Source organism: Leptodactylus fuscus, chromosome 5, assembly GCF_031893055.1.
Source record: "Leptodactylus fuscus isolate aLepFus1 chromosome 5, aLepFus1.hap2, whole genome shotgun sequence".
Taxonomy (NCBI): domain Eukaryota; kingdom Metazoa; phylum Chordata; class Amphibia; order Anura; family Leptodactylidae; genus Leptodactylus; species Leptodactylus fuscus.
The window spans coordinates 70,513,870-70,757,662 of record NC_134269.1 but is presented as its reverse complement, the minus strand read 5'-3'; the positions used below and the strand labels follow the sequence as shown (position 1 = coordinate 70,757,662).

Here is a 243,793-nt window from a genome sequence, read left to right as displayed (position 1 = left end):
AAGATACTCCATGTGCCTCATATTAATAGCAATTAACCCCATCATGTCCTTCATATTAACCCCCTGTGTGCCTCACATAAGAGTTACTGATATGTGAGAGACATGGAGGTAATAATGAAGTATCTTCATGATTAGTACCCCATATATCTCACATGTCAGTAACCCTTGTGGCGAAGTACACAGGGGTTAATGTGAGGGACATGATGGGGTTAGTTGCTATTAATATGAGGCACATGGAGTTACCAAAACTAAATGAATAACTCCAAATGCCTGACATTAATAGGTATAGTAACCCCCCTCCCCCCTCCAGCATGTACCTGCGTGTTCTTACTTTACTTTCACTTTGCTGAACTTCTCCCTCTCATGTGTAAGATGCAGGACGGCAGGGATCTTCTGTAGAGCGATAAGCTCCGCCTCCTCGGCTCTCCTCACCCTCTCATTGGTTGACGGAGGGCAGCCAGGGAAGGGGGGTGAGGAGGGAGCGTCCTCTATCCATAGCTGCAGCTCCCTGGCTGGCTGCTCTCTATCAGCCGATGCTGCAGGTACACAGTGTGCTTCCGACATATACTTCCTAATAGGAAAAGTATATGTGTGAAGCACACTGTGTGCAGGGAGCTGCAGCTACTGATAGAGGACCGACAGGGGGCCCCTGCAAGTGCTGGGGCCCTCGGCAATTGCCCTGCCGACCTACCCGAGTTTTGTTAGGTGCGGGCCCTGCCGCGGGGCCCCGCTGGGCGCGGGGCCCCGGGCGGTTGCCCGGCTCGCCCGGCCCTGGATCCGCCCCTGCCAATAGAACCAAGAGAGATTCTATAAACTTTTGAAAAAACAAAAGCTAAATGTAATATAGCAAATACAGGAGTTGGCTGGAAAAATTACCTCCAACCCCAGTTCTATTTATGCAGAATATCAGCAGTTTTACCAAAACTTGTACAGTACTCTGCCTAAACCTCTGCCCTCCCTTAATAGATTGCCTCTTTTCTCCTCTCCCTCCATCTACAACTACTCAAGCTGCTTCCTTAAATGAACCTATAACTAAGGAGGAATTAAATTATGCTATTGACACTCTTAATAATGGGAAAAGCTTCTGGACGAGATGGCTTCTCATCCCTATATTATAAAAAATGTAAATCTATCCTCTTGCCACACCGCCAAAGTAATCCACTATATACTACAACTGTGGTGGAGGCTCAGTTTTAGCTTTAGGTTACAAAGCCCAATCTCATCACTACTCCCTATATTTTATAATCCTCTCTTTCCTCTTGGCCTATCTCCGAATGCGTTCGCTTGGTGGTAGCATGCTAGGTTCAGGTTTCTTAATGACTTCCTAGGTGACTGGTGGGTCTCCACCAAGGACTACTTAATCCATACATATTCCCTGCCGCCTTCGGAGGCCATTAGCACTAGTCAGGTCTTCCACTTCTTATGTTCACTCGCCCCACTTAACTCATAAATCACACCGGACTGTATAGGGCAGCTGATAAAGGTTCTGTCTCTTTGACATACAGTGTGCTGAACGCTCTGAATTCTGAACTCAAGTTAGACTACATGACAGCCTAGGAACAGGACTTAGAGACCAACCTAACCCCAGCTCAATGGACCGATTGTTGCACATTCATTAGCAAGGGCAGTTGGCAAGTCACCCTTAACTGCTCCACTTTCCATACTCGGTCTAAACCCAGCCACTCTCAAGTCACACAATACAAATTACTCCAATATATACTAATGGCAGCAAAATTCCATATCGCTTCCATTTGGAAGAAACCGAGTTTCTCATTGACAGATGTCATTGAAAGTACTTACCTGATCATGCTTCATGAAAAAAATAAATAATTCAATGTCACTATCTCAGTTACTCATCCACATTTCAACAGGGTCTCCCTTGGTTAATAGGTCCAATATTCGGGGTCTGTCATATGGTGTCCAGCTCTAACTTATTGCCGGGATTGAGTGTTTTTTTCCCTTATGCAGGGTCTCCCCTCCTACCCATTATAGCGCTGCTCATCCCATTCCCTCCCTTTATGTTTGTTACCAGTTCTTTACATTTTTGTCTCTATTATCCTTTAGGACTTATCAGTCTGGATTAGTTGTTTGTACTATATTACGGTATGTACGTTTTATTCTCAGGAATGTTTTCAAATGCCTAAGCTAAAAATGAATAGCCTTAAAGCAACATTTTATAGATGTCATTTTCCATTTTCCCATCTTTGAGAAAGACCTCGGTGGCAAATTCCTAGAAGGGTCACTTTTGGGGGGAATTTCCACTGTTTTGGCACCTTGGAGGCTCTGCAAATGGAGACATGGCACCTGAAAATGATTCCAGTAAAATCTGTCATCTAAAAGCCAAATAGCGCCATTTCTGTTCTGAGCCCTGCCGTGTGCCCTGACAGTAGTGTGACACCACATATGAGGTATAGCGGTATTCTGGAGAAATTGTGTATCAACTGTGAGTTGCCTTTTCACCTTTAACCCTTTGTGAAGATGAAATTTTATCAGAAAAAAAGGATTTTTTCATTTTCACATCTCAACGGTAATAAATTCTGTGAAAAAAATCATAGAGTCAAAATTCACACTATACCCTTTAATAAATTCTTTGAGGGAGTTTAGTTTCCAAAATGAAGACGATGTGCTGCCCCACTCTTTGCTCCACTGCTTTAATGACATCCAACTCCCATTTTGTCATACTTTGTCATCAGTAAAGGGCCGGTTATCTGAAATGGAGACTGAATTTCATGAAAATGGAGCAGCAATGCAGAATAAGAAAGGCATAAATGGAAAGTGTAGAGGCAGTCCTACAAGGTACTATCATTAGTTTAATAATGATATCCCTGCTGACAGACTCCCTCTAAGCTGTTCTCCTTCCCATTATCTTCAATATCCCTGCTTTTTTACATTATTTTGGACTCTGTATTCATCCTCCATGGAGAAAGGAGGGGAAGATAATTCTCCTGCAAGCTGGTTAATTGATTTATTGCCTCATTCTGTGTACTATCAGCCTCTTATCTACAAACAGCAGTGTTAAAAGTATATAGTGTAGCAGAGTGTAGAAGCAACAATTATACAGGTTGTCTTTTTTTATCCTCCTCCCCCTTCATAGATCAATATGTAAAAAAAAAGTAACCCTGCCGGAAAAGTGAAGAAGAAAACCAATTTAATAAGATTTATTACAAAGTTTAGAATATTAACCTGAACTATTCATTTATGGAGAGTAGTTTATATGTGGAGGAACACCTTAAGGCAGCTGAAGTGTTTTACCCAATATATCACTTTATCTCTCTTGTTCTGTTTGCCAAATCCTGCTCATAATGCCTCCTCTCAGGCTGTTTCTCTGGTTAGTTTGATGACTCACTCCCTGTTTCCAGCCATCTGCATTCTCCTCTCTTTCTCTCTCTGCTTACATCTGTTAGGCCCTAATAAAGGCTATAACAATTCCTTATTCAGTGTCTCTGTTATCTTTGGGTGTAAATCCAGAGATAACTGTGTGCAGTATACCACAAGCACAAGGATACTGCTGGCCTGAGTTGAAAACCAGGAAATGAGGAAAGGAGACTCTGGGAATACGGGATCACCCACAATGCCATGCGTGCAGCTAATAAGCAGCCAGGCAGCCCTGTGATGTCACTGCCCACGGCATCGGGAGTGGGTGTTAGCTGTCACTGACAGCTAACATCCTGTTCCATAACCCCCGGTTGGAGCACAGCATCGATCGTGGGTTTTAATTCCTTGGATGCCACGGTCAAACATGGTCGGCACCCCCTTTGGCGAGATCAGTTAGTGCCGATATGCATCTTCTGCAGCCCGAGGTCTGGCCAGTGACCCTGGGCTCCTAGTAGCCTCCAGTACCTGGTTGATCCTGCCCAGAAGTGAGGAAGTAAGCCTATGCATCCTTATAGGCTGATTTCCTCCATAGACTGCACTACACTTGTATTGCAGTCCATAGTGTTGAACCAGCGATCGATGCATCACTGGTTCAGGTCACCTAGTGGGACATCACTAAAAACCACTGCAAGGCACAATGTTCTACACCCCTATACAGGCTCTCTGGAGCCAGGAAATAGCTGTTTTTTTTAACGTGATTTGGATCGAATCGCATCAGAAAATTCGGACACGCTGCCTAATTAAATTTTTGAAAAATTCGCTCATCTCTTAACTTTACAAAACTGACAGAGTTCAATAAAAGCTATAGTAATCTAGATTGTGCTAGTACTGACTGTATGTAGCCAGATGATCAACATGGCACTCTGGCTGTGTAAAAAAAAAAAAAAAGGAGAATTTTAAGCTTTTAAAACCTAATTTCTTTTTTTTATTTTTTATTTATCAAAGAGCATAATCATTAGGTTGTACTTTAGTAAAGAAAGTATATTTTTTCTTCTGTGGGTGTGAGAAACCTAAAAAAAAGAACGAGGTTTCAGAAGTGGGAAGAGAGGCAAATGTTCCACTTTATTCTTTAGATCAATGTAGGTTTTGGTCTGTCTAATAAGTCTCATTATAGAAGCCATCGAAGATGGTAACTCAAGAAATGTTTGATCTACTCACACAGGGCCTCCCAGCTTGGGGAAGAACATGTGACACTTGTGGAAGTCATGATACTGACATGTATGGTGTTATAAAAAATATATTGTTTTGGAGTGGTAGGCCATTTAGAAAATCTAAACTGTATCTTGACGCTGCCTAACCTTGGACATGACAATCTTGTGAAAGAATAATCCCTTTTATGGTTTGTGGAACTACACTGCTATGATTTAAGTTCATGGTTAACAATGGAGATATATTTGAGGGCCCCTTCACACGGCGTAAGCACTCGGTTCATTCCGAGCCGTACACGCGAGCTCTTCTAAACACTTCCCATTCACTTCAATTGGAGCGCTTGTAAAGCCGGCTTTACGCGCGCTCCCATTGAAGTGAATGGGAAGTGTTTAGAAGGGCTTGTGTGTACGGCTCGGAATGAGCTGAGCGCTTACGCCGTGTGAAGGGGCCCTGAGAGTCCATGGCCAAAACAGTCTTTATCCTGAGCAATGTTTCCCATCAAGCTTTAAGTAAAACACCGATAAGTCTTAACAAACGGTTTCCATGTCCTAGTCTCAACCTTATGGACAGATGTCAATGAATGTCAGGTTTAACTCAAGAAGGGCAACTAAATTCATTTTCCTCCTGTTTCACACTCCTTAATAAAATATAGTTTTGTGTTCTGTTATTATGTGGAGGCCACATGTAGATTTTTTCTTTCTGGGCAGTGCTAGAGAGAAGGCAATGACAGTTGTGTTATGTTTGGCTGAGATTAGAAGTTTTACATTGGGTCCGTTGTCTTTGGTTCCATATCCTTCATTTCCTAGTACATGACTCTGACACAGACTAACAGCTCACATACAAAATCTAATAAAAACATGTCAGTGTCTGGATCTCCTTCTCTGTTCAGCCACACTTAATCCTAATTTAGCTTCTTCCGAACGGAAACTGTCGCTGAAATTAATTTTTAAAGTGGAGAGAAAGAAGTGCCGAAGGTAGAATTTATTCATGTTGATGCATAACAATCCTATGTAAATACAACACTTGGACCTAGCGATATAGTTAGTCAACACTATGTCAGAATACATCGAGATACATAATGTTTTGCTTTAATCAAATTTAACATCAATGCTATGATTCACCAAAAAAAATCCAAAAATGAACAAAAGTCAATAGATTTCATAAACAAATTGAAGCATAATTTGAGGATACCCTTCAAAGGCAGAAATAATGACCTCTATTTCATTTTGTATAATGTATTTTATAGAAATATCAAAGACATATGATGTATAGTCAGAAATTATCGAAACAAAAAAGCAGATTTTAGTTTTTGCTATGTGTTACATCTACATTAATACAAAAACGTTGCTTCATTAGGATTCTGAAATGATCTCTCTGATATATATTGCTACATACGGTAAGTGCTATATAACTTTTAGTAGGTGTGATTTTCAAATGATTCCTTTTATTGAAAGCTGAAAAAAAGCACAATCTTTTTAGGGTCTGCTAGTTGCACCTGTATTACGATATCACAGCAATTGCTTTTGCAAGGTTCTTCTCATTGGTACTGGCAAAAGAATTTTCTTCTGGAGCATCAATCCTTCGAAACATTTTATGGCCTCGGCTATCAACACTCTCAAAGACATAACCTGGTGGTAATGGGTATGTAGCAGGGCAAATTTCATTTTTCTTGGGTGTATAATCTGAGCGGTACAAGGTTCCACTTTCAAATGGGGCCGAGTTTCGAAGTGCTGCATTAGAAGGCTTGAAACTTTCAGTTGGGTGTATCTCATAGGGAAGATAGTGGGACTTGAAGGTAGTCAACCCATCAAATTTTCCAGTAGGCTTGGGAATCTGATGGTCTTTCTTGATCATTTCTTGACGTCTTGCTTCCCAGGCCCTAAAATCTTCCTTCATTGTAGAATTTCCCTGGAAAGGAACATTGCTTCTCCTTCCATGAGATACAGGTCGAATTGGGGCAACATAATTTAGCTGATGTGGAACATAATCTAAATGAGTTGTAGTATCTAACTCCATGTGAGTAGTAGGTGGATTATATTCCAGAGATTTTTGGACATGGTGCGGAGGAACTTGCCATGGCTGAAAGCTATCACGGAATTCAGTGCTGCCATCGAATTTAGCATCACTACCAACTTTTTTATGCTCAGGTTTAAAGCTTTTTGTTATTTCTCCAAGAGCACCTTTAAAATTGATACGATGGGTGGTGAGATCTTCAAATGGCTGACTGCTCGGCTTATACTCTTGCTTTTCTCTTGCAGCCCTTGGTTCTATTTTATAAGGAACATATGAAGTACGATGGTTTGTAGTGCCATCAAAAGGTATGTCACTGTGTTTTGCAACACCCGGTGGCTTGAAACTCTCTCTTGGCTGTATTTCTTTTGGGAAAAAGTCATCCTGGAACGTAGTTGCATTTCCAAATTTAACATTTGGTGGTTGGTAATAATGTTCTGGCTTAGCAAGTTCTCTTTTTTGGATGTCCCATGGTCTGTAGTCAGCTTTAAAAAAAAAAAAAAAAAAAAAGTGTTCAACATGATAGATAGATAAATAGTGTATTTTTATACTATGGGCCATTATAGCTGTGTCAATATCATTTATACCTAGTTTTAGATTGTTTAGTTTTCTATACAAAAAGGACATTTACTGGATAATAATTATTTATGTTGGCTTCTTAGAAATACTTTATTTTTAAACATTTTTACTTAGTCCCAGTATAGGAATTGAACACTAGGGAGTGAGATTGGTTGTATAATACACTGCAATACAAAGGTAGGCTCTTTATGTCCCCACAGAGTAAGGGTGCATTCACACTACGGAACGCCAGCGTGTATCAGAGCCGTACACGCCGGCGTTACAGCAGGGCTGCCGGACATTTCCCATTCATTTCTATGGGAGCCGGCATGCGAGCGCTCCCCATAGAAATGAATGGAAAAAAGCAGTCCATTCATTTCTATGGGGAGCGCTCGCATGCCGGCTCCCATAGAAATGAATGGGAAATGTCCGGCAGCCCTGCTGTAACGCCGGCGTGTACGGCTGTGATACACGCTGGCGTTCCGTAGTGTGAATGCACCCTTATAGTGCCTTTCTCTGTGTAACATAAGTCTCTGCCCCTCAGTGCCCCCACACAGTATAATGACACCTTAGTTCTTCTACACCAGGGGTGTAAAACTCATTTTCACCCAGGGCCACATCAGCCTTATGGTTGTCTTCAAAGGGCCGTTATTAATTCTGCAACTGCATAAATGTAGCTATGCCAGTTGGGTATATTTAGATTTATAGCTCATTGAAGGCAACCATAAGGCTGAAGGCAACCTTATAAGTACCCCCCTGTTCTAATAGTGCCCCTTACAGGTATTAGTTCTCCCCATACAGGTAAGGCTATTAACTTTGGGTGGGCACAATTACAGTAACAATGCCCTTATAGTGTCCCCCCACAGATAATAGTGACCTCATCCACATAAGTAATGCTATTACCTGAGGGGTGGCACTACTATGTAATAGTTCTCTTATCACGCCCCCTGCCACTGGTAACAGTTCCCTTCCCCACATAAGTAATGCTATGACCTGTGGGAAGGGGGTCACTATTACTGTAATAGTGCCCTAAAGCACTCTCCCTAAAGGTAATAGTCTTCCCTCTGCACACACATAAGTAATGCTATTACCAGTGTGTGTGTGTGTGTGGGGGGGATATTATAGTAATAGTGACCCAATAGCCTCCCACCCCCACATACAATGAAATGCTCTGTAGTACTGTAAATTATATTATACTTCCAGTGCAGTGATGCTACAAGCAGAACTTTCTCTGGTACACAGCCCTGTGTGCATTTTCTATTTACCTTCTCTTTACAGATACCTCTATGATCCTTGGTACTCTTGGGAAGAAAATAAAAGATGCACAGTCTGTGTACCAGAGGGGGTCCCACCTTTCGATACACTGCTCTGTAAGTACAATAATAGTAGAGGGGCACCTGAAGGCAACCCTAAAACTGTGGGGGCAGTGGGGGGCACTGGGAAAGATTTAAAGGCAGCAGCTCAGGGGTAAGACAACAGTACAGCTTTACACTTACTATCTACACCCAAAATGCTTCAACGTGCTGCCCCATCAGGGTCTTGCCTTATGGCAGATGTGGCCCTGCTGGCAGACCACAAAGCACAAGTATAATGTTCCTACACAATATAATGTCCCACTAGTGTCCCCCACATGGCATAATGCTCCATTGGCTCCCCCTCCATAAGGTATAATGCCCCTTTGGCGCCCCCTCCACACAGTATAACATCCCATTGGGGATAAAGACAGACCAAGGTGGAGATGCTTTGGCCTGACACAATAACAATAATTTGTGCAACGAAGCTGTCGTGAATTATAACTGTAATTGGGCTGACATAGATATAATCTCTACCACATCTCCAACTATTTAGAAGCTGGAGTTCATTAATAGTTGTCTCATTTCCCACCAGCATAAAAAGGCTTAAAACTGGCGCACAGAGCATCAATCTTAATAAATCATCCGCCATATTTAACAATCACTTTTTGTAATGTAGAAGTGGGGTAAAGTGGACCAGGCAGATCACAATGAACTTACAGTGGTCACTGACTCAATAGGTATGGAGACATATGATATTTGGCTACAACCCCAATGCTATTGTTAGGAACACTTTGATAATGTATGATCTGCAGTTATTCATGGTGCAGGGGGGTAGGATTGGATTATTATCTCAGAATGTGATTAACTACAGACACTAAAGAGATTTTTATGTCCAAATTAAAGTTAGATGTACTTCCCTGTAGATTTACCTTTATATGTAGGATTTGCGTCAAATTTTCCCAAGCCTGTTTGTCTTTTTTCCACTGGTCGTGCTGGGATCATTGGTTCTATCTTATAGGGGTTAAAGTCTTGTTTGTAGGTGGTTCCAAGGTCGATCTGACCAGGCTTTGGTTGATACTCTTGGTTAGGACGTACTGGACGATTGGTTACTTCATATGGAATATAGTCTGACCTAAACATAGAAACATAGATGTGAGATAGTTTTTAGATGAAAATTCAGCTTGTCTACTGTCAGTATTAGCTATTAAACCATTCCTTATATATAATTGTCCTTAGAGGTATCCACAGGCATTAACAGTGATACAAACAACAGCATCCATAGTGTCCTTCCAATGATGCTGACAGATACATATCCCTCTAGAAGCTTAAAATAAATGGCAAGGCCCTGGAAGACTCCTGCAGAACAACTTTTCAGCATGGGTTTCTGGTTTGTATTGTTGCCCTCACAACTGACCCAAATGATTTCTCCACTCTCAGTCTTTCACCTATAGCAGGAGACCACACCATTGGATGTATACTATAAGTAGTGAAAGTCCTCTAGAAAAATACATAGGGGAAGAACCATGCATTATTCTGGTAGATTGCTTTAGAATTGAATGGGTTAAATCCATAGCCAATGCACAAGCATTTGCTCTTATCTCTTGACTCATTACTATAAAAATATTTTTTTTTGTCACAACAAGTTATTATGCTGATTATTATTTTATTTTGCGTACTCATACGGCATCATCATATTCCACAGCGCTTTACAGATATTGTCAACACTGCCCCATATAGGGCTCATAATCTACATTCACTATCAGTATGTCTTTGGTGTGTGGGAGAACCCCACGCAAACATTACAAGAACATACAAACTCCTTGCAGATGTTGCTTTTGGTTGGATTTGAATCCAGAACTCCAGTTCTGCAAGGCTATAATGCTGACCACAGAGCCACATCCGATATATTGCAAATCTTAGCCATTTATTATGCCACAACTAGTGGGCAAGGGGCAGAAGTCACTCCATCTGGGTACTGTTCAACATACAACATCCACAAAATGTGTTGCCTTCACATAAATCTAAATCTTTGTGGTAAAAACTTTTTAGGATAAGCTACCGATATCCATTCACTGTAAGGGCCCATTCACACGGAGTAAACGCACATGTTTTTTTGCAAAATACACGTGTAAAAATAAGACTCCCATTGACTTCAATGAGATTTTACACGTGTAAAATCAGTAGTTTGAAGGGGTGTGGTGCCACACATATATTAGCAACAGTGCAAGACACTGTTACCTCATCCCATTTATTTAAATGGGATGAAGCTGCAATACCCCACACTTTTGTTTCTTATGACAGAACCATAGCACTTTAGTTACTAAGTAGATGGACCAAGATAAACAATGAAGAGGCTGATGCACTCACCTGAGAACCATGGCCCCTTCAGACAAGTACTCAGCGGGGAAACTGCGAGTAAAACTCCCACAGATCTGATATTAATGGGATATTATAAAGACAGACCTTCAATTTGTTAACCTTGGAAAATCCCTTTAAGGCCGGGTTCACACCTGCGCCCGGTCTCTGCTTTGTGCGTTTCCGTATTCTGCCTGAGAAACTGGACAGGAGATGGAAACCTGCAGTCACTTTTCAAACCCATTCACTTGAATGGGTTTGCAAAGTGTCTGCCTCTCCGCGGCGAAACCGTTTTTTTTTAACCGGACACAAAGGACATGCAGGACTTTGTGTCCGGTTAAAAAAAATGTTTCTCTGCGGACACCAGAAGAAGCTCACGGGCAGACACTGACTGCCGGGTTTCCGTCTCCTGTCGGTAGAAGACAAAAACCCACGAAGCGCTGGTGTGAACCCGCCCTAAGGCTAAGACCCCACATTGCGGAAATGCAGCTTTTTTTTGTTGAAGATTTTGCTGTGGTTTTTTGAGCCAAAGCCCGGAGTGGATTGAGCAGAAGGGAGAAGTATGAGCGTTTCCTATATATTTCTCATTCCTTTTGTATCCATACTTGGGTTTGGCTTAAAAAAAAAGCAACAAAATCTGCAACAAGAAAGCTGTGTTTCCGCAATGTGAGGCCTTAGCTGCAGAAAAAAACGCTGCAGAAAAAACGCAGTGGAAATGCATCATATATTTTTCCCACAGTGTTTTTCATTGCACTTTTGCTCAGTGTTTACTCTGGTATAACGTGGTATAAACCCGCTCTTTTTTGAAAATGCATCTTTTCTGCAGCAGATTTTTTTTCTGGAACGTGTGGATGGGATTAGCCAGAATTTCATTCACTTCGCAGGTATTGTAAAACGCGCCGCACGCTGCTTTTTTTGTTGAAGATATTGCTGCAGTTTTTTGAGCCAAAGTCAGGAGTGGGAAAAAAACCCAGCAAAATCTGCACCAAAAAAAAAGATGCTTTTTCACGTGAGGTCTTAGCCTAAGTGTAAGGTGTAAAATAAGTAACATTGATAATTTGTATCACATTAATATGTAAATAAACACATTTACTTAAAGGTTGTTATTCCTTCCATCTTGCCGCGGTTCCCCTGGTACTCATGCTTTGGTTTCATGCTGTTTGGCGGTTGGATGTTATCATACTGTGGGTATTTCTCCACATATTCAGTCAAAAGGCAAGGCTGATTAGATTTCTCAAAAATTTTAGTTGGCATATGCGGGCAACGGTGACGCCTGTTGAGACAAAAAAATTGAGTTAAAACAGGTATTACATAATGTCTATTCAGTTAGTTTTGTGAGGAACTGAGTACTATAGTTATGTGTGAATGTACACTCTTTCCTTTAGTGTCAAGTGGCTTTTCGGCAGTCCCAGTTCCCCTGCCCTGTATGTCTGCAGTTTATATCATAAGTCAAAGGAGAAAAAATGAAAAATCACTGAACTTAAAACTCGGGGGATTCATTTTTACAAGATGTAAAGGGAATGGCATACTGCCATATTATGTGAACTTGCTATTTACCTTTGGTTGTGACTTACATTAGGCATAGCTCTGATACAATAGGCTTACATTACTTGTTCTCTAAGTACACTTGACAGATTTACCGGACGCACTAGGACTTTATAAGCAGAGTCAACTCATTATTTTAGTACATAGTATTTCATGACATCTCTTTTGGACTGCTGATAACCCGGATAAGGCAGAAATGCCCTGTATGATGTCTATGATGTCACTCCATCATGTACTGGAGTCTGTAGTAATACACTGCTTATACAGTTTACAAATAAAAAAAAATATAGCTACGCCAAAATAATAATAACGATAATCATCATCATCATAAAACAACATTTCTATTCTACAAACTCACATGTAATAAATGAGACTAAAACTATAGACATATTCCCTTTATGTGAAAATTTCCAAATGACTAGTAATAAATTTCAATAGTTTACTTAGGTCCGGGTAATTTCATGCATTAGACCTTCATACAATATAACACACGTCCAGTGGCCATTACTCCATGAATATAGTTCAGTACTCCAGCAGCTTGTGTTTACAGGTTTGTTGTAGAAGGCAAAGCCTCTGCTGACCTCTACTGGACACTGGTGATTTTACAGCTACAAATTTTACAACACTACACAGAAATCAATCCTACTAATATTGTGAATGTGAAAGTTTGTGTGTTTGGATGTTTGTGTGTTTGTTATTCAATTACACAAAAATAGCTGAACGGATTTGAAGGAAATTTGGCACATAGATAGTTTGTAAAACATAGGCTACTTTTTATCTCGGTAAATGACATGGCTTCACGACTGTTATGAATTTATGTTCACATACTATATTACACTGCTCCTGCAGCAGCCTTATCTGAGGTTCTGATAAAGGTCTGTTATCTCTCTATGTAAAGACTCAGCATTTGCATACATTATCTGATCAGCTCCAGGAAACATGCAGAAACACGGGATGGGAAAACACCTTTAATCCAAATTGGCAGTATGCTACTTTTAAACATGCCGGGAAAAAGAAAACCTAATTTGTTACAAAATTCTAAAACAACGACAGCTATGAAGGTATCCAGAAGTCAACAGAGTTTTCGTCAAGCGGAACTGATGGGGATCATCGGCACCAACAACACGCTCATTATATGGTGTCCCAGCGAGCTACTGTGATGCTGGAACAATCACGGGCACAGCACGGGGAATGAGTTCAGCGGTAGGCCAGCTTCACTGCTGCCGAAACGCCGAAGCAGGCGGATCATCAATGCCAACAACATGCTCATTATACGGCATCCCAGCGAGCTGCTCAGGCATGCGTGAGGTACAAGTTCAGCAGCAAGACAGCTTAAGAGCTGCCGAAATGCCAGAGCAGGCAAACCATCGACGGCAGCAATTTGCTGAATATAGGCGGTAGAGATGAGCGAGTACTGTTTGGATCAGCCAATCCGAACAGCACGCTCCATAGAAATGAATGGATGCACCTGGTACTTCCGCTTTGACGGCGGCCAGCCGCTTAACCCCCCGCGTGCCAGCTACGTCCATTCATTTCTATGCGAGCGTGCTGTTCGGATCGGCTGATCCGAACAGTACTCACTCATCTCTAATAGGTGGATCATCAACGCCAACAACATGCAGACAAAGTCACGGGCAGAGACACACACACACAAACGACATACAAAATACACGAGTGCAAAACTGGGCAATTCTTATAGGGCCACTACACAAACAAAAAATTAAATATACTTGTGCGAACCCGGGTCCTCCTGCTAGTATACTGTATGTTATATTTTAACCCTTAAAGGAAACCTGTCAGTTGGTTGGGGACCACTAAACAGCCCGCATTCCAATATACAGCTGAGTTTTAAGGTCCCAGACCTCTTTAAATGACAGCACCCGTTCCCAGAACATAGAGCAAGTTGAACTACAAATCCCTGGCACCAGAGTCTAGGGGTCGGCTAACTCTGTTATTTTGTGAGGTATGATAGTTTATTCTGAAACGCATTGAAAGACATAAGAATGATCACTCATGGTACACATCTTAGCAGCTTTGCCTAGGTTATGTATATTTATGAGCTAAGTGTACATGGGCTGCTTGACATATTTTAAACTAGTTTCTCTAAACTTTAAGACAACCTTTGATTTTCTGTCAGTATTTGTTTCACTCCTTTCTGTGAAATCCTGAATTTTTTCGCTTCTCTATTTATAGCTGTTCCTGCGTCTCACTGTGTACAGGGTATAGGTTGTGTGAAATAATGAGAAAATGAGGATGGGGGAGTGTCATTACAAACAGATCTCGGGCATTATCAAACATAGAAGCTTGCTTTTGGTGTCATATGAGAGGGGAGATTCTAAACTTCATTTGACAGCATGTCTATATTCACACGACAGTGAATATCGGCCATGTGATTTTTTAATGGCTGTCACAAGGTGGCATTCATTTCAAGGAGTGAGGGCTATTCAGATGACCAATATTTTGATGGTCCCTTGTCGTGGACTGTCATAATATAGGTCAGGCTCTATTTTTGTCAGTTTTTACAGATCACTCCATACACTGTAATATATGATCGATACATAAAAAACAGCCATTATTTCACACAGTTCATACGCCGTACACAACAAGAAACAGGGAACAGCTTTCTGAAATACTGGAAAGCGTAAAAAAAAAATGCAGAATTTCACAGAAAGGAGACAAAATTTATTAATAAAGTATAATACAAAATTTATTAACACCACAAATGCTGGCAGAAAATCAAAAGCTGTCCGGAAGTTTAGTTACACTTTAAGCTATATAAGCCATATCTTTACTTGAGCCATAGAAGTTCCTGTTATTAGATACAGTAACTAATGAACTGTTAGTCAGTGCTAATGATCCTTTACACAGAGGTGATGAAGACAAGTGTCAGTCACTGGATGCCATTACAACACAGGTATTGTGGCGATGTTTTCCTTAGTGACTGTATACAGCACATCATGGACACACCCAGGTTACACATCTAGGCAACGACTCGACATACATGACCATTCTACAGCGATCAATGCTATGTACTATGATACTAATCCATTTATAATGGACATGACATGTAGCCTGTCCTATTATCAGCATTCCTCTAGGAATAAGTACCAGTCTACACTTACATGGTAATCTCTGCTCCTACCATTGTATACACAGGACATCCACAGTCCAGTCAGATTAATGTGACCACCTATCAAAATCCAGAATAACCACCTTTGGCAGAGCGGACCGCTGCGAGACGTGCAGGAAGAGAGGGGATGTTGTGATGATGTTCACTGGGATGTTGAGCCATGCTGACTCCAGTGCTGTGGCCAGCTGTGCTAGGTTACGCAGTTGAGCATCCATGGCACGAACAACCCAATCGAGGTGGTCCCACAGATTCTCGATTGGGTTCAAGTCCGGGGAATTTGCTGGCCAAGGGAGATGGTAAACTCATCCTGGTGCTCCTTGAACCACGCACGTACACTGCAAGTTTTATGACACGTTGCATTGTCCTGCTGGTAGATGCCATCATCCTGAGGAAAAACATTTCCCATGTAGGGGTGAACATGGTCTGCAAGGATAGATGCGTACTTGTGTTGATCCCTCGTGCCTTCCACAATGATGAGTGCACCCAGATGGCTGATGACACGTGCCTTCTGCGATTGGTTATTTAACGTTGACGTCAAAAGTAGGCGGTGGTCACATTAATATGACTGGACTGTGTATTGGCAATAAGGAGTAAACTCATGAGATAGCCCAAATAGTGCCAATTCTTAGACAAAGAACCAATTTATCATGTGACACCCTGACAATGAGAGGATTCCTAGTCCTCAGACTGCGCAGAGTAATGTAGTAGCGTTAATAAGACTCTGCTCACATGTTGTTTTATAGGGGAATGCTACAGCTATACCTTAGGAGTTTTCCCTCGTGTATTCTGATATGTTCACTGGCTATCATGTGTCTGATGTATTTTAAGAGTGTGCTTTTGGCATACACTGGGTCAGCATACCTTTTTTGTGTAGGAAAGCAATGACTGCAATGTTATTTACCATGCAGAGGGACATAGCCAAAAATGGTACAGCTTTTTTACAATGGCAGTCAACTGGCCCGAAGAATCTATTATACAACATGCCGGACACCTATTAAATAAAATGAACGCCAGAGAAGAAAGCTTCCATCTTCTTTTAACATTGGGGTCAATGATAAACAATCCAACAGAAGGTGCTTTATCTACACCCTTCATTCTGTCAACTTTTCAGTCTGTTGTTATGATCCTAGAAAGGATCAGAACAATGGACCAAACAATACCACATTTTTGATGCACAACTGTTTGCCCTGAAAAAAAGATGCTTTCTACATTTTTTGACCTTCTGAATCCCTTTTAGAAAAGTGGGTTGAGTGGGGCAGAGATCAAGAAGGGCTGGAGTAAGGATGTCTCGACAGATTTACTAGAACTCACACCAGAAAACTGGCATGAGATATAATCGAAATACATACTGGTGTAGATTTCAATTCTGGTGCATAGGACCACATAAGATACACCATAATTATCAGGTTGGAGCATCTTAAGGGCGGGACCCCATGGGACGTAAACGCCGCAATTTGCCCACAGCGGAGACGCTGCGGGAAAAATCGTGGCGTTTTACAGTGCAAGCAAAGGGGATGGGATTCATGCGAATCCCATGCCCACTTTGCGGAAAAAACGCAGTGCGGACACACTGCGATTTGCAAAGCCGTTGCGACTTTGCAAACCGCAGCATGTCAATTATATCTACGGAAATGCCAGCGGCTTTCCCATAGATATAATGTTAAGAGAAAGTCTGCAGAGGAAAACTCTGTGAACTTTCTCTCCAAAGCACTGCAGAAAAAAACGCAATGAGATCACGCAGCGGTTCTTCCCGCAGCGCTTTATCACTGCGTTTACGGCCCGTGGGGCCTTAGCTTAAAGGGGTGATTCAGTTAACTTATTTTAACCCTGGATAGGCTTAAATAACAAACAGTGGATACTTCCTTGTCTGTTCAGCCAGGGATCCATCAGAGAGTTTCTGTTCAGGTCCCCGGTTTTTGTGCTGATGCTCAGTTTGAACACAAAGTCACTGCTAAGCCACACAATCGTGTTAAGGCAAAGGTCAGGAAGACCAGGGACCTGAAGGGAGACACTCTGCTGAATCCCCGGCAGAATCCAAGGACAGGTGAGTGTGCACTGTTTATTTTATGCCTTCCTCGGGGTTAATAAAACTAACTGGAACACCTTTTAATCATCAGGTACATCTCACAGCAGCGAGGGAATGGATTGATACTGGCATATGAAATTTTAGTTTTTAATACCCCCCCCCCATTATGGTGTCATCCAATCATTCAGGGAAAGATCTAACTTTATAGAATAATTACCAATTTGAGGAAGTGTTGTGGGAATCTTTATAGCCAGTCAGTGATGTGGGATTTTTACTGGTTAACTGTTACAGTATGCAACATTTACTAAAATCTACGATGTATCTATTTAAAGGGGTTGGCCACTTTCAGACCAATATTGAGAAACAAATGCTATTGTTTGTATAATAAAAAGTTGTACAATTTTTCAATACACTTTCTGTATCAATTCCTCACAGTTTTCTAGATCTCTGCTCGCTGTCATTCATTCTGTTACTTCTAGAGGATAAAGCTCTGTCTATGGTCATGTGATTTACGGTTCATGGTCATGTGATGAGCACACAGGTGCCGCTCGGTACAGTCACAGCCCAGTAATCAGACATCTGCCTGGTAACGAGCTGTGCACCTGTGTGCTCATCACATGACCATGGACTGTAAATCACATGACCATGGACTGTAAATCACATGACCATGGACCGTAAATCACATGACCATAGACAGAGCTTTATCCTCTAGAAGTAACAGAATGAATGACAGCAAGCAGAGATCTAGAAAACTGTGAGGAATTGATACAGAAAGTATATTGGAAAATTGTATATCTTTCTATTGTGCAAATAATAACATTTGTTTGTCAATATTGGTCTGAAAGTGGCCAACCCCTTTATCCTCTGGCACATACACAGTACAGATGGCTGGATAGATAGATATGAGATAGATAGATAGATGGATATTATATGACAGAGAAATACATATCAGGGCTATAGGGGGTACAGAAGTAGCAGTCACTACCAGGCCCCCAAGGCCCCTCTGCCACATATGATAGATATACCACTACTCTAAAGGCCACAAGGTAGGGGCCCCATTACAGATTCTGTATTTGGGCTCGAGAGCTTTACATAGACCATAGACAGATATTGTAGTACACATATAGATATGATAGAGATATAAGATTACTCGATAGACACTGGATTCCAGCTAGACTGACTTATGTTTACAATTGGGGGGGTCCTATGACCCCTGAGGCTGCCCCCACCCCCTTATTCTCGGTTCCTACCCGCAGGTACAGATCTCGCAGATACACTTGCGCCTCATGTTCCCCGGGCAGTCGCTGTGCAGTCACTCAGAGCTGGTCGGTGGCGCTGCAGTCACTACACACTCACTATGGGAGCCTGGTAACCAGGCAAGCAGGAGGTCGCCTAGTAACAGCCGAGCGTCCTGTCAACAGCGATGGAGCTACGCGCTGACGTCAGACGCAGGGGGAGGCTGCAGGACGCGCGGTGCTGAGTGACTTCCGGGTATGTGCTGCACATGTTGGAGCGGTGGGCTTGTCAGTGACTGGTGAGCGGCAGATGATTACTACTACCTGTATTGTGTGCGATCACAGTGTCCTCAGCATAGGCATGAATGGCTAATGTGATACTAGACATGATAAACTTTACAAGCTACTGCTGGCTGCCTATCACATCATCTATAACTACTACTGAGCTCCACTTATGGGCTCTAGGACTACAAGTCCCAGCATGCTGTGAGCCGCTTGTCAAGGCATGGTGGCAGTATATAGCAGCTGTACATCCGCAGGTTGGAGTCGCGCACAGATGTGATGTGTGTGGCCAATGAGCCTGCTGAGAGTGGCTTCTGTGATGGGGACAGGAGCTTCTTCATGTGCACAGTGCACCACTAAAGTACTATAGACCCGTGTTCACTTAGTGCATGTTCACATGGCCAGTTTTTTGTACTGAAAGAGCCACTAATTAAAAGCCCAGTTTGTATCAGAATCTGTGGCTTGGATCTCTGCTGCAGATTTATACTTCTAGATCTGTTCATTATATTTATCCACATGTGACTACCTGCCGTCATCTCACTATCAGTTCTTTTTGTTCTGCGATGTGGATTTCAAACCTGCATCATGTGAACTATGGTGTGAACTCCTATAGGAGAACCTAATGGGGGATACTCACTATTTTGCTTGGATTCACATGTTTGTGTCTGGTTTTCTTCCACTTCTGTATCCATATTTCACAGCTATTTAAACAAACAGAAGTATCTGCTTTTTGGCCCAACCCAATGAAAGAGGTCACATGACTGCACAGATGGAGTTTTATTTCCTAGCAATGGTCCGTGAAAAGTGGTACATGTGTTTTATTCATGACTTTAAGGTCATATTCACATGACAGTGCTGTGTACTTCGCTGTGAAAATACACTGTCCCTGTGAATAGATCCTTTAAAGTCTATGAAAAGGACAACTAACTCATGGCGAATGAATCCTGGGGTGTGAATGAGAACTAAGTAATGAATGCTGATGTTTTTCTGTTTGTTTATTCTTTTTTTAATAAATAAATAAATTCATATATAAATAAAGTGGATGTCTGAATGCAAACATAGAACAGAGAGAAATCAGTAGGTTATCCTGATACTGGTATACTGCATCTAGTACTGCACTATACTGTACAAAGGCACCACTAGTCAGGCTAGCATTGCTTGCGCAGGTGATTTACGAAATAAAATTCCCAATCGCATTTGACGCAATTTGCTATTGCTATAATATACATTAATACTTTTTTGCTAAAAGTAAAAACTGATGTGAAGACTTGTCTTTACTGTCAGATTTCATTCAACGCCTAGATCAGATATGACCACAACACCGCACTCTGATGGCGTCGCACAGAAATGTGTTCTAGTATTGGCCCTGAGTTGCCGAAAACTTGAACAAATCCTCTTAGTAGCACAAAAAGATTGCATAATGTTGTGTCCATAGTGGCAATGTATACCACAACAGACTTTATATGACATAACAATGTGACATCACCTTATTATTAGCATCACTTTTCTATCCACAGACTCGATGAGGTCCTGAAGCTTTACTTCAGTTATTTAGAAAAATGAGTCTAGTGTGCATAATAATCTTTTATCTATATAAAGCAAGGACTGGACTGCTCCCATCTGTGCCCTAGGAGATGGATTCTTCTACGCTCTCTTTGGCTCCCATATCTAGTATGTCTCCTAGGGCATAGATATCAGCAGACTGCAACTGGTCCTTGCTGCTATTTAGAAGTAGACTCTCCTATGCAAGGCATATTGTGCAATAGTACAGTAAATATAATAGTTATTTTTATTTTTTCCTAATTTTAGAGATTTGTCCTCCAGAAAATAATATATTTTTTATAGCTAAAAGCAAGTAATAATATTAAAGAAGAAAGGGTAACTGAAAGCTTGGGGGTAGGCTGCCGCATCACTTAGCACTGCTCTGTATACCTTCTCATTGGCATAGATACTGTTTGCATTATTTTTCTGCTCTGTTTATTGCTGTCTTCAGGTGATACACTATGGGGCTTGTAAGCTTGGAGAAGATAATTGCACTACAAAAGAAAGCTGCTAACATCCGCAATATCTGTATATTGGCTCATGTTGATCATGGTAAGTGACTTTTCAGACTCGCTAACCCTTCAGTGCAGTTTAGAAGGGCCCACCAGGATAGCTGCTGCTTTAGGTGCCTATGTGTTGCCTATGTGTTACCTTTACACACAGTCTGATTCATAGCAGCCAAGTGACATAATTACAGTTTCTCCCATTGACTTGTATGGGAGAGGATACAGTGACATTATAAGGATGCTATGAATCAGAAGTCATTCAATGTAAACAGAGAAGAGGTCACAGTGCTCACACAAGAGCTGTGGCCCCTTCCAAAAGCTAATCAGCAGGGGTGCCTGGTGATGAACCCGTCTGATCCTTTATTGATGACGTATCCAGAGTATAGGTCATCAATAAAAATAAGCTGGGCATAACCCATGTCCCCATTTTACTAACATCCTGGTAAATGTTAGTAAGTATGCCTCTTTAATGCTAGTGTGAATATTATTTAGGCAGCATGTACCTCCAGAAAATGTCTGAACTATGTTTCGTTAAAGTATATTACTTAATCACATAATACACCTGATTTGTTTCCCATTACAATTCTTTCCCTTTTTAATTTTTTTTAGGAAAAACTACTTTAGCGGACTGTCTTATTTCCAGCAATGGGATCATATCAAATAGACTGGCAGGAAAGGTATCCATTTTATTTTGCAGTGTTTTTAAGAAGAAAGTTATTGCTATAGTGCCATTGTCCATTGTAATTTCTGAATATTATTGCAGTTACGTTATATGGATAGTCGAGAAGATGAGCAAATCCGAGGGATCACCATGAAATCCAGCGCCATATCCCTGCAGTACACAGACGGTACTGGTTTCTTTTCCATATATATTTTACATTTTTTTCTTTGTGCTACTTGTATTTTTTCTTTGAATATAAAGGTTCAGAGAAGTATGAATGCTATATAGAATATTAAAGTGGTCTTCCCAGTCTTAAATATTTAAGACCTAGTTATAGATAAGGCCATCAAGACCAGACTGGTGTGGTTCCGTCTCCCTACACTCTTAGGGCCCCTTCACACGGTGCAAGCGCTCGTCTCATTCTGAGCCGTACACGCGAGCTCTTCTAAACACTTCCCATTCACTTCAGTGGGAGCGCTCGTAAAGCCGGCTTTACGCGCGCTCCCATTGAAGTGAATGGGAAGTGTTTAGAAGCACTCGCGTGTACGGCTTGGAATGAGCCGAGCGCTTAAGCCGTGTGAAGGGGCCATTACTCAGCTGATTGAATGGGCTGCGGCACTCTTTGGGAGTATTGCATTGTCTTCATTGTTTACAGCTCCATATTTTTGGTAGTGGCTGTGCCAGGTACTGCAGCTCAGTCACATTCAGTCAAATAGTGAGCTGCAGAGAGACAATAGAGACTATACCAAATGTACAGGCCTGCTTGTCTGTTAAATAGAAAAAAGATGTGGTGAATATTGAATTTTTTTTTTATCTGTAAATAGACAAACTGTGGATGGTTATGGATTGGTGTGGGTAATATCCATAGTGCAATAAAAACAACTAGGCCATAACCAGATTTTGTAGCAATATTAATGAAGGTAATGACCTTTAGAATTTTCTAAATGTGATCTTACTGGCCAAAATTGTGTGTAGTTTTTGGTACCAGTTCACAAGAAAGACATAGCTTGAACAAGTTGCAAAGGGGGCATCTGAAGAAATAAATAGGATGGGTGAACTGCAGTACCCAGAGAGATGATCAAAATTAGGGTTATATTGTTTAGAAAAATCAAGATACTGAGAGAGTTTCCTATGTCTGTTTCTTCAACAAAAGGACATTCTCTACATCTATAGGAAAGAAGGTTTTTACACCAATATTCAAGTGGATTCTTTACTGTTAGAGAAGTGATACAATGAAAGTAGCAACTGAAAATTAACTAAGTGTTCAAGAAGGACTTTGAGTTTAAAAAGGACTTTTCATATCCTCATGAATGTGCGGTTTTATATACTGCTAGAAAGCTGACAGTGCGCTAAATTCAGTGCACCGCTGCTTTTCCTGTATGTGCCTCAGTGCTTGAGATATCAGTGCTGTTAATTTTGGAACCGATATCTCCCCACTGTCAAAAGGACAGGTTTTACATCCTATCATCATTGCTGGACTGTGAGGAAGTCTCCCCTTCCCGACTGTACTGTAATATAGCCGAGCACTGTCAGAGGTTATAGTTTATAATTTACTGGAGATACAGTAGGTTATTGCCGTAGGTTATTGCCTTATTTAGTGTTAGGAAGGAATGTTTCCTTAACAAAAATTTTAAATTTGGCTTCGTTCTTGGTTGGTGCAAAGAAAAAAATAATTACAATTTAACTTCTGCGCCATCTTTGCCTTTTCCTCAAGAAGAGGGCCTTGGCAAGGGTTGGGGCCACTTGCCCCACTAGATTTTCATCATTTACTCCAGAAATATGGCATAAATGATGTGGGAAATGTTTGCCAATTACGAGCTGGCGTACAGTTTTTTTTCGCCATGGTCCTCATATATGAGGCGCATCCTCTGCCTGTTCCAGGACTATAAATGCTGGTGTTAGTAAAGACAATCTTCATAAATCTGCCCCTATGTTTCTACTTTTACCATATATATGCTGTGTTATGTAAAGTAGGTTTCTTACAATATTACTCCAATATTTTCAGAGAATGAAGAGTATCTAGTCAACCTCATAGATTCTCCTGGACATGTTGATTTTTCCTCTGAGGTTTCAACAGCTGTCCGTCTTTGTGATGGAGCCATTGTAGTGGTGGATGCTGTAGAAGGTGTTTGTCCTCAGGTAAGTACTTAGCAAACTTTATGTTAAGTCTTTCTATATACACTTTGGTGCAAAGAAATAAAAATGACATTCAGTGAAGACGCACATGTAAATTAGAATAATCACTATTTATGTGTGTGTACAGTGCCTATAAATAGTGTTAACCCCATGCTGTACAGTGGATTTAGTTAACCTTGGACTTTGTTTACACAGAGCCTTTGCTTTACATACATAGTGTGCATAATTTTCCATTCAATTCACTCAACAGATGGCAGAAGAGTGTTCTTTTCAGCTTCTTTTGGGCTGATATTCATTGGCATACTTTTGGTTTAGCACTATAGAAAAGCATTTTCCTATACAGTTGGTCACTGCAAAAAAATTTAAAATCTCCAGTAATGTGTTTTTTTTTTTTTTCTGTCTGGGAATTCTCCCAAGATAAGCTTCCGACTTGGTCTTGATCATATTTCAGTATTAACAAAAAGGGGCATTTCTCTTTGATAAACTATACAGTGTTATAAAGTTTCTCACAATCACCTGTACTTGAGCTGAAGTGTACTCTAGTCAGGGATATGGCGGACTGTGTAAAGTTAGGGGGCTGCTGCAGTCACCAACACCATACTGGCTCCATAGTTGGGAGCTCCAGACCATCTGTGACATTCTGCCAATGGACTCCGGAGTCATGTAAATATCTTCTGTAGCATGTCGGACCAATCTCCACTTTGTGATATTCTGATGGACAAGTCTGGGTTTTGTGTATGTCAGGAGAATATTATGGGCATGAGTATACTATGCCAGCTGTAAAGTTTGGTTAAGGAGGGATACTGCTATAGGTTTTTTACCAGGGAGTGCCCTGAGCCCCTTCTATTCACTGAAGGAACATCTTAATGCTTTATCGTTCCAAGACATTTTGGACAATTATAATTATATTCTCACTTTCAGGGAACTCCCTTTTTTGTGTCTGTGCCACAGTGCACAAAGCAAGGTTGGTAAAGGCATGGTTGGTGAATTTGGTGTAGAAGAACATGGCTGACCTGCACAGACCCCTGGCCTCAACCCAATAGTTCTAAGGGATGAGCTAGAATGGAGGTTGAAAGCCAGGTCTTCTACTCCACCATCACCATCTGACCTTATAAATGATGATCTGGAACAATGGGCTAATATTTCCACAAACTCTCTGTTTTAGCTGGGGATTAACTCCATGTTATTGCCCATGGATTTAGAATGGGTTGTATTAAAAGCTCCTCTAAGTGTAACATGTCTGTGTCCCAATACTTTTGTCCACATAGTGGTATCTCTCGGCAGGCTTGCACTTTTATTTTTGCCTTTTGAGGATGTGCTAAATTTTGGTTCATTTTTCATTCATTGTGCAGACACAAGCAGTGTTACGACAGGCCTGGCTGGAGAACATACGACCAGTTCTAGTGATCAATAAGATTGATCGATTAATAGTGGAGCTGAAGCTTTCCTCACAAGAAGCATATGCACATCTTCAGAAAATACTGGAGCAGGTAACTGCTGTGATACTAGTGAGAAATATGTCAGTTGGTTCTTAAGAAAGTTTCCCTTACTGTCAGCTTCCATCTTCCAGGTAAACGCTGTGACTGGGAGTCTTTTCTCCTCCAAGGTCCTTGAAGAAAGAGCTGAAAAAGACACTACCACTGAGACCACAGATGGAGAGCAGGTCTATGACTGGAGTGCAGGCTTGGAAGAGACAGATGATTCACACCTGTATTTCTCTCCAGATCAGGGCAATGTGGTATTCGCCAGCGCCATTGATGGCTGGGGATTTACGTAAGCAGCTTTTAAAAATTTCTTTTTCTTTTTTTTTTTTTATAAAGGAGTCATATGCTGTAGACAACATTATTTCATTTGTATGTTCAGTACCTTTCCAATCTGGTATGCAGAGGTGCTGTACTTCAGGACTTGAGAATATGTCTAATTCTTTACTTAAAAATTACAATTAATTGTTCAAAGCCCCCACAGTGTATTCCTTGATGTTCAGTACCTTTTACATGGGAAGGGGATGTCCAAACTTGGCAACCCCTTTAAAGATTCCCATATTAGACATTTAAAGCATATCAGATGCAAAGCAGATTATGTTTGCACTGGCACCTATCTCAGGATCTCCTTACAGCCCAACAATGACTCTGAGCTGTAAGTCTCACCCTTCTTTCTCCAATGCGCCCGTATCACCCAGTGCAATCTGGTCCTGTTTTCTAACATTGGAAATCTCTGCATGTAACCGCAGCAGCAGCAGATGGCGCTGGGGAGCTTCTGGGACAGGTAGTATCTTTTTTGCAGGAGTGGGGGGAGGAAGAGGAGGGGGTTTCCACCTTCCCTCATATATTAAAAATAAAAAATAATCCTGCACGTCCTTGTTAAATGTCCTTATACATTTATTGCAGAATATACATATAATCCAGATTTTCTGGGATATTTGAAGAGTTGCCCGGTGAAGATGCTTTACTTACGTACAGTTTGTTTATTTTTATTTTTTGTTAAATAGATGGTGCTAGTTAGATGGGTTATGGAAGTCACATTTAGACCGCTACCACAGTCCTGTTGGCATCATAGAGGAAAAAGGCACTGTTTGCACAGTTTTTACTTCTTTAAAATCGGTAGTGGACTCTTCTGTACTGTTTTTTATAATGTCATAAAATGAATTTCTGAGCTAAAGCCCTCTTAATCCGGTGTCTATTTGCATTGGACTGTTTCCTGTGCAATATTCAATTGTGTACACTAGATGGCGATGTGGCTCTGCACTCACAGCTACTATGAGTTCATGTTAGGTTATTTTATGGTTCACTGTTCATTTTGTACGTGTCTATGGATTTATAAATGATGTGTGTAGTTCTATAAAAACAGGTGTGTTTCTGCTATCACATTTTCTCTATTTATAATGTGAGTGGTAGTAGTCTAGGTAATGTAAGAGACTGGTTTTTCACAAATAACTATTGATTCTTTTTTGTAATTATTATAAAATATGAATTTATTTTTTGGATTTTTCCATTGTGGGGAATATAGTGATGTGCTCTTTGTGCTAAGCTGTAGCATAGTGTGTAGAACTATTGTCCACTATATATGAGTTGTGAAGAAGATACTTGTGTGTTTTGGAACTTGACACATAAAATATTGACTTGTAATCAGTTTCCATTTATTCTAGGTAGGGGGGGCAGTAAATATAAAGGGAATCTGTTATCACAGTTTTGACCCATAAACCGCTCCCATAGTGTTGTACTTGGTGATAATACGTTTCTAAGGAAGTCGCCGTATGACATGTCCTGTGCAGCTTAAAGGAAAAAAATGAAGTTATAAGAAGGTAAGCTGTCCTGCCCCCTGAAGAGTTAGACAGTCCCACACCCCTCCTGCTGGCCAGGATACATCATTACAAGCCACCTGGCAGCATCCAGTGTGTGTAGTGAAGTGATGCGTACAGGCCTTTTAATTACTTTTGCACAATGCATGCAAGCAATGCAGCAATTTGTAATAACACTATGGTCTGTAGGAAAGATGTGGGGCTGCATACTCCTCAGGAGACTGGGACTAATCATATGACTCTTGAATTTTGTGGTGATACTTTATATCTACATTTTTATTTTCATGCTGCAAAGGACATTTCAGTCATCTGCATTTTTAGAAATGTATTACCATTACACAATATACAGTACAGACTAAAAGTTTGGACACACCTTCTCATTCAAAGCGTTTTCTATATTCTCATGACTATGAAAATTGTAGATTCACACTGAAGGCATCAAAACTATGAATTAACACATATGGAATTATATACTTAACAAAAAACTGTGAAACAACTGAAAATCTGTCTTATATTCCAGGTTCTTCAGAGTAGCCACCTTTTGCTTTGATTCCTGCTTTGCACACTCTTGACATTCTCTTGATGAGCTTCAAGATGTAGTCACCTGAAATGGTCTTCCAGCAGTCTTGAAGGAGTTCCCAGAGATGCTTAGCACTTGTTGGCCCTTTTGCCTTCACTCTGTGGTCCAGCTCACCCCAAACCATCTCGATTGGGTTCAGGTCTGGTGACTGTGGAGGCCAGGTCATCTGGCGTAGCACCCCATCACTTCTCCTGGTTCAGTATGCCTTCAGTTTTGAATAAATCCCCAACAGTGTCACCAGCAAAGCACCATCACACCTCCTCCTCCATTCTTCACAGTGGGAACCAGGCATGTAGAGTCCATCCGTTCACCTTTCCTGCACAAAGACACGGTGGTTGGAACCAAAGATCTCAAATTTGGACTCATCAGACCAAAGCACAGATTTCCACTGGTCTAATGTCCATTCCTTGTGTTCTTTAGCCCAAACAAGTCTCTTCTGCTTATTGCCTGTCCTTAGCAGGGGTTTTCTAGCAGCTATTTTACCATGAAGGCCTGCTGCACAAAGTCTCCTCCTAACAGTTGTTGTAGAGATGTGTCTGCTGCTAGAACTCTGTGTGGCATTGACCTGGTCTCTAATCTGAGCTGCTGTTAACCTGTGATTTCTGAGGCTGGTGACTCAGATGAACTTATCCTCCGCAGCAGGGGTGGCTCTTAGTCTTCCTTTCTTGCAGGGGTCCTCATGTGAGCCAGTTTCTTTGTAGCACTTTATGGTTTTTGCAGCTGCATTTGGGGACACTTTCAAAGTTTTCCCAGTTTTTCGGACTGACTGGCCTTAATTTCTTAAAGTAATGATGGCCACTCGTTTTTCTTTACTTAGCTGCTTTTTTCTTGCCATAATACAAATTCTAATGGTCTATTCAGTAGGACGATCAGCTGTGTATCCACCTGACTTCTGCACAACAGAACTGATGGTCCCAACCCCATTTATAAGGCAAGAAATCCCACTTATTAAACCTGACAGGGCACACCTGTGAAGTGAAAACCATTTCAGGTGACTACCTCTTGAAGCTCATCAAGAGAATGCCAAGAGTGTGCAAAGCAGGAATCAAAGCAAAAGGTGGCTACTTTGAAGAACCAAGAAAATAAGACAGATTTTCAGTTGTTTCACACTTTTTTGTTAAGTATATAATTCCACATGTGTTAATTCATAGTTTTAAGGCCTTCCGTGTGAATCTACAATTTTCATAGTCATGAAAATACAGAGAACTCTTTGAATGAGAAGGTGTGTCCAAACTTTTGGTCTGTACTGTATATAAAGGTAGTTTAGGGGCTGAAAAAGTGATGACAGATAGCCTTTAAGATATTGATCCCACATTTCCCTCTGTTTTGTAGTGGTAAAACCTGATAGGGTACCTCCGCTGCCTATAGTTCCATGTATGATGAATGTTTAGGCTCTGTTAATACTGAAGTCTTGAATGCTTCTACCTACAGACTGGAGATTAGGGGTAGTCTGAAATATAGGAAATATATGGGGTTTCCATATCCAGGGTCCTCATCTATCACCTAGAGTGAAAAGCATTTAGAAAGACCTTCCATTACTCTGGTGGACCTCAGAATTGCCCAAATGGTAATTGATTTGATGGGAACTGCTTAATGTTTCATTTTCGTGTGGCGACTCTGCAGGGCAGTTGAACACTTGCTGAATGACTCCTCCACAGTTTATCTATTGGCAGTAGATATCTTTAAGAAAAAGTCCAATCCTGTATCTACTGTAATCTAGTGGTTTTATTATTTTTACATTGCCCCTTAGAAAGAAGACCACCATATTACTGCCTTAGCGTGGATATGTAGCATTTTATAACCAAGTGTACCTGGAGCATTAACTATACAATAAAAACAAGCCTTTTCTCTTTATGTCTGTCAATAGAATCGACCACTTTGCCCAGCTGTATAGTCAGAAAGTTGGTATTAAGTCTGCTGTGCTGCTAAAGACCCTCTGGGGGGACTACTATCTCAACACCAAGGCCAAGAAGATCATGAAGGGAGCCCAGGTAATAGTCAGGACATGATCACTGTTAAAGTCAGTGTATTGATTTGTCTCTTCAAATGGAGATATGTGTAAGTTTGTAATATCTAAAAACGTATATATGAGAGTCCACTGGGTATTTACCGGGAAGTGCCACCTTAACAATAGGGACCTTAAGTGGGAGGCTGTGTTTCTTAAAATGTAACACCTATATATACATATAATTAACAGACCAGAAGTGTTCATTATCATTCGCTTTCATTAAAGGAGTTCTCCAGGGCTTAGGATAGAGCTTGGAATAAAAGGGACAGCATCTACAAAAAAAACACAATTTTTTTTAGGTGATTGCATAGTTCCTGCCATGCATTAAAGGGGTTGACCACGAGAGACACTTATCCTGTAACTTTGAGGACATCATGTGAATGGAGTTGTTGTGTGTTATGATGACACCCACTTAATTTACTTCTATGAGACTGACAAAGTGCTGTATTCTCTCTGACTGTCACATAGAAGTAAATATAGTGGTGGTCAAGCATGAGTGCCACTGCTTTATTCACATTCTTCGAATACCTGGAGGTGCCAACAGTCAGACCCCCAGCGATCAGACACTGCTGGAAAATACATCCATTTAGTTACTCAAATTTGCTATTACATAATTATATTATATAGCCACCTATTATAATTTGTCCAGCATGGTCTAATATATTGTGGCTTTCGAACAATTGCCACAACTAAAGCCTCAGTACTTGGATCATGACATCATATTAAAGCTCAGGATCTAAGCGGTAAGTGCAATATTCAGGAAGAGAACTCGAGTCAGGGGAACAAGATGTAAAGTATAAGGCTGTGTTCTATGCACTGGTGTATACATAGCCTAAAGAGAGGGTCTAATTACATCACATTTCACCTCTCCACCTGCACAGTTGCCAGGTACCCCAAGTAGAGATGAGCAAGTAGTATTCGATCGAGTAGGTATTCGAACGAATACTACGGTATTCAAAATACTCGTACTCGTTCGAATACTATCGCTATTCGCAGTAAAGATTCGATTCAGAACCAGCGTTGTTTTGCCGAATACTATACACATAGCATTCGGCAAATCAACGCTGGTTCTGCAGCAGGCTCGCCCTTACTAGTCGGAAAAGCTGGCAGCTTGCTGTTACGAGGGAGCTTACTTTTTCTTATAGGAGTGCATTGACTAGTGTTGATTGGCCAGTGTACAGCATTTGGTCCATCAACGCTGGTTCGGTCGGAGGCTCGTCTGTGACGAGGCGGAGTCTAAGATCAGACCACAATGGAGACTGCTGTGGTCTGATCTTAGACTCTGCCTCCTCACAGACGAGCCTCCGGCAGAACCAGCGTTGATTGGCCAAATGCTGTACACTGTATAGCATTTGGACAATCAACGCTGGTCAATGCATTCCTATGAGAAAAAGTCAGCTCCCGAATAACCTCAAGCTGCCAGCTCTCCCGACTAGTAAGGGCGAGCCTGCTGCAGAACCAGCGTTGATTTGCCAAATGCTATAAAGTGTATAGTATTCGGCCAGCCAATGCTGGTTCTGCAGGACAATTAAGGGCCGGTTCACATTAGCGCTTGCCTCCCGTCTGGAAAGAGTCCACAGGAGGACACCCCCCCCCCCCCCAAACGGAATATCAGCGCAACTACAATCGCTGTGTAGTTAAAGCGCACGGACCCCATAGACTATAATGGGGTCCGTGCACTTTAACTGCACAGTGCTCCTCCTAAACACTCTCCTCCTGCTACTCGTGGACTTGGTGACTCTCCTTTAATCGAATAGTGGTTTCCCCTGAAACGAGCATTTTTTCCCATAGACTATAATGGGATTTGATATTCGATCGAGTAGTCGAATATTGAGGCTCTAATTGAAATGAATATCAAATCTCGAATATTTCACTACTCGCTCATCTCTAACCCCAAGAGAGTGATGTATAGCTTTTTATTCATGTTATCACCCCTTATCTTGGGTCAGATATTTATTGTTATACATACATTTTCAACAAAATCTTAGGCTTTGATCTTAACTCGCATTAAGGCATCCATGAGCGCTGGATAGTATTTACACCGTGTGCCAGGTGTCTATGGGTGTGTAGTATATGTATTTTTATTATATAATTCAGACTTTGGTTTGTCAATGGTGTTTAAATTGTCTGTGGCAGTGAAAGTGTTATTTCTTTAAGTCTGAGCGTTTCCTTTGGACTTGTGCGCTTACACTCTTATATCACACACTTTACTTGGTTATAGGTATTTTAATTTCTCTTATTTTGTTGTAGTGCCAGTGCAGTAAGGAATCTCTCATTGATGCTTGTGACTGAAATGTGTATTTTTTCCCTCTGTCCTACCTAATGGTATCCTAGATTGCCAACCATAACTAATAAAACCTGCAAGCTAAATTTGTGATGATTGATGACTCCTGTAAATGGCCTCTGTCACCGTACTGGTAAAAATAGCAAAGCTAATGTTTTCCGTAGAGATTTCTCATTTATGTGGCCTGCAGCCTGTTTCGAGATCTGTGCAAAGAAAACAGTAATGAACACAAAGTACACATACAAATACACCGGATTTATGTGGCAGGCGCTTCCTCCTAAAACTAGTACTGCCTGTTGTGTCATGGTGTCTAGGTTACACATGCATCCTGACAAACTTTATGGCACTTAACCGAAGCCGCTTTTTCTACGATTTCCTTACATTGGTTTCAGTCCAACTTTAAAATGTTTGGTTTATTTTTTAAAGGAGTTTTCCAAGACTAACATATTGGTGAACTATTCTTAAGGTAGGTCGTCAATATCATATGGTTGATAGTCTGACCAGCACCCCCACTGATCAGCTGTAGAGACTGTAGTCTTTAAATGAATGCTTCACAAACCCAGCATTGTACTCTGTATAATTTTTATGGTATTGCAGCTATACCCTATTCACTTAAATGGAATTGAGCAGCAAAATGGAGGCCATCCTTATTAAGACTGGTCTTATTCTGATATTCAACGTCATTTGACCAGGCTTTCAATATACTACTTGGTATCTCACAGATTTACCTTCTTCCATCTTCACCCTGTTTTGAATGTCACATAAGTGGGGGAGACAGCTGTACCCTTGCTCTATTTATTTCAGTGGGAGCCCCAGAGATGATGTTATTATTATTATTATTATTATTATTTATTTATATAGCACCATTAATTCCATGGTGCTTTACATTAGGGGTTACATACAGTACACAAAATATACAAAAAGATATAATACTAACAATGACCGACTGGCACAGTAGGGTAGAGGGTCCTGCCCGCAAGTGCTTACAATCTATGAGGGAAGGGGGATAGAGACAGAAAGAGAGGGAGGAAACTGTTCAGATGATGGTGATGTGGTGCCAGTAGTGTTATTGGAGGTTGTAGGCCTTCATGAATAGGTGAGTCTTCAGTGCCTTCTTGAAGCCTGTGATTGTGGGGGTCAGCCTTATGTGTCGTGGTAAGGAGTTCCAGAGTATGGGGGATGCATGGAAGAAATCTTGGAGACGGTTGTGTGAGGAGCGGATGAGAGCAGAGCGGAGTAGGAGGTCATTGGAGGATCTGAGGTTATATGTGGGCAGGTAGTGGGAGATTAGGTCAGAGATATATGGAGGGGACAGGTTGTGGATGGCTTTGTATGTTAATGTTAGTAGCTTGAACTCAATTCCCTGGGCAATGGGTAGCCAGTGAAGGGAAGATAGCTGAGTGCTGTAATTTGGCCATCTCTGCTACTCCCATTGAAATGAATAGAGCTGGGGTGTGCCTGTGTCAACCACTGCTGAGTACATTTGGATAAACCCCAAGCAAATTCTGTGAGAATGTAAGAACATGGGCTTTATGAAACCAATATCAACCGTAATTTTATGTTTGAGAGCCATGTTTGCCCACACTGAGAGAGGTGGTTATGATGCATGGGTGCTCTCTTTGGTGGCCTTTGTGGCATGTTTCACCCCCTCAGGCCCAGTAGTAGGCCTTACACAGTATAATTTTTTGCCACAAATTAGATGTATCTTCTGTGCACCTAAGGGTCCTTACTGGCATAGACTTCAGCCATCATTCATGCCAGAAAACTGGCCTAAATTAAGAAAATTTGACAGAAATGATGACGTCTTCCCCACCATGCTCACCCTTAAGCTACCTTTGAGGTAAAAAAATAGCAAAGAAAATCAGTTTTTACTCAGAAATTCAGACTTTTTCATTGCTTTCTACTGTACAAGCCATGATAATTCATAGTTAGCATGTACATTTCTTTAAAAAGTTTGACCTAGAATATCTCTTCCACAGGATAGAAGATAAATGTATTATCACTGGGGATCTGACCACTACGACTCCCACTAGTCAGTAGAAAAGGGTTCGCTGTATACATAGAGGGGTAGCATCCATATGTGACCTCTGGTCCATTCACTTCTATGGAACTACTGGAGTGCTGTACTGGGCTATTTGTGTCAGTCACATAGAAGTGAATTGAGCAGCGATCATGCATCGCACTACTGTTCGGTTCCTAGAGGTCATTCATAGACCCCTGTTCTCATGATTGATGCAAATCCTAGCGGTCAGACCTTGAGTAATACGTTTATCACCTGTGATATAGTTGGGCAATACTTGTTAGTGGTAAAGCTCCTATCACTCCCACTGCCACATAAATATATAAAAACAATAACCCTTACCAATCCAATCACAGGAAATATTATCTTGGATGTGCTTTCTGTCCACTATTAAGTTTATTACATTTTTTGGCAGCAGTTGTGCACTTGATATTTGCAGCGCTATGACAAGGTGCAAACAGATTCCTTCTAGATTGAGAGATTCTATTAGTCTATTCTCATTTTCTGTTCCCTGAGTGCAGGTTCCTGTGTTTTACGCTTGGTTTATTGCCCTACAGTACATCTCAGTGTAACAACATGACAGCTGCATTAGTGCTAATGATTATAATAATGGGGAATTAGCTACTGGACGGGGCAGTCAAATTACAGACGCTTAAGAAAATGTAATAAGATTCTGTGGAATAATAATTTAATACTTAGGTACCGGCTGACAAATGACAGACTATTACAACTGCAGGTTCAGCCTAGGAAGTCTTTCTCTTTTTTACCTTAGCAAATGTATTTATTATTATGTTTAATACAAAGAAAGAGAGTATAAGGAGGGGGTTTCGGGGACCTACAGTGGCTAGATTTGGTAAGAGGATAACTCTGTAATGGTTTCTTCACAATACATTTTTAACTCTGTTTGTGCCTTTTTGTACTTTGTTAGTAGAATTGTTCAGATTCCGATAACAATCGCATGTTCAGACTGACTCGGCCAATGGGAAATATTTTTGTGTGTATGTATGTATGTCTATGTGTGTGTCTTTGTAGTCACATTCGTCTTTTTTTTCCCCGAAATACATTATTTCATTAAAGTTTAACTGTATAAAATACAAGATACAAGCATTATAGGAGTGGAAGGATGGAACATATCAGGAAAATATCAATATACAACATTAAGCAAGTAGGCGGAGGGGGGAGAAGAAGTATGTAAGCAAGAAAGAGCAAAGAGAAGAGGGAAAAGGAGAAAGAAGAGAGAAGAATAAAGGGGGAGGGGCATGGTTGTTTCCTATTCTTAGGGTACATCACAGTATTTATTAAAGGCTGTAATAAATTTGTTTCTTTATAGTATGTAACAATCTCACTATAGAAAATACAATTAGGGCCAAATCCACCACAAAATACGCCCCCTCACAATAGAGGTCTATGTAGACCGCTAGAGTTCTTATTTCCGTGAGCAGTTTGTTGCCACTGACAGAAAAAAGAAGCGAGCTGCCCTCTCTTCAGGCGGCGTGGTGTCCGCCTCATGACTGCATCCTCCGGACTAGGCCCATTCATTTGGGCCTACTGCGGAGCGGGAAGCCACGACTGTCAGCAGCCACGACTGTCAGCAGCCACGACTGTCAGAAGCCACGACTGTCAGAAGCCACGACTGTCAGAAGCCACGGCCAGGCGCATTTTGGTCCTATTCTGATGTGACTTCCCGCATCAAAATCAGGACCAAAATACGCGGTCACTAGCCCCGTGTGAACTAGCCATTAGAACTACAGCCTTCATATTGCAAAATGATGACATTTCTGTTTTATTATGCCTGAGATATAACTGTATAAAGAGACCCCCCCTCCCACCTTCGTTCTCTCCATTATGCACAAATCTGTATACCATATACAATGAGAAGCAGGTTACAGTTTCAATAGAGTACCAAGGGAAAGACTAAAGAAATGTAGGATTTCACATAAAGGAGAAAAAAAATTAAGAAATGATATCACAAAATGCATTAATGTTGCCAGAAAATCAAACATTGTCCAGAAGTTTAGTTTTTCTTGAATGGGGGGGGGGGAACGGCAGAGGTGAGTAGTTTTGTTATTTATCGTTTGCAGGTTCACATTTGCAAGCAATATTTTTCCATTGTAGGATTCACTGTAAGTTGCTTGCAGTGGCAAAACACTATTTCTTGTCCCCTGCTGATCAATATTTAATACAATGTATTTTCCCAGGAAAATCCCTTAAAGCACCAAAAACCTCAGCTAAAAAGTGCACAAAAACCGTACAGTCATACTGCATTCATGAGCTGAACTAGTTCTGTCTTCACAAATGGGACCCACAGGGCTTCATGTTTTTATTGCTGTGTTATGCGGCTATTATAGCGGTATAAAGCTCACTGTGTCGCGTATTAGTATGCATTGCTTTTGATGTAATATGAATAATACTGTTGTTTTCTGCGGCTGTTTTATTTGTCAATTCTCTTGATGCATACTGGAGTCATAATTTAAAGGAGCTTTTCTCTTTCTTATACAGAGCAAAGGAAAGAAACCTCTGTTTGTGCAATTCATCTTGGATAACATGTGGAGCCTTTACGATGCAGTTATGAAAAGGTCAGCGAGGTCCCAGAGCTGTAGGTCTCTGTGCACATGTGTGTCTGTACACTGTGTCTACACTCATGATATGTATTGTTTTGTTTCCTAGGGAGAAAGAGAAAATTGATAAAATAGTTTTTTCCTTGGGATTGAAAATCAGTGCTAGAGAATCCCGGCACTCCGACCCAAAAGTTCACGTCAATGCAATTTGCAGTCAGTGGCTTCCCATATCACAGGCTGTGCTCAGTATCCTTTTATAGTTGTTATGTGATCAGATCAATGGATACCGGTAGAACTGAATCATTATTTTCCATGCTATACTGTTCTTTGTCCCTCAGCTTTCACAGAAGGGCGAGATATTCTACTTCACTGCTCTGAATCCAGGCAGTATGGCTATGACTACACAATGTTTTTGGCTTTGTGATGCCAAGGCTGTAATGTCATTTTGAATCATTGCAAGTAATGATTGTCACTGTCTCACGTCACTACACGACAGTCACAAAAGTCTAAAACTGCTGGAATTTTTTATTTGTAGATTCACATCACATTGACATTTTTTTCAGTGTAAGTAGCATGCAACAGTGAACCATTCGCCACTGAACATGTGTGAACAAGGGTTTTAGTGTCAAGTGTCTGCAGAATCTGCAACAGAGAAATCTACGTTTCCACAACGGGGGGCCTCAACCTTAAAGGGGTTGCCCATGAATTGGACCAAATCCTGTAGAGGTGGGGGGAGCTGTACAATGGAAGAAAAAAAGTATACTCGTCTGTCTGTAAAGGAATGGTTCCTCTTTAGTGCCCCACTGAGGCCACTGATCTGGTCTCATGGTATGCAGGTTTTTTAGCATCCACGCCCCAGCATGAGATTCACCACCGTGGGCAGGTGAATATGTTTGTTTTGTTTTTCTTTAATTTTACACCATCCTTTACTACCACAGGGGTTGGTTCAATTCCTGTACAACCCATTTAGGCTAAGGACACATTAGATGTGTCTGCTGCTGGATGTTTGTTTTAAAATGAAAACCGTACACCTCAGAAACTAGTCAAAATGATCTGGTTTAAACCACAGTTGTCACATGCGTCTTCCTGGCTCGCTTTGCACTATGACACACACTGAGGTTACGCAATATGATTTTCCTTTGGCTGTCAGGAAGCCCTAGCAGAAGTGTCGTTTTGTATGACCGGTCCTTGCACCCAAGTTTTATTAACCTAACCAGATCCTTAATTTTATATGTAAACCGTAGAAAAAGTCTTCAGTGAAGAACATATGCTTTAAATAATATTTAATAATGTGAGAGCCATGTCGGTGCACTGTGAATGCTCCCGGTAGTTGTAATATATTGAAGCCCTCGGTTATGGATTCTCAGTAGTATTGAACTTAATAATTGCAGTGTTTTTCCAGCCCGGAGCACATTAAACAGGTTTGCACTATAGTGGAGCCCTGTTTTATGTATGCATATATAACCTCTATGGTGCAGCTGGTACGTGCCAACTACAAGTGAGTACATCAATTCAACTGAAATAACTTGGCTGTGGCACTGACTAACAAAGGTTAGACACATTTTCTCTCTATATTTGGCAGAGTGGATTTTCCGCACTTATCTAGAAAATGAATGATAGAAGTCTGTGAAGTCTGTGTTAACAGCTGGTGTTATTAAAATATAAATTTGCTGCCACTAAATCTTAGCACCACGCCAATCCACAGTCTGGATGGAACTGCAGCTACTGCCAGACCGTTTCCGTAATTAAACCGTTACTTTCTTTAGTTTATTTCTTCTCTCTGTTAACAATTTTTTATCTATTACTGTTGTTGTTAGTATTATAATGTTGTTTGGCTGACGGTATTGTGTGTGCCAGGGCAATTAGAGATATAGAAGTATACCCACTGAGGACACTAGGTAAATAGGTGGTGGCCAGTCATGGACACACACAGTGCTCAAGAAAAGTGGTGATGTGTGTTAGAAATATGGTGCAAGATCTAATCTTGTTTTGTGATGTACAGTATAATACTATAGAAAAAAACACAGATGAGTGAACACTGTTCGGATCAGCCGATCCGAACAGCACGCTCCCATAGAAATGAATGGAAGCACCTATGACGCTGACTTTGCCGGCAGCCGGCCGACGTCACAGGTGCTTCCATTCATTTCTATGGGAGCGTGCTGTTCGGATCGGCTGATCCGAACAGTGTTCGCTCATCTCTAAACAAGTCAGCTGGCTGTGACTAAAGAAGACAACGATTACAATTTTGTTATTGACGTGTGCTGCTTACAGCAAAATACTGCAATCTCGTTTTCTTTTTATGACACCTTTGATAAATGTATATTTATGCTGCTTTTCCTTAAATTGAGATACTTGGCAGAATACAGTATATACAGGACTGTGCAATAGTGTGAGGCAGATTGGTAAAAATGCTTTCAGAAACAGAAGTGTTAACCATTTATTTTTGCGATTTAATAAATGTAGTGAATGAACAAAAGAGAAATCTAAATCACATCGATGCTTGGTGTGGCCGCCCTTTGGGGAGTCCTGGAAGTGGTGATATGGCCCACACAGAGCCATGATCTCAACATCACCCAGTCTGTCTGGGATTACATGAAGAGACAGAAGGATTTGAGCAAGCCTACATCCATAGAAGATCTGTACTTAGTTTTTCCAGATGTCTAGAACAACCTCCGAGGACCTTCAAAGACTGTGTGCAAGTGTACCTAGAAGAATTGATACTATTTTGAAGGCAAAGACGGTCACACCAAATATTGATGTGGTTTAGATTTCTCCTTTATTCATTCACTATTAACACTTTTATTTTGGGAACCATTCTTACTTGAAGCATTTTCTCCACACCTGCCTAAAACTTTTTACATCCAAGTGATCACAACCATACTATCAGCATGAATTTTAGGATTCTGTGATCCCATACATTTAACCCTGTAAATTCTGCAATCAATAGTGATTCTGTTATTGGGTAATTGACAAGACTGGCGACCTAATGATATTATTGCTGACTTTTACCTTGTTAGAAACCAATGGAAGAACAAAAGGACGGCGCTCTCAGGTCCAAAGGAATTTATTCAAAAAGAAGATTGCACAACGCAAAAACAGTTGCCGCGTTTCGGGTTGGAACCCTTTATCAAGTGCGTAACTAGTTAAAAACAATAAATATAGTATATGTATAAAAAACATGAATATACAAAGACATAATTTAAAAAACAGATTAGCTTGTCAAAGAAAAAAACAACAGACCACGACATTATTAGGCAAGAAAATCATTTACCTATAAACCCAGAACCTATAAACAAATCCAAGGTATATTATATGAATTCTGAATTAAACTCAGGTGATGTATTACACATCATTAGTCATAGACAAACTATTATATATTGATCATATTATTCATACTCGAGATAACTATAGATCCTTAACATCCCATATGTTCAGTGACTATTATTATATTTCATTAGAACAAGATTCCAGCAATAATATTGTCTTACCTTCACTAATCGAGCTTCACTCAAGCTAGGAAGAAATAAACTCTATCCGGAGCGCTACTCGGCCTATTTAACCGTACCGCTCCATATGCCACTTCCGGGTTAAATTCACACTTCCGGAGGAAAAAGATGCGGTCCAAGCTGGAACGCATGCTCATTAGCTAGATGTTACGAAGCTCTGTGCAAATTTTTTCAGCGGAATGTTCTATCACCACAAGAGCACGGGCACTCCGCCCGCACCAGAGAAACCAACAGTACGGGCTAAGAAAAAACGGTGGTACGACCTATAATTATCAAGAGTCGTATAGCTAAGTAGCTACTTAGAGAGGTTCGTAACATCTAGCTAATGAGCATGCGTTCCAGCTTGGACCGCATCTTTTTCCTCCGGAAGTGTGAATTTAACCCGGAAGTGGCATATGGAGCGGTACGGTTAAATAGGCCGAGTAGCGCTCCGGATAGAGTTTATTTCTTCCTAGCTTGAGTGAAGCTCGATTAGTGAAGGTAAGACAATATTATTGCTGGAATCTTGTTCTAATGAAATATAATAATAGTCACTGAACATATGGGATGTTAAGGATCTATAGTTATCTCGAGTATGAATAATATGATCAATATATAATAGTTTGTCTATGACTAATGATGTGTAATACATCACCTGAGTTTAATTCAGAATTCATATAATATACCTTGGATTTGTTTATAGGTTCTGGGTTTATAGGTAAATGATTTTCTTGCCTAATAACGTCGTGGTCTGTTGTTTTTTTCTTTGACAAGCTAATCTGTTTTTTAAATTATGTCTTTGTATATTCATGTTTTATATACATATACTATATTTATTGTTTTTAACTAGTTACGCACTTGATAAAGGGTTCCGACCCGAAACGCGGCAACTGTTTTTGCGTTGTGCAATCTTCTTTTTGAATAAATTCCTTTGGACCTGAGAGCGCCGTCCTTTTGTTCTTCCATTGGTGCATCCTCCTGGTTTTTGACCAGTGTTATAGAGACGTGCTGCCACTCTCACTCTGACAAAGCCTAATATTGCTGAAAACGGAGTTGTGAACGGAGTCACAACCCGATCAGGTGAGAGGCCACCAGGTCCTGAGTTCTTTTCATAAACACCAGATAATTCATCTATATATTTATAATAGACCATCTACACTATAAGTGTGCTCGGTGTCTCTCTATTCTCTTTTACCTTGTTAGAGACAGTCTGAGTCTTTTGAAGGGATACAAGGTGTGCCCTGTGATAATATCTACTGTCATATGCTTTTTATGTAGGGCAAAAATATAAATGTCTATACACACCTTTCACATGAAATAAGCCTTTTAGAACCTATATTAGTGGTTATTTTTTGTTAACCGGTTCAAGACCATGAATATTTTTACTTTTTATGTTTTCATTTTTTTTTACTACCTTCCACAAGCCATAACGTTTTTAATTTTTCCATTCATAGAGTCGTATGATAGCTTATTTTTTGTCAGAAAAATTTTACTTCTTAATGGCACCATTTACTATTCTGTACAATGTAATGGGAAGCGGGGAAAAAGATATTGTGAATTTGGGAAAAAAACACAATGACCTATTTTCTTTGGTTTTATTTCATGGTGTTCACTCTTACGTGAAAATTGTATATATATTGTATATGTTCTGTAGGTCACTATTATCTGGGCAATACCAAATTTTTTTTTTTTTGTTTAGTTTAATAGCTTAAAAAAATTTTAAACTTTGATAAAAATCTAAATTTTAATTGCATCGTCATGTTGTGATTCCAGTAACTTTTTTTTATAGTTCTGTGTGCAAAAAATGTGTAAGTTGTCCAGTTTTTATGGGTACCATTTTAGAAAATGTGAGATGTTTTGATATTTTAATATGATGGGCAATTTCAGTTGTAGGAGATACTGAATTTGTTTTTATTTACTTTTATATATGATCTAGATCTAGAAAAAGAGGTTGAGTACAATTTTTTTGCGTTTTTCTGTACTTGACAATAACTTTAAATGTTAATTTGTTTTCTTAGCTCCCCTAGGGGACTTGAATTAGCCGTTGTTATTTGCTTATACCATAGACTGAATTACTACAGTATTGTATTCTATGGTAAAATCATTGTGTTACTATCGAGCCCTGCCCCAGGTGGGACTGAGAACTAATATAGCATTAGCAGGTATCACAACTGCTATGGCAATGGAACAGCTCCAACAATCTGTGGGTCCTCATGCAGGGTCTACTGATGGTTCTCTCCTTTCTTTGTAATTTGATTCACAGCCTGTCTGATCTGCCCACCCTGAAGACCTTGGTGCTGTCCTCACTCTCTGTACCCAGATCTGTGACTTACAATCTCCTCACCCTCTTTGCTACTATTTCTAACACAGAGATAGCAGCAGAGTTTGCGTCAGCCAGAAAAGTGTGTTGTTGATTCTCTTACGGTTCAGCAGGACAACAGTTATGCACAAGAGTTGCGCTGACAACATGGATGAAAATTTATAAAGCTGATTCATTTTGCATTTAGGAAGGAAGGGAACAATAAAAATAAATTTTAATTTCCATGCAAATATGCCCATAGCCTTTAATGCACTTGCGTATAGATCTAAATGGAAGAATAAAGATTGAAAATAAAGCTCTACAAATGGATTTAAAAGGAAAAACAAGAAACAGAGTTGCAGCAGTATAACTTTCTTTTTTTTTGCTTAGCAGCAGGGAAGGCTGCCTTAAAGAGGATCTTTCATGGTCCGGGGCACAGGCAGTTCTATATACTGCTGGAAAGCTGACAGTGCGCTGGATTCACTGTTGTCTTTCCCGACCTGTGCCCCGGGTAAAGAGCTATCGGTGCCGGTACCGTAGCTCTTTACAGTCAGAAAGGCGTTCCTGACAGTCTATCAGGAACGTTCTTCTTCACAGCAGCGCCTATCGCACTGAGCTGTGGGAGGAACGCCCGCTCACACTGTACAGCGCTATAGGCGCTGCTGTGAAGAAGGACGTTCCTGAAAGACTGTCAGGAACGCCCTTCTGACTGTAAAGAGCTATGGTACCGGGACCGATAGCTCTTTATCCGGGGCACAGAGCAGGAAAGCCGACAGTGCGCTGAATTCAGCACACTGTCAGCTTTCCAGCGGTATATAGAACTGCCTGTGCCCAAACCCATGAAAGGTCCTCTTTAAAATAAAAAAAAAAAATGCTTTTCATGATGATTATTATTATTATTTTTTTTTAATTTTAAGGCTTACCCTGCTGCTAAACAAAAGAAATCAACCCACACTGTTTCTTAATGGAGTTTTTTTTTTTTTTTAATTTGTAGGAATGAATATGCATCTGCCACCAGTTTACTCAATTTCTATTGTAGCAGACACAATTTTTTGTTAATTTCTTTGACCATAGTTGTAAGGCATGGTGTGCAAAAAGCTTCCTAGTCCTCTAGATATGTCAGCGGAGAGAGTGGAAAAGCTACTATGTGGGAGCTCAAGACGGTTTGATTCACTGCCTCCCGAAACTCAACAGCTCAAAGAAGGTGAGTTCTACTTTTTTCCCTTGCCCCAAATGTATTCTTTTAATCTTCAGCTTCAATTTTAATTTTATTTTATATATGGTTAATGGTCACTAACTCTTCAGACAATTTAGTCTAATTTCATAGAGCTTGTGATTCTGGATTAAAATGGAAGGCGCTTTAATTAAAAATGTGGCTGTTTTCTGCCTGAAAAACCTCTCTAAAGTTCCTGCCACTACTCTTCCTTCTAGCTATTTGCCGTTCACTTCCTTTTGCTAACCAAGGTTCATCCAGATACATTAGATAAGCAAGATGGCTTCACAGTGAGTGGAGGGAGGAGGGATTCTATTTTAGATGGAAAGGGGAGAGGTTGATTCTCCTCACAGCCTACACACATGTCTGCAAACTGCTTGCTCTGTGCAAAGGACTGAACATTTTGCAGATCTCACAGCTTACAATCTAAGAAAAAAGTCTTGTACTTGTGTCTACTTTGGCTACTTTTGTGATTACAGATGAAATATTTTTCACAGACAGCGAGCAGCTGTCATCATAGATTTTTTTATTTTACTCTTGTCTTTTAACTGCTTGCAAGCGTTTACTTACTTTGTATTTCCAGGCCAGTGTTCCTGGATCTCCTATATTATGGTTATTTGGGCTGCTTGTATGCTATTATACAGTTACTTCTGGCAGAATGGCAGAACAATATCATTAATGTATAGAGAGGAGGAGGGCATACTGCTCCTTATTGTACATGCCCACAGAGACAAATGGAAAATGTATTTCAGCCATATTGTGATTATTAGCAGCTGAAAAACTGATAGGAAACCATGTGTAAAGGCTTATTTAGTCACACACACACAGTCCAGTCACATTAATATGACCATCTGTCAAAATCCAGAATAACCACCTTTCGCAGAGCGGACCACTGCGAGACGTGCAGGAAGAGAGGGGATGTTGTGATGATGTTCACTGCGATGTTGAGCCATGCCAACTCCAGTGCCGTGGCCAGCTGTGCTAGGTTACGCGGTTGAGCATCCATGGCGCGAACAACCCAGTCGAGGTGGTCCCACAGATTCTTGATTGGGTTCAAGTCCGGGGAATTTACTGGCCAAGGGAGTACGGTAAAATCATCCTCATCCTCGAACCACACACGTACACTGTGAGCTTTATGACATTGTCCTGCTGGTAGATGCCATCATCCTGAGGAAAAACATTTTGCATATAGGGGTGAACATGGTCCGCCAGGATAGTTGCATACTTGTGTTGATCCATTGTGCCTTCCACATTAATGAGTGCACGAGATGGCTGATGACACGTGCCTTCTGCCATTGGTTATTTAATGTCAAAAGTAGGCGGTGGTCACATTAATATGACTGGACTGTGAACAGGCTGTCCAGCAAGAGCCTTCACATATTTAAACTTTTCTTGAAAGCTCAGGTAGACTTTATGTTGAGGTTCACACTAGCATCAGTTGTCCACTGTTTTGGTCTGCCAGCGGACCAAAACAACAGGCAAGCAGATCACAAAATTAATGAATGTTCATCTTCCAATTTCAGGTAGACACCGTGATGCATATGTGAACACGTAGCCTAGGACTCTTGTCTATTACCTTGCATTTTTGTTCTGACTTTTTTGTGCTAAAATCTTTGGGTGGTAGACTTTTTTTTTTTTCTGTTTCACTATTTTGTTCTTGTTTCGGGATATTAAAGGGTTATTCCCATCTCACAGTTTATGTCTGAGATCAACATATTTGTCTCTATAGCAGCTTGAGATAAGTGGGAAATATGGAAACAGCCAAACAGGATGCCTTCCAGTGTTTCCATAACTCCCATAGATGTGAATGAGACTTACATACCATTGCACAGTAAGCTATAAGTCTTATGACATACATGTTAGGGAAACAGTTTAAAACAGTCTAAGTTACTTCCCTATCCCTCAATAAACAATGCATTTGCCATTGCAATGTAAAATCCATATACTTTACTCTTTTTTTGTGTATACAGATTTCTTCCTGTCCTTCTCAGTGTGTATGTTCCCCTAATTCTCCTGATGGTACAGACAATACATTGCATTTATAAGTTGGCACACTCATGATCTACTACATTTTAGAGTATGGAACATATTGGCAAAAGCTATAGAGTGATTCCAACCTCTCAGCTTACGATTTTTTTTTTAATGGTGACATAGGGCCCATATGATGTTCTTTTCATACAGTCATGTGATATGGGAATGTATCTCCCCTGACTCAGAGCAACGCAAGTGCAGTTGCTCAATACCAGAGTTATATACACTCACTACATTGTCCCCTGCACAAAGTAAATAAAATACAGGGAGCTACCTTCGAACAGGTTCCCATCTACAGTTAAAGGGGTTGACCACAATATTTTATTTTTTTCATTATTGTTTTTGGCCGGGGAAGGTATACAAAAACCAAACAAAAAAAACATACTCGTCTGTCCCCAGTGCTGTGGTGCCTCTCAGCGTGGTCGTGTCCTGCAGCTCCACTGTTTTCTTCTGGCGGAAGTCCCCACTACACCTGACCACTGAGGGCCACTCAGCAGTCTAAGGAAATGGACACAGGATGTCACAGCCAGTAAGAATTTTCGGCAAAAGAAGGTAGCGGAGTAGCAGGACCACGGTGGGAGGTTCTGGAGATTCTGGGAACAGGTGAGTGTTTTTTTTTTTTTTTTTTTTTTTTGTATTATACTGGACAACCTCTTTAACGCTTGCAAAGTCCAATGGAGACTCTGCCTACATTGTTAACTTTCTTGATAAATCAGGGTCTGGAATGAATCTGGCGATCCCTCTTTGGCCATTCCTCCACTTTGTTATCTGTGTATGTCAGTGTAGCAAGGACTGTCAGATTTTATGAGCCTTCTGTTCTCACCATTGGGACATGTACCTTGTATTTTATTTATAGCTGCAGAGGGAATCTCCAAGCAAATGTCACACTTGAATGTGTGCAGCCTTCTTGTATCAAACCCGCCCTTGTATTGCAGATATAATTGAGCTATTACTAGATAAATGGGTTGTTTATTGTCCTTGTAAAAAGAATCATTGGGTTAAGTTTGTGTTCATGAGCCTCGGCACAAAGGGGCTTATTTTGTGCTCTTTGAATGTGGTTTATGTGCTTGTGCACAATGTATTGGAAAATGTGCTGGGTGAATCCAGGGCCCTTCCTTCAGAATTACCTAAATGCTTATAAACCACAGGGACGGACATTTCTCCCCGCTGAGGACAAATCTCTAGACACAAGCTTTTCTTTCTGCATTGAATTCCCTGGTACAAGCGATAAGACATTGGTTCACACTCATTTCTTGTAAACACGTTGGCTTACATTACAAATAGAGAACATTAGGGGGATTGATTTGTTGTTTTCCATGTAAAGCTTCCCGTTAAGTCTCAGCTGGACGGTTATTGAACTCTTAAACCTTTTTGTTGGGTTTTATCTTGCATTGCTTTGTGATGTCAGTGAATCTTAAGATGAGGTCTTTCTTTCTCAGCGATTTCTTAAAAATTACAATTTGATTTGTAACATGTATAATGAAGAATCTGACACCAAACCTTTTTAGATTCTTTGTGTTTTCTGTCATGAAACAGTGGCAGGATGGGGTAGAGCTCCACATAGTGTGGCTGACTGTGCTGGAGCACCCCTTTTCCCTTGTAGCTACCAAACTTTTAAGAGGCAGTGCTTGATGTTACCCACAGGCAACTCTGACAGGTACAGCCATGCTTCCGTGTGCGGTGAAAATTTTGATACATGTAAGGTATCTTTACAATGCCACTACAACAGCAGATACGTGGTTTAGATGAGAGTGGTTTACTTAGAATTGGACTCATACATGATACTCATGTGAAGGAGTTGTCCTATAAAGGCAATGCCATCTTTAATCTCTCATATGAACATCATAAAAGACGGATTTCTTCCTATATAAACCAGGACAGAAAACTTCTCTTTGAAGCTGCTACCATTCAGGCAAATTTGAGCTTACCATAGAATGGATCCCCCAGCAAAATTGAAGGTTGCCAATCCTGCTAACCAGGATTGGTATTGAACAATTAGGCCCGGTTCACATCTGTGTTCGGTATTCTGTTCAGGGAGTGCTTGCAGTACTTTTCTCTCCACATGATTTGTGTGGACACCGAGCTGAAACCACACGGTCCCCATTATAGTCTATTGGATCCATGTGGTTTCTTTGCTAACCCCTTTTTAATGCATATAGGTTTCCGTTTGGGAGGTCCCCAGGCAGACTCCCCAAACGGAATACCGAACGCAGATGTGAACAGGGCCTAACTTGTGCATTCTTGGAAAGTCCTTTAAAAAAATTTACACCTTTTTTCTCACTCTTCTTGTAAAAAAAAATATATATAATTTTTTGTGTACTTGAGTGGGTTATTGCAATTATGTTTATTTTATTTATTACCAGAATTCTGGTAATGAGTTGAGTTAATTTTGGTTTTCCAATTTCTCCAGAAAAAAGTAGTCAAGAAAAAAAATATGTGAATATATTAATGGAGCTAACCTTATAGTCTGTAGTGGCCAGGATAGGAAAGCTCAGTGGGGCCCATGTCATTGAGCTATTGCTGACTTATCCTAAGGACAGGTCATCAATAGTATTCTGTTGGACAATTCCTTTGTGATATATCTTATTAGAGAAAATTGGTTTCCATCTCCCTGCCAGTTTATTATTCTATTGTTTTTTATGTGTTATCAGTTTGAAGAGTTTTGAGTAGCCCTTTAATACTGTATTAGCCATTGACCTTTAAGCTAATGTGTTATTGTATTTTCTTAGGAATTATTGAGCTGATTGTACTAATACCTAGTGTGAGCGGTGTTATTGATCCGTTAATGCACGTACATTTATAATGTCAATGTCTTCACCTGTTCTTCTGAGGACGCTTCACTGGTACATTGCATTTTATAGCTTAGCGGGATGATATCAATGTTTCTGGTAATTGTCCTTGTCTTACCTTTTGTATGAATACAGGGAATGAACAGCCTGTTTAAGTCTAAGGAACGAGCTCTTTATTTTTATGGTTTTTTTTTTGTTTTGTTTGTATTTCATTTGAATAGTTGTTTTGCAGTTGTCTTGGGCCTAGTTCACATCTGCTCTCGGGTTTCTGTTCAGGAAGTCTGCCTGGGGACCCCGAAAGGAAACCTAATCCGCATAAGAAAACAGATACCTAAGGAAACTGGTGGACCCCATAGACTACAATAGGTCCATGTGGTTTCCGCACAAAATTCACATCTCATTTTTAATGGGAACCTGTTTTACGGATTTATAATCTATGTCAGAATGTGACATGACACTTTTTGAAGTGTTTTCTATCTGCAAACTGTGGTTGTTAGCTGAATGCAGATTTTCCCACTTTAAAATTGTTTTTCCAGGCAAACTGGAAAGCCCAAGACTGTTGAGTATGGGCTTAAATAAAAATAGAAGTGATATTTTCCAACCCTTGGTTCTGAGGTCCAGTGTCAGGTCCCCAGTTTTGTTCTGTGCTCTCACTGGCTAGGTCAGGTGACTCCTGAAGCCAATTCATTGGGCTTATCGATCACATGTTGGGTATCAGTGATGTCACTGTTAATGTGTCCCAGATGGCCTAGGCCAGTGATTGTCCACCGTGGTAACTTGAGCCATTTCATGTTCAGCCGCACCACTTCGGACACAGAATGGAACGGGGTAGCTGATGCTAGGACAGAGGATCAGGGCAGTCTCAGGCTTTTCCAGTTTGCCTGGAAAAACTCTTTAATAGGGCTGATCCACACCTTAAGAAAGTAAAAATCAGCATCAGAAACTCAATGCTCAGCTTTGGACTTCTGGCATGGATTCCATATTGGGTTTTCTACGTGACTTTAAAGGTTTGTTCACACGGAATCCGCCTGCAAAAAAAATACTTCCATTCATTCAGGCCTAAACAGGAGCGGAGTGCCGCAACGGAATTCACACGTTAGAAAAGGTTTCTGTCATGTGAACAGACCCTTAAAGGGGTTGTCCAGAACCATGATATTGATTGCTGTGACCTCTTCACTACTTACTAAGCACATCGCCTTGCATTGTATAGTAGTTATGCTTGGCTCAGCACTTTAATTTGAATAGGACTGAACTACAACATAGCTATATGACCAATGGATATGATATTTCAGGCCTGAGAAGATGAAGTGGAGCTCAATATAACAGTCCAGAATAACCCCTTTTAAGTTGTGTGAAGCTCACATTATTGGGCTGTCACTTGGCTCCAGCTGAACAACGTTACAAACCTGATGATGTACTATGCTACTATGCATGCAGTGTGTGTGCATGGCCAAACAACGACCTGGGTGAGCTGTGTGATGGGCCTGGAGCTGTATTTTAACCATAAGTATGTTTTTTTCTTTTTTTCTTTTTTAATTAATTTTTGAATCTTTTATTTTGGGTAAATTTCTGAGCATTAGATATTGCCTTTAATACATTACAGTCTGACTCCCAGCTATTGTTTTGTAATGAAAATAGATTATACTAAAATATTGTTAGAAAAAACAATATATTACATTTTAGGCAATTAGAAAAGACCCTAAACACAATTTACACAGCCTGAGTTTCAGTATTAATACCGGGCCATGCTGTAATTCATCCTGTTGTTTGCTTTCGTGTTACCTCTGCCTGTCTGCAATGATGGTAATGGGAAAAATGCTAAAATTGAAAGCTGTGTATAAGGAACACAGACAACAGTGTGAGGTTTGCACCAAGGCTCAGGTCATTGCTTAGAGTAAATAACTAAATATTTCTTCTAATAGCATTGAGCAGATGCTATATAAATCTATTAAAAAGAAGAATAAATTGCGGAAATCTCTTAAGGTGAGTCGCTTTTGCTGAATGATTGCGGCTTTAAATTGAATCTCTCAGTAAATAAATAAGAGCTGCTCAGTCCCAAGGCCCCACAGAAATAATATACTCTGCCAGTACAGGAAGTGCAGACAGACGCGATCGATCACTCCTCAAACTTGACCTGATTTTTTGATACATCTTGTTTTTCTCTTTCTCAGCTTTTCTGCAGTGTTGCAGTGAGGAGAATGCACCGGTCATTGTGTTTGTCTCTAAAATGTTTGCTGTTGATGCTAAAGCTCTACCCCAGAACAAGCAGAGGTAAGAAATTGCATAGTACTGTCCAGTACCAGGTTAACCTTTAGACCTTGGAGTATCTGAAAGTACATGGTGTCACAGCAGATTGTAGAAGGTGAATATGCTGGCTCTAAAGGGGTGTTCTGACATTTATAGATTGTTGATTTAGTATCGTTGACCAAAATTAGATCACCTGGTGTACGGCACCCAACCCAACCCAGCTTGGCTACATGCACTTAAATGGAACTGAGCTGCACACAGACCAAGTCATGAATGAACGTCACATGGCTTGTGTGCCCACTGCTGCAGCCTCGATCAGCTGATCCACGGGTTCTCAAGTGTAGGTTGGATTATTCCAAGTATATGTTATATCAATATTTTAAACCCACGAAACCCTTTCAAAAGAGAGTTCTGATCATTTATGTGTTTATTTTGTTGAAAATGTATCAAAGTGCTCTGTGTAGTATTGCAGTGTATGAACTAGACACTAAAAGCTCACTTTCCTACCCTTACCTATAAGTTGGATTTGTAGTAATAAAGTGTAACTTTTTTTAAAGTGTCTACAATAAACAATGGTCTATGATTCATTGGGCACTTATGGTCTGTTAACGTTTCTATCAAGTTCTCAGTTTTCTATTCTCTTATAGGAACAGACACACTAAAATAGTGGAGTGTCATATGAGTACCACCGGTGGTACGCAAGCAATCCCATTAACTTATCATAGGGCCAAAGGGGTTTCATCACAGTGTCTGTCATTTTGAAGGACAGTATTGCTGCATGCTTCGCTACTTTTGCCATGAAATATGAGTGTCTTAATGGAGGCTCCTGACAGAAGCCTTACAGACAATATAGAGAGGCAGGAATATAGCATATAACCCCAGAAGAGCTAGGGCACATGATACAACACTCTCCCTAATTCAGCATTGACTGAAAAACAGCAAAATTCCTAAACTTTTCCTAAAATCAATAAATATCCAAGAAGGACAGTTCCCATGCGGACATCCATACTATAACCTGTTCCTGTCCAAAATTATATAGACATCTTGTAGATAAGACTAATAAGGATGTACTGTATCTATCTGTAAAGATCGTACAATATTGGTTGGAAAAAATTTCAAGATGTCATAATAATTTTTCCAAAGATTTTAATGGGATTGGCCGTTTCATAGTAAAATTTCTTAAGTCCCATAAACTTTAAAATCTTCTTATTCTTTATCCTTGCCCTTCAGTTTAAGGCCCCCTGCTGGCCATGGATAAAACGTCTTTTGTATCAGTAATCCCTCTTTTGGGACAGAAATACTGATTTAGCAATTAAATCCACATTATGATTAAAAGACTTTATAACTGAGTCGTTCATGATGTTAAGGATGCCGCCCTCTATAGGGTGGTGTACAGAGTGCACTCTGTTCTCCTAATTCCATCCAGGAGACTAGATTTGCATATTTTTTACCCATAATCCCTAGCGGAGCAGGAATGACTTGTAAGTCTCCGTACTGCCTATGTAGGCGAACACTCTCCCTAATGTGGACGAGTGCCCCCATACCCTGGTCTATAGTCTCTCACCATGCTAAATCAGTATCCCTACACTATGCTGAGGATGGCCCAATAGGCCGAAACAGCGCTGTCCATAGTTGGGAATCTGTTCCTTTTGGGACAGAAATACTGATTTAGCAATTAAATCCACATTATGATTAAAAGACTTTATAACTGAGTCGTTCATGATGTTAAGGATGCCGCCCTCTATAGGGTGGTGTACAGAGTGCACTCTGTTCTCCTAATTCCATCCAGGAGACTAGATTTGCATATTTTTTACCCATAATCCCTAGCGGAGCCGGAATGACTTGTAAGTCTCCGTACTGTCTATGTAGGCAAACACTCTCCCTAATGTGGACGAGTGCCCCCAATCCCTACTTGTAGTCATTGAATTCCATGATTCCACATCTGTCTAGCTAGATATCTATGCAGCTATATAACAATCTATAAACTTGAGCTGCCTTTCACATTTCAGTTTCATTGGTGCCATTAATACATCTCCAGCATCTGGCCCAGTTGACCTATCCATTACTATTACATGCCCCTGAGATATGAGTTTTCAGAAGCCTATGACAGCCACTCCTCATCTCGCTTCATAGCCTTAGGGCTCGTTCACATGGACACAGAGGGGGCGGATTATGGCGCGGAATCCACGTCATAATCTGCCCCTTGACAATGGTGGTCTATGGAGACCGCTAGTGGAAAAAAGAAGCGACATGACCTTTCTTGAGGCGGATTCCGCCTCAGGAAGTCGATACAAGTGAATTGGAGATGTAAACCGCGCCCAAAAACCGCAACACGGTTTTTTAAGGTTCACTCACTGTCCGGGAGGAAAAACTGCCTGGTGTTTTTTGATGCAGGTTTTTACCAAAAACGCCGCAGTGTCCAAAAACCGCTTCAGGAATAATAATAATAATAATTCCTGAAGCGTTTTTTTTCCGGACCAAATTACGCCACACGGTATTCACGTGTGAACTAACCCTTAGGGCTAGTTCACACGTGAACTGCCAGCGCGGGTTTTGACACCGAGAGAGACGCGGCGAGACGCGACTCTCTCTTGTCAAAACCCGCCTGCCGCGACCATCGCGGTCGCGGCTTTCCCCTCCGCTGTCGGCTCAAATGAATGAGCCGACATAGGAGGGTGCTGCCAGGGGTGGAAGACACGCGGCTGAGCCTGCACGGCTTCCGCCTGAAGATAGGGCAGGTCGCTTCTTTTCTCCGCTAGCAGCAGCCCGCCGCTAGCGGAAAAAAAAAGCCCGGCGGTCTACATAGACCACCATTGTAAAGGGGCGGATTTTGAAGCGAAATCCGCTGTCAAAATCTGCCCCTTTGCCTTCGTGTGAACTAGCCCTTACATTACACACTTAAACCAGGGTGTGTTGGTTATAGTAGTTGTATAACTTAACTGCCTATTACACAGGACTGCAGCTGAACCTACTGCATTATTACACTATACAAATGACAGATTTAGCCGACCAGTCTTGAACAACAAGCAGTTTAATAATGGGTAATATTACCCACAATCTGTTATATGGCTTTGACTATACTCTAGTGTTGGCTTCATGTACTCAAGTGACAAATGGCTGCCATGTGTCACTTTTATTTATAGCTGTATCTGCAAGTATGTGACAGCATTCTTATCACCCAAATCTAAAATGGACCATAGGCCAAACGTCTGTTCAATCCTCAGATTCTTTTCTGCTCTGTAAATGTGCAGTCATCATACAGTCATACCTCTCTTGTACCTATGGTAATGTAGAAGTGACGCCTTGTGGCATTTCTGTGTTCTCTACTTTTTAGCTTGGCTCTGTTAGGGCACAGCTGTGAATACTGACTGTAGTTTAACTGCATTTTACATCTTAAAATAAACTGAAATGGGCTGAGACACGTCTCGTGTCTCATCACTGTCTCCTGCTACTGCTCACACCATCTCCTATGCTTTATGCTGCAGCTCTGTTTGCATAGATTGGCTGTGATGTATCAACACAAGCTCATCATGGAGTTATAGCATGTTACGACAAGTGCAACAAGTATAGAGCAATTATATAGTAGTAATCTATATAATTAGTATTATAGTATATACTATATAAAAAGTATATAGTTAGAAATCTATAACATATATACAATACTGTATATGCAACCCAATGAGCATTTGAAAATGGGCAACCCTAATGTCTGCTTTAAAGGTAACCTGTCACAAGGATTCATCCTTGTAAACCACTGCCACCACCTTGTGTGATCTGGAAAGATCTTTCTAAAGCTATAGAGATTTTCTCCATTTTACTCTGTAAAAAAAAAAAAAAATGCTGTAAAATGAAAAGAGAAGAAAGATTAGTCCCTTGCTGCAGTTACATCACAACCAATGCACTTTATACCAATTAGTACATGTTAGTACTTCTCTATATATGTCCTGCATGATTCTCCATTATAGAGCAGATTCCTAATCTCCACCCACCTGGTCACAAAACCAGCTATAAATTCGAGAATATAAATCGGAATCTGACTCGAAACAATATTACTTCTCATGTACCAAACAGAACAGCTTATTCTGAAAAGTCAAATGAAATGACATGTACGCTTTAAAGATCTTTTAGGTCTGATATGTTGGTGGCAGTGGTTTATAGGGTTAATCCTGGTAACGGGTTCCCTTAAAGTGTGAAGCCTGTGTGCAATATCCATTTATCCCACACTCCAAAGAAATACTCAGAATGTGAATTCCCTATATGGGACAGTATGTACAATATCTTTAAAGCGCTGTGGAACATGATGGCACTATATAAGCAAGCAAAATAAATGTGCAAGTGATGAAATATTAAACTGTATTGTATTTTACATCATACTCTACGTTTTATTTTGTAAAACACGTCACATAGACAAAAACAAGAGACAGTGAAATTATTAGGGCAGTAGAGTGATGGGGTGTACCCATTGTATTTTAGGGTTAACATGGTGCAACTTAACCCTTATTTGCATTGTGGCTGGACATCACTTCTCCCTTCTGGGCTTAAAATGAAAAAATGAAATAGAGCATTTGTTATAATATATATATATGTATACTAGAGGGAGGACCCGGCTTCGCACGGGTATATTACATTTTATGTTTGTGTAGTGGCCCCATAAGAAATGTCCAATTTTGCACTGATGTATTTTGTATGTTGTTTCTGTGTGTGTCACAGAAACAACATACAAGCGTCATGTGATTATGTGTATCTCATTTTGGATATCAGTGAAAAACCTGTGATCATTTGTTATGGATACCTGGAGTAAAGCTGTATCTAATCCTTCCCCGTGTAGTACTGTGTTTAGACGCAAGTATCTAATCCTTGTTGGTGTGGTACTGTGTGCAGATGCACATATCTAATCCTCCGGCGTGTGGTACTGTGTGCAGATGTGTATCTAATCCTCCCCCGTGTGGCATTGTGTGAAGAGGCACGTATCTAATCCTCCGGTAAATGAAACTGTGTGAAGACGTGCATATCTAATCTTACGGCATGTGGTACTATGTGCAGACGTGCGTATCTAATCCTCTGGCGTGTGGTACTGTGTGCAGACAGGTGTATCTAATCCTCTGGCGTGAGGTACTGTGTGCAGATGCGCGTATCTAATCCTCTGGCATGTGGTACTGTGTGCAGATGCGCGTATTTAATCCTCCCCGTGTGGTACTGTGTGCTGAGATGTGTATGTAATTCTCTGGCTTGTGGTACTGTGTGCAGAGGCATGTATCTAATCCTCCAAAGTGTGGTACTGTGTTCAGACGCACGTATCTAATCCTCCCGTGTCGTATTGTGTGAAGAGGCGTGTATCTAATCCTACGGCATGTGGAACTGTGTGTAGATGCACGTATCTAATCCTACAGCATGTGGTACTGTATGCAGACGCGTGTATCTAATCCTATGGCGTGTACAACTGTGTGAAGATGTGCGTATCTAATCGTCTGACATGTGGAACTGTAAGCAGACGCGCGTATCTAATCCTACGGCATGTGGTACTGTGTGCAGACGTGCTTATCTAATCCTCTGGTGTGTGGAACTGTGTGCAGATGCGCGTATCTAATCCTCCCCTGTGTGGTATTGTGTGAGGAGGCGTGTATCTAATCCTATGGCGAGTGGAACTGTGTGTAGACGCGCGTATCTAATCCTACGGCATGTGGTACTGTGTATTGAGACGCGTATCTATTTCTCTGGCTTGTGGTACTGTGTGCAGAGGCTTGTATCTAAACCTCCAAAGTGTGGTACTGTATGCAGACACATGTATCTAATCCTTCCCTGTGTGGTATCGTGTGAAGAGTCGCATATCTAATCCTACGGCATGTGGAACTGTGTGTAGACGCGCGTATCTAATCCTTTGGCGTGTGGTACTGTGTGCAGATGCGTGTATCTAATTCTTCCCTGTGTGGTACTGTGTGCTGATGCGCGTATCTAATTCTCTGGCTTGTGGTACTGTGTGCAGAGGCATGTATCTAATCCTCCAAAGTGTGGTACTGTATGCAGACACACGTATCTAATCCTCCCCTGTGTGGTACTGTGTGAAGAGGTGCGTATCTAATCCTACGGCATGTGGAACTGTGTGTAGATCCGCGTATCTAATCCTACAGCATGTGGTACTGTGTGCAGACGCGTGTATCTAATCCTCTCTGTGTGGTACTGTGTGCGTATATAATTCTCTGGCTTGTGATACTGTGTGCAGAGGCATGTATCTAATCCTCCAAAGTGTGGTACTGTATGCAAACACATGTATCTAATCCTCCCCTGTGTGGTATTGTGTGAAGAGGCATATATCTAATCCTACGGCATGTGGTACTGTGTGCAGACGCGCGTATCTAATCCTCTGGCGTGTGGTATGGTGTGCAGATGCGCGTATCTAATCCTCTGGCATGTGGTACTGTGTGCAGATGCGCGTATCTAATCCTCCCCTGTGTAGTACTGTGTGCAGATGCACATATCTAATCCTCTGGCATGTGGTACTGTGTGCAGAGGCATGTATCTAATCCTCCCCTGTGTGGTATTGTGTGAAGAGGTGCGTATCTAATCCTACGGCATGTGGAACTGTGTGTAGACGCGCGTATCTAATCCTACAGCATGTGGTACTGTGTGCAGACGTGTGTATCTAATCCTCCCTGTGTGGTACTGTGTGCTGAGACGTGTATGTAATTCTCTGGCTTGTGGTACTGTGTGCAGAGGCATGTATCTAATCCTCCAAAGTGTGGTACTGTGTGCAGACAGGTGTATCTAATCCTCCCCAGTGTGGTATTGTGTGAAGAGGCGCGTATCTAATCCTACGGCATGTGGAACTGTGTGTAGATGCACGTATCTAATCCTACGGCATGTGGTACTGTGTGCAGATGTGCATATCTTATGCTCTGGTGTGTGGAACTGTGTGCAGATGCGTGTATCCAATCCTTTGGCATGTGGTACTGTGTGCAGACGCATGTATCCAATCCCACGGCATGTGGTACTTTGTGCATACGCGTGTATCTAATCCTTCGGCATGTGGAACTGTGTGCAGAAGCGCGTATTTAATCCTCTGGTTTGTGGGACTGTGTGCAGACGCGTGTATCTAATCCTCTGGCGTGTGATACTGTGTGCTGATCTGTGTATCTAATCCTCTGATGCGTGTATCTCAGTTTGGATATCAGTGTTGGGTTGTGTATGTGGAGTGACCATGTGTATTGCAGTTGGAATATGAGTGAAAGACTTGCAGGTTTGTATTGGCTAAGGGGGGGGCATTGTGTTTGGAATGCTGTATCTCAGCAACGGTACGTCCGAGCGAGTTGGAGTCTCGTCTTAAACCTTCCCGGATACCTGAAGTATCTCTGTGCCAAATTTGGTGAAGATCGGTCCAGTCGTTTGGTTCGCATTAGAGCACGGACAGACGGACAGACAGACAGAAATTCATTTTTATAATATAGGGAGATATATATATATATATATATATATATATATATATATATATATATATATATATATATAATATATTATTAAAATTCTTCTAAAACTGCCAAACACCTAGCACCCCAAAGCTGTCAGTTTTTCTAAAATGTGAAATATCCCTTGCTGAAATAAATAAAAAAAAAACCTGACATTAAAGGCATGATATGAATATGCTAGGTGTTTTTTGCTGAAATATTTATTTGACAGCTTTGTTTTTGCCGGCTGCCTTTTATTGCAATGCTTACAGCTCATGCTATGATACATAATGAATTGCTTGGTGTGCTCCACTGCTGTTAACCACAAATGTCAGCATTCGCTTATTTACAGCGGTCCTAGAAGATTCTGCTGTGTGGCCACTAGGTGGCGATGTGTTACTCCTTATTCCATCCTTGTGTTTTCTGATTTTTTTCCAGCCAGACTCCAGTGAGCAGCATGACCTCATGGATTAGCGGTAGGGTAATTATCTACTGCTGAGCCCTGGTTTGTGTAGACTGCTAGAATGTTGCTTTCCTGACAGCCTGTAACCAAGAAATGTATTGACTTCCACCCGGACTGTTTTTCTATAACCCTTTAGCTCCTAATGGGGACCATGTCCTCAAAACAATTAAAGAGAAAAATACCCTATTTATATTAGTTCTTTGAAAGCCTTATAAACCATATGGGAAGAGTTTATTTTGGCTGGAAACGTTTTTTCGTTAGCAGTGTATAAGCAGCCGCTGCCATAGCATTAACCTCAGTTCCTATTTCTTTTCTTACTCAGGTCTTTATAATTCAGAATTTCAAAGATGTAGATAAGGGGTCTAATATGAAGATCGCTTCTCTGTGCTTTACATAGAACACATTCACAGAGAGGACAATACAGGCTTAAATATTGTTATAGAATATTGATTTGTCTTTATTTATGGCCATTTTGCTTTCCTATTAATGTTATATTCATATTACATCAGTACATTCAGCTCCATTTTCCCCATTATTGTACCTACTACAGTAAGTCTGTAAACGTGGAGAAAATCGTTCAGGTTTTACCCAGCTCCTTTGACTCCTGTTACATACACTATGCCGTGTATTTGAAATAGGGATGTAAAAATTGCATACTACGTATTCAGATGCAGAGTAAAATTGCTTAAAATGGCAGAAATTTCACGTTTAGATGAACAATTTTCCTTAAAATGATGGCTATCTGAAAACAGTGGAAGGGAGATACTTGTGAGGTTTTTTGCGCACTGTTTCAAGTTTCTAGCTTTCAGAAATGAATATACTTGGAGGATTTCCTGACATACTGCCACTGTATATGTGTACGGTGATATCCATCTCCTATAGCCATGATGGCGAACCTATGGCATGGGTGCCAAAGGTAGCATTCAGAGCCCTCTCTGTGGGCACCCATCTGTGGGACAGATTATACTGTTGGTGGACCACTGTGGAGCAAATTGTACTGTGTGTGGGCTATTGTGGAGCAGATTATACTGTTTGTGGGCCACTGTGGAGCAGATTGTACTGTTTGTGGGCCACTGTGGAGCAGATTGTACTGTTTGTGGGCCGCTGTGGAGCAGATTGTACAGTGTGGGCCACTGTGGAGCAGATTGTACTGTGAGGGGGCCACTGTGGAGCAGATTGTACTGTGTGGGGGCCACTGTGGATCAGATTGCACTGTGTGGGGGCCACTGTGGAGCAGATTGTACTGTGTGTGGGCCACTGTGGAGCAGATTGTACTGTGTGGGGCCCACTGTGGAGCAGATTGTACTGTTTGTGGGCCGCTGTGGAGCAGATTATACAGTGTGGGCACTGTGGAGCAGATTGTACTGTGTGTGGGCTATTGTGGAGCACATTATACTGTTTGTGGGCCACTGTGGAGCAGATTGTACTGTTTGTGGGCCGCTGTGGAGCAGATTGTATGGTGTGGGCCACTGTGGATCAGATTGCACTGTGTGGGGGCCACTGTGGAGCAGATTGTACTGTGTGGGGGCCACTGTGGAGCAGATTGTACTGTGTGGGGGCCACTGTGGAGCAGATTGGAATAAGTGGTGGCCATTCACTATTTACATCACACAGTATCTGTTTTATAACAGACATGTGGCATTATTACAGGTCATAACAACATTGCATGGTCACTATAAAACATCTGTAAGATGTAAAGGCAGTACAAAGTTGTTTGTATAATTGAAAGCTCGGAAAAGCCCCATTGTCTACAATTGTGCATCCGCACAGTATTAAGGTTAAATTGCCGTGTTGGCACTTTGTGATAAATTAGTGGGTTTTGTGTTGCAGTTCGGACACTCAGTCTCTAAAAGGTTCTCCATCACTGTCCTATAGGCTGACATTATTAAGTTTCATTGTGTTCTTCCCCACATCAGAAAAAATTATGCTGACACATGCTAGCCTTACATGGTGGTCTATGGATATACCTGACCTATTGTCTGTAAGTTTTCCTGTTGCATACAGAAAATGGACACAGAAAGCAACCTGAGGTCTGTATACATGTACATCCAGCATATGTGCAGGAAAGCTCCCGTCTTACATGCCAAATGTATTCATAGTCCTCAGTGTGTCCCATATAGAACAAGGATGTTACGATTCTCTGTTCCGTTCCGTTACTCTATGGGACCTGCTGTATAAATATCATGACCGAACATCGTAAAGGAGCATTGAAAACCCTCGGTCATGTGCATGAAGCTTAAGTCATAAAGCAGAATGCTGTATATCATGCAGCTAGTAGATCAGAAGGTCCACAAAAGTTAATCAGGTGACCGGCCATAGTCATCCACGGTGACCTTATTTTCGGAAATGATATTTTGTCTTCATCTGCGTCAGACTCTTAGCAGAAGTTATTTTTTTCCATTGGATGTATAATTTGAGATTGTGTCTTTGGTCTCTGGATACTTGTCATAGCTCTAGCCATCTGTCTGAAAGATGATATTAATGAGAAAAGCTCTTAATTATTGCTGAATGATGCCTTATGTAGAAGGTCTGACGGATTAATCAGCCAGGGCTAAAGGGTTAATCACTTCAGCATTCTGCTGCGCTGGCAGCAAGCAATTAAACAGGCATGGGGGCGCATGTCACAAGTTTATTGGGGTCTCCTGGTTTCCAGTGGGCTGCTGTAAATAACTGTGTTTCAATTTATTTTGCCCAGAGTAAATGAAGGCTGGTACAGCAAATTGTTTGGCGCCCATAAATGTCAGCCCCGTGCAGAGGGCATCAAGGTGACGCCAGCCTGTCATTACAGATGGATACGGAATTGTCTGTGATCCAGGAGGGGTCTTTAGGGTTGAAATCCTTAGATAACATTGCTTTTTCTCGAATTTTTCTGTATACACGATGACAATACATTCTACATTTAGCCATTTCTTCTCTGAACAAAATTGTCCTCATTTATATTCCATTATCTTTCTCTTAAACCACTTGCATTTGAAGAGGAGCCTTAGTATCGCTTAATATGTGGAAAACCAAGTGTTTACACAGATAACATTTATCATCGGGTTTGGTTTGGGGGGAGGGGAAAAATGCACTGCTCATTTATAAGCCGTTACCTTCAAAGAATCGGTTTGGTTTTACAATGACATCAGAGCTGCTATCTTACTGCTAGTTACAGAAATGGGGGCATTTAAGTAAATGCAGCAATTTTCCCAGAATTTTGAAGCACTGGATGGTTTCCTGTGAATGAGACCTGCAGCCTTTCAGTATGGTGTCAAATCATTGTATGTGACTGCTGTCCTGTCCCGCTCCTTTCCCCATCATATGACGTACGAGAACAAACAAACTGCAAAGAGGCAAATGGTTAACATGCAATTTACAGTAATGGGGTCCTCTTAGGCCTTGGCTACATTGGCAGTAATTGCTGCAGGATTTGCTTCTGCAAACTGGCCATCATCGACAGTAATAGTATGGTGGACGGGATTGAACCTGCAGCATGGAAAATAATGTTGTAGGATTTACCTGCAGATTGCTACCTTTGCAGTGCAGGACACTAGCAGAAAAACCTGCAGGTGACCTGCTGCAAAAACTGTGCACATTATTCTAGGTTCACACTTGCATTCAGGTTTCCATTTGGGGGGGTCTGCTTGGGGATCCCAGAACAGAAACCTAATCCACGTAAAAAAAAGCGGTTACCCACGGACCACATAGACTATAATGAGGTATGCCGGGTTCCTGCCCAAAAAGGGCGAAAAATGTGAAGAGAAAAGTGCTGAATTCTGTCCACAAGCAAACCCCCCGAACAGAAACTCAAACGCAGGGGTGAACCTATCATCACATTGATGTTTATGTAAATGGAGGATTATTAGTTTTCATCTGTTTTTTAGCATCTTTTAAAAGGATTATATCATTGGGAAAGCTCATTTTTAACTAAGCATATATTTACATAGCCTTTAGAAAGCTATTCCAGACATAACTTTTATCCTCTTATCCTTCCAGTTGTTTTTGAATGAGCCCGCTTTTATTGATATGCTAATTAGCCAGCAACAAGCATCGAAAGTTCAGTGAGCACTGTGTGCTGTGTGTACACAGGGAGAAGTGAGCCAGGGAAGGCTGCTGAGTCATCATCATCAGCAGCAGCCTGTGCTGTACACACAGCAGACAGTGCTCAGTGAACTTCCAGTGCTTATTGCTGGCTAATTAGCATATCAATAAAAGAGGGCTCATTCAAAAGCAGCTGGAAGGATAAAAGGTATGTGTGGAATAGCCTTTATAAAGGCTATGCAAATATATACTTAGTTAAAGAGGACCTTTCACCACTTTGCAACCTGTGCAGCTTTCTGCCCCATGTTATAGATGCAGCTGCATAGACTGTAGTGCACTTTGAATTACCTCCCTAGCCCCCCTCGTTTTGGAGCTGTGAGCCCCGTAAATTTTGGCGCCCTGTATGGTAATTAAGGCTTTAGTGTCAGAAGGGCGTTTCTGACGATAAAAAGAAAAGCTACGTCAGTCTGACACTGTCCAATTAGCAGTGGACAGTGTCGGAGCTGCTTCTCCTGCCTAATCTCGTGAGTTCTCGTGAGATCAGGCAAACGTCTCTTCACAGGGCTGCACAGAAGACCCGGAGAAGCGATCCAGGCTGAGCACTGAAGTGGATGAAGGAGAACTTCAGTGACATCTTCACAGGTAAGTGAAGAAACCCCTAAGCAATGAGCATAACTGCCCTGTACACCCTGTGGTCCTAGGTCTAGCCCCTATAGCCCCCTAGGCAATGAGCATTAACCCCTAGGGGGCTATAGGGGTTAATGCTCATTGCCTAGGGGCTATAGGGGTTAATGCTCATTGCCTAGGGGGCTATAGGGGTTAATGCTCATTGCCTAGGGGCTATAGGGGGTAATGCTCATTGCCTAGGGGCTATAGGGGTTAATGCTCATTGCCTAGGGGCTATAGGGGTTAATGCTCATTGCCTAGGGGCTATAGGGGTTAATGCTCATTGCTAGGGGCTATAGGGGTTAATGCTCGTTGTATAGGGGCTATAGGGGTTAATGCTCGTTGTATAGGGGCTAGACCTAGGACCACAGGGTGTACAGGGCAGTTATGCTCATTGCTTAGGGGTTTCTTCACTTACCTGTGAAGATGTCACTGAAGTTCTCCTTCATCCACTTCAGTGCTCAACCTGGATCGCTTCTCCGGGTCTTCTGTGCAGCCCTGTGAAGAGACGTTTGCCTGATCTCACGAGAACTCACGAGATTAGGCAGGAGAAGCAGCTCCGACACTGTCCACTGCTAATTGGACAGTGTCAGACTGACGTAGCTTTTCTTTTTATCGTCAGAAACGCCCTTCTGACACTAAAGCCTTAATTACCATACAGGGCGCCAAAATTTACGGGGCTCACAGCTCCAAAACGAGGGGGGCTAGGGAGGTAATTCAAAGTGCACTACAGTCTATGCAGCTGCATCTATAACATGGGGCAGAAAGCTGCACAGGTTGCAAAGTGGTGAAAGGTCCTCTTTAAAAATGAGTTTTTCCAATGATAGAATCCCTTTAAACATAATATCAATAGAGGCGTACGCTAAGGCCCCATGCAGCGAGCTGCAGCCAAAAAGTGCCACAGCAGAAACGTATCGTGTTTTTTCCCTGCAGTGCTTTGCACAGAAAGTCTGCAGAGTTTTCGCCACAGGCATATAAGTGTTTTCGCAACGTGGGGCCCTGGGTTTAAGAAAGATTTTTGTCATGGTGGTCTGCAGAGGAGAACTGTCCAGAATTTCCATTTTGGAAATTCTGCAGAATTTGCTGCATATGACTATCATGTGATGTAGGAACTGTTTGGCCATCTCAGACACAAATTTCTAACTTTGACCTCCCCAGCTTATGTTCAGTTATTGACAAAAACAATAACGCACCCAGGTTAGGCTGGGTTCACACTAGTGCCCGGTCTCTGCTTTGTGGGTTTCCATCTTCTGCCCAAGAAACTGGACTGGAGACGGAAAACCCGGCAGTCAGTGTCCGTCCGTGAGCGTCTTGTGCCTCTCTGCGGCGAAACCGTTTTTTTTTTTTTTTAAACTGGACACAAAGTCCTGCATGTCCGACTTTGTGTCTGGTTAAAAAAAAAATGGTTACGCCACGGACAGGCACAAAACGCTCACGGACGGTCACTTTGCAGACCCTTTCAAGTGAATGGGTTTGAAAACTGAACATCGGGTTTCCGTCTCCTGTCCAGTTTCTTGGGCAGAAGACAGAAACCTGCAAAGTGGAGACCAGGCGCAGATGTGAACCCGCCCTCATGGCAAAACTCTACATGCAGTTATGTCATAGGCAAATATGTAAATACTTACAGGTGTGGTCTGAATAGACATTGGGTCTTGACATAAGAGGACATAAACTGCTTCCTATGCTGCACTTTAAAAAGGGGGGTGTCAGAGGCTACTTTTTGGTATTGTATCTCTTGGTGAGAGATTGTTGACTGCTAGATATGGTGACTCCTTCTTGAACTTGGGGTGAAAGCAGAAACCAGCTTTATGCTGGAACCTATATCATCTGGCTACACTTCCAAAACACTCTAGTAAAACCAGTGCAGAGGTATGACTGGTGATCTTTTTGTGTGTGTGTGTGTGTGTGTGTGTGTGTGTGTGTGTTTTTACGGTTACAGTAGCGGGACTTGTGATGATGTATTTTGCCTTGGTACTGAAGCTAGGAGGTGCCTGTCTATTGCCTGATAGTTATGATTTAGTTAGCAGTATTTGTGTTTGTATACCACACTGTGATGTCACTGAGCTGGGATAATGTCAGTAACCATGAATAATAAATCTAGTGATGCCACAGCTAACAGTCTAACGCCACACTGATGTGTCAGTACAGAGATTGTAATGGAAGCCCAGTATTATAATACGTGGGTAATGCTCCCACTGATGTCACTGCACAGAGGTTATGAACGCCAGGATATGACAACACATTAGTAAACATTTTATTACTGTTCATGGTTATCTAAGGATTTGTTGTGTTATCTGTGGATTTCATTTTCTTCACTGTAAAGGGTGAGATTTTGCAACTTAAATTGACTCTCTGCAGACTTAAAATCCATGTTGCGTGTCTTATTTCTTGACAGATTTTTCCCCAGTGCAAATGGAAGAGATTAGATAGGAATTCTGTAAATTTTGTCCGCTTTGCTAGCATTGTAAAATTCTGCAGATTTCTTGTCAAAAAATCTGGATGGAAAATCCACAGTGTATAATCCCAGTGTGGATGTGCTCGAAGAGGTGTTGAACTAGTTTCATGTTTTTCATAGAACTGTTTCAGGGATTCACAACAGATATAACACTTTAGACAGGCATCTAAAAATGGATTGAAAGCCCTCAGGTCATGAACTAGTTAAATCCGAGTGGTAAATCAAGATCACATTGTCATCACTAATTCATGGAGTGGACTATATGAATGCCAGGAGAAGATGGCTCCATTATTGTTCTATAAACTGGTGTGTTGTGAAATGCCAATGTCAGGGTCTATTAGTATAATCTGTCCTGTGACGTTGTATGGTGGTAATGAGCCAGTGGTTTTGTTTTGCACGCTTTTTCTAATATTGCCTTTGCTTATAGTTTTATATTTTATTGTAGACTTTAATATGTACGTGATTCTGCAGTATTGTTACATTTGCTTTTATTGGTAAGGCTATCTGAAATAACTAAGCTAGAAAATGTCCTGGATGGTGCTGAACACATAATAATGTAATCTACAGTTATTTCTGTACAGTCAACTAATCTCCCTTCTAAAAAGCACTTCCAGTATTGTGCAGCAAATAATACCTATATACAGACTGTTATCAGCATTGTGCATGCAGATAAACTTTTATAGCTCTGCTACGAGTTAGTGTTGAGTTGATGGACCTTTATAATGAGCCTGTTTCTAGCCCTTTACAAGCTATTCTATAAAATTGCTTTTAATATGGTCACTAGTCTGAACAGGGTGGAAGTAGCAAGTCATAAAGGAAACATTGGTACAGGGTCCATGTTTCTTCTTCAGACGCTAGTCATATATCTACTTTTAAGGACACATCTGTTTTTATGCTTTACAGTAGAATTTTCTCATTTGGTCAATTGATCGTGTCATTTTTATTGATGACACAGATTTCTCTAGTATTTTTTTTCCCAGGCTCCTTTGTCCGGACACAGTTGTTGGTTATAGGGTTGTTGCCGACTCTCTAAAACTTTCCCTTAAACACAGGCGAGGAGTTGTCATAGCAGAGAATATGCCTGTGATCATATTCTCCCACGGTCAGAGAAGCCCTGAGGGGGTCACAAATCAAACCACTTTTAGCTGAAATACCTAAAAATCCACTAAAATAATGTCACCTAATTAAAGTCATTAAGCTGAGTACTGTCATTAACAGTGAGCCAGGTCTTGGCCCTGAAATTGATCAAAACGCTCAAAAATACTGTAGCTGCCATTTGACAGGGCAGACATTCTCTAGCCATATCTTTTAAAGTGCTTAAAACATTCTTAGAAATTCGGATTCTTTGCTATAATCTATGATATAACCTGAGAAGAGAATGGAGCTCACCCAATTGCCCCAGATGACTGGTGGGGGTCCCAGGAGTTGGACTTTACCATCTAATATAGGTCATCAAATATCATAGCCCCAGAAAACCTCTTTAATCTATTCTCGCTGATTACTATTTAATTTACCGTAAGTGGGATTCTATGGAAATATCTTTCCAATCAAGTAAATGGAAAGGTTACCGGGCTTGCATCTAAAACCACTCTATCCACATGAAAAATTTGTGAATTCGTAGTCTCCATTGTTCTGATGTTTAGGGGTTCCAGTGTTTGGTTTCCCTGCGATCAGACATTTATTCTCTAGCCTTTAAATAGGAGATGAGCGTTTACACGAAAAGGAAACCATTTAATAGTACCAATGGCTTAATTTGTTTTGCCCTCCTGCTCCCTCATTCCTTACAACATATTAGAGATTTCCAGCAGGTCTAACTTTTGTTATTCTGGGACATTCTTTGTCTTGTAGTTTTTTGTGTTGATCTTTATCAATGCACAATGTGTGGACTGTTAAAGGTGTTTTCTCATCTCAGGATTTCTACTGCCCTCCTGTCTCCCTTCCCCTCCACTTCCTGTTTTTCAGCTCAGTCTTGCTGGAAGGTTGTACTTGTTATAAATGCCACAATTGTCTTTCAGTGGGGACGTTCACACTACTGTCATTGTCCGACAGGTAGTGTCTGCTGCTAGTGTCCGTTCAAAATCTCGCACGGATATTAGGAGCGGACACTAGCTGTGTCCGTGACACTTGTCATTCATTTAAATGGCAATCTTATGCGTTCTTTTGCACTCTGTGCCTGTCCTTAACTGTCCGTTTGTAAAGATGTCCGACTTTTCAAGCGGACAGAAAAAACCTACATGTCGGGTTTTGCTGTCCGCTTGAAAAGTCGGACATCTTTACAAACGGACAGTAGTGTCCTCTGCTAATGTCCGTGCGAGATTTTGAACGGACACTAGCAGCGGACACTACCTGTTGGACAATGACGGTAGTGTGAACGCTCCCTACAGATAACAAAGAAACTGAAAGATAACTAAACTGAAACTGAAAGATAACTAGATAACTAAAAACTGAAAGCTATTTGCAGAAAGAGGGAAAAAAGAGAATACACTACAGCCAGGATCTGGGAATCAGTCATTGATCTGACCTTTACCAGGTTTGTAACCTAGGCAACTATCTGTAAACAATGTGGAGCGAGATATAGCTGTATCTAGCCAACAAGATAGATAAAGTAATGTATTGGGTAAACCTCTTCAGTTAGCTTAATTTGCAAGTCTGAATATGAACCTAGGTATACCCCTTTAATTGAAATAAATAAAGAACAAGTTTATGTCTTAGAAAAGTTTTGTCCTGCCAGAATACCGGTAATACCATTAATACTCCATACCAGGAAGAGAATGCTGGCCTGAACAAGTAAGGTAACTCCTTTCTGAGTGGTACTGCACTTTGTTGTAGAGAACTGCAAGACCGTACTCTGCAGTTCTCTACAACAAAATGGCGCTTGGAAATGTGCAGAGTGGTACTGCCATGCCCGAGATTTCAACATCTGGAGTGAGAATAGAGAAGATATGGGTGGTAGAGGATGTCTGAAGGAGGAGGGCATATGGAGTACAAGCAGTGGAAGGGTGAGGTATGACGAGGGGGTTGCTGGAGGCCCTGAGGAAAGCCCAGGGTGCTCGGTGAGCCTCATGTACATGTACTATTTCTTTGTTTTTCCAAGAAAACGGAGAGTCATTTGCAGGACTAGAGGCAGCACCTGAATAGCCTTTTTAAAGGCTATTCAGGCATATGTTTAGCTGAAAACGGGTTTTCTGAATGATAGAATTCCTTTAACATATACCTTTAGAGTAATTTCACTTGGCCATGTTTTGGCCTTACCCTGGCTCTTGTGCATTGAAATATTTGCATGATAATGGATATGGCCTTTAGTCATAGTTTCAATAAAAGGACAGCGTAAGTACAGACTTTTACCCCTGCTTCTCATTTATTTAAGACTAGCATATACCCGCAACTTCGTCTGCAAGTTGGTGTTGGCGCTGAGCCACTTATATTTAGCCAATTGCTGTTGTGGATGATCCACCTGCTCCAGCGTCTTGGCTCTGCTACATCACAGCGTATGCGCAGCATACTCAGTTGTATGTACATCTCTGCATATGGAGAGCGTACTGAGCTGTGCTACAGCGCATCTTAAGCTCTGCTACATCTGGCCATTTAGATTATAGGGGTGTTCTTATATCAGTGTGTGAGCAGCTTCTGTTTTACAAAGCCTGAATGGATGTTGCTGAAATGTGCCAAAGTTCGATCAGCCTGCTCCCGCGTCTTGGCTCTGCTACATTGTTGCATATGCGTAGGATACCCAGCTGTATGTACATGTTTGCATATGGAGAGCCTACAGAGGTGTGTTACAGTGCCACGTAAGCTCTGCTACATCGGGCAATTGTGATTACAGGGGTTTTGTTATGTGACTTTCTGAGCAGCTTCTGTGTTACAAAGGGCTGAACGGATGTTGCTGAAATGTGCCAAAGTTCTCCCCCATCAGAGGCACAACAACACATTCCCCGTCGTACTCACTAAACCTCTACACCCGATATACTTCACTTGCCCACACATATCCTGCATGTTATGTAATCTCCTGATCTTCCATGAGACTCCGTTTTCATCAGCTTTCACACTGTCCAGCTTCATCCTATATAGCTCCGCCCACAAAATAGTGTGTAGCTCCGCCCGCTGCCTAGCATGATCCTATCCTAGAATGGCTCAAGGACCTGTGATGATGTCATCACAGGTCCTTTAGTGTTGTGTGAACCTACATTCCTTCACTGCGGTCGTGTAGTGATGTCATTTACCGGGGTATGTGGCAAATTTCATGTGGCTGTTGTGGCTGTTTTTGCGTGATTGAGGAACAAACATCCAAACCCACAAACTTTCACATTTATAATATTAGTAGGATTGGTAAGGATGCAACACCCGGGCCAGATGGATCTGTTGTTTTTAGCGTAGCACATGGAGCCAGAAGCAGAGAGTTTTGTACACCCTGTACAGCTCAGCACCCATTCACGTGAATAGCTGTAGTAGCTCAGCTGGACCACTACAGAGCATACAGAGCGGTATGTGTCTGGCCTCATACATTGTACTAAAAACAACTGATTGAGGCAAGGCCTGGATATCCTGCCCCCACTGATCTCAGATGTTGTTCATCTTGGAGAACCTTAACAGTAGGTGAGTGTCAGTCAAAACGGCTGATTTTGGCTTAAAAGCTATGTAAGGTGTGTACCCACCATTAGGCCAGTTATGTTATGATTTTTGTTCTTCAATAACATATAATTTCTTAACTTTACCTCTTCTAGCAGCTAACTGCAAAACGCATCAAATGTTTTTTTCTGCGCCCGTTTCAACCTACCACTTTTTTATATAGTGGTGTTAAGAAAAGAAATAATAAAAACAACCAAGTAAGTCCATTATTTCATGTGGTCTTTGCTGCTGCCTGTCATCATCTGATAAACACTGAGTCATTTCTTCTAAAAGGACCATATGTTATTTATAAAAACATTTTCTGTACTTGGATGATGAAAATTTTTCTCAGCTACAAAGTATGACTTTACCATATAATAGAAGTCAGGGTGAGTCAGTATGATCCAGCATTTGCTTTGTTTTTATAGGAAAGCCTGTCGTTCTATACATCCGACATATGCTTGTGAATTTGGGCTTTCTCTTTTTTGGTCACCATATCACATTATAGAATTGAATCAAATGCTAAGATTTTTGTATTGAGAGTTTTGTATTCCCTTTTACATAAAGCATAGGCATACAGGACATTGACGCTCTACGATTTTTCTGTGTATCGCTGTGCTGTGTATTGTCATGAGACTGACTTTAGAAAAGTAATTGAAAAAGCTTCAATGACATAATGTGCCAATCTTCTGGAGAAATTGCAGTGGGAACGTATAGGAAGAGACAACAAGATGAATATCACATTTCCAGGCCTGAAAAGGATTCACTCGCTGTTACTTTGATTTGTTAAGTTAAATGTTGTCCGTGATGTCGCCGATCGACGATTGGTGGGATCACCCATGCAAACAATCCGACCATTACAATAACCAACTAAATTGTCCAATCAGAGCGGTAGTTTAGGAAACAGCACAAATTTGGCTGATTGTGTCATACCCTTTTTTTTTTTTGGCCCATCCAGAGATCAAAAATTTTGGATTCGTTTTTATATTTTTAGTAGAGAGAAGTCAGCTATAGTGGGCAGTTACAGAATTTTTTTCTTTTTTTTTTGTAAACATTTTGCCCAACATTATTTTTTTATTTTTTTTTTACGTAGATTGTGAGCCCCACATAGAGTTCACAATGTACATTTTTCCCTATCAGTATGTCTTTGGAATATGGGATGGAAATCCATGCAAACCTGGGGAGAACATACAAACTCCTTGCAGATGGTTTTTTAGCCCTTGCTGGGATTTGAACACCAAGACTCCAGCGCTGCAAGGCTGCAGTGCTAACCACTGAGCCACCGTGGCCCCACCCAACTTTTATTTTTATGTGTATGGACAGCTTAGTTGTTATGAAGAAATTAGAAATGTATTCCAGTATTTTAGGTGTAAAATTATCACTTGCCCATAGAAATAGTCATTTTTGGGGTTGATGATATTTTGTGACTTGGAACAAAAATAATTTATTTAGCCCTTCTTTAGACTATGATCATATTTTAGTGTTTGTGGTTTTATAGACTTGTTCCTTTATACTGTATGCCCTTGTCAATCCACTTTTGCTAATTATCGAAACTGTTTCCAGAAACTACGGCAATAAGAAAACCGTTTGTCCTTTATCCCAATGTTGTACTGTAGTATGCCTTTAGCACTTTCTTACCTTTTGTATTACTGTTGAACAGAGATTTTTTTCCACAAAGTAAAAGTATATCTCTGTGCACAGTGAACATCTGCTGGTCTCAAGTGCTCAATATCACCTCTGAGTGAAGCCCTTGGCAGCTCGAGTCCCTCTTCAGCATTGCATTAGACAATGCATTATTTATTTCTCTTGCTTATATAGCAACAACATATTCCACCGTCCCTAAAGGGTTCACAGTCTAAATTCCCTATCAGTATATCTCTGGTGTATGGAGAGAAACCAAAGTAACTGAAAGAGATACACACAGACATAGAGAGAAACTAGAAATTCTATGCAGATCTAAGTTTCACTCCGGTTTGAACCCCGATCTACAGTACTGTAGGGGCTAACCTGGGCCACCATACTGTCCCATTGATTTGGAATAATATCTATTCTTGAAGATTGGATAAAAGCCAAAGCTGATTATCCCCCCCCCTCCAAAAAAAATAAATTACATGTTTGTTGCTGATAGAAACAGTTATGATATACTATGAACAGACGTACACTCACCGGCCACTTTATTAGGTACACCATGCTAGTAACGGGTTGGACCCCCTTTTGCCTTCAGAACTGCCTCAGTTCTTCGTGGCATAGATTCAACAAGGTGCTGGAAGCATTCCTCAGAGATTTTGGTCCATATTGACATGATGGCATCACACAGTTGCCGCAGATTTGTCGGCTGCACATCCATGATGCGAATCTCCCGTTCCACCACATCCCAAAGATGCTCTATTGGATTGAGATCTGGTGACTGTGGAGGCCATTGGAGTACAGTGAACTCATTGTCATGTTCAAGAAACCAGTCTGAGATGATTCCAGCTTTATGACATGGCGCATTATCCTGCTGAAAGTAGCCATCAGATGTTGGGTACATTGTGGTCATAAAGGGATGGACATGGTCAGCAACAATACTCAGGTAGGCTTTGGCGTTGCAACGATGCTCAATTGGTACCAAGGGGCCCAAAGAGTGCCAAGAAAATATTCCCCACACCATGACACCACCACCACCAGCCTGAACCGTTGATACAAGGCAGGATGGATCCATGCTTTCATGTTGTTGACGCCAAATTCTGACCCTACCATCCGAATGTCGCAGCAGAAATCGAGACTCATCAGACCAGGCAACGTTTTTCCAATCTTCAATTGTCCAATTTCGATGAGTTTCCTGTTCTTAGCTGAAAGGAGTGGCACCCGGTGTGGTCTTCTGCTGCTGTAGCCCATCTGCCTCAAAGTTCGACGTACTGTGCGTTCAGAGATGCTCTTCTGGCTACCTTGGTTGTAACGGGTGGCTATTTGAGTCACTGTTGCCTTTCTATCAGCTCGAACCAGTCTGGCCATTCTCCTCTGACCTCTGGCATCAACAACGCATTTCCGCCCACAGAACTGCCGCTCACTGGATGTTTTTTCTTTTTCGGACCATTCTCTGTAAACCCTAGAGATGGTTGTGCGTGAAAATCCCAGTAGATCAGCAGTTTCTGAAATACTCAGACCAGCCCTTCTGGCACCAACAACCATGCCACGTTCAAAGGCACTCACATCACCTTTCTTCCCCATACTGATGCTCGGTTTGAACTGCAGGAGATTGTCTTGACCATGTCTACATGCCTAAATGCACTGAGTTGCCGCCATGTGATTGGCTGATTAGAAATTAAGTGTTAACGAGCAGTTGGACAGGTGTACCTAATAAAGTGGCCGGTGAGTGTATATCATGTGTTGTTGTTTTTTTGAGGGATTGTTTTATTGGCCAACATTCACAGCTGTCTCAAAGTCTGTCCAGAGTCCATCTAAAACAGCGGAATAATGACTTTGAAATTAATGAATACCTGACTGACCCTAATGCAGCAAGTGGTCCCTTGGGATCCATTGTTAGCTATTAGACAGATCCATTCCTATGGCCCAGAACAACAGACTAAGGGTTGGTTCACACTAGCGCTTGTATTCCGTCCGCAAGGAGTCCGCATGGAGACCCCCCCAAACGGAATACCAACGCTAATGCAAGTGCTGTGCAGTTAAGCACACAGAGCCCATAGACTATAATGGGCTCTGTGTGCTTGCCGCGCACTGCCCGCACAATTCATTCGTGCGGGCAGTGAGCGGCAAGCACACGGAGCCCATTATAGTCTATTGGCTCCATTTGCTTTGCAAGCACATCGCTTGTAATTGCGATTGCATACCGTCCGGGGGACGGAATACAAGCGCTAGTGTGAACAAACCCTAAACAACGCACATGTGAACACACCCTTAGTTAACTTCAAGACCAGAAAGATTCTGAAACACAATAGATAAAATGACTGTAGTGATTTTTTTTTCTTGTGATGACAGTGGGGTCCTCTTTAAAGGAAATGTTTAATCAGAAAATGGCATACTGTTAAGAATTTGTTGAATTTTTTTTTTTTTTTATATATAGATATTGACCTGAAAAATTAAATAAATAGTAATGCTGAAGTGTGTTAGCTTTCAGTTTTGCCACGTTAGGCTCATACTAACAATCTCTGTCATTTGAGTTCTTCGGGGTACCTGAACAATGGTGAGCTGGACCGCTAAACCAGTGTTGGCTATAATAGGGTCCACTGTTTCATAACTGAAAGTGGGGAAAAGATAGTCCTCTGTTCAGGACTTTTGTCTCTGCCAATTTTCATTGGTTTCTACGATGGAGTCTCCAGTGGAAACGTGAACCTAGCCTAAGTCTCACAAAAGGAACTTCCTGTCTTGTAGAGATCACTTCTCAGCAGTCTTCTTATAATCAGAGACAAGGTTACAATGAAAGTCAATACCTATGTATAGATAGTAGCACAGCCATTTTAAGAACACCTTGATTCCAGTAGGTCTATACACTTGTCTGTTTTTAATGGCCGTCAAATAAAATGACATTCTCTATCTTTCTCTGCTCGCACAGACTCACAGATCCATCAATGGATCTGTTTTTAACTGCTGTAACACATATTGATATCCATTTTCTAACGACAAATGAAATTTGTCTGTTTTTTCCACTGACAGTTCAAAACTGTTGCAAAATAAGCAATGCTCGGCCATCAAATATGGAAAAAACGGAGCAGATGAAAAGCAGCCATTAAAAATTGACACGTTCGTCCGTTTTGTCACTGTTGTGTGCATAAGGCCTTAAATTAGCCAGTCTATTGATAAGCCAGGTATAATATCCATCATATCTAGTGCATTTTGACAATGCCTGTCTTAGTTCATGAAGTATTACTGGATTATTATGCTGGACTACTTTTTTCTTTTTTTGCCTTGTCTACAGGCATGATACGCCTGCCCCCTCCCCCAATCATGTAAATAAAATTTTTTAAAAAACTACAATCAGTAATTCACAAGCGATTATAAATAAAAGTGTCAGTGTGTAGTTATAGTTATTTAGGTGATTCTTTCCCTTTAAGAGGTACATTGAGTCAGCGCTCCCTGTTGTTGTGCTAGCTTCATTAGCACAGACTATACCTTTGATCAACTTTGCCAATTAAACTTGTGCCCTGTTACCTGGAATTTATGTTTAGTCTAATGAGTTCAGAACAAGAGTGCGTCACTTTAGCCTGAACAGTCGGCTCTTTTTATTAAACTCTTTTCTCCCTTCGTTATATTTTTTCATTCTGTTTCTTTTAATGTGTTATTTTAGTTTATGGCACCCTGGAAAAATGATCATGTTGTGTGTTGTATATGTCGTGCAAAACGCCTTATAGGGTATATTTAATGGCCATAAAAAGAGACGTTTAATATACATGTGTTTTTACTTCATCTGTTTTACTAGGTGTTTGCAATTCTCTTCCGTGCCTTGACAGTAATGCACACTGCCTCTTTATTTCAGCTTCGGCCTCGTCTTTTATGTCGCCATTTATTTTCCTTTTTTTATGCATTTCCCACACAGCCCCCTATTTAATCTGCTAGCATGTAACATTTTAACTGGATTGGGGCCATACAGCTTTCTATAAAAATGACAGAACTTCAGCGTGTTTCACCTTTTCTGGAGTGTTTTGGCTTGCAGGGTTCCTAGCATGACCCAACCTCTCTTTTATTATCCAGAAATAAAAGCCTTTTACCGTTTCTTATTATTTTACCTTGTATACGCTGTTTACCATCATCTTTCTGGAGCCATGAATAGGGCTTTGTTAAGTGTTTTATACTTAGTTTGTTCTGATTTTTTTTTTTTTTCTATTTTTTTTATTCTGCAATGTTGATTTGAAAAATCAGGTTTTGATACATGAGTGTTACTATTGTATTAAAGCTTTGTGTTATAAAGGAGTCATTTGTTTCTCTTGTCTGGCTCTTTTTGACTGCACAAACAGCTCTTGTATTGGAATATTGACATAAATGTATATCTAACGTGCAGTTTAATTAAATATCTCCTTGTCATTGAATTTCAATCATACAAATGATTTGTCTGGCTCCTTTACTTTTCGTCCTTGACGCTGGGTTTCATATAGAATCTTGTTTTTTGTGATAGCCTAGGTATAATCTAGTGTACTGATCACATCATTTATTCTTTTGACCAGTTTCCTTTTTTATTTATATTTACTGATGTTGCAACTTACATAACATCATGTTCCATCAGATTCTGTACTTTTCCATTGACGCTAGGTTCACACTAGCGTTTGGCAGTCCGTTCTCAGCTTTCCGTCTTCTGCATGCAGAAGACAGAAAGCTGTCAGACCTGGTCCGGCCGTGTGCGCCGGTGAGCGTTTTATGCTCTCCGCCGCAAAAACGTTTTTTTAAAACCGGACACAGAGTACTGCATGTCCGACTTTAGAAAAACGGTTTTGTGGCGGAGAGCATAAAACGCTCACCGCCGCTCACGGCTGGACATCTTTCAAACCCATTCAAATGAATGGGTGAGAAAGACTCCTGCAGGTTTCAGTCTCCTGCCTCTGTTTTGTGCAGGAAACGGAAACCTGCAGAACGAGACCGGGCGCAGATGTGAACGAGCCCTTATTCTAATTTTACCTATTTGGAAAACGCCATTGTTTCCATAGGTATAATTGACATGCTGTGAGTTACAAAACCGAAACCATTTTTGAAATTGCAGCATGTCCACGGCGGATATTTTTCTGCACTGTGTGGATGGGATTAGCCAGAATCTCATCCACTTTGCAGGTACTATAAAATGCCGCAGCAAAATTGCGACATTTACGCTGCGTAAAGAGGCCTAAAGGAATTTTCAGGGATCCTCATTGATGTGCATTTCTATTATTAATAGTGGAGCAAATAACGCTGAACTACAGGACCAAGTTCACATGCTATTCTGTTCTGGGAAAAATCCTAAAATGACTGCAAATCTCAAGACCCTTAGATCTGATGACTGGTGGTACCCGTAAGAATGAACATGATCCTTATTTTTCAAGACCAAGCCCAGAAAAAAATGGCATGGTTTGAAAAAAATGGGATTGTTATAAAGAAAAACAAACTGAAATCTATGCCAAAAAACACCAATTGAGCCTAGCCTGAAGAAGCTCCCCAGTACAGGCAAAAGCCTTTAAACTATGCTGCCATAAAGATCTTTGTCAGACTACACATCAAGTGAAGTGGCTGTCAGATGGAATATACCTGGATTATATCCTCATGGTAGATGGACATGAGTCTTTTATTCTTGGTTCAGGACCGTTCTACTTGTTTGTTGTGGTCAAAACAGGTGTCTGCACCATCTAAATAAAAAGTAAAAGGGGTTTTCCAGGACTGATCAACTATCTCTATGGTAGGTCATCAATACTTGATAGGAAGGAGTCCAACACCTGGGACCTCCACAGATAAACTGACATTGTTTCATTGTTGATGGAGTCAAGTGATGCCATGTGGTGTGTGTGGAGCTCATTCTCATTCAGGTGAATGGGGCTGAGCTGCATTACCAAGCACAACCACTATACAATTTATGGCGCTGTGGTTGACGAGTAATAAAAAGGCTGTGGTCTATTCAAACTGTTTGTCAATGAGGTTCATGTTGGACTACCACTGACCCAATATAGATGAACTATGACATAACCTAGGCAGCCATCGAATGACTACGGCAGCGATCTTGGAAGGAATTGACACAGAGCATGTAAAAACCTCTCAATACACAAGGTATACCAATAATTTATTGACACTGGAATACTTCTGTAAGTTACACTATATTATCCTGCAATCCAATGTTCTGTTACAGTGTCCCAGGTTTCTAATGTTCTGAAAGGCTGCAATATATCAAAAAAGATTGTTTCCAAGTTGTTCTGCCGAATCCATTCAGAAAGCTTTGTAGTCTGAGGCTTTTGGTATAATACAATAGAAAATTTTTATATAGCTTTTCGTTTTACATATAGTTAGTGTATTGTGTGAATAATTTCTCATATTAGACTAAACCAGCTGAAATTGTATAAATGTGTTTGGTAATTGTTAAGTGTTGAGATCAGGTATAAAGCACCTTTGCTTCTCGGGTGCTGCCAGTCCTGGTATAGCTCTCATGCAAATAACTTCACTTCTCGCAGGCCATTAACTCAGGAAGAAATTGCACTGAGACGAGAGCTCGCAAGACAGAAGCACGCGGAAAAGATGGCAATCAATCAGGGACAGGAGCCCGCTCCCTCCAGCAGTGAATGCCAAGTGCCTGCAAACAGCGAGAGCACCAAAGGCAAGTGTCTGTCCTTACCACTTTAGTCACTTTTCCCTCCTACAGTCTTAAGTGAATTTAGTGTAATTTTCTGATCACTGAATGTTCCCACTATGCAGGCAGCAATTACACATCATTACAAGCCACACAACGTGCTAACAGGCGCTGACACCAGTCTACAGACAACATAATTACCAGCAAATGAGCTGTTTAGGTGGTGTGAGGTGTACGTGGTTAGTGATCAGCTTATTTATGGCCTACTCCTACCAGTGCCTTTCCTTCTGTCTGTCAATCTCAGGTGAATTGGGTATAGAAGGTCCACAGGGTCTTATATACCATGGCTCAATATAACAGACTTACTGATAACTTGGCGACATCGTCTAGCTGTGGACCTTCTTTTCACATGCATCGGTTACTGTAGACGGCGTCAGATAAAATTGAACAGGTGCTTTTATGCATTTGATGTATGCCATTGTTCATATTTTTCTTGCAATATTACAAATTTGGTTCTTTACGCTTAATAGGCCCCACTTTGTTCATGTACAGCTGCAAAATTGGGACACATCAGTCACCTTTGGCATGCAGTGGGCTGTAAAAGTCTCGTACATTGTATTGTAATTATCCAAAAGGCATATCTACACGAAATATGGGCACGGTAAATGATAGATATGGGAAACTACATAAGATTTAATATATACTTTTCTAATATCCTCCCATATAACTTCATAGTCATAGCGAATTCTTTTGGTTTCTAATGAAAGAGCACCTGATGTCAAAAACAAGACAATAAAAATGAGCCATAATTTTACATTTGTCAGCAGTTCACTCAATAGATAAGTTTTAAGATTGTGTTGTAATGTCAAGTGGGTGGTGTCAGGCAGGAGCTGGAAAGAAGGAGTGCTTGTGAATTCTGACACTGCCTGTTACTGATGAGAGCCCTGAGTCACATCGCTTGCCTCTTCCGGACACCACCCTCTTGACTCTAGAGAGTCTACTTAGCATATCAGCCACCAAAACTGACTGCCCTGGTTGCTCGGGAACAATTGGAGCTAGAAAAAAAAAATTCCAACTGTGCTGGAGTCAGTGAAGTGTCACATATTAAAGAAGACCTTTCACCTCCTGGGGCACATGTGGTTTTAAACGCCACTAGAAAGCAGTGCACTATTGGCTTTCCCGTTCTGTGCCCCCCCCATGAAGAGCTATCGGTGCCAGTACCATAGCTCTTCACTGTCAGAAGGGCATTTCTGACAGTCACTCAGGAATGCCTTTCCTCACAGCAGTGTCTATTGCGCTGTATTGTGAGAATGGTGAGGAACCCCCCCTCCCCTCCTGATAATACTCATCCATAGACAAGTACTGGGGGGGGGGGGCGTTCCTCACCGCTCTCACAGGACAGTGCAATAGACACTGCTGTGAGGAAAGGCGTTCCTGACTGACTGTCAGAAACGTCCTTCTGTCGGTGAAGAGCCCATTCCCGTTCCCGATTAATTCAGCGCACTGTCAGCTTTCTAGCAGTGTATGACACTGCTTGTGCCCCACGAGGTGAAAGGTCCTCTTTAAAGGATGAAAAGATCTTGTTTGGTGGATGTGGTGAAAGGTTCTCTTTAGGTAAATTTTAGAAACCCTGCTTTTCAAAGCCACAGTTTGTTTACTAAGGGTGCATTCACACTGAGTAAACGCTAGCTTATTTTGTAGAGTAAAATTACACTTGTAAATTTTGCTATCCCATTGACTTCAATTACATTTTACAGGCGTATTTTTTACAGGCGTATTTTTTACAGGCGTATTTTTACTCTTGTAAAAAAAATATCATTGAAGTCAATGGGATAGCAAAATTTACAAGTGTAATCTTACTCTACAAAATAAGCTAGCGTTTACTCAGTGTGAATGCACCCTAAGACGGGATACTTTCTATGGTATGAGGTAATTTGTATAACTGACTGGCATCTTTTCTCTTGTATGCTCAAATATACTTGTTTTTCAACTGGAAGATAATGGGCTGTCAGTTGCGGGATAGGGCAGATATGAGTGTGGCGAAGTAGACCTGCTTAGCAGAGGTGAGTGCGAACTTGAATGCGAGTACTGCCTCTTTATAGGCTTCTGAGGAAGTCTTCCTGGGAGTGGCTTTTCTTCCGGAGGCATTCTGGAACCCGCGAGGCACGTCTTAGTTTTTGTTTAGTCAGCTCAGTGTGCCAGGGTTGTCTGTTGATCGGTCAGGCTCTGGTGTTTGTACAAGGGACCACAGAGTCAAGGGCTGAGGTGGGTCCTGGAGTGAGGGTATGTCAGCGAGTGGTAGGAGAGAGTCTGAGAGCGTGCAGATGTCAAGGCGGTTAAGGGGTTGGAGTGTCTATTACAGAGGAGAGGGCAGAGAATGTCAGCAGGTCTATTCACTTCTATGGAACTTCCAGAACAGTAGTCCCTACTAATACTCTATTTACATGAGGCTTTTTGCGGACCTCCATTCTCATGATTGTTGGCGGATGCAGTGGTTGGACCCCTAGTGATCAAACACATATAGACTAAGGCCTCATGTTGCGGAAATACAGCTTCTTTTGTTACAGATTTTGCTGTGTGTTTTTTAACCAAACCTAGGAGTGACTATGAAGGGAATGGGAAATATGTAGGAAGCTCTTATACCTCTACCTTCTGCTCATCCTACTCCTGACTTTGGCTACACTATCTGTTATATTCTGTTATATTATGGGGATTACAGGTATTTACTAAAACAGAACATCAGGAGACTGACAGATCCTCTCTACCGTGGGTGACCATTGAATTCATGATATGACATACAGGGAATGATTTCTGTACGTATATTACTTATTTGTGTCTCGCACATTCAGGCCTCAGCCAAGATGATTCCTCAAAGTATTCACTTTTTTTTGTGAGAAATTCAGTTGTTATAACTACATTAGATTTTCCTTCCTCCATATTACAGGAGATGTACAAACTTTGTCCAATGAAAGGGAGATACAGAAGTCAGACAAGCAAGAGGATGAGAACAAAAGTTATTTTATTGCATTTGCTCGAGTTTTTAGTGGAGTGGCTCGCAGGGGGCAAAGGATATTTGTTCTGGGACCTAAGTATGATCCTACAGAAGCGCTGCCTAAGGTAAGGTTTTCTTTTTATTTCAGCCACTTTACAAGTATAGCTTCATTAAGCTGGAAGCTTTCTTCTTAAGTAAAATGAATTATTTCTGTTTTCTCTTATTACATTTCAAACCGCAGAAACACCACCAGAAATAGAGGAACCTTTAACCGCGAGGTCCTCATATTCCAGCTTGCCATCTTCCCTGGAGCACAGCTGTCCAGGGTGCTCTTTGACATTTGCTCATCCAGTGTTTGTTTCTTTTATTAATATAGATAGGGCCATTTCCAATATACTTCACCAAATGTCTGTGTGCCATGATTTTCTGATTAGACAGGCCTGGACTTGTCTTCAAGGAGCCCTTGGTAATGTTACAAGGTCTTGTCCCTTAATCAAATAAGCAGGACCACCGACTATAACAAACAAAGAGTCTAGCTATAATAGAATGAAAGGCGAGATCATTCATGACAGAGGAGAGAGATAAATGGGCCCATACTTCATGTCAGTAGAGGTGCAGAGGTGAAAGAGTACTAAGGTCACACAATCCCCTCCATTAGCTGTTCATTCAGTGGCACGGACATTCCCAACAATAGCGATACCTGGAGAACTTTTTTTTTTTTTTTTTTTTTATAGATGATGGTCCTTATAATATTTTGTTGATGCTGGTTAAGTTTCTTATAGATTTATTGTTTTTGCCTTGCTGCCTTTTTCCCCATCCCTTATTGTTTTATAGCCCTGCTGGAAAAAAAATCTTCACTACATACGTTGGGGGGTTATTTATTGCTTTTTATGCCCTCTTTTTCCATTGCATTTCCACTTATGAACAAGATCCATGTGAAGCTTTTTTTTTTTAATTCCAATTCTGTCAGTTTTTTTTTTTTGCGTAACCCACGTACTGGATGCAGAAAACCCACTGAGTTGAATGAGAATTGTGTAATTCTTAATATCTCCTTTGGAGGCACTGCAGGGAAATAAAACATTTGCTGCTAGTTTCCTCACTGATTGCAGCAAAAGAGTTACTAGCACAAGAAGAGGTGAACCCATATTAACAGAAGCCTGTTCATTTTTGTTGCTAATATCATCTGACCATTTGGTAATCATTTCCTTTGATGTCTGTCAACTCTCCTGTATTTTCTGTGCGCGTCTCCTCTTGTCTAAGTTGCATGTAGACTTGCTGTGCCTGGAAAGAGTTCTGATTTGGTTGACTGCTGTCTGTCCAACATCCCCATACACATGCATCCTCAGCCCTGCCGATCAGTAAATGTGTATTGAATTGGAGACTGTCAGTGGGATTGGCTAATCTTCCTGTGAATCAATGTATTGGGCAGTTGACATCCAGTTGCCTAATCTTTACCTCACTAGTCGGGAGACCCCCTTAACACTTTGAATGGTTGACCAAACCTGGCAAAATCCAATCCAAATATCTAAAATGTATGGACTCCTTAAATGGATTTTTCCGCTATGCTAGCTATTCCCTTTTCATAGGATAGGAGATAATGTACAGTTCAGTGGGTGGTGTGACCGCTCAGAACCCCACTGATCAGGAGAACAGAGGAGAGCTTTGTCCCCCTTTTTCAAGTATTGGTGAAGCAGATCGTGCACTGCTTCATTCTTTTCAATGGGAGTGCCAGAGATAGCTAAGCTTTGTACTTTGGCTATCTCCAACATTCCCATTGAAATGAGTGGAGTGGTGCGCTTGCTGCTCAACACCGCATCATTCAAAACAGGGGACGAAAATTCCCCATTGTACTGATCAGTCCGGGTTTGCACAGCCGGATCCCCACTGATCTGTAAGTTATTCCCTTTCTTATGGATATGAAATAATTTGCTTTGTGGGAAAACCCCTTTAAGGCATCAAACTGGTTTGTGGTGATCTGTTCAAGAGATCCAGAAATAATTTATGCCTCACATACTAGGCCTTCTCTCTGGCCATGTTATCAAAAACCCGTGACATGATGCTGTATAAAGTGTTCCCATGCCAGATTATTAAATGTGAAGTGAGACAGACATTGCTCATAGCAGAACTGCTTCATTTAAAATATTGTTTGTTCTTATTGTCATCTGTGCTGTCTATAAGAGGGGGCGATGCCAGTCCAAGCTCCCTCCAAACAAGCATATGTTCATATAATAACACAATGAGCTGATCTATTTCTGATAAATGTACAACAGGCAGCCTTTCATCCTCTTGATAAAACTGTCATACAAAGCGCCGGTGACCACAGGGCACAAGTTCTCTCCATGCTTTCACGTGTGAAGAGAGGGCCCTAGGAAATGGACAGCTCGCTGGAACGCCAGTCCTTCATCTTGTCGTATAATTAATGCAGACTTGTAGCTGCTGATTTGCCATATGGTTGACAGAAGGAGAAGAATGAATGCTTGCAGTATTATTTCACAAAAACTAGCTCTATACAAATCTGATGGTAATTTTGTGTAATGGAACAGAGGAGTGACACTTTTTGTCTACCTTTTCTGATGTCCCTATGGTTTTTTTTTTGTTTGTCTGAAGCTTTTTGTCTAACATATAAAATTATTTTGTTCTACTTATTAAACCTAAATTGTGTTAAATATGAGTTCTACCTTTTAAGACAAAACATTGTGGGGGTGTCAGACTTCCAGAGTCAACAGTCTGCGGTGTCCATCTGTAAAGTGCTATGTAATGGGTTATTCAGTCAATTTTGTTATAAGAGGTGAAGGAGAATAGACAGCTGTAGGAAAACAGCAATTGCCATGACTGTGTTTTTCATTAAAACCTGTGTTCATGACCATCTTAATCTTTGTTCAGTATGGATAAAAAAAAATCTGTGTACTGTACATTTTTCTTAAATTTTTGTCCAGTCCCAAAAAGCTTAAATGGTAATTAATTTTTCATACAACTTAGTCTCATTTCATAAGTATGTAACTCTGGATCAATTTAATTTAAAATGTGGCTCCTTTGTGCCTGAACACCTCACTAAAGTTCCTGTTAGTTCTCCATTTTAGCTAATTTGCAGTTCACTCCCTGATGCTATTCACGGTCCGTCCATAGATACATTAGATAAGCAAGACGTATTTACATTGAGTGGAGGGAAAGAGTCTTTGCTGTCTTCACACAGTGAATGGAGAGATGAGGGGTTAATTCTCCTAGTAGCCTTCACACACACATCTGCAAATTGCTTGCCAGTGCCAAGAATTGAAGATTCTGCAAATGTAAGAAAAAAGTCCTCTATGTACTTGTATTTACTTCTGGCTGCTTATGTGATTACTGATGGGATATTCGCAGACAGCAAGCAGCTTTCTTGACTGTGTGTGTAGATGGGTTTTTTTTTCTCCTGCATTTTAGTCGCTTTTATTTGCCCTGTATTTACAGTTTCTGCTCCTGGACCTCCTATATTATGGTCATTTGGGCTTTTCTCAGCTATTTCATTGATATTGTACAGTTACGCCTAGCAGAATTACATATGAAGAAACTAGTAGTATGAGTAACGGATAGATGAGAGAGCAGACTGCTGCTTTTTGTACACACCCCACAATCTTAGAAACCACTGGCAAATGTGCTGCAGCCATAATGGGGATATTGGCAACAGAAAACTCATAGAAGGATGCTGCCCTCTATAGGGTGGTGTACACAGTGCATTGTTCTCCTAATTCCATCCTGGAGAATAGATTTGCATATTTTTTACACAGAATCCCTAGCGGAGCAGGAATGACTTGTAAGTCTCCGTACTGCCTATGTAGGCAAACACTCTCCCTGATGTGTACGATTATCCCCTGACCCTGATATTTAATTTATACATGAAAACTCTGGTACCCTTTAAAAGAAAGCTCCCACCTTATGAATTTTCTTTTTTACAAACATCTGGTATAAAATGGTATAAAAGTAATAGTCACATCAACAAGCCCTATTACTTCTGCTATGCCATGTACTCTTAACATGTGACTGCTACAGCCAATAACTTGCCACAGTGGTGACATTAGTAATGTCAACTTGTCACCTCTACAGCCAGTGGTTGGCTACAGCAGCCATGTTTTGACACATCACATCATGGCTAGAGCGTTGTAAACAAAGACCTGTGGGAATCAGACAAGCAGTGGGAAGGGATCAGTAGGTTATGATTTATTTTGTTATTTTATACCATTATCGGCTGTTTATAAAGTATAAAATTATAGGAGTGGAAAGCTCCTCAAGTAGGGAAAAAGTATTGTAACAGATGTTAGGCATTATTCACATTAGCATTTTTTTTCTCTTTTGGGCCTTAACATTTTAAATGAACTTTTTTTTTTTTTTTTTTAACCATCACTATCTTTCTGTGCTGTTAGTTTTTACATTATATATGTTTCAAAATAAAGGGGGGTACGATGTAGGGAAGGCATGGTACACCAATTGTTAAGACAACAAGTGGATAATGAAGTTTTTGAACAAGAAATATGTACCTAAGTGTTTAATCAATTTATCTATTTTTTATGTCTTTTTTTTTTTTTTTTTTTTTTAATACAAATTTTAGACTTTAATGGCCAGAGCAAATGCATGGTGCCCATACATTTTTCAGCCGGCAGATATACATATAAATATGGCTAGGTATTATGGCATTCATTTCTACTTGGCATTCTTTGAGAAGGAGGAAAAATAATTTGATCCAGTGTGTAATGGACACCATCTGTTGTGAGATTGCTGTGCATGTTTTAACAGAAGGTTATGCGCTAGAGTTGACTAAATCCATTACCTACTATGATTTCAGCAGTGGCAGGATTTTCGCATTACCAGGTCTGCTGACTGCTCTGTGCTCAGTAGATAAGTTTGGAGGGTTAGCTGTGAGACCGGCCTTACTCAAAGATTCTGTCGTTATAGTAATTGTATCTATTAGTGGAAGTCGGCATGAGACGGGTTGAATGGATAATTGACTCGCAACTGATTTTTACATATTAAAATGAAGCACAATGCTGTGAAAGCTGTCAGTCCATTCAATGCCATGTGTGTGTATTTTACACTGTACGTTTATGAGGATTAATCCTTGTTCTGACAATTCAATGTCTTTTATTTTTAAGGGTAATTCTGCAATTTTGATAATAACACTTGTCTGTGTATGACTGATGAATGGTATTGACATGCACATCTATTATAGTTGTGTAGTTTTACCTGCACATCTCTTCCTGCAGCTACTCTTCTGGCCAGCAAGTCATTGTAGTATTACATGTTCGCCATTCAGATGAAGTCCACCTGCACATGACGCACTTATGGAGAAAGGTCATGAGCTTGGGAGCCTAATAGTGCATATGGACAAGGGTTTTCTTCATGAGACAATCCATGTAATCTGTGATGAATCTGCCACCTCTCAACGTGGTCTTAGGGAACATACCGAACAGTCTCTTGTTAGTGTATCTTGATTTATTGTTATGCCTTTTTACCTTTGGTGGTGTTTTTTTTTTTTTGTGTTACTAGGTTATCTTTTCCTTCCCAAGAATTCTAAATATGTCCTTGTTTCAGTTGCCACCTGATTGTCCACTCAATGCTGACATCTCTGCCATCCCACACATGGCTTGCTGTACTCTGGAAAGCCTTTACCTTTTGATGGGTCGTGAACTGGAAGACTTGGAGGAAGTGCCTGCTGGCAATGTCTTGGGTATGTCTTGAGTTCATTTGGTCTTTCTTCTTGCAACTCCGGCATGAATTACAATGAAATACTTCACTTCAATGAAAATCATTTCTCCTAAACAAAAATTCATGGTTATATGTATAGTGTCACACATAATCTTAAAGAGGACCTTTCACCATCTGGGGCACATGCGGTTTTATATACCGCTAGAAAGCCGACAGTGCGCTGAATTCAGTGCACTATCGGGTTTCACGTTCTGTGCCCCCAGCTGAACAGCAATTGGTGCCAGTATTGTAGCTCTTCAGTGTCAGAAGGGCGTTTCTGACAGTCAGTCAGGAACGCCCTTCCTCACAGCAGTGCCTATTGCATTGTACTGTGACAGCGGTGAGGAACTGACAGTCAGAAACACCCTTCTGACAGTGAAGAGCTATGGTACCACCACCGATAGCTCTTCACCGGCTTTCTAGTGTTATATAAAACCGCATGTGCCCCAGGTGGTGAAAGGTCCTCTTTAAACATTAGGTAGTCAAGCACTAGTATTATTATTATTATTATTATTATTATTATTATTATCATCCTATATCTGCTCTTGTTTTATATCCTCCAAATACAAAATGGAAAAAAAAACTATACTACTACAGGAAATATTTGTATAGTAACCTTTGTGCTTTTGGTAGCAGAGAATGGTTCTTGATTCACCCATTTACCAAAGTAATATCCACATGGACATGTGGCAGTGGGTAGAAATGTGGTTAAGTCCAATTGGAAGTTGTATAGTTGAATGCTTTATACTTATTGTGGCCCAGAATTGATCGACTTTTAGAAAACATTACTTAGATCATACACCAGAGATTTAGGAACATTGCCTTGGTCCAGGCGTACCAACATAATTCGTCAATGGGTCTAGAAAAGTCTAGTGATAGGCATATTGCAATATCACTATAGGATTAGACAAAATGGCTGCTTCTTCCTAAGTACAATGCCACACCAGCCTCTAGTATTCGCTGCTCAGCTTATACTGGTTCAAACAGGGCTGAGTTGCAATACCACACACAACCTGTCACCCCTTGTGGTGTTGTTTTTAATGGATATCAGCCATGTTATTCTAATCTTGTACAAGCCTTTTCATACTCTGTGAATTGAATGCACAAATTTTTTTGGTTTATTGAAAACTGGAAGAACTTCAGCAGGTCTTATATACTGTACACATTGTTCTTACAGTTAGTATTATTACACCGCCTGCTTCCATAGTACGTTTACTTGCTGCTAGAACGGTATTCGATATGTTGTGGCATTTCTGTAAACATTCAATCAGTGATAAAATAGGCTAAAAATAGGATGTGTGTGCCGCCATCTGGTCATGTGAAATATAGTGGAAATTAAGTTTCCAAAACTGTGTCATGGAAAGTTAGAATTTCTTCCAGATGTGCGAGGTTCTTCTTTGTTTTTTTCGCCTTTAGTTGAAGTCTGTTTCCAGAATGTGAGGAGACCTCTATGTGGTAACTTGATATGTTCAATCAGTTAAGAACTAACCATGAATAGTTATTACAGCTGAGGGAGACTCATTATTTAATGCTTGTATATTAGACCCCAAAAATCTGTTCTTGATTTAAAAAAAAAAAAAATTACCTTTGTTGAACTGATGTTTACTTGTTAGGGCATTGCACATGATCCACTTCCTAATATATTTCTATTACCCAGACTATCCCTTGTAATAAAGAGGGCCTTTCACCACCTCCACCAACTCCAACTCTTTTGCATACTCCAATAGGTGCTACACCACTGTTTCCAGTGAAGTTGGAATTTTTTCTCTATCCCCACCATTCATGAGCAACCAGTATAGTTCATTTCAATACACAATATGCTAATTAGGCTCTCTAATGTCATGTGGGTGGTCCCAGTCTAGAGCAGACTGTGTTGGCTTGCCGATCTGACGGCCACATTAGCATATTGCATGCTGAAAGTAACAGAAGTGATTGTTTGGGTGCATTATGTAAAGAGTTGCAGGTGGTGAAAGGTTTTCATTAAATGAATCATTTCTAGAAGCATGCTAACTAAAAGCATCAGGAGAGACATCTTCTCTGTCTCATGACTATGAGGAACTCATAGGGCCATTGCCAGGGAGCGCAACTGCAGACCATTTTATTTACCTCGCTATATAACGTATTCAGAGTCCTCTATTTAGTGTATAGCCTTACATCTTATATCCATAGCCCAGCAGAATCAGCTGTAACACCAAGTTCAGGCATGGCAAATTTATTCCCATAAAATTCAACAAAATCTAATAATATGCTTATGAATGTTGTTCTTAAAACCCCATTCTCAGGGCAGAAATAAATTTGTGTAGATTTTGCAGTTTTCAAATGGGCTTCGGCCTGCAAATGTGGAAATTTGATGCAAAATCTGCATTTAGCATGCAACTTTAGCAGAAAAATTTTCATCATTTTATCCATTAAAATTGTATAGAGCAGAAGGTAACACTGACTTGTTATCTTTCTACTATCATGTATTCTGTAGCCTTCTCTATTCTTCATTGACTGATCTGTTTAGCCATTGAAGTCTATGGTTCAAGGTTGCAGAGAAGGGAAGGAAATCATTACTGAATGTACATTATATTAGATAAATCGCCAGGGGTGGGGGAGGGGATAAATCTGCTTTCTTTTATTCATTTTATCGTATAGATAACTATTTCACAATCTGGGGAATACTGTTGTGATAATAGAATATGGTTTAATAAGATGTCTCACCTTTTTTCTTGGATAGTAACTTTCTGTTACTCATACAGATATGAATGAGAGCAGTACAAATGCTTCTTCTTTCATTCATCCCCCTCTTCAATGCTGTTACTGGTGACTGCCTCGCCAAGTGGGGTAGAGGTTGGCACACCCCCATTCTGGAGATAGAGCCCAACTCTAGAACTCCCACCTATCATGACATATCATAATATGCTATAAATATTTATTATAGGGAATGAAGATAACCCTTAGGCTACACAGATGCTGTATAACATTATTGTAAGGATGGCTGTGTTATTGTACCTTACATATGTGTTATAATATTATAAGATTTGTTCTAGGCTCAGGCCCCACGTTACGGAAACGCCGTTTTTTTATGTTGTGTTTTTTTGAGCCAAAGCCGCAAAGGGAATGGGAAATACACAGGCAGCTCTTATATTTCTCCCTTCTGCTCTTCCACTCTTGACTTCACCTCAAAAAAACGCAGCAAAATCTGCAACAAAAAAAGCTACGTTTCTGCAATGTGGGCTCTTAGCCCTAATGATTATTTTCACAATATAATACTCTACAAAGTGTTTGCAGCCTTCAGTCAAATATCCCAGTTTTAGTTGTTTCGTAGAAAGTTCATTGAGAACCACTATTTTTTCCATGCGTCTTTTTACTGAACAACTACTGTAATTTGCTATTATTAATGTTGGATACATCTCTGGGAATTTGTCACCAGAACCTAGAAATCTCAATCCAGCTTCTGTTTCCAGATATCCCTTTCTTTGTGAATATGCAAATCAGCTTTTTTTGGGGGGTACTGCCATAGCTGTAAAGATAATTAATATTCTGGGTTCTGGGGTCAGACATCCTTTAAAAGCTGGCTGACAACTCGTATGTGTGATGTGTTGTATTTTGTGTTGTGTTGTCACCTTTTAAAAGGATTAGATTAAGATTCAAAAATTGCTGAATATTAATATGACTTAACACAACTCTTCGAAACCCTCAATGAGACAAAGTGACATGCTGCTAACAGTCAACCAATTGCGCTGTGGGGGACCATCTGAAAAAGACTTATCTGGATGAGACAGCCTCTTCAAGCTTTAGATAAGATAAGATAATCCTTTAATAGTCCCACAGTGGGGAAATTTCAGTATGTTACAGCAGCATAGTAATACAGATACAGGGTAATAAAAACAGTAATATATTACAGAAGTAGACACAAATATACTGAGAAAAAGAAGATAGGAGTCTGTAGCAACTAAATAAGAGAAAAAAAAGGAAGACTTCAGGGCTACTTAGTTTTCTGTGCGGAGTGATCTTCGCTTGGTCTGATTTACTTATGTAGCCTGAACGCAGTTGGGTGGAAGGACTTGCGATAGCGCTCCTTCTCACACTTGGGGTGAAGCATTCGGCCACTGACAGTATTGCCCAGTGCTGTCACAGTCTCATACATGGGGTGGGATTTATTCTCCCGCATGGAGGTCACCACAGACAGTATCCTTCTGTCACGCACTACCTGTACTGGGTCCAGGGGGCTCCCCAGGACAGAGCTGGCCCTTCTTATCAGCCTGTCAAGTCTGTTTCTGTCCCTGTCCCTTTCTATACATACAACACGTTTTAGTTCAATTAGAAATAAACTCTGTCAAACTTTACAATAAGCCCACATATTCAAAATGGACTAATCTACCGAGAATTTGTTTAGTGTATGTGATGGGTCTCTCCCTTTCCCTATGGCTTATGAACAGGTTTTCTGTAAGACTCTCTGGAGGACCACTGGCACTATTGGACCTTTCATGATCAGGTTGTTCTAGAGGGACCTTCTTGGGATCAGTCTCTGATCGTTTCTTACAAGTTGTGCCCCTATAAACCCAACAGTAGTTTATATAAGCTTCATTTTTAATTATTCCCACACCAAAACCTGTTTGGTGTAAAAAACTTCAATTACCCAGTTTCCATGTAAACAGACAATTGTGTTAATTCTGAATTCTTTGGCGCAGTCAACCTCACAAACCAGCACTTAGAAGAGACAAAGTGACTGTGACATGTTAAGTCAATATTCCATCTCTGAGGACCGTGTCTGAGCAAAGCCTACACTACCACCACCTCTCATTCATTTAATAGCAAGTATTCTCCACTGGGAAAATAACAGCACACACAAAGGAGGCAAACACTACCGCCGTGATTGTGAGGCATTTGTCATGGCGGTTAGCGGTGATTTCTGTTTCAAGGTAATTTGTTTTAGAACTTCAAAGGAAGCCTAAGTGTCTCTCCTCAGACTCATGGAGACATTTCTTGCAGATTATGCAGCAAATTGGGGAAGCTGCTCTGCAGATTAGTAGTATTGCCCTTTGCTATTAAATGCTTGCTATATGGAATGAGCGTTTAATCTTGGATGACTGTATTTGCAAGCTTTAACCGTAGAGCTGCTGGAAGAGATGTAGTTCAAGGCGGTAACACGTGAAGCTTGCCCCTGATGCGTAGGATAGATGTAATGAAAATCCTTTATAGTTTTTTTCCCTCTCATCTAATTTGGGCTGTTCTGTAGATGGCTACTAACAAGGCAGAATGTGCTGCGGCCTAATAATCCTTCACGTCATCTTTGGTCTTTAGCAGCCTGTAACCATCAAAGAGCAGTTTTGATGTAAAAACTGGTAAAATGAGAGATGGGAGCATTAGCGTGTGGTCAGTGGGAGCAGAAATCCCACAGAACATCCTGCATTCAGTCATTTTAGTTCTGGAACATACAACATTGATTTTTTTTTTAAATTTTTTTTAGTGGGAAGGAACTTGGTGCATACTATGTAGTCTTTAATGAACCATTACAGTTCTTTTTTGTAGATGTAAATGTTTAGTGGTAGAAATATATAGTGACCTAAGAAAACATATGAAATGAATGTAGACTGTCCTATTCCTATGCCCTATTAGAGCATACTGGCATTATAGAGGGGGGCCCCAGCCTATAAGACATGAAAAAGAGATGATCTGTATACATGACTCTTGCTCTTGCCTACTTAAGCTTCCCTTTATTTACGTTGGCAGCCATTTGTCCGACCCGCCACCATGTAATACTACTTTTCTCCTGTAATGATTGCGGCAGGAGTCATTTCTTGCTGGCCCTGGTTTTCCCTTGATAAAATCATCAGTCTGCCATGGCTACATCAGTCTGGTCATAGATAGTTTGCTGTCCACATGAAGCAGCAGGTTACATGCTCGACTACCTCTCCAGTTAATCTCTTCCTAGGTGCAATGTTACAGATGGGGGTCCTAGAGGTATGATCTAGCAGTAATAATGTAACAAGTGTATACAGTAGGTGATAATGGCTGCTGGTCAGAATACTCCTTTATACATGCAGACATGGTAGAATTTGGGGAGGCCACAGGTTATGTTATGGTTATGAGACATAGTAGTAGTTGAGCTTTAGTCTCTCTTTTTGTTTTGTTCCCCTTCAACAAAAATAATGTATGTTTTGTTGTCCTGTTGTTCAAAAGGTTCTCCGGGCTAAAATTATTAATGACCTGTCCTAAGTATAGGTCAGTCAATATTAGGTTGGTGGGGTCTGACACCCAACAACCCCATTGATCATCTGTTCTCAGCAGTTGATCCTCAGAGTAAGGAACAGTAAGCAGGCAGCTTTGTTCTCTGTGTAGTGACTTAACCAAGTCACCGCACTTAAGCTCTCATTTAGTTGAATGAAATATGATCCACAATACCCTGGTCTTGTCCACTACACAAAGAACAGAGCTGTCTGCTTCCTGCTCCAACTTCTTCCTGTATTAACTTCTGAGAACATATAATTCATGGGGGTGCTGGGTGTCAGCGTCTCACTGTCCTGACATTAATGAACTATTCATCAATAATTTCAGCCTAGAAAAACTTTTTTTTTTTTAAGCTCGCTTTATTGAGAATTGTTTAACATGTTCTACCATACAAATAAGTAGTACAAAAGAAATAGAATAAGTACTAGAAAACCTCTTTACCACCAAAAGAGCCAACTACTCTTAAGGCTGGTCTTACACGACCATATTGAATGTACAGTCCGCAAGTTGCTGAACAGCAACACTAGCTGCTGATCGGTAACATAGGCTCCGCAGATGTCCGTGTCCTGCCACACTCGCCCATAGAGTTCTATGGGCGAGTCCATGCAGTGCCGTAATTCACGGCCATTATGGACATGTTGTATAAATTGCGGACCACGGTTGCGGCCCGGCCACACCACAGATAAAATATCCAGTGGTGTAAGAGGCCACATTGAATATAATTAGAGATGAGCGAACACTGTTCGGATCAGCCGATCCGAACAGCACACTCCCATAGAAATGAATGGAAGCACCTGTGACGCCGGCCGGCCGCCGGCAAAATCAGCGTCACAGGTGCTTCCAATCATTTCTATGGGAGCGTGCTGTTCGGATCGGCTGATCCGAACAGTGTTCGCTCATCTCTAAATATAATGTGTCCGCAAATGGTCCACAATTGAAAACTCTCAATTGCCGACCATTTTCGGACTTACATTACGGCCGTGTAAGACCAGCCTAAGAGTGGACACCATCTCTTTGGTGGGCCCAGTACCGGAAGAAGAACCCGCTGTATTCTACAATTGTTTCGCATTGTGTTTTTGGGATTCCATTCGCTCCATTGTTTCAGATGAACGCAAGTAAACTATTGAATATTTAAACCATGTGCAAAAAGTATATATAGCATTAAACAACACTAACCCTGCCAATTTATTTGGAGAAAGGTTACTGCTGATTCATGTGATCTGAAGAAGAAAACATTTGTTCTGAGTTAGTTTTTCATCATGTGCTCACAGACCTAAATCATTTTCATCTTTCCTCCTTTTCGTGCGTCTCCTCATCATATTCTAATTGTTACCAGTGCTGTGAATAAAGTACTAAATTACCTGCTTCATCTCCATCTGACATAGTGTCACTCTTCCCACTGTGATTCTGAAAGGGGATTTTATGGAATTTGGAGCAATGAAAAGTCTTCAATTAGATTCAGGATGTTTTTTAAGTGTTCTGTCTGGTGTGTCATTTCATTACAAAAAAAAAAAGAAAATAAGAAAAGAAGTTTGAATGCTTTTGACTTTTGCCTATTTTGCTGACATCATTATTTTAGAATTATAATATTAATTGGACCTGTTCACACATTTCTGGACAGAAGGACACGTTTTCTAATACCCTACTGCTGTACTTGAGTGACTATAAATGTGTTTACAATTACACAATGTTATGCTTTTTTTGTTGCATTTGTTATACTGCATGTTTTACACAAATACAGGATTGAATTTATTTATTTTAATTATATACCCTGTTTCCCCGAAAATAAGTCACCCCTCAAAAGTAAGACATAGCAGAGGTTTTGTTGAATTGCCTAATATAAGGCACCCCCCCCCAAAGTAAGACATCCCCCAATAATATGGTAATAATCTTTCTGCGCAAAGATTGTAAGAAGAAAAGCATTGCAGGCGGATGAACAACCTGTGCGCGATGGTCTGTGTGCACTGCTATGCTGGCTGCTAACAACGCTGCGATACGTTGTATACACTGTTCCTGCTGCAATAGGATGAGCTGGGAGATGCCCGCTGTGCATACACTAAACATCGTATGCAGCGGGAAGTCCACTCTCCCAGCTCATCCCACAGCAGCAGGAACAGTGGACACAAAGTACGGTATCACAGCAGAAGCAGCCGCCGGCTTTCCTGTGCAAACAGAGCACCATACACAGCGTTCAGCCGGCTGCAATGTTTTTCTTCATACACTCTTTGCGCAGCAAGCACATAAGACATCCCCTGAAAATAAGACATAGCATGTCTTTAGGACCAAAATTTTATATAAAACACTGTCTTATTTTTGGGGAAACACGGTAGTGGTGACATATTCTGCAGCAGTGGAAACACTGCAAGAAAAATTGAGTTTTACAGTCAGAGCAAAGTGGATGGGATTCTAGTAGAGATGAGCGAGTACTATTCGAAATGGCTGTTTCGAATAGCACGCACCCATAGGAATGAATGGAAGCGGCCAGCACGCAGACTTTGCCAGCCGCTTAACCCCCTGCGTGCCAGCTGCATCCATTCATTCCTATGGGTGCGTGCTATTCAAAACGGCCATTTCGAATTGTACTCGCTCATGTCTAGATTCTAGTAATTCCCATTCCCAGTTTGTGGTAAAAACCATGCTGCGGTTTTGAAAATCGGAGCATGTCAATTATACCTACGGAAACACTGGCGGTTTCCCCATAGGTATAATTGACACAAAAAGTCCGCAGAAGAAACCTCTGTACACATTTTGTCTAAAGCACCGTGGGAAGAACCGCGATGTGTTGCCTCTGCATTTTTTTCCTGCAGCGCTTTTTTGCTGCTGGAGGCCACGTGAGGCCTTGGCTTTAGGCTAAAGCCCCACATTGCAGAAATGCAGCTTTTTTTTGTTGCAGATTTCAGCCAATGTCAGGAGTGGATTGAGCAGAAGGTAGAAGTATAAAGACTTCCTATATATTTCCCATTCCTTATGTAGCCAATCTTGGCTTTGACTCAAAAAAACACAACAAAATCTGCAACAAACAAAGCTGCATTTTCGCAACATGGGCCCGTAACCTTAGTATAAGGACACCTGCTGCAGATTCTCTGCACCTGGAAATCTACAACAGAAAAAAATGCCCCAAGGGTTGTGTTTTCTGCTGCAGATTTTGGTCAGTTTTTTCTGCAGATTAGTTCCAGCAGTGATTGTAATACATTGCATTTTTTCCGCAGAAGCAAATTGCAAAATTTCTGCTCTGCGTTTCCCTAGCATTAAGGTTCCTTTACACTGGTAGGTTTTCTGCTGGTACTGACCGGTCATCTATGACATAAAGAATCAAATTGTTCATTTGTTTATCTCTATTTTTCTGTATATCTATAAGTAACCAACCGTCATTACTTAGATTGATCCAGGGTTTTATACTGGCTTCCAGATTTGGAGTCGGGAAGGAATTTTTTCCCCTGAAATAGGGCAATTGGCACGAGCCTCATGGGGTTTTTTGCCTTCCCTTGGATCAACACTGTAGGGGATTGTAGGGTTATAGGTTGGACTTGATGGACTCATGTCTTTATCCAACCTCATCTACTGTGTAACTATGTATGTAACTATGTTCACATGCAGTTTCCTTAGGCCTCGTGCACATGAATGTATTTTTGTCCACAATTGCGGATAAAACTACAGACCAATATATTTCAATGGGCCCATACACACAGCTGTAGTTTTTTGCACCGTGTTTGGACCAAATTCAAGAGCCACAAATTCTGGGGCAGGTCCTATACCTGTCCATAGTTGCGGCTCTGTAAATTTATTTGAATGTATGGCGCAGTGAAAACCACGGATACCAGTCCGTGTGTCATTCATGCAGTTTTCACTGTTTTACAGACTGCACATGGTGGTGTGCATGAAGCCTTATTGTCAGCAGCAAATCCCTTCTTCTACATGGTGATATCCTGTTTGCAAACTATGATTTCTGTTCCTGCAGAAAGTTGTGGTTAGCCGGCATATGAGCATTTACTGATCACAGGTATATGTAAGTGCGCCAGTGTCCATGGACAAACTTTTGTTCACTCATCGTTGGCCCATTTAGAATAGGCAAGTATGTCATAAATTCTTGTTAGATGTGGGACCTTTGTCTGGGACTTGGGCTTATTTTCAGAACAGGGTCCATTGTTTTCTCTACAGTCTGATGAGACAACCACCTTATTCATGGTGTAGCTTGGAGACTTGACTATGGCTCTTTCCATTTACCTCTCTGGGACTTACGGAACCAGCTGAGCAAGTGTGAATGTCACCTCTTACATGACCTCCTCTCAATTTCTCCTTCACCAGAATACTATGGTGCCTCACCAACACAGAACATAGATATACCTTACATGTTTAGGGTCAGAATACCCCTTTATTATCCTCATTGTAGTCACAAGTTTCTGATTCTCCTGGGTCTACTTTAACACACTTAAGTCACCGCAGGATTCAATTGTGCCGGCTGTAAAACAGGCATTAAAATCTGTCCTTGAAACTGACCTTGGCGTCTCTTGCTATTCTGAGGGCTGACAGCTTCATGTAAGCAGTTACGGATTCAAGGAACTTTTAGGCATCTGTTATTACTTGTACTCGCCTTACCATATTTTTCTGTAGCTATTGAGCTGCTACTTGTTGGAGGGTTAGTAAATGGCTGTATTTGTTGTCTTTGTTTTCTCATTTGTTTATGGGCATTTGCTGCTTTTAGCGGGGGAATTTATTAAGATTGGAGTTTCATACACCACTAAAGACACCTGAATTATCACCAGGCTCTCACCTATTAGTAATTCTGCCCCACTTATGTGTACCAGAAATGGAATCTTATGCCCGTCAGAAACTGGTGTAGGTTTCTTATATACCTTACACTGGTTTTACTGGCATGAGTTACGGTAAATTTGTTGGACTGAGGCATTCCAGGCCTGTCTTGGTCTCCATCCATTTTTGCATTAAAAAGAAAAAAGGGGTGCATCTTCAGCACAAAAAAATGGTTTAGTGCGTACAAGAAATAGTAAATTCCCCCCAGTGTGCGTTCTATCACTTATAAGGGAACAAGATTTATAGAGCCCACATTACCAGGAGTTTATAAGGAAACGCAGGTTCTACTTCTAGAAATGTCTTCTTATTGGTAATGATGAAATAATCATTCCATGTTCGTCAATTTCTATCATAAGGCAGAGCAGTCTTTATGTGCTAAGTATATGACTCTTTGCGAAACACTTGACATTAGACCTACTGGTGTCTTCTCTATTGGTCATAGAATCATGTGTATAATGTATTTGGTTCTATTTCATGTATATTGGGCAAAAGTAGCCTGAATGATCTTAAGATTGTTGCTCTGTTGGGCAAGGATTTACAGGCTTGCCTCATAACCACAACCAATGTCCATATCTACTATGAAGGAATTTGATCATCACTGAGGGGGTTCCAGCACTTGGTACCCTGTTCTATGAGCTAGAACAATGAACCGCTGTGTATTCCAGTCACTGGACTCTAAACACCATTCCTTACTTGAATAGTCGTTAATTTGAATGTCCTTTGTATAATGCTACATGTATACCTAGATATAGATTCCCTTAGTGATACCCAGGGCTGGCGGGTCAGTCAGCAAAGTTTCTGATTCTGCCTGTGACTCCTGTACTCTTTATCAATCCAAAACCAGCTACAACTTCTTCATAAATGGGTAATGTATAATAATAAGCAATAATATAAGCAATAATATAATTATAATACATACAAGAAAATAAATATGTATAAAAATGATAATATCATATAAAATATATAATATAAGCATAATGTATAACAATTACAACAGAAAATGTATTTACAGTGCCTACAAGTAGTATTCAACCCCCTGCAGATTTAGCAGGTTTACACATTCAGAAGTAACTTGGCATTGTGACATTTGGACTGTAGATCAGCCTGGAAGTGTGAAATGCACTGCAGCAAAAAAGAATGTTATTTCTTTGTTTAATTTTTTATTAAATTGTGAAAAGTTTATTCAGAGGGTCATTTATTATTCAACCCCTCAAACCACCAGAATTCTGTTTGGTTCCCCTAAAGTATAAAGAAGTAGTTCAGGCACAAAGAACAATGAGCTTCACATGTTTGGATTAATTCTCTTTTTCCAGCCTTTTCTGACTATTTAAGACCCTCCCCAAACTTGAGAACAGCACTCATACATGGTCAACATGGGAAAGACAAAGGAGCATTCCAAGGCCATCAGAGACAAGATCGTGGAGGGTCACAAGGCTGGCAAGGGGTACAAAACCCTTTCCAAGGAGTTGGGCCTACCTGTCTCCACTGTTGGGAACATCATATGGAAGTGGAAGGCTTATGGAACTACTGTTAGCCTTCCACGGCCTGGACAGCCTTTGAAAGTTTCCTCCCGTGTCGAGGCCAGGCTTGTCCGAAGAGTCAAGGCTAACCCAAGGACAACAAGGAAGGAGCTCCGGGAAGATCTCATGGCAGTGGGGACATTGGTTTCAGTCAATACCATAAGTAACGTACTCCACCGCAATGGTCTCCGTTCCAGACGAGCCCGTAAGGTACCTTTACTTTCAAAGCATCATGTCAAGGCTCGTCTACAGTTTGCTCATGATCACTTGGAGGACTCTGAGACAGACTGGTTCAAGGTTCTCTGGTCTGATGAGACCAAGATCGAGATCTTTGGTGCCAACCACACACGTGACGTTTGGAGACTGGATGGCACTGCATACGACCCCAAGAATACCATCCCTACAGTCAAGCATGGTGGTGGCAGCATCATGCTGTGGGGCTGCTTCTCAGCCAAGGGGCCTGGCCATCTGGTCCGCATCCATGGGAAGATGGATAGCACGGCCTACCTGGAGATTTTGGCCAAGAACCTCCGCTCCTCCATCAAGGATCTTAAGATGGGTCGTCATTTCATCTTCCAACAAGACAACGACCCAAAGCACACAGCCAAGAAAACCAAGGCCTGGTTCAAGAGGGAAAAAATCAAGGTGTTGCAGTGGCCTAGTCAGTCTCCTGACCTTAACCCAATTGAAAACTTGTGGAAGGAGCTCAAGATTAAAGTCCACATGAGACACCCAAAGAACCTAGATAACTTGGAGAAGATCTGCATGGAGGAGTGGGCCAAGATAACTCCAGAGACCTGTGCCGGCCTGATCAGGTCTTATAAAAGACGATTATTAGCTGTAATTGCAAACAAGGGTTATTCCACAAAATATTAAACCTAGGGGTTGAATAATAATTGACCCACACTTTTATGTTTAAAATTTATTAAAATTTAACTGAGCAACATAACTTTTTGGTTTGTAAGATTTATGCATCTGTTAATAAATCCTGCTCTTGTTTGAAGTTTGAAGGCTCTAACTTATTTGCATCTTATCAAACCTGCTAAATCGGCAGGGGGTTGAATACTACTTGTAGGCACTGTATATGATTTAAAATGTGTAAACCTTCCTAAATTACTACGAAAGTCAATGTGTAACAAACTATGCATTTGATAGATTTATTATGCAACAATGTATATTTAATATTTTTCCTTTGACGCTGGAGTTGAAGTTCTTAGATTTCCACCAACACCACCCAAGATAGACTGTAGATCCTTGATACTGACTCCACAGCTCTATCCATATCAGCTGACCATAAGATTTCTATAAGAAGCTTAGGTTTTTTTTTTAAGAAGGGTTGCCTTTGAGTTACACCATAGTAGCTCAATATTCAGCCCTGGGGTATTGAATTAAAATCTTGCAAAAGAAAACCAAGATGGAGTGTGTATTTTGTTCTTTTGCCTAAGTGGCTTACCTTAGATTAGCTGTGTCTCTACACTGCCTACCAATAAGTATTTGGATGCCTGTGGTAGAATAGAAAAACAACATTTATTCATACAACATAGTTGGTAGAACCAGCAGATGCTTCCTTATGGCTGGTATTGATTGGCACAATACTTCCGAATTCATGTTGAAACTCCTGGTGTATGTGAGCCATTGGTTGGGTGCAGCTTCTCTGGCCAGCACTCGTCAGTCTCTATCTCCCAGTTTCGGGAGTCTTCCGACTCAGGGCACATTCCGACAATCACCGTTCACCTTCCACTTTGTAATCACATAGGCCACTGTCGATTTTGGGTAATTCAATTTGCTTGCTATGTCCCTTAAGGATCAACCATTTCTGTGGTACCTGACAATTACCCCTTTCTCGAAATTTGACAACTCTGCACTTCTTGGCATCTTGCATGCACTAATGCCAATGCTGTTTCCTATTTGATGGCGGAAGGCTTGATGTATATCACGACCACGGATATCTTCATTTGCATGGGTGTCCAAATACTTATTGACAGTACAACACTGCAGAGTTTCTGGGGACGATATCAGTAGTATAGTATTAATACCAACTACTGTTTTCATACAGTTTCAAAAGGATCTATTTCACACATAATCATTTTGTCAAGGTTCCAGTATTTTACATGACAAGTATATAGCTGCAGACTATGCTATTGTTAATGTTAAAAAGCAACAGGAACCAAACTGAATGGGCAAAACATAGTGTGAACAGAGTCTTAGCCACGCGTGTGTTTTTTATTCTTTAACAGGAGATATATAGAACAAAAATGTTTTTGATTTTGGGAAAACTCCATCCGGCTTCTATTCAGGCAGGAGTTTAATTTAGCAGCCTTTGCTGGCATGTAGCGCTACCGAACAATAAAGCAGAAGAAACAGTGGTGTGTAATTATGGACTATTGTTTCACTCCCTCCCCCCACACTGAGCATTACCACTAGAATGAGATTTATTATTATTATTCACTTACTGCTTCTTCCATTATTCTCTGCGTATACATTAAACGTTACGTATACCTTCACTACCAAATATTCATTTATTGTGCAAATGAAGCAACTTTGCAATAGATCACACGTAATTTTCTAACATTAAGCTGATGGAGACCGAATGAGTGATTCTTGGCCCTGGCCTTTAGGATTGGTATCCTTTACGAATGCTGTATTGCTCTATAAAGAGGCACCTACCAAAAATTTATATATTGTCCTGAATACATTTTTAGTTTTTAACAGGGGTGCATAGGTGTGATAGATACATAGCAATATAATGGCATATATCTGAGGCATACATCAGGAAATCCTCCAAACTCATAATACGCAGTTTGTATTGATCCATAATCTTCAACAAGAAGGTGACCATTCTGATGACAGATGTAAATACAGATACAAGATACAAATAAGCTTTATTAGCATTACCAAAGAATAAAACATTTGGTGTTGCCAAAGCAGAAAGAAGGTTGGGGTGGTGGAGGGGGATGGGTATGGGGTTCGTGGGTTGGGGATTTGAGTGTCTTTAGTGTCTCATACAGAAGGTTGTAGACAATTGTCCATGTCATTGGTAGAGATGAGCGAACAGTAAAATGTTCGAGGTTCAATATTCGTTTCGAGTAGCCCCTCAATATTCGACTACTCAAATCGAATATCGAACCCTATTATAGTCTATGGGGGGAAAATGCTCGTTTCAGGGGTAGACAACGTTCGATCAAATTATACTTACCAAGTCCACGAGTGAGGGTCGGGTTGTATCCTCCGTGCAGTCTTCTCCTTGCAGCGTCCCCGTGGCATCTTCCGGCTCTTCATTCACTCTGCCAGGCATCGGGCTTGGGCAGAGCCGACTGCGCATGCCCGCACTACAAGCAGACATGCGCAGTCGGCTCTGCCCAGGCCCGATGCCTGGCAGAGTGAATGAAGAGCCAGAAGACGCCGCGGGGAAGCTGCACGGAGAAGACTTCTAAAGGTAGGAGAAGAACCAGCATTGATTGGCCGACTGTATAGCATTCAGCCAATCAATGCTGGTTCTGCATCAAACTTTTACATTCGAACAGCGAGTGGTACTCGATCGAGTACGAGTATTTCGAATACCGTAGCATTCGATCGAATACCTACTCGATCGAGTACTACTCGCTCATCTCTAGTCATTGGTAAGAAAGCATAGTTGAGCTCCATTGAGAGTCTGAAGAATTCTTTGATAAATTACCATGGCAATTATAGTTATAGGTTTCCCATGCAGACTTTCTGCTCCAATTATACCTGTACTGAGCCCCAGAAGTTCTGTAGGAATAATTGACATACTGTGATTTCCAAAAATACGATGGCTTTGGAAATTGCCACCTTTCCTCTGTGGCTATTTTTCTTCAGTGTGTGTGTATAAGATTCACTAGAATCTTGTCCACTTTGTAGGGACTGTAAAATGCTGAAGTTTTTGCAGGTTTCGCCATGTGGGGCTTCAGCCTTAATCTAGGGTGATGATATGGCATGGGGAGATGTTTTCCTAAAAATGTAGTTGATGTACTATTCAGGACTGAGCAGCACTCCTTATTGAAACCATAATAAATGCTATCCAAGTTTACTATTATTTATTTTAGAGCATTGTTGACTCCATGGTGCTGTACATTTGAAGACTCCAAAAACAAGTACGATAGACTAACATAGGGACTGAATGGTTCAGAGGGATAGAGGACCTGCCTGGAAGGAGGATAGAGACAGTAGATAGGGGTAGAAGATGGAAGCAAGAAGATCTCAGAGACTTATACAGTATAGTGTACTTTTCCGATTATTTGATTTCAGATGTATTTTTTACCCTGTGTAGTCTTCATGATGTGGTATGCTATGTCATTCTTCATATTGATATTTCCTGAAAATATATACTTGTTACATCCATAGGGTAAATGAATGGTTAACACCACAGCACAACACTAGTAGGGTTTTCGTTAATCATGTGTTTAATTGCTCCTGATTGTCTTAACTACTGATTTTACATGTAAATGACCTGATATTCATAGGATGCTCACCCTATTTATGCCCCTTGAGGAACAGATGTTAGTAAATGAAGGAAAATCTCCATAGTGTCACACATTCATTATCCTGTATTTACAATCATTACGATATGGATGCCATCATTAACACTGAGTGCAAAATACAGTGCACCGGAGTACCTTGCAGTGCCAGTTATAAGAAGCTGGTATTGTGGTATTTCAAGCACATATTCATCCTTGGCACATATATGAATTTAAGGAATTATATTTACATGGCTGTTTTATTAGTCCCAGTCTAGACCTGGTTCTGTGTAACATGCTGAATCATAAAATATATGACTTTCATCATTATTTGTTTTTTTTTTGGGGGGGGACTCTTCATGTATGTTGAATCTATTAGATGTTAACCTGCATTCTGTGTAGTTTTTTTCTTTGAGAGGACAACACCTATAAGGGTCCATTCACACAGAGGAATTTGGCACAGATTCTGACGCGAAACTCGCGTCAGAATCCGTGCACAAAAATAAGCCTCCCATTGACTTCAATGGTTTCCATTTTCTGTGTGAAACCCATTGAAAAAAAGCCTCCCATTGATTTCATTGGGTTCCACTTGGAAAACGGAAGCCATTGAAGTCAATGGGAGGCTTTTTTTTTTGCGCGCCAATTCCGTACCAGAATCCGGACCAAATTCCTCTGTGTGAATGGACCCTAAAAGAGCATTTTTTCGACACAAGTTTGGATGTTTGGCTTAAAGAGGTTTCACTGCATTTTAGATGTTTTAAAGTTAGTATTCCTCTTATCTCTAAGGGGTTTACAAGTTAATAACTAATATCTCTAGTAGCCTAGGGTAATAATAATATGTGGTGTTATAAGACGGTTATGGGTTAATGCAGAACCACAATAAACACTGACACTTGAAAAAAATGGAACAGTATGAAAGAAAGTAGAATTTCATGTAAATATGTATAGCATTCTCGGTCTATAGAAAGCTAATGCCACTGTTGTGATTTACCATCTACAACCTCAATAGACACAATTACACAGAAGAATAGAATTAAATACTTGAAAAAAGATCATGTATAGGCACAACTTGGGTGTATGGATGGAAAGCAGATCCGTAAGTAAGGGATTATTACCTGGATATTCATTCTTCTTACCTTTCAGTAGGTGGATAACCTGCTTGTGTGAGATAGCACGGTAATATATACACGGTTCTGCCCCCCTTCATGTTTTTGGCATCATATTATGTGGTTCATATACAGTATATAGGTAAAGCTTCATTACGAATGGCTGACACCTCCACCCCTTGCTTGCCTTCATTTCATGAAGCTGCTATTACAGCCTGCAATATTTGTTACACTGGACTTGGGGCACTTCAGTAGCTAAACCATATTATTTCTAGCCCTGGGGCATACTTATTAGATTAGAGATTTCACCAGGGAAATTAAGGTTGCTGCTCTGCCTTGTTCGCTCTCCTGGGGTCATGTCTTCCCCTGGGCTGGACATTGAGCCCCCAAGCTGAAGCACAGATATGCCATTGACAATGACAGGTCCTCGGTGCTTACCTTATTCTCAGGCTGTTGCCACAGGTGTACACATGAGCTTAGTTTATGTATCTAGGAATGAACTGATATGCATTTTTCTGCTGCATTTTTTTTGTGTAGGAAATGTATGAAGGAAACGATTTCTATAGCATGAATGGGATTTGCAATGACCCTAATGACATATTAGCATTGACCGTGTGTTTTCTTCAAGCATATAATAATAACGTTATATAGTGCCAACATATTCCACAGCACTTGACAAATCATTGGGTACCCCTGCCACTTATCTTGGGGCATTTAGTCCTGTTGAAGGCAGTGCAGATGTGGGAAAAAATAAATGGCTTAAGGAGGATCCGGTGTATTAATGCATGGTTTATGTACTAGGTACATGTTTATGTATGTTGCTATCGGTTGCCGCTATATGTGTATAGTCTTAGCATAGTCTTAGACTATTTTTTCTTTTCTCTAGGGAGGTGATAAGTGTTATGGGTGGGCAGCATATTATCTTCCAGGACTTGGAAGGTGTCCCAGTGCAGGCTGTACCAGTCCATGGTATCCTGTCTGCTCAGACAGCTGATCCGCATTGGTAGTCATGTGTCAGAATTAACTTTTACACTGCTACTGTATATCATTCAGTCTGTGATAATAAATCAGAACCACATTACTACATATGTAAAGATCATCTATCATTCAGGCCTGTGGAGTCAGAGTTTGGCCAGTTTTGGGTGGAGTTGCAAAAAAGTAACTATCAGCTCTCGTGATGTGTCTATTTTAGGAAGCATTTGTATTCTCCTTAGAATAACAATTCTCATGCATCTTTTCTTAGGACTTTGAATTATTTTACTTTTTTATTCTTCCTCCAAATTTATGAATCCATTGCCAACTGGGTGTGGCCAATCCTCTTGTCGAAGTGGTGTATCCTTGCAAAGTATAATGAGGTTAGCACTTAGTGGACAGTGTGAGGATGTGCAGGACATACCCCCATTTGGTAACACCCAGTTTTCAGTTTATTCATAAATTTCTAGGAGGAATAACAGAGGGACAACTGCTGCCAGTCAGATATTGTTGACTTATCCTTAGGACAGTGCCACAAAATGGCCCATTACCTTGTAGTGACCAGTGTCTTGCTACCCACCTGTGTTGTGCCATAATGGGGTGTTAAACGTTACCCGGTGGGGGCCTCTTCTGTCTTGATGAATTGACCATAGACCATGTTAGTGACTCTTCTCGTCACAGTTTGTCCTTAAAGGAGACACCATACTTTACTGTAAGCAGTAATAGCTGCATTTATCTGCTCCTTGCCCTTACGCGTATCCTAAATCTATGTCACCAATATTTGGCTCTCAGAAATGCCTCTAAGAGTGCAGGTATTTAATAAAAGCAGACATGTCAGAAGAGGTGCTGGGTTCTCTTTAAGCAGGAGCAACATCTTTTGTTTTGGAGTCATTCAGGTCCCCATTAATACCAGGAGATAAGTTCCTTTAGTGGCATTGCCGCCATATCGGGTTGCTAACAAGCTTTCTATCCCTGTAATAGTCTGTTTTAGCCTGGGGGCAGAGCAGCTGTAGGCAATGATGCCATTTTGGAAGACCAGAATGCCTTGCTAGGATTAATGCCAGATAGAAGGCATTATCACCTTCTGCAAAAGCCTTGCAAAGTGTCCTGCTGTTCTCCCAGCCTTTTATTTTGTGCAGACATTTGGTGGGCTAATTTTGTTCTGTGAATCACTAATATGTTTAGAAAAGTAGCCGACTCATAAGTGCGCGCTGTCCCTGTGCTGACACTTGGGGGCAGTGTTTCTCATGGATTTTGCTAAACAAAGAGAACGGAGTGTAGAAATTGAACAAAGGAAGGGAGAGGGTTGTGCTCTTTTACTTTTTTTTTACATTATATTGGCGATGTATTTGAATTGCATGTCATTTCATATGCGTATAGTCTGCCTATAAAATTCTAATTGCTTAAATGTGTAATTTTAGCGGCCTGCATCTGCAATGCAAATAGTGTTTTGCTTTAAAGGTGGTTGTTAAAAGCAGAAACTGTTTAACTGCCCTATAAGAAGCAGCATGGAGGAGAGAAAAATAACAATTGCATATTGGTATTGTTTTTTCTTGTTGAAAGGATTTACAAAATTCCCTATAATACTACTATGCTTGTAAGCGTCACTTTATTGTGCCAGCAGCATATGGTTATATACACACATGTAGGGTTATTATTTTTGGATTCCGAAACGCTTGAGACCCTAATGCAGACCTGTGTTATAAAAATCATTCTGATTGCCAGGCATACGCAATCACTGCACATTGCCAATCCACCCAGGATTTTCATACATAATGGATGGCTTGTCACGTCTTCCCAAGCAGGTAGCATAGAGATGCACTTAGCCAGTTATTTTGTATTTGGCCTGTCATCCTAGTAAAATTACATGTTTAACCCATAATCTGTTATGTGGTCCAAAATCCATGTTGGATATAACTTGGAATGGTCATCTGGTTGGCTTGGCGCTGAGCTATTTTAAGAGTACAAGTAGTCAGTAGTCTTAAAAGGGGTTGTCTACAGCATAAAAAAAAAATGCCATACTGTCCACAGTTTATATGTGATATCACAGATCAGTCCGGTTCACTTCTGCAATACCAGACCTATCCCATGGAGAGGGGTGGCGCTCTTTTTCTAGAAAGCCACCACATTTTTTTTTTTCTTAAAGAAAGAGTCCTGGATAACCCTTCTTTATGTGACTGCTGTGTTGCATTTGTGTTGCTATATACTCATTTGTCTAGTGTACTTGAAATGGTTTTACACCTAAAACATAAACAAGGCTATATATATAGGTCATTCTTTCTATACTAAAATAGGGAGTGACCACAGAAAGGACAGCAATATTGCTTGTCACTATTTTGATAGGAGGTGATCACGAAGCAAAGGGATTACCATCAGTTCCTTCCATTTTAGTGGTGACCATCTGTGTGGTTGTACTTTCTGTTGTCACTTTTAAGTAACATCCATATGGGACATATGTGCTGAACTTTTCCTCTTGTGGAAATTCTGCACTATTCACACTAGCAGCCAAGTAGGTTAAAGAGGTTTAGGATAGTTGAGTTTTGATACCCCGACCTTAGATCATGTGATCACTGGGGATACGACAGCCAAGACCCCCACTTGAAGTGTCAGCAGCGCCTGCTTTCTCTTTACAGGCCTTTTTGTCATATGTCCTGTTTGCAACGTAAACCTTTTCAAGTGAATGGGGCTGAGCTACAGTAGCAAACACAGCCCCTATGTAAAGAATGGCAGAGTGCTTGGTATTCAGTGAAAAGGCTGCAGCACTCATCTACAGAGGTGTGACTAGAAACTCCTGGGCCCCAATGCAAAATCTGTGACAGGGCCCCCACTATGTGCTATGGAAATTATTGGCGTCTTGTTATATTGTAAACCCCCAGCCTCCAGGACAGTGTAGTGACTGCTGCCTCTACACCCCACTATAACTAAACCCCTGCTCATCTAAATGTCTCAGGCTTATCAAATAACTGATCTGTAGGGGTCCCAGGTGTCAGACCCCTCCCACAATCAGTTATTGATCTAACTTTCAGAAAACTCCTTTAAATTCATGTCCAAACGCTGTGGAAAAAACCTGCCATGGATATTGACCTGCGGCATGTCGGTTTATGTGTTTCTTCCCTTTTAACCAGCACGGTGAAATTTGCAGCAGTTCTGCATCGAATCTACATATAATTCATGTGGATTTTACTACAAATCTGTTACAGATTATTCCATTGAAAACTGGTTATACCCCTATTAAAATATCTGCAGCAATGGATAAAAACAAATATCTCTAAGTTTGGTGCGTCTTTAACTTCTGATTTACTTTAGCAGTTTTTAAGTTTTGGGTGGGAGTTCTCTTGACCCAGAACGTGACTGTCTCTACACAGATTAGGGCGCTTGTGTAATGCATGTAACGTAAGAGAAACAACACAAAGCACTTGCCACCATATTGACGAATAGGACGGGGGAGGTCAATGTATTTGCAAAGGGATTTGGTGTCATTTTTATGTAACGCATTCAGGTGGTCTGTGACTAAAACCTGTTATTGTGACAGTCTGGACTGACCTTACTATTCCCTGCACTGTGATTTCCTATAGCACATCACCAGCTTTCTAGGAAAATACTGCCACATGTCTTCATATAAAGCTAAAGCTCACAAAACCAGTGACAGAATTAACCTGGCCTTGCATACCAAGTGCAGTGCCTGGACCAAAGTCTAGGTACAGTCTATGATAGCGACAATGACAGTGATGCTATCTATCAGTGAAATTCTAAAAATGAAGCCAAAATCAAGAGAGAACCTACGAAAGGGGCAACACGCTTTGTATGTAGATTAATTAGTTAACGACTTAAATTAGTGCTAGTCTGAAGCTGTGCTTTCCTATATAAGTAGATATAGCTTATGGGGTGCATCTCATATGCGGGGGCATCTCATCTGCAGCATGCATCTTAACCGAAGTGCAGATTAACCAAAGTGCACTTATACATGGCACTTAAACAGGGCACAAAACAGGCTAACCATGGCAGAACACCAGGTAAATTTCAACCTACAACAACAAGTTTTACCACATGGTATCCTGTAGCTGCATTGTCTCTTACTATCTTAGCCATTGGCTTCCTGCAGATCTCTCCTTCACCTCTACCACCAGCACACACCATCCATATCAGTCCCTCTCTTCTTCCTTCTCCCATGTACAGCTCTCACACACTTTACACACTCTGTAATCACCCCTTTACTTCTTTTAGCAGTGACACGAAACATAAGCGCCCACATAAATCCCTGAACCACCTTCTGTCTCTGTCCATTCTGCTCCTCCTAGCTGCTGGGGACATCTCTCCTAACCCCGGCCCTCCTTCCTTCACTAACTCTTCTCCCTGCACACATAGAAGGCCTACAAACCTCATCAATATTTACCGTGTTCCTTCCCCTCATCTCTCCCCTGTCTCTTTTAACTGCTCTCTCTGGAACGCCTGCTCAGTGTGTAACAAACTAGAATACATTAATGACTTATTCCTTAGCAAATCCCTTGGCCTGCTCGCCCTTACTGAGACTTGGATCCAGCAGTCAGATACGGCCTCTCCTGCTGCTCTGTCTCATGGTGGCCTACAATTCGCTCACACCTCTAGGCCTGATAATAGGCAGGGTGGTGGGGTAGGATTACTTCTGTCACCGCAGTGCATTTTTCAGTCCATTCCCCGGGTCCCCTCACTCACATTCTCCTCATTTGAAGTCCATGCTATCAGACTTTTCCGCCCACTCTCCTTACGTGTAGCCGTGATCTACCGCCCACCTGGCTCACCCTACCAATTTTTGGACCACTTTGCTTCTTGGCTTCCCCACTTTTTATCCAGTGACATTCCTACCCTCATCATGGGTGACTTTAACATCCCTATTGCCCCCCCTCACTCCTCGGCTGCCTCACAGTTTCTCTCATTAACCACTTCTCTTGGTCTCTCACAATGTTCTTCTTCCGCCACACATATAGATGGTAACACGATTGATCTAGTCTTCCATCGACTCCTCACAGTCTCTAAATTTTCTAACTCTTCTCTGCCGCTCTCTGACCACAACCTTCTATTTCTCACCATCAGTGCTCTCTCCCCTTCACAAGACGGCCCTACCCATCACACATATAGGAACTTGCGTGCTATTGACACCCAGCACCTCTCAGATACTCTACAGTCCTCCCTGTCCCCCATCTCTTCAATCTCCTGTCCCAATCTGGCCACCAGTCACTATAATGAAACCCTCAAAAATGCATTGGATGAGGTTGCTCCCCCCTCCACTCGTAAAGTCCCACATAGGAGGCAGCAACCCTGGCACACGCCACAGACACGAATTCTCCAGCGATGCTCTAGGTGTGCCGAACGTCTCTGGCGAAAATCACGCTCACCTGCAGATTTCCTCTACTTCAAGTTTATGCTTAAAACATATAGCTCTGCCCTTTACCTCGCCAAACAAGACTATTTCACCGCCCTCATCTCTTCTCTCTCCAGCAACCCTAAAAGGCTTTTTGAAACCTTTCACTCCTTACTCACACCCAAGGAACAGACGCCATTCACAGACCTTAGTGTTGATGACCTGGCCATGTATTTCCATGATAAAATTGATAAGATCCGTCAGGAAATTACTGCCCAAGCCCCGGGTGGCATTGACTCCCACACCTACGATAGTACTGATCCCCTCACCAGCTGCACTTCAGACTGTCCATTCTCATCTTTTGAACCTGTTACAGAAGAGGAAGTCTCCCAGCTACTTTCTTCATCTCGCCCCACAACCTGCAGTACTGACCCTTTCCCCTCACACCTTCTCCAATCTCTGTCCCCTGCTGTCACTACTTACCTTACTAAAATATTTAACCTCTCTCTCTCTTCTGGAATCTTCCCATCCTCCTTCAAGCATGCTGTTATAACCCTGCTACTGAAAAAACCCTCCCTGGACCCATCCTGTTCTGCTAACTATCGACCCGTCTCTAACCTCCCCTTCATCTCTAAACTTTTGGAACGCCTGGTTTATTCTCGGTTAATTCGTTATCTCTCTGCTAACTCTCTGCTTGACCCCTTACAATCTGGTTTCCACGCTCTGCACTCTACTGAAACAGCTCTCACAAAAGTCTCTAATGATCTACTAAAGGCTAAATCCAATGGTGACTTCTCTCTTCTTATTCTTCTGGACCTCTCTGCAGCTTTTGATACTGTTGACCATCAACTTCTCCTCACTATGCTCCGCTCAGTCGGCCTCAATGACACTGCACTCTCCTGGTTCTCCTCTTATCTCTCAGACCGCACTTTCAGTGTATCATTCGCGGGCTCTGTTTCCTCCCCTCTTTCCCTTGCTGTTGGGGTTCCTCAGGGCTCGGTCCTCGGCCCCCTGCTCTTTTCTCTCTACACAGCCCCCATTGGACAAACAATCACCAGATTTGGCTTTAGGTACCATCTTTATGCTGATGACACCCAATTATACACATCTTCCCGTGACATCACCCCTGCACTCATACAGAACACCAGTGACTGTCTCTCTGCTGTCTCTAATATCATGTCCTCGCTCTATCTGAAACTAAATCTCTCTAAGACTGAACTACTACTGTTTCCACCATCTAACAGATCTGTCCCTGATATATCCATTGCAGTCTCAGGCCTTACTATAACTCCTAGGCAGCAGGCCCGCTGCCTCGGGGTCATATTTGACGCAGACCTTTCCTTCACCCCTCATATTGAATCACTCGCACGTTCATGTCACCTCCACCTCAAAAACATCTCCAGAATACGCCCTTTCCTTACCAGAGATACACTAAAGACACTTACTGTCTCTCTGATTCATTCTCGCCTTGACTACTGTAACTCCTTACTAATCGGTCTTCCCCTCACTAAACTCTCCCCTCTACAATCTATTCTGAATGCAGCGGCCAGGCTCATCTATCAGGCTAGACGCTACAGCGATGCCTCTGGTCTGTGCCAGTCACTACACTGGCTGCCTATTCATTATAGAATAAAATATAAAGTTATTACTCTCATCCACAAGGCTCTCCATAATGCTGCACCTCCTTACATTTCCTCCCTCATCTTTGTCTACCGCCCAACCCGTGTTCTCCGCTCACTCAATGATCTAACACTTACATCCTCTATTATCAGAACCTCCCACGCTCGTATACAAGACTTCTCCCGAGCTGCACCACTTCTCTGGAATGCTCTACCCCGGACAATAAGATTAACTCCCAACTTCTACAGTTTCAAACGCAATTCTAAAGACGCATCTTTTCAGACTAGCCTATCACAATTCCTAATGCACAAAATTGTCTGAACACTGTATAAGCAATGCTGCCCCTGCTACCTCTTGTGTCACCCCCTCTACCTCATAGATTGTAAGCTCTTTTGAGCAGGGCCCTCAGTCCCATTGTGTGAAATGACGTTCTTTGTTATGTATGTCTGTCTGTATCTGAACCCTATAAATTGTACAGTGCTGCGGAATATGTTGGCGCTATATAAATAAAATGTATTATTATTATTATTATTGTATTAGAACTTCTAACAAATATCACAATAAAGGTGAACTAGATGGCGCTATTGCCCCATGAATCAGCTATGTATATCTTTTGTGTGAGTTATGAAGAAACCATGTAATAAAGAGAAGTGTTATAGTATAGTAAGATATTGGAAATTAAAATAATATTGTGATCATGACACTGAGGGGAATTCAGCCTAGAAACAGTACAAGGCTCAGTAAATGTTTTCCCTATGGAGATCCTGCAGACTGTCTTCTGCTTTCTGCATGTAGCAGCTCGTACTGTGCCCCAGACAGACAGATGTCTCATTTACATTTGTGTACCCAGCATCCTTTGTGTCGGTTTTGCTCGCTGTCTTCTGATGAGTGCTTGGACCTGGCCAAGTATCAGAAACGCAGAGGGATCATTTTAAGATATTTGCTCGATCGCAGTTATTTTTGTTATATTATTTTATGGTTTTGGTTCATTGAGGTGTAATGGTAAATGATGTATGTACGTATGCAGCTTCCAGTTATTATTTAGTATTAACCCTTTATTCTATAGCTCTAAGCAGCACGGTTAGCACATAACATCGCATGCTTAACACCTTGAATTTAAAAAGAAAAAATTTAATCTCTATTTTTGTCAAAATTTGAGTTTTTTTCTTTGCATCAATAGGTGCCGTACAAATTAGCTCTTCTCCAGAAGGAAGAGAGCTGTCCCTTTACTTGCCACTTGTAGCAGGAGGCCATTTTTTTCTTTCTGGAGGAAAGAGCTTTTATTTTTACTTTTCCCAGGGAGCCTTTCTAGTAAAATTCACTACCCCAGTTGAATTTTTGCAAAGAGAACCAGAGCCCTTCATGAATATGGAGGAGAATATCACTACCTATCCTCACACAGTAAATATACATGAGCACAGCTGTCTACAGGTGAATGCCCCTGGTTTGGCTGGTATCCCTAGTCATGTCTCAAACCCCTTTAAATGGGCTCTATCAGCAAAATGATGCTGTATGAGCCCCACATATGCCATTTAGGCACCGCTAATCTTATGTTAACCCCCGTTTTAAAATAATACCCTAAAAATGATTATTCAAATGATACTTACCCGTACACGGTGGGCGGACGTCATCTTGCTGTCACGCCTTCCTCTTCTTTCTTCTTCCAGCGGCGCCCTCCTGTCCTCGCTCTTCCACGCCTTGATCTTCTTTTGTTCCGGAATGAAGAAGTTCGCGAACATACTGCGCATGTGAAGTACGTTCGCGTAGTTCTAAGGGGTACTTAGAACTACAACAAAAATGGCGCCGGAGCGTGCGCAGTAGCAGTAGTTTGAACACAACCCGCCGGAAGAACAGAAGATCAAGGCGTGGAAAAGTGAGGACAGGAGGACGTCGCTGGAAGAAGAAAGAAGAGGAAGGCGTGACAGCAAGATGACTTCTGACAGTGCACGACCGCCCAATGACTTCCGACACTGCATGGGTAAGTATCATTTGAATAATTGTTTTTAGGGTATTATTTTAAAATGGGGAGGTTAAAATAAGATTAGCGGTGCCTGAATAGCCTTTTTAAAGGCTCATACAGCATAATTTTGCTGATAGAGCCCCTTTAAAGGCTTGGACATGGACTCAAAGGGCAGCTACCTACGAGTGCTACTAGAGAAACTGTCTTCTGTCTAGTGGAGGGGTAAGTTGCACACTTTTACCTAAGGAGCATTTCTTGTAATTTCTAGCCATATAGTTAAGGGTGCATTCACACTGAGTAAACGCTAGCTTATTCTGAACGTAAAACACGTTCAGAATAAGCGGCGTCTAAAGCAGCTCCATTCATTTCTATGGGAGCTGGGATACGAGCGCTCCCCATAGAAATGAATGGGCTGCTTCTTTCACTCCGTGCAGTCCCATTGAAGTGAATGGGGAGTGCCGGCGTATACGGCAAGCTCTGCTCATGCCGGAGCGTACACGCCGGCACTCCCCATTCACTTCAATGGGACTGCACGGAGTGAAAGAAGCAGCCCATTCATTTCTATGGGGAGCGCTCGTATCCCCGCTCCCATAGAAATGAATGGAGCTGCTTTAGACGCCGCTTATTCTGAACGTGTTTTACGTTCAGAATAAGCTAGCGTTTACTCAGTGTGAATGCACCCTAAGGGTGCATTCACACTGAGTAAACGCTAGCTTATTTTGTAGAGTAAAATTACACTTGTAAATTTTGCTATCCCATTGACTTCAATGATATTTTTTTACAAGTGTAAAAATACGCCTGTAAAAAATACGCCTGTAAAAATACGCCTGTAAAAATACGCCTGTAAAATGTCATTGAAGTCAATGGGATAGCAAAATTTACAAGTGTAATTTTACTTTACAAAATAAGCTAGCGTTTACTCAGTGTGAATGCACCCTAAGAGAGATTTTGGTCAGCCCCTATTTTGCCCAACTTGCTCAGCGATGAGTCCTGAAGGGAGAGAGGAAAGTTGCTACCACACAAGTCTGGAATCTTCCTAAAAACAAAAGGATTGGACAATTGAAATCTAGCCACTTAATCCTTAGCTCACCTGAGGGAAGGTCAGAAAAATTGTCAAGTTCTACCAATACACATCTAATGTGTATAGCCAGCTTAAGACTTCTTATACCAGCTGATTCCTGTAAAGAGAACTAAGAACTTTTATAGATGTGTAGACACCACATATTTTCAACCCAGGATCGGATTTCTCAGATAGTTATGGAAAATTCAGGACAATCCCGACAAAATTGGGTCTGTCGGCAACAATGCATATTCTGCAGCTTGCGGCAGTAAACAGATACAATATGCCAGGTTAGTTCAAGCACTAACAGCTGGACCCCATGTCTGCTGAGACAGAAAAATGTGGCTACTAGTCCTTTGCAATTAGACCACCAGCACTAATGGATACATATGTCCAATCTATTTTGTCTTCTGAAAAATAGCTCCAGGCTCCTGTAGACACACCATGTGGAGCCCAGGTGACTGCCCATACATCGTGAAAGGGTCATATAAAGTAGTGGACACTTCTAAATGTTCTGTACCAAAGTTTCAATATCACAACAATGAAAAAGTTACTCTGCCCAACAGTTAATCATATTGAAGGGGGTTTACTAAGCAAAAAATATTTATTTTTTTTGCTCAAATTGTGCCAAAAAACTGTCCAGTTATGTGTTTTCGGCACATTTTAGAGTTTTAAAGGGGGCTTGACTAAGTGGAGTTATTAAATGTGCCTTATTAAAAAGGTGTTTGGGCTTTTGAGGGCTGTTTGATATTATTGCGCTACTGTATTATTTGATATTTATGTGATATTTACCTATCATATACCTGACATATTCATTTGAATGTAAGCAGAACTGCAGTTCTCTAGGACAGCCTCTAGCTCTCCAGCTGCTGTGAAACTACAACTCTGTCTCTCTGATTCATTCTCGCCTTGACTACTGTAACTCCTTACTAATCGGTCTTCCCCTCACTAAACTCTCTCCTCTACAATCTATTCTGAATGCAGCGGCCAGGCTCATCTATCAGGCTAGACGCTACAGCGATGCCTCCGGTCTGTGCCAGTCACTACACTGGCTGCCTATTCATTATAGAATAAAATATAAAGTTATTACTCTCATCCACAAGGCTCTCCATAAAGCCGCACCTCCCTACATTTCTTCCCTCATCTCTGTCTACCGCCCAACCCGTGTTCTCCGCTCAATCAATGACCTAACACTTACATCCTCTATTATCAGAACCTCCCACGCTCGTATACAAGACTTCTCCCGAGCTGCACCACTTCTCTGGAATGCTCTACCCCGGACAATAAGATTAATTCCCAACTTCTACAGTTTCAAACGCAATCTAAAGACACATCTTTTCAGACTAGCCTATCACAATTCCTAATGCACAAAATTGTCTGAACACTGTATAAGCAATGCCGCCCCTGCTACCTCTTGTGTCACCCCCTCTACCTCATAGATTGTAAACTCTTTTGAGCAGGGCCCTCAGTCCCATTGTGTGAAATGACGTTCTTTGTTATGTATGTCTGTCTGTATCTGAACCCTATAAATTGTACAGTGCTGCGAAATATGTTGGCGCTATATAAATAAAATGTATTATTATTATTATTATTATTAACTCCCAACATGCTCCATTCACTTCCATGGGGGTTCCAAGAACAGCAGAGCAAGTATGCATGCTGGGATTTGTAGTTTTGCAACAGCTGGAGAGCCGTACGTTCCCTACCCCTGCTCTAGACAGTGCACAGAGCCTTCTGGTTCTATATACTAAATAGTTCTAATGCCCAACCAACTGAGAACAGCTGATTGGTGCAGGGCCTGGGTGTTGAACCCCACGCCAGTCTGATTTTGATTACTTATTCTAATTATAGATTATCAAAGAACACCCTAAAGCCTGGAAAACGCCTTTTAATGGCACACATCATTATTTTGCCACAAAATATTGGTATAAGGTGAGCCAGCCAAGAGGTAGCATGAAAAAAGTTTCATTAACATATCTAACAAGATGCACCAAATTTTTCCTATATAGTGTGTCATTCAGGGCTGTGAAGTCCGTTTCGGAAAAAAAGTTTCATCTCACATTTTACAGCCACACAGCAATCTGATTCATTCATATGGGTACATGTATCACTGATCATTGCAAATATGACTTCTAATATGGGGCCTTTGCTTGGATTTTGCAGGAGGTGCATAAGTTGAATGTTGCTAAGAATACTATATGACCTGTAATCATACTTTAGAAAATATATGAACCAAAAAATAGTTTATTACTCCCTTAGAGACCCGATCTATTTTTTGAGCAGGAAAAGTATTGAGCTGGTATGTCAACTATACTGACCCAAGCAGACTTTTATTGTTGACATTGGCCTTCTATTACCTTAATGGCACACCTTCGAAGACTTGTATAATAGCGTTGCAGACTACACCATGAACGTTTCAATTTTATGGACATGCTTCTTTGTAGAGCTTAGTGCAGACTGTAGACCTGTTGATGCTTTAATGTATCATCTTGGATTACATGACAACTTTGCTATGGTATGCACTGATTCCTGGTAATGTAGAGCCAGTGGATATCTGTAGATGGAAGACCTGCTAATGACTTAACAAAGTGGCAAGCAGATGTTTCTCTCTACAGAGGAATGTAAATTCACAGCACAGCATAGATTTGATGGAAAGAAAACATAATTAGTTACTGTATTACAAGTCTCGACTTTAATCAGATAGATTCTGCAATTAGTGATTCTTTTCATCTAAATTTTATATTCTTGGTGGTTATGATTTCCTCTGGCAGTGCCACCCTCCCTGAATGTAAAATTTCTGTCATTTTTCTATCACAGACCCAGCCAGTCATACAATAATACCACCGGTGTCTGTTTTGTTTCAGTAAGTAGATTTCTTTTCGCCAACAGTAACAAGCAATATGTGTAAGTAAAAGTAAATTGACCTTGGTTAACTATTATCAGACTTGGCTCATAGGACGGCAAATGTGTCCCAATACTATTACCAAACCAATGAAAAAAAAAAAAAAAGAGTCTTCTATTACATTATTTTTGGTGAGGAGAGCTCACGAATACACTGGGCTCATACACTCACCGGCCACTTTATTAGGTACACCATGCTAGTAACGGGTTGGACCCCCTTTTGCCTTAACAACTGCCTCAATTCTTCGTGGCATAGATTCAACAAGGTGCTGGAAGCATTCCTCAGAGATTTTGGTCCATATTGACATGATGGCATCACACAGTTGCCGCAGATTTGTCGGCTGCACATCCATGATGCGAATCTCCCGTTCCACCACATCCCAAAGATGCTCTATTGGATTGAGATCTGGTGACTGTGGAGGCCATTGGAGTACAGTGAACTCATTGTCATGTTCAAGAAACCAGTCTGAGATGATTCCAGCTTTATGACATGGCGCATTATCCTGCTGAAAGTAGCCATCAGATGTTGGGTACATTGTGGTCATAAAGGGATGGACATGGTCAGCAACAATACTCAGGTAGGCTTTGGCGTTGCAACGATGCTCAATTGGTACCAAGGGGCCCAAAGAGTGCCAAGAAAATATTCCCCACACCATGACACCACCACCACCAGCCTGAACCGTTGATACAAGGCAGGATGGATCCATGCTTTCATGTTGTTGACGCCAAATTCTGACCCTACCATCCGAATGTCGCAGCAGAAATCGAGACTCATCAGACCAGGCAACGTTTTTCCAATCTTCAGTTGTCCAATTTCGATGAGCTTGTGCAAATTGTAGCCTCAGTTTCCTGTTCTTAGCTGAAAGGAGTGGCACCCGGTGTGGTATTCTGCTGCTGTAGCCCATCTGCCTCAAAGTTCGACGTACTGTGCGTTCAGAGATGCTCTTCTGGCTACCTTGGTTGTAACGGGTGGCTATTTGAGTCACTGTTGCCTTTCTATCAGCTCGAACCAGTCTGGCCATTCTCCTCTGACCTCTGGCATCAACAACGCATTTCCGCCCACAGAACTGCCGCTCACTGGATGTTTTTTCTTTTTTGGACCATTCTCTGTAAACCCTAGAGATGGTTGTGCGTGAAAATCCCAGTAGATCAGCAGTTTCTGAAATACTCAGACCAGCCCTTCTGGCACCAACAACCATGCCACGTTCAAAGGCACTCAAATCACCTTTCTTCCCCATACTGATGCTCGGTTTGAACTGCAGGAGATTGTCTTGACCATGTCTACATGCCTAAATGCACTGAGTTGCCGCCATGTGATTGGCTGATTAGAAATTAAGTGTTAACGAGCAGTTGGACAGGTGTACCTAATAAAGTGGCCGGTGAGTGTAAATTTGATTTCTAGAGTATTCTGTGGTTGATCTCTCCTGTTGGCCAAACTGCACAATATTTCTTTTTGGTATTTTAGCAAATAAAGCCCGGTTCACATCTGCGTTGAGGTTTCCATTCAGGAAGTCTACATGGGGATCCCCCCAATGGAAGCCTATACACATAAAAAAGCAGTTACCTAAGCAAAACAGCAAACCTCATAAACTATAGTGGGGTCCGTGTGGTTTCCACATTAAACATGCAGAGAGAAAAGTGCTGTTTGGTGGACTCCCTGAATGGAAACCTGAACACAGATGTGAAGCGGGCCTCTAATAGTGTGGAGCCACCTTATTACTATGCTACTCTTTCATAGGGCCATATAGTCTGATGATAAATTTGAAAAGAACAAGCCCTTAAAAATGTAACATTTCATTTATTCCATTTCTTACCTATACATTGTAACCTATAGATAGTTACAGAAGCCACTATAAGTTCCTATAAGATGGAAAGGAGTAACACATGAATACAGACTACACATTGAGATTGTTTGTAGGCTCTAACCATGAAGTCACTCAAATCTGCTAAGATGCTGTATACACAAACTAGTTTTTTTTTTTTTTTTTTAAATGTATTGTGGCAATATACACTCACCGGCCACTTTATTAGGTACACCATGCTAGTAACGGGTTGGACCCCCTTTTGCCTTCAGAACTGCCTCAGTTCTTTGTGGCATAGATTCAACAAGGTGCTGGAAGCATTCCTCAGAGATTTTGGTCCATATTGACATGATGGCATCACACAGTTGCCGCAGATTTGTCGGCTGCACATCCATGATGCGAATCTCCCGTTCCACCACATCCCAAAGATGCTCTATTGGATTGAGATCTGGTGACTGTGGAGGCCATTGGAGTACAGTGAACTCATTGTCATGTTCAAGAAACCAGTCTGAGATGATTCCAGCTTTATGACATGGTGCATTATCCTGCTGAAAGTAGCCATCAGATGTTGGGTACATTGTGGTCATAAAGGGATGGACATGGTCAGCAACAATACTCAGGTAGGCTTTGGCGTTGCAACGATGCTCAATTGGTACCAAGGGGCCCAAAGAGTGCCAAGAAAATATTCCCCACACCATGACACCACCACCACCAGCCTGAACCGTTGATACAAGGCAGGATGGATCCATGCTTTCATGTTGTTGACGCCAAATTCTGACCCTACCATCCGAATGTCGCAGCAGAAATCGAGACTCATCAGACCAGGCAACGTTTTTCCAATCTTCAGTTGTCCAATTTCGATGAGCTTGTGCAAATTGTAGCCTCAGTTTCCTGTTCTTAGCTGAAAGGAGTGGCACCCGGTGTGGTATTCTGCTGCTGTAGCCCATCTGCCTCAAAGTTCGACGTACTGTGCGTTCAGAGATGCTCTTCTGGCTACCTTGGTTGTAACGGGTGGCTATTTGAGTCACTGTTGCCTTTCTATCAGCTCGAACCAGTCTGGCCATTCTCCTCTGACCTCTGGCATCAACAACGCATTTCCGCCCACAGAACTGCCGCTCACTGGATGTTTTTTCTTTTTTGGACCATTCTCTGTAAACCCTAGAGATGGTTGTGCGTGAAAATCCCAGTAGATCAGCAGTTTCTGAAATACTCAGACCAGCCCTTCTGGCACCAACAACCATGCCACGTTCAAAGGCACTCAAATCACCTTTCTTCCCCATACTGATGCTCGGTTTGAACTGCAGGAGATTGTCTTGATCATCTCTACATGCCTAAATGCACTGAGTTGCCGCCATGTGATTGGCTGATTAGAAATTAAGTGTTAACGAGCAGTTGGACAGGTGTACCTAATAAAGTGGCCGGTGAGTGTAAATATTTACTAAATAGTATATAGCATGTAATTCTTCTGAGAAGTATTTAATTTAATATTGTTATAAATCTTCTGCAAATTTCCACTGTAGTCTTAGTAGGGCCACTTATTAGGACACCTTTTCTTTAGGAGAAGCTGGTGGCCTTCTTACATAAATCCATAGTGGACTAGAAAACAGGGGTGCAGCACTAGACAGACTTAAACAGAGGGCACCAGATATTTGAACTAGGCTTTATTCATTTTTGTGAACTTTGTATTGTGAACTGAAGTTGCTATAAACCAAGTGAATGGGCCTTTGTTGTAGTTTCCTGCCCAGTGGGTGTATGGCAGCACCATTGTGTAGGGAAATAGAAGGGGCTGTATTCAGAAGTGCTCCAAAAGGTTGGATCTCCCCTGACAATGAAGTCAAGGCATACCCTGTAATTACCTCTATTTACTAAAGAGCCCCCATTCACCTATTAGGAGACAACTCTGCATCTCTTTAGGCGCCACAATCAATGCTAGGCTGCTTTCACACCATGCTTTTTTTTGTTTGTTTCAGACAGGTTATGAGGTTTTTTTTTTCCATAGTTTTTTTTTTTTTTTTTTGTTGCAAAAGAACTGATCTGTGGATCCATTTATGTTTTGCTGGATGGAATGACATAAATGCCTGTACTTGCATGCATTGAGAAAAAAAAAAAGTGTGTTTTTTTTTCTTTTGTAAAAAATGTATGCAAAAGCATGCAAGTAGATCCACAGATGAGCCCCTGCCTAAAACTTGTGAAAGCAGCCTAATATATAAGTTATACCTTCTGGATACCCAGCCTTACAAGCTGCCAGTTGCACCGTGAATGCACTTTCTTATACCTCGCTATTGGTGTGAAGCGTCACCTCTGATGTTGTTTCTTAGCGTTTATCTTATAGAGAAATGTCATTGCTTGAAGTGTCTGCTGTTCATCATAGATTTCCTCTTGCTGTAAAATGACATTAGGAAACAGAGTGCATATTTCATCCTCCTTTGAGTCATATGAGGTCTGTACGCCCAAGTTGCTTGTGTTCACAATGCGTTTTGCTGATTGACTGACACGTTTTGTCCGTGGTTATCACACATTGCCAACGTTTTTCCTGGAGCGCTTTCATTTAGGAGAATTCTCTTAATATTCTGGTCAGCGTGTTTTAACAGTGTTCCATAGGCAGGCGTGTGCTCATACAATCCCATCTCTCCTCAGAGTCATTTATAATACTTGACCAGGGAGACCCACATGTATTTATGAGCGTGAGATAAGTGATGGCTTTTGTAAGGTTTAAGACGTTTCAAACACATTACTTTATTGAACGTTTTAATCTCTTTCTTTTTGTTGACCCAGAAAATCTCCTGCATATTTATTTTCTGTAGGAAACTTTTATGGTAAGCACTTGTGCAATACATGTCTCTTTATTACTGTTACTTATTTTTCAGATTTTTTTCCCTGTGCCATTTTCATTCTGTGTTCTTACTTTGAAAAACCTATAGAACGTTACTAGCACATTAGCTTTCTAGTAAATCTTACGATGGGTTCACACAGGGTTTTTTGGACCGGATTTTTGGTCTCAGAATCCACTCCAAAAAAAAGGGCCAGCCACGACTGGATGCCGATGCAGTCGCACCATTCCACTCCGGATTAGGCCCAAATAGGGAGTGTTCGCGCCGAGGATGCTGCGGCAGATTTCGCCACGGAATCCGCAGCAGGAAAGGGCAGGTCGCTTCTTTTTTCTGCAAGCGGCACAAAACCACTAGCGGAAAAAAGAAGTGAACGGCTCCCATTGAAGTCAATGGGAAGCGTTTTTTGCAGCCAGATTCTGATGCAAATTCCACGTCAAAATCTGGCCCAAAAAACCCAGTGTGAACCCAGCCTTAGAGTTTGGAACCACTGACTGAGCTTCTCACATCAGGTTTTTCAGGGCTCCAATATTAAATGGGTCTGACCTGCCGTACCAGACACAGTCACGTATATGGACAAGCCGCTGTGTCTCAATTAACTCTATAGGTTCAGCAATCCTCCTTGCATCCATTGCTGTGGGTCCGAGTGGCTGGAGCACCCATTTATCAAACAGTAATGGTCTATACTTTGGCATTTACTTGTCTTTTTTTCAGTATCTCATTTTTAGGAGAGGTTATTTTTTAATATATTTGTCAAACTCCACACAACCCCATTACCCCTTCCCGTTTTTACTTTTCCATTGCATCTGTATACTTGATATATTCTAATTGTGGATTTTTTGACCATGGCTCCATAGGAATGAATAAATGTGGAGTTCAGATAAAGTGCTGCATACTAGCTCAGTATATTAAAAAGACACAGGGGAGAGTTAGATTTCTCCTTTATTGCTTAGGTGACTTGATGGCCTTTCATCGGAGCAGCGTGACCTATCACATTATATGCCCTGCTCTACAGCACAACTGATAAAGACATTAATGTAACCCAATATAGCATGAGTCATTTTTTTTTCCTTTTTGCATGGATGTGTAGGCGTTCAGGCTGTGCATTTATGCTAATATTTTAAGCTTGTTTCTGTAAGTAGCAAACAGCGGTCAGGTTTCTAAAGCAGCTGACATTCCTCATTTCTTTTGTCTGCATGTTTTTCGTCTGTCTTGAAGAAGGGGGCAACGCAGTTGTTGCTTTCGTTGTGGGTGATACATGATCTCTCACTTGTCAGACACTTTGTTAAGTCAGCAAAATATCAGCCAGACCAATGTACTTTCTGCTTTAAAAAAAAGGAAAAAAAAAAAAGGTGCCTGGCAGGCATAGGGACAAATGGACCTTCCTTTTTAACTCTGTGTAATGTGGTGTATGTAGTCATGGAGTTCACAGATTTCCATTAGTTTACCTGTAATTATAGGTTTGGTTTATTTAATTTGTCTTTTTCTAGTTATTATAGATGAGGATAAGATTTAGTTTTCTATTAATATACTGTAAATCCTTGCTTTTTCTATGGTCACGAGTCCAGTGGGCAGTCCTACCCAGTGACTGACAGTCTTCCTGTATGACTGTACATATAGAGATTGCTGTCAGTCACTGAGTGAGACCGCCCACTGGACTCCTAAATCTAGAAAGATCAGGCATTTGAAACAATAAAAGGTAAGTTTTACTGAATCAACTCTCACAAAACTTTTTTAGTCTGCTCTGCTGTATCCTCTACCTCAACTGAGCTATATACTATGCTGCCCACAGATAAGGACTGCGTATGCAACATTTTCGTTTCTCTCTTAAAAAAAATTCTTGCTTGAATGTATTGTTGTGTGAAAACCTGCCATATGCAAAAACTGAAAAAAATATCCTCAACATTTTTTAAAGTTCAGTTCAAAGTTTCAAGAGTCACATAATGATAAAGTCAGCATTAGTAGACTCTAGTGATCCCTTTTATAGAAGTACATTAAGAAACAAGAATGTAAGGTGATGTAAGATGTTGTTAAAAGGAGTCCTCCACCACCAGTGCTGTTTGTTAATGGTATAGTAAACATGAAGTGTTGCTGTCCAGGAAATCAGCTTTTAATCCAGATGAAAATGTTCTGCTCGGTGCACCCAGGATATGGCCACATCTGCACCCATTTTTGCTTTTGACTGGCATTCATCAGTACCAGTCAGTATTTGATATGGTGCGGCCACAGGGTAAAACGGGTGTCCTTGCAGGTTTGGCCATAGTCCTGGGTGCACCAAATAGCTAAATTGTATACAAATTAAATATCGAGTTTCTCAGCAGCAAGATGGCACTTTGTCACAAAAAAAAAGTATGATCTTTATGCTACGACTTTATAGAAGTGGTTTTAGTATGGTAGACTCACTTTAACTTTACTTGAGACCTCTCACATTACCAAAATCTTTTACCTATGTTTCTCAAATTGCATTTCTTCCTGGTAATAGGGGGTATACATTTCAGAATGGTTGGCGTACTACAGGAAAAAGTTCTTGACACCCAATTTGTTTGCCCCCAGTAAATGCAGATGCAGCAACTCACTGGTTGTAATAGGAATTAATAGGAATTTCAAATGCTGAGGTTTAGTTGTCCCCTCTTTCATACCATATGAGGCCAACTATTCCTTACTTTTTCAGTTTATGCTACCTGCCAAACTTTTGTGCTATAAGAACACCCATCACTTAGGGGTGGCATTCACATAGACCCCACAGAAAAAAATTACATTAAAGAGGACCTGTCACTTTTCCCAGTACTCTGTCTGTTTAAGGCAATAATAGTGTTCCCCCATGAAACCATTCCAGAGTGTAGCGTCTTAGGGCTCGTTCACACGGGGCAAGTGGGGGAGGATTCTGATGCCGAATCCACCTCAGAATCTGCCCCCTCACAATAGAGGTCTATGTAGACCGCTAGCTTCCTTTTTTCCGTGAGTGGTATGTTCCGGCTCACGGAAAAAAGAAGCGAGCTGCCCTTTCTTCAGACGGATTCCACGGCTGAGTCAGCCCCAGTGTCCGCCTCACGACAGCACCCTCTAGACTAGGCCCATTCATTTGTCAGAAGCCGTGGCAGGCGCATTTTGGTCCTATTCTAACGCAGCTTCCCGCATCAGAATCAGGACCAAAATACGCGGTCCTGTGCCTGTGTGAACTAGCCCTTATTACTCTGTGCTGTTTCTCCGTTCTTTTTCTTGGAAAAGTATGTGTAGATTGACAGCTGAGTGTATGACACTGGCCGATTGGCAAGGGGAATGGTTACACCTAATTGCCAATTTATTCATACATTTTTAAGAAACATACCAGAAGAATGGCACAGTGCAGAGCAGTGCTTGAAGATGGCGCAGAATTGTTATTTCATGAATCATACAAACATTAACTAAACAGACAGACCAGACCAAGTCAATAGAGCTGACATAGCCTGTTTATGTTTCCCCATCCTAGCTAACTTTTATACATTGTAATTCTTGCATAGTGAAGACAAGGTTGAAAACTAAATGTAGCTGTAATTCCACATATTGCTTCCTGATGGGATTAAAGGTTGTCTTTTCCGAGCAGAGCATCCAAGAGAACTGACGACCAAGGTGAAGTCAATAGGATTGATTTCTACAGTCCCAGAAAAGCTGCTGATCCACACATTTTATACTCAAATATCCGGTTCTAAAAATAAGTATTCTGACTTCATTGGTGCAAGAGAGTTGTTCTTTATTTCTAAGGACAGGTTTTTTTGGTAATATACATCTTTTATCCCTGTTTAAATAAACCATCCAAGACATCTTCCAATACTGGAGAGAAATCCATGTAAACTTGATGCCTAAAGGCTTCATTAATTTTAACACCACTTCTAATCGACAGCTGGCATGGAACAGATGCTACCTTTTCACCGTAGAGTACAAATTAGAAAAGCGCTATCTAAGTGTACGCAGTTCATTTTGGGGCATTGGGCCTTAGAGAAGGAAAGAAAGAAGACAAACTGTTTCTGCAGCTTTCTTGCTTTTCATCTCCTCCTGTCTTGACTCCACTGTAATGGCATGTAATGTGATGTCAGTAAATCCACAAGTTCTCCGGAGAATTGCTGTTTTTTTCAAATGTTCTTTTAATTTGTGGTTTAGATGATAAAGCAGGAACATCTGTATTAACTGTTTGCTTGTCTTGAGTTGTGCTTGAAAGAAATAAAATATGTATGTACTGTGTGCACTTGGTATGTTTCTAATTATTTGCTTTTTGATGTCCAATGTAGCATTTTTCAAAACTCTTACTACAGATCTATTAAAGTGTGGCTCAGTGATTGGTCCAATTTTTGATTTATGTGCATTTCCTTAAAGTGTTCTTCCATGTATAAGACCACGTTTCATAAATGTTTAGTACATATAGGCAACTATGTAAACTGTTTCCTTCTCCACCTACTAAGCTGCTCTCCTCCTCCTTATCTTTGTTCAGGCTGAATATCTCCCTAAAATCTGGCTCTGTACTCGCACACAGAAGTCTATGAATTAAAGTGGTTGTCCAGGATAAATTCATCTCTCTAGTCTAAGCTAAACACCCGCCCCATGCACATTATCCAATTTTCAGTTGATGTTATGTTTCGGAAACAAGAATGTCACCTATATTAACTCCTTCCAAATCCCCCCCCCCCCATACCTACCTGTCTTCCAGGTAGGTCCTACTGGGCATGGGACGTCACTTTCTTCTGGACATCTTTTCATGTCTATCGGCCACCCACGCCTGCACAAAGAGAGCCAGAGTTTCAGCATGCGCAGTAGCTGGAGGTGACAGCCGCCCAGAAGGAAGTGACATCCCGTGCCCCGAAGGTTCTGCCCAGAAGACAGTACGTATGATGGAGTAGGGGGAGGGTTGAGTTAGTTAGGAAGGGATAGTATTTGGTGGGCTAGCTAGGGAAACAGGGAGGGGGTGTGAGTGAGATAGGGCGGTGGTGTGAGTGAGCACTTATGTGACCCAAGGCATCATGGTAGTTGTAGGAAATCAGCTTCCCAATCTATATAAAGGAATCTAAAAGTCATAAGCTAGAAAAATCAACTTCCATCTTATGTTTTCTAATTTCTAAGATCCCCTGATAATCCCCAGTCTCATTATAATTGTTTTTCGGGACCCTGTGCTTGGCCAGCTGGAGCTGACAGGGGACAGTTGTGTCATCCCTCTAGAGTAGCTTGCTCTTATTGTTGACAAGCAAATAACTTATTGACAGTACCAGTAACCAAATAACTTAGTCGCACTGCTGAATAAAGAAAAAAATGTCCCATAAGGAAACAGTTTTACATGTTTGGGTATTTAAGGGTTTTGGGGGGGGGGGGGTTTGAGAAGGGAAGTGTACCTTTTGTTGGCTGGCCATACATGCAATGTAGCTATCGTACTCACCTTACCGCTATTGCCCAAAACTCTCACAAACATGCACACTTGTTGGTAAAGGATGAGGAGGAGATACTACTCTGAGCATTTCTTGAGAGAAGAGGTAGTATACAGACTTCTTATTCAGGTAGCTCTGCTGGTGGTCCTTTCTTTTTTTATTCAAGTTAATTCTGGAGGAAGAAAGACATGTGGAACATCCAGTATATTCGTTTCTTAGTAAGTTCCACTATAATTATTAGGTTACAGTTAGGGTATTATTTATCTGATGCATAAGTTGTTACTAAGTGATATATGTGGCCGTAAATTTAATACATTGTATATGTAAGTTTGGGGAAAAAAATATATATATATATATATATAAAAAAAAAAAAAAATAGAGAGAGAGAGTGTGATCTTAGGACTTCCTACAAACCACTAATACCGCAGTGTCGGGGCCTTTAAAAGGAGCACAAATATACCTCTACATTCACAAAGCAATGAAGCTATGATGCAGATTGAATCATCTTTTTCTGGATATGCAAATGACCAGGAGCGGGCCTGACTTGCCATATTTACCTACAGCCAGCTGTAAGTGATCTGGTTTCTGTCTGGAATTGCAGTCCAATGACTCCTTTGTATGTGTGAATTACATTTTAGCCTCGGCCTCCATCACATCTGTCTGTTGGCAAATCTCCCATATCGGGGCCCGCCTCTGGTGCACTTGCAAACTGATTTGCATACCTATAAGAAGACAATTATCCTTGCATTGCTTGACAAGTTTGTGGCCACAAATGCACGTGTCTTCTCTTATTAAAGGACCCCACAGAGGACTATTAATGGTTTGGAGGGTATTTTGGACCTGACGGTTAAAGTGAATTGACAACTCTTTTTGATTTTTTTTCTTTTTTGCTTGAAGCTCATTGCCTGTGAATTACCAGTTTCTGACAAGAGGTATTAGTGACTATACAACTAATGCATAGTATATACTATAATAATGTATAAGGCTTCTTTCCCTGTTGTAAGAACTCCCTGCTGCATTTAATCCCTTTCTGTGAATACTTTCTACATAAAAGCAGCCGTAGACACTTTGTGAAACAGCAATGTTTGATTCTTCCTGCTGGTACTCAAGCGCCAACTGGATTCAGTGATTCAAGCAAGAACCCAGAAGTGGGCTCCGAGGAAGTACAGACATTAGGCATAGGTACAGTAGTCTATGTATTTAGGCGGAGAACTAAAACACTCTAATTCTATACAAGTTCATGTATAGTTCATGCCATGTTTCTGTTCACAGGCAGTAATAAAAGGTATAAATGTGATCCGTATGAGTCATTTTACTAAACTATACACAGCCTCAGGCTTTAGAAAGTTTTTTTTCTTTGTGTTTTATAAGGTACATTTTTAAATAGAAGTTACCAGGTTAATTTTCATCAACCAGGTGGACTTTCCATAAGAGATGTAGGTTTTTGTCATCTTAGGTCTACGTAGCTGGAGGAAAATAAATTAAGAACTCATCTGGTGCACCTATTTTTCCAGTAGCAAACTCTGTTGTCAGAACAGAACTGCTGCCCTTTACATCTTAGGCCCCGTTCACATCTGCGTCCACTATTCCATTGATATTGGTAATACCAATATAGGTAAGTGAACGCGCTCACTCGAGTAATGATTTAAAAAGGTAAGTATTTTATTTATGGAAGGATGACGCGTTTCGGGGTTTTTTGGAGTATCACTAGACACTCTACCCCTTCTTCAGACCTTTACTATTTCTGGAGATAGCCCTGGTAGAGATGGGTCAACCTTACAAGATCTGTTCCATGAATATCCGTGAGGTTCGGCCGTCTGGTTCGGTTCATAACAAGCTTGGAAGAGACATTGGTCTTTTAGTAGATGATCCATGGATCATCTACTAAAAGACCAATGTCTCTTCCAAGCTTGTTATGAACCGAACCAGACGGCCGAACCTCACGGATATTCATGGAACAGATCTTGTAAGGTTGACCCATCTCTACCAGGGCTATCTCCAGAAATAGTAAAGATCTGAAGAAGGGGTAGAGTGTCTAGTGATACTCCAAAAAACCCCGAAACGCGTCATCCTTCCATAAATAAAATACTTACCTTTTTAAATCATTACTCGAGTGAGCGCGTTCACTTACCTATATTGGTATTACCAATATCCTAGTATGTTTTGCTGACCTTGAGTCATACAAGTGTTAACGCTGCCAAGATTGCTCGCCACATACATATTTGAGCATACAGCTCTCTTTTTTTGCTTTTTATCACCTACTGGACTCGGTCTATAAAAGATTCAAAGGAAGCGCGGTCTCCCTTGGCTTTGTTTTTGTGTCTGTCACTATTCCATTGAGGAAGTCCGCTTGCGGACCTCTTGAACAGAATACCAAACGCATTAAAAAGCGGTGAGTAGGGGCTACAGTGGTTCAGAGGTTAGCACTGCAGCCTTGTAGCGCTGCAGTCCTGAGTTCGAATCCTTCCAGGAACATTATCTGCAAGGAGTTTGTATGTTCTCCCGTGTTTGCGTGGATTTCCTCTCATTCTACAAAGACATATTGATAGGAAAAAAAGTACATTGTGAGCCCTATATGGGGCTCACAATCTACAAAAATAAAAAATAAAGCAGTGAGCAATGAAAACACACGGACCCCATAGACTATAATGGGGTCCGTATGTTTTCGCACGTTTTTTGCACTAATCATGCAGGGAGAAAAGTACTTAAAGCAGTACTTATACGGACACTGCATGGAAAACACACGGACCCCATTATAGTCTATGGGGTCCATGTGTTTTCATTGCTCACCGCTTTTTAATGCGTCCGGTATTCTGATTCACATCTGCATACTGAATGCAGATGTGAATCTGTCCTTTTTGGACAGGAGTAGTGGACCAAAGGTCCGTTGTGGAGGAACCACGCTCGTTTGTATATATAAGTGGATGGTAGACCAAGATCCAAACTTGAATAATTTATTGGATAAAATATAGTACCGCAACAGCACGACGCGTTTCAGGCCTCACAGTGGCCCTTTCTCAAGTGCAAAAAAGAGACCGCAGGTCACGTCGGGTCGGACGTGACCTGCTCTCTCTTTTTTTGTACTTGAGATAGGGCCATTGTGAAGCCCAAAATGCGTCGTACTGTTGCTGTACTATATTTTATCCAATAAATTATTCAAGTTTGGATCTTGGTCTACCATCCTCTTATATATATATATACCAGTGAGCGTGGTTCCTCCACAACGGACCTTTGGTACTCTACTCCTGTCCACTACTCCCCCGGTCCCTCGGTGATGGATTGAACTGCTGCTACTCTCATTTTAACACGCTTCCCAAGTGTTGTGACTGTTCACAACCCTGTAAGGTGAGAGGCCACCTGGTCAACTTCTATTTGTTATAAATTTTATTTACCACTCCTAATACTGCATTTAGTGTGCTCTTTTTATTTTTACAATCTGTCCTTTTTGGCATGAATTCAAACAGTTAGAAATAAATCTTGGTCAGATAGAATGGAGTGTAACCACATTCTCTGACTACACTGGGATTTTTTGTAGTCTGTTGCCCTGGAAGCACATGGATATGTATATTGACTGTAGTTACAAAATGGTGGGGAATCTTTAAAAGTTGTTAAATTCTTCATTTTAAATGAACTGGAATTGAAATGATTGTGAAGGTTTAGAGAGCCACGTGACAACTGGTTTTTACAGTTGCTGGGAGTTACAATTGTTGGCCAAGGATGTCGCTTTGAATGGTAGTTTGTCTTTTTTGCCCCACTCGTGAGAAATTTTTCAATTTACCATATTTTCAGCAGCTTATTCTTGGCAGTATTTAGTAATATTTTTGTTTTTTTACTTCTTACATCAGCAGTAAGTGGGAAAAGGTTTGACAGTTCGTCAATATCTGCTACACATGAGTATTGGTTTTGCAGTTTTATTATTACTTTTAATGGCTTTACAGTTTTTTGCCATTTTTTTTATTTGCTCAGTGAATCAATCATTTTCTGTAATTGTTTTTGCTATGACATCAATTTGCACACATGTCAGGAAGTGTACTGCTTCCATCTGAGTGAGTCACCCTTCACCCTTTAATGCTAAGACAAGTGGGTCTTATTACTGACAGAATTTAATAAATAATATGACCCTTACCTTGGTACTAATATAGAATCTGAGTCTAGAGATCTTTGAAGCCACGCTGATTGATTGTGACTGTAATGAGCTGACGCTAGAGTTCCTATAACTAATAGCTCCCCAGTCAAGACTAACACTACCCTGTGATCTGTGATAGCTACAGAACAGGGACCTGCACATAGCAAATTGTATAATTGTATATCCAGCGGGAAAAAGGTACAAAATCTTTAACTGTATCTGAGTGACCACAGTGAACCTCCTCGCTCAGTGAGTCCTGCATGGATGTATAAGAGGAACCAGTGAAATGTGGCTTAATTTTTCATTTAGATACACTGGAATAAAAAATGGTGTGAAAACTGATAATACATAAACTTGTGAACCATCTCGACCCATGACTAGCTTAGGAGAAATTCCTGTGTGTTAAGTGTGACCAGAAAGTAGGTATTGGTGGGGTTTGTTTTTAACCCACTGGAAAACATCTTTAGGCCGGGTCCCCATGTGGCGTAAATAAAAACAAGCTTTTACAGTCACTTCAAGGTGGATGGGATTCAAGAAAATTCCATCCACACATAGCAGAAAAATACCCACAGCGGAAATGCTACTATTACCAAAAAGTGCTATGGGGAAAACCACCACACTTTTTCACTGCGGCCTGCTACGTGGTTCCGTAGCCTAAGATTTACCAGATCCAATATTCTGGGCGTTCAACTAAAAGAAACGTAGCATTGGAAACTGTAGACACTCACTATATTCAATAGACAACTTCTAATGTCTTTTCGGTACTATTCCGTTATCGGGCCAGCAGAGCTTACCAGCACCAGCATTGGGACAGCAGCAGTCAGCATTTCAGCATCGGGAATGACATCTGAGGACTGACTGCTGGACCGATGCTTGTGCCCAGCTCTCCTTCCATCTGCCCTGTACCCCTCTCTGGCCCGCCCCAAGGACTGACTGCTGGCCCGATGCTGGCGCCCTGTCTCTAGTAACCAGTACATCAATGCCCCCATCCATCCTCCCAGTGCTGCCCCCCAGCTCTTCTTACATCTGCCCCGTACCCCCTCTCCCTGCCACTCGACTAGGCCTCACCTCGGCGCTCTCATTCTGGCCATTAGCGTTCAGGAGGAAAGAAAGACGCTCGCACTGGAAGCCATGGCCGGCACAGAGAACGGAGACCGGAAGGAAAAAAATAGCACACACCGGGGCTCAATAAAGGGTCCTGAAAGTGGCGGCGGAGATTCAGGGATGCGCTGACCATAGTAACGGCGGGGAGCTATGGTGACCCAGAGGGACAAACTTCCTGCAGCGTCCCGGCGACTAGTAATGTCGGTCAAGCCTAGTCACGTGGCGGGGAGAGGGGCAGATGGAAGGAGAGCTGGGCCAGAGAGGGGTACGGGCAGATGGAAGGAGAGCTGGGCACAAGCATCGGGCCAGCAGTCAGTCCTCAGATGTCATTCCCAATGCTGAAATGCTGACTGCTGCTGTCCCGATGCTGGTGCTGATAAGCTCTGCTGGCCCGATAACGGAATAGTACCGTCTTTTCTAAGCTTTTATCTTACCTCCCATGCTTAAAAATATTGATTACAAGTTATTTGGCTTTCTGAAAAGGCACTGCAGTTTGTTCCCTTTCTATTGCCTGTAGCGAGGGACCCTAAGGTGGGTTGCACACAAGTGTGTGCTAGACTCTGGCTGTGAATGGATTTGGGCGGCACACGAATGTCATCTGTCTGCCGCCCGTGTATCGATTGTGCTTCTGTGGCCCTATTCAATAAATAGGATTCGTGGAAGCACAGCCACAAAACTGGACAGAGTAGGACCTGTCCTAAGTTTAGCGGCCCGGACTGTCAGGCCACACACAGGTCTGTATAATTCAATGTCATTGCACGAGCCCTCAGAAATTAATGGATCAGTCTGCTATCCAGGAAAATCCCAGATGGCACACTGGACAAGCACATGGTCGTGTGCAAGGGGTTTAGAGAGGTGCATTTGCATCCTCCTTAAGACCCATTCACATGACTATAATTTCGGTCTGTATGCTATCCGTTATTATTACTCCATAATAACAGATAGCATATGGACCCATTCATTTCTATAGCACCATAGACACATCCATAGTTTTTGCAGATCCTTGTGGAAACTGTAGGGCCAAGTTGTAAAATATGCAGGTCCTATTTATGTTGTTTTTGTTTGTTTTTTGTTTTTTACAGCTTGCTTTATCAATTGTAATGATAGGGTCCATGGGAAAAAAACCCATCTACAGTCGTGTGCATAAAGTGTTATTCATCAGTAGTAGAATTGGTTAACATCAACAAAGGGTTACTGGCTGTCCTATAAGTCCCTACCTCTCTAAAGTAGAGGGAGTAGTGTCCAAATAGAGTTTTGTGTTTTTCCTGTTCACTCATGTGGCGTCTGGTATAGTAAATATGTGCCATGTGCAAGTTTATAGTTTCATCAAGGCACTGAAGAAACATTACCTAGAACTTCTGAGCAAATGACCCACAGCTGCCAAAACCTTGAACAGTGAAAGAAATGTGTTTTTAAGCCTCGCGTGGAGATCAAGTGTGTTTTTCAGGAAATATCTGAGTTTTCACAAGCAAAGAATCTAAAATATACATATTTCTAGGCCGATTTGCCCTCTTTTTGTTTGTTTACATGTATATTTTATGTGCTTGTTAAGCACTGTTTAATTTCTGAATCCATTTTTAATTGGGTTATTTAAATAGGGTTTAGGTGTTCCTGACATCTGTCTCTCCACCTTGATTCCTCCATTCTATATGGGGTACTATTGTGTTCATTCCTTTCTGTACCACTGCAGTACTATGGATTCCAACCGCAGCATGTCAATTCATGTTGTGGTTTTTTAACTCAGATTTCACCAATCCCAGTGCATTTGCAGCAATTTACTGCAAAATCCTCTACAAAATCTGTTTGTAACATATGCAAATTCTGCCAGATACTTTGCAGGCTTTTCCATGGAAATGTGCAAAATCCTCAGGAGAAACTCAACTTCCTCTGGATGTTACCTCATCTCACACACTTTTTTGTGACTTTTTTTTTCTTGATTTTGTAAAAAGAAAACAAAGAAAACTTTTATAATCGTCTTGCACTGTTGCAGGTGTTTTTTTGGGTGGATTGTTAGAACATGTCCCATTTTAGCCAATTTTTCCCTCAAAATACTCAAGTCTATGAAGGATCTATGAAAATTGATACCCCATTGATGAAAAACATCTGTGAAAAAGGTAAGGCAGGGTTCACAATACCATTGGATTCTGTTCAGATGTCCGTTTAAAAAAAAAAAAGGACACACTAGGACACCAATGAATGGGCCTAGTCCGGAGGAGGGAGTTTCTTCAGGCCGAATCGCATGGTGACTCGGCCTCAAGAATGAGCACGTCGCTTCTTTTTTTCTGGTTCCCGGAAAAAGCTCCTGAGCGGCTCCCATTGATTTCAAAGTCTATTACGGCCTCAAAACCCTGACCAAAAACCCAGTGTGAACTTACCCTTAGTGGTTGGTAGGTCCCTAATTAAAAAAGAAAAAGGCATCAGCTGAGAAGACACAATGGAAGAGAGACAAAGGGACAAGTTGTATTATAAACCAGATCTAATTTTCTGTCTGAGAACGGAGACCAAGCTGGCATTCTATACAATGATCAGTTGTGGTTCTGTAGAGAGCTTTGTGGGTGACAGCTGCAAGATTTAGTAGAATAGAATGGGCACAGGGTACAGATATTGGTGCAGTGGTCAGACAGAATGATCAACCTGTTTATTTTGACGCTTAGAGGTCACATCACTTCAATATCATAGTTTAATGCTTTTAGAAACTCCCATACACCCAAAGGAAGTAAAAATGAAACATAAAATCTGTTGCCGTTTGCAGGGTTTTTTCATCGCGCGAAATAGCACTAAGGGTTGCACCCAGTATTAATTTAAAAAAAAACGTATACTGCACAGTGTATATGGTCATCTATATATGATGGGTGCCAGTCATTCTTTTCAGTTAGTTTTAAGTATCTGGTGTGAAATTAGCTTCACTGGTTGTATCCAATAAAGGCGACTGGAAATTGGGCAGGTTGGGTTTTCACTGGTCCTTATCAGCCCATACACAGTAGATGTACGTCAGACTTATTTGCTGATTCCGTAATGTGTATGGGGTCATCCAAATTGTCCTCCCTACCGATGGCAGTTGTTGGCTGTGATAAAGATTGAGCAGTTTGGTTCCATCTGCTCAATCCATCTGTTCAAGATGTACACATGGCAGCAGTTTCCCCTGTCTTATATAGTACACATCCTAAATTTAGCTAAGCCTACATGTGTATTGGGGAGTCAGGCTAGATAGCTGTTGACTAAATGAGTCTATGGCCGGATGTAAGCTTTGCTTCCTTTACAATAAGTGGCACTATTTGATGATACAAAATACATTTTAGTCCCTTTGCAGACGACTGTTTGGTCAGTATGCTATCCGGGTTTTCCATTCATTTCTATGGGCCCTTACTCTTGAACACATGACTGTGAATGACATGGTCACAAGCGGGCACCATCAGTCTGGGTCGCAACATATGGAACAGGTCCTATTTCTGTCCAATTTTTCATCCCAGCTTCCACAGTTCCTATTTATTGAACGAAAAGGGTTGCGGAGCACAACTGGTGCATGGCCAGCACACGGGTGACATTCATTCCCGGCAGCCAGTTGTGTGCAACTGGCTTAAATGACATAACGTTTATATAGTTCCCAGGCATATAGGAAGTAATTAAAGGGCCAAACCTAACATACAATGAAGGTAATTAGTAATAGGCTCCACTAATATCATTCACTGACGTATAAGAAAACAATGGGGTTATCAGGACTGGGTATATGTGAGATGAAACAGTGATCAGAAACATTAGACACTGCTATCCTCTCCCAGTTCTAAAAATGCTGATAACCTATAGCTGCATTCAACTGCATAGCAATAGAAGATTAGATAAACTTTAGGTTTACTATCCTTTGTATTGTGCTGTGTACTATGATCCTGTATAGGTCTGTCTGGAGTATGAACTGCATTCACTGATCAAAGAGAATGGTTAGTCTGCGGTGACCCAGAGGGCTTGAAAGGGCCAGTGTTTCCAGTGGCCGGATATCACCTGAACAAGGTCGTGGTTAAATCTGTAATTGGTGAAGTCACTTGTAGGCCAGGAAGGCAATGAGTAGTAGTATTTGTTTGTGCTCTCCACCAAGTCTTGATCGTTTCCTTTCCATTCCTCCCATGAATGAGGTGACAGCTTGTTTTTCTAGACTCTGATTGTCACTCTCTGTCATTTTAGACGCAACATCTGTTTTTCAATGGATCCAATGTTTACAAATTATCAACAGATGGGTGGACTGGAGCACAAATAGGTCAGGCAACTTGTGCGAGGTCAAAGGGGAACGCAGGAAGAGGGAATCATCGGCTTATGCTGCCTGCTGATTCTCACATACAGGCTCTATTTTATCACAATACAATGGAACGTTTTATGCTCAGACAGACAGAAGTGCATGAGATATGTCCACTGATTTATTTCAGACCCATCTATTCTTTCACAAATATTTCCCTAAGAATAAGATGGTGGATTTTAATTTTGTGGAATAAACACCATGAAAGATATTTTTGGCGTCCATTATCACTGGTATTGTTATGTTAAAATTTGCTACATCTCTGCATGTGCGTACATACGTGTATATATCTCTTTTGCATCACAATGTGAGACCAAATCACTACCTAGTGAGAAAAGACATACCTTGGAGTTCCTGAGCTCCAGTGCTAAATCTGTAATGGGTTCTCCACCTACCTTGTTCTCTAATGATCACTGGGGTTTCCAGTGGTCAGGTCCCAATCTATAATGTACAATATTGCTCGTCTGGGCTCCGGGAGCACCATTTAAGATGTCTGTTGGAAGAATACTTGTTTGGTCGACAGCTATATCTCTGGGATCCCCTGTACATATGCATGTTTGGCTCAGCTGTCTAACCTTCAGGACCACCATCAATCACGAAAAAGGGGTTCCATTCTCCTGTCTAAATGGAGGGGCAGGCCAAGCATCCGCATTGCTGCTGCATTCTTTCTCTATGATATAGCTGAAGATAGTTGTACGTATCTCCGACAGTACCATGGAATATGAACGGAGTAGCGTTATACATGCTCTGCCTTGCCACTCCATTTGGAGGAGGAACAGGATCCCTTCTCTAATGATCGCTGGGGGTTCCAATCTGTAATGGTGCCTCCACCTACCTTGTTCCATTTAGAATAGCTGTATATTTTAGGGGTCGCCTCATGGTCCTGGGCCTGGTAGTGACTGCTACCTCTGTACACTCTGTTGCTATGCCCTGATAGCGAGAGTTAGATCCATATTAGAATTCTAATATTATATATGAGATCTAATTTTCCGTAGTTAGGTTTTTCATATTCAATTGTTTTCCTTTACAGTTGAACACAATTTTTATATTACTGATCATTATTGTCCTAGAATACATTTTACTACTTCAATACATTGTTGAAAGCTTCAATAAAAATGTATACATTCAAAAAGAAAGAAAAGCAAAAGTGAATGTGATTTTTTCAGACAATAATGCATTGTGTTATACAGAAGTGTATTTTGGAGCTGTTTGATACTGTATGCTTTAAGGTTGGGCCACATAGAATCGGTCCAATGTGGGATTCGTATAGCTGGCCCAGCTATTAGCCTTTGCATTCACAAACTGTGGCCAAACTCATAGCAATAATTGACAAACTGTTCAAAACACCCAGTACAAGTCACTTTGCCTTTGAGGGATGGAGAGGGGTGAGAAAGGAGGGGAATGTAATGGAAAGGATTGGAGCAAAATGGCGCATTGCTAAATATGTGACCAGCTTTCTATATAAATTTATAGTCTGTTTTTCACACGTAACAGCATTCAGCTGATAGCTATTCCCCATCCCCCATTCAATTGTACTCCTCCATACATGTCCTGCCAAAATGAGCAGGTTCGCTGACTTCTCTTATGTATATGGGTTTCTCTAGTCCGCAGCAAATTGCATTGAGTAACATTACAGTCAGCAGGAGCTCTGGTGGATCCATTCATTGGATTGCATAACCAACCTCTCAAAGCTGCTTGATTCTCCATTTACCCTGTAAGAGAAGTGCAGGGACAACGTAAAGCCAGCAACCTCTTCCTTTAGCAAAATCCGTTTCACAAAAGGGTAACATTGTAGTAGGCCACTGTGCCGTTTTCTTTTTCATTTCTATTTTTATTTGTTTTGTCTTTTTTTCTATCCTCGGTAAGTTCCAGTTTTCTTTGTCTTTATCGCCTCCTCCGGTCTCTTCTGTGGTGTTGATATAAATAGTTACGTGGATCTAGCGGTAATTTCTATCTGCTACCCATCAATGTAGTTGTCACCTTTTCTATACCTGACTTCAAATATCATTTAAAAGCATTAAATGTGTTTAATCAAAATCATTCCAAGAGCTTAATGGAGGTGAGTCACAAAATTGTTGCAATTTAACGGTATTAAATGATGTCTACTCTATCTTTCCTTAATTTTCCACAAATTATATGTCAGTATAGATTAATGAATAAAAGTATAGGCCTATGACTATGCGGAGAAGGTAAGAATATGTATGTTTTAAATAACTAGTAAGAGGTAATTTCCCATTTTATGCTAATAACGTTCCGCAAAGGAAAAATTGTTTCCATTGTGACATTTCTGAAGTACCGTAAGTTATACTGTGATTTAGGGGACATTTTTAAAGAAACGGTGACCTCTTACTTTGCTGTTTGTCATTGTTAGGCTACATACAAATTTTAGAAAAAAAAACTTATAAATTTAAAATAACACTCCATCATTTTATAAATTAATATACTGAACAGTGGTAAATATATTTGTGAGATTTTGTAATGATCCCCGAGATGCTGATGTTAACACCATCACTAGAGCATTGGAGAGTAGATGTATTCACTAATTTGAGTATAGCCAGCACCATTTTCCTACTTGGATGTTGGCATTTTTACATCCATTTATATTGATATAATGTAAGGTTTTGTAGTAGTGCAGAATGGGACCTACAGATATATCATTATTTGTTTCCTATGGAGACCCATAGTACCTGACACTGACATGCATAGGAACCACGGTCTCAGTAGTGCCAGACTATCAGATGATTTACAATATAATCTGATACAAGACTATTTTTTGTCCAATACAGGGTTAGCAGGTTTGCTGGGCCATTGGTTGCCTGCCTATAGCTCCATTCAAATGAATGGGCTGGCCGCAGTTACCTGCACAGACGGGTGTCTGGGACTGTTGCCATACAGATAAAAATTGTGAAGGGGAAGTAATGGTGAATCAGGGCGCAGGCCAATTCATTCCCAGGATCTGAAAGGGTTCCAGAAGTCAGGTCACTTTATGAGATGGGAATTCCTAAATCAAGAATGGTAAAGAGACATTAGTTAAAATTAACATATATGGTACATGCATATATATACACACACACACACACACCTACACATGTCAGTGTGTAAAAAAAAAAAATAAATATATATATATATATATATATATATATATATATATATATATTCTCATACTCTGTTACAACAACTAATTGGAATATAACAACATTTTTATATGGAAGACCTATAGCAATTCTTCAGTGGTTCTCTAGTGTGACACATGAGAGGTTTACACACCTAAAGGCGAGTATCAGACAGAACATATCACGAGTTAGCATTTCGGCCTACAGTGTATTCGTGTTAATGGAGTAAATGTATCCCATCACCCTTCCCTAGGGCAATGATAGGTACTGAGTACATAGTGTGTGTAATGGAGGTGTAATACCACTTTGACATCCCTACCTGTCTTAATCCTCCTCTGGGCCAGTGATGGTACTTTTAGCACATTAGTGGACGTCCTTTACATTCTTTGTCCTATGCTTGTTTTTTGACCTCGGGCGATGATAGCTTCCATTGCATATTGTCTCTTTTGTGGTAAATTGTTGACAACTACTCTATATTGCCATTGTTTGTCATCTTATGTCTGCACTGTTTCCTATAGCACTCTATGATGTAAGGCTAAACCCCCAGTATAGCCTCATGTGTGACCACTATTAGCAGTTTGGAGAGCTCAGATACGGGAAGGTTTCTGGAACTATACAGCCCTCTCGGTGTATACAACTTTATTTTATCCTAGATGCAAAACCTAATTTATCCTCTAAGAAGTGCTCAAACACCTACATTTGTTTCAATAAAATCGATTCTCAGAAGTATCTTAGTTTGTTTTGCTTTTGGCCCTGGAGACTTCTATAGGCAGTCACATTCTGATCATTTGATGGGATCTATAAGTTGTATTACCAGTACATCTGTAAAAAATATGCAAATCTAGTCTCCTGGATGGAATTAGGAGAACAGAGTGCACTCTGTACACCACCCTATAGAGGGCAGCATCCTTAACATCATGAACGACTCAGTTATAAAGTCTTTTAATCATAATGTGGATTTAATTGCTAAATCAGTATTTCTGTCCCAAAAGGAACAGATTCCCAACTATGGACAGCGCTGTTTCGGCCTATTGGGCCATCCTCAGCATAGTGTAGGGATACTGATTTAGCATGGTGAGAGACTATTACCCTGGCCCATACCCCAGTACATCTGTGGAAGTGTTAAAGTGAACTTAGCTTACTCTTCGACTAGGGTTAGGGTTTGTCAAATGGTTTGGACTTGTTAAAGTACAAGATGCCTACTGTCACCCCCATACACCTTAGGTGGTCTGTCATTCCTTCCAAAAAAGTATATGGCAACCTTTCATAACATACAGGATTCTTACTATGGCCACAGTAATTTTTTTTCAGGTCAATGGATGTATGTAGTTGCAGATGAGGCTTTGTGTGATTATGGCCAAATCTTGGGGTTTCTGGAGACTTATATGTGTGGTGGGCTTGACTCTCATAGGTGTGATAAGCGCAGTAGTCCTTTCTGGCGGAGAGGCTCAGAGTAGGCCATCTTATCAGCCTGTGTTTATGTGTAGTATTTGATTTAACGCTCTTGGTGATTTCTAACTAACTGCATGGTGGAGTCTGCAGCACTTTGGTCTTTTTTCAGGGCAGAGAGCCTGATTCTCTCTAAACAAACAACACTGATAAGTGGTGATAAATCTGAGTGCAGACAGCTTTGTTTGGCAGCTTATTTCATTAACTCCTGGTTTCAGCCGGTAAACTTCAAGAATTAAGGAGAGGGATGACAGCTCCTTATTCCCTAGAATATTTAAGTGTTGATGTCATCAGTTTAGCGAGATAAGGATTCTTGGGACAGATGTGCTCTGCTTCCTTTACAATGTGGGAGAGGTTGAAATTTAAACAGTCCTAATTTTGTTTGCTTCTATTTTTACGACAGAGCTAAATTATTCTTAAAGCCTCTTTTGTGCCTGATATGTCTGGAGAAATGTGAGCCGAGTCTAGAGGTTGGCGAGCAGAGATATAGCACGTATGTTTTTGTGTGTGTGACTTTGTGCTAGTCATTTGGGGTTTTTTCCCATATATTTTTGGCTGCTTGGGAATTTTTGCAACTACAGCTAAAGGGCCCTGATACGTTTATTTTATTTTATTTACTAGCATATGGGGTATAGATGCTTATTACTGAAGGCTGTCAAAGCCAAGATCCATTTTTATTACAATGGTTTTTGACAAATATGCCCTTTGCAAAATTTTATAAAGACCTAAAGTTCTGGGCCCCGGATTTAATAAACTGAGGGCATGGTTATGGTACTTTGCCTTGACGCTGGGTTCACACTAGCGCCCGATCTACCTTTTCAGGTTTCCATCTTCTGCCGACAAAAGATGGAAACCCGGCAGACAGTGTCTGGCCGTGAGCGCCATTGAGCGTTTTGTGCCCTCCGCAGCAAAACCGTTTTTTTTTTTAAATGGGCACAAAGTCCTGCATGTCCGAATTTGTGTCCGGCTAAAAAAAAAAAAAATGGTTTCGCCGCGGAGAGCACAAAACGCTCACTGGCGCTCACGGCCAGACATTTTCCAAACCCATTCAAAATGAATGGGTTTGAAAATGACTGCAGGTTTCCGTTTCCTGTCCAGTTTCGGGCAGGAAACGGAAACCTGCAAAACGGAGACTGGGGAGCAGATGTGAATGAGCCCTACTAGTGACATAAAACAGTTTTCCTGGATTTAAAAAATACCATAGCATTAGTGAATGGGAAAAATAAAAGATGAAAAACTATATGACATATTCCATTGGCAGACACTCTTTCAGTAATATTCCTTCTATGTTAGCATCAGCCCATTTCTTTTTTTTTTTTTTTTTTTTTTTTTTTTGCCCCACATAGAGCTCACAATGTACATTTTTCCCTATCAGTATGTCTTTTTTGGAATATGGGATGGAAAACCATGCAAACTCGGGGAGAACATACAAACTCCTTGCAGATGGTTTTTTGCCTTTGGTGGGATTTGAACACCAGGACTCCAGCGCTGCAAGGCTGCAGTGCTAACCACTGAGCCACCGTGTGGCCCCCTGCATCAGCCCATTTCTGTATAATAAGTGCTACCACCTTAAGGCCAGCTTCACATGGACTTCCGCTTCATTTTCCATTTCTCTGGTTCCATACAGCGAGACGTTTCCTTGCTGATTTAGGTTCAGATGAATATACTCTTATGTCGATGCAATTGTCAAGATCGAGCACAACGTTGGCAGTTATTTTATGGATAGTAAGGTGTGTCCAAGTCAAATGACTCATTTATGTCCGTTTCTTCACACTGTGGTAAAACAAAAGTATCTCTGCTTCTACGTCAAGTTGCTTTACTGTACATACAAACTTATCGGAAATAGCCATTTATGAAAGGGTCCAAGCTGGAGTCAAAAAGTCTGATTCCGACATTTTGCTTACAGATTTTACAGTCCTCACTTTAGATTTTTTAAGTCTTTGGGGCCATAAAAATAATACAAATCATTTCTTCCAAGATTGACTTAAAGGGGTTGTGACAAAATGTAGAGGGGACAAAGGGCGTTAAAATAAAACAAGGCTCATTACTAACGCTAGGTTCACACTAGCATTCTGGTTTCCATTTTTCATGTCCGTTTGGCGATCCGAAAAATGGAAACCCTATCCACTTAGACTATTGCTTACCCTATAGACTATAATATGGTCTGTCCGGTTCCTGCCCGAAATCAGCAGAGAGAAAAGTCCTGTGGGCAGGACCTTGGTTGTGGAGTGTGCAGGTGAGTTTTTCTCAAGGGCTTCAATATTTCTTAGTGATATGTCATCACTTTATGAAACATGAACAGCACTTTAATATATAGACTCATAAAGAGGAAATCATAAAATACTTTATGGCAGAAAACTGACATACAGAAGTGCTACATTTTTGTTGACGCTTCATGTTCAAAAATCTGCTTACATTGGCCATTTTTGTCTTGAAACTTTTCTGAAATGTGCAATGGGGATGGTCTTTCATGGCCTGACAGATATAATGTAATTGAAGTAAATTATAACTGACGCTTAGTTCACATCTACGCTTGGTGAGCACTTGGAGATTCCGTTCCTCATTCTGCTTTAAAGGGATCCTATTATTAAAACTAGTTTTTTTCTGCCTACCACGTAGGAATAGTCTTAAGAAAGGCTATTCTTCTCCTACCTTTAGATGTCTTCTCCGCGCCGCTGTTCAGTATGTAATCCATTTTTTGTCGGTATGCAAATGAGTTCTCTTGCAGCACTGGGGGCGTCCCCAATGCTGCAAGAAAACTCTCCAGTGCCGCCTCCATCTTCTTCAGGAACGGCCTCTCTGCACGTCTTCTTCTGGCACTGGCTTCAAACTTCTAGGCCTCGGGCAGCACTTACAATACTATGTAAGTGGCCATTTTCTTGTGGCTGACGGGCATGCGCAGTCAGCTTTGCCCTAGGCCTAGAAGTTTGAAGCAACTACCGGAAGAAGACGCGAAGGACCTGTTCCTGAAGAAGATGGAGCCGAGCTGGAGAGTTCTCTGGCAGCATTGGATACACCCCCAGTGCTGTTTGATCGCTGGCACATGCCCATAGTGCTGCAAGAGAACTTATTTGTATACCGATGAAAAACAGATTATATACTGAACGGTGGCGTGGAGAAGACCGCTAAAGGTAGGAGAAGAATAGCCTTTCTTAACGCTATTCCTACGTGGTAGGCAGGAAAAAAATGTTAGGATCCCTTTTAAAAATGCAGAGAGAGAGAAGTCCTGCATTATAGTTTATGGGTTCTGTGAGTTTCTACTGGTAGCCCCTTTTAAAGCGGTTTAGATCTCCATTTTCCAGACCCTAAGAGCGGAAACCCAAGCGCAGATGTGAACCTAACCTTAAAGGGTTATTCCTGCTCCTGAAGACATAACCTAGGGGGGAACTTTTGGGAACAGCTGAGCAGTGCTACTCTATGTTGTTCTTGTTAGGCAAGGTTCACATCTGCACTGGAGACTCTACTGCAAAAACCAGCAAAGTCCTACAAAGATGACTTTTCTCTTCACCAGTTCCAGTATAAAAATAGCAGAAACCTGACAAACCCCATTAATAGTCTATGGTTTCTGTGTATAACTGCTGTGCACAGATGTGAACCTAGCCCAACTCCCTTAGAGGTGAATGGGAGCTGTGGATCATCTGAGCTGCTCTTTGTCTCTGTAGTTTCACAGTTTTGTAAACAGTGTTGCTTCGTGTTTCTATAACTCACATTCACCTCTGTGGGAGTTATGGGAACAGAGTAGAGCAGCCCTTGGGGTCTGGTTTTAGGAGCCTTTAATCCCAGCTCAGCAGCTATTTGGTGAGATGGGAATAACCCTTTAAATCTGCAAACCGTCATTAATTTGGGGCATTTTATTTAAGCAGACTTGTTTTTTTGGGTTGTTAAAGGCTTGATATTTCTAGAACAAAAATCTAATATGTCCCAAAGGTCATGATTATATTTTCTTCAATTAGGTTTTTGCTTGTGATCACACTTTACAGGCATCCCACTACACAGCACTTCTACTTTAATGGGATTACGTCAGCTTGGAAATTCCCTTTGTATTGCATTGTAAGGGTGGAGATCTTTCAACATCTAATAATAGTTTGTCTTTGCTTTGTTTTTGTTTGTTGGGTTTTATCAGAATTTAGATTTATTTCCCTGATACTGGCAGCACATCAGGATTTCTGAGACGCTGGATGTTGATCGAAGTTGTACTAACAGATGTTGTTTTATCATTTATCGCAAGCTCTCTGTAGTCTCATTAAACTGGTAGAAAAACTTTCAAAAATGTCATTTTATTTTGTTGTAAATTTTGGATTTTTGTTTTAAATGGTTTTTCCCACAAATTTTAAATGAGAGCTATGTATGGGAAGGTTAGCATAACAAAAGGTTTCTCCCGCTGTTACTGTGTTAGCGATTGGCCCGAGGGGCATCGCACAGCAATTCCCATATCTGTTCAGTACCAGAAAGTGGAGCGCATTGAGAACCTAGACAGCCTATAGAGTGGAGTAGTGGGGGAATCAGTTGGATCAGGCAGAGATGAATAACTTCTGTAGTGGTAACACCCATATATACCTTGTTTATTTTGTAATGGTCTGGTCCTTTTAAGTAAATCACAATTTAAAGGGTTTATCCATATGTGATTGGTGGGTAGCTGACAGCCATCCCAACATAGATGAGCTGTTTCAGGCCATTTCTCACACCTGTACTATACACTCCATGGAGCTGAAAACAGTTGGCTTCTTGCCCTGTATACTGGTACTGGCAGGACATTGTTACTGCAGCTCAATTCCTATTGACTTCAATGGGAACTGAGATTTAGTAACTTGGCATGGCGGGTTCGGGTCTCTGTAGTGGCTGTTGAATACAGCTTGTGGAGGTGCTAGGTGTCGGACCCCACTGATTTAATATTGACACCCTATCCAAAGTGATAGCTCATCAATATCAAAATCCTGTCTAGAGTAGTAATATTACTTATATTGCACTGGTTGATAGGGATGTGGCAAAACCAATTTTGTATAATCTTTTCAGCAATAATTGTAAAGGGAAAGAGTTTTCGTTAAATTTTTTTTTTCTGCAAAACCACTTAGGTGTTACGGTGAGCTAGGTTGTGGAGTTGATAAATAGCCGGCTTAACCTCTTTAGTTGCAGAGGAGAGATTAGAAGAGCATATGACCACCCCTGCCCTCCATATGTGACAATCAGTAAGTATGCTATCTGATAAGAGGGGGTGATAACACTCTCCCCTGGGGTTATCCAGAGACATACCTGGCTATGATGTTTTCCTGCATGCTCTCCTCTGCCTCTTTCCTACTACATGCAGTCTTCTTCCACCTAAGTCTGCTGTAAATCAGCCTTCTGTAAATCCGAGCATGCTCATACCTGAGATACAACCTTTAGTAGCAGGTCCCCTCTGCAGGCCGACTATGTCCAACTAGACTTATTCTAAACTGTAATGTCTTCTACAATGTAATTGGGCACAGCGTGTGTGTGTGTGTGTGTGGGGGGGGGGGGGGGGCTGTCATGTACACTCACCGGCCACTTTATTAGGTACACCATGCTAGTAACGGGTTGGACCCCCTTTTGCCTTCAGAACTGCCTCAATTCTTTGTGGCATAGATTCAACAAGGTGCTGGAAGCATTCCTCAGAGATTTTGGTCCATATTGACATGATGGCATCACACAGTTGCCGCAGATTTGTCGGCTGCACATCCATGATGCGAATCTCCCGTTCCACCACATCCCAAAGATGCTCTATTGGATTGAGATCTGGTGACTGTGGAGGCCATTGGAGTACAGTGAACTCATTGTCATGTTTAAGAAACCAGTCTGAGATGATTCCAGCTTTATGACATGGCGCATTATCCTGCTGAAAGTAGCCATCAGATGTTGGGTACATTGTGGTCATAAAGGGATGGACATGGTCAGCAACAATACTCAGGTAGGCTTTGGCGTTGCAACGATGCTCAATTGGTACCAAGGGGCCCAAAGAGTGCCAAGAAAATATTCCCCACACCATGACACCACCACCACCAGCCTGAACCGTTGATACAAGGCAGGATGGATCCATGCTTTCATGTTGTTGACGCCAAATTCTGACCCTACCATCCGAATGTCGCAGCAGAAATCGTAACTCATCAGACCAGGCAACGTTTTTCCAATCTTCAATTGTCCAATTTCGATGAGCTTGTGCAAATTGTAGCCTCAGTTTCCTGTTCTTAGCTGAAAGGAGTGGCACCCGGTGTGGTCTTCTGCTGCTGTAGCCCATCTGCCTCAAAGTTCGACGTACTGTGCGTTCAGAGATGCTCTTCTGGCTACCTTGGTTGTAACGGGTGGCTATTTGAGTCACTGTTGCCTTTCTATCAGCTCGAACCAGTCTGGCCATTCTCCTCTGACCTCTGGCATCAACAACGCATTTCCGCCCACAGAACTGCCGCTCACTGGATGTTTTTTTCTTTTTCGGACCATTCTCTGTAAACCCTAGAGATGGTTGTGCGTGAAAATCCCAGTAGATCAGCAGTTTCTGAAATACTCAGACCAGCCCTTCTGGCACCAACAACCATGCCACGTTCAAAGGCACTCAAATCACCTTTCTTCCCCATACTGATGCTCGGTTTGAACTGCAGGAGATTGTCTTGACCATGTCTACATGCCTAAATGCACTGAGTTGCCGCCATGTGATTGGCTGATTAGAAATTAAGTGTTAACGAGCAGTTGGACAGGTGTACCTAATAAAGTGGCCGGTGAGTGTACTTTGGTGTGGTACTTTTATTAAATGCACTAGATCCACAAGCCTTTGCAATAGGCAGTTACTGAGAAAATGGTTAATAATGCTTTAATCTTCCTTTCACCAATGTAAAAAGCGGTATCCCAGTTTTCACATAGGCTCAGTATCTAATGTAACTTCTGTAACTTTATAGCTAAAGATTTAATAACTTTAGATATATCCTTGCCATGACTTATTGATTGAAATCATAATTATGTCACTAGTGTGATCTGCTTCTTTATCCATAGCTGCCTTCTTGTATTAGATATATTTATTTGCTTAAAGGGGTTGTCCCATCTCAAGGATCCTATCTATGCTAGTAAATTATGTAAATTGAAGACTTTTCCTAAATATATTGTTTTAGAAATTCTTCTTTCTTTGCCTGCAATATGACCTTATTCCTCCCATTGTTTACACAGCATTGCTATAACCACGGACCTGGGAGATAGGACAAGTGATTCAGCTAATTGCTGTTTGCTGATAAAGCCTGAGTCTGTTATCTCTCTATGTAAACACACAGATAACACTGAGTCTATTCTGTACAAGCATCTGCATATTAGCTGATCTGCAGAAAGAATGTGTGTCCCGTTCAGCAGGAGGGAGGAGAAATACAGGAAGTGAGAAGTAGACACTGCAGGCAGACTGGCTGATACACTGAGATGGGACAACCCCTTTAACAGAGAGCACAACTTATGCTTCAGCTTTGCATCTGAGGATCAAAGAGAACATGTGAAGGAAAGGAAGTATATCCTCGGTGCCTTATAGGGATAGAAAGAGCATATATATTTATATGAAAGGCTCACAACCATCATGGTGAATTCAAAGGCACACATTTTCTAATGATGCTTGTTGAAAAATCTGCTGCATCTTTAGACTGTCTAGTGTAAGTTTTTAACAGCTACTTGTTAGTTTACATTGGGACATAATTTTCTAAATTTCTCACGTTTAAGCCAGACCCCTTTCCATGTGAAGCCACATCCAGTTGTCAAGCAAGTTGCAAAAATTTGACAAGTGACAGTCTATGCTGGGACTGACTTCTTTCTGGACACGGAAGCAGTTCTTAGATTATTTGAACCTGTACATTTGTCTCTGAAATTTCTAGTACAATGGGATGTTAAAGTTTAAACTTTGGCTGTGATCCTTGCTAGCTTGCCTAGCTATTGTAGCATTTTATTTTGTATGGGTTACAGCTTTGTAATTTGATGAAAAGCAAGATCAAAATCTCCCACTTCCCATCACACAGATGTTAAGCGTACCTACGCCATGGTTTTGCCATGCAATCTGACCATCTGGCATAGTGCGAACCTCCTGTACATTGGGCAGTACAGTTGACAACTGGACCACATCTGGAGTGTATTGTGTGAGGATGCAAATAATTGGAATTGGACCTATGCATATGCTGTCTGGGCATGGTACAGTTGGCATGGCAGCTGTACTACCCTGCATGCTGGAGCGTCACAACACTCCAGATGGTCACACTGCTTGAATGATCAAAAGTGTATGCGCGCTTTATGTGATAAAATTCTAGTTGCTTGCTCAGGAGGCATTTACTATAGACAGAATTTTTTGTTTCTTAGAATTAAAAACTGTGTTGGGTTACAATGTTTAGAAGTGCCGCAACTCCTGTCAGGTCAGCTAAGACTGCAGCAATGATCTGTAGAGGCGACTACTTATTTACCTGCCACAATATCAGCTCTGATCATCCTACAAGACCGCCAATTAATTGCCCTGTTGGGGCGAGCACCAATATAGATATTGCTGCCTGGTGGCAATGAATAAAGTAGGCTACTTATACCAAAAGTGTCATTTGCTGTAGCCTATCAACGTCGCTTACATATTTCGGTACCTTGTAGTGTCCTTTGGGGAGAAAAATGCATTAATTAGCAAAGGACATATACTGTATAAGATTTTCTAATGGGAGCGTGCACCATACAATAGCCCTGCACAGTGGACAGCATGCTTGCATCAACTCTAGTGTTTGTCCGTTTTTAATTCATTATAATAAGTTATTTTTAGGTGCTTTGGTCTTAGTTGGATAGAACTTTTTCCTTTTAAAGTGGTTGCCCAGTTTTCATTTTTTAATATTCACGCTAAGGAGCCTTTAAAGGGGTTGACCAGGATAATATTTTTTTTTCATATTATTATTTTTTTTTTTTAATTAGTCAGGCAAAGATGGAAAATAAAACATACTCACCTTTCCCTGGTCATCCCGGTCCGGTCCGGTCCGGTCCTGCTACTCCTGTGTTTTCTTCCAGCTTAAGGGTGCGTTCAAAAAATGTAACGTGGAGCGCAATCTGGCACGTATACACGTGTCAGCAGATTGCACGCTCAAAATGCTCCCATTCATTTCAATGGGAGTTAGGAGCATATATGCTGCGTTATTTTGCAGCCGCAAAATTACGGGAGCAAAATAACGCGGCGTATACACTCCTAACTCCCATTGAAATGAATGGGAGCATTTTGAGTGCGCAATTTGCTGACACGTGTATACGTGCCAAATCGCGCTCCACGTTACATCGTGTGAACGCACCCTTAGTCCTCACTGCATGTGAACCCTAAGGCCAACCACCGTAACTACTTGTGACGTCCTGTGTCCTTTCCTGTCCCTTTCCTAAGGACAGAGACAAGGGACATCATAGTGTGGCGGGGACTTCCACCACAAGAAAACATCGGGGCAGCAGGGCCGAACCTTGCTGAGAGGCATCGGGGACAGGTGCTTAAGGGTTTTTTTTAAAAAAATGTTCACCTTCCCCAGTCTAATATATCAATAAAGGTTAACCAGGCTAACCTCTTTAAAGAGGACCTTTCACCACTTCCAACAAGTACAACTCAATGAATCGACTCTGGTCCACTGATTGTGGCACAGGTGGAATTTTTCTCCTGCCCCCACTGTTCCTGAGCAATCAGTAGTGTTAGTTTTACTACCTGATGTGCTATTTAGGCTCTGTACTGCCAGGTGGGAGGTTTTTGGCAGGAGCAGAGATGGGTTGTGATTGTGATCTCTGACACTTACTGCCTCTGATTTGAGATCTGAATCACACCCTCTGCCTGACGACGCCCTTTTGACATTTCAGAAATGAAATAACACATCAGGCACCAAAACTCTACTTGTTACTGGGGAATGGGGGTGGGGGGTGGAGAGAAAGTTCTAGCTGCACTAGAATCATTGGAGCAGCAGTTATTAACAAATGGTAAGAACTTGAATTGGTGGAGGTGGTGAAGGGTCCTCTTTAAACATAAGCCAATACTCTCCTCTCTCTAGGCCTCTATTTCCAGGGTGTTTCCTAGGTGTTCTGTATACAGATCCCACAGCTGAACATACCATTGATGTCCCGTTTTTTTTTTAACTGATTATTGTGAAAAAAGTGCAAAAACATTTAGCTTTGACAGTATCTAGTATACGGTGCGCCAGTGGACCACGTTTGGACCTGTTATATCACTCTCAGGTCTGGCTTATGTCTAAACTAGATGGAGTAGAGTAGAGAATTGTTCCTTCTTTATGGCGGTATGAACATTCCAAGAGGAATTCATAAGTCATTTCCAAACAGTCTTAAAACCAACATTTGTCCACTTAGATGGTATTCAAAGGGTCATGATGCTATCGATGGGCAGAGACAGTGTTGCATGTCGACAGTCAAGGTTCCTGCAGAAAAGTGACTTATGGGGGATGGCAGAAAACTATAAGCATAGTCCGAAAACAGTCTAAATAAAATCAAAATAGCAAATGAACACAAAATTTGTAGCTCAAAAACATCCTGAACAGGTCAGCCACGTGCCACACATTGCACGAAATATCCCAGCATATTCTCCAGGCACCCCTTCATCATTTTGCTAGTATCTATAAAAGAGATATCATAACTATCCCTCCCTGTGCTTTCAGATACAGACATTTTATGGATACTTGTTCATATTTGAGCATCTCCAAGTGCTGGTTGATATAGAAGTGGCTATAGCTATAATTTTCTCTTAAGCCTCAGATTAAATCTATTTCCATACAGTATCATTTTGCCTGTGCCAGAAGTTGATGCTTCTGGTGATGACTTGCAGATAAATTACTTCCAAGTGTTTTATGGATGCCGTGTAAATATATTTACTCCTTGTCAGCTAAGCAAATATTTACATAGACTATCAATCCTCTATAAAAAGTTTTGTCACTGACTGATTTATTACCGAGATCTGCTTACTCTTTGGTTGTCTACAGGTCTGGAACACATTGCACCTGCACTGACTGATGGAAATGGTTAAAAGCTTATTGTACTGTCATTGTATTGTCTGTGCACACTTTGTAATAGATTCTTTGTGTAGATTCAGTCATAATGTGTGAACCTCTGGCTCTGCGGATGGACATAGTTTAACCTCCTAAGAGTCACACTGACCAGTAAACACTATGGACCTGTGTCTGGGACCATAGAAATATACTATCCGCAGTTGTGGACAATATATGGAGAACTAATATGGTCATGTGCTTGGGACCTAAGAGGTAAAGAAACAGGCTGTAGAGACACAAAACAGTAATTCGATGAACATACTGAGCACTCCAAAAATAAGACCCGAGTATGTGACAATGAGTGTAAGTGTGCTCCTGATTTATAAGGGGGTGATTTTATGAACAAAGAAACCATTCTCCTCTCTCTGTATACTGTCTGCAGCACGTATGGTGAAATGAGAGCTTCAAAACCAGACTGAAATCCTCACTGGTAAGGGTTAATAATATACTGTATATTAGGCTGAGTACACATCAGTTTTCTGTATTCTCACTCAGCTCATTCTCATCAGAGATGAAAAAAATGTGTCTATTATTATTATTATTATTATTATTATTATTATTATTATAGAAGTAATCAAAACTAAATAGAGCATTCCCTACTGTTTTTGTTTTAAAGGGGCCCTATCAGCAAAATCATGCTGATAGAGCCCCACATATGCGTGAATAGCCTTTAAAAAGGCTATTCAGGCACTGTAAAAGTTATATTAAACTACCTCCCCCCCCCCGTTTTAATCTTTAGATGATACAGTATATCACTTTAATTTGTTCACAGAGTTGCCCATTCTTCAAAGCTATGTATGGCCTTATCTTCTCTACATTTCCATTTTGTGGCTCCATCAGATTTATAACACATTTACTGCAATAATAATAATAATTTCAGAATAAAATACAGGATTGTACTACCTATGTAGGGCATCAAATTATACTGCTCTGAAAGACTTCATTAGGCAGTAGCCGTAGTAGACGCCGCATGCTAGTACGCATGCGCCCAGGCCATTTTTTTTATATCAGTGTCAGTTCGCGAGCGCCGGAGGAGGATGGGACCGTAGGACATCAGAGGAAGAAGAGGCGTGGATGAAAGATGCGTAAGTAGATCATATTCTTTTAGGGTTTTATTTTAAAACGGGGGGGGGGGGTAATTTAATATAACATATACGGTGCCTGAATAGCCTTTTTAAAGGCTATTCACATATATGTGGGGCTCTATCAGCATGATTTTGCTAATAGAGCCCCTTTAAATGACTAGACACACAGCACGATGGCCTGTGCCATTTTATTCTTAAAATCAGTGGAGACCTGACATGACATCACAGAGCAAAACTATGATGATCTGAAACCATTAAAAAGTCCATGGAATGTGATTGGTTTTTTAATGCCGACTTTCTCCCTGTTTTTTTTTTTTCTGCTCTTCCAATGGATCAGAATAATAGAAAACTTTGACACTGATGTGATCTTAAACTTAAAGGGGTTTTCCTACAAATCGTCTAGCCTCTGCTGCGTCCATCAGCCCCATAGATATTGAATAAAGCAGGTTACATTCTTGACTGCCTCTTAGTTTTACCTTCCTCCTCACTTTGGCTGTGCTGTGAGATGGAATAAGGACGTGTTCCTGTGATCAGACACTTAATAGGTGATCAGTGTTGATTGTGAAAAATCGCCCTTAAATGGCTTGTCTAGGATTGCAAAAAATGGCAGAGAGAGAGAGAGAAAGTTGTTTTAAAAATTCAGTTCAATTTCCCACCTTTCCATCTCTGCTTCTGCACTGGTTCCTGTAGGGTTTTTTTTTCTTCCATGAGTGCATCCATGACTGCGGCGGCCAGTATCTGTTCTTAGTCTCTGGTCTTAGCATTTACAGTACATGACCGCTGAGACCAGTGATTGTATGCACATGATGTCACCGCTGCAGGACAACCAAATAGGTACATTTGGGGACCACCGGAACCCTCAAGCTGAAACGAGGGACATTGGAATGTGCAGATTAACTTTTTTGTTTTGATTTTTGTTTTCCTGATTTATTTTTATTTTCCTTTCTCCTTTTCTCCTTCTTTGCATTCAATTTTTTACCCATTAGTGATTGGTGTATAGACTTTCTACATCTCTGACTAATGGGTTTTATTCTGCCCCACTTGACCCTCTACATTAGTTGCAACAGAATAATGCAGGGTCTCCCCCACTCTCATGGGAGTGCCCTGTAATGTTCTTACTTCAGGACACTGGCTTCTAACTCCCCAAATCTGAAAACCGCCAATCCCCAACATATCACCCCTTAGATGAGATTGCAAGGGTCCGATGACTGTACAGGGCAGCCAGGTGCCTAATGAAGTCTTTCAGAGCAGTATGATTTGATGCCCTACATAGGTAGTACAATCCTGTATTTTATTCTGGAATTATTATTATTGTAGTAAATGTGTTATAAACCTGATGGAGCCGCAAAATGGAGATGTAGAGAAGATAAGGGCCATACATAGCTTTGAAGAATGGGCAACTCTGTGACCAAATTAAAGTGATATACTGTATCGTCTAAAGATGTCTGCTGTAGCTTTGCTCTTTCTTAGTAGATTCAGCCACTAGAGCATGCACAGGTCAGTAATATAACTGACAACAGAAAGCAAAGTCTCTAAGAAAAAAACCCAAGAAGATATGTCAGCATAGTGGAGTTTATTTTTGAGCAGAGTTGTGCACAGACTCCTCAGTATTGCCATTGACCGAGTCGATAGGTAGTAATAAATGAGGCCGTTTAGAAGTAGCAGGAGGTCCAGAGGTTGTAAACTGCACCTGGATGCCGATGCCCTAGACTCTCTGGCAATGTAAGTGGGCAGTGCGGTGGTGATATATCAGGCTAATTGCACGGTGTAATGGGGCTCACCTATCACAGGCATGTGCCCGTGCTGGCAGCTTCACAGGGAGCCAATTAACCTAATCAGGATTTTGATAAACAGAGAAGACATGAAAACCAGTGTCTAGTTCAGTTATGAACCCTCAGCCCAAATACTACAGGTAACACTTGTAACACCGAGGTCCCTTGAAAACCATGACATAGAAAAGAGTATATTGGTTAGAGATTTTATGTGACTGCTTAAGATAGATCAATATTACATCTGCATGGATTTGTTGCTTGGGACCAAACATAGTTGATCTGAGTGGCCATCGGAGCTATAGTGAGCACTGCTTTTTCTTCCTTTCTGCTTATCTGCTTAGATCTGTCTCCTTACTCACCTCACACACAGAAGTCTATGGAGGAGGAGGAGGCTGGTTAATTGTTTTATGGCCTCATTCTGTGTAGTTTTTGAACAAGTCTTATCTTAAACGATAGCAGTGGCGGAAGAGCTCCATCACCCACAGTGTAGAGGAGTTTATTTGTGTCTCTTTCAGCAGCTTCTCCCCTCTCCATAGACTTCTGTGGAAAAAAAAAAAACTTAGCCTGATAATCAGAAGATAACATATTTCTGAAATATTATATGTTATAAAGTTTCTTCTATTCACCTGTCTTATAAATTTATGAAAAGTTGTTTTATAATTAAATATATACATGATTTCAGTAAAGTGATTTCAGTGGCAGAACAATAACGGAACAGATTTGCTAATATTATTTAAGGCAAATGTATCAAGGTGTCTGATGCTGGATGATAAATATGGCACATCTTTAGACCATCTAGTCTTAAGTTTATAACACCTATTTCTTGGCTTAGTTTATCCCTACCCTCTCAAAAAATATACCATTTTAACACATGATATGAGTCATGTTCCTTGTCAGGCACAGTCGGAAAGTGACGCTCATGTCTGTGTCAGTGGTCGCTTCTGATAGCATAGATTCTATATTAATTATTTCCATTAATGTCAATATAAAATTCCATTGATGGGTGCTATATACACACAAAATTGAAGTTTCTCCTTAAAGAGAGGGAGAGGAGAAAAAAGCTTGAAGGATGCTTGTTGTCTGCAATCTATCAATTGTAGTGCATGATGGTAGCTGAGGTCTGGCTGCAGCTGGTCAGAGACAGATTTATGCACAGCCTGGTGAGTGTAACATGCTCCTGTACCCTTTGTTATAATTTACATCGATTCAGGCAGAACTTCCCAGCTGGAAGGCATGTGCTTTGTTCTGCAGTAAAGGATTGAGTACATTTCTATTATGTGCAACTGTCCAGGAAAACCTGTCTGCTCATACTCTGTACAGCAACAAACAAGTGTTCATGGTGCAGCGTCACAACATGCCAGGGGATCGCTCACCACTTTCTGCTGTGTAGACATTTCGAGGTGAACAATGCTGCCATCTGTATCTGTAGCTACCTGTGTGGATAGATTATATTTCTAGGAACAAAGCAGAGAGAGCCTGGCTCTTTACTTTTGTTGCGGTAATTTCTGTAAATGGGATTGTAAACATACACAGTGCGGATTACTGTTTGCACCTGCGAAGCATCAGTCATTGAGGATTATAATGCACTGTGCTGTATTCCGCTGTACAGTCAAGTTAGCATTCGTCTTACTTACTGTGTTTAGACTACATTTATAGACCGTGAAAAACGGCATGATGCACATTGCAACTCGCTGAAACTGGGAAACAAAATGTCTGAAATGTGATACTTACTTTCCTTGCTTTATGCGCTGTATAGGCTATGGATGTCTGTCAGCTTTCAGCAATGAACATATTATAATAGTTATTCTCATAATGACCTCCTTTCACCCTTGTGTTCCAAATACCAGTCCAATGAAATGTTATCCCTACTAATGCAGACAATATTTAAGTTTTGGCCTAAGAATAGCGCTGTACGAGTGAAGGCGTTTTCACATATACCTTTTTATTTACTTACTATCTGTAAGTTGTTATGTTTTAGTTTCCACTGCAACCTCCATCATGGCTATTTCTCTAGCCACCATTGTTACTCCGGGCCATTTATCTGCAGATCCCTTACATACATTTGCAGTCCGTCTGATGAAGGTTGCGGTGGCAACTGAAATGTTCCAACTTACGTGGATTGCATAATACAATAAACCTAAACCGTTTTGGCATGTCAACCTTTGGAGTGTTAAGTTTTCTAGTATACTATGTGCAAGGAGTGGAACCTTACTTGAGTACTAAATGCCAGTGGAGTGACCGGTATTTCCTCAAACTTTGAGATATTTTTATGTCTATTTATTGTGAGAAGGTGACAGGCAGGGTGCTGGACACTCGCTATATCTCCCCCAGGTTTTTAACTTATGTGTGGTCCAGTGTGGATCTGGGGTAGGCCTCAGCTCCAGGTGTGAGTCCTTGGCACATTACTAGGCCAAAAAAAGGCTGCAGAGTCTGCACTTCAGTGCATATCCATGAGATGAAAGGAGGTGTCTGGTTCTGTCCTGTAACCCAGAGTCCAGTGAGACAATATTGCCCCTGTTTTGTTCATGTGGCTAGAAGTAAGCCACACGTATAGTTAGGTTATCATTTCTGTTCAGTTACTTGCTCAGACGAGCAAAATCCAGCATCAACCAAGTAGAGTAGACATCAATCCATCAGTAGGTATAAAATATAACTTTTATTCCGTGCCCAATAAAAAGAGTTACATAGTAACTACAAAGACCAAACCTCCAACGTTTATAAAACACACCTAAGTATCCTGACTCCAACTTTAACTCTATAATAGCATAATGTCAATACAATACAGTATCCTGTATATTGTATACAATATACAGGATACTTACAGTAGGTGTGTTTTATAAATGTTGGAGGTTTGGTCTTTTTCTTTCATGCCATGAGGAAGGAACATGTTAGTTCCGAAATGAGTAGCTTGTTTTACCATAAGATAACCGACTCTTTGTAGTTACTATGTAACTCTTTTTATTGGACACGGAATAAAAGTTATATTTTATACCTACTGATGGATTGATGTCTACTCTCCTTGATTGACACTGGATTTTAATGTCTTCATACTTACCGCTGACTAGAGTCCTTACTGGCCTCTGTGCCTCCCAGGATTAACATATATACATGGATATGGTGAGCTGGAATAATTCTATTCTTTGCATTTAGGTTTTTACTTTGTTTTTGCCTGAAGTTTGGGCTGTATTTGGTTTTGCTCATTTTGTGCCTGAAGAAAGGTTTATTTATTTTCCTGTTTTTTGTTTTTTTTTAATAAACCGGTTTGCTGCATATTTTGTGTCCCTGTCTTGACTGTTTGGGTCTGCACCACTGCTTCTACCAAGCTAAGGGGGCGTTCACACTACCGTCAGTGTCCTACAGGTAGTGTCCGCTGCTAGTGTCCGTTCAAAATGTCGCACGGACATTAGGAGCGGACACTAGCTGTGTCCGTGACACTTGTCATTCATTTAAATGGCGATCAGGTGCGTTCTTTTGCACTCCGTGCCCTTCCTTCACTGTCCGCTTGTAAAGATGTCTGACTTTTCAAGCGGACAGAAAAACCCGACGTAGGTTTTTTCTGTCCGCTTGAAAAGTCGGACATCTTTACAAGTAGACAGTGAAGGACAGGCACGGAGTGCAAAAGAACGCACCTGATCGCCATTTAAATGAATGACAAGTGTCACGGACACAGCTAGTGTCCGCTCCTAATGTCCGTGCGACATTTTGAACGGACACTATGACTAAGGGACTCAACATCATGTCCTGAAACACGTAAGCTGTGCTTCCTTTTTTCTTGTTCCTGGAGCATGTATATGTTTTTTATATTTAATGAAGTAAAAGTTACATTTTAAATAATCTGATTGCCGGACGAAATCCTTTTTGAATTACTAGGATCGGACACTACCTGTCAGACACTGACGGTAGTGTGAACGCCCCCTAACTTCCCCACAATATGTATCGTTATCTATAGAATGTAGTTTAAGAATGATTAATACATAATGCAGAATACTTCTGAGTACACCATAGAATAGATACCGGACATGTATCACATGTTATGCTTGTTCTCTTTTCTACAAAACCATTGCCATAGAGGATATCTACCACTGTCGTCAATGGTGTCATCACCAGGCCCTCCATTGTTGTGTGAAGCGTGGCTCAGTAGGTGTCTATCACACAGCAGTAGTGTCCTCTTTTTCAGTTCATTCTGAATTTTCACCCACACAGACTTTCCCAGCTTGTGTTTGACTGTCTTCCAGCATAGCAGTGGTTAGCACACACAGTTTCAACAGCTTGGCATGTGAAGTGGCATCCCGCCAGCAAATCCAGGCTTGTTGTCAGAGAAGACCGTTATACCTTAGGGTAGAAGAGGCCTGAGGTCAAGTATGAAATAGGGATATATAGTATATCAGCTGCTGGATTATTACTTCTGGGTTTAACCCATTCTTGTGTAAGAGCTGACGTTCTGGATAGCCGTGCACATTTTTACTGGTTACCAGTAGTAACAATATGGAAAGCAGGCACACATATCTATCTGCTGATGGCAAGCTTCAGTATTATTATAGATAGATAGTGCTTGGTATTGTAGCTCAGTCCCATTCACTTGATTAGAGCTGAGCTGTAAACAGTCCATGTGATGAATGAACATGACGTGGTGTCACTGGGCTGTGAAGTGGGTGAGCGCAACTTAATACTTCAAGGAACTGATCTGATATAGATTATCAATATTTAACTCTTGGAAAACCTCCTTAACAGGCATTTGGAGCCTGGACTGACTCACGGTACAGCCACATTCTGATGCGGTTTTCTGTGAATGGGGGATACTATATTTGGGGACTCTTCCCCCTCCCCCCCCCTCCAATTTAATTGATCACTAAGCAGTTTATATGGACTATAGGAAGGAGAGAACAGTCATGTGATCAGGTTGTCATATGTTCAAAGCTTATCAGCACACCATACTTGTAACTAAAGAGAATATTACTCTACAGATATCAGCCATTTGTGTCTGACAAAGTGATCCCCGCTGTATTTTGCATGGTTTCTGCTACAGAATAGGCCCATAAGTATTGGTAAGAGATGCAGAGTGATGATGCCCATAATTATTAGTTGTGCCAAAACCAAAAAAAAAATTGGTTATACTCTGTCGCCATCTATATAAGGCTTTTCTTTGCCCCTAAGCTTTGACTGTCAGGCTGATTTATACAGAAGCAGCCTCAGTTCTTTTATGAAATTTTTCCTTCACGTTTAGCTCCTTATTATTGTCAGTAGTGTTAGTTACATTATTATATGGGAAAACCTCTCCAAAAAATCATCCCCTAACCTAGACCACATTTTCTGTAATGATCTTTGTTTTCCATTTTCACCATGTTTTTGAGAAGACCATAAGGCTAAGTTCACACGTGAATCACGTGTGGAGTAATTTGGTCTGGAAAAAAAAAAACGCTTCCTAATTAGGAAGCGGTTTTTGGACCTTGAGACGTTTTTTGGAGCATTTTCTGGAGTGGTTTTTGGTACTGGAAAAGTACATCTCTGGGATGCAGGGACTCCTAGCAGCATAGATAACTATTATATTAGGAGTCTTTCTCCCAGCACATTGTTTCAAGAACTCGTATGCCCAATTCGTGAGAAGATAGAATATCTTATTACAAATCCGTAATCCGTGAAATCTGGTTACCCTCAGGTGTACATTTCGGCTATGCAAAAAGTCCTTTCCCTCGACCGAGTTCATAGCACATTTGTCTGACTATGTACTACCACCTAGTAAAATCCTATTTTTCGTTTCATTTTGTACAATTCATCTGTGGTGTTTTTACTATTACGTTGCTAGTATGTGATTTATGACTGGGTTTTCCCCCTTCATTATTCCTTTAGGGTAAAGGAAGGGATTGTGATTTATTCGGTTGTGTAAGATATGATATATCAATAAGAAATTCTGACAAAGCCGCGGCTCGGCCCACCTAGATTGTCTATGATCCACTTCATGCTGAATGTTTACTCATGTTTTTGCAATTTCAAGGTCACGTCCTCACCGAACAGAATACAATGTTGTGAAAACATTTCTGAAACAATTTTTTTTACCTTGAGAAACATTTACAGATGTGGTTGTGTTTTGTCTTTAAACATTTCAGCAGCTTTGCAGGATTTGTGAGAAAAGGTTTTGATTAATTAATTTTGACTTGTTTTTTTCCTGCGTGCATAGGGGTGTTTTATACAGTGTTTGTACCCATATGTATGTATTGTATGATGAAATATATGAAGGTACGGTCATATGTGAGCACTGTGCAAGCATAATAGAAAGCACATGTTTTGTTAACTAGTAATCCTCTCTGCTCGGCGCCATGCTGCTCCGAATAGCCCGGTAGTCACTATTCTTGCATAGGATGACTATAGTGGGGCATTTGTATTTACTGCCATCAGGTGGGCAAATTCACTAATCCTGTCTATTACATAGATAGCATAAACTTACAGACTGTGGCTCATGCTGATACAGTTGATGCTTCTTCGGGCACTTATGTTTGGTTTACTTTATGCCAAAATGTTGGTGCATTTGAAGCCACAACCTTTCATGCAAAGTCAAACCCGACATGTAGGTTTTTTCTGTCCGCTTGAAAAGTCGGACATCTTTACATGCGGACAGTGAAGGAAGGGCACGGAGTGTAAAAGAATGCACCGATCACCATTTAAATGAATGACAAGTGTCACGGACACAGCTAGTGTCCGCTCCTAATGTCCGTGCGAGATTTTAAACGGACACTAGGAGCGGACACTACCTGTCGGACACTGACGGTAGTGTGAACGCCCCCTATGAGACTTGCGCTGGAACACTGGGGCAGTTGGCTTAGTATATTCCCACTATGTAGAATAACTGAAAAACTACAATTGTAAATAGTGGGAACTTTGGAATAGAGAGTGCCTTTTGGTGTTGGTCTTCAAATATAAATCAGGAGTGGTCACCTGTTTGGTGCCCCCATTTATTTTGTATGTTATGCTAGGTTCACAGTAGTATGGAGATCTGAAAAACTGAGACCCTGTCCGCTAAAAAAAATGGTTACACATGGAAATGTGCAGACCCATAGACTATATTGGCTTCCGTCAGTTTTATACTAACACCAGCGGAGAGAAAAGACCTCCTTGCAGAACCTTTCTCTATGCCAATTTTTAGTGGTTTCTGTGGTGGAGACTCCAACGCAAGCGTGAATCCTTTAGCCACCATCAACAACACAAGGGGACAAGCACTGCGTCATTACCTGATGAAGGGATATGTGTCCTCTTTTAAAAATCATTTTTACTAATGGAGATACTGGCCCTGGGTCATATCTGGCAAAGTCTACTATGGACCATTAGCTCTGAAATTAATTTTCAATCCAGAATGTCAAATTAACCATATGGTAATTAATGAAAAAAAAACATTAAGTACAATTGTCTTTTACTTACAAATATGCTGATCTCTTTCTGTTTGTTGGCTGCCTATCCGCAAGTTGCCTGCACGACATAGCAGTAAATGGAGAAGGCTCGCTATGCCCTGCCACCTAACCATTCCAGGTGGCCATGAGATAGGCATCAGCGGACCCCCATTCTTGAGATTCGTGTGGGTCCATTAATGCTTGATATGGGGTGTTATAACAACTGATAATTTTGTGTGTGCTGGGATGAGAGTTCATAGGCTGCATGTGCTGTTTGTAATACCCAGCAATATCTCATGTACTTCCAAGAATGTTTATCCTTTCCCAGTCATTGACACTGTAATGGTCTGAGAAGTGTGACTCATGGGCTGCGGAGCAATGTAATATATGACTCCTGAGGGAGCTTCTGCTCAAGAACGTAAATAAACAACTTATTTGTCATTGTGTTAGTCATGGCTTAGAGAATTTCTCTTAAATTACAGAGGTGCTCTTCTGTTCTCCTCTAGCAACATGACTATCCTTGTAATGAGTGAGATGGACACATTAACCCGTTCCTGACGCAACCAATTTACTTTATTTTTATCACTCCTTCCTTTTTTAAAACTGATCTTTTAGGGGGTTTGTTTTGTTTTTTTATTTCTCATAGCTATATGAGGACTTGTTTTTTATAGGACGAGTTGTTTTTTCTGATGGCACCATTAATATTCCATATGATCTATTTGTAACCTAGAAAAAAAAATATTGGGCTGCACACATACTTTGGCAGCGACTTCAGTCATGTGATCAAAGATTACCTTGTTTCCCAGCAAAACCTGCTTTATTGTGAGCGATTAGGGTCACATTACAACCCCTGATTGATCTCATTGTCGCTCAAACTCGCAGTCATAGGTCATACTGTAACCCCATCCAATTACATTAGTGCAGTTGTCACAAGGCAACATGGTGACCTTTAGTGCATGAAAGGATTTGCAACTAAAATCGCTGTATAGCCCCAGCCTTAATGCTGTCAACTTGGGGAAAAAAGTCCAATTGCCTTATTGTTTTATAGGTTTCATTTTTTGGTAAAAATGGCATTTTGTTTGTCTATAGGTTTATAGCTATACCAATTTTATATCATTTGTATTTTCTTTAAAAAATGTAATTTCCTATGCATTTCCATATTTTGACACCTGTGACCTTTTTTTATATAATTTTTCCATCTGTGTGGGTGGGACTTTTAGACACTGTATTCCGAGTGATGTTTAATTTTTATTTATAGTTTTAATTTTCATATGTAAAATATGGAAAACAGTTGATTTGAAAGCTTTTCTGTCTAAACATGTTATGCACCACATTTATTTTAGTCTTAGACACTTTTCCAACATGTTAAAGGGATGTGGTTTTGTGGGAAAGGGGCATGGTCCAAGTTACATAATGGACGAAGTTGAATAGAGACACTGGGCCGTCAAGTCCAACCAATAACCCTACTGTGTTGATCCAGAGGAAAACAAACAAAAATAATGTCTCATGAGGCTAATGCTAATAGGAGGTGTAAACTCAGATTAGTCTAAGAATACACCAGATTTATCAACTCGCATCAGACACTTTGATAAATCTGGTGCAGTATAAGACTGTCTAGTGTAAGTTTGCATTGTCTATCTTTTAGACTGTATTAGTTAATCTTCCCCGTCGTGATAAACACTGAACATGTGCTGTACATGTAGGCGGATGTGAGGAAGGGATTAAGGATTTTGTGTGTTTTTGATGACATTGAATGGTCCTTATTTGTTCTTCCTAGAAATGTAAAACATTAGACCAGATGTTTCTAGATAGGGATATATCTCTTTACACTATTACATTTCCATTTATTGGGGAGTATCAGGCTGTGTACAGACATACTGCTAACCAGGGCCCTGCTAACACTCTGTTCTCAGGTTATTCATATATTCTCAAGAGGTGTAACCACTGTAGAGATGAGCGAGTAGTATTCGATCGAATACCTCTCCGCCGTAGGTATTCGTGTAAGCGGCCGAACACCAAGGGGTTAAGCACATCGAATATTCGATGTGCTTAACCCCTTGGTGTTCGGTTGCTTACACGAATACCTATGGCGGGGAGGTATTCTATCGAATACTACTCACTCATGTCTAGTAACCAGGCTTTTCTAGGGCTTCTGATACACCAGGAAACAAGATTGTGGGAAATTCTGTAAAATAAAAGAATGCCTCTAAAAAGCTTGTTTATAAAGTCTTGCTATATGACATTGCTCCCTGTAAGTGAGGTTTTATTACTTACAATTGTTAACAATCTAGTCTTAGACCACAGGAAGCAAAATATAGGCAGTATCAGGTAGTAATACTGAATATTGTGAAATACTGCCTACTAGTAAAACACCAATAACCCAACAACTTATAAGGTTATTTTATGTGTATCTGTGTGTAATGTATGCATTTGTGGGGTTTGTATGTTTATGTACTTATTTATGTTTAATACTGGTCATTAATGTTGCACTTTGATGCTTTGTGATAATTAATGGAATTAGTTGCCCTCAGCAACCAGTCAAATGATTTGTTATGGAATTTAATTATCATGGGCCTTTAGTATCTATAAATTATTCTATACAAGCCCTGAAAATACTAGATAATCCGGCAATTCCTTAATAGTCCCATTTTTCGGACTGTTAGTTGGATTAACAGAAATTTACAGTCTCGGTTCGCGTTGTCCAGCCTAGAAATTTATGTTTGAACAAGTTTAATGTGCTGTAAAATAGCAAACTAAGTGATATTCACCTGCAATGCCTCTCCCGCTTCTGTCCCACCATGTCCTCCATCTGTAGACAGTCAGGACAAAGCCAATGGCATGTCGATATGGTGAAGTGGCGGGTACAGAAAGCAATTACATGACTGCATCAAAATATCAATGGAGTCTTGATAAAGAGTCTATCGGGAGACATTGAGAGGTCGATGGCACGTGAGCAGCAGGGGTCTGCCAGCTAGGACTTAGTTTGGTCATTTACAGCATGAAGAAGTTTGTAGAACACAATTTTAGGGGCTCGAAAACCTCTTAATCATTAATTGCATTTTACTGGAAGTTTTACATTTGCGTAAAATTCTGTTACAAATAGGAACTATACACGTTTGGTTGATTTTATTCATTTATTTTTTTCCTGTATTTTAACAATTCTCTTGTGTGTCCTTGCATTTAGGCATAAGTGGTTTGGAAGACTTTGTCCTGAAGTCGGCGACACTGTCCACATCACCAGCATGTCCACCATTTATTCCACTAAACTTTGAAGCAACCCCTATTGTGCGAGTAGCTGTTGAACCAACACATCCAAGTGAGTATGCATCCAATGGAGTGAAGACTTTATCTATAGTCCATGACTAAACCTAATCTTTTGTTTGGAAACATACATGAGAAGACTTTGGATTTTTGCCATGTCTTTATTTTGCAAGCTACAACATCCATGTTTTTGCAAATTGTGTTTTACAGAGGATTATAATACAATACATATACTGTATATGCATGTGTGTATACATAGATATGTGTTTATGCCACGCATTTATGACTAGGCTTTATTTCCATCACTGTATCATGGATTTGCTGAGCCACACTTATTACTAATTTTTTTCTTTATTAGCATTTTTGCATGTGTCTGAGTTTCCAGGGCAAAGAATACAGAGTATTAGTCATATACTGAATTTAGTGTTTGCTTTACTGAAAGTACCTATAATTCATTGACATTATCTGACATGAAGTCACATAAATTGTGAGTAAGTTGAAAAAATATACATAAAAGTAATGTAGAAATAGCAGTTATAGCAATGAATCATCAGATATAATCCTACTTGGTGAAACTTGTTCCTCTGTAGTACATTCTACAGTGTTGTACATTTAATTTGCCTTTCCTTGAGTAGTGTTTAAAGGGGCTCTATCATTTGAAAATCGTCATTTTAAATATTGATATGCCTGAATAGCCTTTAAAAAGGCTATTCAGGTGCTGCTACAAAATTTTGAAAAGACCCCCCTGTTTTTTTTTACATATGGGTAAAACCGATATGCAAATGAACCTCTCCGTTACCCAAGCCATCGAGCACCCCCTGCGTCATACCTTTGTAATGCCCCCTCCTTTGCTTGTGCTCCGTGATGCCCTCCTCCGTCCGTGTAACCGCCTCCATTGTCTGTAGTCTCGATCCTGCGCTTTGAAATCTCAGGCATGCACAGTAACGCTCCGTTCTGAGCGCTACTGCGCATGCCCGAGCGCCATTTTCTTGTGGTGAATTTCCCGACCATACTGCACATGTGCACCACGCTCGTGTAGTTCTGAATATGCTATTCAGGCATATCAATATCTAAAATGACGATTTTCAAATGATAGAGCCCCTTTAAACCAGGTTTTGTGCCATGTCCCTGATATTGATGCTCTAGCCTAAGGATAGTACATTGATATCTGGTCTTAGACAGTCCCTTTAAATAGAATAATCAAGATATCAAGGCAATATGAGCTATAATTGGGGTCTGATGCCTGGTGAGGTATTTGTCAGTAAATAATTAAAATACAGGATAGTACCTACCTAGTTATTTTTGATATATTATTAGTAAGATCTTGGTTATAAGGAGGGATAATGTATCAAGGTCTTGTCTGCTTTTCCAAGGCCAATTATCACATGAATGAGGATTCTTATGAGCACTTATTCCCAACCCTTGCCCTATGTAAATATGTCCATGGTCAACCAACAAACAGGCCAAAGCTTATTGGTCGTTCACATTTTATGGGGACAATAACATTATTTCCAACAGCACATCTTCAATTGGTGCCAATAATAAAGCGGTATATTAGTGATCGTACTAACAATTGCTTGGTCACATACAGTAACAGTGATAACTCCATGTAAATGGAAATAAGAAGCACAGATTCATTGGCAGCACTCATTATGGGCAGCAAAAGAGGTAATAGCCCTATTCAGACTTCTTAACAAGTGCAAGAACCAGACAACATGGTGGACAGTGTGTGACTGTAAGAGCATAGCCTGCAGACTGCAACCTCATTAGAGCCAAATGTCACGTATGTTGTTCCTGCTCTTGTAAACCTCACCTATGTTACATTACAACATGCAGCTGCAGAATGTATAGAAATTACAATTTCTTTTCCCTATCCTCATCATAATTCCAGATAACTGGTTCCCAGTCTGCAGGATTTAGCATTTCTGGCGATTTCCATATTTTGTTAAAGTCTGGGCATGCTACTGAGCACGCTTTATGGCCTTTGTATTTGGGATGGAGGGCTGAATGATATAAATATAGTTGATAGTGAAGACATCTGGGCATTCTGTACCTGCAGGCGGTGTGATATGTGATGAGCTGTGATGAAAATGCTGGTAAGTGTGTGGACGCTTTTATCAGGCAGCTATATGAACTGGCAGAAAACTCATTTTGGCCTTTAAAGGCAGAGCGCGGAAGTTATAAACTGGTGATTGGGATCACAGGCACCGACTTATCCCAAAAGCTCCAGATGCAGAACGGTTTTAACCCTGAGCGCAGGAATGCAAGAGAATATGTGATCAAAGAAACCACAGAAAGTAGCGATGGAATATATATGTAGATAAGAAGCCGGCATCTTCTGTGATAACTCTATTGTCTTTGACACTGAATCTGGATTGAAGACTGTTAACTAAACTGCTAACTCATTAGATTACCTCATTTTAGAATGAACGAGATTACACAATAGTCATCTCATTGATTCTGATCAGTTCAGTCGGGTATAAATATTGCACCCGCTTCATGCTATAGTCACTGAACGCCAGATATGAGATATCAGCGTGCTAAACCTTCTTTAGTCGTGTGTATTAGACAACTTTGCTACGTAATCCTTGCAGTCTTCAGCTAGCATATATAGTAATCGGAGTCTTTCCTGCACATTCACCTTTTTTTTTTCCTTCTTCATCTACCATTTGTTTCATTCATCGTCTGCTTAAGTGGGAAGACTCTACTACAAACCCATGGTATAGTAGACAGAACTTCATGTACCAATTCTGTACATATAAAGGCAGTGTGTCACCAGAAAATGATCTATTTTTACAGAATGTTTGGTCATTTTTTTTTATAACATTTTTCATGTCATTATCTATCTATCTATCTACCGTATTTTTCGGACTATAAGACGCACCGGACCATAAGACGCACTAAGGTTTTAGAGGAGGAAAATAGGGAAAAAAAAAAATTTTAAGGAAAAAAAATTGGTGAAATATTTAATAACCTAATAATATAATATTTCACCAATGTAAATAGAACCGAGGGCTTTCGGACACAGGGATACCAAATGTGTATGTGTTTCACAGTAATGTTTTTGTTTTATATGTATTCTAGGGATATGGGGGTGATTTGAACATATATCTCTATCTATCTATCTGTCTGTCTGTCTGTCTATCTATCTATCTATATCTAATCTATCTCATCCATGGATGGAAAGAGACACCTTGCAGTGAAGCTATGCAAGAAGAGAAAAAGGGGCGGGCCAGACGGGTGAAGGAGGTGTGGTTTTCTAAGCAAACTTGAAAACATGCCTCTTTCACCCGTCTGGCTCGTCCCTCCTTCACTGCCTCTCACATCTTGCTCCGGCTATGAAGCCACACAGACAGGGAAGTAGGGGCGGGCCAGACGGGTGAAGGAGGCGTGGTTTCAAGCTTGCCGAGAAAACCACGCCTCCTCCTCCCGTTTGGCCCGCCCCTCCTTCCCTGCCTGTGTGGCTTCATTGCCAGAGCCAGATCTGAGAGGCAGTGAAGGAGGGGCGGGCCAGACGGGAGAAGGAGGCGTGGTTTTCTCGGCAAGCTTGAAACCACGCTTCCTTCACCCGTCTGGCCCGCCCTTACTTCCCTGCCTCTCATATCTCGCTCCTGCAAACACGCGACACAGACAGGGAAGGAGGGGCAGAGCAGGCAGGCACCGTGCTGCTCTCCTTTTGATTCACACAGACGGGACACAGACGCTGCACACGCTGCATTCGGACTATAAGACGCACACACATTTTCCTCCCATATTGGGAGGAAAAAAAGTGCGTCTTATAGTCCGAAAAATACGGACTATCTATCTATCTATCTATCTATCTATCTATCTATCTATCTATCTATCTATAGCACAGACCAAAAGTTTGAACACTTTCTCATTCAAAGAGTTTTCTGTATTTTCATAACTATGACAATTGTAGATTCACACTGAAGGCATTAAAACTATGAATTAACACATGTGGAATTATATACTTAACAAAAAAGTGTGAAACAACTGAAAATCTGTCTTATATTCTAGGTTAAACAAAGAACAGCCACACAAATACTGTCCAGAAAAGATGCGTAGTAATATATAAAATCTAGAATTTTTATTATGAAGTATTAAAATTATTTCAGCAGGGCAGATGTTGAGCCAATATGAATACAAACAGGAGCCAATGTAAATACAGACAAGACAAAATAATAGCAGACCAGCAGTATATATACACAATTATATAAATACAGTAATTTGTCAATATGATTATGCATATATATCAATAGGGTTATGCATATATATCACAAACCCATATGAATAATATAATGTCATACAAGCCTAATACGTGGGAATGTCACAGGATAAATATCTATGTCAAAAAAGGCTTGACGACTGAATAGATATATCAACAGTCAAAGTTGAATTTGTTCGATGCAATATAATATAAACAGCTGATGAACGCTTATCGGGAATAGAGCAGAAAAAGTTATATACAATCCACAAAGAATATGTGTGTGTGTGTATATATATATATATATATATATATATATATATATATATATATATATATATATATATATATATAGTAGCTGCTCTAACCCAACACGCATCAAGACATGACAAAGTAAAGGTAGTCACCCTTTAAGATAAAGGGTACCAATCTCAGTGACACATATACAAAGAAATATCTAAATACATACTTCTGAGTCACACAAATTTGTGTACCTGAAGGCATGTTAGTCTGACTGATAGTCTGCAAAACTGCATGGTCTGCTAAGGGGTCCCCGCTGCCTCAACGCATTTCGCCTGCTTGTGAGGCTTCCTCAGGAGGCATGAAGCTTGTTACATCTGCCCTGCTGAAATAATTTTAATACTTCATAATAAAAATGATAGATTTTATATATTATTACATACCTTTTCTGGACAATATTTGTGTGGCTGTTCTTTGTTTGTTTTGGTGTTTGTTATGTGTATAGCCCACTACAATATTTGAGGAAACTTCTTTTTGAGCTCTTATATTCTAGGTTCTTCAAAGTAGCCACCTTTTTGCTTTGATTACTGCTTTGCACACTCTTGGCATTGTCTTGATGAGCTTCATGAGGTAGTCACTGGAAATGGTTTTCACCTCACAGGTGTGCCCTGTCAGGTTTAATAATTGGGATTTCTTGCCTTATAAATGGGGTTGGGACCATCAGTTGTGTTGTGCAGAAGTCAGGTGGATACACAACTGATAGTCCTACTGAATAGACTGTTACAATTTGTATTATGGCAAGAAAAAAAGCAGCTAAGTAAAGAAAAACAAGTGGCCATCATTACTTTAAAGAGGACCTTTCATCAGACCGGGCACATGCAGTTTTATATACTGCTGGAAAGCTGACAGTGCGCTGAATTCAGCACACTGTCGGCTTTCCCGATCTGTGACCGGTGTAAAGCGCTATCGGTCCCGGTACCGTAGCGCTTTAGTGTCAGAAGGGCGTTTCTGACCATTAGCCAGGGACGCCCTTCTGCCTCGCGGCGCCTATCATGCTGTACTGTGGAGCAGGGAGGAACTCCCCCCTCCCTCTCCTGATAATACTCGTCTATGGACGAGCTGTGTGAGCAGAGGGAGGGGGGAGTTCCTCCTCGCTCCACAGTACAGCGCGATAGGCACTGCTGGGCAGAAGGGCGTCCCTGGCTAACTGTCAGAAACACCCTTCTGACACTAAAGCGCTACGGTACCGGGACCGATAGCGCTTTACACCGGGCACAGATCGGGAAAGCCGACAGTGTGCTGAATTCAGCGCACTGTCAGCTTTCCAGCAGTATATAAAACTGCATGTGCCCAATCTGATGAAAGATCCTCTTTAAGAAATGAAGGTCAGTCAGTGCGAAAAATTGGGAAAACTTTGAAAGTGTCCCCAAGTGCAGCTGCAAAAACCATCAAGCGCTACAAAGAAACTGGCTCACATGAGGACTGCCCCAGGAAAGGAAGACCAAGAGTCACCTCTGCTGCGAAGGATAAGTTCATCCAAGTCACCAGCCTCAGAAATCGCAGGTTAACAGCAGCTCAGATTAGAGACCAGGTCAATGCCACACAGAGTTAATTCATACTTTTGATGCCTTCAGTGTGAATCTACAATTTTCATAGTCATGAAAATACAGAAAACTCTTTGAATGAGAAGGTGTGTCCAAACTTTTTTTTTTTTTTAAGTACTAAATACTGCAATTTTCACTTTGGCAATTAAGCCTAATAATAAGCTGACACTTGCCAGTTCTCTAGGGATTTTCTTTGCAGCAGCGAAAAACCATGTTACAATAGAAGATAAACCTGTATATATAACTGGCCTGTTATTGCATCTACCCCTGACAACAGTTGATGTCACAGTTTATCTACTCTCTCGCCCTGCACAGAACAAGTCTAGAAACTCTCCTATAGAAGTTAGTGAGTACAGCTTGGGTCTATTGTTGTCTGGAGCCATGAAATTGCTGTAAAGGCAATCACGAAATTACTGTTAATAGAGCAGAGAAGAAGCTAAGGCAAGATGGCAGCCCCCATAATCATGTACAGAACATAGAATAAAAAAAAACTCTTCAATCACAAAATATAAAGAGTTGAGAAAAAAGCACACAGTAGTTTTAATAATTAAAACTATGGTGATACATTCCCTTTAATAATATCCATGAATGCTGAAAAATTGTTTACAGCCAGATCACCTAAGATCAAAAAGTAATCCGTCTGCTGTTGTAAAGTGGGATGTTGCAGCACACGTGCAGCCATCCATTTTGTGCGTGGGTTTAATGCTGACCATCCATCTCGTTCCAGCAGTGCGTTCTCATCTGTGTTGTTTTTATCGTAAGGTTTGCAGTTTCCTTAAGTGGCTCTCTTAATCCACTCTGACTTCAGTTCCCCTTCACAAAACAAAGCCGTTGGCTTCTGTGGTGAATATATAAACCGGGGCTACTTAATACCTGCTAAGTACTATTCACCGCAGTCACGTCCGCGCCAGCTTGATCCACTTCCAATTGCTTGTTGGCTTTCTCTGTGCTATTTATTTATAACGGCTTTTATGTGAGACATTATGTACACACATTAGTGTAAATTAAAAACGGAAGTATCTGTACTTGAGAAGAGAATATCAGCGGTAATAAACTAGACCAAAACAGTCCTGATCTGGGCAGCTCTGCTGTGTACTATGTCTTACATTTAATACAATGAGATTTGGTTTGTGATAGATGTGTACAACTCAGCTGCCTATACTCTTTGTAAACAAATGACAAGTTACAAATTGATATTTGTTTACTTCCAAATAATAATAATGACCATGCGCATTCTACTGCATAAAAATCTGATATCAACCCGGCTTTAGTCGGCTAGAACGGGAGATGCTACTACAAAACAGCACAAAGAGGGGAATATCAAGTCGTCTATTCCTTTCTGTAATGCCCGTGTGTCTTCATGAGACAACCCATGTAAATATATAAAGTATTCAGATGATATTCGTGTGTAGTTAGCATGCTAGAATGTTGGGCTCGCTTTAATGGAGATGTTTCTCTATAAGCGACACCCCGATACCTGTCTTACAAGGATTGTGAAAGCAGCGGACCGCACTCTCAAACTCTGCGGGTCATAGGTGTCTTATTCATGCCTATATTTGTAGTGCCGCTGTCTCATTGACAGTGACACTTTAATTTTGCAATTCTTGTCTGTAGCTCTCAAGCAGTTAGCTAGCACTTTGATTTTTTGTGACATCCTGAGAATTTTTATTCTCTTTCAGCTTAGCCTCTAAAAGAAGAACTCTGGTTTTGAAAAGCAGAATATAAAATGTTGATATACTGTGCAAATCCTTCATTTTGTTCTGAAAGTGAGTTACATGATGATTTATCTTTCATTCTTGTCTATATCTAAATGTATTATTCTGCCGTTGTGCATTGAAGGATGACTGCTGCACAGTAGCAAAGGTCATATGTGGAAATGGGGTAAACCAAACAGGAGATTTTTAGAAAGCAGTGATATAAAATAAATTACTATAAAACAGTAAAGTGTTTGCAGTCATTGTAGATTTAGATTGAGGTGGAACTGCATGTATACGATGCATATCGGACCTGAATTTTCATGCATACAGTATATAATTCTCTTTTGCAGGTGAAATGCCACAACTGGTGAAAGGAATGAAGCTCTTAAATCAGGCCGATCCCTGTGTTGAAGTGTTGATACAGGAGACGGGAGAACACGTCCTTATTACAGCAGGAGAAGTTCACTTGCAGCGCTGCTTGGATGACTTAAGAGAAAGGTTGAAAAAACAATATATATTTTCCTGTAAACATTTTGTAGGCGGCCTTGTCTAGACACTGATTTATGCCGCTTTACTTTGCTAGAGGTTCTCATCCAAATATCTTTCACCATCCTCTGGACCCTAAGTACATTTATTAATGGCTATAAAATGATGTGCTGCTGGCGAGGGCTGCCTCCTCTCTGGCCTTGCATCCATCCCCAGCACTTTTTGGCAGGCTACCTCTCATTACTTGTCACTGAACGCGATCGCTTCATTTATAGCTATACGCTCTGTGTGCAATGGGTTTTCCAATTAAAAAGCAATGTAGATGTAATGAATGTGCATCTTTATTTATATGCATATCTAATGCTACCATGGACATACAGATGGCAATTCCTTTCATCTGTAAGGGTGAAACTAGACAAGGGCAATTTGGGAATAATCACTTTTTTCATATTTATTTTCAGGATGGTAGTGAGTACAGAAATAGAATTTTTATGGTTTGTCCCACAGGCTGTTTTAAGGCATTTTTGGGTCCTGTTCCAAGGTTTCATAAGTGTGCCTCCCCCCTCCTAAATTATTGTCCCTGCAAGTGGCTCACACAACATAGGGTCTCCTTAAGTAGCCCCCACATAATGCCCCCGACTCCTTGACCATACTACAATTTATTTTTTTTTAAAGTTATACTTGCCCAACCTTTTCCCACAGTTTCCTGCAGGCTCCAGCTGTAGTGATGTCCAGGACTTGGTGCTCATTGATCCTCCCTCCCGTCTGACTCATGGAGCACGGAGTTGATAGCCTTGTGCTCTACAATTGTATTTAACTTCAGTGAAATCACTACCTGCCACCTGGAACAGAGGGAGAAAATCCAAAATGTGGGATTGTCCTACTCCAGATCAGCTGAGCGGGTCCCCTAATACCTTAGGACCCCGTACAAATGCACCATTCTCCCTAAGTTTAAAGCAGCCCTGCTTGTCTGCATGATGTACCATTTATCAGATTATAAGGCTATAAATCTTTCCATCAAATCTTGTATGTGTTGAAGCGGCGTATCACTTCGAGGTGTGCTATGTGTCAGACAAATACATCTTTTCTTAACATTAGTAACCTCTTCCCAGTACTATTATGGCAGATGCTGAGTCTTTAAAGATGGTGGACACTCTGCTGCAGAGCAACTGCCATAGCTACCAAGTTGTAATGTACAGTATTGACCCGGCGCTAATGGCTCAACACCCCCCTCCATTCACCACCAAAGTCTAAAATGTTCCCCGGGGGTCAGTGGGTCCTTTCTTTGTTGCAGGGCGGCTGTCACATGGCACGATCATGGGAACTGTCCTGTTGGTTTGGCAGGCAGAATTCTTTTGAAGGCTTCCAGATCTGCAATAGTAATATTACTATTGAGGCTAGTCTATGACCAGCCTCAGTAGTAACATAGCGAAAGTCCCGTAGACTGCAATACAGTTGTATTTTTGTCTGTGGGACCTGAAATCAAAAGAGGGCAGGTTCAAGCCCCCTAGAGGGGTTAATAAAAATAGTAAAAAAAAAATTGAAAAGTTTTAAAAATTAAAAAAAATAACTTAAGTTCAAATCAGCCCCCTTTCCCTAGATTTGAAATAAGTAAATAAAAAATAAACAAATTATACAAATTATAAACACTCAGTCTACAAATATATAAAAATATTTTTCTTATATGATGAATGCTGTAGTGAGAAAAAACATCAAAGTAGCCAAACCAACATTTTTTTCGCCAATTCGCCTCCTGTAAAAATTTGATTAAAAAACAATCAAAACATCAGTCTCCAAAATGGTATAACTAAAAAGTACACCTGGCCCGTAAACAAGGATACCTTATGCATCTCTGTACACAGAGATATAAAAAAAGTTACGGGTGTCCAAATATGGCGACTACAGATGAGCGAGTAGTACTCGGTCGAGTAGGTATTCAGTCGAATACTACAGTATTCAAAATACTCGTACTCGATCGAGTACCACTCGCTAATCGAATGTCAAAGTTCGATGTAGAACCAGCATTGATTGGCCGAATGCTATACAGTCGGCCAATCAACGCTGGTTCTTCTCCTACCTTTAGAAGTCTTCTCCGTGCAGCTTCCCCGTGGCGTCTTCCGGCTCTTCATTCACTCTGCCAGGCATTGGGCCTGGGCAGAGCCGACTGCGCGTGCCCGCACTACAAGCAGACAGAGTGAATGAAGAGCCGGAAGACGCCGCGGGGACGCTGCAAGGAGAAGACTGCTCGGAGGATCCAGCCCGACCCTCACTCGTGGACTTGGTAAGTATAATTTGATCGAACGTTGCCTACCCCTGAAACGAGCATTTTCCCCCCTTAGACTATAATAGGGTTCGATATTTGATTCGAGTAGTCGAATATTGAGGGGCTACTCGAAACGAATATCGAACCTCGAACATTTTACTGCTCGCTCATCTCTAATGGCGACTCCAAGAAATTTTGTGCAAAATTTTGGATATATGAAAGCTGCAGAGAGCCAATGAGACCACATTCCTGGTTACCCCACCACCTGCTCCCCTACACCTAGCTAATGGTAGTTCAAAGCAGGGTGATTTTCCCACAATCATCCCCCTGATCCATGGTGAAATTGTCTTGCTTGGAACTGGCCCATGGGACAAGATAGATTGGGGAACGCTGGTATAACACATGTAACACTTTTCGAGATTTGCTGGAGAAATGTATTGCCTCAAATGCTTTATATGTGTCAGACAAATAAATTTTTTGTTAACGTTATTAAAGGGATGTAAGATTTCATTAATAGGATATGGGTTTCATCAGATCTCAACCTTTTTATTCAATGAAATTTATGCTAAGAGCCAAAGAAATGCTGTGGAGTCCACTCTATACTGACTGAGGATAGCAGCATCTTAGAGATCCCTAATGTGTACCACTATAGGAGAACAGTTTTTTCCAAATCACTATTAAATGACATTTGGTTACTCCATGCTGTCCTTTGAGGCACTCTCCCCTCTGTCTAGTTTATCTTAACTATCAGGGCTTATGGCCATCCTACAGTGGGTCTCAGGCTCTATAAGAGCTGCTATCAATGTCTTAGACCCAACCTTTCCAAATGGCCTCTTGAGTAATAGTACAGTTACCGCTTAAAGGGATTCTATCATTAAAATTCTATTTTTTGTCCGTAACACATAGGCTATTCTTCTCCTACCTTTAGATGTCTTCTCCACGCCGCTGTTCAGTAGAAATCCCTGGTTTTCTTCTGTATGCAAATGAGTTCTCTCGCAGCACTGGGGGCAGTCCCCAGCGCTCAAACAGCACTGGGGGCATCCCCAACGCTGCAAGAGAACTCTCCAGCGCCGCCTCTATCTTCGCCTGGAACGGCCTCTCCCTTTGTCTTCTTCCTACGGCACTGGCTTCAAACTTCTAGGCCTGTGCAGTCGGCTCTGCTGTCGGGCCTCGGGCAGAGCCAACTGCACATGCCCGCGGTGAGTTTCTTGTGACCCAGTAAACTGGTGTAAGCGACCATTTTCTTGTGTCCGCTTTCACAGTAAGCTGGGGTAAGTGGCAACAAGAAAATGGCCACGGGCATACGCAGTCGGCTCTGCGTATACATAGGAGTTTGAAGCCTGTGCCAGCCCGAGGCCCGGTGGCAGAGCCAACTGCGCATGCCTAGAAGTTTGAAACCAGCGCCGGAAGAAGACGCAAGGAGAGGCCGTTCCTGAAGAATATGTAGGCGGCGCTGGAGAATTCTCTCGCAGCATTGGGGACGCCCCCAGTGCTGTTTGAACACTGTGAACCGCCCCAGTCCTGCTAGAGAACTCATTTGCATACAGAAGAAAACCGGGATTTCTACCGAATGGCAGTATGGAGAGGACATCTAAAGGTAGGAGAAGAACAGCCTTTCTTAAGGCTAGTCCTACGTGTTAATGACAAAAAATAGCATTTTAATGATAGAATCCCTTTAAGCGACCACTGCAGTGTATAACCAGAAAGCACCTTCCCCTGACCAAAGCAGATACTCCTGTAATGGAAATATTTATTTCAATGAAAAATTCTGCCAACCCCAGTTTATTCTAATAAAGAATCTGATGAACTGATACCTGTGTACAGAAGACCTGATTCAAGTGTATATGTAGAAAAGAACACAAGCGGGACAGATTGGTCTAAGGAAATCTATCTACATGGTTAATAAAATGTGTTATTGATTTATTGAACCTGCAGAATTTCACTTATTCCTACACTTTCTGTCCATGTGAAATCTGCAAGCACAGGGACAGATAAGACTTCTTCAGATTAGCACTGACATTTTTGCCTCCTGGACCTTGCATGTCATATTTTAGTTCTTGATAGCATGACATAGGCTGGAATCTGTGTTTGTGAGCAGTAAAAACTTCAGTCCCTGAGTGCTATTTCCTAGGACGAAGTTACTAAGTGCTTTATGTCATTTGACTATGTGAGATCATGCGTCCCTATAGCCAGCTTTATATACTTGGAGCTATTTGCATCTGCGGTTCCTGAGATTACTACTCTGGGGCCTCCTTTTATTGCAAATTACATTAAGAAGTTAGTGCAGTGGATGCTCGCTTTTATTTTACTCATAATCACTTATATGAGGCATCTGAACACACATTTTCTGCTATCCATTTTTAAGTGATTTTTAAGTAGTTTTGTTAACTTGCAACATATGACAGTTGTCCCTATGTGCGTCACTTCTGTGTGGTTTTTCATAGAAACAATACTAGGAACATGTCCTAATATATCATGGTTACACATCTAAGCCATACAATTCCAGACAGAACCGATCCACTGAGCTATGCATAGTGCAGGGCCTCGGGCTGGTTTATGACACAAGTTAAAAAACATCAGAGACGTGCTCACACACCTTTGCCCCCTACAAGACATAGAACACAGTGTGTACTTTTTGCCTGGAGTTAGATATGTACATTAATGTACCCTTACACATAGTCCAATGGAATGAAAATACCTGTAATATTATTTTATCAATGTGATGACGGGTATTAAATCGGTTGTAAATACTCTTTTCCCTTGTGACAGTAACAAAGTCTGCAGAGATCATAAATAGCACACATGTTGCAGAAGACACATTTGACGTGTGTATGTATATCTAGCACAGATATCGGCACAATAAAATTGTGTAACCATATTTATTTGCAAAATCATTGCCGAACAGATTCATCTTTGTGTATTGTGATTGTTGGATCATTTATAGGAAACCTATTAGACTAAGTAATGACTGTCCGTTGTGACAGAACAGCCGGCATTCAGCTCCTTTTCCAAGTACCAGATCAACAGACCAACTGGTTACAAGACTCAGGATGGGTGAAGATCCTCAGCAGCACACTGAATTCAGCGCACTGTCGGCATTCCCATTATGTGCCCCAGGGAAACAGCTATCGGTGCAATTACCGATAGCTCTTCACCGTCAGAAGGGCGTTCCTGACAGTCTAGCTGGGAACGCCCCTCCTGACAGTACTGTCCATAGCGCTGTACTGTGAGGGGGCGTTTCTTTCTCCCCAACCATGATGCTGAGCGGTGAGGTACGCCCCCCAGTACAAGTCTATGGACGAGTACTGTCGGGCAAGGCTCATTCAAAAACTACTGAGGCTATTTGCATACAAAATCTATGTGTGGAATAGCCTTTCTAAAGGCTATGCAAGTATATGTTTAGTTAATAATGACTTTTCCCAATGATAGAGCTTTGTTATGTATCTGTCTGTATTTGAACCCTACAAATTGTACAGTTCTGCGGAATATGTTGGTGCTATATAAATAAAATTTATTATTATTTATTATAGAGCCCCTTTAATCATCATTGGAATAACTAATTATTTTTAAAGGGAATCTGTCATTAGCTTTGGGTCACAAGACCACTAGTATGCCATAATGCAACTTGGAATAACCTTTCTATGATGCTGTATTGGGATTATAAGTTAGAATTGACTGGAAATGAGCCTGAGACTCCTCACTAGCTATATTGGGCTGATGTGCATTGCCATATGAAGACAGTGGTGGTACACCTCGCTTCACTGCCTCACGTTCAGTAGCTTCTTTTTCTAGATAATCCAGAAATGGACAATTTTTAAATGGTGCATCTCTAGAAAGCCAAATGCAAGCTGCATTACAGCATTCTGGTGATCTTGTGGTCCCATAGTTAGCGACAGGTTCCCTTTCAAGGTAGTGTTCACACTTTGCAGTTATGTAATTTTTGCATGTCTTCTTTAGGGGTAACTAAAGAGGTGGCTTTGTTTTTTTTTATTTTACCACTGTGGATTTTGACATAAATCCATGACACGTCCATAGGGAATCTGCTGCTATATCCATTATTGTCTCCAGCTGCCTAGGCAAGCCAAGTGGAGCAAACAGTAAATAAAGTAGGAGACATTGGTAGCATATCCTAGCAAAGTCTGTAAGGAAAAAAACCTCTTTAAAGTAGAGGCCGTTGCTTTCTCCACTCCTGGATTACATGGAGTCTCATGAATGTGAAGACTCTTCGTATACTGTGACAGATTTCCATATTGAGCTGGAGGTGACTGTTTCCTTTCCTGGGGAAATGATATAGATCTTTCCATAAGTATTTTCTTCTTGCACTTTAACAGATGTAAATGTGTGCGTGCTTTCATTTCATGTTTCGCCCTGCTTCCAGATCGCTTCAGTCTTCAGGAGTAGTCTAATGTGTATATTTGCAGCCATACATTGATGATGTCATGGCTGCCTAATACTTCCTTGGCAGTCACATTTCAGGAATAATAATACCGCTCTTGAGTCTACTGGACACATTTGGCTGCACCACGCTATGAGGGAAATTTGTTCCTTACCACCTTCTCCATAGGTGTCCATTCTCTTCTGCAGCCTGACTTCTATACTTAGACATAATTCTGCGTCCTTTTAATGTTTTCTTCCCGCCACATAGAAAATCACATTAACTGTTCATCTGTTAAGTAACAGCTGCGTTGTGCTTCCCATTTCAGACGTTTCATTACCGCTCTATTATATGAGCACACAGTCTTGCTTTTACTGCTATTCTCATACCACAATATACATTCCTTCTGACAAGGAGTCAACTCCCTATAGTCCATTTCCCTATTGACTCTATTCGTCATGCGCCCTTTACTTTGGTTAGGATACCGATCTTTATATCTTTTGTGCTATGCTATTCTATAATACATCTTGATTCTGCGAGAGGACTTTTTTTTAAAAAAAAAAAAAACAAGCCCAAATGCAAAAAAGAGTTTTAATGAAATTAACAGAATGGTTAATAAGAATTATTTCCTAATAGTCTGTGGCTTACCTATTCTGTAGTATATTTTCATATGTTTTTGACTTAATGCTGCATACTACTTACTTAAGCCTTATTCACACTTCTGTAAATCACATGTGCTGGACCTTTGTTTTCAGTGGGTGTTTTCAGATGCCTGCTCAGGTCCACAGACATGGTTGGTGGCATCCATTGGAGGTATAGTTGGGAAGTCCTCCCAGTGCACATTGCAAAACACCTTGCTACACTTTTTTACTCAAAATATTAATGTATAGAATATAACAACTAAGAGTTAAACTAAAATTTGCGCTTTTAGTACATAACAAATTAATGTCAAGATGTATTGATATCATACTGTTTTTATTTTATGCACATAGGTTTGCGAAGATTGGGGTGAGTGCTTCTGCACCTATAATTCCATTTAGAGAAACCATCATCAGACCACCAAAAGTTGACATGGTCAATGAAGAAATTGGAAAACAGCAAAAAGTAGCTATTATACACCAAGTTAAAGAGGAGCAAAGTAAGTCTCCTGAAGGAGTTCAGATCGACCCTGATGGTGTTGTAACCCTAACCACTTCAAATAAATTGGCCACACTTGGCGTCAGAGCCATTCCTCTTCCTGAAGAGGTCACTCAACTTTTAGAGAAAAACAGTGACTTAATCAGAACTTTGGAGCAGATCAACTTGGCTTTTAGTGAAGGGAGCAGTACCATTCAGGTCAATGGGACAACAATTGGCCGAATTCGTGAGTTCAAAAACCAACTTGAAGAGCACCTGCAAGGTAGAAGGTGGAGAAATGTAGTGGACCAGATCTGGTCCTTTGGTCCTAGACGTTATGGGCCGAATATGTTGGTAAATCGAATTGAAGGCTATGAAAGGCCATCTGTATGGCAGTGCCTTGATAAAAGCTCCAAGGAGGCTAAATACCATAGTTTTGATAATAGCATAGTTAGTGGTTTTCAGCTTGTGACTTTGGCTGGACCCATGTGTGAAGAACCTCTTATGGGGGTTTGCTTCATTGTGGAAAGACTTGATTTAAATAAATCTGTGGTATTGGAAAGGAAAGAATCAGAAGAAAAGACTGTAAGAAGTGAAGAAGATGATCTACATACAGCTGCTGAATCTATTGATAATTCCGAGAGGCAAGCTGCTGAAGCAAAAGACGTTCTACAGCACAGCCAGGAGAGCACAAAGGCTCAGGAGAAATCCAGCAGGCGCAAAGGGGATTTCCTAGTTACAGACTGTTACGGACCATTTTCCGGACAGTTAATTGCCACAATGAAGGAAGCTTGCCGTTATGCTTTCCAAGTGAAGCCCCAGAGACTTATGGCTGCAATGTATACTTGTGAGATCATGGCTACAGCAGAAGTGTTGGGTAAGTACATTTTCGGTATTTTCCTTTACTTACAGTATACAGTCCACATACTGCATTCAACATAACAGGTTCTCTTTTAAAGCCCAAACCAGGGATGGATTGAAAAATGAGCAATGGTTTTGGCTTCAAAAATGGCATTTAAAAAACCTAAAAATGGAAACACACCCTTAATCCAAATTTGCCGTATCTGATCAATACTTCCACATTCAATGATAGGCTTAGGTTAGTTCACTTGTTGTAGTTTCATTAGAGACCAAGACTTTAGTGGGTAAATACATTCTTTGCAGAGGCATAACTAAAGTTTTGCGGGCTCCACTGCAAACTTTTGTCAAGGGCCCCCTACTTCCCTCTCTACAGCAAATTATTGATGGTTACGGGTGCTGCAGCGGTATCTCAGATACTTGAAAGGGATACAGCCTTAGTACCCACAGTTGAAGTTATCAAGAATACAGTGCGTGAGCAGTGCAGTGCTTGCCATGTAAACAATACTAGGGGCTATGTGCTATTGGAAACAGCCGATCTGCAGTGTCCTAACAGTCTAAGAGATCCATGAGATCAATGGAGGTCCAACACCAGGGGCCCCTGCTGATAAACTCTTGGAAGATACTGTGGTGCGATTGATGTGAAACCTTCACTATTTACAGTGCACAGTATCTCTTAGTGGCCCCACATAGTATAATATGCTCTAAAATGGCCCCAAACACAGTGTAATATGCTCCACAGTGGCCCCATACACTACAATATGCTCCACAGTGGCCCCCACAGTATAAAATGCTCCACACTGGTCCCCACGCAATATAATATGCTCCCCACAGTGGCCCCCACACAGTTTTATATGCTCCCAAGAGCCCCCCTAGAGCTGGTGCTATTATTATACTCTGGGGTCTTCTCATATAATAAATATAATAAGCAGAGGCTTAGGGGAGGTGGTTCAAAGTAACAACCACTTAAACTCTCCTGGGCATTCTCACTCTGTCTGGCTTTCTTCAGCATCTTCTGCAGTCTTTTTCACGCGCCCCTGATGTCACTGCTGGGTTCTGTGATTGGGCCTCAGCAGTCACTTGGAGTGGAAAAGAGGTGAGTATAAGTACTGGTTATTTTTAGTCACCTACCCTGGAATTAACATGTATAGCAGTTGGGGAACCAGACTTTCCACGACCACTATCATGGTGGTCCAGGGCCCTGGCCATTTCCAGCTTGCTGCAGGCCACGTACACACCACAGGGGTTATGACTGCAATCCTTACGCCAGTGGTTCTTTGTACACATGCAATATAAATAACATGTAGTATCTGATATTGAATATTTGTATAACAAAACTATGCATTTATGGTAATGAAGTAATGATAATATAGCAGTCATTGGAATCAGATGTAGCAGTTAAAAAATCTATCTGACCCGCTGGAGGTTTTGTCTTCACTTCAAAACTAAGACCCTGACAATGGGGATAGGATGATAATGTCCCTAGTGAATGCTATGCTGTATTCCTGCTCACTATAGCAAACATGGACTTATAGAAGTCATTTGTTATAAAATAATATGGCAGTGCCCTGAATTCATCTATTTTCATTTTGCTTCAATTTCAGTCGAGGAAATTTTGCAACTGAGTTGCAATTTTTTCTAGCTTTGCCATAACCGAAACGTTGGTGCTTTTGTAGTCAGTTGAATATTCAGACAATATTGAGTTATTTGATATTAATATGAGAACAAAATGAGTTCCTTTCTTTAATCCTAAGTAGTAAGAAGATGATTTGATGTTTCTCAAGAGCAAAAAAAATCATTTTGAGGAATTTTTGAGCCTCCAAATGTATTTTTTTGTAACACTAAGAACTTCAAGGCCCAAGGCAGATTTTACAAATGTTCCTCATCAAACTTCCTTTTAAATCTTTACTTCTGACAGAACACTATCCGCCAGGCTCTGGGCTATCTTATAAGAGTTCATTTGTTGTATTACGGACCGCAAACGCACATGTCATTGACAAAAATACAAGTCTTTTTATTTTGTGTAATGAATTGAATGTAAGTAATACAGGTATCACAAGTGACTGCAAGACGTAGTCATAACAGAGGGATTTTTTGCTTTGAAGACTAATATTTTCCATATAACCTTACAACAGATTATATAAAGACATTGCATTAATTTCATGGCTGTCAATTGGCTTGACACAGTTTAGCTAGTAGCTTATGATAGCCTTCTGTTCTTTGTATTCATGTCTGGGTAAAGACACATGATCTGGCGCTAGCCACTTACCAGCGTTTTTACTTAATATGGTGAAACATTTATTGTTTATTGTCATAAAGTTACTATTCAGTTAGTGGTCCTAGTGGCTCTATTGCAGACTGCTAATGATATTCAACCTCAAAGGGGTTGACTGGGATAAAATACAAAATAACCCCTAAACTAAACCCCCTCCCCCCCTAACTTCTAATATATTTGTATAAAAAATGTATAATTGCCCATATAATTACATATATAATTACACTTTCTGATAATCCAGTGACGTTCCATTTCACCACTTCCGAAACAGAACGTCACTAGTACTCTCCCATCCCCACAACCCCATCAATACTTACCAGCCTACTAGCCTTCCTGTCCTGGAATGGCTCCTTCTTTCTTCCTCTCTTCAAGCACTTGCACAATCTGAAGGTGGCTGCAAGACATGCGCAGTAGAGATGACACTCCAACTCTTGGTAATGAGAAGGGTAGCTAGCTTAGCTAGGGAGACAAGGGGGGGAGCAGTGACAGGGAGGTAGTGTGGAAGGTACACAGGAAACTACATAGCAGGAAGCTAACACCTTGTAAACAAATGCAGAAGATGCCAGGAGCTCCCAGAATCCTAGAAGTTTACAATCACCAATTTTATAGGACATCGGACAGGACATGGGACACTATTACAATACAATCAATTTACATCTGGTGCTTGGGTCTACACAATGTACCCTTTCTATTGCCATTTGTTCCTATGTGGCCTGGCAAAAGGTGTTGTCAATGGAAAACCCCTTTTAGATCCCTTTCACATTTTTCACACTACACTTCCATGTTTAAAAAAATTAAAAAATTGGTAGATACTAAAAGCCTAAGGGTGGAAAATCTCAGTCTGCTGCTTTCTTACATATGGCAGAAATGGAAACTTGAGCATATACTGTCCAGACTGAAGACAGAAGCACATTGATGGCCTCCATTTGGGGAATGTGGGTCGTGGATCTCCATACAATCAAACTACAATGCACATGTAGTGTGAATAGAGCCTTATATGGTACAGGGCAGCTTTGGGTAGAATTAGAGCCATTGGTTTATGTTGTGGCTTACAGAACTGTACATGGTTTTAAAGGGAGTCTGTCACCAGCATATTAACTCACCCCGCAGGCAGACAAGTTAGGGTCATCTGAAATAAATTGTATTTTCCCTTTGTAAATTAGTGCCTTGATTGACAACATTCACAAGGAGAAAACACCATTTAATTTTAGTGACCTTATCTGTCTGCGGAGCTGTGTTCTGATGGCAGACTTCCTTTATTATTTATAAGAAAAGAATATATATATATATATATATATATATATATATATATATATATATATATATATTAAAACATCAAAGATTCTTTTTTGGCAGCCACTGACCGTGTTGTTTGACCTAAACAGATAACAAATGAGTGTATTGATTTAGGAATACTGTACATATTGATTTATGGTGATCTATTATTGTGTCGGTGACCAGGGCTCGCCATACAATGTTCATCTGAAAGGCTGCGAGGATCAAATACCATGTACATCTCCATAACTTAGTCATTTGCACATCATACAACAGTTGCTATGCTTTCACTAAACACAATAAAATAACATTGCCAGAAGCGATTTGTAAAAGAAAGGACTCAAAAGATTTTTTTTCTCTTGAATTCTTCTGAAGTTTTCAAAGTGCCATCAATAACTTGTAAGAAAAGCTTCTTTCTAGGGAGAAGTGTAGCAAGAGAATATTTTCCAATAACAAAAGAAACAGGATCCTCTTCAGTATACACAGAAGTGATTGATCAGTGGATACGAGGATTTTACTGTGATGAATCACATGCTGATACTTTAGAAACCTTCACAGTGATTTATTAGTGGCTATAATACATGACACCTATTACTTATTCAGGTTTACCTTAAAGGGATAGTCCCACATTAGGGCAATCTGACCAGTGTAAAGATCAGATTGGTAAAGAACCTAGAGTCAGGACTTTCAATGTCCAGACATGGGGGGAATTGTCCAGTACCCAAACCAGAGAACCTACAATATCAAACCAGATAGATAGGTTAGGGTCACCTGAATCAAACAGTGTTTTCCTGTTGTGAATCAGTACCTCCATTGCTGACATATTGGTGTGTGCTAATATGCAAATGAGATCTTTGGAGCAATGAGGGTGTTGCTGTTGCTCCAGAAAAGTGGCAGCACCTTCATGGCTCAAAAGTGCTAAACTGAATTTTGATAAAAATGGCAATATCTCGGAAACAGAGGCACCAAGTCACAAGGGGAATTCAGGTGACCTTAACCTAGCTATCTGCAAGGCTGAGTTGTAATGACATCCTTCACACAAGGCAAGATTTTCTTTATGGGCAGCACGGTGGCACAGTGGTTAGCACTGCGTCCTTGCAGCGCTGGAGTCCTAGGTTCAAATCCTGACAAGGGCAACATCTGCAAGGAGTTTGTATGTTCTCCCCGTGTTTGCGTGGGTTTCCTCTGGGTACTCCTTTTTGTCTCCCACACACCAAAGACATACTGATAGGGAATGTAGATTGTGAGCCCTATATGGGACAGTGACTGACAATATCTGTAAAGTGCTGCGGAATATGATGGCGCTATATAAGTAAGCATAATAAATAATAAATGATCCTTTAAAGAGGACCTTTCATGTCCTCAGGCACATGCGGTTTTATATACCGCTAGAAAGCCGACAGTGCGCTGAATCGGTGCCATTACCAATAGCGCTTCACTCAGAGGGGCGTTCCTGACAGTCTAGCTGGGAACGCTCCTCCTGACAGTATTGTGTGTAGTGCTATACTGTGAGGGGACGTTCCTTACCGCCCGCTTTCCAGCGGTATATAAAACTGTATGTGACCGAGGACATGAAAGATCCTCTTTAAAGTCTTACTCAAGGTAAAATCAGAATTCAGCATTTGCACAGACTGCTAGTGTTTTTTTTTGCTTAAATGGGGCGATTTTCAGGGATCCCTTGTCATAATCTATAGGCTGCAGCTATAATGCAACCTAGAAGGATGTTGTCATGAAGCACTTTGAAGACGGTAAAGGGAATATTTCAGCTGTCAACTCCATCATACAATAACTTTATGATAACTTATCAGCGCTGTCATGAGCCACCTAGGAGTCTGTATAGGAAATATACCGCCACTGCCACTACCGCTAACCACAGATTTGTGCCTACTACATGTATAGACAATGTGGTTAATAATACAGGAAATCATTAACATCTGGAAGATGGAGGCATCAGAAGATTCGGAAAGGAGATCCTCAGTGCATAACAGAACCATGGGAGGAAATGTAATATTGTTAGATCATAGAAAAAAATTCTACTGGAATAAGATATTCAAATTCCACGGTATAGAGGCTTTGCTCACATCTGTCTTGTGGCCTCTCTATATAACAGAAGACTCAGTTCTTGACCAGATCCATCACATGACACTGGCATAAAGAACTCAGCTGACATATTCCACCAAAGTGTCATTTGGACAGGAAAAATAGTATTAAGTTCTTTTAAGCTTGATAATTGGTTATAGATCATGAACACATGAATACTAGATGCTACTGAGTTATGGACAATAAGACATTGGTGACTTGTGTATCTGATTCAGATTTTCAGTAAATGAAAATATCGGAGAGCATATGATAGCATGCTGCAGATTCTGCCACAAATTTGTTCCAGATTTTGCTAAATTACTGTGTTCTATCATCCCATCCAGAAATCTATTTTTAGATTATTCTATGTGGACAAAGAACTTCTCATGTATATAGTCCAAGAGATACAACCACTGTAGTGCACATGGTTAAAAATAATAGGGGCACAATGCTTATCCTATTGATTTGGTGCTCTTAGCTGGCTGATCGGTAGGGAAGTCATTCTCTATCTATTGTAAGCCAATGGCTGGGCAGGTAATAGAGGGGGTGTACATCTCACCTAGAGTACTCAGGTGGGTGAGTTGAGAAAACTCCAGGAATGTTTGTTCTAGCAGACAACTTTCGTCTGCTGAGCATTTTGGTAAATGCTCAGTACTGGGCTGGATTTTTAGGAATGACCGGTAGGATTGGTAGTGGGACCTGTCATTCCACCCCCCCTCCAGTCCACACTTTGGGGATGTTCCGGCAGTGACTCAGCTTCAGAGAGTCTCCTCATCAAGGAGGCTTAAGAAGCCAGCTCCAGCAGCAACACTTTGGCAGAGTTTGGCTGGAGAGCTGACAGAGAGGTCATATTTTTGGAGCTGTGTCCTGAATGATTCTACTGGCTTTTGATTTCTGTTCTAGGTGAGGTAACGTATTCTATGTTTAGTTAGAGCCTAAGCTGGGCAGGGATTTATTTTTGTATTGTTTCCTTTTGTTGCTGCACTGCCTTTTTTCAGTGAAAATAAACTCTACCCATGTTTTGGACTAAAGAAACTGGACTTGTGTGTCTATGCCACCCCATCTAGCAACCTCAGACCCTGACACTTTCTATCGATCTATCATATGGTCATCTGACCCGGAAAACTCCTTTAGATCTACAGAGTGAGCGAATTGCTTATGGTGAAATCAAGGCCTTCCAATGTGATCTTGCAAAAAAAAAAAAAAAAAAAAATGCAATGGCTACAAATTTCTGTGCAAATTTTTTTTGAATTGTGACAGTACCAAAGTATAAATTCTAGACATCCAAATGTGGTTGTTATTTACTGTGTTATAACCTTATTTAATTCCAGAGATCTTATAAAGTTAGAAAGAGACCTTAGGTCTTCAGAATCCATAATCCTCATTTTCAAAGAAGATAGACCGCCATGTACAGAGTGTCTTCTAGGTAAACAGATGTTATGTAATAGTTTCCGAATGACTTTGAATGCTACTGACTTACGACTTGATACCTGAAACATGGTCATGTGTGGAACCTTTCATTCTTAGTCCATGTTGCCTCATAGCCAGCCCTTAAAGCAGTAAAATGCATGATAAATGTGCTATTCCCAGCACATGGGTAATTTATTGACCTCTGAACATACATTACGGATTGTAGCATAGGATAATGATCCCTGACCACGAATGTCAAGTGTCATATACACAACACTGCACATAAACTGCAGCGGCTCACTGCTTTACATGTGATCTGATAAATCACTGGAGAACAGAAAGAAAAATTCTCTGACCTATTGATGTCTGGAATTCTGATGTGACTCTGCACTTTAAAATGAACTCCATATGTATTGGCTCAAGGCTTATACCATCATGCCTTGCACAGCATTTTACGGATCTCCAACTTACAGTATGTCTTATTAAATAATATGCATTTTTCTAATTATTAGTCTGCACTGATTATGATATAGGTCAGGAAACATATATAGGTATACAGTATAGTAGAGTTGTAATAGAGAGTTTTATTGTAGTTGGGTAATTATATTCTAGGGTTTCCAAGTCTCAATATTGATAGCCTATCCTCACTGGAATGGGCACTAAGCTTCAATAGTGCGGCACTGCCACTACATTGTGTACATTGCTTCCTGGTCTACAATATACAGGCATCAGCTGGTTGGTGAGGGTGTCGGATCAGCAACAATCCAATATTGATGACCTAGCCTAAGGATAAGCCATCAATACCAAGCCTTCGGCAACCCCTTTAAATAATCCGGTATTAAAGGGATTGTCCCATCTCAAGGATCAATCTATCTATACTGGTAGTTTATGTAAATTGAAGAATCTTCCTAAATATATTGCTTTAGAAATTCTACTTTGTTTGCCTGGTATGTGAATTTACTCCCCCCATTGTTTACACTGCGTTGCTATAACCACTGACCTGGGAGATAAAACAAGTGATGTCACTTACTCAGTGCCAACAGGACAATCCGTTCAGCTAATTGCAGTTTGCTGATAAAGCCGAGTTTATCTTTCTATGTAAACACACAGATAACACTGAGTCCATTCTGTACAAGCATGTGCTTATTATCTGATCTGCAAGAAGGATTGTTTGTCTCTTCAGCGTGGGGCTAGAGTGGTGGTTGGGGGGAGAAATACAAGAAGTGAGAAGCAGACACTGCAGGCATCCTGGCTGATACACTGAGATGGGAGAACCCCTTTAATTTCATTTTACTTTCCTGTTGCTTAAACAGTACAAACATATTCTACATGTTGAGTCCCCATCCCCACTTGAGATCACAATATAACTTCCCTATCCCACGTACATATAGAGTAGACCCAGGTCATAAAAATAACCCAATGAACCTATAAATATGTTTTTAAAGTATGGGAGGAAACCTGAGTACCTGGAGACAATTCTCACAAGCTCAGAGTAGGGTTGTGAAGCAGATAACTGCTGAGAGCTTCAGCTTGAAGGACTGGCTTCTGGCCACTAGTAATACCTATTATGCAATCACTGACTATGTCTTTCATCAGGTCTGAAAGGTCCATACAACATATGATGGATGTCGTCATCCTGAGCAAATTAAGGTATACTAGTTGAGTAAGTGGTAACACTGTGGCTTCTCTTGGGGCATGGTCTCTGTGCAATATATCATGCAATGCTACCGCCCACTTGACTAGTATACCTTAATCTGCATCAACAGTAAAAGGAGCTTATATCTTTGGAATGGCTGAACAGATTTGGATGCTCAGGGTGATGGTGCAGATGATGTATGTCATTAGGCCTTTTAGACCAGGTGAAAGACATAGTTAGGGTCTGGTCAGCTTCTGTGCATTGTCTCTGCCCTTACTTAGTAATTCTGTTGGTCTGAGTGGATCAACATAAAGTATTGCTAGTAATGTGGTGGCGGACACCCCAAAGTCAGCACCTGACAATAATATAGTCTCACTTAATACCGCAGATATGGCTCATGTGGTATTGAAAAAATAGTTTGTCACAAGTCACTTTGGAACAAGTACCTTCTCCTTTGCCAACCATTGACTGACTTGTGCCTGGTTTTGCCCTCATTAAGAAGAGGTTCTGTAGCAGCTGCAATGCTTACTACATAGAACATTACCTCAGCTGCTGAAGAACTTCTTTATGAAAAGGATGAAAGCTTTTAAATATTAATTTGTTCATAAATGGTAAACATTTAGCTCTTATGTTCTGCTCAAAAAGAGGTTCTGCAGCAACTGGGGCTTGTATTATGAGTAATGTTGCAACTTACTGTAATTTATTAAAAAAATATAGAAATCCTATTCTGTCCTATAGTCTTATTCTTTTATTTGATCATGGAACTCCTAATGTTCTTGAACATTAGGGGTTAGATTGTCCCATAATTTAATCCCATGTTCAGGCAGTGGGTGCTCTTTAAAGTTAGATGGAATTTTGGGCTTGCCGTTAAAAATCTATAAATAATCTTATTTATTTCTGAAATATTCACTTGTGATATGTTATCTCGCCCAACAAAGGATATTTTCTGCAGATCAAAAGCCTTGTGGAGTATGCGGACAGCCTGTTTTTATTAATCTTTTCAGATTCTCTCCTTACATCTCATATATCATTGCTAGATTGTAGGACTGACTGCAGAGGAGAGGCTGCCCTTACTTCCAGATATCCTAAATGTGCAGTTATTTATGTGACGTGATAATGCTATTAAAGTCAGTGGCAATGGATTGTCTGTTTTGGAGCCTATACTGACGGTTGGAAGGCTACTCTTGTGGTTGGCAAGAGTAGCAGATGTGTCAGAATCACTGATCAGTAGATGGTGGCGCTATTTTTAATGCATGTTCATTATGAGGGTGTGTTTGTATCTTCTGTTTCGTGGTGCAGTTTTTGAAGCCAAAACAAGTATTGAAACAAATAGGGTGTAGGTAGCACTTGTTCTTTATGGGGTTTTTTCCCATTGGTTTTGGCTTCAAAGCTTGATCCGAAATCCTGGATGTATAAGCATATCCTAATGGTGCCCATATGTGGTGCTGACCAGCCACACGCAGCACATGAACTCTATTGCAAATTTCTGGGCAGCACCTGCATGTAGTGATATGTCACCTGTAATAAATCATATTAATTACAAAAAGTGGTGTAACTAAAGTCTTGTGGGCACGGGTGCAAACTTTTGTCCAGGGCCCCCTACCCCTCTTCCTAGAGCGAATTCTTGATAGTGGCAGCTACGGGCACTAAAGCAAAGTTGCAGATACTTGAAAGGGATATAGCTACAGTTATAAAAAATACAATGAGTGAACAGCGCAGCGCCCGGCATGTAAACAATACTGGGACAGTATTACATGCTCTGCAGTGAACCCCACACAGTATTACTTGCTCCACAGTGGACCCCAAACAGTATTATGTGCACCATAGTAGCCTCCAAACAGTATTACGTGCTTCAAAGTGGCCCAAAAACAGTATTACATGCACCACAGTGGCCTCCAAACAGTGCTAACAGAGGCTCCCACACAGTATTATGTGCTAATAGTGCCCACCATCCCAGAGCCCTGTTGCTCACACACAGCTTGCTCCCCCATTCCCTCCTCTTGCTCACACACAGCCTGCACCCCCATGTCCCCCTCTTGCTCACACACAGCCTGTACCCCCATTCCCTCCTCTTGCTCACACACAGCCTGCACCCCCATGTCCCCCTCTTGCTCACACACAGCCTGTACCCCCATTCCCTCCTCTTGCTCACACACAGCCTGCACCCCCATGTCCCCCTCTTGCTCACACACAGCCTGTACCCCCATTACCTCCTCTTGCTCACACACAGCCTGCACCCCCATGTGCCACTCTTGCTCACACACAGCCTCCAACCCCATGTCCCCCTCTTGCTCACACTGTCTCTTCTCCCCTCCTTACCTACCATCAGTCTAATTTCACAGCAGATTCCTCTTCCTGTGTAACACCACACTTTCCTGTACGATGCATAATAGCTCCGCCCACACATGACATCATCAGAGGTCCTTTAGCCCACTAAGATTTAGCATCTACCGCAGGAAGGGGATGCTCAGCCCAGGATAGGTAAGTATAAGTATATGTAATTTGTTTATTTTCATACACCAAACCTGGGCTGGCATTTAATGGAAATGAGCCCAATCAGACCCCTTTGCATTAACAATATGTATAGTGTTTGGGGAACAAGGCTTTCCCCGACCACTGTGGTTCAGGGCACCGGCCATTTCCAGCTGGCCATGGGCCCAGTCGCGGTCGCACTTCCTGCGGCCATGATCATTACGCCCCTGTTAATAACATATTGGAGTATTAATAAGGGTATATTCACATGACAGTGTCTGATTCAAATGATGACATTCACAAATTCGGACACAGCCAAAAATAACGAAAAAAATCAGCTGCATGAGTAGATCCATTGACTTCAATGAGGCAACGTGCTGTCCACAGCACACAACCAATAAAAACTGCCGTATGAATAAACTCTTAGCCTTTATATATCATATGCAGTCTTTTCCTCTAGTTATGGTAGCAAGCAGCATGATGTTACTAACAGGTCATCTGAATCAAACAGTGTTTTCCCCTTGTGAATCCGTGCATCTGTCTCTGTGATATCACTGTTTTTGCCGGTATGCAAATGACTTATTTGGAGCCTACTACTGGCAATGGCAACTCCCTCGATGCTCCAAAGAGTTCATTTGCACATTGACAAAAAAGCAATATCTTGGCAAAAAGGGAAAAAAACGTGATTAAGGCGATCCTAACCTATCTCTCCGTGGGACTAGGTCGATATGCCGGGTTGTGATGGCAGACTCCCTTTTGCGCATTATAGTCTTAGTTCGTACTTTGTATAAGTATTTTATAAACAAGTTCAGGAGTTGACATAAGGAAGAAGTATAAATCTTTCCCTTGGGTTTTAGACCCACTTCTGTTTTTGGCTCTAGAATACTGGTACAAAATATTGATAAACTCTGCATTGTCTGAATAAGGTCCAATTTTTACTGATTGCTACATGAAAAAAATACCGAACCCTGTTTATTGTTAGTCTCACTTGTCCGGTGGATTGTCATCGATGTACATTACTCATAGCATGATGGTGTTTCGGGGCAAAGCACTTGGCTCACAGTCTCTTTTGTGTTTTGTACATTTTTGCAGGTCGTGTGTATGGTGTCCTGTCTAAAAGAGAAGGTCGTGTCTTGTTGGAGGAGATGAAAGAAGGAACAGACATGTTCATTATCAAGGCAGTGTTACCCGTGGCCGAAAGCTTTGGCTTTGCTGATGAAATAAGAAAAAGGACAAGTGGCCTGGCCAGCCCCCAGCTGGTGTTCAGTCACTGGGAGGTAAACAAATTATTCCTTCTGAATAGCCCTCACATCAAATGAGACTATCGTAGAAGACCTGGCAGATGGGGACCCCTTCGTAATTCATTCATGTTAATATTTCATGTGCTTTACTGCCCTTAGACTTGAGAAATAATGCAAATATTATTTCTGTCTTAGATTAATGTCCACGAATATGACGGGGGAACTCTTTATTAGTTCTTAATTGTTATGCAGTTAATATTGACCAGATGTCACAGCCGCATACATGTTTAGACAATTGGAAAACTCCTATCTGACCACATGGATGGATTGTATTTCGTCATAATTTCCAGATACTGCTCTCATTTTCCAACCAAGCTTTAAAAAAAAAAAAAAAAAAAGCTGTTGTAATATGAGTATTATGGATAGCAGCACTTCTTATGTGCACTGTTTGTAATTAATACTTCTTATACTTTGAGTCCCTAAAGGTAATTGTGTGTCGCCAGCTAGAAAAGCTTTTGGATTGTTAATGCACAAAAAAAAGAAAATCCCATCACCGCTTCTTATTTTTCAGACACAGTTTAGTCTGGAAGCAGGTAGCTGGTATGAGCCTTGTTTGCAATAGTGTGTAAAATCTTACACATTATTAATTGGTCCTTTAAGTGATTCCATTTTATACCAGTAGTGTCGTAGAAATGTGCCCAGTTTGGTTTTGTTCTCATTAAGATAACAGCTGATCTTGCCTAGCAGGCACACCCCGCTCCCATGCCAGATGTTAGGTGTCTGTCTGGAGCAGAGTTGGATTTCAGGAGTGAGAAAACATTGAAATTTTAAGACACATTACTGCCCAGTGGGAGTTCTGAAGGACTGGTGGAAAAAAAAAGATAAAACAAAGGAACCATATTACATAGCGTGTGCACTCTGGTACAATCCACGTAATACTGATTTCCTTCTAAAAACTATTGATATAGTTCTCTGCCTTTTACTGACCTTCAGATTAAAGGAAAGATTACTATTGTCAGTGGTCACGCTCAGTATTTTCAGAGTGTATGTTTTATTTGTCCACATGAAAGACAGATTCCGAAAACTTTATCAGCATTGACTATACATGAGATAAAACTTTGCAAGTACCAATTTATATATGGAATCATTGATATACTGTCCATTTTCTGGATTAACTGGTTGCTGATCACATCTCAGTATTAAGAGGCTGGCAAAACATACAAAAGAAGGACCTATAGTCAAAAGTCAAAGCTTGACTTTGGTTTGGTTATTGCTACACCCCCATGGATTTAATTTGTGTGCAGTGCACGCCTGATGGTTTTTACTAATACTGGTACCCCTAAACTTAAATTTAGCTCAGTAGTAAATTGAGGGGCTACAGTTTTGTGGATTTTTTTTGTCTCTACTGATCTTCGTATCAAACTTTGACTTTCGACCACAGCTGCTTCTGTCTGCAGATGTTTTGCCAGTCTTTGCATATTTACACATGATCATGAAAATAGCAGACCTTGACAAACCCAGCTACTTGGGTCAAAGATGCCTCTACCAAGTGCACAACAACAATCATTCCCCTTTGGAACTCTGTCAGGTCTGATATATCACATGTCTTATATAAATAGATTTTTAGAACAACACAAGTAATGAAGTGTATCAACCACAACATAAGCTATATGACTAGGAAAAAAAGGAGAGTTACTAGTCATGGTAGGTGTATCGAGAAGAGTTTAACTTGACTATGTAAAAAGTGTGTTATTTTTTTCCAACTCCTGTAATGCAAAGATTTTCAATTGGAACTTATTGTCAAGGTAGACATACACATAACAACAAAGTCGACTGGACCTGCCACTTGCCAGGGACTTGGCCACCAATCTTATGTGTGTTGAGGGGGTATACTGACTTCCCATTGGAAGTATAGAAGGAGTTCAACTTAATATGGGAGTCTTTCTCCAGTCTTCTACAAATGTCATAACTTGCCTTCTTGCTGCACTAGGAAAATAGATACCCCACCAGGTTTACTTTTGTATTGCAGTCACAACATATTTGTGCCTGCATATTTATTTCACTTTGCTAATAAGTACTTTATCCTTTTTGTCTTGTCTGTGCACTAGTCACCTATAACACATGTTCTCTTGTGGTGCAGTAGAGCCTTAGAATACTCTACTACAGTATGACGAGATAGACATTATGTTTCTGTGTAACTTCATTAAAGGTACACTTTAGGTTTACACCAGTGATGCCAAAAAAAAGAGTATATTTTAAAATAAATACATTTATAGAAAAAGTCAGGCGAACCTCTTATACCACACAAGAATGTCATAAATGAGAGATCTACCTCTTCCATCCACTACATCATCTGTGAACTAGTGAAAATATAGGGCCTATTTCTGGAAAAGAATAGAAAAAAAACTGCAATTTTGCCATTGCCTCTTTATGCTATAGATTTTGCGCCATTCACCATGTGACTTAAATAACGTAATAACTTTATTCACTGGGTTGATATTATTACATTTATATCAAATTTGTATTGTTGTTTAGTGTGCAAAGTAAAAACCCTTTAGGAATATTTTTTTTTCCATGGTCACTTTCCAAGACCCATAACTTAATAATTTTTTGCAAAATAGTGCAAGGGCTTTTTTGTGTGAAGACCTGACAACACTTTTTGATTGTCTTTTATAAGGTTTTTTAGTGGCCGACAGACAAAAATAGGCAATTCTGGTACCATTTTGTTTAGACTTTTTTTTTTTTTAAAGAAATTAAAAAATCTAAGAGGTTAAACATTTGAGACTGTTAGTTCCTGGGCATTAGGAGCAGTTTTACAACTAGGCTCCAGTGTCCTGGGCTGATTCTGGCTTTTCTGCTGCCTGAGGTGGAAATTGAAATGTTGCCCCAAGCACCCTTGGGATCAAACATAAAAGTAATGTTACTCCCCTTTCCTGTACTCCAATGTGACTTCCTGTTCTCTTCAGCGCTAGAGTTCAGGGAACGTAACACCTTTTTTATGTTTGAATGCCTCCCCTCCAAACCCCTACATTATTCCACTGCAAATGATGTAAAAAGCCATTTGCATCAGAATAAGGCCGATTACTGACCAATGTAGAAAGTCTATATGCTAGTCACTAATAGGTTTAGTGTACCTCCACTTGTAAACCAACTTTTTGAAAATGAACAGAGTAGATGAATATAAGAACCTTTGTAGTATATATTATTAAAGAAATAGGTCTCCTTCTCTACTGCTTTTTACGTAGAAGTCTACGGAGGAGGGAAAGGAGGAAACTGTTGGAAAAGACACATAACTGCAGACGTTAAGCTTTGCTATACTGTGACTGATAGCTCCTCTGACACACAGTGAAGCAGTAAGTCAAATAATCTCCACCTTCTCCCCACTCCATAGATTTTTGTATGTGAGTTTATTACGGAGACAGATTCCTTACAAATAAAGAGCAGAGAACCTAATAAGAGGAGAAGGAAACAGACTTCCTTAATCTATATATATATAAAACTCAAAATCTGTAGTAGTCTGCTCTATACAAATCCACAGTTCTTGCCCGATTTGGATGAAATTTGGCATGCCCCCTCTCCACGCAGGAGCAGAATACTGCGCATGTTACATCTCGCCCCCAAAGTTAGGCCCTATACCGTTCTTATAATGGGGAAAAGTGAAAGTGTTGAGGGGAAAGCAACAGTTGTGAATGACAGGGACGGATTATAGCGACGGCGCCAAAGAGTTGCTGCTAAAGGGGCCGCACCACCACACTCAAACATTTCACAAACACCATATAAACACCACACAGACAGCACACATACACTAAAACCACAAGCACAACACCACACAAGTACCACAACACACCACACAAACGCCAGACCACTCTAGACACACAAAACACAAACACCACCCCACAAATACCACAACATCACCCCATAAATACCACATGCACACCACACACACACATACGCACATATATATATATATATATATATATATATATATACACACACACGCACATGCAAGGACCACACACGCACGCAAACACACTCAGATGAATGCACACTACGCACATGGACAAATACAGCACATGCGTACTCACACACAACTACCGCACGCATGGACACTTGCACTGCGCATGCACAAACACATAATCACATGCGCACATACATGCATACATATACACGGACCACACACGTACATGCATACATACACGTGGATCACACACATGCACACACATACACACGTTCACACACATGCATACATATACACGGACCACATACATACATATACATGGATCACATGCATGCACACACATACACGTGCGCGCACATATGCACACATATACACGGACCACACAGGTGCATGCACACACGCATACATACACATGGATCGCGCACGCACACACATACATGCATACATATACACGGACCATGCACACACGCATACATACACATGAATCACACACATGTATATTGGCAAAACATGTCTGGTATCCTTAGTGACTGCTTGCACACTGCAGCACTTTTCACAGGCCTCCAGGCCATGGATTTGGCGGTTCCATGGACTTCTTTGTGCACAAAGCTGTGAATTTTGCAGGCTCTATAGAAGTCTATGGAGATGTAGAATCCACGGCCCGTAGACTGTAGTGTTACTGTAGTGTGCAAGCAGCCTTACTGAGCAGCAATATTGGTCAGGTGAAAACTGCCTCATAGTAAGATTGTCATTATTGCTGACTATATAGAGAGCTTTCATCACTGAAGCCCTACAATAGATAGTTGTGTAACTGGAAACCAATTTTACTCTTTTGCTCATGAACTACTTATATATTACACTGGAGGGAGGGGGGGGAGGGTTGCACTATGTTGTTAATTGGGTGTAAATCAGTGGCATAACTAGGAATGGCGGGGCCCCGTGGCGAACTTTCGACATGGCCCCCCCAACACTGAAGACCCTGACCAACCCGTTTCCCCACATTCTTGCATGCACTATTATACATAGTGGCCCCTGCACACAGTATTATACCCCATAGTGGCCCTTGCACACAGTATTATACCTCATAGTGGCCCCTGCAAACAGCATTATACCTCATAGTGGCCCCTTCATCCAGCATTATACCCCATTGTGGACACTCATGAACAATTATTATACTCTGGGGGCTTTTCAGACACCAGAGTATAATAATCGGAGACCCAGGAGGGATACAAACATAAAAAATCACTGTTACTTACCTATCTGTACTTCCCGCTGATGGCGGCCATCTTCAATGACGTCCGGGATGTCACGTGACCTGGGGGGTCTGTGTCGCAACGCAAAGGACACAGGCTCCGGTCATGTAAAGATGTAAAGTCAGGGATGTCACACAAGTAGGCCTTAACCCTACCCGAAGAGGTAAGTAACACGGTTTTTTATGTTCCCTTACCTCTCCTGGGCCTCCGGTCATTATAATCGGGGGTCTTTTCAGACCCTCAAGTATAATAATGTCGAGATTCGTTTTGAGTAGACTCAATAGTCGACTACTCGATCGAATATCGAATCCCATTATAGTCTATGGGAAAAAATGCTCGTTTCAGGGGAAACCACTATTCGACTGAAGGAGAGTCACCAAGTCCACGAATAGCAGGAGGAGAGTGTTTAGGAGGAGCGCTGTGCAGTTAAAGCGCACGGACCCCATTATAGTCTATGGGGACCGTGAACTTTAACTGCACAGCACTTGCAGTTGCGCTGATAAAAAGCCAGCTCCCTCGTAACCGCAAGCTGCCATCTCTCCTGACTATCAAGGACAAGCCTGCTGAAGAACCAGTGTTAATTTGCCGCAGGCTCGTCCTTGCTAGTCAGGAGAGCTGGCAGCTTTCGGTTACGAGGGAGCTGACTCTCTTTCTCATAGGAATTAATTGACCAGCGTTGATTGGCCAGTCTACAGCATTCAGCCAATCAACGCTGGTCCTGCTGGAGGCTCGTCTGTGAGGAGGCGGAGTCTAAAATCAGACCACAATGGAGACTGCTGTGGTCCGATCTTAGACTCCGCCTCCTCACAGACGAGCCTCCGGCAGAACCAGCGTTGATTGGCCGAATGCTGTACACTGGCCAATCAACGCTGTTCAATTCATTCCTATGAGAAAAAGTAAGCTCCCTCGTAACCGCAAGCTGCCAGCTCTCCTGACTAGCAAGGACGAGCCTGCTGCAGAACCTTGATTTGCCGAATGCTATACACTGTATAGCATTTGGCCAATCAACGCTGGCTCTGAATCAAATATTTACTACGAATAGTTAGTAGTATTCGATCGAGTACGAATATTTTGAATACCGTAGTATTCGATCGAATACCTACTCGAACAAATACTACTCGCTCATCTCGAATAATATATATTACAAAGTTTCTTATATTCACATATTCTATTCATTTATACATTACTAGTACACAGAAACATTAAAAATTATTTGTGTTAGATCTGAGTTTGAAATTACCTTTATCATCAAATTCTTCAGCTGAATGAATGAATATATATATATATATATATATATATATATATATATATATATATATATATATATATATTTGAGGCAGGTGACCTTATCATATATGGTCCGTTCACACATTATTTGCACCATCTAGCAGAATGGAATATTAACCAGTATTATTGGTCTTACACATAGGACTCAGGTGCCATGAATGAATATCCTTGATCCTTAATGATGGCTTATGTCTAGGCCCGGATTACTCCTTTTATTAAATGCCATCTCTTGAGCAACCTCTAAGAGCAGACACTGATCCACAAGGAGTAGGAGGAGGCTATCCACTTTACATGAGGGAATACACTGAATCATTTGGTTCCTTATGTGTAATGTAACATTTATAAAATACATAGTATCGGAGCTGTTCTAATGTATGGCGGGGCAGTATACTATTATTTCCCCCCCTAACAGATTGTATTGTATGCAGCACACAGTTGTAATAAATCTACATCACACTGTAATAATCAGTCCGTCTTAGAAGTCAGAAATATTTATAGCCCTAGAGGTTACCGCTGTGCTCAGTATTTGTTTTTTTTTTAATATATATACTAAAATGGATCTCATCTGTCATTTTGAGCCAGTCATTAAACTTGTCCTCTGTGGCACCTGACATTTCAAAGACTAATGTATTTCCTTAATAAAATGGTTCATATTGTGTTTGCCAGTCTGTATCCCACAATGCATTTGTCTTCTTGGAGAAGTATCGTATTATCCTCTCTGTGGCTGCGAAAGAAAGAAAGCCCCTTTATTTGTGACCGAGCAGGAAACTGTTACGTGGCTTTGAACACTATAGTGCCTGCATTTTATCAGTCTCACTTAGGACAAATAAATGAAATAAGAAATATAGCGGGATTATAAAGGGTATTATATAGACCCAATCCCTGAGCGGTCGTAATGCTAGGCAACTCTTGGCTGGGTAATAGTATTGACAAATGCAGTACGGCTGAAATTCATTTATTATATCAACTCTATTACAATAGAAAGTCATCCGTGATTTTGTTGTGTGCATTCCCTGCAAAGCAGGCCTTTGTAGCTGATGAATTACAGACATTGACACGTGCCAGGGTAGTAATATAATCAGAGATGAGGATTACACCATGTAAGGGTGCCCTTTCTTTGGGTCCTCACTGTTACTAGGTGCAGGATATTATTTTCTGACAATTCCCTTATTAAGCTTTGTGTAGTCACTGACTTTTTAATCTCACATTTTGCTCTCCTTCTGTGACCGCTCACAATAAAGCGGCGTTCATGGCAGCCAGTAGTTGGCCAGTGGACTTCACAGCATCAGTCGCAGCAATATCGGCAATTCTATAGCCAGGGAGGAAGGGCAGCTCCGGAGATCTGAAGTGTCAGTAATTTTGTATTGATAATCAAGAAAGTATTCAGTCCAGAGGTTATTCATGTATATAGTACAATGGTATTCAATAGGTCCATTACTTCAAAGCTACATCTAGGCATAAATGTATTTTTCAAGCAATGCGAGTGGGCACATGTACAAAAAATGTTGATTTCGTATCACGTGTTACATTCAGACACTCCACATTTTAGAACAATTTTAACCCTTATAAAATATATTTGCAGGAAATTGAACATTGCAGTGGAGGACACTAATAACATAGGAAGCTAATAAATGTCCAAACTGTGTTGAGTAACATTAAAGGGAGTGTACCACCTCCCCAAGTAGAGCATATTGAACTGTCTCCACCATGTTACAGAGCACATTACTGTGATAAACAACATATCTTTGTTATGGATGCCACTTTTGTAATCTTGTGCATTTGAAGCAGTTTGTGCATGAGGGGCTTCTCCTCTGGGAGCACTGCTCTTGGTCTATGAATGATGTCATAGCATTGGGAGGATCAACTATCCAGTTGCAGGCAGGAGGTGTAGGGTTGTAAGCATTAAGATCAATGCTCTACGAAGCTAAAGGCCCGCCCCCAGTGCACTAACTGCCTAATTTGCATAAGGCTTCTAAGATTTTCTTCGAATATACAAAAGACAACAGAGGTATGTTGTTTATCACTGCAATGGGCTCTGTAACATGGTGGTGACAGTTAAGCGTGCACAGTCTCTGTTAACTTTCAATTAAAGTGTACCTGTGGTTTCATGTGACAGAATCAGCTGCTGTATGTGTACATGAGAAGTAATACTTTTTTTTGGTCATTATATAAGATTAGATAATCTTTTAATGTCCCACAATGGGGAAATTTCAGTGATACAGTTTCATAGATGGTACAGTAGTATATAACAAGAGAGAAACACATACAAGCCCATGGCAGATAGAGAAATCCTAGGAATCATAGCAACTAAAAAGAAAGAAACACAGACACACTGCAGGATCATTTAGTTCTCTGTGTGAAGTGATGTTGATACAGCCGACTGTGGTTGGAAGACACGAGGAGGGGAGGGGGGGGTCACAGCACGTAGATATAACAGGCAGAAACTTTTTTTTGCAGAGGTGGGGGACATAGGCAGCTATCATGATAACGTGGTAGTTCTTTGTTAGGTAGTGAGATCTCATGCTCACAGCTGATAGTTCGGTATCTTGCATCAACACTGTTGTTCCTCAACCACAAAGAAAAATGTCCCAAATGTCCTTCATCACAAGCCCTCCTCCTTTCTTCTTACCACTGTGTTCTACTGCCCAGAGAGGTCTGAAGCCATCCAGGTAGACAGGGTGCTGCTCTCTTGCTAAGCTTCCATAAACTTGTGGGTTAGGTGGGTGATGGTAGGTTCCCAGGCTGTAACAGAGTCCCACGTGTCCACAGTAAAAGAAAGAAATGTCAGTGAGCCACAGACATCTTCACACATCAGCAATAGACACCAAAAATCATCTCCTTGAAAGAAGAAGTCCGCACTTCCATGCAGGCATCTCCTCCATGCATTGTCTGCCTCATGGTGACCATGCTGTCCTTAGCTCATGGGGGATGGTAACAGGCACATGTCCACACAGGAAATCCCGCTGATCAGGTCTTGAGTCTTGTCCATGCTTCCACAATAGAAACAAAAGGAAAAAAAAAATCAATCAATCAATATGACTTATATCCTGCAGTTTTTAGTACTCTACCCTCCACCTGCTGAAGCTGGAATTTATAGTCCTCTCTGAACTGGTGGATGGAGACTAGCTTCCATATACTACATACAGTGAGTAGAGGAGAATCTGATCTATAACAGTCTAGTCGTTGCCGTCTCAGGTACACACCTTGAAATCCATTGATTTAGGGTTGATGCAGTTGTTACTCTGTCTCTGCTCTGGACCTGCAACGTTTTACTTCTCAGATAAAATACAACTTTGTACTGGTAGACATTGTAGTGTTATGCTGCCGGCACCGCAGCTAAGAAAAGTGAATGTGGCCATGTTTCGACCAGCAAGCTACCACAACAAAACATGAATCCAACAGGATGCATGACCACAGCCATCATCTATCCTTAGCTTAAATCCCCTTGTTTTTTTGTGTTATGCTGTCTCCCTTAAAGGGATTCTACTAGAGATGAGCGAGTAGTGTTCGATCGTTTAAGTTTAGTGTTCGAAGTTTAAGGTTCGATGCAGAACCAGCGTTGTTTGGCAGAATGCTATACATTCTGCCAATCAACGCTGGTTCTTCTCTTACCTTTCCGAAGTCTTCTCCGAGTTGCGTCCCTGCATCTTCTTCCGGGTGGAATTCACTCTGCCTAGGCATCCGGCCTAGGCAGAGCCGACTGCGTATGCGCGGGCATGCCCTTGCATGCACAGTCGGCTCTGCCTAGGCCCCGATGCATAGGCAGAGTGAATTCCAGCCGGAAGACGCCGCGGGGGCGCTGCGCCCGGAGAAGACTTCAAGGGGAATGCAGCCCGACCGTCACTCATGGACTTGGTAAGTATAATTGTATCGAATTTTGCCTACCCCTGAAACGAGCATTTCCCCCCATAGACTATAATGGGGTTCAAAATCCGTTCGAACAGCCGAACAGTGTGTGGTTGTTCGAATCGGATTTCGAACCTCGGACATTTTAGTGTTCGCTCATCTCTAGATTCTACCATTGAAATGAATTTTTTGGGCGATCACACGTCAGAATAGCCTTTAGAAAGGCTATTCGTCTCTTACCTTTAGACGTGGTCTCCGCTGTGCCATTCCTTAGAAATACCAGTTTTTACTGGTATGCAAATTAGTTCTCTCGCAGCGATGGGGGCGGGCCCGAGCGCTGAAAATGCGATGGGGACGTCCCCACTGCTGCTCGAGAACACACTCCAGTGACGCCTCTATCTTCGGCTGGATCCTCCCCTTCTTTTGTCGTCTTCATTTGCGTCATCTCCGACGCCTGCGCAGTTGGGTCTGCCAGTGAGACACCAGCAGAGCCGAGTGTGCATACCGGCCGGCGGCCATTTTTGGGAGGCCAAAACCTGCCATGTAGGTTTTTGCTGTCCACTTGAAAAGTCAGACATCTTTGGGAACGGACAGTTAATAACACCCACGAACAGTAAAAGAACGCACCCGATGTCCATTTAAATCAATGCAAAATATCACAGACACAGCTAGTATCCAATGCTAATGTCCACACAAGATTTTGAACGGACATTAGCAGCGACACTAGCTGTCGGACACCGACGGTAGTGTGAACGCTCCCTAAGAGACAAATAGCCTTTCTAAAGGCTATACCGACGTGTGATCGCCAAAAAAATTCATTTCAATGGTCAATCCCTTTAAACTTTCTGGCTCATGGACTTGTCGTCTTGTGTTTTTACCCAGCGGGGGCATTATTTTTCTCCACTATCTTATGTTTTCCAACACTATTATAACTTTGTATTTTTTAGATGATCTATCTGTTCTGCTAGAGACCTGTTCTAAAATAGTGGCCACATAGGCAGATGACCTAAACTAAAATCCCCTTCAGTGTGCCCTAAGGGGGAAGAGTAGATAGATTAGAGATTCTGCATTGGATGTGATATTAACTCAGTTGTGTGTTGGCGGTTACTGCTGACTGTGAATGGCATTGCCATTAAGGTGGATTTGCCTAGAAGCATTCTTTTTTCTTCTACCCCCAGCAGTTGATGCCCAGGCCCTGCAGACAGTCACATAATGAGTTTGTCCTGGCCGTGGTCCTTAGCCTGCTGCAGGCCTGTTCTGTAACACAAAGAGTGCTTAGAGCTTCGTGTGTGACAGCAGGCTTCACCTCACACTTCACCAATCCTTAGTTACCTAACCTGAAGGCTTGGAGAAGTTCAGGGAGTTGTAAGAAAAGGCCTTGTGTTCTCAGAAGATAACTAGGCGTATGCATTTCAGAAGTCTGCATTTCAATTGCAAAGACCATGTGGAAATGATTAAGTATATGGAAGTGTGAAGACCTCATTGGCACTGCTTGCTCGCTGCTATTACAGAAACCTGAGCCCTTTTAAAGGAAAGCAGCATGCCATATTCCTAAGTAGGGTTTATTATGTTCTGTGAGTTGTACAGATCCGGGCAGATCAGGACCCACACTCATTTCTTTCCATTTATTCCTAGAAGCGAAAGACATAACATAATTAATGGGCTAGGCTAGAACAGGATTTACTGTGGCTGGCTTATTGTAAAAGGTGTTGGTTTATTTGGGGGGAATTAAATAAGCCTGGAATACCCCGTATCATTTCAGGAGTCTATCAACAGTAAGCTGCTTATAAACCTTGCAAAGGTCATTGTACAGTTTCCAAGTATGTCTCTGTTGTTCAGCTTTGGGCCCCATTTTCATGTAAATCACTTTTTTATTCATATCCTACAAAGGGGTGTAAAGTGCTTTGATGGGTATGCCTTAACTTGCCTGGACTTTACTTTAGATTTCTACCCCATATCCTGCCCAGGTCCACCCTCCATTGACATCTCTCTCCCCAGTCTAAAGCATTGCTCCTTTCAGGCTCAGTACTGACTCTGGGTGTAGGTTGACATTAAAGGCATGCACAGCTAAGGCATACCCTAAAGCACTTCCCGCCTCATGTTCATACGAATAAACTAATAATGTACATACAAATTGGGCCCCAAAAGCTGAGTAACAGAGACATAACTGGAAACTGTAGAATGACCGTTGCAAGATTTATAAGCATCTTACTGCTGATAGACTCCTGACTCCCCTTAAAACATGTTATAGAGCAAGAAGAGCAGTGTAGTTATAAAGAGAAGACTGTCAGTCACTAATAGGACCGCCTCCTGGACTCCTAAGCTGAGAATGTATGACAACTTTAAAAATATACTGTATGTTCCCACAAACTATATATCAATCTGCACAGCTCCTCCTGCTCTATAACATGCTGCTTCCAGATCATAATGCATTTTATTGTGACAGGTTCCCACTGCTGTATTGGGAAATTGGGGTGATGTGTTTATGCAGTTAGTCTGATGGCTTTAATAAAATGTATAGTATATACATTCAATATGCTGTGAAAACCCAATTGGTGTAAATCTGAGAGTAAAGGAACTGTATCCTTGTAGGGGGAACCACTAATGGATGGTGACTCTCATTATAGCCTGCATGTATTGTATACCTCACAGATGTTGTGGTCCCTCGCTTTCTAGTTTAGAATCAGAGCTAGACATTCTTCCATAGGGCATAATTCACTTTGCAGGCTGAGCTCTGTTTGTACATACCCTGGTGTAGGCAGAGTGGCACCATGCACCCAGCATCCAGGGCACATAACGTGCCCCTTCCCCAGCTGTGACCTGTCCACCCTTCTACACTTACATCAGCCTTTTATAAGTGGATTTTTTCAATGCACTACACAAGTAAACATGTCTATGTTTCTGAACGACCTACACTAACTCCAATTACAAGGTGTATGACTCCATTTAAATGTGGCCACATATCAGGAGATTGCTATCTTCCCATCTAACCTAACAGATGATCAGGTCAGGGAATAGGCCATATAAAATGTTTTTGATGTTCAGGATACAACCAGAGGCCCAGATACCATGCTGCATAGAGTGTTTAACCTCCTGTATCCAACACACAAGAAAGATTCATGAATACAATACATTCTTTTTATGTTACAAAACCATATGGATGGGAAAACCTGGATTAAAGCAAATTCAGATATAAAAACAAAGAAAATCCATAGGCAACATAAAAGGGGCTTAGCATTACCAAAAAGACATACATTTCTCAAATAATTATTTCCAAAAGAACTGCCTAGTCCTTTGTGCCGCAGCTGATAAAAGACAAGCACTGAAATGTATTAATTCCAAACGTGTGTCTCCAAAGGTACACAGCGAAACCCCCTAAAGGAGAAGCAGCATCACACAACTCTTTTCATGTCCTCCTCTAGTATCTGCAAATGCACAAGGCCTTTGTGAAGAAACCTTTAATTGCTCCAAAAATAACACTTGGGGAGAAGAAAAAACAGCCCAAGAAATTCTACAATTATACTATGAAATGTACTTTCATCAGGCAACAAAGGAGGCTTCCCGGCATAAAAATAACATTTCTGTGGTTACAGGAATCATAGGGAGAGGACTATGATTGATGGGGTGTATTGTCCACTGAACAAATATAATGTTCTGCCTATATACAGCATCTATCTATCTATCTATCTATCTATCTATCTATCTATCTATTATAACTATCTATCCTATAACTATGTATGTATGCATCTGTCTATCTCATAATGATCTATCATCTACCTATCATCTGATAACTATCGATCAATATATCCTGTCGATCTTATAACTATGCATCTATCTATCTATCTATCTATCTATCTATCTATCTATCTCATAATTCTCTGTCACCGACCTACCTTATAACTAGAGATGAGCGAGTAGTGAAATATTCGAGATTCAATATTAATTTAAAGTATTACTCGATCGAATCCCATTATAGTCTATGGGAAAAAATGCTCATTTCAGGGGAAACCACTATTCGACAAATGGGAGTCACCAAGTCCATGAGTAGCAGGAGGAGAGTGTTTAGGAGGAGCGAAGTGCAGTTGTAGCACACAGACCCCATAGACTATGGGCCGGTTCACATTAGCGCTTGCCTCCCATACGGAAGGAGTCCGCAGGAGGACACCCCCCCCCCCGGACCGGACGGAATATCAGCGCAACTGCAAGCGCTGGACAGTTAAGCACACGGACCTCATAGCATATAATGGGCTCCGTGTGCTTGCCACACACTGCCCGCATGAATCATGCTATATGCATGCTATACGCATGCTATAGCATTCGGCCAATCAACACTGGTTCTGAATCGAATCTTTACTGCGAATAGAAGTAATATTCAATAGAGTATGAGTATTTTGAATACCGTAGTATTTGTTCGAATACCTACTCGATTGAATACTACTCGCTCATCTCTATTTATAACTATCGATTAATATATCCTATCTATCTGTCTATCCTATCTGCCTATCTTATAACTATGCATCTATCTATCTATCTATCTATCTATCTATCTATCTATCTATCTATCATAACTATATGTCTATCTATCCTATAACTATGTATGTATGCATCTGTCTATCTCATAATGATCTATCTACCTATCATCTGATAACTATCGATCAATATATCCTATCTATCTGTGTTTTGCGTTTTTCTGTATATTGCATAAAATGTCTACCTGTATATTCTATAGTGTGTCTATCTATCTATCTATCTATCTATCTATCTATCTATCTATCTATCTTTATCTATTTATTTATCTATATATCTATAGATGGATAAATATGTAACACATAACTATTTGTGTTACATATTGATCTATGTCTCATAAGATCATTGCCTTGTTTAAAGGTATTCCAACAAATGGCAATCAGTTTGCAGTTTTGTGGGCTCATTATTGCCCATGTATAGGACCCTTAGCTATTTGTGATATCTTTAGTTAAATTCCTTCTTAGCTTTGTTTCTGTAGCTGTTTTTGCTTTGCCTTGAATGTTTTCTTTTATTATGGCCTTATTGACCACCCAATCACTGACCAGTGTTCGTTTTGCTGGTAACCAGTTAGAACCTGCGCGACGCTCCTTATTATAAAGACCACCCAGCATATTTTGGGTTATGATAACCAGTGTCCCCTCCTCTCTGCGGCGGGAGAAGACAAAGGTTTATTGTGGCTGTGCCTTCGGCATGTGTGCAGGCAGCGATCAGTCAGCCCTGTGGTTCTATCTAAATGGTTAAAGAACGTGCGAGTGTCTGGGGAATGTTTGCAGCCGTAGACATAGGCTGGTGCATTACCTATGCTTGTGCTGTATCATGTATCAGCAGCAGATGCATTGTGACAGATTTCCCATTGGAAGTGCCTGGTGTTTTCACTCAGCAGAAAAAAAAGATTTGGATAGATGTTTACTTACTGCTAAGATTCACTCCATCTGTCCTGCACTTAATGGTACCTGTCTGTCCACCAGAGACTTGGGGGCTCCTTGCCAAGTTCCTAATTTAGCTTGGAGTAATTTGTCATTTTCTGCCTTATATCAGAGGCCTGTGTTTGAACACACAGATAAGAGTGAGAAGCTTTTCTCATCCATCAATCCCACTTAAAGACGGGAGCGGCATTGATTGCTCATTTAGCTTATTTTTTTGGTAATTTGCCATTTGTGCCGGTTCTCATGAGAGGCGCGTACTGTATACAGAATGAACCTGTTAGCTTATTTTTATTTTAGAGGCTACAGCTTGTATACAATACATCACACTAGGGCGGTAGCGTATATCCTGTTGTGTTCTATAGCCAAGGAGGCTTGCTGCATAATTACATAATGTATGTTCAATGTGTGCATAATGCAACCACAGACCTCATACTGTGGAACTGTAGAACATTTTAATCTGCCCGCATTACATCAATATGAATTTCCTTTCAACGTGATAACAAGACCTTTATATTCATGAACAGCAGGAATGATGTGGATGTCTTCTGTCCATTATACACTTATTATAGAAGAGATCACTACAGTCCGATGGACTCCTTTTTTACGTTTAGGGATGCTATTGGTTGTGTTACTTGTGAACTCTTATTGTCGTTAGCATACGTACCAATATGGAAATATCCCATCATGAGCAGCTCATTCCTTTAACAGATGTCCCAAGACTAAATGGGCCCACTATGATGCACCCATAAAGTCACAAGCCCCATATTATTGCTGTCCGAACCCAGTGTATTCTTCGCTTAAGCCTCTGTCGGAACACAGGGAGGTACATCATCTCTTATAATCTACTGCAAAGAATTCATCCCACTTTGTTGGGATCAATTCTCATAAAGAAATGTATTAGGGCTAGATTTTCATCGGAAAATAATCAAAAGTCATCTCAACTAATTATTTCAGTTATTTTCCGTCCATGTCATCCTGTTTCCTTCCATTTCCTGTTACAATGGAAGCCCCTGCAGAATTGTCAAATGTCAACCTATTATTAGGCCTAGTCGCCAGAGTAAAAATTGCAGCATATTGTAAGTTATATGGATAGTGACATGGAAAATTTAAAATAAGTTCATCAAAAAATCTTAAAAAATATGTTTCACATAAATACTTGGTTTAAAAATGGGCTATTTTGGTGACACATTTCCTCCAAGTCATAATTTGGCATATTCAGCCTAGTAAATCCCAACAAATGTGTGGTTTTTTCCACTGTAGAACAATTGCAGAAAAAAAATTAATTTTCTGTTCGATGGAAACTAGGTTTTTTCTTCTAAATCAAAATCTGCTAATCCCAAAATAAGTTTTTAGCTGTGAGAAAAATCTGGATGTTTGCTTTTTCATGCAGTCAGTCCACAGCACATCTTAGACACGAGCCAACCTATGCAGACAGCTTACTGGAGGAGGTGGTAATGAGGCTTGTGGCCCACCACACACAGACCATTTACTATATGTGCGTCTCATTAGGCACCAGCACGTTATGTATTTGTATCTGTAGACATTATGTATGCAAACATTTAGTGACTTTACCTTATTACGTGAGGGATTGCCAAAATAACATTATTGGAGTCCTATTAAGGCTTATTTACGCAGACAGATATCTCATCTAAGTACTGTTCGTTTTTTAATGGACATCCCACTGACCCATAAAGTCTTTGCTCAGTGCAAGTCCTATTCTGTTTTGTTTTTCTGGGCCGTTGTCACTGATTTGAGTCTATATGAAAATGCATTGGTCATGTATGTGATAACTTAAAGAGGACCTTTCATCACCCTCAACAACTTCAGTTCTTAGCATCAGATAATAGGCACTGCTCCACTGATTATATATAGCATATATATAATTTCTTATTTAATTTTTAGGTTTTTTTTTATACTGTGCTAATGTTCTTAAATAAGGTAAATTTTGAGAAACCGTGGTTCTTAATGATCGTCTGTAGTTAGTCTTTGTACAACAGTCAACCTTGGTTTACACTAGCGTTACATTTCCGTACTTTTGGTCCATCGGGGGACCTACACAACGGATAGGCAGACCCCTGAAACAGCAGTTACACACAGAGCCCTGCAGACCCCATTCACTATAATACAGTTTGTCAGTTGTCAGTCATTTTCAAACTGAAACCAGTGGTGGAAAAAGTCCTCCATTCAGAACTTTTTACTCTGCTGATTTTCGGCAGACTCGGTGACGGACTCCAGCGCAGATGTAAACGTTGTCTAAGAGGTTGTTAACCTTCACAGTTTTGCAATGCTTTCATTGGAGTCATGAGTGTATTCATTATGGGATGCTACTTGATAAAAGTCTGACTTTATAGTGTCATTTGTGAGTACAGACTAAGAGATTTCTAGGTCTTGTTTAGTTAAAGGAGTTGTCTAGGATTTAGAGGTAAACTCTATGGTGACTGTAAAAAAAAAAATAAAGATGACGTGATCATCTGTTCACAGGTCCTTTGTTGTCCAGTCCCAATATGCTTTCCCTCCCGTGTTATGACTCGCGGCATTGGAAGCATAGAGTTTCACATGACTGCTGAGACCAATCACTGGTCTCAGCAGTCACTTTGAGTTCTGTCCTGAGACTGCCGAAGCCATTGTCTGGTCTCAGTGGTCATGTTAATCTCTCTTCTTTCACTGTGGCAGGTCTCCGCATGGGAGGTAAATGGGACCTGGACTGGACAACTGAGCATCAGCCATAGGTGACTGTGTCTTTTTTCTTCGGTTATAAACCCCTACTGGTCGTCCCTGAATTTGCCCTAAATCCCAGACAACCCTTTTAACAATAACAATTGGGCCATGCACAAGTTGCATGAACATGCCCAATACTGAATTCTCAATGTGGAATAATAGCTGTATATACTGTCCCATAGCTTGTTATGTGCAGCAGAAAGAAATCTGTTACATGGTTAATCTTGCTGTCATGGTTAGAACAGACTTAATCTTCACAGATTTTAATTGGCTTTATCTGTAACCATGCAATGTGATTACAAGGAGAGTCACAACCAATGCAGAAAATTATAAGTCAACGGGTACAATGGATGTGTTGTCTGTTGTTTAACTGTAAAATTGGAAAATAATGTAGTGAAGGAGATTTAAAAACTGTGAAAATGGCGTAGTTGCCCCTAGCAACAAGATTGCTTCTTTCAAAGGGCACCTCAAAAATGAGAGCTGGAATCAAATTAGTCAGTGTGATCAGATGTTCGGCTTTTTCTTTGTAATGCTTTAATAATACTTACTGTATGATTCTCTCTTTATGATTGATGTCCATCCACGTTATTTGGCTTTCTATGACACGGTCTCTGTCATGGTGTTACCTATGGAAAATAGTTTGTGGGTTGTTTTCCGAATCTGCCCATTCCCAGACTTAGAGGCATAACTTGAAACATTCTGGCCCCAATGTAAAATCTATTATGGGACCGCTAAATACAAGTACTATGTGCCATTTAGAGGTATATTTTTTGGCATAGAAGTGGTGCTTTTTTGGCTACGTTTCTGTTAGCAGCAAGACGTGTTTTGCCAGTTTGTTTTTTTATTTTTATTTTTTTGTCAGAAAAGTGGACAGGTTAGGTGGGGGATCAAGGCAGGCTAGGGACGCCTCAGCCTGACACAGTTACTATAACTAAACCAGAAGATTAGCATGAGTTATAGCTGAAATCTGTACTAGTCCATGGCTGAAGTAGAACTCAGTACTGATGCGGGAACCTCCCATGATACGCCAGAATTATTAATGCTACCACATCTGCCACCAGTGACTATCTTAAAAATTACCGCCAGTGCCAAAGAGAGAATTTCTGCATGCACTGGCCCCTCAGACCCTGATGTATTATTGCCCAGTATAAATGGGTCTTTTGCTAGTACATGTATTGCAATGGTGGTCTATCAGCAATGAAGTGGTTGCTGCAGCCTGCATGAAATAGGTTTGCTTAAACTGCATACACATATCGGTTTATGATATGGAAAGAGAAGCTGAACTCTGTGATATACAGGTTTATATGATTTGGAGCAGGATTTCTGCGTATACAGAAGTAAATCTTGACGGGACTCTTAGGAGAAGCAGTGAGAGTCCTGCTTACCCTGCCCACCACAGTTACTGAGTATATACACTGATACAGAGGGAGCTGTCAATCACTGTGTGTGGGTGGGATATCAGGACTCTTAGTGTCTCTCCTAGGAGTCCTGTCAGGATTTATTCTGCTGTTTACATATCACATAAACCTGTATATCTCATGGTTAAACCTCTCTTTCTCTACCCTCTCCTTCTCTCAGATGTGACTGCAGAAATATACTGACAGGTTCTCTTTAATGCAGTAGAGTTGAGCTGTAACCAAATTGTTTTAAATGCAGGAAACCCCTTCAAAGAAGTTGTTTGGGGGCTTAAACTTACATTGCTGTATCTGACGGATACTTCATGATGGACCTGGGGGTACTGGGATGGTTCTGATCCCTGGGTCTTGTGATTAGAACCAGCCCCCAACTCTGGGTCTCTCCGCCCCCTCCCTCCTCTCCTGATGTCACAGATAATTACCAGTCTATGGAGGCTGGATTTACTATAGTCAGCCAGCGCCTATAAACACAGGTAATTTACCACTGAGATCAGGAGAGGGAGGAGTGGCCCAGGGTCGGGAGCTGGTTCCAATTACAAGACCCAGGCCAGAACACCTGGGTCCACGACGAAGAATGTGCCGGATACAGCACGAAACGTTTAAGTTCTGGACAACCTTTTTAATATCATATTAATATTATTATCACTTTATTTTTTTTCATTCAGGTCATTCCAAGCGATCCATTCTGGGTCCCCACCACGGAGGAGGAATACTTACACTTTGGAGAAAAAGCAGACTCTGAAAATCAAGCAAGAAAATACATGAACTCTGTGAGAAAACGCAAAGGACTTTATGTAGAGGAGAAGATTGTGGAACATGCAGAGAAGCAGAGGACTCTGAGCAAGAACAAATAATTATTCTCAGCTTCTTCCTTTGTTCTTCTTGCAAAGTTTCTTCAGTAATTATTTCACTGTGTTGCTTGTAGATTTCCAGGCTGCGGAGCGGATTTTAATAAATGTAACTGATGAGACAATTGACTCTGCTAGTGTTCCATGTCTGTAAATAACTCCTAGTGTGTAGGCTTGTACCAGTCTCAGTCTGCGGAGCCAGAAGGCAAACACTGTAGCGAAGCAGACAGACACTACAGCACTCTGTAAGCATTGCTTCAGACACAAGTTATACCTGCAGAACGTCTTTAGAGAAGACCATACATCTAATATGCACAATCATATACTGAGGTCACGTACAGTAATATGACCAATCAAACATGTCAACTTTTTCCATTGTTGCATTTCCCTTTACGTTAGCCACTGCCATTTAAGAAGTAAAGTTTGTGTCTGCAGAAATGTGCTCTCCACTGTTTAGCTTTACCATCCAACCCGTTTAAAGGGATCCTATCATTTGATACACTTTTTTTCTGACTAACACGTCGGAATAACCTTAAGAAAGGCTATTCATCTCCTACCTTTAGATGTCTTCTCTGCGCCGCCATTCGGTAGAAATCCGGGTTTACTTCTGTATGCAAATGAGTTCTCTTGCAGCACCGGGGGCGGTCCCCAGTGTTCAAACAGCACTGGGGGTGTCCCCAATGGAGCGAGAGAAATCTCCAGCAACGCCTCTGTCGTCTTCTTGAATGCCTTCCCCACGATGTCTCCCCGCTGTGTAAGCAGCCATTTTCTTGTGGCTGTGGGCATGCTCAGTCGCCTCTGCCTGAGACCCAATGGCAGAGCCGACTGCGCATGCCTTGGGGATTGAAACCCAGGACTAAAGAAGACACAGGGAAAGGGCATTCCAGAAGAAGGTAGAAGCGGTGCTGGAGAGTTCTCTTGCAGAAGGGAGGATGCCCCCAGTGCTGTTTGAGCGCTGGGGACCGTCCTCAGTGTTGCGAGAAAACTCATTTGCATACCGAAAAAAAACTGGATTTCTACTGAACGGCGGCGCGGAGAAGACAAGCCTTTCTTAAGGCTATTCCTACATGTTAGTCACAAAAAAAGGGTATCCAATGATAGGATCCCTTTAATGTATAATAACTATTATTGGTTTTGGCTGTTGTCTAGGTTTATACATGTATGGTACTAAAAATGTTTGCAACCACCTAATGGAAAACTATTGGTCTAAATACGTCTCTTTCTCTTGGTATAAAATTGTAATATTCAGTTTACTTTTGTACACAAAAAATATGTAAGGAAATGCAAATGCACAATATTTCCCATAATACAATTCTGTTAAATACATGTTAAAAACGGTTTTATATTATGGGAACTATTTTTTTTATATTTTCCCTTTGAAACATTTCTGGGCCGAATAATGGAAAAAAAAATATCTTGTCATATGTCAAATCTTATATGGCAGCATAATTGGCCTATTTATGTGTCAGTCAATTCATCGACCAATCGCCATTATCACAAGGACTGAATATATAGGGAATAAGAAAGTTTTCTTTTGCAAAGAATTTACCAAGAATAATTTATCAAGAACATCTGAGTGAATAGAGGAGTCCGTCATTTAGGACCCCTTAAGAGCAATCTAACAGAAATTGCAGCTGTAATGTTTTTATCAGAAATGCTCCATATTGTAGAGAGAATGTTCCAATAAGAAAATGAAAGACTTATTCTACTTTATGTCAGTCTGTGCCCATTACATTGTAACCTTAAATTCTAGAACGTTCCTGCATGAGATTCTTGGTGTGCTCCTTCTGCTGTAATAAGGTGGAATATAATGTAGCTAGAACCTGGCCGATACTGAAAGTGTCCAGGAAAGTTCTGTTGGAATTAAAGCAAACCTCTGTTTTTCCATAAACATTGCACATTGAAGGTTTGTCCATTTAAAATTCCAGGTGCCATACGTTGCCATGTTTCTGCTGCAGTACCTCTGATCCCCTGTCCCAAATGAAGGCTGTCAGATTCCAAGACTACCCTATGAAAGGTATGCTCTGGTAGTCTGAGACATGCCTCCGGCTCCCATATCCCGTATCCATCCCATATCCATCCTGTAACTGCAGGTACTATGCATCAGTTTATGTAGATCCAACCAGAATTATGTTCAAGTGACTTTAAGGCTGAGGCCTCATATTGCTGAAATGCAGCTTTTTTGTTGCAGATTTTGCTGCACTTTTTTGAGCCAAAGCCAGAAGTGGATTGAGTAAAAGGTAGAATTTTAGAACTTTATATATATTTTCCATTCCTTTTGTAGCCACTCCTAGGTTTGCCTCAAAAAAAAGTAGCAAAATCTGCAACAAAAGAAGCTGCTTTTCTGCAACGTGGGGCCTCAGCCTAAGGGAAAGCTAGAAAATGGGCACGGTGAGGAGGAATTTATTAAAAATGGCATTTCCTACACCAGCCTATATACAGTTCCCAACTTGCACACAACACACCTATAATAAAAGGCTGTGTGTGCCAGAATAGCTACACTAGTCATGAAACTGATGTGAGTCATAATAAATATGTGAGGCCGAGTAACCCCCAGCTTGCCCCATTGCACCCACCATTCACATAAAGTGGCAAGCAAGGCACAAAATGGGGGATGTGATGCATTTTTTGGGGGCAAGAAAACTCATGAATTGATAAATTTACCCTAGGGCTGCCACCATTAGTGTTAATACATATGAAAGCAGGGGCGTGTCTCAGACTACTGAAGCACACTGTACATAGGGTAGTATGGGAATCTAGTGACCCTTTCACCCAAATTATATGGGGCATAGAATTAGAGGAACCACAGCAGAAAGATGAAACCGTAGCGTCCTTGACATTCAGCAGTTCTGTACAGTGCTGTGAGTTTCATTGTTAGTAAAGGTTACAGAACAACTTTCCTGCAAAAGATTTACCATCCACCATAGATCCCACCACAATATTATTAATTGTCCTGTAAATCTCTGAGAGCAGCTTATGAGTCTCTATTTTATTGTTGTCAGCTCAATGTAAGACTCGAAATAATGATGAATAAATTATTTACGCCACTGAATTAAGAAATTGATTAATACACAGCAGTCTGCTAAAGAAGAGCTGAAAATAACCAAAATTACATTTCTGTCACTTTCCTTTTATGGATGTGTATGTCTTAAGGTGGCCTCACCAGAGAGCACTTTCTAATACATCAGCAGGGATGACTGGATATATTTGAGATCCCTAACAATATAGTAGTGGGCTTAAAGTGTACCTCCAGTTATAAACAGCTATGTATAAATGAGTAGTACAGGTTAATATATGAAACTTTTCTAATATTTCTTATTAAAGAATTATGTTTTCTTCTCCACCTTTCAGGCAGTGTTACTTTCTAGATATTAGTCTATGAAGAGGAGAGAGGTAGGAAGAGACAGCTAGGAGAGACACTCAGATAATTTACTGTTTATACACTCTGCCACGCCAAATGCTTTTGACACTGCTAGGTTGTAGATCAGAAGCTACCAGTGCACAGAATGAGGCAATAAATCAATTAACCAGCCGACAGCAGCCTCCAATTCAACCCCTCCATTTTCCATAGCGTTCTGTACTTGAGCCTGAATATGAAGACAAATATGATGTAAACAAGCAGTCAGGTTGAAGACAAGGTGCAGGAGAACAGCTTAACAAGTGGAGAAGTGAACAGATCCCCTTAATAAGATATAACTAGAGATACGCTTTACATACTGTAATGGATTACCAAATGTCTCCCTGAGAACGTTTCATACAATGCAACTTACTAAACATCTTCTAAAAATCTTGGAGTTTTTATCATGTTGACTTGCAGAAAAATCAACAGTGTGTGTCTCATATGGCCCTGGTCATTAAATAGTGTGGGGTTTTTTCCCAGTTTTTTTTGTAAAATAACCCCAGAATGTGTATTTCTTAGGCATCTGTGATGTTGTAAATTCATTTCTTGGTAGCTAGTATAGAGGACAGAAATTGACTTTTTATTATAAAAAAGGAATTGAAATTCTGTTACTTAATAGTTTTCAAAGCTTTATTGTCCATTATGTAACCTGCCTCCAGACAGACACTGACAATGTGCTTGAGTTTCCATACAGTGCACTAGGGACAAGTTGTATGACAACAATTTATGTCACAATTCACCATTGTCGTAAAATGAATATTGATATTTTTATGCTTTCACAGTCTGTTTTTGGCAATGATGAACAATTTCTGCCTTGTTGTCTTTTTTGCACCTTTCTACTAAGCATTTTTTCAAATTGTCTAAGCTTGGCATTAGAGGAACCTAGATGGCGTAACTAGGAATGGTGGGGCCCCGTGGCGAACTTTTGACATGCCCCCCCCCCCCTTCCTGACTGACACTAAAGACCTCGACCGACCTCCGTCGCATTCCTGCACGCTCTATTGTGCCCCATAGTGGCCCCTGCACACACCATTATGCCCCATAATGAACACCCATGAACAATTATTATACTCTGGGGTCTTTTGATATGCTGTATATACTTACACATATACACATCTACTCACACACATACATTGATATACAACATATACACACACCTATCTACACACATATAGGACTCACACAGTATATAAGACACATAATGTAAACACATATATACATCTATACATATTTTATCCAAAAATATACTTACATGTGGCTGTGGAGCTCAGTCTAGCAGTGAAGAGAGCAGATAGATCGCACAGAATGTCTCCCTCCACACTCCGATACTGCTGTGTGCGGAAGCTTTTACAAGAAGCATCTGCAGCCCTGCATCTACTGCCAATCTTCTTCATATGGTAGGGAAGGTATGAGGCCCTTGAGGGTGTGGGGATATTAAGGAGCCTATTAAGGAAAAAAAAAAAACAGAAGGGGTAGCGGCTGTCGCCGGCCCCCTAATGTCCTGGGCCCTATGGCAGCTGCTGCCACTGCTACCACGGTAGTTATGCCACTGCCTGATACTTGTGTCTAGCTATAGTGCCTGGCGTACAATGTACAATCATCATGAATTACATTATTAAAGGGGCTATACCACAAAAATTTTCTTCTATCCATAGAATAGATGATAGATGGCTGATCGGCGAAGGTCTGACCACTCAGACTCTCACCAGTCCTGAGGAGAGGGGTTGTTTTATCCCCGTTATGAGTGTAGACAAGATGGCACACCTCTGCTCCATTCATTCCCTATAAACTGGCTTGTGTCAAAGGTTGCATTCTCTGACAGGGCCCCATAAGGCTGGGCAATAATGATCTAAAGTACAATTGCAGTTAATCTGATATTTTGTCAGATATTATTATTTATTATTATTATTATTATTATTTTGATATTATTTATGCCACTTTTTACTGAATGACTGTGTTCGTTTGTGAACTTTGCCTGGTGGGTTAGTTTGAACTGAACACAGCCTAAGCAAAACTGCTATTATACTGTAATAAGCAGAGGCCCAGGGGAGGTGATCAAACATAGAAAAAAACTGTGTTATTTACCTCTCCTGGGCTCTGGCATGGCTCCCTGTTGCCTTTGGTGCTTCTGACTGAATTCAGGGTCCGCTGAGGCTTGTAATTGGGCCTCAGGACCACATTGCATAGTGATGTATAGACACAAGCTCCGTGATGTCACATAACCACTGAGGACCAATCTCAGCAGTCCCTGACAATTGGCAGCAACGCTGAAGAGAAGAGGGAACCCAGGAGAGGTGAGTAACATTGTTTTTTATCTTTGATTAACTCCCTGGGGTCTCCAATCATTGTACAAAGTATAATAATAGCAGTTTCTATTCAGACATGGTTGGTCCAAATAAAACTGCAAATTACCAAACTGAAATAACAAAATCTCATTGGTTATCGTGGTTGCTGTTCAGTTTCTGTTATTTTTCGATTAATGGATCAGCCCTAGTACCACATATAATGGGGTTATCTCATCCTAGATAGATCTAGCATATCCACAGGTCTCCCATCCCTCTTCTGACTCCAAGTGGAAGCAAGTTGTATTATGTCCACGCACATACACAGCACTCTCCATCCAGCCATGTCAATGGGAGTCTATTTGTGTTTGCTTTGTGAAATCTCATAGAGGTGAATAAATGGCTGGTGAATAAATGACTGGTATAATATCTATACAGAATTAGAATGTAAACTTATGTAATTTGTTTGTTTTCATGACGTACTGTTCTTTTGTGTTTGAGAACAATAAATGGGCCATGTACAATAAAACTGAAATGGTAATAGAGTTGTATTTTCTTTTGTGTACTTTTTTTTTATCACGCATTCAGTATAATAGTAGAGAAAAGAGGAAAATGTTATGTAGACTTAGAATGAAGATCACGTGTCAACCCTTACTATATATGATAAAGGGTTGGAAATGTGAAATACAAGCTACACCTTGAAACCCGGGGATTTGCTAGAACGGGTTCTGCCCTATTGGAACAGACTACAATCCACTAGTCTGTAGAATTATTTGCAATGCCATCCCCATAAACCACCGCTATAGCGCCATACACTGTGCATTGCACAGATCATACGTCATCTACTTTATTCACATCATAAATTTATTGTTGAAAATACAGATTTTCCATGTCTTTCTTAGACTATTTTCTTGCTATTCTACAGCCCCTAAAGCACTCATTAAATTTCCCTGGCCTTTTTAGTATAATACTAGACCTAGTATGTCTTCTGACTTCTAAGGCATAGGCATGAACAGATGTATTGTGTGGAGTCTGCAGACATTGTAAACCCCTTAAATGCTGGGATGGATTGTCTTGTTTAGCAAATTATGTTTTCAGACATCTTTGCTCTGCCACTCTTCTCTCTGGTCTGCTGCTTTTATTTCTGGCAAACACTAACCTCTAACCTTTCTCTAATTCTTTACAGGCTTGATAAAATTGCGTGCATTATGGTTCGGCGAGTCATATTCATACAAAGGATGCTGAAAATCAATACCCTGTAAGGCTTGTAGCTAAGGAGAACAAGCTGCCTAGCTAGGAAGTCACACGTTATTCATATGTGTGTATATTCAGGCATGAATGTAAGTATTACTAGTTGGTGTGGTGGTAACTAGTGTCCACATGTTATACATTGTGATATTTCTGAATACTATAAGCACTCCAAATATGCATATGGGCATTGTATGTAGCAATATTTCACCTAAATTAAAATATATACTCAACTCATAACTATGAGTCCTGTGTATTCATGAGCTGCCTTGCTACGAATTCTGGGAAAGGAATATGTAAGTAAGGTTTCATGAAAACCAGGCATTGATCTGTAGGGTGTTACTTTTCAAAAGGGTGACACTAGAGCTAGTTCCTTTTTTTCCACCAAGGAGCACTTATTTGCATGGAAGGATAACACCTATATATATATATATATCGATTCTTTATAGTAGGAATAATTGAGGAATTGCATAATGGGGCGTTATAAGAAATAATGTTCCAGAATTCATAGGAAATACAAGTATATACTAAACCAGATACATGACAATAGCTGACGGATTGGGTGGGATTTGAATGAAAGAATTTTCAAGTTTATAGAACGGTCTGCTTTTTCCTGAACAACACCATAACTCTTGTCTGTGAACTAGAAGTGAAATACTGAAGCGGAATTACAATTCCAAACACAGCCCATGGACAGGAGTGGCGCTGTTTCTGGTAAGACACTGTATTAGAAGGGCTGTGATGACAGTATAGAGCTCCTTTGTTACCGTATACCTGTGCCCAAATACTCTAAATTAATTATGTTCTGTTTGTCTTCACTTTGACTCTAAGATAAAGAGTTTTCTCCTTTAAGTTGAGGAACACGGAGTCTGTACAAGAGGTTGAAAGAGAGATTGATAAAACAAAAGGAAAAATACCGCCTTGTCATAATAGCAGGATGGAATTAGAGCCTGAGCTCGCTGCCTTTGAAGCTCTGCCTGAGACACGCGTTGTCTACTTCATAAAGTATTCACATACGCTTTTCTCTCTTTTCACAGGGTTACCCAGCTTCCTGGATGTGGGTGAGTAAAATGAAGTGTTGGATACTACATCAAAAAACAAGTTTACACCAAAATATATTTCTCTTCCCCCTGGATACTTGAGTCAGTGCACAGCTGCAGGAAGAGGAGCTTGTTACTTGTTAAAACATCCTCCAGAGGAAAAGCTGTAAAGTTTAGAAGTCACTTGGCGTATCAATGAGAGTCAAATAATGAGCTAGGATATACCCACCAACATTGTGTGGAATGTACCATGTCTATCAAAGAAAATCACCGCCTTGGATGTTTTCATGTTTTTATTGTGTAAACTTCTACATGAAAAGGTTTTCAGGGATCTTTAAAAAGTAGCATAATAGTAGGGGGTATGACTAGAGATGAGCGAACACTAAAATGTTCGAGGTTCGAAATTCGATTCGAACAGCCGCTCAATGTTCGTGTGTTCGAACGGGTTTCGAACCCCATTATAGTCTATGGGGAACAGATACTCGTTAAGGGGGAAACCCAAATCCGTGTCTGGAGGGTCACCAAGTCCACTATGACACCACAGGAAATGATGCCAACACCTCTGGAATGACACTGGGACAGCAGGGGAAGCATGTCTGGGGGCATCTAACACACCAAAGACCCTCTATTACCCCAACATCACAGCCTAACAACTACACACTTTACACACTCAATACCGCCTCTCTGACAGTAGGAAAACACCTTGAAACATGTGTATTTGGCACTTGCAGTGAGGAGAGCTTGTCACCAGCAGTGAATTTGGCCCTTGTAGTAAGTTGAGGTTGGCACCAACATTTGTTTTGAAAATCAGGGTGGATTGAGCCTCTAACCAGCAGAGTTTGGGCAAATTCATGGTGGAGGGAGCCTCTAAAAACCCCAGTTTGGACCAATTCATGGTGGAGGGAGCCTCTAAAAACCCCAGTTTGGACCAATTCATGATGGAGGGAGCCTCTAAACAGCCCAGTTTGGGCAAATTCATGGTGGAGGGAGCCTCTAAAAACCCCCAGTTTGGACCAATTCATGGTGGAGGGAGCCTCTAAAAACCCCAGTTTGGACCAATTCATGGTGGAGGGAGCCTCTAAACAGCCCAGTTTGGGCAAATTCATGGTGGAGGGAGCCTCTAAACAGCCCAGTTTGGGCAAATTCATGGTGGAGGGAGCCTCTAAAAACCCCAGTTTGGACCAATTCATGGTGGAGGGAGCCTCTAAAAAACCCCAGTTTGGACCAATTCATGGTGGAGGGAGCCTCTAAAAACCCAAGTTTGGACCAATTCATGATGGAGGGAGCCTCTAAACAGCCCAGTTTGGGCAAATTCATGGTGGAGGGAGCCTCTAAAAACCCCCAGTTTGGACCAATTCATGGTGGAGGGAGCCTCTAAAAACCCCAGTTTGGACCAATTCATGGTGGAGGGAGCCTCTAAACAGCTCAGTTTGGGCAAATTCATGGTGGAGGGAGCCTCTAAACAGCCCAGTTTGGGCAAATTCATGGTGGAGGGAGCCTCTAAAAACCCCAGTTTGGACCAATTCATGGTGGAGGGAGCCTCTAAACAGCCCAGTTTGGGCAAATTCATGGTGGAGGGAGCCTCTAAAAACCCCAGTTTGGACCAATTCATGGTGGAGGGAGCCTCTAAAAACCCCAGTTTGGACCAATTCATGGTGGAGGGAGCCTCTAAACAGCTCAGTTTGGGCAAATTCATGGTGGAGGGAGCCTCTAAACAGCCCAGTTTGGGCAAATTCATGGTGGAGGGAGCCTCTAAAAACCCCAGTTTGGACCAATTCATGGTGGAAGGAGCCTCTAAACAGCCCAGTTTGGGCAAATTCATGGTGGAGGGAGCCTCTAAAAACCCCCAGTTTGGACCAATTCATGGTGGAGGGAGCCTCTAAAAACCCCAGTTTGGACCAATTCATGGTGGAGGGAGCCTCTAAACAGCCCAGTTTGGGCAAATTCATGGTGGAGGGAGCCTCTAAACAGCCCAGTTTGGGCAAATTCATGGTGGAGGGAGCCTCTAAAAACCCCAGTTTGGACCAATTCATGGTGGAGGGAGCCTCTAAAAACCCCAGTTTGGACCAATTCATGGTGGAGGGAGCCTCTAAAAACCCCAGTTTGGACCAATTCATGATGGAGGGAGCCTCTAAACAGCCCAGTTTGGGCAAATTAATGGTGGAGGGAGCCTCTAAACAGCCCAGTTTGGGCAAATTCATGGTGGAAGGAGCCTCTAAAAACCCCAGTTTGGACCAATTCATGGTGGAGGGAGCCTCTAAAAACCCCAGTTTGGACCAATTCATGGTGGAGGGAGCCTCTAAAAACCCCAGTTTGGACCAATTCATGATGGAGGGAGCCTCTAAACAGCCCAGGTTGGACAAATTCATGGTGGAGGGAGCCTCTAAACAGCCCAGTTTGGGCAAATTCATGGTGGAGGGAGCCTCTAAAAACCCCAGTTTGGACCAATTCATGGTGGAGGGAGCCTCTAAAAACCCCAGTTTGGACCAATTCATGGTGGAGGGAGCCTCTAAAAACCCCAGTTTGGACCAATTCATGATGGAGGGAGCCTCTAAACAGCCCAGTTTGGACCAATTCATGGTGGAGGGAGCCTCTAAAAACCCCAGTTTGGACCAATTCATGGTGGAGGGAGCCTCTAAACAGCCCAGTTTGGACCAATTCATGGTGGAGGGAGCCTCTAAAAACCCCAGTTTGGACCAATTCATGGTGGAGGGAGCCTCTAAACAGCCCAGTTTGGGCAAATTCATGGTATAGGGAGCCTCTAACCAGCCCAGTTTGGACCAATTCATGGTGGAGGGAGCCTCTAAAAACCCCAGTTTGGACCAATTCATGATGGAGGGAGCCTCTAAACAGCCCAGTTTGGACCAATTCATGGTGGAGAGAGCCTCTAAAAACCCCAGTTTGGACCAATTCATGGTAGAGGGAGCCTCTAAACAGGCCAGTTTGGGCAAATTCATGGTGGAGGGAGCCTCTAAACAGCCCAGTTTGGGAAAATTCATGGTGGAGGGAGCCTCTAACCAGCCCAGTTTGGACCAATTCATGGTGGAGGGAGCCTCTAAAAACCCCAGTTTGGACCAATTCATGGTGGAGGGAGCCTCTAAACAGCCCAGTTTGGACCAATTCATGGTGGAGGGAGCCTCTAAAAACCCCAGTTTGGACCAATTCATGGTGGAGGGAGCCGCTAAACAGCCCAGTTTGGACCAATTCATGGTGGAGGGAGCCTCTAACCAGCAGAGTTGGTGGAAATCAGGGTGGAGGGAGCCTCTAACCCGCAGAGTTGTGGGAAAGCAGGGTGGAGGGAGCCTCTAACCAGCAGAGTTGGTGGAAATCAGGGTGGAGGGAGCCTCTAACCAGCAGAGTTGTGGGAAAGCAGGGTGGAGGGAGCCTCTAACCAGCAGAGTTGTGGAAAAGCAGGGTGGAGGGAGCCTCTAACCAGCAGAGTTGTGGGAAAGCAGGGTGGAGGGAGCCTCTAACCAGCAGAGTTGGTGGAAATCAGGGTGGAGGGAGCCTCTAACCAGCAGAGTTGGGGGAAATCAGGGTGGAGGGAGCCTAGTATTAGCAGAATTGTGCAACGCTTATGGTGGATGAGTATGAGGATGCGGAGGAATTGGAGAGGTTGAGTACAGACATGGAGTTTCATGTTGGGGTGCTTTACACAGGTGGGCACAAAAATGAAGGCTCTATCCAGTGGTGGTTCATTTTTATCAAAGTGAGCCGGTCGGCACTCTCAGCTGACAGACGGGTGCGCTTGTCAGTGATGATGCCACCGGCTGCACTGAACACCCTCTCAGATAGGACGCTGGCGGCAGGACAGGACAGCACCTCCAAGGCATATAGGGCAAGTTCAAGCCACAGGTCCAACTTCGACACCCAATACGTGTAGGGCGCAGAGGGGTCGGAGAGGACAGGGCTGTGGTCGGAAAGGTATTCCCGCAACATGCGCCTATACTTCTCACGCCTGGTGACACTAGGACCCTCCGTGGCGGCACTTTGGCGAGGGGGTGCCATCAAGGTGTCCCAGACCTTAGACAGTGTGCCCCTCGTTTGTGTGGACCGGTGAGAACTTGGTTGCCTACTGGAGGAACTGCCCTCCCTGCCGCCAACGTCACATGCTGGAAACATCTCCATCATATTCTGCACCAATTGCCTGTGGCAAGCATTGATGCGATTGGCCCTCCCCTCTAATAAAAGACGAGATGTAGTTTTTATACCGGGGGTCAAGGATAGCAAAGATCCAGTACTGGTTGTCCTCCATGATTTTGACAATACGCTTGTCGGTTGTAAAGCACCCCAACATGAACTCAGCCATGTCTGCCACAGTGTTAGTTGGCATGACTCCTCTGGCCCCACCGGAAAGTTCAATCTCCATTTCCTCCTCATCCTCCATGTCTACCCATCCGCGCTGCAACAATGGGACGATTTGAAGTTGCCCGGAAGCCTCCTGTATCACCATCACATCATCGGACAACTCTTCTTCCTCCTCCTCCTCCTCCTCCTCCTCCATTAAACGCAGTGAAGCGGACAGATGTGTGGACCTACTCTCCAGCTGTGACGGATCGGATGCTATCCCTAACTCCTCTGTGTGATCTGAGTTATCCCTGATGTCAATCAGAGATTCTCTCAGAACACACAAGAGCGGGATTGTAAGGCTCACCATCGCATCCTCAGAGCTCACCCTCCTTGTGGACTCCTCAAAGACCCGTAGGATGTCACAAAGGTCTCTCATCCATGGCCACTCATGGATGTGAAACTGAGGCAGCTGACTTTGTGGCACCCTAGGGTTTTGTAGCTGGTATTCCATCAAAGGTCTCTGCTGCTCAACCACTCTATTCAACATCTGAAACGTTGAGTTCCAGCGTGTGGGGACGTCGCACAAAAGCCGGTGTTGTGGCACATGGAGGCGTTGCTGGAGAGATTTTAAGCTAGCAGTGGCTACTGTCGACTTGCGAAAGTGGGCGCACATGCGCCGCACTTTCACCAGTAGCTCTGGAACATTGGGGTAGCTCTTTAGGAAACGTTGCACCACTAGGTTGAAGACGTGGGCCAGGCATGGAACATGTTGGAGTCCGGCAAGCTCCAGAGCTGCTACCAGGTTCCGGCCGTTATCACAAACGACCATGCCTGGGCCCAGGTGCAGCGGCTCAAACCATATTGCCGTCTCATCGAGGAGGGCATCCCTCACCTCGGAGGCAGTGTGCTGTCTGTCCCCCAAGCTGATCAGCTTCAGCACAGCCTGCTGACGTCTACCAACGCCAGTGCTGCAACGTTTCCAACTCGTAGCTGGGGTCAATCTAACAGCGGAGGAGGAGGCGGTGGCGGAGGAGGAGGCGGTGGCGGAGGAGGAGGCGGTAGAGGAGGAGGAGGAGGGGGGTGTTCTTCTCGTGTCCCTGCCAGGAATGTTAGGCGGGGAGACGAGGTACACCGGGCCAGTTTGGGAAGCAGTCCCAGCCTCAACTACATTCACCCAGTGTGCCGTCAGTGAAATGTAGCGTCCCTGTCCGCATGCACTTGTCCACGCGTCGGTGGTCAAGTGGACCTTTGTGCAATGCGCGGAACTAAGGGCCCGCCTGATGTTGAGTGACACGTGCTGGTGCAAAGGACGGCACACCGGGAGAAGTAGTGACGGCTAGGGACGGCATAGCGAGGTGCCGCAGTTGCCATCAGGTCCAGGAAGGCGGGAGTTTCAACAAGCCGGAACGCCAACATCTCCTGGGCCAGCAGTTTAGCGATGTTGGCGTTCAAGGCTTGCGCGTGTGGGTGGTTAGCAGTGTATTTCTGCCGCCGCTCCAATGTCTGAGAGATGGTGGGTTGTTGTAAAGAAGCGCCTGATGGTGCCTTTGATGGTGCAGGAGAAGGAGATAAGACAGGAACAGGGGAGGATGAGGGAGAAGTCAACAAAGTGGCGGAGGCAGATGAAGTGGTGTCCTGGCTCATCCTCTGGAGTGCATCGCCAGCACAGTCAGCAGTGGCAGTGGCAGAGGCAGAGGCAGTGGCAGAGGCAGTGGCAGTGGCGTGAACGGCAGGCGGCCTTTGTCCTGCCGTTGCTGCCTGCCACTGATTCCAGTGCTTGGATTCCAAATGACGGCGCATTGAAGTGGTGGACAGGTTGCTCTTCTCAGAGCCCCTAATCAATTTCGAGAGGCAAATTGTGCAGACAACACTATATCTGTCCTCGGCGCATTCCTTGAAAAAACTCCACACCTTCGAGAAACGTGCCCTCGAGGTGGGAGTTTTTCGGGGCTGGGTACGAACTGGAACATCTTGGGAGATTCCGGGTGTGGCCTGGCTTCGCCTAAGCTGCTGACCTCTGCCTCTGCCTCTAGCTACCCTTTTTGGTGCTGCACCTGCCTCAACATCCACACTACTTTCCCCGCTTGACATCCCCCCTGTCCAGGTCGGGTCAGTGTCCTCATCATCCACCACTTCCTCTTCCAACTCCTGTCTCATCTCCTCCTCCCGCACAATGCGCCGGTCAACTGGATGCCCTGACGGCAACTGCGTCACATCATCGTCGATGAGGGTGGGTTGCTGGTCATCCACCACCAAATCGAACGGAGATGGAGGAGACTCTAGTGTTTGAGCATCTGGACACAGATGCTCCTCTGTTAGGTTCGTGGAATCGTGACGTGGAGAGGCAGGTTGAGGGACAATGAAAGGAGCGGAGAACAGCTCTGGGGAGCAGGGACAGTTGGGGTTATTGTTCTGTGAAGCTTGGGAATTTTGGGAGGAAGGAGGACAAGACTGTTGGGTAATAGGAGGAGAGGAGGTAGAGTCTGACTGGCTGCTGGACAATGTGCTGTAAGCGTTCTCTGACAGCCATTGCAAGACCTGTTCCTGGTTCTCGGGCCTACTAAGGTTTGTACCCTGCAGTTTAGTTAATGTGGCAAGCAACCCTGGCACTGTGGAGTGGCGCAATGCTTGCTGCCCCACAGGAGTAGGCACGGGACGCCCTGTGGCTTCACTGCTACCTTGCTCCCCAGAACCATTCCCCCGACCTCGCCCACGGCCTCGTCCACGTCCCTTTCCGGGAGCCTTGCGCATTTTGAATTCCCAGTTAGAAATTGGCACTATATACCAGTAGCAAAAATTGTGGGTGCACGTAACCCCAATATATTCTTTGAATTCCCAGTCAGAAACTGGCACTATATACCAGTAGCAAGAAATGAGGGTATTTATAACCCCAATATATTCTTTGAATTACCAGTCAGAAGCTGGCACTATATGGCAGTAGCAAGAAATGAGGGTATTTATAACCCCAATATATTCTTTGAATTCCCAGTCAGACAATGGCACTATATACCAGTAGCAAGAAATGAGGGTATTTGTAACCCCAATATATTCTTTGAATTCCCAGTCAGACAATGGCACTATATACCAGTAGCAAGAAATGAGGGTATTTGTAACCCCAATATATTCTTTGAATTCCCAGTCAGACAATGGCACTATATACCAGTAGCAAGAAATGAGGGTATTTGTAACTCCAATATATTCTTTGAATTCCCAGTCAGACAATGGCACTATATACCAGTAGCAAAAATTGTGGGTGCACGTAACCCCAATATATTCTTTGAATTACCAGTCAGAAACTGGCACTATATGGCAGTAGCAAGAAATGAGGGTATTTGTAACCCCAATATATTCTTTGAATTCCCAGTCAGACAATGGCACTATATACCAGTAGCAAGAAATGAGGGTATTTATAACCCCAATATATTCTTTGAATTCCCAGTCAGACAATGGCACTATATACCAGTAGCAAGAAATGAGGGTATTTATAACCCCAATATATTCTTTGAATTACCAGTCAGAAACTGGCACTATATGGCAGTAGCAAGAAATGAGGGTATTTGTAACCCCAATATATTCTTTGAATTCCCAGTCAGACAATGGCACTATATACCAGTAGCAAGAAATGAGGGTATTTGTAACCCCAATATATTCTTTGAATTCCCAGTCAGACAATGGCACTATATACCAGTAGCAAGAAATGAGGGTATTTGTAACTCCAATATATTCTTTGAATTCCCAGTCAGACAATGGCACTATATACCAGTAGCAAAAATTGTGGGTGCACGTAACCCCAATATATTCTTTGAATTACCAGTCAGAAACTGGCACTATATGGCAGTAGCAAGAAATGAGGGTATTTGTAACCCCAATATATTCTTTGAATTCCCAGTCAGACAATGGCACTATATACCAGTAGCAAGAAATGAGGGTATTTATAACCCCAATATATTCTTTGAATTCCCAGTCAGACAATGGCACTATATACCAGTAGCAAGAAATGAGGGTATTTATAACCCCAATATATTCTTTGAATTACCAGTCAGAAACTGGCACTATATGGCAGTAGCAAGAAATGAGGGTATTTGTAACCCCAATATATTCTTTGAATTCCCAGTCAGACAATGGCACTATATACCAGTAGCAAGAAATGAGGGTATTTGTAACCCCAATATATTCTTTGAATTCCCAGTCAGACAATGGCACTATATACCAGTAGCAAAAATTGTGGGTGCACGTAACCCCAATATATTCTTTGAATTACCAGTCAGAAACTGGCACTATATGGCAGTAGCAAGAAATGAGGGTATTTGTAACCCCAATATATTCTTTGAATTCCCAGTCAGACAATGGCACTATATACCAGTAGCAAGAAATGAGGGTATTTATAACCCCAATATATTCTTTGAATTCCCAGTCAGACAATGGCACTATATACCAGTAGCAAGAAATGAGGGTATTTATAACCCCAATATATTCTTTGAATTACCAGTCAGAAACTGGCACTATATGGCAGTAGCAAGAAATGAGGGTATTTGTAACCCCAATATATTCTTTGAATTCCCAGTCAGACAATGGCACTATATACCAGTAGCAAGAAATGAGGGTATTTGTAACCCCAATATATTCTTTGAATTCCCAGTCAGACAATGGCACTATATACCAGTAGCAAAAATTGTGGGTGCACGTAACCCCAATATATTCTTTGAATTACCAGTCAGAAACTGGCACTATATGGCAGTAGCAAGAAATGAGGGTATTTGTAACCCCAATATATTCTTTGAATTCCCAGTCAGACAATGGCACTATATACCAGTAGCAAGAAATGAGGGTATTTATAACCCCAATATATTCTTTGAATTCCCAGTCAGACAATGGCACTATATACCAGTAGCAAGAAATGAGGGTATTTATAACCCCAATATATTCTTTAAATTCCCAGTCAGACAATGGCACTATATACCAGTAGCAAGAAATGAGGGTATTTGTAACCCCAATATATTCTTTGAATTCCCAGTCAGACAATGGCACTATATACCAGTAGCAAGAAATGAGGGTATTTGTAACCCCAATATATTCTTTGAATTCCCAGTCAGACAATGGCACTATATACCAGTAGCAAGAAATGAGGGTATTTGTAACCCCAATATATTCTTTGAATTCCCAGTGAGACAATGGCACTATATACCAGTAGCAAAAATTGTGGGTGCACGTAACCCCAATATATTCTTTTGAATTACCAGTCAGAAACTGGCACTATATGGCAGTAGCAAGAAATGAGGGTATTTGTAACCCCAATATATTCTTTGAATTCCCAGTCAGACAATGGCACTATATACCAGTAGCAAGAAATGAGGGTATTTGTAACCCCAATATATTCTTTGAATTCCCAGTCAGACAATGGCACTATATACCAGTAGCAAGAAATGAGGGTATTTGTAACCCCAATATATTCTTTGAATTCCCAGTCAGACAATGGCACTATATACCAGTAGCAAGAAATGAGGGTATTTGTAACCCCAATATATTCTTTGAATTCCCAGTGAGACAATGGCACTATATACCAGTAACAAAAATTGTGGGTGCACGTAACCCCAATATATTCTTTGAATTACCAGTCAGAAACTGGCACTATATGGCAGTAGCAAGAAATGAGGGTATTTGTAACCCCAATATATTCTTTGAATTCCCAGTCAGACAATGGCACTATATACCAGTAGCAAGAAATGAGGGTATTTATAACCCCAATATATTCTTTGAATTCCCAGTCAGACAATGGCACTATATACCAGTAGCAAGAAATGAGGGTATTTATAACCCCAATATATTCTTTAAATTCCCAGTCAGACAATGGCACTATATACCAGTAGCAAGAAATGAGGGTATTTGTAACCCCAATATATTCTTTGAATTCCCAGTCAGACAATGGCACTATATACCAGTAGCAAGAAATGAGGGTATTTGTAACCCCAATATATTCTTTGAATTCCCAGTCAGACAATGGCACTATATACCAGTAGCAAGAAATGAGGGTATTTGTAACCCCAATATATTCTTTGAATTCCCAGTGAGACAATGGCACTATATACCAGTAGCAAAAATTGTGGGTGCACGTAACCCCAATATATTCTTTTGAATTACCAGTCAGAAACTGGCACTATATGGCAGTAGCAAGAAATGAGGGTATTTGTAACCCCAATATATTCTTTGAATTCCCAGTCAGACAATGGCACTATATACCAGTAGCAAGAAATGAGGGTATTTGTAACCCCAATATATTCTTTGAATTCCCAGTCAGACAATGGCACTATATACCAGTAGCAAGAAATGAGGGTATTTGTAACCCCAATATATTCTTTGAATTCCCAGTCAGACAATGGCACTATATACCAGTAGCAAGAAATGAGGGTATTTGTAACCCCAATATATTCTTTGAATTCCCAGTGAGACAATGGCACTATATACCAGTAACAAAAATTGTGGGTGCACGTAACCCCAATATATTCTTTGAATTACCAGTCAGAAACTGGCACTATATGGCAGTAGCAAGAAATGAGGGTATTTGTAACCCCAATATATTCTTTGAATTCCCAGTCAGACAATGGCACTATATACCAGTAGCAAGAAATGAGGGTATTTGTAACCCCAATATATTCTTTGAATTCCCAGTGAGACAATGGCACTATATACCAGTAGCAAAAATTGTGGGTGCACATAACCCCAATATATTCTTTGAATTACCAGTCAGAAACTGGCACTATATGGCAGTAGCAAGAAATGAGGGTATTTGTAACCCCAATATATTCTTTGAATTCCCAGTCAGACAATGGCACTATATACCAGTAGCAAGAAATGAGGGTATTTATAACCCCAATATATTCTTTGAATTACCAGTCAGAAACTGGCACTATATGGCAGTAGCAAGAAATGAGGGTATTTGTAACCCCAATATATTCTTTGAATTCCCAGTCAGACAATGGCACTATATACCAGTAGCAAGAAATGAGGGTATTTGTAACCCCAATATATTCTTTGAATTCCCAGTCAGACAATGGCACTATATACCAGTAGCAAAAATTGTGGGTGCACGTAACCCCAATATATTTTTTGAATTACCAGTCAGAAACTGGCACTATATGGCAGTAGCAAGAAATGAGGGTATTTGTAATCCCAATATATTCTTTGAATTCCCAGTCAGACAATGGCACTATATACCAGTAGCAAGAAATGAGGGTATTTATAACCCCAATATATTCTTTGAATTCCCAGTCAGACAATGGCACTATATACCAGTAGCAAGAAATGAGGGTATTTGTAACCCCAATATATTCTTTGAATTCCCAGTCAGACAATGGCACTATATACCAGTAGCAAAAATTGTGGGTGCACGTAACCCCAATAAATTCTTTGAATTACCAGTCAGAAACTGGCACTATATGGCAGTAGCAAGAAATGAGGGTATTTGTAACCCCAATATATTCTTTGAATTCCCAGTCAGACAATGGCACTATATACCAGTAGCAAGAAATGAGGGTATTTATAACCCCAATATATTCTTTGAATTCCCAGTCAGACAATGGCACTATATACCAGTAGCAAGAAATGAGGGTATTTATAACCCCAATATATTCTTTGAATTCCCAGTCAGACAATGGCACTATATACCAGTAGCAAGAAATGAGGGTATTTGTAACCCCAATATATTCTTTGAATTCCCAGTCAGACAATGGCACTATATACCAGTAGCAAGAAATGAGGGTATTTGTAACCCCAATATATTCTTTGAATTCCCAGTCAGACAATGGCACTATATACCAGTAGCAAGAAATGAGGGTATTTGTAACCCCAATATATTCTTTGAATTCCCAGTCAGACAATGGCACTATATACCAGTAGCAAGAAATGAGGGTATTTGTAACCCCAATATATTCTTTGAATTCCCAGTCAGACAATGGCACTATATACCAGTAGCAAGAAATGAGGGTATTTGTAACCCCAATATATTCTTTGAATTCCCAGTGAGACAATGGCACTATATACCAGTAGCAAAAATTGTGGGTGCACGTAACCCCAATATATTCTTTGAATTACCAGTCAGAAACTGGCACTATATGGCAGTAGCAAGAAATGAGGGTATTTGTAACCCCAATATATTCTTTGAATTCCCAGTCAGACAATGGCACTATATACCAGTAGCAAGAAATGAGGGTATTTATAACCCCAATATATTCTTTGAATTCCCAGTCAGACAATGGCACTATATACCAGTAGCAAAAATTGTGGGTGCACGTAACCCCAATATATTCTTTGAATTCCCAGTCAGACAATGGCACTATATGGCAGTAGCAAGAAATGAGGGTATTTGTAACCCCAATATATTCTTTGAATTCCCAGTCAGACAATGGCACTATATACCAGTAGCAAGAAATGAGGGTATTTATAACCCCAATATATTCTTTGAATTCCCAGTCAGACAATGGCACTATATACCAGTAGCAAAAATTGTGGGTGCACGTAACCCCAATATATTCTTTGAATTCCCAGTCAGACAATGGCACTATATGGCAGTAGCAAAAATAGTGGGTGTATATAGCCCCAATTCTATTGCTAGGGGACTTGCAGTGTATTTCTGGGGTGAAGGTGGGGGGGCACACCGTTGGAACGGGTATCGGGGGTATATATCGGGTATACGGGAATACACTGTCAGTGTATTCCATTCAGGATCCTGGGAAAGCTGGGTTGCAGCGATTGAGCCCGTCAGTGCCACGTTACACTGACAAGCTTCTCCCTGGAATTGAAGTTATATGTAAGCCCAATATATTCTTTGAATTCCCAGTGAGACAATGGCACTATATGGCAGTAGCAAAAATAGTGGGTGTATATAGCCCCAATTCTATTGCTAGGGGACTTGCAGGGTATTTCTGGGGTGAAGGTGGGGGGGCACATCGTTGGAACGGGTATCGGGGGTATATATCGGGTATACGGGAATACACTGACAGTGTATTCCATTCAGGATCCTGGGAAAGCTGGGTTGCGGCGATTGAGCCCGTCAGTGCCACGTTACACTGACAAGCTCTTATAAGAACTGTTGGTTGTCTTCTCCTTCCTATCCTAGCCTGTCCCTGCCTACCCAGAATCTAAGCCCTAGCTAACTGGACGGAAACCTCCGTCCTCGGTGAATTGCAAGCTCAGAATGACGCGAACCTGGGCGGCGCTGTTCTTTTAAATTAGAGGTCACATGTTTTCGGCAGCCAATGGGTTTTGCCTACTTTTTTCAACGTCACCGGTGTCGTAGTTCCTGTCCCACCTACCCTGCGCTGTTATTGGAGCAAAAAAGGCGCCAGGGAAGGTGGGAGGGGAATCGAGTAATGGCGCACTTTACCACGCGGTGTTCGATTCGATTCGAACATGCCGAACAGCCTAATATCCGATCGAACATGAGTTCGATAGAACACTGTTCGCTCATCTCTAGGTATGACAATATAAAAACAGCACTGACATTCCCTTGTCCCACTGACATAGCAATGTCAATATCCACCATATATAGATGTTCCCTATTAACAGCTATCTCCGTTTGACACATAATTTTAATAATTTTATCTATGTCTGGTGCATTGTTTATTATTTAATATTCTGGTAGTTTTGGTTTTTGATTATGACTCCATTCCACCCCTGGAGAGAGGCATTGGGACTTTTCAAGTTATTTATGTCATTTAGTTATTATTAGAGATGAGCGAACACTAAAATGTTCGAGGTTCGAAATTCGATTCGAACAGCCGCTCACTGTTCGAGTGTTCGAATGGGTTTCGAACCCCATTATAGTCTATGGGGAACATAAACTCGTTAAGGGGGAAACCCAAATTCGTGTCTGGAGGGTCACCAAGTCCACTATGACACCCCAGGAAATGATACCAACACCCTGGAATGACACTGGGACAGCAGGGGAAGCATGTCTGGGGGCATAAAAGTCACTTTATTTCATGGAAATCCCTGTCAGTTTGCGATTTTCGCAAGCTAACTTTTCCCCATAGAAATGCATTGGCCAGTGCTGATTGGCCAGAGTACGGAACTCGACCAATCAGCGCTGGCTCTGCTGGAGGAGGCGGAGTCTAAGATAGCTCCACACCAGTCTCCATTCAGGTCCGACCTTAGACTCCGCCTCCTCCGGCAGAGCCAGCGCTGATTGGCCGAAGGCTGGCCAATGCATTCCTATGCGAATGCAGACTTAGCAGTGCTGAGTCAGTTTTGCTCAACTACACATCTGATGCACACTCGGCACTGCTACATCAGATGTAGCAATCTGATGTAGCAGAGCCGAGGGTGCACTAGAACCCCTGTGCAAACTCAGTTCACGCTAATAGAATGCATTGGCCAGCGCTGATTGGCCAATGCATTCTATTAGCCCGATGAAGTAGAGCTGAATGTGTGTGCTAAGCACACACATTCAGCACTGCTTCATCAAGCCAATACAATGCATTAGCCAGTGCTGATTGGCCAGAGTACGGAATTCGGCCAATCAGCGCTGGCCAATGCATTCTATTAGCCCGATGAAGTAGAGCTGAATGTGTGTGCTAAGCACACACATTCAGCACTGCTTCATCAAGCCAATACAATGCATTAGCCAGTGCTGATTGGCCAGAGTACGGAATTCGGCCAATCAGCGCTGGCTCTGCTGGAGGAGGCGGAGTCTAAGGTCGCTCCACACCAGTCTCCATTCAGGTCCGACCTTAGACTCCGCCTCCTCCGGCAGAGCCAGCGCTGATTGGCCGAAGGCTGGCCAATGCATTCCTATGCGAATGCAGACTTAGCAGTGCTGAGTCAGTTTTGCTCAACTACACATCTGATGCACACTCGGCACTGCTACATCAGATGTAGCAATCTGATGTAGCAGAGCCGAGGGTGCACTAGAACCCCTGTGCAAACTCAGTTCACGCTAATAGAATGCATTGGCCAGCGCTGATTGGCCAATGCATTCTATTAGCCCGATGAAGTAGAGCTGAATGTGTGTGCTAAGCACACACATTCAGCACTGCTTCATCAAGCCAATACAATGCATTAGCCAGTGCTGATTGGCCAGAGTACGGAATTCGGCCAATCAGCGCTGGCCAATGCATTCTATTAGCCCGATGAAGTAGAGCTGAATGTGTGTGCTAAGCACACACATTCAGCACTGCTTCATCAAGCCAATACAATGCATTAGCCAGTGCTGATTGGCCAGAGTACGGAATTCGGCCAATCAGCGCTGGCTCTGCTGGAGGAGGCGGAGTCTAAGGTCGCTCCACACCAGTCTCCATTCAGGTCCGACCTTAGACTCCGCCTCCTCCGGCAGAGCCAGCGCTGATTGGCCGAAGGCTGGCCAATGCATTCCTATGCGAATGCAGACTTAGCAGTGCTGAGTCAGTTTTGCTCAACTACACATCTGATGCACACTCGGCACTGCTACATCAGATGTAGCAATCTGATGTAGCAGAGCCGAGGGTGCACTAGAACCCCTGTGCAAACTCAGTTCACGCTAATAGAATGCATTGGCCAGCGCTGATTGGCCAATGCATTCTATTAGCCCGATGAAGTAGAGCTGAATGTGTGTGCTAAGCACACACATTCAGCACTGCTTCATCAAGCCAATACAATGCATTAGCCAGTGCTGATTGGCCAGAGTACGGAATTCGGCCAATCAGCGCTGGCCAATGCATTCTATTAGCCCGATGAAGTAGAGCTGAATGTGTGTGCTAAGCACACACATTCAGCTCTACTTCATCGGGCTAATAGAATGCATTGGCCAGCGCTGATTGGCCAGAGTACGGAACTCGACCAATCAGCGCTGGCTCTGCTGGAGGAGGCGGAGTCTAAGGTCGGACCTGAATGGAGACTGGTGTGGAGCGATCTTAGACTCCGCCTCCTCCAGCAGAGCCAGCGCTGATTGGCCGAATTCCGTACTCTGGCCAATCAGCACTGGCTAATGCATTGTATTGGCGTGATGAAGCAGTGCTGAATGTGTGTGCTTAGCACACACATTCAGCTCTACTTCATCGGGCTAATAGAATGCATTGGCCAGCGCTGATTGGCCGAATTCCGTACTCTGGCCAATCAGTGCTGGCCAATGCATTCTATTAGCTTGATGAAGCAGAGTGTGCACAAGGGTTCAAGCGCACCCTCGGCTCTGATGTAGGAGAGCCGAGGGTGCACTTGAACCCTTGTGCACCCTCAGCTCTGCTACATCAGAGCCGAGGGTGCGCTTGAACCCTTGTGCACACTCTGCTTCATCAAGCTAATAGAATGCATTGGCCAGCGCTGATTGGCCAATGTATTCTATTAGCCTGATGAAGTAGAGCTGAATGTGTGTGCTAAGCACACACATTCAGCTCTACTTCATCGGGCTAATAGAATGCATTGGCCAGCGCTGATTGGCCAGAGTACGGAACTCGACCAATCAGCGCTGGCTCTGCTGGAGGAGGCGGAGTCTAAGATCGCTCCACACCAGTCTCCATTCAGGTCCGACCTTAGACTCCGCCTCCTCCAGCAGAGCCAGCGCTGATTGGCCGAATTCCGTACTCTGGCCAATCAGCACTGGCTAATGCATTGTATTGGCTTGATGAAGCAGTGCTGAATGTGTGTGCTTAGCACACACATTCAGCTCTACTTCATCGGGCTAATAGAATGCATTGGCCAATCAGCGCTGGCCAATGCATTCTATTAGCGTGAACTGAGTTTGCACAGGGGTTCTAGTGCACCCTCGGCTCTGCTACATCAGATTGCTACATCTGATGTAGCAGTGCCGAGTGTGCATCAGATGTGTAGTTGAGCAAAACTGACTCAGCACTGCTAAGTCTCTGCATTCGCATAGGAATGCATTGGCCAGCCTTCGGCCAATCAGCGCTGGCTCTGCCGGAGGAGGCGGAGTCTAAGGTCGGACCTGAATGGAGACTGGTGTGGAGCGATCTTAGACTCCGCCTCCTCCAGCAGAGCCAGCGCTGATTGGTCGAGTTCCGTACTCTGGCCAATCAGCGCTGGCCAATGCATTCTATTAGCCCGATGAAGTAGAGCTGAATGTGTGTGCTTAGCACACACATTCAGCTCTACTTCATCAGGCTAATAGAATACATTGGCCAATCAGCGCTGGCCAATGCATTCTATTAGCTTGATGAAGCAGAGTGTGCACAAGGGTTCAAGCGCACCCTCGGCTCTGATGTAGCAGAGCTGAGGGTGCACAAGGGTTCAAGTGCACCCTCGGCTCTCCTACATCAGAGCCGAGGGTGCGCTTGAACCCTTGTGCAGCCTCGGCTCTGCTACATCAGAGCCGAGGGTGCGCTTGAACCCTTGTGCACACTCTGCTTCATCAAGCTAATAGAATGCATTGGCCAGCACTGATTGGCCAGAGTACGGAATTCGGCCAATCAGCGCTGGCCAATGCATCCCTATGGGAAAAAGTTTATCTCACAAAAATCACAATTACACACCCGATAGAGCCCCAAAAAGTTATTTTTAATAACATTCCCCCCTAAATAAAGGTTATCCCTAGCTATCCCTGCCTGTACAGCTATCCCTGTCTCATAGTCACAAAGTTCACATTCTCATATGACCCGGATTTGAAATCCACTATTCGTCTAAAATGGAGGTCACCTGATTTCGGCAGCCAATGACTTTTTCCAATTTTTTTCAATGCCCCCAGTGTCGTAGTTCCTGTCCCACCTCCCCTGCGCTGTTATTGGTGCAAAAAAGGCGCCAGGGAA

The 243,793-nt window shown here is 41.4% G+C and overlaps 2 protein-coding genes across 2 annotated transcripts; one reads left to right on the top strand and one right to left on the bottom strand.

Moving 5' to 3' along the window:
* Positions 1–6,024: 6,024 nt before the first annotated feature.
* On the bottom strand, positions 6,025–18,836 carry SAXO2 (stabilizer of axonemal microtubules 2). Its single transcript, XM_075273401.1, has 4 exons — positions 18,694–18,836; positions 11,836–12,015; positions 9,317–9,519; positions 6,025–7,019 (listed from the first exon to the last, which is right to left on the bottom strand). Exons 1-4 carry the CDS (start codon positions 18,729–18,731, stop codon positions 6,025–6,027), a joined length of 1,416 nt encoding a protein of 471 aa, XP_075129502.1. The 5' UTR covers positions 18,732–18,836.
* A 91-nt stretch (positions 18,837–18,927) lies between these two features.
* On the top strand, positions 18,928–217,985 carry EFL1 (elongation factor like GTPase 1). Its single transcript, XM_075273426.1, has 20 exons — positions 18,928–18,977; positions 20,954–21,054; positions 21,618–21,685; positions 21,772–21,856; positions 23,675–23,808; positions 25,158–25,295; positions 25,376–25,578; positions 29,551–29,674; positions 36,495–36,571; positions 36,663–36,799; positions 43,422–43,544; positions 50,545–50,644; positions 78,386–78,528; positions 81,446–81,618; positions 87,056–87,191; positions 167,718–167,849; positions 175,893–176,040; positions 183,659–184,659; positions 196,880–197,064; positions 217,624–217,985. Exons 2-20 carry the CDS (start codon positions 20,964–20,966, stop codon positions 217,810–217,812), a joined length of 3,387 nt encoding a protein of 1,128 aa, XP_075129527.1. The 5' UTR covers positions 18,928–18,977; positions 20,954–20,963; the 3' UTR covers positions 217,813–217,985.
* The last annotated feature ends 25,808 nt before the right edge of the window (positions 217,986–243,793 follow it).

Bases quoted from the DNA above. Each gene is read 5' to 3' on its own strand.
- SAXO2 (XM_075273401.1), bottom strand. From the start codon at position 18,731: ATGAGGCGCAAGTGTATCTGCGAGATCTGTACCTGCGG. The intron at 12,016-18,693 runs GTAGGAACCGAG...TTGTCTCAACAG, and splicing joins TGCGAGATCTGTACCTGCGG to GCGTCACCGTTGCCCGCATA. The intron at 9,520-11,835 runs GTAAATGTGTTT...TTCTATGTTTAG, and splicing joins GAAGGAATAACAACCTTTAA to GTCAGACTATATTCCATATG.
- EFL1 (XM_075273426.1), top strand. From the start codon at position 20,964: ATGGGGCTTGTAAGCTTGGAGAAGATAATTGCACTACAAAAGAAAGCT. The intron at 36,572-36,662 runs GTCAGCGAGGTC...TTTGTTTCCTAG, and splicing joins TACGATGCAGTTATGAAAAG to GGAGAAAGAGAAAATTGATA. The intron at 176,041-183,658 runs GTTGAAAAAACA...TTATGCACATAG, and splicing joins TTGGATGACTTAAGAGAAAG to GTTTGCGAAGATTGGGGTGA.